We start from the raw sequence: 288,358 nt of genomic DNA, 5'->3' as shown, positions 1-288,358 counted from the left end.
ATGTGGATCACTCTCAGTATTAGGTTTCAGTGATCCTAAGGATTTTATCCAGCCTCACCAATGAGAAAATCATATTGTAATAAATTGAACCTCAAAAATCATAATCAGGTTCGCAGAAAATAATCCCACTAGCCCAACAATTTCAGGCAGAACCTGCCTCATTGCAAACAACATTTAAGGACATTTAGCTGCTGTTTGGGTTGTGCAGGTGATCTCCAAATGCCCTGGTCTGGGATGGTGATTTGGGGGGAAGGGGTGAGAGAGGAGAGGCATCACACTGGGCGTATCTGATTCTTGGGCATAAAAATATTGCAAGCCATGTTTCATACTGCAGTATTATGTTAAATTAAAGTCATGTTCCTGACATAGCTCCTGCCCAGCTAGATATGAACCATTAGTACAAAACCAATTTCCTAATTATCTTTCCATTGCAGGGTAATGCAATGAATTTTGTAAAGCTGTAATTTTATCCTGGTTTACTTCCATGTCCTCTATTTTCTCTAGAGACGTGCTCTGTTTTCCTCTGAGGTTATTTTTGATGTGATCTTTGGATACAGGATCTTTGGATACAGGTGGTGTATGGAGGAATTAATCCATCTTCAGCTGCTTTCCCAAATTCCCAGGGAATTTTTTCTGGGAATGTATAAACTTGTGCAGGTGTTGGATGGTCTCTAGTGAAGCAAATAGTTTGTCTTAATGGTCGAATTGATCTTAGTGGCAGGTCACAGGAATATTTTTTGTTGCTGACTTGCCATGTCATCTATAGGTATTTTCAGGTGGTTTGTATAAAACAGATGTGAAAAACCACAACAGGGGACCACATTATGAGGAGGTTTCTGAAAATCCTCTGTGCTAATAGATATTTCTGTTAGTACCTGTAGATATTGGAGAGGTTAATTAGTGGAATTTGTGAAAAAAGCTGACACAGCAAAGTGTTAAAAGAGGAAGCTCTGGCACTCTTCACCCTCCAAAAGTGTCAATGTTCCTGTCCTGGTTGCACAAGGTTGTATCAGTTGGGTTCAAAACCAAATCCTCTCTGCAGAAAAAGGGGGAAAGACCTCAAACTTAAGTGATGGAAAGTGAGTACCATCACCCCTGGGCCAGGGTGGGTCTGTCTGTGTGAGCTGCAGCCACGCTACCAGCACATGAACCTGTCACTCCATCCAGGGAGGGAAAGAAGCACACTGGCACCATCCCGGGAGGGGAAGGATGGGAGAGTCCCCAGCTCCACTTAGTGGGCAAAGCATAAACAACATGTAACAGCTCGGCAACAACCACCGAAGCCAACTGAATAGCGTGTTTAAACCCTCCGGCTAAGTCATGAGCAGGAAAAAAGCTTTCTTTGGCCTTGGAAGACCATTCTGAAGCCCTGGGTTCCCAGAGGAGGATTCATAGGAAGTGTTACCGCACTGACTTATGGATTTCTCTGGAGTTATGGAGGGATGCAGTGGTTTGGTCATGTTCCTGCTCAGGAAAATATTTAATCAACAATGGTCAGATTTTCTAATGCTTTTTCTATTCAAAGCTCCTGTGAAAGGTACCTGCAAGGAGCATCAGAAAACATATCTCCTGAAGGCAAGGCTTCAGCCTGCCAGCAAGGATCAGCCTGCACAGCAGTGGCTCCTCTCCAAGGAGCAAAGACCTTTGTTGATAGCCCTGGTCCTTCAGGATGCAGGGGAGGCTGCTTGAGGATTTTTAGGAGGTCACCAGAGCCAGGAGAAAGAAAAATCAGGATTTTAGTGCAATCATCTTTTCTGCTGATAGCTGCAAGATATCTCAGTAGCTCTGTAGATATGTTAAGGGCAGTTCATTAAGCCACTTCCATTGGTGAGACACCTCACCTGAATCACTTGCTTCATTCTCTGGTGCTCCAACTTTTGGCATTTCATCGAGAAAAGCTTTTTAAGGTTATATCTTAATTAAAAACATTCACCAACCTGGCTACAGCTCTTTCTGAAATGTTCCTCAAGCAACAGCACTTTATATGCTATTAGCTACCTCCTGACCCCCCTCCTCTCCTGGTGATCAGGTCCATTTAAGATGATAAATCAGAAAATTACCACAAATCATATAAATGAGGCACATTTTGAAGGGCTAGTTGCCATTTCACATTTTCCTGTGCTCCACAGGGAGTTAGGGTGTGTTTCCTATGCTCCCATGGGGATCTTGTTATTGAACAGTCCATTGCATCAGAAATAAAGACTCCTGGTCCCAAGGTTTCAGGATTACTTGCAGACAGGATGGCTTTCATGGCATATCAAGTTTCATCTAAACAAGTATTCCCCTCTTTCTCCATGTCAGAGCCTTCAGCACATCAGAGGCAGGGGAACTAAAATGCTTTTAGCATCTGATATATTTTCTCTATTAATTTTTATGAGAAAGGATTGTGATTCCTGCAAGGGAATCACAAAAATGGAAGTGGTCCTCTCTGCATTTGGAGAGGATGCAAAGAGAGGATAATGCTTGGTGGGTTTGGATTGCACTCTAGTTTGGATATCCAACTATTATTATTATTATTATTATTATTATTATTATTATTATTATTATTATTTCTTCCTGTGAAATTCAAGTTAGAGACATTCCCAAGCCACCAGTCTTTCCAAAAGTTACTGGATTTTTTTCCCCCCATGCTCTCTGTATCTCTGCTGTTGCTCCACCCCTCCTGCAATCACCCTGGGAAGCTGATGAGCACTGAGGTAGCTGCACAGCAGACACTGGATCCTCAGTGTAATTTTCAGCAGTTACTTAGCAGCTCTGCTACTCACATTGAAAAAATGGAAAGCTTTAATTAGACTCACAAAGGGACCTGAAAACTAGCCAGCAAGTAGCCCCTCTGTGTTTGGGTAGGTGAGGGACTTGTACTGAAACGTGGCTCTGGTTGTAACCTCTGCAGCGCTCATAGAAAATAATTTTATTAACTCATAGAAAATAATTTTATTAGAGGAAAATGAGATGGAAGAGGTTCCTGTTTACAGTCTGAAGTGTGATTTCTCTACTTGGTACCTTACACTGGCTTGAAATGTAGTTTTACATGTCATTATTCTGTAGCCACTGTCAGGCAATATCTGCTGCTGCCCCCGCTCTTACTAAATTTTTTTCCTCTCCATCCATCTTTGCTCATTCAGTGTCTCTTGAAGTATTGGCAGATTCCAGGTTTGCTTTTCAGTGATGTGACTGAGCAGTGCCTGCTCTGAAGATCAGGAGAGAAACACTCCAGACATGTGTGCAAATGGGCCCCAATTAAAATGAAAAGGCTGAATAGTGTCGAGAGGGGACAGAATATAGAATCAAAGAATGGTTTGGGTATGAAGGGACCTTAAAGATCCTCTCATGCCAACCTCCCTGCCATGGACAGGGACACCTTCCACTGCACCAGGTTGCTCAGAGCCCCACCCAACCCAGCCTTGAACACTCTCAGGAACAGGCTGTCCACATGGGAGTGTCTTAACAGCTGCACGAATAATCTTTAAGTTCTGTGCTGATACCAATATCTGCTGTAGAAAGGGGATTTTTTTAGGACTGAAAAAGATGTGGACTTGACAATCCAGGCACCAACTTATATTTAAAATAAATTATTACTCTGTTGTATGATTTAATCAGCTAATGAATTTAACATTTTTGGATAGTGTTGTTAATGTTTTCAGAATGTCTTTAAGATACTCTTTGCTTGCCTCAAAGCCTTTTCTGACCTTAAATTAGATGAGCCATTTCAAGCCTGAGGCAATGAGAAGGGTGAAACACAGGTCCAGGTCTTGCACTGCCTGGTTCAAGGGGCACTCAGGGTGCAGGATCTGCGTTTGGGTTCACTGCACATAGAAAACTCTATGATGCTGAAATACCCTCTGTGCTCAGGGCTTGTTATGTACTCTTCACCCTGCTGGAATTTATTCCATTTGCAGAAATTTAAAGTAAATTCATCAGGGCAAGGCATTTCCATTATATTTTGTCTGCCACGAGGCAGATGAGCCCAGGCTGAACAGGGGGGCAGCTCCTGCCTCGAAAGGGGTAGGGGAGCCTCACCCAAAGGTGCGGGATTGAGAGAGTGGGATCACTGATGCTCCTCGTGCCCCTCCAGCCTCCCTGGATGGGCTCTGCCACCGGCCCTGCAGTCCCCTGGTGCTGGAGGGAACTTTACTTTTCTCTTGGGCTGTTTGGGTGGCTGATTCAGGCTGCAAAACCCATTTAGCTGCTGCGCATCTGCCAGCGCTCTTCCTGAGAGAGACGTTATTACATTAAGCTGCAGATCGGGGAGATTGCAGTAATATTTTTATACTAAAAGACATGTTGTCCCAAGATGCCCCCGACGGCGGGGACCGACGGCCACCATGCATATTTATCTCCTGCCCTAATTACCTCGGGGCGGGAGCATTTGCAGCCATGCATTGACGGCAAAGCTCCTTATTTTGGAAAGCAGAGCAAAGCTGCAGGGCAGGGAATGACCCCAGAAGCACCACGAAGACTTTTTGTCTCTCTCCAAAATCGTAACCTATTTTTGGACCAGTCATTGAGAGGATTACAATTTTATTAGCTGAAGTAACCAGACACTGCAGCTACTCACCAAACGGCTGCAGCTTTTGAGCTGTGTTTTGGCCTCCTTCTCTAGGGGTTGGTGTTTGTAGCCCGGGACAGGCTGTGACCTGCTGCCAGCTGGGACAATGTGGTCACTGCTGCAAGGTATCTGCACAGTCAGGTGACAACAGACAGGGCTTTTAATGTTCTGCTGCTCCCCATTTCCTTTAGATTCCACACAAAAAAAAAAAACAAAATAGAAAATAAAACAGACAAAGAAAGATGCCATTTAAAGGATAAAAGGCTTTTTTAAGTTATTTTCCTCTGTTCTCCTCTCTCCAGATACCAGCTATACTTAAATTGGGAAGTGGTACCACTTCCCCACCTTATATTCCCCAAGGGTCTTACCTTCATCTTCAAAACATCTCTGTGATATACACAAGGAGCTGGTGTTACAGGCTGTTGGAATCAAGAAAACCAAGTCATTTGCCCCAAATTGTACAGCTGGTGGATAGCAGATCCTGCCTAGGAATCACTCCACAGTAAAAAATGTGCAGGTCAAGGCTGGGCAGGAAAGCACCAGCAACTGCTGGTGTTGGAGTATGACTGTCCTGCTGAGGGTCCCTGCTGTGCTGTCAAGTCCCCTCACCCTCCCTTTCATGTTATGCATTGATTTTAGTGACACAGTGGAGTCAGACCACGTACAGGAAGGAAATCTCTAGCTTTCATCACTCAAGTCATCTGATGTTGGGCTGTGTGGAAGCTCCCAATGATATTTTATCAACCTTGTGCCACTGGTTTTGTACTAAAGAAACAATTATTGCACACTCCAGGACAGGCTTCCCTGTGTTGCTGAGGCTGCCCAGCCTGGAGCAGGTCACACAGCCCAGACAGGATGGAAGTGCTGGCATAGCCCTTGCTGGATGCCAGAACTTTTTTGCCCAGGAAAGTCAGGCTTCAGCTATCACATCCCTGTGGGTTTCAGTAAGGGTCATTCTAAATAAGTAGGGTTTGTTTGGTTTTATCTGTTAGTCCCAGGGATATAGAATTTTAGCAGTAGGTTTGTGTGTAAACTCTGACCTTCAGGATGGAGGTGATCTGTTTCAGGGTGTCTTTGTGTTTTGGAGGACCCTGGATCCATCCTGAAATACAACATTTGGTCTGTCTGGAGACACGATTGTCCACCAGACCTTCAGATCACCTAAGCAGGATGTCCATCACCATATGGGCTCAGTAGCTAAGGCCACAACACTCATGACCTGCCTTTGCCCATGCAGGTACCACACTTTTGACTGGCAGCAGAAAGATAAATTCACCTGTAGCTTGGAAAGCACACGGTTTAGCAGACATTCCCCTGGTGGTTAGGCTGTTTGTGGGGCTGTAGTTCTGTCCTCAAGCTGAGGTAAAGATTTTGTCAAATGGTACAGAGAGCTGAAAAGTGGGGAGAGGTTTTGGCTGCTCTGCAGCCTGAGAAATTCTACAGTGACTCAGAAAGGGAAATTTTCTGCCTGAGGAAACTGGCAAGATGCTACCAGCCATGAAAAGGGACTTGTCACTGTGGTGGTGACGACGAAGGTGAAAGAGATTGATGCAGGAGCTGAAATATTCCTCTGGCACAAGAAGGCATGAGACATCTGAATCCTCCGAATATTAGATTGCAGTCTGAGTGGTGCTTTGCAGTTAATGATCTGACCAGAAGCACACTTTGATGGAATAAATGCATGTTATTAGAGACATCTCCTACTTTTCTTTCTGGTTTCGATGACAGTCTCTTCTCACACAATTCTCCAGCGTGATTTGCATGTGCAAGTTAATTAATGCCTGCTATAGTGTGGAAAAATGTAGAAACCCATGTGTCCATCTATAAAGCTGACCTTCCTCAGAGGTGGAAGACCTGCTGCCTGCACCCCAGGGTGACTCTTCCAGCACCTTGGGCTGTGTGGGGATGTCAGACAGAGAAATCTCAGCTGATTTCACCAGCAAGGGAGTGAGATGTTTTGGCATTTAGTGCTCAAACAATTTTTTTAAATGATAAATCGGATTGCATGGGTCAAGATGGAGGGATGCAGAGGAAGAACCTTAAAGGACTGTGGATTTGGGGTGTTTTGGGCCAGGGGATCTGTGCTGGCTGCCCATGAGTATCCTGCAGGTCCCCATGCACAACAAGGATAGCAGAGAACAGGCTGACTTGCAGAGACCGTGGTGTCTGCCCAGAACTTTCAAATTGCTGCTACTTGCAGTTCCTCACTAGAAGAAGCAACATGGGGAGAGTTGAAAAAAAAAAAAAAAAAAAAAAAAGAAAACAGAAAAGCCCAGCACGGTCATTAGGATGAACTGCTTGGAGTTAGATAACCAGAAATGAGTTGCTAAGCAATGCTTGGGGAAAACGACTTGGAAAGAACGTCACGGTGTGTGATACCTAAGGAGGGAAGGATGTGTGTGTTAGCAGAAATCGGGCTCAGCCACCGTGGCACAGCAAGCTGGGCTCCAGGGCTGTTACAGAGAGGAAATGCAGCATTTTGCTTTATGGATTATTACTTTTATTATTTACTCCTTTATTGTTACTTGATGGGTTCTGGAACTTTCAGGATTTGAGATTGCAGAGGAGCTCATCTTGAGGATGCATCCTTACTCTTCTTTCCTTAGATTTGCACAAACGTATTTACTACTTAGTTAAACAGATTTCCATAATTTTGAAAAGCCTGTCAAAACCATTTAGCTGTGAAAAATTACTAATGATTTTGGATGTCTTCAGGAAGTGGGTGTATTTGTGGCACTAATTAGCTCCTGTCAGCACATAATGTGTGCCTTTACCTCCTCTGGTGTGCAAAACCATTCAATCCCAGACCTCAGAGATGCTGGGCAGCATCAGGACACTAAGGACTCAGAGAGAGATGAGGTCTCTGCTGTGCAGTTTATGGTTCCCTGGCTGCCCACGCTTGACATGGAAACTATTTAAGGATTTTTGTGTTCAGATCTAGCCCTCAGTACAGCCCAAGCTGCAAAATAGTTAATCAGCAATAACCTCGTCAGTAAAATTGAAACTTTTCCTCCTGGCATTTCTTCATGGCATCTATTTACATCCCCTTGTCTCTAACCCTGAGCAAAGATAGGAGTCATAGCTAATGACTCAGGGAGTGTGTTATGATATCACTGTGCTTGGCTGTTCTCATCCTGCCAAGTGTCTGCAACCCGTCCTTGGTGCCTTTTCCTTAGATAAATTCTGCATGGAGAGATACAAAACACTGACTCCCTCCAGCCTCACTGCTCCAGCTCACTGGGAAAGCAAGCCTGCCCCACACTGCCTCATATCACACAATCAGCAACATCAGTTTGGATGGCCCCAAACAGCAGCTCCCCCGTGTGAGACCCTGTCTCCCATCAGCAGATTTCCCAGGGAGCAGGAACGGCTGTATCCATGTTATCTCTGGGCTGGAATCACCTCTCCAGGCACATTGCCTGGCTTGCACAGAAATGTTTCTTGTTTAGGCAAGAGGGACAGAAAGCACTGTGAGGAGTGTCCTTGTTGATAAGGGATGTGTTGAGCTAAGCAAGCCTGGCATCTCCAGGGGCCAGCTCCTCCATCGAGGTGAGTGAAGGTGGCTCTGCCAAGCTCATGCTGATCCATGGACATTCATGAAAGGACAATCCAGGTGTGTGAGGAGGGATTTATCATCAGTGAAAGTTCCACAGTCAAACATCAGTGCTTCATCTGTGTGTGACATGTGGGAACGGGACGTGCCCTGAAGCCCCAACCCTCTGGGCTTGGGGTGGCTAAATAGGAAAAGATTTGGGATGGCTATGGAGAAATCTGGTCATGCCATGTTTTCTGTGTGGAGAAGCTTATTTGGCAGCATCTGGTTTTAGAGGGGAGTTCCTGGTGATGGTAAGGAGGGGAGTGCCCAGGGAGACCCTGGGTCCTTAGGGACACCCAAAGGGTCACCATTACTCGTTAGGACCAAATCAGGAGCTGGTTATTAGGACTTGTTAGGACCAAACCACCTAAGAAAGAGGCACAGTGAGCTCCAAATCTTTTGATCTAGATTTTCCCATCCCAAATTCCACCTTTGCCTGTTACAGTGACCCCCATAATGCAGAGTGATGGGTGGGAGCTGCAGACAGCAATCCTGGGTGCCCACAAGCTGGTGGCACAGTGAAGCCTGGCACTCAGCACTTCACCAGAGCACAGACTTCCAGGCCTAACCTGGAGTGATTTTGCATTTCTTTGCTATAAAACATCAATGCAACTGATCTGGGTCAGGGCAAGGCTCCTTCTGCTGAGCTGTGACATACCCTGTGCTGATCAGTTAATCTCTGCCTGCTTTGTTTTCACTGGGTGTTACAGCCTTGTGAGGGCTTTGTGAGAATTAGCAACTAAAAACTGCTTTGATCAGTGCTACAATTAAACACAAATTGCAAGTTCAAGGAGTTGCAACCAATCAACTTAAGAATGTATTGCAGATTGTCCTTCAGATGACGTATTTGCTGTAGAGCAAACGGAGGTGTGTCTGTCAATGCCTCTGGTAGGATTCAGGTCCCTGGGAGTGAGGGGATGCCTTAAAGCACCCTGCTTTAGGGACAATGTCATACCCACAGCATCATAGCAGAAGGGATGTTGCTCAAAACTACACACCACCTGACAATTATGCATATTTTTTGCTTTCTAGGAATATTTTCTGGTTAGAAGATCACAGGTCACCAGCACTGCCTGCTTTCAAAACTGTGAGAGTGTGATAATACCAGTGAATGCTTCATTCCCCAAGCATTTCCTTCTATTTTTGGCATTTAAGTTAGACTGCAGTTAGCCAGCCCAGTCTTTCCTGTGCCCTGATCCTGGGTTTAGACAAGGGCCACAATGTTGCCTCATTAAAGTTTCACAGAGACATTTCTTCTCATAATGCAGTTTAGCAAACTAATAGTTTATTAAAAGAATATGTTTTTACTCTGACCTTCCTGGGAGTTGCATTCAGACCATCCTACAAAATGCCCAACAGTGCTTAATGGCAGTAATAAAGAAACCATAAACTAAGAGGCGCCAGGGTTGTTGGCCATTTCTCCTCCATGACTGTTAGTTAATCTGTAGGATGTGTATTTGTGTTGTGTTGTGGTCCTGTATTTGCTGCTCTGTGTGAAAAGGCTTTTACCCTTCTGCTCCTGCCCTTCCCTTTCAGAATGAAATTTCGATCAGTTCCCCCTCCCTTCCCCCACCCATGATATTTTAGACTAACTGGAGGCAAGAATTGCTGGTTTTATGAAGATTTACTTTAATGGGGTGAAACATCTCATATCCATCCTGAATAATTTATGGCCAGCTCATTCCCACTGGTTCTTGGGTTGTTAGCTTAATTATTGTCTTTTCTTCTATTATTCCTTATTTACTTATAAACAACAGTTGTATCTTCTCTCAACCTACCTTTTTTTTTTTTTTTTTTTGAGCTAACTAAGCCAAACCTCTCTGGTGTCCTCATAAAGTTATGCTCTCTTATTTCAGGCAATAAAATTATTAAATCCATAAATAAAGACTCAATCAGGACCCTGGTCATCTGTCCCAGTTTATCTCTGCTCAGAGGGAGAAACGCTGCTGTGTGGGGCTGCTGGGAAAACCTCCACTGGTTTTAACGTGAACACAATTTCTCCTGCCAGATGTTAATGTTTGTAAAGTCAACCAGAGAAGCTTCATAAATAAAGTGCTTTCTAAATGAGGGGTTATTTATGTATAGCCACAGAAAGGAGGTCAAATCATTTGATTAAGCAACTGTCTAGTAGAAGGTGTTCCTGCCTATGGCAGGGAGTTGGAAATAGGTGTTCTTTAAGGTCCCTTCCAACCCAAACCATTTTATGGTATCTGCAGAGCAGTTGCAGAGAAGAGCCATCTGCATTGCTGATGTCCAAGTCTGACATTCGAAGGTTAGAGGTCTTTAAGGTTGTATTTCTGCTTAATTGTCACTGATGTAACTAATTTACGCTAAATTGTATTAAATTGGAGTGAGTTTTCTGAGAGCTTGTTCTCCAGTGCTTTTCAGAGAAGGCATTTCCATCTGAAAAAGTAAGGCTTTCCCTTAGCTGCTCATCAAACCCCTTTACCAAACCTTCTTAGTTGTGTCATGAGGTCTCCGCATTGCAAAATTTAGTGTTTCCACAGGTTTTCCTGAGGCATAGAGCAGAGTGGTTTGTTTTGTTGGCATCAGGAGTGTGGCTGTGCACAGGAACCACGTCAGGACACTTCATCCATTGCTGGATTCTCCTGTTCTCTTTCCTGGATTATCTATATTTCATATTTGAAGCTATAAATGAATCATTTCAGGGGAAAAAAAAAAGCAGCTAAAACTCAGGGAGAGCACGTATCTGGCATCCATCTCCAGTGTGTTAGATCTGTGCAAAATCTGCTGCTCTCTTTGGAGGCACAAGACAACATCCCCTTTTTTCTGGCAGCCAGCAGCACCCACTGAGCACTTCAGAAATCTGATCTGTTTTTTTCTGAAAATCTGATGGAGTGTTTAAAATCCATGGCTGGGAATGATTTTGAAAAATGGTGCTAGACAGCCTTATTTGCTTTCTGAAATCATCTGAAAAACACCAGTTTTAGAAAAACTAACCGCAACCCCAGCAGAAGGATTAATTCATCTGTTTTCTTAAGGAAAAATAATTACTACGGATCTTTCAAAGCTCACAAGGAGTCAGCAGTGAAGTCTTCTCCAGAGCTATCATCTGTGACTGCAGAGCTGGCTGTGATACTGTAAAATCAATCATCCCTCTTGGCCGGGGCCAGCGAGCAGGAGGAGGCACCTCTGTGCTGGCATCTGGAAAGTCAAAGCTGCTGCTGAGACTTTGTCTTCACTGAATGTGTTGAGAGATGCAGCATCTGCTGTGGTTTGTAGCGATGAATATATACAAGGGAGATGGTTTTAATTCAAAATATTCCAGTTTCTCATTATTAGAGTAGCACAATACCCAGAGGGAGGACGTCCGAAGGGGAAGTGAAGCTCAGCACTGGTGGTCCCTGGTGCCTGGCAGTGGGAGGGTGGGTGGGTGCAGAGGCAGGGTGGGAAATGAAGCATTTTGCATTTAAGTGAAACCACTGGGAAAAATGAATCAAACAGGGGTGGTAAAAGTTGTTGAGGAAACAACCTCGAAAACAGCCTTGCAGAAAAGGCCTTTTTCAATGCCAGCCTGGACAGGGGCTCTGAGCAACCTGGTCTAGTGGAACCTGTCCCTGCCCATGCCAGAGGGATTGGAACTGATCTTTAATATCCCTTCCAACCCAAACCATTCCATGATTTTATGAAAAGTGGGTGCAGAGGAGCTGGAGCTTCGGAGAGCTCAGAAACCTCCCAGAGCACCGCAGGGTGAGCAAGAATGATCCTGATGCTGGATCATCCGTTACAGATGATGGCAGGGAAGAGCCTGGTGGGACTTTAGCAGCTATCAGCATGCTGGTGTAAAATATTACTTCTCCTGGGACATGAGCCCCAGGCAGATGGAAGAACTAGAAAGGAAAATAGGAAGAAAAAAAGAGAAGGGAGAGGGAGGCAGCAGAGCTGGGCTGGGTAGCTGAACACTGCAGCGCTCAGCATACCTCCCCCTGCTCTGCTCTGGGGCAAGTGGGATGACTTCTTGGCAGGGACTGGCTTTCTTGAGTTGCTTTCCCACTGAACAAGACATTTTTCATTTCACATTGTCACAAGAAAATGTCAGTTCCAAAGAAAAAGATATTGTTGTTTTTATTGTTGTCTGCTGTTGGTTTTTCTTTCAGGCTCTCACTTTTTTCACTGCAAGCTCTCCAGGTGGGGATATATTCACCACTATCAAAAGACTGGCATGAAGGTACCATGCCAGCAGAAATAAATACCCATACTGATAGGAGTTAGTATCTTATTTTGGTATTTTTCTTTTGGAATGAACCGGAAAAAATGAACAACCAAAATGCAAATTACTTTTGAGTTGTTTTGAAACTTCTTTTTAATTGGTTGGTTTCAGACTTTTTTTGGAGAAAGCGTATTTTTTTCTACCAAAAACCTGTAAGCAAGGATTCTTCTCCGGGCATATCTTGTCGTGTGAGTTTTATCAGCTTTCCAGACAACAGCTTTGCCAAACGAAAAGGTCAGGTAAGTGACAGCAGAGGTGGGAGTGACTCTTTTGTTCGAGGAGATCTTGTCTTTACAGCTGTGAAGATATTTCTGGCTCTGAAAAAGACCTCACACATTTTTTCTTCCTAATTCTCAGCCCGCGGCTTCTTGCTTGTCAAGAGGTGTTGGACATTGGAGCTGTTTGGCCTCTAAACTTTGAGGAAAATCAATGCACCTGCAGGCAGGAGAAAGGAGATTTCAGGTCCTCTTTTAGGTACTCATGAAATCATTGTGTAACTCCTCTGAGATTTTCTGCAAAGCTGTTGAAAATAGATTGTTCTGTGAACAGCCGAGCTGGCAGTTTGTGATTTGCCTGGTTCCCTGGGTCCCCTGTCCTGCCTTGCCACCTCTCCCTCCCCAGGTCCCCCTGGGTTTCCATGGGTCCCTGCTGCTCCTGTCATGTCCCCTGGTACCATTGGGCCAGGCTGGGCAGGAGGTGCTCTTGCCTCTCCCCATTTCCCTACCTGGTTAATCACCATTTTCTTGAAATCTGAGCAAATGCAGTGCTCTGGGAGCATCACTGCCAAGTCAAATTTGGAAATATGTTCAAAACCCATCAGAACTGTCGTGGGAGGTGAACAGTCCAGGCAGGGGAATATGACAGGAACCTCTGTGTCTCTCTGGATGATCTCTGTGTCCCTTCATTCACTGAGCACAGCGCAGCCATTCCCAAGCACAGACCTCCCACCTCCGAGACCACATATTCCCCAATGCGTCCCTCTCCCCACCCTGCACGAGGATTTGGGGTCACCTTTGTAGTGGGTTTGTTCAATGATTAGCAGGGAATCACAGGGGATATTCAGTTTATGTTGGCATCTGTTGGTTTGTGGGGGAAAAAAGGTTTAATTTTATGGCTGACAGACAGAGTTGATAAGTGCTGACTTCAAAGGCTGCTTCAGCTCTGGTGGTGTTGAGTTACTCCCTCATGGTCCACTTCATCATACAGCTGTTTAACTACAACTGGATGATGGTGCTGGAAACATTCCCATCACATCCGCTGGGCTCTCTGGATAACAACCCTGGCAGCTCTCTAACACAGCAATTGTGAGGAGCCTGAGTCAAAGCCATGGGCCTGGTTATCCTGGGAATTTTGGGTTGTTTGAAATTAAAACATATCTGGGACCTGACCATGGAGGCAGACCATGCCCCAGCTTTGGGCAGGACTCCAAGCCCTGTCCAATCTGGCCTTGGACACTTCCAGGGATGGGGCAGCCACAGCTTCTCTGGGCAACCTGTCCCAGGGCCTCACCACCCTCACAGGGAAGAATTTATTCCTAATATCTAATCTAAATCTATGTTTCTTAGCTTAAAGCCATTCCCCTTTGTCCTCTCTTCACTTAGAGTCTGCAAATTGAAATTAAAAAGCCTCTGAAAGAATCTGTAAGTAATTTCTAATTATATTCCCCAGGACATTTTAAAAAATGAAAGACCCCTCTGCTCTGTCTGCAGTTAACCAAGGTCCTCTGGAGCCAGGAGACTACAGAATATTTTAAAAGCAATGTTACTTTGCAGCAGCTCATAGCTAATGAATTCTCAATTCATATTTCACAGTAGGTTTAGAAGAAAAGAAAAATCCATTTTCATCACAGCTGTAATGTATTTTCCAGTCACTTGTGGAACAGATTGTGCTCAGACCTGCAGCTTTAACCACTGACACAGCTCAGATGGGGATGGGGGTGGAAAAGGCTGATGCTCTCCTTCGCCCAGCACAGTGCAAGTTGTCCAGACTGTGGCAATTTTTGTCTTTTTTTTTGTGGGTTTTTATAGCTCATTTCACTCCATTTGAGTGTTCACTGCAGCTCAGGTACCCCACTGTAGGTGTTGGGTGATGGCTGATGTGCTGGAGGTGTCTCTGGTGGGCTCCTGGTTTGCAGTCAGCCAGGGGGGTGCCCCTTCCTGGGGATCCTTCCTTCCCTGGGGATGTCATGCCAAAGATGCTCTCACCAGCAGTGCATGTGGTCAGCGGGGCTGGCAGAGCCCTGGACACGGCGTGTTCAGGACACTGCAGGCACCAGGGGAGGAGCCGCTGCTGGCATTGGCAGGGATGTTGGGCATGGGGGGTCTGCTCCTGGATGCTCAGCCTGTCCCACAGCTATCCGTCCAAATAGGTCCCACACAGATTGTACTGTTTTGGAACAAGCAATTTTTTAAGAAAGGATGTTCCTGCTAAGGAATAATTCCACCTGCAGGCACGACCTCATGCCCAGGTGGATGCATTTTCCTGAACTCAATGGGCTCAAGACAGATGTGCCTGAGGCAGGAATCAAGAGCTTAGTGGCTCCAGACTAATGTGAATGTTCCCATCTCTGGGGCTGGCTAATGGGGAACAAGCCTCAGCCCTGGGGTGATTACCCCAGGGATGCACAGTGCCAGGGACGGGCTGCACACAGGGAATCACGGGATAGTTCCTCTACAGCACCATTTGCTGGTAAGTGCTGACAAAGAAGATGTTCATCTCTGCCATGTGATTTTCCATTGCACTCCCTGTCTGGAATAAGAGTTAAGAAGTGCAGGCACATCTTTCTCAGTGTTAAGAAACACAACTAGAGTTTGGCTACTTTGGGCCCAGGGTCCCTCATCCACTCCGTGCTCTAATTGCATTAAAAGGGTGCATCTTGGAGGCTGCCAGAGACTCCATTTTCGTATTACTTTGCTGGGTACTCTCCCCATTTCTACTTATTTTACTTTTGCTAAGTGCCTGCAAAACAAATTACAGCAAATATTCCCTCATCAGGACAATGCTTCTCAATTCACAGTGCATTTTTGTTTGTACATGTTGGTGCATCCACCTAAATTGTGCTGGCTAAGACCTTGAAGAGAGTCATTAGGATATTTCATCTACTGGGTAATCAACCATCTTTCATTTGTCCTGGTACCTCAGATCAGGATCAAAGGAGAGAGGCATAACAGTAGAATCACAGAATCAGAGACTGGTTTGGAATTAAAGGGACCTTAAAGTCCATTTGGTTCCAACCCCCTTCCTTGGGCAGGGACACCTTCCTCTTGACCAGGTTGCTCCAAGTCCCGTCCAATCTGGCCTTGAACACTCTCCAGGGATGGGACACCCACAGCTTTCCTGGACAACCTGTGCCAGGGCCTCACCACCCTCACAGGGAAGAATTTCTTTCATCCTTTTCAGTGAATTATGATATTTTAAATACCCCTACTGAGAGCAAAAGCTGCTGTTTAACTATTTCCCAGGGTGAAGTCAAGGGGGTTTCTTTGTTTATCTTCCATGACTGTAGGGAATTGGAAGCTCTGGGCATGGAGCTGGATGTGATGGTGTTTTCTGGACACGGCTCCTCTTACACAACCATGGAGCTGTGTGAGGAAGCCTCAGCACCACATTTGGGGGATCTGGCTGAGAACACGAGACCCCGTCCTTGAGTATCTCTGCAAAGCAAACGTGTGCTGCCCTCAAGGCTGCTGCCCACCAGTCAGGGTGATTGTTGCCACTGTCGTGTGACACAGTGTTGGTCCCAGGCTGTGAACAGATGGTAGGGATGCAAAAACTTCCTCTCAGTAGACGATGAAGCATCTTTTGGCATCTGTGCTTGCCTTTAGGCAGCAGCCAGCACAGAATGGCAGGAGATCTCTGCTGGGTCAAACAGAGCTGGTGTGACCTGACTCTGGCTGTGTGGCTTTTTCAAGGTATTTAATTAGTCTGTCAGACAGGACAACAAAATTCCCATGCATTATTCTGGCTGGGTATTTGAGTCTCAAGTGGGGATGGCCAGGATGCAGCTGGGACTTGGAGCAGCCTCTCTGGGTCAGAGTTCTTCCCTTTCCTCCTCTTCACTCCCGGGAGCCATCTTGGGGTCCTATGTCTATTGGGAGCTTAAAATTTTAGGAAAAATATTCATTTCCAGTTAGTGAAATAAACTGCCAAGGAAAACAGATATGGGAGGAAACCTTCTGGACTTAGTAAACATTTCACCAAAATTTATGGGTTTCTGAAGAATGTCTTTGTTTTGGCTAATCAACCAAGAACTAGTCTGTCAACAATTCCCTCAGCTCCTGGTCCTAGAGGTCTGCTATTTGCTCCTGGGCTGTGCTAACATGTGCCTTCCCATGAAAGTAATGCTTTCAGGCAGCTACTTCAGCATCCCACCAGTTACTCACAGTGAGAATTTTGGTCAGATCTAGACTAGGAGTTCCCAACTTCACTTGGGACCTAGCTTTGCAATATCTCATCACTTCCATGTGATTCCAGGTTTTTAAAGACTTGGTATAAAGTAATTGTGGTTCTGCCTGTGTCAACCTGGGTTGTCACAGTGAATAGGCCAACATCCCAGGATGTGGATGATAAACTTGCATGCCAGCTTTGCTTCTTACTTGCATATTTTGCATCTGCAATGAATCAAAGTGTAAACTCATTTACAGTAGGGTCTTGAAGCATTTTAGCTTCAATATTTGGGCTTCAAGGTATTGTATGTAGGTGGTGCCACCAGTGCACTGCCTTAGAAACAGGAGCAAAGGAGGAATCTGAAAGTACAAGTGGATGTGCATGCACATGCCAGCGTGTTGATTCTTGGAGTTAGTTGAGGAAAGTACCCAGGGAAATGTAAATTTGGTTACACATAATGAATACAGCTGAAAAAGTGCATTGTGCATTGCTGGAATGCTGTGCACCAGCCGAGCAAGTAGCTCCTTTCCATAATCCTGGATTCACCTTAGAACTTTTAATTACTAAACTCAAATTTCCAATTATTTGGAGACAGTGTGACAGAACCTAAAATAATCCTGCTTTGTGCAACCCAGCCTGGACCATCAGCCCCTGGCTACTGCTACCCATCCAGGCTGGAGTTGGGCCATTTGGGTCATGTCCTGCCTTAAGTGAGGAGTCCTGGGCAGGACACTGCTGCAGCTATTTGGGGCAAAATGTGATCTTCTGCCTTGATCTTCCCCCCGTGCAGCTGAGATGGAGTTTGCTGCTGTGTTTTCCACTTTTGAAGCAAGTTCTCCTGTTATCACACACTGGCATGAGCAATGGATCTGATCCACTGTCACACCCTGGGGAAATTTTGGGAAAAATGAGTGCGGTGTTGCTTAACCTCCACTTCCAAGTTCAGATAAACACTCGTGCAGTGAATTGCAAGTTAAAAGAATAAACCACAGAGCTGTCCCAGATATTGGGTAAATAAGGAATGAACAGACCTTGCTGTCTTGTATGGATTTCCCATTGCAACTCTCCCGAGTGCATTGCTTTGGTATTATTCACCCCAGCATTTCAGCAGCTAACTCTTGCTCAACAGGTTGTTTGTGACCAGTTCACCAGCAGCTTGCTCGGTTTGCAGCCCAGACTGGGGTTACTGTGCTCAGTGTGGGCAGCCAGCCCTGGCTCTGGCTTACAACAAAGCATTTCCCTGCAAAACAGCACATCTTCAAACACCGAGCTTTAAACCTTGGGAAGCTTGGGAAGCTATCTGGCAAGCAGATCAATGGGCAAACTGGAAGGGATTTTAATTGCATCCCATGTTCACTCATCCCTCTATCAGTCTGATCCTAGCCCAAGATCAGTACTGATTCTCACTTATATCTTCCCTCTTTCCCCAGGGCAAAGTAATGGTGCTGGATGGAGCCACCCTGGAAGGCTCAGTTTTGAGCTCGTATCTCAAAGGTCTGTTTGTAAAACCATCTTGAAGGGACTGGCACAGGAATGCCATTTGTTTTAAAGGGAATTAGGCATCCCAGCTGCTTCTGGGGTTAGCAAAACTCAGGACAGTACATGTAGATATTCTTATGATCATAACTCCTTTGATTGTGCTGTGTGCAACACAAAAGACCCAGAGGAATTAGGCAAACAACAGCAGTGGCTTCTTGACTAGCAAGCAGAGCTCTCCCAGGGATTTTGTGCACAGCAGCAAAATGCTCTTTCTGCACCAGGTCCAGCAATCCCACCCTGGGAAAGAGCCCTCCCGGGGCACTCCTGCCACTGGCATTGCTTTGTAAGGAGCTGCAGACAAGGTCCCCAAAATATACCGGAACAAAAACACAGGTTTCTGATTTCATAGGCTCTGATTCTTTGGTTAGTGGGCTGATATGGGAAACAGGCTCCCTGCTAAAGGTGAGCAGGAAAGTTGCAGCTTTCTGTCACAATCTCTGCAGTTTGCTCTCCCAACAGATAATTCTGCACCTGCAAAAACATTAGTTGCTTTGTGCCTCTTTGTTGTGTTTGTGGGAAGAGGAAAAGAGCCCTCCTAAGCTTTCTGTAGTGGGTTTGAAGGTCAGAAGTCACTGAGAAAAAGCAGATTTCCTCTCCCCACTAACCTCCAAGGACCACGCAGCTCATCAGAGCTCAGATGTGGTGCAGCACTGTCAGCACCCTGCTGCCATCATCCCTGTCCTCTGGGAGGCACCTTCCCTTGGGAATTATACATATTTATAGTGAGATATATATATAGAGAGAGAGAGATAATTTATACATACTATATATAATATATAAATATTTTATGATTATATTGTATATATACTTGTGATATGTATAATATATACCTAAAATATGCATATGAATATATTTTATTTATACGTTATCTATATATGATACATAGTACATTTTTTATTATAAGTAATAGTTATTTCATCTAATAATTGTGTTAAAAATACATGTGGTTTTGATACAGCTATTCCATGGTTATCTTCATCCCTATGCCCAGCCCTGGGCTCTGCACATGCCTTTGGGCTCGGATTGATCCTGTGCAAAAAATTAATTGATGACTTTCTCTTCCAAAGGGCCAAGCAGGCTTCAGCAGGAGGTAGGGAAACCCACTCGTCTTGTGCCTTTAAATTCCGCTTTAATGCATGGATGTGCTTTTGCTTACGAAGGAGGAGCAGAGGGATGCAGTCAGAGCCAGCAATGCTCAAGCAGACAACTCACCTTCCTGGGGTATCCCTCCTTCCCCTGGGAGCAGTGCCCATCTCATCTTCAGAACATTCCTGCTTTGTTTGGCTCCACCTTCTGCTGGGTTCACAGATACACTTTTTTTTTTATATAACTGCAAGCTTGGCAATTACTGGTATTTGGAGAAATAATTGAACAAGCTTACAGTAGGAAAGGAACCTAGAGAGGGTTACTGAACAAAGAGACACCAGCTCTGGCTTGGGAAGTCCCTAACCATGAGCTGCTGCAATCTGGTAGGTGTGGCTGACCTCTACTGATAGGAGGGCAGTGGAGTCCAGAACCTTTGGTCAGACTCACTACAGCTTTTTCCATGTATTTAGCTTAAAACTTCAGCCTTTGGCATCACACGATTTCCCAAAACTTTCATTTAAAAAGCAAATTAACTCCTAACTCTCCTGCCAAGAAAAGTTGAGAAATACCACTCCTTAAACTGCAGAAGAGTAAAAAATAATTCATTATTCAACTTCATGATTTTTAAGCCAATACAACAAATTTTGGTGCCCTTCTGTGCTTCTTGACCGCTTTGCTGCTGCCATGCTGTTAGTGAAGACCTTTTGGCACTGGGGCTGTAACCTCTCAGCCAGAGGTCTGACAGGCCTGAAAGCAAGCACTGGGGCAATTTACATTTAATAACCAGGCTGGTGTAATTAGAAGGCTCCTGTGTTTGGTTTGGTTTTGTATTTTTCAGCTCCAATATAATTTCTCATGGAAACACCCACACGCAACAGCACGGAAGCTGCAGCACATCTCTCGATGCTCCCTGAGATGCTCTACATCCTGCACTCCTGAGGCTATCCAGAGAAAAAAGACTTGATCTCTGCTTCCAGCAAATACCCATCAGCCCAAAAAGCCTGTACAGGGAGGAAAATACAGGTCCCTGGGGTGTCTGGTGGGTGCTACACAGGTGGGAGAGATGGCTGGACCCTCCTGCTCTGGGCTTCAGGCTACTACCCCAGTTCAGCAGACCTTTGTTGCCTACCCAGAGGCTCTGCCAGTTATTTCTGTCAGCCCAACGCTTTGCCCCATTGCAGCTGGTGCCATGGGGAGGGTCTTTATCCCCGTGGGGCTTTCAGTATTCCAGGCTGGAGCAGGAGGAAGAGCCGTGAAAGAGCTGCTGGGGAGATCGGAGGCTTCACAGCTCCCAGCTCACTGTGTCAGCAGAATTACCTCTATCTCAGGAGCCTTATCTGCCAACAGTGTAAATATTTTCTAAATGAGCTGGAAGGAGGAAGATTGATGAATGCAGCTTCGCTGGAAAATGTTACCGGGTTGGGAACAGCGATGGCTGAACACCCTCTTATCTGTCCTGGATGAGGAGCAAGGGATAACTGGGCTCTCCCCAGCTCGAGCCAGTGGCAGCGCTGCTCCCAGAAGCATTCTACTTTTCTGTATCAAACTGAAGCATTTTAGTCATTTGCTTTCAATTCTTCTGTTTGTGTGCCTTGCTGTGTTTATTACGCAGTGCCATCTGCCCTCTCCCTGCCCCCTGTGCCAGTTATTAAGAAGATGCTGATGCTGTTTTTGGCTTTGGCAGCTGGAGGTTGGGCTCAGAGCATCCTGTCAGCATGCAGGGAACACCAGTGTGGTGATCAAGCCACTGTGTGGGCAATGGTCTGCTGAAAAAAATGCCTGTTGTCCCATGTTTCCATTTAAAATCCCTACCAAACCTCTGAACTAATGGCAAGAACATCATAACAAACATGAGACTCTAATCATGCTTTAATGCTTGCTGGAACAGAGTGGGATGGGGTGTTTGAACTGCCTTGCCAAGTTAAACTACTTAATTAAAAAAAAAAAACAGAAAAGGAAAAAGATTTGTTAATAACCTATTAAAGCATTTCTCTCTTAATTGCTTGTTTAAATCCAGCATGGATGGACAGCAATGGGAAAATCTATCCCAGCTGGTGGCACTTTGTATGTTTATTAACCCACAGAGCAAAGGGATTCAGGTGCAAAAAGCTGCTCGGGGCAGTTTCCAGGCTCGAAGGGGTCATGGAAACACCCTCCTTGGAAAAAAATCTCTCAACCTGCTCCATGAGGGCTTCATGTGATCCTGCCAGAGGGGCGTTTGGGGCATGTTGTAGCCATTGTCCTGGTTATCCCAGGCCACTCCTCCCACCTATGGTTTGTGCTCTGCAACAGCATTGCTTTAGCGTGAGTTAGGGCTCAAATAGCAGCCACAGCACCAAGGCAAGACTAAAAGGGGTTTCAGGTCAGCACCCTGCCAAAAATACACGTGCTGTGGGAATTTAGATATTCTGTGTCCATGGGACAGCTGAGCAACAACCCAAAGGTGAGTGGCTGGATGGGCTGGGTGAATTTAGAGGCTGAAAAAGGGTGGTGCTGACATGAATCCTTGCTGAGCCCTGCAGCCCTGTGCTGCCCTCAGGACAGATGCCCACATCGTGCCCCTCTGGGTTACCCTGCCAGGACAGCTGGGTAACCTTCTCAGAACCTTCCAAATATATAATGGATAAATAAAATATACAGATATATAGATTATATATATACATATATATATAATACATTTAATACCTATATATATACAAAATAAGGAGGCAATTTGATCCCTACTGATCTACCCAATAAGAAATTTTTGCTTTGTTTTTGCCTTTAAAAAGAAATAATAATTGTTCCTTATTTTTATCTATATTTGGTGTAATCAGATCACTCCACCACTGAAGCTCATTTCCTGCTGCTGGGTACATCCAGGCTATTATTGACTATTTATTTTTCCATGGGCCTCTCTGTTTCTAATTACTTCGTGCTGATGTTTTGTGACGATGTTGAGTCTGCACCTCCTTTAATACCTGCCACATGCTGGGTCTATTGTATACATGAGTACCCTGACACATTTTTCAGATACTTCCTGCTATTATTTACCTTCTTATTGCTGATCTTACTATTTCTGGGTATATAAAGTTGTTTTCTGATGGGGCTATAGGCCAGGAGGGCAAGCAGACAGAAAACATACAGGTACATCAAGAAGTAGCTTAAAGAGATGCTTAAAACTGGTGAAATCCTGCGAGGGTTGTTGTTCTTTTTTTTTTTTTATGGAAGACAATGAGAGTTTTGCTGCAGTAAAACTGATAGAGACTGGTGGTGCAGAAAAATAATATCTCTCTGTGCTCACACATAAATAGCTTATGTGGTGCTGCTACTGCTGCTCTGGCAACAGCCACTTCTGCTTAGAAATCTCTGTTTCTTCATTTTGTTTGACAGACATTGGAATTTTACATGTGTGGGATGTCTCTCATAAACCAACTTTATTTGGGGAAGAGCAGCAAAAACATCTTTTGAGAAATAAAGGGGAAAAACATTGAAAAATGAAAGGGGGAGTAATATATTTTTATAACATATTTATATATGTTTATAGAATATAGAATACATATATATGTAAACATTTTGGCTATACTGAAGTCTAATAAGAGTTATGGTGCCATTGCCCTCCTGAGCCCTGAGCTGGCAGGTGCTGGCCCAGGCCCATCTGCTGTGCTACCAGTGCAACTGGTGCTTTGCAGTGATTATTCCTCTCTCCTAATTACACTTCTGGCTTGACCAGGGCTCTCAGCTGGGTGGAGGCAGAGCAGTGTTCTCAAAGCACTCACTCCTGCTGGATTTCATGCTTATCCCTTCTGGTAATCCTAGAGCACCCTGAGCATCACCTGAGACTGGAACGTTTCTGTGGCTGCTGAACTTTGTGCTGTGGGTATGTCATTTTTCCCAATAGCTTCATCCTGTGGCTGATGCAGGAGCATTTGTCCCTGCAGCTCCAAAGAGAACCTGTCCTTCCATCAAGTAGGGCTTTTCTGGGCTTTTGTCCAGCACTAAACATGGAAAATTCCAGCAGTCAATCCTGTCCACTATCAAGCTGTTTGGGATCTTTTAACTTTCAAAACAAAGATGAACAAAACTGGTGATTTTACAGCAGATTCTAGTTGGAAAGAAACAATTGGCCTGCCAGGTCCGTGAGGAAGGTACCTGGCTGCTCCCAGCAGGGCAGAGCTGCATTCTCACCAGGGATCACAGAAACACTGACCTCTGGCTTCTGAAAAAGCTTGCTTCAATTCTAATCAGGATAATTTGCATTAATTTACATTTGAACAATAACAGGCTTTGTTCCCTGACTGCCACCTGCATCACACCTGGCCTCTTCAGCTGTGAAATACATGAATTTATGAAAGAATCATCGTTTTTCTGAAGTGTTTCCTGAGGTCAAGTTCTCATCTGTGGACTCCAGCGAGTTTTCTCCGTGAATCTTTTAACAATCGGACTGTAAAAGCTGCATTTAAATTTAAAATCCCTATTTGTGGCTTCTGTGCCTAACACATACGTGCACCTTCACCTCATAAAACTCCTCCTGCATAAGAGCTGTAACAGCCCCCATGCTCCTAAAATCAGAGTTGGGAGGTTCTCGGTACAGACAGCAGAGCTTGGGCAGCAACACAGGGACAAAACAAAAATGCCTGGCTGCTACCTAAAGGAAAATGCTCCTAAATTTGCTAAGTACTCTAGATCCACAGTTGTTAATCAGGATTCTGGTTTTTCAAAGGTTACCAACATTTTCAAGCATCAGAGTAAGGAATTCCAAGGCTCCACCTCACTGCAGTGAAGCTCAGGGAGTAATACAACTCGCAGGAGCACTCTGGCAGTTTTCCTCCAAACACAGCTAGGAAATAAGTTGCAATCCCAGGCCTTGTTTCCCTCTCTCCTGACTAATGACAATCTGTATGTGTTCGGCTGTACAATCACACACTGCCAGCCTGCTTTGAAAGGAAGGATAACAAGGCACTGTGATCCCATTAGCTCCGATTCTGTTTGTGCTTGTTCCATTTAATCACAACAGGTTTGTCATGTCAGTGAGGTATAAAGGATGTATCGTCACATAAAAGCACAACTCTGAAACACCAGGTGGGGGTGTGTTTTGAAACAGAACTCTTAAGTCAGGCCCTTTGCTTAACTTCCTGCAGCAAAGAAAACAGATCAGTTTTACAAATACTTGCAAGTTTACCGGGAAAAACGTGGCTTGTTCAACCCAGTATGAACTAACAATACTGTAAATGCTTTGTAACAGCATCAATGATCTTTGGAATTACAGAAAAGTGAGAACCTTTAGTTGTTGCTTCAAAACTGCCTGTTTTTTCTCCGGTGGGAAATTCCAAGGCAGCATTACCCAGTGCCCTAGATCAGGACAGGTCTTCCAGTGTTTTATTTCCACTGAAGCATATGAAGTCCAACACATCTGTCTGGCAGCCACATGCTGCTGCCTTCCTTTTGCTGCCTCTGAGACAGCAAAATGAAACAAACCAGCAAGGCAGAGACGACACAAGTAGCTGTTGTTCCACTGCTGCTTCCTTTCCTCTCTCTGGGTCACCCGTCAGGAACAGCTGCTCAAGCACATTGAAAAATGACAAATGGGACCCCAAAGGCTGTTGACAAAGTTCGTCTCCCCTTCTGTACTTCTCATTTAGATTTAGGTAGCCAAAGTGTGTGCCATTTGACCCTTAATGCATTGCTTTGTGCTTTGACAAGTCTGTAACTAGACTGTCTCAGAGGTTTGCCAGCAGAAACAATGCTGATATAATTTATTTAAAAAAATCATCAGGAAATCAAACCATTTAGTAGGCACACTTCAGCCTGAACTAGCAGATTTGTTCAAGCACAAAAATCAATATCAGAGCCTACATGCATCCCTGTTTTATGATGTTTACTTATTCCAGACTTCACCAATGCTCTGGGACCTGAGATTAATAATAAATCACATGCAGAGGACACTATCAGGCCAACAGCACGTGGCACTGAAATGCATCCACATGCAACAGTTACTGCAGCTGCAGGCTCACAAATACTTTATCATAGTGAAAATTCATCAAATTTCTCTTGATATTACACAAACAGAAGAACTGTTTTACAGGATTTGGAGTGGTTTGTGTTTCAATGAAAAACCCTCCACTTGTACTAAAGAAATGCTTGTATTAAGAAAATAATCCCAGAAGTCAAATACAAGAGCTGTAAAACACATCATGACAGTGAAAACATCTGTATGGATTTTATGGCATTCAGTCACTGTCAATATTAAAGGACATCTCATTGCTTCTTTTAAGTTGTTTTAGCTGGATGCTGGCAATGAGATTTGTCTCCTCCTTATCAATCTAATATAAATCTGGCTAACAAACCTCTGTCATACCAGAGTTTGACTTGTGGTTATACACAGGAATACTACAACCAACTAATGAATTAGGTAAATCACACAGAAAAAAAAATGTACAATTTGTAAGCCTGTTTTTTAACTAAAATAATTAAAAGTAAGCTTTTATTAAATATTATGCCATTAGCTCCACATAAATTAGCAGGAGCTGGTACTTTCAGTCACAAAAAGCTCCAGGATTATTTGTACCAATATGATTAAAAACTGATCTAACTGTCCCACAGGTGTGCTGGGCAAAGGGCTCAGTATTCTCCTACTGTGACTCTCACTGGTGCCAAGTGACCAGCTGATTTCTGGCAATGGAAGGAAAATTGCAAACCAAACCATTCCCCGGAGCTGCTTTTTAATTAAAGAAAAATACCAGAAAACTAACCATGCTCTGTCAAACAGGGTACAAGATCTTTATTCACCAATAAGTTAAGTGTTCTTATAAATAGATGTTCTAGTCTTTTGTACTCTGTGTTGAGCATAAGGCCAGGATTCCATTATTCCTCGGACTCTGATCCTTCCTCATCCTGGCTGATCTGGAAGTAGCGCAGCTCATACGTCTCCTTGTCCGACGCCACAACACGGAGCCAGTCCCGCAGGTTGTTCTTCTTGAGGTACTTCTTTGTGAGGTATTTGAGGTACCTTAAAAACAGGAATTTCATGTCAGAACTTTCTCTCTGAACAACCCTTGCTGCTGTCTGCACTCCACCCAAGACACACTGATCACACCCAGAAACAGATTATTCTGTGTAACAGGTAATAAAAGCAAGTTTTTGTTATAGATATGCAAGAATTTATTATTTGTTGTTTTTTGACTAAACAGCAAAATGCCAGTAACTGGTTTTAAGCTTGGTCTTGAGAACTGATTCCAAACCTTGGCTCAATGTAACAGATTCTGGTGCATCTGTATCAGCAAACAAAGGGAGGATGGAGGGAAGGATCTGTACCTCTGATAAGTGCACTCATCTGTTGTGTCCTAACAAAATTAGCACTTTAAGGCTTCATTTAACTTATGGGGGTCTTTGCAACAACACATCTCACACACACACACACACACTTTAATACAACCAATTAAATAATCAAACAGCCACCCTGTTAAAGGTCCATCTTCCCTTGATACACTTCTAAAGACTTATTCAGAGTATTTGTATTAATATGCTTAGAGTGAGCTTAATTTGCAATCAAGCCTTTAGTTTTAAAAAGCAGTCTTTAAAATATCTAATAGGATAAATCTGTTTTAATTACATATTTCAATAATATTTACAAGTGCTATGAAGGTTAGAGCTGACACCTCTCTAAGTATCAGAAGTGCACTAATTGAAATCCCTTTTGCAAGCAGGAAATGAATATTAATGGCTATTTTAGGGACACGATTTAGTGGTGGACTTGGCAGTGTTAGCTTTATGATTTGACTCGATGATCCTGAGAATCTTCTCCAACAGTAACGACTCTATGATTTTATGTTCAACATAAACCAGTTCAAAAGTCTCTATCACAAGCACAACAGAAGGAAACCCATGCCAACCTTTTGGAAAATTGCTTCTCGGATGTCACCGTGATCTTGTTCTTCAGACGTTCAATGTGAACAGTGTTGCCCAAGTTCCCAGTTTTACCATTGACCTTAACCTTCTCCTTTAGGAACTGTTCCTGTTTCAACACCAAAGAAAGAGAACACTAGGGAATGGCACCCTAGGTATGAACTAGGGAAGGGACCCTAGTCATGCAGCAACATTAAAAACCACCGTTTACTCATGTCCTCACAGAAGTATTTACAATGCAGAAAGATTTTAGAGCATGTGATTATAAAACATCACTCCCTTGCTAAAACAGAACTTTAAACACTTCTATTCATGGACAGGTATGAACTATGCTGTCTATAAAAGACAACTAAAGCCAAATAACTTTTTAAAAGCGTTGATAATTTAAAGGACAGCTGCTGATCTTACTAATCAAGAATGTAGCTTTTCAGGTGTAACTCAGCTACTGTAATAAGGCTTTAATTATACTATTCGTCACAAGTACAAGCAAAACCAAGACTTACAAAATTCCCTGAATCAAAAATTCCATCTTCGACAGGATGGGTCAGGTCAAGGCAAAACTTCCAGGTGGACTTTTTAGACTTTCTGTCTTTTTGCTAAGACAAACAGACAGACATATACACAAAAAAAAAACCCCAAACAACCAACATTAAGAAACCGTGCCAGAGAAAGCTTTTATCCGAGCAAAGGGGTGGCGGGGACACACGACACGGAAGGGACACGGCAGAGGAGGGATAAGGACACACGATGGAGGAGGGGGTACTCACGGCAGAGTAGGACACACGATGGGGGACACACTGTGGAGAAAGGGGGCACACGGCAGTGGGGGGACACAGAGTGGGAGAGGGGGATACTCAGGGCGGGGGGGGACACACGGCAGGGGAGGGATGGGTGGACACACTGTCGGAGGACACACTGGGAGGAGTGGGGGACACACGAAGAGGGAAAGGGAGGGGACACACGGCCTAGGGGGTCACACATGGCTTAGGAAGGGGAACACGGAGCAGGGGGGACAGGGCAGCGGGAGCGCCACCTCCCGGCGAGCGACGCTCACTGCAGCCGCCTACCCCCGGCCGCCCCCCACTCAAAGCCTCCTCGGGGAGACCCACGTTTGTCACTGGGCCAGCCGCCGACCCCCCGCCCGCCCCACAGCTCCCCCGCGGCCCCCTCGCCGCCTCCTCTCACCGGCGCCATGGCGCTCCCGCCCCGCCGCTCCCGCTGAAAGGAAGTGGCCGTGGCCGAACGGCGCTTTTATACCGCCGGCGGTGACGTCACCGCGCCGGCGCGCGCGGCACGCCGGGAGGCGGGGGCGCTCCCGGGGACATGGCGGCGCCGGGGACGGGATCCCACATGGAATTCCCGGCGCTATTCCCGCGGGGCGGGCACGCGCGCGCGCTCCTCTCGCAGCCGCGCGTCTCCCCCTCCACCCCCCACCCCAGGGAACGGGCTGCCGGAGCCCCCCCGCGCGCCCCCACCGCGGTCCCGTTCAGTGTAACCAGCACCAGCCTCCCCACAGCACTGACACCTTTATTATTATTATTTCTGGAGCAAAACACACACGTACAAATCTCTTTTCCCCTGATCGTTTCCATGGTGTTGAGAACACAAGCTTCCAAAAGAGAGCCGCGGGAGCCACTGGGGCCGGGAGCAGGGTTTGGATTGTCCCATGATCCATAACTCCACGAGCTGTGGCCGTCGCTCCCCTTTTCCCTCGGAGAAGACAGGTTTGCTTACAACAGACAGCACAGGACAACAAGGGTTTCTGCGATACAGCAAAGCACAGCAAACAGTTCCTTGGAGTTCACAAACCAAGTCACTCTCAGGTGCCAAATCCTGTAGGGCCGGGCTGCAGGTGCTGGAGAGGCTCCCGACCCCCTCATTCCATGCTGATCGCTCCACCACGCCTCCAGGATCCACACCTTCACAACATTCCCAGTGGATACTCAAAATATCCTTAGCAAGGTTCTTTTAATAGCCTGAATTTAGTTCTACTGTAACAAACTACATTCTAATTACTCAACCAAATAAAATAAAAAAAAAAGGAAAAAAAGTGGGATTTATTGAATTTTGAGTTCTGTGAGACTGACCTGCAGCAACCATAAGAGTTTGAACTGTCAACAAACTTGACTTCTTTACAGATTATGTAAAATTATCTGCATTGTGAAACTACAGACCGTGCACCGTTTCTGGGTACACTGTGGATTACAAAAACCTGCAAGAGAAACAATGAACTTCAGCTAACTTCTTAAAAAAAACAGCCCTGAGAACATGGCTCAACCAGCAAGAGCCCAGTTGAAAAACCACCATTGTAAGCAAAAATTAGAAGGATCTATTGAAATCTCAAAGTATTATTTGCCAACATTTGAGGCAGGAAACACTGCAGTCTTTCCAATTGTGTAAAGTAGTAAGAGAAACTCAATGAACAGGAGCCATAAAAAAATGCATTATTTAGAGTGGAAACACCTCTCATCACCTCCCTGTGTTCACAGCCTTTAAGCAATTGCCATCAGCTATCAGAAGTTTATAGTTTATGATTTTGACACAATTTAAGTGTTAAGACAGTAATACAGAACAAATACACTGGTAAGATTTGTTTTTAAGCAAAGCTATGAAAGAACTTCCCTAAGCACTTGGTTATGGATCTTAAAAATACACACCTCTATGGATTACTGATCACAAACAAAGTTTGTTGCAACGATTCTGACAGGAAACTGAAACATCTCGGTTTGGAAAAAAAAAAATGCCTCAAATACATGTTCTAGTTTAGAAGCAACTTTTAACCTTACTGAAACTTGGAGATTATGCTTAAGACATGCTTATGTATTATCTTATGGGAAGCTTCATGCATGATGCTTTGCACTTCCATGGTGTCTGAAGTGCTTCACAAAAGACAACTAAGTATATAAGAACAAACCTATAATGAAGTACTTAACCATTTAAATCTTGCAGAACTGAAGGTTGCAATAGAAGGATGTCTGAAAGGCCCAAGGAGGGCTCTTCTAGCAAGCTGGAGGTCATAAAACCTCTATCTTTAGACTGCTGTATTACTTGAAAACTCCAGTCAGGCCTGAACCCCGCTTGTAGGAACAGGACTAAAACCAGCCCTGGCCCCAGAGAGCTTAGTCTGAGTAACTGCTCAGATTGTGAGCTAGTGGCATCAAATACCTGTCTTCCAACAAGGTTTGTGAGGATAGACAGGCATCTGAAAGTAGACTAAAACACTACCAAGAACAAGGACAAATTCAAGTCTCGCAGTTTTCAAGCTTATTAGAAGTATCTGTAATATGATGATAGCATTAGAACTTGCATCAGTTTGATATAGCAACCTATGACCTCCCATGTGACACCACACAGCTCAAATTGCTGTCAGCACTATCATCAGTGCTTTTAGTCACCTCCAAAGCCAACAAAGCCTGTCTTCCAGGTACCAGCCCAATGGAGAGGCAGGAATGAGCATAGTGCAGAGTAGCCTCACCTATTCCACACACGCTTCAGAACTATTCTGAAGGCATTACAATCTACAGCTTCTTCTAAGAGCAGCTTTGCCATTTCAGTCAAGGTGCTATTTACAGAGTTCACCTGCAACATGTATTGTGCTAGGCGAGAGCATGAGGCAGGTCCTGCTTCTGCCAGGTGTCCCAGGTAACTGTGCTTTATTACCAGAGTGTATTTATTGCTGTCTTTACCATCACTGGTACTGCTCTCCCTGGCGCGAGGAGCCTGTGGGAAATGCATGTTTTTGCCACCTGCATTTGCTAAGCCCTGCCATGGTGTGTCCAAGGGCAGTTGAGGACAGTTGCCACGAGCCCTTCGGGGACTAGAGAGTACAAACTATGAAGCTGAACACATTTGAAGCAGCTGAGAGCAGCGTGAAGCCTGACTCTCGCTGCCAGTGGTGCGAGTTGTGCGTGCTGTCTGGGGCAGCAAGCCACGAGCTTACGTGTCATCCTCCACCAGCCACTGAAGATTAAGGCAAGTTCATGGAACGATTCATCAACTGTGAAGAGAGGTCTGAGCCATGGACTAAGGAAGTTTCCCACTCGTGAAGAGTCACCAAGTCTTAGAATTCAAGCTGAACGCCTTAAACAGGAGCAGGCTAATTATCCTTCCATAACTATTGCTGTGAAGCCTTGTTAAGCTACTATATAGTTAGAGGCATGCAGGCGTGTTGCTATGACTCAGAACTCTCTAGGACAGGAGCCAGCTTTCCTAACTAGGTAGCAAGTGTTTTACTTTTATAGTTAAGCCATGGTTGTTCGGTATCGTCTGTCAAGTTTATATTTTGAAAATACAATAGTTTTATTTTTTTCTTAAAAAGAATCACATGCATTTAGTTTAGGCTCAATGCTACAGTTTGTCCCACTTTTTGAAAAACATGTGGTCCCTGTGCTACAAAAATATGGTCTGAACCTGAAGGTTAAAACCTAAAGCTGGAAGCACTGAAACAGATTCCCATGGAGTTTGTCACCCTTTTATAGTTTTAAGATAAATATAATAAAGGAAAGCAATTGAACTGCATTTTTCTATTTTATTTTTCAAGTCTGACAAAGGCCTCGAGTGAAAGTCTATAGCTTTAACATCCATTCTCACCTTTGTGTCCCCTTGACCTATCTATGTCTTATCTACCCAATATTCCAATTGCCTGCCTAAACTACAGGTAGGCTTTTTTTTTTAAAACCATTTTATCATTACAATAAGCCAACAAGTTGGCAAAGAAGAAAACAGAGGTAATACAGTTAAGTTGCACATGGCCACCGGGGCTTGGTCAAGCCAGCTGGCATTTCTGATCACTTGAGTTTCTTGGTCTAAAAGTTGTGATTGGCACCTACAGTTCTGCAAGAGTCCCAATCCACAAAGTACTTAAGCTTTAAAAAAAAGAAGAAAAAAAAAGGCTACTTTTATTGTCAGTTCTACCTAAAGATGTCAAGAAAAATACTATTTGTGCTCTAGGTCACTTTATAATCCTAGATACCTACCAGCTTATCTAAAAGCCCCTGAATACTGTATTTTGTCTGTTCATACAGACAAACACTGTTTTGCTCAAGCAAATAAAAATATATCCACTAGTAACACCTGATTGGTTTCTTAGATCCATAGCTGAAACCCACAGGAATGTTAAAATAGTTACAATTAAGGAATTAAAATCTCAGTGATTTTGAAAACTGCCAGTTAGCCTGCAACACTAATCCAGAATCCAGCACTGCTTTTTAACAATTCAAAAAGGAAATGAGGTTGCTTGTGAAGGCCAGAGCTTTGGTGACAATAAGAACCAAATTTATAGATCTGTGGTTTGTCCAGACCTGAGCAGTTGCCCGAGCCTGGCGATCTTCTTTACTTGCAAGGCTTTATGGCTACAGCACATTCTTCATTCATTGCACTTATGACAGAAATCTGGAAGAGAAGACACAGAGGTGAGCTCCAGACCACGCCACAGGAAGTGCTCTTAGAAGCTACAGACTTTCACATTTTAGTATCTATCCCATCTCTTTTGAGTACTCCACTACGAAAGTCCTTCTACATCTCAAAGGGTGAATTCCCACCCCTCTAACCCCCTCTTCACAAAGAGATACAAGAATAAGACTTCCTCATTGCATCATCAAGTGGAATTAGCCATAACTGTTCTTGTCTGCCCTCCATACTCACCTGCACATCTTCATTGGCATTGAATTTTCCTTCTATTTCTTTGCCGAGATCCCCTTCTGGCAACTTTAGATCCTCACGAACTTCACCACTTTCCGTCAGCAGGGAGAGATACCCATCCTGAATGCCTATCAGCTATGAAGAGAAGGCCACTTTTAGGAAGTTTAACATCAGCAGTCACTAACAAGTAGTAGCTGAAGGTAAGCAGAAAGCAGTGAACTCTACCTGTTACAAGAGTTCTTTAGTATTGTGTTTGTAACAGTTAAGAACCTTCTGTAAGTCAGTTTTTAATAAGTTTAGTGGGCTGACTTAGGGCAACTGTAGCAAAGGCCAGTCTGCTGTCAAGAACCAACAGAAACCTGCTGGGTTACTTCCTACTATGTTGGGCACTGCAAAACAATTGTGATTTAGGAAATGTACTGCTTCCAGGTCACTAGTTCAGCTTTATCTGTGAATTAGAAACAATAACTGGAACAGTGTTCACTGAACAGCACTGCTTGTGTGAAGTGTACAAAGTACACAACAGTGTAACTGTACACCTCCACACCTGCATTTCTACAGTGAGATACTGTCATTTACATTAAACATCCACCAAGTCACGGACCACTTCTATAATGCTGTTTTCAGCCTAACCAAAAGCCTGAGCTAAGGGGAATGGCTATTTTGATAGAGTAGGCTGGGGAATGGGGAACATGTAACAGTAAATCCAAAGGCTACCCTAACAAGTCTGAGAAATAGCAGGAATTTCAGTAGCAATATGAACCCAAGAAATGGAGAAAGACCACCAAGGTAACATTAAGAATTTCTTGGAAGGTCTGAGCCCTAAGACAGGCTGGTCACACTATGTTCCAACAGCGTCAGCTGTTTGAAGAGTTGCTAAAACACTGGATTTGGGCTTTGTCAATCATCTGCAGCTTTCCAGACGATGTGGATGTATTAACTCCCGACCAGAACTATTCCCAGTACAATGGGAATATACTGAACAGACTACAACTCAACCTGAACTGTGCTGCTTTTAAGAGCTCACTATCCATACCACAGAAGGCATTACAGAAGCCTGCTGAGCTCCCTTCATACAGGTATCTCAGTGCAGACTCCAGGAGCACCAAAATTATTTGATATCGGTTAAAGCCAGCTCCACATGAGGAGGAGAAAACACTGCAGCAAGTTAGAACTGGCATCAGATACAGTTTAAGACTGTTTGGGGATTCATCTACCCTATGTAAGAGCAAAATTATAAATGACAATATATGCTTTGATTCATATTTACCTAAAGTGAGAGCTTGACTATCCTTTAACTAATAATAACTGGCAGCAGGGATAACCTCTCTCCATATTTTAAAGGATGCCAGTATCACAAAGAACACAGAAGTGACCTTATAACAATAGTTAAAAAACACGGTTATGAATTATGTCTATTACCTGTCACATTTAAATATTACTACTGTAACATGAGGCTGTTAATACACTAAGGAGCTCCCTCTTTATCAGTGAGTTTTGACAGTCTTAACAATTCAGCAAATGCTATGAGTTTAGGTATGAGATGTCTAGAAAAGCAAGTTCTATTAATTCTGACAACAGTACTTTATTGAGAGGCAAATTTGGGGATAAAGAGAATTTACATGTGGTATTAAGAGTATAAAGCCCCTTATAACTGTTAACTCACCTGGTAATCATTCCTCTTGATATTTGGAACATCCATGTTATGAGTCGATGGGCAAATATCTTCATATTTTTTACCAGTGAAGATATCAATACCAACCAAGTGGACCTGTAAGAGCAGAAAAATAACTTCAATTACTGTTAGTCCTACAGAAGCAACATGCCACTGCCATATGGCAACTAAGATAGCTGGTTTCACACAGCTCTCTAAGAGATCATGTGTAATCCCAGATTCCACCTAGACCCTTTGCTTGTGGTATGAAACATCCCTTACACCGAGAGGAGGCCTCTTGATCCCTTCCAAGAGAACACTACAGAAACCCTACATGAGAACAAGATCACTGTTGTCTTTCACTGCCTTCTGTAGATTTACAGCAGCAAGCTCAGGGCGTGCAGAGGTTAACAAAATGTGTATTTCAACTTCTAGCTGTTCTGAGAAACACAACAGTATCGATGACAATGCAGAGGTTAAGGGGAAAAGTGGTGGTCATGCAAAGAGATCACAGCAGCCCCCATCTCCCTTTTGCCTGTTGCACTGCCCACTGCAGCTGGAGCTTACATGGCCAGTTTAACTGGCTCTTCTTGAGTCCTCTACACGTTTCTGTATTTAAGAAAACTGTATCTATTAAAAAAAGGGAAGGAGAAAGGAAAAAATTGGCAAGAGCTTGGTATACTCTAGCTTTGACAAATCCCAAATACTCTACCCACCTACACATATCACACAAGGTTGCGGAAACTTAAAAATCTCATTAGTCTGTGCTTGTAACAGATCTGTCTCTAAACTCTCACATATCCAGCTTGAAGAGTGGCTGAATGAATGAGGGGGGATTCCAGCCTTGCTCCAAGCTCTGGACAGCTGCACGAGCCAACTGCTCAGGCAGCAGCCCCAGAGAGCGGCTGAGAACGGCCCTGCTGAGACAGAGGAGGGGGAAGGCACTCCTCTCCCAGTGCTGGGAAAAGGAGAGCTGCGAGGCAAAGGCAGCAAAACAGGGCCAGAGCAGGCCCAGGGAGTACTGAGTGTCCGCGGAGCCCTCCGGATTATGTAACACGGCACGGGCCCTTCTGGTCTGGCACTACAACAGTGAGAGTGCCGGCACGGGCAGACACAAAAGTGCTGTGGTGGGTAGCGACAGCACAGTCCAACCACGCCCTAGTGATTTCATCAGCCCCCCTTCCAGAACTTACTCTACCCCCATTACAGAAACTGGTTTTGTCACTACCAGCGTTAAACCTTTTTCTGTTGTTGGTTCGTTTTTTTTTTCAAAAAGCGTTAACGCGTTAAAGTTGGGAGAAAAAAAACTAACTCCACCCCCCCGCCCCCGTCCTCAATCGTTCCTGCTTTACATGACTGGAAACCCTTGAGCCAGCTCTGGAGCGACGAGACACGCGAGACGCCGCTGTGAGAAAGGCAAAGGCAAGACAGATAGCCAAATGAAACGCTACACCCGTCCCTGCCAGCCGGCCGGGAACACAGACTGCGGGCCCAGCGCTCACCTTGGCGTGGCCGTGCTTGCCCGTCTTGGAGGTGGACATCTCCACGATCTTGCAGGGGCGCCCCTTGAGCACCACGAAGCCGTTCTTGCGCAGCGCTGAGCACTGCATGGGGTAGGTGGAGGAGGCGCCGGCATCGCCCGTGGTGAAGTCGAGCTCGTCGGCCATGGCGGTGCTGGGGGGGGCGGGGGGGGCTGCGGGGAAAACAGAGAGAGGGAGGTCGGCTGAGAAGGCCAGGACGGGGAGAGGGGAACGGGGACGGGGCAACAAGGAGGGGCGGGGGGAATACGGGCACGGCCCCAACCACCCACCCCGGGGAGCGCGGGCTGGGCCCCCCCCCCGCTCCGCACACGTGCGCGGCGGGCGGGACCCGCCACGTGCCGCGGTCCCCCGGCCTCCCGCCCCAGGGCGCGCCTCACCCTCCCCCCCCCCTCCTCCTTGCCGTCCCCACTGCCCCTTTACCTCGGCGGAGGGTCGGGGTGCCGGGGGCGGCGGGTGGCGGGGGCGCGGGGCGGGAGCGGCGGGCGCGGCGCACACGCGCCCCACACACTGCGGCGGCGGCGGCGGCGGGAAGGGGCGGCGCGGTGCGCGCGCGCACCGCCCGGCCCCGCCCCCGCGCTTCCGCCCCCGCCCATTGGCCCACAGGTCGCCCCCCCGAGGTGGGCGTGGCCGCCCCGCCCCCCGTGCCGGAGGCGCTTTCCCGAGCCCCGCCCGCCCCCCTACGGAGCGCGCGCGGGCTCAGGGCGCCGCCGCGCCTCGGCCGCCAGGGGGCGTCGTGCGCCGCCTCCTCCCCTTAACCACACCCCTCACGCCCCGCCGCCATCTTGGGCGGCTGAGGCGGCCCCCGCCCATGAGGGGTTGACCGCGCAGTCCACGGAGTGTTTTTTACACGCATTACAGGGGGAATGTGTGTCCCCAAGACCTCGTGAGGCCTGATTAACTGCCCACATAGCGCTCTGTTGTCCGCCTCGTGTGTCCCCTCTCAGAGTAATCAGAAATCTTGGGCGGCTGAGGCGGCCGCGGCCCCCGAGGGGCTGGCCGTGTGCACCGCGGGGTGTTACACGAATTACACGGGAAATGTGTGTCCCCAAAGCCTCGTGAGGCCTGATTAACTGCCCACACGACGCTCAGTTGTCGGCCTGTTTCTTATGTCCCCTCTCAGAGTAATCAGGAATTAGCGTTTTGCAAGCCAAAGGGGCCTGAGACAGGCGAGATCCATAGCAAGGGCTTGTGCTTGTTAATAGACATGATATTCCATTAATAGTGGAATTGTTAGTACTGCACTACTGTGTCCAGCTGTGGGGTCCCCAGCATAGGAAAGACATGGATCTGTTGGAGCAGATCCCAGGGAGTGCCATGAAGGTGATATTCTTCTGCTAAGAAAGGCTGAGAGTTGCAGTTGCTCAGCCTGGAGAAGAGAAGGCTCCAGGGAGACCTTGTTGCAGTATTCTAGTATATAAAGAAGGGTTATAAGAAAGAGAGAGAGAGAGACTTTTTACCAGGGCCTGTAGTGACAGGACAAGGGGCAATGGTTTTAAACTGAAAGAGGGTAGGTTTAGAAAAAACTGTCCCCAGAAAAACTTTGAATGCCCCATCATCAGAAGTGTTAAAAGCCAGTGTGGATGGGGTTTAGAGCAATCTGATCTAGTGAAAGATGTCTGTGCCCATGGCAGGAGTTTAGAATAGCTGATCTTGAAAAGTGCTTTCAATCCAAACTATTGTAGTGCTTCTTGCCCCCTCCTCAGCAACGATGCCACTGGCACAGCCCTTGGTCCCACACCCAGCCCTGCACTGCCCCAGGAGGGGTCTGTGGCCATGGGATCCTGAGAAAAACGAAGCCAAATGGCTGTTTTTACTAAAACTTTCCAAGTCAGATGCCACAATACTTTGAGCTATTTGACCAAACTCACCTGCAGACTGTCCTGTGGAGCAGCTGGCGGATGGGCCCCAGCCCTGCGGGGTGCCATGCAGGTCACCTACAAACACCACAAAACCAGGAAAATGCAGAAATTCCGTGGCAGTACTGTCAGCAGTGGCCTCTGCTATCACCACCACAGGCTGCTGTGTGCTGTCCTACGTTTTCTGTCCCAGAATCCTGAATTTGTCATCTGTGTTCCAATGGGGCAGCTAGACAAGTCACTTTTAACGTCACATTTTTAAATGGTTCACCATGGGATATTTTATTTAATCTGTGTCAGTCTGCATGATCTGTTTGCCTGTGGTCCCTCCCTTGGTTATACAGATCCCACTCCAAATTGTACAGTGTGTACCTAAGAAGAAACGTTTGGCTCTCATTTACATGGGGCCACTTTATGATGCCCCCGCAGTGGCTCTCTCTGTTACCACAGCTCTCCGTGGATGCTGCCTCACCCAGCCTGCTCTGGAGATGATATCCTTTATCCTGCCCATTTTACTGCTGTCTCAGTTGATAAGGAGAGTCTGGGGCATCCTGTTAAGTGTTTTCACATGTACAGTGAGCGTTTGTTTACCTGCATGTGACAAATTGCACGTGCTCTAGGGCATTTTTTCTTCGATAAAATACATCGTGAGAGAACGACCAACTGCTCTGACCCAAAGAGCAGCAGGCTGCGGCTCAGCACTACTGATAATATTTTTTCTCAAGTATCAGTTGATAAATTTGGTTGATTTTCCACAATTAACAGATTCATTTTGTAGTAGTTGAGAGATCTTCTGGGCTAAATCAAGTCCTTTTACTAAAGTACAGCTGTAGATGATACTTATTTTTCAGACACAAAACAAATATTCCAAGACGGCCATTATCTGAGATTCAATAAAACACATTGGAAATCCATCCATCATTCATTGCCTGCAGGCATCTTTCCTTTGTCTGGATCAACATTTATTTTCTAATGTATGTTTCTTGATAATACTAATGTGATTATCTCCCTTTTCTACACAACAACAGCAATTTGATTGAAAGCACATTTGAAAATAAAATACTGTGGCCTTTCACATTTAAAGGTATTTCCTTTCCAGTGTTGCCCAGCTGGATCACACACCCCCCTTTTCCTTCCAGTAGGCTCAGGATGCTATGAAGCTTTGTTTCTCCTAACTGTGTCTTTATATATAAGAAGTGAAGAGGGATTAGAAAACTTTTAGAATGTTTTAAACTGAGTGAGTTGTGTCTGTTCTCAGTTACGTTCTGGAGAAGTGTCTGACACACGTCCTTAAATCCCAACCTCGAGAATATGCATTTCAGCCAGAGCTGGGCTAGTCCCACCTTCTTTCCAGAAACATCCCACCTTGTTTCCAGCTGGCCTGCTGAAAGGCAGGAGGTGGTGTTTACACCCACATGAGCCATGGGTTCAGGTCACACAGTTAGAAATAACAGGTCACGAGCAAAGCAGTGTAAACAGCCCTGTTCCAACCTGAGCCAGCGTCTGCTTCAGCTGCTGGGCTGACTTTGCTGGGATCTCACCGTGTCCTGACTGTTGAGTTGAGGGTTCACAGCGGCTTCTGGGTGCAGCATCGAGCAGGAGGACATGAGAGGCTGGGAGTCGGTGACTCCCCCCTCCACAGGACAGTGCTGTGCTCAGCAGGCCCTCTGAGCTCCTCCAGTGTCTCTGTGGGGCAGGGCGGGTCACGGGAGCCTCTGCAGTGACCTTGCCACAGGCACCCACCCTGCTCCAGGCACTGCTTTATTCCTGCCGTTCACCGTCAGCTCCCTCTGCCGTGCCTGTGTCCAAATTACCCAGGGAATTAACCTGTGACTGGGGATCAAAGACAAGCAGTGACAGTGCAGGGACACTGAGGTAGTGGGAACTACTGTAACTTCCCCACCGGGAAGAAGGGAAGCACAAAGTAACTCCAGCTGTTCCCTCCTCCTGGGTCTGCAGCAGTGCTCCTGCAGTGATATCCCACTCACGACCTGGGGCCCTGGTGCTTTCCACAGTCACAGAGCCGCTTCCCGCTCCTGAACTGAATACAAGGAGGCAAAAACGCAAGACACTACCCAAGTCTCAGGTCTACAGTTGTATCTACAGCCTGTAAAAATTAAGGACTGATGATCCACAGCCAGGATTTATTGTCCCTTTGCTGGAGAGGAGATCCTTCCTTTTCAGCACAGCTACTTAGGCTGTGCCTCTGGGTAAAATTTGTCAGTATTGCTTGAGAATTTAGTGAAACACTTGAGCACACTCGGCTACCTTAAATTAAATCTCATGCTTACACAGTGTGCTGGTGTTCTGCCATGAAATTCCTCAGCTCCCATAGATTTCAGTGAAAGATAAGGACAGTGAACCCATAGATTTCAGTGAAAGATAAGGACAGCGAACACCTCGGAAAATTCATCTTACCTCAAAGACTTGGTACCTGCGTACACAGTACTTGGGTTAACTTCATCGTTATCAGCTGTTTGACTCTGGAGGTGGAGGGTAGTGCTTTTCAGCGATGAAAAACAAGTTGAAGTGAGGCAGAAAAATCTGTGATAAATTAGTGTGGAGAGTGTTAATGGGGCCAAATGTCCTGAGTTTATTGAATTAGGGAAGTCAAACTAATTTTAAAATTAAGCCTAGAGAGTGGGAGACCAGATATCGTTGGCACAACAGGAAAGTCTTAATGGCTGTCATCTCAGCACATTAGGAAAACACTGTCAAAGCTCTTGCTGACAAGATGCTTTCTCAGGGATTATTAATTATATTGCATTATTAGCCAGGCATGGTATGAGAACATATTTTGCACGTTAACTAAAATGCAACCACCATTTAGCTAATAAGTCTTTTCAATTTTCTTAATGATTAGCGACTTAGTAAAACTGTAACAGTGAGAGGTAAAAATAATGGTTCAACAAGCTGTATCTCAAGAACAAGTTTTAACTGGAACTTGCATGTAGCAAGGACAGATAAAGTGTACAGTTCTAATTACTGGCCTGATGGGACAAGACATAAGTAAACATATCAACTCAAATGACCCCTTCCTGCGTTGTCATATGGTAAAAGTGCTCTTGTGATAGTTCAGCCCAGCTTGATCCTTCCACCACAGCCATAGGGAGGACAAAAGGTCAGCAGTGCCAAGATTTGCTCATCCTGTCCCAGGCTGGAAGGAGAAGACTCCCTTCCCTTCCACACAGCATCTGCTGCAAGGAAGCACAACCTGAAACTCTATTTTCCTTGAGCCTTTCTGAACCCTCAGGCAGATCTTCCCGGAAGTTCAGAGATATAGCTATGGGTAATGTTAATGTTGCAGGGCTTTGTTAAACTAATTTATGTGCTGCAGTACAGTAATTGAATCAGGCTTTCTATTCTAATTCACTAGTGACATGAGAAAACAAGAACTGGCTGCTCAGTGTTGCTCAATAAATGGCCCTTCACTGCTGAGTTCCTGGCAGTCACTGGTGCCCTGCAGGCATTAGGACAAAGATTAGCAGAATTTTAGCAAAATAGTTTTGGACCACCTGTATGATGACTGGGAACCCAGCCTGGCTGGGTCCTCCCTCAGAACCCTCTCCCCAAATGCTCCTTCTGACAGTCGTCCCTAGAGAGGCCCCAGCACCAAGTTTTAAGCTGCAGCAGCACCATGAAGCAGAGGTGCTTCATGGCAGGGTGAAGTGGGAGTGGGGACAGCTGGGGCCAGACACCAGCACACCTCTAGTGAGGGTTGATCCCAACACAGAGCCAGCTCACACCGGCTCCAGGTCTGCCTCCAACCCCAGTCTCACCTCTGTACCATCCATTTAAGGGGGTTTGGCTGAGGTCTTGCACAGCATTTACCACCCATGCAGCAGATGTATCCTGCCAGGAAAATAGGTTCTGTCTGGCACTGGATGCATGTCTGAGATGTACAGAGGGAAAAAAACAACAGCACAGGCCAACACACACCATAGATGTTGTTCACTGTCACTTTTATCTAACAGACATAGATAACATTACTGAAAGCAAGAACCCATCTCTTTTCCCCCCCCTTCTTTTACATTCAGACAATCAGTTATAATATTTAACTACCTGTAGTAAACACTGTGGAGAGTTTCTGAGTCTGCTGTGGCAGCTGGTCTCACCTGGGAGGACCTGTTTGCAGCACACAGACAGAGGGTTCCACTCAGATCTGTGCCCCAGCTCTGCTGCTCTCTTCTCCACCCTAGCTTGGGCCCTGGTTCCCAGATCCCTGCATGCCCCATGTCAGACCTGGAATCCCCACTGCTGTAGCACATGACAGCACTGACCCAGTTCTCCTCTAGTTAAATCCCAGCAGTCACTCCAGGAAAGCCTTTGGTGCAATCCTACTGCTTCAGTGCACACACTGGGGCCAGACACTTCTCCCAAAGGACCTCATGGCTGCACTTCCAGTCACTTGGAAGGGACCAGAATTTGCTTTAGAGTCGTAATACCAAGAAAGTAAAGTCTACAAAGGAAAAACGTTCAGGCACATGGAAAGGAGCATGAACATTCCTTAAAACCAAACCCACAGCGGCAGCATGATCCTCCTTGGTCCATCTGTTCTGTGCTTTTCATTATGCTTGATCCTCTGTTACATTTTGGCCACTGCTTCACCATCAGCGTGGTGAGCTCACAGCAACCCAGCAATGCTAATGTTTCATCTCTAAATAAATAATGGGTTTCTATCCTGAGAAAGTTGCTAGAAAGTAACCTGGTATCACAACAAAGAACATGCAAATCTTAAAAGTCAAGCAAACAGAGAGCAGGCTTTTACAGTGGTTCCAAGATATCCCCCCAAAAAAGGAAGAAAAATCCATGGAGTTTGATTCTGTCACATAAAAATGTCTCACAAAGAAGCAAAAGGAGCACAAACAAGGCTATGGAAACAGCATGACCTCCTGCTTGCACTTCTTGGCTGCAGTACATCCAGCCAGCAAAATCCTAAGTGGTGCAAAGTGGGGGTCCCATCAGTGGGCACCTTCCAGTTAACCCTCCAGTACCCATTCCCTCTTTGGGTCATCATTAATTGTTACAGTATGGGCAGCCCTAGCCCTTGGCTCAGGCTGGAGCCTGTGGGTCTGAGCACTGTACAAAAGGAAGGAAAGGCAGGCACAGAGGATGGGGAAGGAGGTGACCTGGCAGTAGTCACACCGTGGGAGGGATGGCAGCAGGACTTGGGTCTCCTCACCCTGGGGTCAGGAGCGCCCAGGCCCCTTGTGTGGTCAGTATTGTGCTTGCCTTGTGCTGCAGCAGGGAGAAGGGAGGGAGGAGAGGCTTCCTAGGAGGAAAGAGGGTGCTGAATAGTTTGGCTGAAACATAAGGAAAAAAATGCCCATCAGCCCAGCCACAGTTTCTAAGATTCTCCTAAAAAATGTTGTGATTGGAAATCCTTATGAGATCGGACAGCATTTCCAATAATGCACAGACAGCAGAGCAAGTGAGGTTCAGGTGGGATCCACCTTTTTCCTCGGCATAGGCACGAGTGAGGGGGAGTTTGCCCGACCTGTTTTCCTTGGCACCCCATGCAATCAGTGCTGTGTGCTGGAGGCACAACTGCACTAGCAGTTGGCTTCTCAAGGCACCAAGTCACTCACGAGAAGGAAGCAGCAAGCATGGGACAAAAAGGTGAAAATGTGAGGCTGCAGCATCAGCCGACCCCTCTTTCCTTCACTCCAGCTGCGCCATGGCCCTGCTTGGCCATGTGGTAACATCACTGTCCTGCTGGGGTCTTACAGAGGGACATGGAGACACACAGATAACATACTCCTCCCGTCCTTTCCCTGGCTCTTCTTGCAGTACCAAGTATCTCAGACTAAAATGCCAGGTTAGCACCTGGGAGGTGTGAACAGCGGCAGCCAGAAGGAATGCGGTGGATGGGTCCCCCTGGTCTGCTGGCTGCAAGGTTTTTGTGAAATGAGACTTTTGCCCACGGTGCCTGAAGGAGGTCCATGCCCAGTCCCTCCTTTCTGGGTGGGTGGGATGGCTATGCCTCCTCAGTGGCTCGCAGGTCCTGCAGCTCAGTCATGGCTTTGGCCGAGAGCTTCTTGCGGCGGAACACAGCTGCGATCTCCTCAAAGGACTTCCCTTTCGTCTCCGGGACTTTGAAGTAGGCAAACAGAAAGAAGAGTAGGAGCAGGGCTGCGAAGATCGCAAACACGTACGGTCCACACAGATCCTGCAGTGGGGCAAGTGGGAACAGGGGATACCACCATGAGCACTGCGGGGATGGCTTCCCTTTCCTACCCTGGGGGACTGAGGTGCCCAGCAGGGCTTGGGGATGGAGATCTGGGAGGCACATCCCCATCCCTCTGGGTTGCTCTGGCAGCCAGCAGCAGGGTCATGCCAACCATTTATTTGTATGGTTTGAGGGGTTTCTTACCGCTATGTACTGGAAGCACATTCCCACGATGAAGTTGCAGGCCCAGTTGCAGAAGCCGGCGACAGCGATGGCGGCAGGACGTGGGCCTTGGCTGAACAGCTCGGCCACAATAAACCAGGGGATGGGCCCAGGCCCGACTTCAAAGAAGATGACGAAGAGGAAGATCGCAATCATGCTGACATAGCTCATCCAGGCAAACTGGCTCTGCAAAAGGTTGGTGTTATAGTCCCAACACAACTCTCATTAATTATCACCAATTACTTTAATTAAGCTTCTTTTTCAGAAATTTCTTTCCATTCAGACAAGTGGGGACTGGACATGAATAATTAAGGCTCTCAGCTCCTGTGCCAGGTGCTGGCTGGGTGTGTGTTGCCAGTGTTGCTGCTTGCAGGAGTTCACAGCCATCAGCTCAACTGTTCCTTTGAGCTCTCTCCTTGCCTGCAGCATGGCCAGGACAACAGAGAATGGTTCTGTCACTAATAACTAGGGTGTTCAGTAGAGGAGGTCACCCCTTATTTGGTTTTATATCCCAACGGGGGCTTGCTCCAGTGGTTTGGACTGACTTTGATGGCGTCTTCTCTTGTTTGCAAACAAGGGATTAAAAATGGAGAGAAATCCTTACCAGAAGCACAAGTCCAACTGTCATGGCCACGGCGCTTATTAACATGCCCATCAATCCAGCCAGGAACAGGGACCGCCTGCCCGCCTTCTCCACCAGAAAGACCTGTAGAAACACATGCAGCAGCTCAGTCTCCAGCACTGCTGCTCTCAGGATCAGTTCCATTAGCAATAACCAACCTGTTACCACTGCCACACTGCCCTCCTGCTCTTTTAGCTCTTGTGATAGGGATTTATGTGCTGGTTTCCAAGTGTCAGAAGCTGCCAGTGGCTCTTAGGGAGCCAGACTGAGAAGTCACCTTGCCAAGGGCAAGGCAAAGCCACATACACTCAGAACTCATGAGTTTCCGAGCTCTCAGGACTTCTCACTTCTCCTACACATGTATTGCTGACTGTGAACTTTTCCTCTCTCTCTTTTTTTGTTTTTTTTTTTTTTTTTTTTTTTTTTTTTTCCCAGGAAGAAAAAACTCACTAGCTCTGCATTAGTTTGAAATTGGCCTTCAAAATGTAGCATGATTCAGGTCACACCATTGCACCTTGCCTGTCCCAGGGCAGGGATAGTTTTGTAGCAGCAGGATTTTTCCTCCAATTGCTCTCAGACTCCTTTTGTTTCCCTGGCATCCACAAGTCTTAGTTTTCTCCTTCTCAGCTCCTCTTGGTGGACTCCAGTCATCTCACAGCTTTTGTAAGTCTGTACCAGACACCTCACCCAGTGGGAAGGTGTAGGTACCTCCAGAGGACAGTGCAGATGGCCTGGCCTAACTGTGCATGAGCCTCTGAGGCTGCCCAGTCCTTCCCCTCTGCTCTGAAGGACACCTCTGGCTGGCAGCTCAACCTTTCCTGCCATTATAGCCATGATTTATGCTTCTAGGAGACCGTCTCCTTTACTGGAGGTGGTTCATCCTGCTGACTCGGGAAGTTGCAGAGAACGAGCCTCTGCGTTCCCTTCTCCCCCTGCCAAGGTCCACCCGCTGTCAGCACTTCTGCCTTTTGATCGGGGTCTGTCATTTATTGACAAAGGCAGGTAATTTTTTAAGTTCTCACGGCCAAAAGAAGCAAAGAGCAAATGCCCCAGGCTGCGAGTACCAGAGCCTCAGAGTGGGGATGGAACTGCAGGAGACCCTCCGTGCTGGAGAAAGGCTTCTTCCAGCTACACACCTCCTAATTTCATTTCACAATAAAGATCACATTTTCTTCTCACTATGGGGCCTGTGATGGACTTCCTCTAAAGTTCACCCCAAGACCTCCTATCTCATACATGCTGGAGTAAGAATGGTTTGTGTTGGAAGGGACCTTAAATACCATCTTGTTCCAACACCCCTGCCATGGGCAGGAACATCTTCCACTATCCCAGGTTGCTCCAAGCCTTGTCCAACCTGGCCTCGAACGCTTCAGGGATGAGGCATCCACAGCTTCTCTGGGGAACCTGTTCCAGTGCCTCACCACCCTCACAGTCTATTTCTTTCTAATATCTAATCTAAACCTGCCCTCTGCCAGTTTGAAGTGATTCCCCCTGTCTTAAATCTCTTGGAGCTGTATATTTCTCCCTTGCAGCCAGTCCTGCTTTGTTGGAGGTAAAAGTCCTTTACTCCCTAAGTCTCTTGAGAGGTGTCAGGGAAATGGGCTTGGCATTTCCTGATCTTATATTAATGGCCACATTAAAAAACTAATTGCCTGCTGACAGGAATTGTGTTAATCCTCTCAGGAGAGAGACAAACGAAGGGAAAGTCTGTGGAAACAAAACCATCCTTTTATTGCTGCAGAGCACTGCCTAGGTAGGATGAGGATAGGTGCTGGATTACTGGATTGGATACATAGCAGGTGCTATGTACATACACAAAACAGTTTGAAAGATAAGGGGTAAAGGAGACTGTGAGCTGCTTGCTCCCCCATCACAGGCCCCAGCCCCTTTTGTTTTGGGGAATTGCTGAGTTACCAGAGCTTCCCTGAACACAGTGAAGTATTTTCCACTCATAAGGCATTTTAGCAGTGGTGATGTCAGGCTCTCTGTGAAGGCTTAAATTTTCAAAAGAAACTTGTCCAGGGAATGATTTTTCCCTGTAAGGTGTTCAAGGTCAGCCCTGAAAACGGCAAATCCCAGCCCAAGCTCCAGGATAAAATCATGTTTCAAAACCACATTGTAGCTTACGTGTCTTTGTAGTCTGTGTGGCAGAAGTATTTACTTACAGAGATAACAGTGAAGACTGTGTTCACCACTCCAACACCGATGGTTGCGTAAACTGGTTGGTCAACTCCAGCTCTCTCGAAAATGTTTGTAGAATAGTAAAAGATCTATCAAAATACATCAAGATGAAGGATTAGGCAACAGGGCTGGTGGAACTTTTTGTTCTCTTGAGAGAAGAGTTGCACTTGCTTGGCTGAGATGTGAAGTAATTTAATTATGATTAGTTTTTCAACTTTTAATAGCTTGTTATAGTAATTAAAGCTGAAAATTTCAAAGGAGCTGGAGGGAGTTAAAAATCCTGTTGAAATTCCCCTCCTGAGCTACTGCATTTGCAAATTAAAACTGTTTTCTTCCATGTAGTCCATGTTTAATCTTGAAATCCAGCACTGAGCAGTGAAGAAAAATATCTTAATATGACTGAGTTGTACATGAATTTTAAAATATTCTCACTGCATTGAAACAACTCCCATTTCTTCCTTTTCTCCGAGAATAAGGTGATTCTTTTCTGGTAAAAGTTAAGGGCGGTAGGTAAATGGGTGCTGTCCTCAGCTGGGCTCTGTGACATCCTCATCGCAGTTCATCCCCACAAGGCTGGGCACCCCTGCATGCCACTCTGCCTTGGGATGCAGAAATGCTCCCAGAGGTTTGAAAGCTGGTGGAACAGAGGCCTCAAGTTTCACCAGACTTTCAAAAATGTGATTTTTAGCAGATTTTGAAAAGGAGGCTCTATGCTTCTGGGTGCAAAATGGTGATTTCTGGTATCCCCAAGAGGTGATGCAAAAAACTGTTTAGTTACAAATAGCTAGAAAATAGTGTGGTTCCTGGGGTGAGCACATAGTCATTAAAGAGAGAAAACTGCTGATGAACTCAGTTAGGTGGAGGGTCATGGGAGAGCTCAGCGTGGACCCGCTGTGCCAGCTAAGTTTGTGCTGAACTCCCTCACACCCTTCTCCCCTCCTGCCCTCCCACAGCCAGCGTGGCAGTGAGATCCACCATCAGCACTGATGGTGGTGGCTGAGAAAGGAGCCCACTGCAGCCATGGGAAAGCCACCTTTCCCCCCTGCACGGCTCGGATGGAGCCAGAGCTGCCTTTTCATGCTCAGCGGGGGTTTCTTGAAAGACAAACATTTTGGGGAGACTCACCGCATTGATTCCCGAGAACTGCTGGGATATTTGCACCATCAGTGCCACGATGACAGCCTGCCTGTACTTGGAAGAGGTGAAAAGCTGTCTTATGGAGACTTTCTTTTCACTAACAGCTTCTTGCTTTTCTTTTTCCATCTCTGCAATCTCTTTCATTGGGTCACAGTTTCCTCTAAGCCTTTTCAAATCTTACGAAAAAAAAAGAAAGACTGACATTTTATCTTCAGATAAGGTGCAGAGTAAGGACAAGAATCTCTCTAGCTAGAACTCAGGGTAGGCCAGCCACATGGACAGCCATGTCCTCTTGCTCTGAGGATTCCTATGGCACATCAAGGATCCAAAGTGTTTCTGCTTGGCCAGGGGCAGCAGCACATCAGTCCTGCAACAGCCCTGAGACACTATGCTCAAGTTTCATCTCTCAGCAATGCTGCTTAGTCCCATGCAAACAGTTTTTGGTCCAGATCTGATTTGTACCTCAGTAGCTTAGAGGGTGGAATGGAGCAACCACACAGTTATATGTGAATCCTCAGCCTTTTTCCTTCTGTGTTTAATACTGTGTACAGTATAAAAACAATTCTAGACAAGCCCAGAATGTGTCTTACTTCTTTTAGCTTCCTCCACCTTCCCCAGTTTGATGTAAAGGTATCGGGGGCTCTCGGGGCACAGCAGGAGCAGGAAGAACTGCAGCAGGGCAGCCATGCCAGACAGACCGAGGAGCAGGGGCCACATCTCATCGTTGCCCAGGAGAAAGTCTAGTCCAAGGACCTGGAATAATTGAGGCATGTCTGAATGGATTGTTTTGCAGCCTAAGAAAAGAAAGTGATTTATCACTTTGGCATTTTGAAGTGACAGCCTGGAAGTAAACTAGAAGCAAATACCAATTCTTTTTCTGGATGTATTTGTTCTTGGTACATTTATGTGCCCACCTGTTGCATAGCTGGAACTCCTGCCATGGTAGGGAAAAGCTGACTGGGACTTTGGGCTTCCTGCTTCTCTGATGAAGCCATTTTTGAGAACCTGATTATTAGGGTCTTGTGCTCAGGATCCAGCCTGATGCTGATTAGATGCTGAAAATAATTCCTCGGGGAAAGGAGAAATTGCAGAAGCATTTTTTATTTCTTGAGATGTCATTTTTGTTAAGACACCTCCAACTCAAGGCATGAGTTTAACCCCATTAGAGCAGATTGCTTTGTGCACTCCTTCAGTTTTGGGGTGGAATGGTGTGTGACACCCCAGCGTATCACTGGGGTCTCCCTAATCTCCAAACCACCCTCTCTGGACACGTGAGCTTTCCTTCTTACCTGGCTGATGAGGATCCCTGTGACAATGGCGAGCTGGTGCAGTGTCCCCAGCGCTCCCCGAAGGGCTGTGGGAGAGACCTCGCTGACGTACATGGGCACAAGTCCGGAGGAGAGCCCTGCATGGAACACACTCAGGTGTCACCTCCTCTAGACCACAGCTCAGAAACTAGCAGAAACCACTCCCCAAACGGGAAAGGAGGATGGAGCCTGTGTGCTGCATCCCACACCCCATCAAACCCCTTGTGCCTGGCTGGGAACCACCTGCACCTTGGAAAGGTGCTGGGATATCCCTGCATAGGATATCCCAGAGCCCCAAACTGTGAAGCCTCTATACTTAAACACATACATACGAGCACAGAGCAGAGATCATCCACTGGGAGGAGGTATCACAGGGCAAAGAGCTTGCTTAAAACTTGCCTTGAAACCTCAGAGCAGAGTATTGTATTTGCATACCAGTAACAGTGGTAACGACCCGTTATTTCTAAGGTAATTCTAATGTAATTCCATATTATTTGCTGACTGTTGTATTCTCTCCCTGTACAGTGCTCCTGTGCTCTCTGCTAGACAGCACTGCTGTCTAGGGAACCTGTTAACCAGCCTGGCTAATGATGTGCTGTTACAGCAGCCACCAGCAAGATCCAGCCTTGAGATAGAGAGGGGCTTGCTCCTTTCTAGCATATGTAAAACAAACCAGTTTCGTGACAGAGCCAACCCAGATACTTCTGGGAAAGATCCTGGATCGAGAAGGACAGACAGAGGAAGAAGAAAACTCCCACCTGTGAAATTCCTTCTGATTAAAAAAAAAGATTAAAAAACATAAGAAACTCTGAACTGCAGCCCTGGAGCACCCGGCGCCCTGCCTGACCCAGGCTGGACTCACCGCAGTACAGCCCCGTGACTGCTCTCCCGGCGATGATGAGGATGTGAGACGGCCCAAATTTTGCCAGCCCCATGAGGAGGTTCCCGGCGATGGAGAGGACGTTCACCACCAGCATGGCTTTCACCCTGCAAGGCAGCAGCACCACAGCTCCTTCCGGCACCTCGCTCAGCCAAAGCAGCCGTCGAGACATGCAAGTGGAGCTATTAACTGACATAATCAGCACTACAGAGGGAAAAATAATGATTGTAGGCACTGCAGAATATAGCGCCCGGGTGCAATCAGAGTAGTTAAAATTATATTATAAATTACATTTTACATCCTGTGCAAACACTGTTCAGATGCCCTTCTCTCCCATTTGCCATGAAAAGAAAAGGGGGAATTCAGAAGTTAATCAAGGCTGCTCATCAGCTGCTGTCTGAAGTGCTAAAGTTGCAATAAAACACCTGATTTATAATTGAGGATTTTAATAAACCCGACCTCTATGATGGTTGGAACAGTTTTTTGGAAGTTGGAAGGTTTTTTTTCCCCTTTTTTTCCTAAATTGGGGAAAGTACTAGAAATTGTATTTCTACAGAGAGGGAACAGAAAGTTTCGGGCTGTGGCACAGAGTCACAGCACACACGGAGGTCTCACCTGCCGAGCCGGTCGCCGATCCAGCCCACGGTGAAGGAGGAGACCATGCCACCGACGGCAAACACGGAGACAGAGAGGGACCAGTACATGGTGAGGATGTGTGAGGAGGTGGCCAGGTCCTCGCTGGTGTCAGCCAGGGGTGCGAGCGTGCCCTTGGTGCCAGCCTGGGGGTCTGTGCCATCCTCCCTGGAGGTGTTGGTGGCGTGTCCATCCAGGGGGATGATGCCCAGCACGCGGCCGTAGTGTGCCTCTATCACCTGGGACAGGCAAAGAGGGAAAACCCCATCAACTCAAATCTATAACCACCCCAAGAGCTGTTTTGAGGTTTTTTTTCTGCCCCAGGAAAATCTTTTCATTGGAGGGTCTGCAGGAGTGAAATCATGGGGTCACCCCCAGCTCCCCAACACCCAGGGACCAGCGAGGAGGGGCCACAAGGCAGGCACAGAGCATCCCCTCCTCCCTGGGCTGAGGTGAGCGTGGTGTCAGCACCAGCAGAGAGCTGCAGTCCCTCGGCCTGGGCATGGGGACTGTGTTGCAGTGGGGATGGCTCCACGACTGCAAAGCCCTGCTTCTTTCCCTGGGGAAGTGGCATAGGGGGGGTCCTAGCCGTGTTCTCACCCCGCTGCCTTTGTGCTGTGGGAGAAAGCGCCTGGGAAAGGGACAGGGAAGGGACAGACGGGCCCTGAAGCCTTGTCCCTTGGCTGTGCATGGCCTGGGGAGCTCAGCTTACCTTCTGGGGGGCATTAATGACACCCAGGCTGTAGCCGAACTGGAAGAAGCCCAACACTGCAGTGAAGACAGAGAGGACCAGCGTTCCCGTGAGGTGCTGGGGGAGGAAGCAGAGAACAGCCTCATCCTGTTGTCCTAACCCTGCCCCAACCTGGGGGGCTGCACCTCATCCCTGTCCCAGGGGACTCTGGTGCCCAGCTAGCCAGGACCCCGGCATCCAGCCAAACCTGCAGAAGCACAGGTGGTTTGGCTTCAAAGGAGAAGAAAAGCCCCTGGAGATAGGCAAGATCAAGGCCCCCAGGGCAGAGTGCTATTGCCCCACAATGAGCAGTCCAGCTCTCCCTGATGCACTGCCCATCCTGGCCCTGGAGCTCATGGGAGCCAGAGCTCTGCCTGGTGCAGCAGCACAGGCAGCAGCAGCGTGCCCTGTCCCATCCCCATCCTCATCCCCATCCCTGGAGCACAACAGCTGGGAAAATAGTCACCAAAACTGTGTTTTTCAGCAGTGCTGTTTCAAGCATTGTTTCCTTCCATCACAGTTAAAGTTATCCAATGAGCCAACAGAGCTCTTAAAAATAAAAAACAACCCCCTGACCCCTTTGCCCCTGTGCTCAATACACAGACATCAGAGAGCAATTAATTAAGGGAGGGGATTTTTTTTTTTTGGTTGGTTTTGGTTCTTGGCACGGACTTGCTCAGTGCTGGGCTCCTGCAGAAATCCCAGTGCAAAAATACCAGTTAGCCACGGTTACCTTCTCTGTCTGCATTTTGCTTTTCTCTTCCATCCTGCAGCTCCTCCACTGTCCTCCCAGGAATGGTCCCTGTCCTGGGCTGTGGAGCGAGGTGAGGGCTTGGGCAGGGAAGGAGGGACAGCCAGGCTGGGAGGGAGGCAGGAAAAGTGGCTGATGCTCCGAGAGATGGGTCTATATGAGCTCTGGAGTTAATGAGAAACCCAAGCCTTCCATGTGTTACTTGGCCACTGCTCGGCTCAGGGCAGCCGCCACCAATCCCCGTGTCTGGGGACAGGCACGAAACAACAGGAGACCCACAAAGGCATAGAGTGGACCTGGGAAATTCAAACGATCCAGCTGCAGGGCTGGTTTGGGGCTGTCCCTCGGTTTAACAGCCAGGAATGTGACATGCCAGGGACTCGGGAACACGCTACAGCCTGTTTCGAGATGCTCAACACTTTCTGTGCTGGTGTATGTGCCACATCACAAACCCCTTTCTGAGTTAGGGAGAAGAAACCTCTCCAGCATATGTTAGCAAAGCAGACAGAAAATGACTAAGTGTTTTATTTAGATAGCACTTAGCACCTGCTTTAAAATATATTTATGTGTGTGTATCACGTACACAGCCAAACATATAAACACAGATGTATAGAGGCCTCTCTGTGTATCCATACATAGACACCTGCACGCACAGAGCCCCTCAGCACCCAGCTGTAGTGCCAGTACACACCTGTACGTGCAGCCTGAGTGGTCAGAGGAGACATCTGAATGTGCATGTGAAGATATAACATAGCAAAATTACCCAGAATATTACCATAACAGAGGTTTTCATTAAAAAACCCTGCAGCAGCATGAACACTGAGCCTTTCAGCACCACCAGCTGATCCCTGCGCTGTCAAATATCGCTGGTTCTGTGAACTATGGCCGATGCTGCAAATACTCCTGCTGCTGCCAAATATCTTTGGTTTGGTTTTCATGAACTTTGCACATCTGCATAAGCTGGTCTGAGCTGGTCTCGCTCCGGCTCAGGCTGTGCTGTCCTTGACATGGTCAATGAGAGGAGCTGCAGGGCCGGGCGAACAGTGGCATCCGTAGGGACGTGCCAAAGTCTGAGTCAGACTGGAGGTGATTAATGCTGATTAAAACCATTACCTTCCAGACCAGCCCCTGATGGGTCCAGCGGCCAAGTTACAGGATGATGCTCTCAGCCATCCAGGCTTCACATAGGCACAAAATGTACTCTCTACAGAGGAAGAGCAAGAGATAAAAAAACAAAGATGAGTGTAAGACCACTAATCTTTGCACTGGGCTCCTCCAGTAAAGTAAAACTTTAACTGGAGGAGAAAAGTTCATTGCATTAAGCAGGTGTTGATTCCAGTCTCAGCACCTGCATTCCCCTCTTGGGCTGACGTAGCTGTGAGGGGAAGGGCCCGAGGCTGAGCTTTTTAGGTTTCCCCAATATTTGTCCTTCCAGCTGAGATCTTTGCCCATGGTGTTTGTTTGCTTGCTGTGTGTGGATACTCAGGCATTTACAAGCACCATTTCTTTGCACTGCAGTTAAATGCCTCCACAATGGGGCTGTCAGGATTTGACAATTAGCAGGCTTTTTAACAAGCTTGAATCAGAAAACAAAAGAGAGCCCTGACCCAAGATCCCAAACGGAAACCCTTGGGCACTGTGAAATCCCTGGCCAGGACTGATGTTCCCCTCCAGGATCCCCATGTACCCGTCTGGGATCCCCATCCTATCGCAGGTGCCTGGCCAAGCGGGGGTGTTACTTCCCCCCTCTACTTTTCCCAGCCTACCAGAGTTAGAGGGGTGAAAGGGCATCCACATACTGAAATGAGAGAGCAGGGTGGCCTTTCCATGTCTTCCCTGCTGCTGCTTCCACAGCTGAATCCTCCTGTAATTCCACTTTCCAGGGGGAGGGTGCGGAGCAGCAGGGGAGGGGGGGAGGGAAATGGTGTGGGTGAGCATCAGTCACCTCCCCAGCAGTGGCCTGGCGACTTCCATGGAAACTTTGGATGCCAAAGGCTGGAAGCCCCACAGCCACATGTATCCCTTGACCAGATCTGCTGGCAAAAGGGATGAAGTTATCCCGGGATTCTCCCATCCCCTCTTACAGTCCCCCCCAGGCCGGACGCTCTGAGCTGGTGCCACCTCTCCCTACGAGCTGATGCCAGCTGGGCTGTGACATACTCTTCCACAGCCTGGCTCTGGGCAATTCAAGCACATATTTAGCTCTCAGTGGCACCAGGACTCCAGACCCCATGTTTTCCTGAACAGGGGGCTGGATGTGGATGTGCCGATTAGCTCGAGGCTCATCCTGAGGCTCACAGGTGGAAAAGGGCTGTGTGTAAATCTGCCTCCCACAATGGTCACTTCCCAAAGGGGCTGACTGATAGCTTGGAAAACAGAACAACATTCCTACAGGATAGAGCACCGGGCCAGGCTCCGCCAGGATGAATGACCAGCCCAGCAAATCTCTTGCATGTCTGACAGTCGGTTGTGACCACACAAGGTCACAAGGTCACCTGTGACCACACAGGTTGAGCCCTGAGGGTGCAGAGAGCAGCACAGCACAGCTCAGAGCAACACCAACCTGTCCCATGGCTGGTGAGCCTGGCCAGGCAATGGTTCAGTGATGGGCAAACAACAGTGCCTGCATTATTGCTGATGGTTTACTTAAATAATAAAGTGTAAGAACTGTGTATAATACTGGTTAGGCAGAATTGCCAGCTTATTGCCTACTCTGTGTTGTGTTCAGTGTAACTGGTGTTGCTGATAATCTAATGCTCTGTGATAAAAGCAATGGGCTAAAGTTTATGGTTGGGCTTTGCTTTTGAGCAGCTGAACATGCTTGTCACCTCAGTGAAGGAATTTAAAGACTGCAGGACAGTGAGGCTTTCTCTGTGGCCGGGGTAATTTGCACACCTATTTTACTGCCTCTGGGTCACTCAGAGGTAGCTTTGATGTTAAAAAAAAAGTAAAAATATGCCATTAACCGAAACAAAACCAGAAAGAAGAAAAGGAAGATTGAGTCCATAAATCGCTGGCTCTCCAGGTAAGAGCAGACTGATGCAGCACATCAGCTGGCACAGAAAGATGATGATACACATCCATTTTTCCTTTCTTTAAGGACAGCATCCAGGGCAGGCACTGGTGCTGGGGCCACTCACAGGATGGTGGCTTCAGGCTAATAGTACACATTTAGGAGAGAGAATTTGGTGCATTTACAGCACCGCTGTAAAGATACCAGAGTGGTGGCCTTGTACCCTCCCAGCAAAATCAGGTGGCATTAAAACAGGGGAGGTTAATGGGCCCTCTCCCATCCCCCAGCTCTGGGTGGTGCAGCATCACCCAGAACAGAAAAACTGGGAAGCAAACCCAGCAAAGCTGTTCTGCAGCAGGTCATGACAGCCTGGGTGGGAAGTGGGAGCTCTGCAGGGAACACAGGGCAGGACATGGATACTGCAGGGCAGTGGTGGTTGTGACAGGCATCCTACACCTGGAACCACATCCTTACTGCTGAGAACATTGCTGGATCTCCTCTGAGGAGCTGTGCCCTGGTGGGTGGCTTATCCTGGACACAGGCAGGGTATGGAATGGAGGTCCACCGCACACCTTTGGGAACAGTCACTGCCGGCCGACACGATGCTCACACTGTCCCCAGTTACGCAGCATCAAATCGTTGCCTGAGCAGAAAAGGACCTTACATGGGCTCATGTGGAGACAAGGAACTGCAGCACAACTACTTCAACCATTTCCAGCAACCAGCCCAGCTCTGGGGCCAGGGTCAGCTTGAGCATCCCCCTTCTGTCACAAAGATGCCACAAAATACGCACTGTCGACCTCCAAACCATCTCGCAACAAGAAAAATCCCATTTGATAATAATTCTGAAACAGGTTTGAAAGCATGCAGTTCCCACAAGTAGCTGCTACAGCCTTACCTCTGAGCATCCTTCACCTGGGAGTGGTACCCAGCACCTCCCTGGGGTGCTGGGGGTCACCAGGGGCCTCACACAGCCTTGTGTCAGCTCTCGAGGCTTTTATTCCATTTGCCAGGACTCATCCCTGAAGTTCATGCAACATTTCACAGCAACTTTGTAAATAACTGAATCTGCAAGAGGCTCAGGTGACTCCTGCATGCACAGACATTACTGCTTTTTCCTCCTGCAGCACTGCTCAGCTGAAGAAATAAATTTCCTTTCCCAGGTAAAAACTCCCAGAAACAGGGTTTCAAAAGGAGCCCCAGGTTTTATTTCTTTAAACACTAAGTAGTTTCTGCGAGCACTGATCAACTACAAGCGTATTTTACTTACAGCAAAAGACAAGAAAATCAAAGCTAGGAATATCTGAAGGAGAAAGCAGGTCATTATAGTAATCATGGCTTGATTTTGAAGAAGAGCAGAAGTTTTTAGGTGGTAATGGTCCATCAAAACATCCCTTGGCCACTGCTGAGTGCTGAGTGCACACATCCCATCTCCCTGCACTCATCCTGCTCCAGAATGCTGCTCTCCCGAGAGCCTCCAGCCAAAGAGCATAGTGACTGGGAACCCTGAAAATCCCCTTTACCTCCCTGTCCTCCAACACCCCAGGTTTTATTTACCCAAACATAAAAGGCATGGTTTAATGGTGAAGTTTTTTCTGTTTTATTGTGGTTGGCACCAGAAAAACCTTTGCTCTGTGGTATCTCCATACACACACACACCGTACACAACACTGTGGTAATACTGGTTTCTCGTGATTTTTTGTTTCAAATTATTCTAAGATTTTAAAAAATACATTCACAAACTACCTTATGTTTAAACACAATTAATTCCTTCTATCTCATCACTGTACCCAAAACCCTACATTAAAAAAATAATCATCCAAGGCTGTGTATTTGTCGCTTGAAGGGGGACCAAAAAAAAACCCCAAAACTAGTTATCAGTTTGCAACATAATAAAAGCTCTGGGCTTTATTTGATTTATATTTTAACCACAATGAAAATATAAAGAGCTGGTGGCAATCAGTGTCTGTGATGGGACTTGCATGGGGTTTGAATACCAGTATTGTGGTCCTATGGTCATCCCTACACTCTGCAGGCTGCACTGGCCCAGCAGGAGGGTGCCTGAAGAAGGCACCCACAAAGCACATCTCACCTGTGCTCCCCTGGACTCCATATCCTGCTGCAAGTCCACTGCCAGCAATCCCTGCAATACCAAACCGTGACACCCTTCCCACGGGATGCTTCGGGTGAGGGTGGCCCATCCCATCCCCGCCGCCCCACATCGCCTCTCACCCTTGATAAAGATTCAAGTTTGACCAAGTCCTGTTGATTTAATCATTTTTTAATAAAGCCATCGTTACTGAGTACACCAAGATTGCCAGTTAAGCTCTCTATATGTCGCTGGAGGTAACAGCGCTGTGATCGACAGCGGAACAGAAAAAAAAACCAAACGAAACCAAACCAAAAAACAAACCCCAACCGAAACGAGGTAGGTTAAAACCAGCAACACAGACCTTGTTATGCGACACCCCAACACCACAGGCGGCCATGCTTGCAGCTACTGAGAAAGAAAACCCCAGATACGCACCGAAAATGGAAATCAACTGAGCAGAGTTTATAAGGACACGATTCAACCTGAACTAAACACACACACACGGTTCGGCACAGATGTTGTCTTTCACTGTATGTTGGGTAATTCCTAGGGAGTGGAGGGGGTGGAAAACAAGTAGATTCAGACCCTTGGCCGAAGAAACCACACATATATATATTTTTTTAAGCTCTTTACAAGCCCAATCCAGCAATGTGGGGAGACAGGCAGCTTGTTTCGTGGTCCCCCTCCCTGTGCCGGCTGCTCCCGCACGCCAGCGCCTGGCTCCGGGCTGAGGGGCACGAGCGCCCGCAGCTTGTGCCGGCTTCGGCATCGGGATCCGGTGCCCACGGCATCCTGGGAGCCATCTGTGGCCACAAATCCCACCTTGGGGGCGAGCACGGGGCTCCTCCGACCGCTCCGCCGTCCTCTCCTCCTCCGATCCCCCATCCCGGTGCCCGCGGCCAAGCCCCGGGGCGGGAGGGCACCTCCGGAGCAACAAGAAATGGCACCTCTGTCCCTATCAAGACACACCATTATGTGAAGATCCATATAGAAATATGGATTGACAGACTTGACAAAAATGGTAGCTGATTTTTATTAGTCTAAGGCTAGTAGTTTAGCCATTTAAAATCCATTTCCCAAAAGAGGGGAAAAAAACCTATTACTTTTTCTCTTCTTTAAAAATCCGTTAAGCCGTTGCTGCCAAAAGCAACATGTAAATGTTGGTGAAGGCAAAAGATTTCTAAAATTACCCAGCTATATGGTTATGGCCTTCATCACAAAGATAAAAGGTACATTTATTGTGCTGTCTCTCACCAGATTTAATTGGTAACTTTACAACATACTATATATTTGATGCTAGCAGGCAGACAGAATTAAAAACAGACTTTTTGACACTGTTTTCTCTCCCCGTTCTTACAAAGTAGGGGACAAAGAAAAAGTAAAACTAAAAAACAAAATAAAACAAAATAAAGGAAAACTCATAACCCACTATAACACAGCGTAATCAGGAGACCTCGGGTGGTCCAAGCGTGAAAGTCCATCCCTGGCCGCAGTCCCTGCCCCGGGGCTGGCGGAGCCGGGGGAGCGTGGGGAGGGGGTTCCTCGGCGCCCTCCACACCTGCCTCTACAGTGTTAGTCCACGTGTTTAATGTCCTTTAAATTAGAAATAATGCCATGGCGGTGAGTGCCAAGTGCTCCTCTGTTACCAGTTCATCATGGAGTTTCTGTTGAGGGTCATGAAAAACACTTGGCTGCTTCCTCCAGATCTCACCGATGCAAAAAATACCTGTTTGGAAGGAAGAAGTTATTATTATTTTTATTACTATTACTATTATTATTATTATATTATTATTATTATTATTAAAAATGTCTGTTGACTCAGTGATTGAGGAAAGCAGGAGCTGCCCCACACAATTGGTTTCCTCTGCCTGAACCTCCCTCCCTGCTCCTTTTCTCCAGCTGACAGCACAAATTTTACACAGACCCATTGCCTGGTTCTCCGATGTCCATGGAATTGAGAGGCTGGAGCTAACCCATGCAGACTGGGATCAAACTGAACCACTTATTAGTAAATGCAGTAAATAAACCTCCCTCTCTATAACTACCAAAAAGAGCAAAGTTTAGAACACCTTAAAAATACCAACTTTATCCCATTTTACTGCCACAGCACCATTTATTATGCAAAATTAATAAAACTGGTCTGGATCTTGCTAAACGTTCGCCATGTGGGTCAACACCTGCCTGGCTTTCTTGGGAAAAGTTAGTCCTGGTATTTCAGCTGTTCCTGAAAGTAAAGCTCAGGAAAATGACTTCCCTTCAATATGTTCAAAGCACAGAAACATATCAAGACTCTGTATGGAGAACATGGGTTTTGGTGCTTCTGGCAGGATCCACCAACATTTGATCCCAAGGGAAGTCTTAAAAAATAAGAAGTTATAATTTCCAAATACTGAAGGGGACAATCTGAAGCCTCTGTCCTTTTTAAAAGTAAAAATTACTTAATCTTACCAGTTTAACCAGTTCTCCAGAAAGACAAACATCTGGTTTTACTAATTCAAACCCATCAGTGATCAGTTGGTTCCAGTATTTTAGAAAGACCAAGGTGTTTTTTTTCTAGCTTTTTCAGAATTAAATTATACTTTAATTAAACTTAAATTCAGCTTCTTGAGCAGCTTGACATACTCAGCTGCAAGGTTAGGATACGTTTTCCTGCAGAGTTCCAGTGTAACTCCATGCCACGGGCAGGGCAGTGCTCAAATAAAGAGCAGCTGTTTGTGGTGTCAAACCTAATTTACTGCACATTGTTAAACCCTGCTCTGGGGACAGAGCAATTGGTTTCTTCACTGCTTTCGTTATCATGTTCATTATGAAAGATCTCCCTGCTGCATGGTCCTGATTTATCTCAGTGAAACCTTGTGAGATGAGGAAACACCAACAGCAGAAACAGACCTTGGCATTCAACCATCTCTTCCATGCAAATAGGCCTTTTTCTCCAGCAATTTCTCCTCATGCCCCCCTTGCAACACCCATGGCAAGGGTCATCTACATGACAGCCATGGAACTCTGGTGACCCTCCAGAACAGTATTTATCAGTGCTGTCCACAGAAAAACATGAGGCTCCATGGAGAAAATAATTTAAGATGCATCAAAATGTTTCCGCATCAGAGTTCAAATCAGGGTCACTTGCACACTGCTACCATTTCTCAACTTTTAGAGTTTACTTGGCAGCCTCGGTTTAATGTTCAGATGAAAGAATTGGGAGAAAGTCAAGCCAAGGGAATGCAGACCTCTGCTAGAGGAGGAAGAGATCTTGCAGGCCGAGGTCTCCATCCACTGGAGAAAACAAACCGGGAGTAGGTTTATGGGCACTGCTTATTAAACAGGACCTTCAGATTAATTATTAACCTCAAGATAAACCAGACTTAAAGTCTAAAAGCATCCTGCAGCTTAAAGCACGGATACAAGCTTTGAAGTGGACTTACCTTATCATTTCTTTCACATAGAAACTTCAACCTTTGAGCTCGCTTGTGCATAAATACTCCATCCAAATGTCCTGTCTCCACTGACCGGATTTCAATAGCTTTCTCTCCCCAGCCCATTATTTGATTGGAATGAATGTAGGCTGTCAAAAGGAAGCGTTTGGCAGGTGTTACAACTTGTGTTGAGTTAAATATTATGCAGAAAAGCTCTCATCAGCTGTTACCCAAAGCCTATGTGGATCAATGGCAGAGCTCTGACAGCCGGGCGGGTGCCCACAGGGACAGCAGCCTTCTCAGAGCACTTTCCATCCAGAAATTGCTGAGCAATTTAAACAGAAGAAGCATCACTTCTTCAGATTTCAGGGAGCGAGGAGTTGGGCAGTGGTTTGCCTCCACTGGCTGTGGAGCTGAGCAACAGCAGAGCCAGAAGAGCAACCCAAGTGCTCCCAGCTTCACATCCAACCCCTCTTCCACTCAACACAGTATCCCACCAGTGCAACGGCTTGCATTATCTTATACTTATCTCATACTCAAGACAAACCAGAGCTCAAATCTTCAAGGAGTCCCTTGCTTTTATTATGGAGGGCCAAACTCTAGAAATTAAGCAACTGCATCTCACAGCTGGTGGAGGGAAATCTCCTTTGATAAGCAAAAGCCCAAATGACTCCATCTCAGCATTCTCGACTTCTCATCTTACTTGTCACTTGTAATTTAAGCAGGAGAAGAGGAAGGAAGGGTTGACCTACCCACAGAAGTAGGCATTTCTCCCCACTGGAGCACCACATCTTTAGTTATCCGTCCGTAGGTGTTCACATAGACACCTTCATCCTCGTAGCACACGAGCATCTCCATCCCGTCTGTTTTAGGCAGGATGACAATGGCGTGAGGAGTAATATTGCCCTGAATCTGCAGGCAAAATAAACCCTGAAAGTCAGAATTACATCGAATGGAGAAAAGGGGAAGGGGGAAGGAAGCAGAGCCTTGGGGGAAAAAAAGCCCAAACCAACTTGAGAACAAAGCCCTCCCTCCATTCACCAAACAGTCACTGGCTTTCAGAGATAAGCTTGAAGGGGAATAAACTGTCATGTTTACCCTACCATCAGATCTGTCTGACATGGCAAGGATAAACAGGTTTAGTAATTACAGACAGATCACAACATATACGCCCCCAAGACTGATGGCTGACACTTGGCTGGAACACAAATAAGTGACTGAGTCAATGAATCCATCTCCTGTTCAAATCAAGGTAAATAAACCCAGAATTTTACAGGCAGCCCTAGGGAGGAAATACTCCTATTTTTTAGCAATCAGTCTCTCAAGGGCAGCTGCAGTGACTTTCCACCCATGTCTGCCCTTCCATAGCTAAGACAACACAAAACCATCCCAAACTACCCTGGTATTTCTCCCTATGCTCTTGCCAGATCTCACAGAGGAGGATCTGATGCTTGGATCAGATTCAGCAGTTCCTGGAGTTCTTTAGTGACACAGTTTCTCCTACACCGGTTAATCCTGGGCCAACAGCATGGATACAGCTTCAATAAGCCAACAACAAAATCATACAGAGAGTTCCATTATTGCTCCATGCAGTGTATAGATTCTCCTTTCTGTGGGACATGGCAACCTTAAACCTGACTGCTTGGGAACAAGGACAGAAATAGCCTGTCCAAATAACGAACATGAAGTATGTGATAGCTTTGAGTCCTCTTTAAAAGTGGCTATCAATGAGGACAGCACTGGAGGATGTTACACCCATCACTGGTCACCATTTCTGAGCCACCAAGAGCCTCTCCAAAGCTTGCTGGTGACCCACGTTACTCATGCAGCAGCACTCCCTCGTGTACTCACGTGAGATGGTATATAGATATCATAGGAGTTCCCAGAATCCACATCAATCACATGGAAACCAGTGTGTGATCCAAAGATAACCTTGAGCCTCTGACCCTCTTCTACAGTGAGGTCCACGAGCAACGGCTTGTGCTGGAGATCTGCAAAAGACTTTTATAATCCCTTCCGTGAGTACCACAGAAAACCCACCAACCCCCGCGGCAGCAGCCTGATGCGGTTCCCAAATCGTATTTGTTTATCCTGCTAAATATGTGGTTAGTTATATTCCTGCCTCTCTGTTCCTATGTCAGATGCCTCAGAGGGTATTACCCACTCACTCCAGCCATCCCAGCAGATAAGTGCTCACCCTTGCCAAGCACAGCTCCTTACCACAGGAGCCCGAGGCCGGCACAAGGATTTGGTCTCTAAAGGAAAGCGACCGCTCAATTTTATGTGAGTGTGTGTTCAGTCAGCAGAGATCTGTGACCACCCACTTCCCCTCTTGGCAGGGATCACCACTCTGGTTTGGGCTGCTGGAATGAGTCAGTTTAGCAAAGACCTGCTTTTCTCTGCTCGATCTACCCTGCTGGATGCAAGCTGGGACCAGCTCCCAGCCACAGATTGATCCAGGGCAGAGTATCTCTCCATGACTTAGGTGCTCAGCAGGAGAGTGAAACACCCCCAGAGAGAGCAAAGAGCTCCTGGCTCTCTGTGCAAGGACCACTTTGACTCCTGATAGGGAAAATCTGTGGGTGGTATTTCACTCTCTCTCAAAAGATCCCTGCCTACAAGGCAAGGCAAGGATGTTCATCCCCCCAGGCTGCAGCAGCAGCACCAGGAGCACCAGCCAGCATCCTCAGAGCCCACAGAGGCTGGATCCCAGGCCATTCTGATGCTGCTGAGCTCTCCATGTCACTGAGCCCATTTATTCTGGCTTTTGTTCAGGAAAAGCAAATGTGACCTAATACTGAATAAGCCCATTTGTGTTGGAAGGATGCAAAATGAGATTACTCAGCATGAACATGTCCACAAGGCATTGCCCCTTGTGACTTGTCTGCACAGAGCTTAGGATGAAAAGTGCTCTGAAGGACTAAATACAAAATGCCCATTGGCAGGTTGTAGAGGAGAAAGGTCTCACTGAGGAAACCGAGGAAAAGGGAGAAAAAAAAGAGAGAGAAAGAGTGGGTCATCCTCCCAAACTTTCTGTCTTGAAACAGAATCCACAATGCAGAAGGAGAGAGGACCTTGCAAAATAAAAATGGAAAATCATGCCAACCTATTTTTGTCCTGTATGTGAAAAATTAGTCAGAGTTTAAAAAAACAAAACAAAACAACTAAAAAAAATCCAAAACACCCCCCACCAAAAACACCCATCAAAATCTCCGACTCAATTTTACTCATATGCATTTGATCAGCTTTCTGCAAACCCCCCAAGTGAAGCCTGCCAGCCTAAGCTAATATTAACACTTTATTGTTGGCTGTAATCAGAACGTATCCAACCTCTTCAGCCAGCATGGATCCCGTCTCTCATGCCTGTCAGGCATCCTGAGGAGCTCAGCTACATAAGCAAGAAGCTTTGCTGCTCTGCAGTGTACAGAAATCTCATGTATTTACAATTACTGAGTGTATTCTGGTTAAAAGACAGACATACCTTAAATGCCATAAACTTGTGATATGGTTTTGGAGCCCAGGCATAGATCTCTACAGCGTTCTTTAAGGCAATCACCAAGAACTTGATCCTTTCATATTTCACTAAAATAAAAATAAAACCCATTTTAAAAACGTTCACTTTCTTTCCAAAAAGACTGAACAACTCATCTCCAGGAATTGCTTCTCAGGCCATCTCTCTGTTGGTTCTCATTAAGTAAAGTGTCCACCTAACACAGACAGATGAATTCCAAATTTATCTGTGGCTATGGTCTACTCATACTTTTAAGATAAAATTGTCAGGTCAGACCTAAAACTAGAGAATAAAAATCCATCTCTTCAGACATTTATTTCCAGAGAGGCCACTCACCGACTTTGTAGTGGATGCATCCTTCCAGGTCCCCGACTGTGATCCAGCCCTGCTTCTTCTCCACCTCAGGGTCATTGTGTAAAATCCTGTTTCTCAGCCAGGACAGGTAATACACACGCAGCTTGTTCTTCTTTCCTGTTGGCAAAGGAAACGTCCCTGTCAGAGCAGAGCCCGTGTGCAGGGGGAGTCTTCAGGGGAGGTTTCAGTGCTTATTTTCACTCTCAAGATGATAAAATTCAAGTTAGTTTCGTGATGAAGTTGAAAATAGTAATTTAGCTGTTGTGTTAGGTTTTTCTTGAGAAGAAACACATGGAAAGCAAAGCCCAGACCTCTGTCTCCCAGACTGCAGGCGGACACTGGAAAAGCCAGGCTTTTGCTTCCCATAGGCGGGAAATGTTCCTTTTCCTATAAATCAGTGTTCACAGTGAGATGGTGGGGCACAGCAGGGTGCTGACCCCAGCTCTCTTACAGCTCAAGGCTCATCCAACCACTCAGCTACCTGGTGTCTTTCCTTTTCTCTCCTTCATATAACATTAATTCCACCCTGGAGCTGAGACATGAGCTCCTTGGCCTGTGACAGGCACCACTGCTTGCCAATGAGCCCAGAGCTGGGCTCTGCAGTGCTGAGGGGCTGCCAAATTTCTGCACACCTGCCTGCTCTTGGATGGCTGTGATGTGGCTGCAAACCTCCCTGTGGCTGCAGAGCCCCTGCTACAGGGACAGGACACAGCTCACACCGAGCCCGGTGGGACAGGACCCAAACCATAAACCAAGGGCTCTGTCTGCTCACAGGTTTCCACAAGTCCCCAGGACTCATTCTCAGCATCATCTTGGGGTTTGGTCCTCCCCCCATTCATCTTCCAGCTGTACTAAACCCCTTATTCCTACAGCTGCATCCCCAAAACCACAGGGGAGCTGCAGACCAAGGTAAATGACAGAGCAGCAGGTCTGGAGTTCTGTCTGAATGGAGGGAGCAGGAATTTGCAGGTGAATGCAGAGTGAGCCCAGGGGGTGTTAACAATGTGAAAGTAAACAGAGGATGATATCAAGCAATTGTCCTAATGAACATTTATCTTGCTGCCCTCCATGAGCTTTGTGGGACAGGTATCAGCAGGAGAAGGCTCTGCCATCCACGTGCTCCAATGGGGTTGCTCTGCAGGAAGATTGCCACGTGCTCTCCTAGGAGACTGGACTACAGAGTTTTTGCTTTATTTGCCAGAAATCACCCCATGAGCCTGATATGAGCACTCTGTAGCTCTTGGCAGAACATGGGGACAGTGACAAGCCCATGGCCCTCACGATGCTTGGGGCACCCCAAGCACAGCCCTGAGCTGGAGCCCTGAAGATGTGGATATTTTTTGCCCCAGCTAGAGCCAAACAAACTAAAAGCAGATCTCTTTGCCCTCTCAAGCTGTACCCTGTACCTCCCCTTTCCTGCTGAAGGAGAATGGAGTGCTGCAGATAAAGTGGAGCCAGCAGGTGAAGGGAGCAAACTACTCTTGGAGGCAATTCTTCCAGATTTAACTCATTTGATTCCGGAATAAACCACCTCCAGGCTCCCCTGGGAGCTTCCGTCAAACACTGGTGGGCAGGTTTTGTCTGAGCTGGGACCACTCAGGGCTCAGGGCTGAGCAGGGGAGAGCACGAGAGGAGCACCTGATATTGTCACGAGGACGTTGAGGCCCTCGAGCACATCCATCTGCTGGAATCGCCGTCTGTTGATGAGGTTGTAGACCTTCCCTTGCCCACTTCGGTCCAGCAGCATCAGGCCATTTTCCGTGCCCACCAGCAGATTCACACCTGAGGAGGAGAGGGCAGGCAATGGGCACCAGGAGCTACAGCTGCTCCCAAGGAGGCACCCCGAGCTCGTCTGTGCTGCCCCACAAGTGTGACCGACCCAGCCAAGGCTGGGGTCTTCCCAAGGACAGGAAAGGGTTACAGCACAGGGACTCAGGAACATGAGCCTTGCCCGGGACCGAGAAGGGCCAACCAGAGGCAGGGGCTCAGCTCTGTGATGGCACATTCCCATTTCCCCACCAGCCACGGGCTCTGGGGAGCTCTGCCGAGGGCACAGCATGCTCAGGGCTTACCCCACAAAGCAGCACAGAGTATCTCCGAGTTGAAGCGCTTCTTGTACTTCCGGATCTCCGGGGTGTCGCTGTGGGGACGGATGTTGGTGGGGTTGACGTTCACCACCGAGATCTTACGGGCTTCGTTCAGCTTGGCCTGCTCCTGCCTGAGCAGCTCGCTGGTGAACAGGGCTTGCAAGGAAACACAAGAGGACAGGGGGGTGTGATGGGTTAACTGTTCTGCCACCTCTTTTTTTGGGATAGAAAGACAATACGGGTTTTATTTCCTGATGGGGGAGTCATCGCTGTGTTACAAGATATCAGTTTGCCCAGGCAGATGGGAGTGGGGACTTCTGCTGCTTCCTGTTTTCTCTCAGACCTTTCTGGTGGCATTTAACTGGTGGGGGAGAAGTTGGATGGAAACTGGAGAAGGCAAGGATGCAGACACAAGCAATGTCTGGACAAGACTGAGTGAAATGTGAAACAGGTTCAGTGGGGTTATTCGGGCTCCCAACCTGGTTTCCACAAGACCCTCCTCTCTCAAACTGGCCTCATTGCCTCCTACCAGTAGCAGATGACTCCTCATCCTCATCTTCATCTTCATCAGTAGGTGAGGTCTGATACACTCTGGTGTCCACAAATGGGGTGAAAGAGGCTTTGGTGCTACTTCCCATACCGTACTGGAAAATAAACATCAAAGAGAGAGCTCAGAGCACAGAAATAACAGTCATTTTGTGTGTGAGTGTACATGTAAGACTTTCTAATTAGCAAACACAGTGTCTGCCCCTAAGGTGCCCTTTTCGAGCCCTCTATAAACATCTTTTCCTCCTCCCCATCTAACTAATCAGAGAAAACATTAAATTGGATTTCTGTGTGTCTGTGAGCAACAGAAAACGAGAGGAGCAGGGCCTGGCTCTGCTCTCTCCTCGCAGGCAGAAGCACAGCCATGACACTGGTTATGGACAAGCTGCAGGGCCAGAGGCAAAAGCCACCACAGGCAAAAACCAACCAAGAATCACAGAATTGTTTAGATTGGAACAGACCTTTAAGATCATCAAGTCCAGCTGATAACTTGCCTGCATCAACACACCTGCCTTAAAACCTGCTCTGGGATGTCAGCCAGGTGAGTGTTTGCTTTTCCCACCGTGCAGCCAAGGGTGGTGGGACCCTGGGAAACCTTGGCACAGGGCAGCTGACATGGTTTTAAACTGCCCAGCATTTCAGGTGGGACTGCAGAAAGAGCCATTTCTAAGCTAACAAATCTCAACCTGAAGGTATTGCAGGGAATGTCAGAGCCAATACTTTGCTGAGGGAATCTGGGGATGAACAAACTGCAACATCACGTTGCTTTCTTTTTAAAACCACTGCTTTGTTAAGGCAGAAAACGAGGCTAAGACCTTCTTCCTAGCAAAAGGAAATCCTTGCCTTGGGAGTCGAAATGACGTGATTTCCCCCCTCTGTTGAGCAGCTTATCCTTCCTACTCCATTACTTACCAAGGATATGCTTTATGGATGAGCTCCATTTAGAGCTGTAACAGCAGCAAACCCCAAGTCACTCTGCAGCAGCACTACTGCTCACGTTTTTCTTCCCTGGGACATTGCCCCTTCATGAAATAAATCTCCCTCAGCTTTCATGTCACCCCGTTACCGAGCACAGGCTGATGTGCCATGGGAACACCACTGCCCTGGCACATCCCCACCCCAGCTGGGCTGGGCCTGTCCCTGTCCTCCAGTGGGCCACAAAAAGATTTAGGGGCAAAACCCTATCAGGCGTAGGAGCACCCTCGTGGCTTGTGACCTTCCCGAGCATTCTGGGGCTGGCATCCACACCAAAACCACGCTGCGCATCCTGCTTCCCTCTCAACTCTACTCCCCTGACAGTCTGGCTGTTTCCATAGAAACAGGATGGATTCCCAAACAGTACACGGTAATCAAGACCCACGGAAGGAGTCGGCAGCCTGCGGCAGGGAAGGCTGCGGGCACGGATACCACATTTACATACACAGTTCATCCCCATTTATGTGCACATGTAGGACAGACTTAAGCTACTTCGTGCTTCTCTCAAATCCAAGAAATACACAGTTTTTTTCCCTGTGCTGGATGTCTTTTCCAAAACCACTAACAATTCAAGGAGGAGAAAAATTCAGTATTTACAGGGATGCTTTCCAGCTGAGAGCCAAGTGCTTTCCGGCAAATGAATTATGAAGAAACCCCTCATCTCAATGCATTTTTCCTTCTCAGATTCAGTCATTCTCCACAGAAGCTGACATTTTAATAACTTACAAGTCTGCTATTTAAATACTAAGACTTCATCTTCCTCCAGGTCCTGTTCCACTGCCTATAAACCTCCGTGGTGGCTTACAAAGAGCAGCAAGCTGCACGCTGAGGTTGTGCTCACTCCCTTCTTTTTGCTCACAGCACCATGAGTCACCTGGAAGCCCGTGAACTAAATCTCCAAGTTTCCACTCACACCCACTCCCAGCTCAGTCAACCCTAAAAATGCAGTTTTAGAAATGGAAAAGATCTTTTTGGTCGCTACTTCTATAAATGAATAAATTTTAAACCCAATCCCAGCCTGCATTTCAGCAGTCCCAGGATGACTGTGGAAGGTGTTACTTTCAGGATCGACTCTCTCATTGTTGCTTTTAATACCAACGAGGAAACAGAAAAAAATTCGAGGTCAAGTCAGGCACCATCTGTTCTTACGTTTCATCAATGCCCAATTCCAAGCAATTTTTATTTTTATACTGCTAGTAAAAGTACACCATGAGTACATAATTTCTATGAAAGAACATAGTATGGCAGAACTTTTGATGTGTAACCCACAAAATGAAATGAAAACATTACATACAATAGCTTTTTTAGCACCAAATGAGTTGATTTCTCATGGGAAAAGAGAATGTTCTTGTGCCTCATTCCCACAGCTGGAGACAGTAAGCAGGGAACAACAATTCCCTTGGTTCATTGTCACATCTTGTACTTTCTAAGACTTTTTACACCTTATACAACATTAATGTTCAATCATGTCCCTGTACAACACCTACCAGGGAAAAATACTTTGCCTTGACACGAAACACATGATTTTAAAGTTGTGCAGATTTTTTTCTAGTCTGAAGAACTATCCAGAATTTTGCTGGCTTTGGTTTTTGCTAACCTTTTGAATCACGTTAATTATCAGAGATTGCAGAGGAGGAAGCTGGGCCCAGTTGAAGTTAATGGCATCACTGGCTCTCATAATTTCCTTTTATATCCAAGAGTAAAAAAAATAAAAAAAATAAATGGGGCTTTCACATCAGTTGGCAGCACTTAAACCATGACCACCAAAATTCCAGCAGGTGGGCTTGAGAGACCTACTGTACATTTCTACCATCAGCCACAGACCCAGAGAGCAACAACCCATCCGATTCCATCGTGTTTCCACTACACTCACCCACGTGGACCAGAAACGGAGAGAGAGAAGAGCCAAGAAAGCCAGGGAGGAAAGCAGGAAAGCCCCTTCGTGGGGCAGAGAGGTTAATACTTGTTTAATGCGATGCAAAGGAGAAAGAGGAGCCCCCCACCACCTACTTCAGGCACCGAGTCCATGTCCTGTGCATGCGTGGAGACTCGCCCCAGGGCCTCGGTCGGCGTGCCCGCCGGCGAGTGGCTTTGCTGCACCAGGTCAGGGAGATTGATGTGACCTGCAAAGCCATTGCTGGCTGCGTGGCCAGAACGCTTTTTTTCACCAGAGGTCTGCAGAGACACAAGGCATGAGGAAGAAAGAGAAGGGAAGGGGGGGGGGGGGGGAAGAGAAAAAGAAGAGAAAAAAAAAAACCAAACAAAACTAAGTCGTTGGCTGTCCCCAAGTTCCCAGAGCAAGCGCAGGAGAAGGACCCTCTCTGTTCCATCCCCATGCAGTCTGGCAAGCAGCAAATCAACCCCCCGCTCCAGGAGAAATAAAGACAGGATTAATCACAAAGTCAATACAGAGTAATTAGCCACGTTGCAGCAAGAGAAGCCTGATCACTGTCGTCTGGAGACAAGGAACGTAGGGCAGATTCTGCGCTTGCCACCATGGGCACAAACCCCATGGCCAGCTCTCCTCCCCACATGGCCACTGGCCATCAGTGACAGCAGAATCTGAGCCCTTGATCAGCACAGCTATAGCAGCGAGTAGCCTGACTGCAAATGCCAACACAGCCCCGTCCATGTTTCTGTAACCCAAACCAGCAGTGAACAGTGGCAGCAGTGGTGGAAGAGTGACAGAACTGGCAGCTCGCTCTGCACACAAGGTTCCTTGGGTTTCCCTGGGGTTCCTCTTCTGCTCCATCCCCTCCCTGTGCAAGGCAGGTGCTGGGAATTTTCTGCCTTCCTTACTTATTTTGCCATTTTGATGAATCTCACCTACCTGAAGCACACCAGTGAGATCGGTACAGGGATTTGCCCATTTGCTGGGATTGGCTCACCAAGCTTCTGGCCAGTCCTAACAACATTTATCTTTTGATTGCTCATTACCAGCACCTTCAATCACACCTTGCAATCACAACAAGGAGTGAAAAGCCCTTTGCCCAAAGCCCACTGACCTCAGGGAGTCCATCCTCTGATGGCTTTGGTGGGGAGAAAACAGTGAACACCCAGCATAAGGTTTCAGTTTGGGTTTCTTATCACGCTCTCTCCTCAGAAAGGGGTTTTCCAGCTGCTTGTCTTGCCCATGGCTTTTAAACCCTTCTGCATCCCTGGTTTTCTCATACAGCCTTGCTGGCACAGCACCTGTTTTACTGCTGTGATGCTGAACACAAGCTCATTTCAGAAATGGTTCCCTGTTAGAGGGATTTGTTCTCCCGTTCAGCCACATCACCCTCCCTGATACAGGGATGTGCAGAGCTGTGGGGATCCCTGCTCTGAACAGCTCCTCCCCAGAGAAGGATGAGGTGGGCTGTGCATTGTTGCTCACCTCCAAAACTGATGGAGAAAGGCAGCAAACGTGTTGTGATTTCTTTGGTTAAATCCTTCCTTTTTCCAAAGTTGCATTCACCTTTTTCCTTCACATGTGAATATTTTATATAAATGGACCTAAGAATTAAAATGCTCCTCAAGTCTAGTTTGCATTTGATCAAACATCCCTCCTTCACAACTGCTGACTCCAAATTCTGCTCCCTCCTTCTCCTCCCCCATCCACCTCCTTTACATGCCAGTAGGAGAGTGACTCCCCTGTTCACTAACTCCCCCAGCCTCCTGCCCTCTCACCAGGAGATCTGCTACCCATCTGTGTTTCCAGCAGCATCACCGGAACATTCCAGGAACTGGGAAACTGAGGAACACTGAGGGAGATCTTCCCCAGCCAACAAAGGAGCCTCCTCTGCCTCATTCCTGCAGTACCATCCATCAGGATTGATCCCACCGCAGCTTCACCTCCACAAGGCTGGCGCTGAGGATGAGGCCTTGCATCCCTGTGGGATGCCCAGTGTCCCCACAGCCAGCTCTGAGCAGGACCAGCCCCTGCCAAAAGCCTCCAAATGCTCTACGGACACTGCAGGGCTCTAACAGTCACATGGTGGCAAAGGCTGGGAAGAAGAGGGGAAACTCTGGGCCAGTTCCAAGCGTGTAACTAAATGCTGTAAATGGAAGGCAACTTCTGTTGCCGGGAGCAATTGTGGGGTTACAGCAGAGCCGTTTGCAGGAGCCTCCTCCCCGTCGTGCCCTGGCACTGCTATTCACTGCTGTTTGTAGTTCTGAGAAACATCTGCACTTGTCACATTTGCTCCGAGAGTAAACTGCATTAACGAGAGCGCTAACGAGCACATTTGACTCCATCATTTTGTGTTCCGGACACACAGCACTGTTAGTTGTTGTGCTTACATGGGCAAAACCTCCTGAAGATGCTCCATGGAAATACTTGTTTTACAACTTACCTCCCTCACCATTAAAGTCCCTTCCCTTGAAATATTGCTAAACGTATCTGCGTGGGAAGTCTCTAGCCCGTGGGTTGTCACCATTCCCAGGTTGTACGGCTCATTGCTTCCAGGAATTCCTGTTGGTCTGAGGACAGAATGGAAAAGCATTAATGATAAATATTCCCTTTGCTAAAATAAATTAAAAAATCCTCTAATACAGTATTATTTCAGTAAGGGTAAGGCTCTGTATCTCTCAAGAAGAAAAATTAGAAAATGTATCCACTTAATCTACAGGGAAATGATTGATGTTGTCTGAAATACAGGACCGGGGTCGAGTTGATAAACTAGAGATACAGCACAGAGACCACAGAGAAGGACCTTTCTCCTCCCAAGGTGTCCCAAGAGGGGCAATGATGAACAGGTAACAAGGAGTGGCAGTCCTGCTCTACGTTACATCATTTTTTCTACTTAAGAAAGTTTAAGAAAATATAATTCACTCCCTTTATTCCCCAATTCAGCCACTGAAAAGGGAACAGTGCCTCACAACACCTGATGGCAAAAGACAGCAGGAGAGAGGATGGGGTTTAGAGAGGGTGTGGGCAGAAGGACAAGTTGTGACTTGTAGCTCTCTGCAGTTTTCCAGGTGAAAATGTAGCCCTAACCCATGGTTTCATCTTGAGCTTATTTCTGTGCTCCTATCTCAAGAGACAGGCTGGAATCTATTCTCACACACTACCATTAGCTTTTCACCACTGCCAAAGGATGAGAAAAAGTACAGTTATTCCAGTTATAAAATAAGAAAGCAGAGACAGAGGAGGTTATGTTAATTTTGAGACTGTAAATGCATGGCTGTGGTAGCCCCAAGGTCTCAGATTTCATCAGCTTTCACGTCATGCTGAGAGAAATCCCTGGACATGGGCAAGAGCTGGCTTGCACAGCTCAGAGAAGAGGAAGTTGAAGGGAGTCATCACAGTCTTCAGATGGAGAAATGATACCTGCAGAGGTGGATGGAGTAAACAGTCCCTCCTATGCACTGGGACACAAAGCGATGGACAGGATTATCCTACAGCAGGAGAGACCTGGATAGAGCTGGAATGAAGAGCAACTAAGTGCTCAGGGAGGATGCCCAGGGAAGTTTAAAAATGGGTTATACAAAGATCACTTGGAAAGTGCAGGAGAACATGAGATGATCTCTCTCAGCCCCAGTTTCTAATGTGACAAACACTGAACACAGAAAAATAAAGCTTTGATACAAAAATACCCAACTACATCGAGTCTGAACTTAACGTCCCTTCTGTAAAATAAGGGTGTAACTCAAAGCATTTGCTTTCTTCCCCAGACATAGAACAGTGCAGCCCTGCCTGCAGATATCCCTACATCTCAGATATTCCCGCATCTCCACCTTCCCATCTCTGGCGCACGCACGTTCATCGACGGGACATTTTGGGACAAGTGGCGTTTGGCTGGCAGCGGGCTGGGATCATCCATCTCACCACCGTGCCTGTCATCCCACACATCTGGCTGCAAGGCATTCAGTGAGACATTTTATCCACTGAAAAGTGCTGTGTCAAACCCAAGGTGTTTGGAGAAGGATGTCAGCGTGGATTAACCACTCCTGATTAAACTCCTCATCCGAAAGCAGCTTGGGGCCCCTTCTCGCACGCATGACTGCCCATCCGACTGCTTCAGATTCAGAGCCATCCCTCCATCTCCTGACCTGCTCCAACAAATTCCAAGAGCTCTGATTTTAATTCTTCTGGTGGAAGGAAGCTCCAACCCAGGAGCTTGGCACTCTGAATAACAAGGACCCCAAGGAGACCTCTCCTTGCCACCTGGAGGGCTTCTGTGCCGCTCCACTATGAATCAGAGAATCAAAGAATTGCTTAGGTTGGAAAAGATCTCTAAATTCATCAAGTCCAACATTATCCCAGCACCATCATGTCACTGCTAACCACGTCCCTAAAGCCAGGTATGCCTATATCGACTAATAATTCATTTATCAGGAAAAATGGAAATGAACTGATTAAAATGCAATTAATCCCCCGAAGATTCCCACAGCTCCTCTGCAAATTCAAGGGGCAGGAGTCAGATCCTGCTGCCAGGCAGAGACCTCCAGAAACACTCCTGCAAAGTACCAGGAAGGAAGCCCAAGCATGATGACAGCTCACTGTGCATGTTGAAGCTGTGCTGCCCTCCTCCCTCCCCTAGAGAGACTCAAAAGCACAAGTGGGACACAACAATAAAGTCAGCTGACCTTTTCACTTCAGTGTTTTAGCCCACCATGTTTTGCTGCCAGCACAGTGACTGAGCCAAGAACAGAAATCAAAGACAAAGGTTCAGGATTATTATAATCCTGGCGCTACCAGTTGGCACTGGGCAGGCCACCAAGTACTGCACTTCAGCATAGCTTGATGTGGGGCAAGACCAAGAGCAGGCAGAGCTTGAAACAAGCCTGTGCCATGGGCAGGACCCATGGCGGGGATGAGGTCAGCTGCAACCACTCTGCCCAAAAACCTGCCTGGCTCATCAAAAGGAACAGGTCCATCAGCTTCGAGCCAACGTTCACTGAATGTGCAGTGGAAATAGTTTTTTTTTTTTTGTTACTTTTCCATTAAGTATCTCTAGTTTGGACCAGGAGAAAGACTCATCTGAATACATTATCCCTTGCAACCTTGTTCCCAGTGCCAGCCACCAAACACGGATGTGCTTTGGACATGTCCTATACCACAGCTACTGCTCCTCCAGGCCAAGACACACCACAGTTTCACCTCCAGACCAAGACACACCACAGTTTCATGGCTTGCCCCCCTCAAAAGAAAGCCCTTCTCACATAAGCCGTGGGATGTCACTGACAGGCACCGTCCCATCATGTGTCTCGTTCTCCCCGTCCTCCTCCTCCTCCTCGCTGCTCTCGGACTCCTCGCTGGAGGAGGAATAGTCTGTCACCTTCTTCAGGGGGCGATTGGTTTCCTCGATGCGCAGCTCCCTCAACTCTTTGGCTAAGGCCGTCAGATCCTAAAGGGGATGGGGGCAAGGAAACAAGAAAGCGATGGCTGTTACATTCAGAGCGAGGAGAATGTCACATACATCTCTCCAAAAGCCAATGCTAACAGCACGAGCAACAAGAAATAGCTTTACAGAGTCGTTACAAACATGAGACAAACGTAAGACAATGTTTGTAGCATGTAGCATTTATTAAACAAAACAAAACTGATTTACGCTCACTGAAAAATCAATAGCCAACCTCTTCTTTTTCTCTTTGGAACGTGTATGTGCATATATATACACACACTTATATGTATATACACGACAAAATTATATTTGTTGGAAAAGGTGAAGTTCAGTCACCATCATAGTAAACTGGAAAACAACGTCACTTCAAAGATTGGCTCGGAGAATTTCTCCAGCAGGGTTTTCTCTTCTTTCAAACTTCTCAGAGAGACCCCGTAATGGTATTTATTCTGTAATAAATGCATTTGGGAAGGAAGCAATGACAGCATCTCCCATGGAGTGGTGCAATCCCCACGTCAAGAGCTGCTTCCATGGTGAGTCTCCACTGTCGGGCGGCTGCCGAGAGGCGGTGAGGAGCACGAGGAGAAGCGCCCAGCTCAGCCAGACTTTGGAGTCACAGCTCTGAGTCAGCCACACGATCAAAAAATAATAATAATAATAAAAAGAAAAAATCCCTCAGCGGGACCCATTAAGCACTTTAATGTGAAATGTGGCAGCCTACAAGCTAAGGGAAAAAGAAAACAAAAAAGAAAGCCTTGAAACGAGAAAAAAGATAGGAGCAGTCCCAAAGCCTAGTCATAATTTTTCAGTTTACCATGACTTTGATGAGGTCTCAGACCCGACAGTCATATAAAATAGACACTGCTATTTCAAAACAAGGAACATGGCAGGCACCGTGTAGAAAAGAGACTTTTTGTTATCTTACATGCTTTTATAGCAATGCAGGGGGAAGCAGTAGGGCAGAAAAGCATGAGAGCTCGAATTAGAATGGGTTAGAGAACTCTGTTGCACAAGACATGCACATGACGAACAAAGCATTGCAATTGTCAGTCTTACCATTTCTCCCTATATTAGTGACCGAGGTAGGCATCAGTGCATTCGGTCAGAGATAAAGGATCAGGGAGAAAGAAACTCATTGAAAAAGACTAAATTCCACAATAGTCTTACGGCCATACTCTCATTTACTGCATTTCCAGTTTACCGTTCCAGCAGGGCGACTACAGCAATATTAATTACGGTTGCAAAGAGAGCTCTTAAAATCTATCCTGTCGACACGTGAAGAAAACGATGGAAAACCTCTATGGCTGAGATGCAAACCCAGTTTGGTTTTTAATTGTGAAGTAGGAATGCTTTGCAAGCAATCTGTGCTTTGGTTCCTGATGACCCACACCTCCCGGCGGGCCCCCACCGGTGACAGCTGCACATTCTGCTCCCAGGTCTGCCCTGCCTGGCCTCTGATGTACAGGATGGACTCCCACTGATATTGGAGAGCTTTGCATCAGACTAATTAGTACTACTATACCAAAAAAAGCCTAGCTTTTTTTTTTTTAAATGGTCAGTTCCTGTTTCACAGCAGGAACCTGTGATGGGTTTTATATGGGTTGTTCAACGAGGAGACGAAAAGGCTCTGGAGAGACCTTAGAACATCTTCCAGTACCTAAAGGGACTCTCAGAGATTTGGAGGGGGACTTCTGACAAGGGCCTGGAGTAACAGGACTAGGGGGAATGGCTTCAAACTGCCAGAGAGTAGGTTTATACTAGATATTAGGAAGAAATTCTTCCTTGTGAGGGTGCTGAGGCCCTGGCACAGGGTGCCCAGAGAAGCTGTGGCTGCTCCATCCCTGGAAGTGTTAAAGGCCAGGTTGGACAGGGCTTGGAGCAACCTGGTCTACTGGAAGGTGTCCCCGCCCACAGCAGGGGGGGGGGTTGGAATGAGATGAGCTTTAAGGTCCCTTCCAACTCAAACTATTCTGTGATTCTATATCCCTCTCCAAATGCTCTCTATACCTTTAAAAAAGTCTCTTTGTTGAGATTAAAGACAGAATGTGATATTTCAAGAGTTTATTTTCGATGCCAACATGTTTGGGATTGAAATACAGTCAAATCTGCAGTCACGACAACTAATTATTTTAATTAGAGCTGTAGCAGCTTCTATGGTATGATTGTTTCTTTTCCTAAATAAGAATCAGTGACAACTTCAGCAGCTTAACAATGCTTTCCATTTAGAGTATCAAACATGCTCTTTATTGAGCACTTGCCTTTGAATTGGATTAGAGCCTCTCACTTTAAAAAGGACTTTAGGGCTGTGTAAGAGCATCTCAAAATTACAGCTGGACTTTTGCAGTGCAGGACTAGGACTGAACTCTTCCCTATCAAAGCGATGGACTGTGAAAATTACCTCTTTTTTGCACCTTCCATTTCTAACGTGCCTCAGGGCACCCTATCAGCCTTCTTTGGTCATCGCTGGAAGACAGTCAAATGTTTTAAAAATCAGCTTAATTAGTTTTAATAACTAATTTGGAAGTTCTAACAGCAATAATACTCTCAGACAATATAATCAGATAACTCTTATTTCCTAGTTAAAGCTTTGCCTCGGGATGGTTAATCCTTTGATGATATCGTTTTCTGCAATAAATGAGTACTTTGTAGGATTAAACGGCTTCACCAAGTTGCTCTTGGACCAAAAACAATCTGACAACTAGAAAGAAAGTGCTCTGTAGTTCCATACGTGTTCCAAGTGTTATTACTGAGGGTGACATAATACATAAGTTAGTAGTGTCAGTGCTCTTTAATTACTTTTAATTACAAAGCCTTCTTTAGATTTAATATTTGCTGGAATCAAATCAACTTGGTTTCCGAAATCACATCGCTCATTGAACTTGAATTTAGCACACATGCTGCCTCTATTTAGACACTTATTTATGTGCTTTTTTCTTAACAAAGCACCTCATTAAACAGAATGTATTGCTCATATTATACCCAAGAGAACAAGTTAACTAACCAGCGCATCTTCCTGCTTTCATATCTTCTATTTTTAGAGGAAAGAGGCTGCAGGAGAGGCTGCTGATACTGGTACTTTCCATTACAGCTCTGCAGTTACCAGTATCAGTATCAGCAGTATGTGCACAGTGATGCATGTGTGAGGCAAGTTAAATCAGGAATGCTGGATCTTTTCCCATGACTATTTAAACATTCACCATCGCCAGATACAGATTTATTTAAAATACTGTCATATGTGAAAAAGGTAATTCAGGACTTTCATTTTTTTGAGAGGACAGATGAGGACAAGCATTGCCCATCAACATCCAAGATGGCTCTGCTGACTCTGGCTTTGCAGCTGATGCTGGTCCATGAAAATGAATTATTCCACTGCTCTGTTTTCCTTTATTTTTGAAGTGCCTTCATTCAAATTAGGCTTAAAACACATTTCAAATAGCACTTGGTGGCCCCACTGAAATCAGTGGGTGGCCAGGGGCTGTGGCTGAGAGCAGAATGTGGTGAGGGGTGCCCGGACCATCTCCATGTGCACAGGAAACCTCCGCTCTCACTCCTCCTCTTTCCAACACGCCAAACAACAGCAGCACCACACGTGGACCTTGGGGTGTCTCTGCCGTGGCCTCCATGCAAGTGGTGTGGCCAGCAGATTCTGGGCAGCCCATGGCTGAGCAGAGCACACCAGCAGTGCCACTCCCCTCCCCACGGGCAGGCTCCCAACACAAGGATGCGACCTGTTCGCTCTCCCGTCTGACCCAAGATTGCATCATCATCTTTACCAACATCAGCACCAAGAAAACCCGGCTCGGTATTAAGCACTAACTAGTCAACCTTACATAGGCATGACCCACTGAGAAAAGATATCACTAACCTCATCTATAGCTTTCTTATAGCTCTGTGGGTAAAGGAAGAATAATCAGCATCAGAGGAAACAGATCGGGACAGGAAAAAGCCAGAGGAAGGGCAAGCAGGTTAGAAATAAAATTAGAATTGTTAGCTCAACGCTGTGGAGTGTAGAGAAAAAAAACATCATCAACAAAACATTAATACACATTAAAATAGAGAAGCAGTGGAAATTCATTTCATTATTAGGCCGACTCTGCAGTTTTAAGATACAAATGTCAACAGCATTAAACCAGGAGGAAACACTTCGGATGAGATTTTGCTCAGAGTAATACAAAGGGAGCGTACGGAGACCACTACCAGGTTGGGTTTTAAGCTGTGAAGGCTGTCGGGGGGCTGGTGGCCCAGCCTTCCCGAGCAGAGCATCCCTCCGCCGGGCTGCTGCGGGGGACATGCAGCACGGAACACAACAATGTGCCATCGGCAACCGCCGCGCCCAAGCTAGCAAAGCCCTTAAGCATCTGCTTCACCTGAAAACACAGGCTTAAGTGCTTTCCCCTAGACTTGGGCTCCTGGTAAAAAACTCATGCACTCTCTTAAGCATTCAGATCTCCCAGGGGCTCTCGCCGTACTGCTGCTTTCCAGTCTGTCTGCTGGAGAAGCACCAGTACCAGCCTCGTTTTTGGGGTCCCCGCGGTTACGCTACCGCACCGAAGGGAAATGTGGCCAAGCCGGCTGGCAGCATTCCCACGGGAAATAATTCGAGACTCACAGCGGGTCGGCTCGGTCGTGTCACGTCCCTGTTGTCTTCCTGCTTGACCTTGGGAGGCTCATGGGAGAGCACAGGGGACCCTTCAGGCTTGGCATTCCCTGGGTGAAAGGCAAGTGGAGAGAGCGGGAATTAAAATGCTGCCAAAAACCATCCCTGCATCCTGTCACCTGGGACAGGTGGGTGCAGGGGCTTCATCATCATTTTGCTTCTGCTGCCTTGTAAAATCCTCCTGCTCCTTTCTGCTCGACTGTCACTGCAATTCTCCATCAACAGAGCAAGAGAAACCATAATCCAGCCCAGCCTCCACAGACAGCCCCCTTGCAGAGTCACTTTTGTACTAAAGAAATGAATTTACTTTGCAGAAGAGCAGTGTATGTGATAAATTAAAAGCTGTGAAGCATCTGACATTGCTAGGACATTATTTGTCACAGGATTCCTCATTAGTAAAAACAAAACCAAACCCAAAATGACAATTGGTGACAAACTCCTTTAATTGACTACCTAGAGGAGTGACGGTTTCAACAACAGACATGTCATCTTATGGCCAAGTCATAAAAAATTCAAAGCATGGAGGCAGCATTTGTTTTAATGCTCTTCAGCTCTGGGGACTGGAACCACAGGGCTGTGCCAGAATGCAGATGTATGGGGTGTATGTGCTTTGGCAACTCCACTGTGATTAAACAGGGGAATGGAATATCTTTAAGAGGGCTTTAGGATGAGAGGAAACAATTTGGCTAGGAATATAAATCCCGTGTCAGCATGGCTGCCTGGCAAGACCACTGGAGAGAAAGCTTCTTCCAGGCTAAGTCACTCCTCTGCTCCAATCTCAGGCTTTGCACAAAGATGAAGTTCCAAAGAAATTATTATATACCATTATATACCATGTCAGAAGAAGTGAGCTTGGGTTGATGGAGCTAGGAAGCACACAGGTATTTTTTTCTGTTTACTCCAAAGCATAACTCCCATCTCCTTTTGTACAAGTTACTCGGCACTGCGATGCCAAGCCCAGGAGCAGCACACTGCTGTGGGCATCCCACATCAGCCTCCAGGCCAAAGGGAGCATTGGCATCTCCATTTGCAAGGAGGCCAGCAGCTTACAGAAATGATGGATCCTTTGATTTTTTTAAATTTTTTAAAAACCAAACATGAGGTCACAGGCCTCTTGCCCTTCCTGCATATCAGGAAGCCGCAGAGAGAGCGCCCGGTGCTAAGGGATGTTTCCAAGCTCACCTCTGACTCTGTTGCGCTCGCTGGAGCCAGCCTGGGAGCCGGGCTGGGATCCACCCTGGGAGCTGGGCTGGGAGCTGGGAGTGCTGGAACTGGAGGAGCTGCCACTGCTGGTCCTCTGCAGGGGGCTCTCCACGATGGTCTCTGTCCTCCTCAGGTCTGGGTTGCTGCAGGAGGACAAAACAGCAGGGCACCATCAGCTGGTGTCACACACACCCCTGGGGCTCCAGACCCTTCCCACACTGACAGGGACAGCTGCACAGGTGGGGAGATACCTCCTCAGCTGGAGAAGACAGGGCTGAGGCTCACCAATTTTGGGTGCACTACAGCCACGACAAAAAAATTGCCTAGAGAAGCCTTCTACTCTTATTTTGTCAAATTTGGCAACAATTAAAAGATTGTTTACTCAGAACTCCCTTTTGCTCTGTGGATTTGCAATGCTAGAGTTACCAATGAACCATTAATATTTATCATAAAAGCAGGAATTTGCAAAGTGCTGTTAGACAGACAAAGATTTCAGTGAACAAGGATCTCCAGTTTGCAACAAGGATGCAGATAATTTGTACCACTTATTCACACTCCCCAGTTTTCATGGCTTCGCTTCAAACTTGCATCAGATACCCACTTTTCTTTCTTGATTTCTCTCACCCTTGTGAACATACATAAATCTAGAATAAAAAAGTGCCCTTGATACACAAAGAGTGACTAATATCTCTCTGGGTATCGGATGCCTTTAGGAAATTAATTCTTACTTGGCATTGAAACGACATCAGAAGAGATGTTCACACAGAGTTATGCAATTTGGTTTTATACAGCGTTTCTGTAAGTGATCTTATTTAAATTCCGGTTAAAAATGTACAGTAAATATCCCCTCATTTTTTACAACAGGGTGACAAATAAAAGAAAGAATATTTTTGTAATATTTATATTTATGCATGGGCAGAATCAAGAACCAATAGCAGAGGTGGTTAAAAAGGAAAACTGGAAAAATGTTACATTACTCTGAGAGAAATGAAGTATGAAATAATTCCACTGAATATTTAAGTTCAATAGACATAGTAGCAACCTAGTAATTTCCAGTTTTCATCAAACTGAAGGCCTCCAGCTCATCCTGTACGGCTGATGTGTCCTTAGCTAAATTAACTCATGAAATGTATTTGAAAACTTTGGCAACCAGTGTCTTTACCTGAACTGACCAGGACTGGGATCATGAGGCTGCAGGAAACACTGGGCAACCTTGAACTCGAATCCCAGACTCCATTATCATTTTACTTCCAATACCATTACTTACAAGGACTACACAGTCCAATGTCCCTCTGCATTTTAAACTGTCCTTCAAGCAACAGCTAATTAAAAGAACTACGTTTTCAAGAGTTCTAAATGTTTCAGCCTTCAAGCAAAGAAGAGCAACAAATCATGATATATTTTTTCTCTAATTAAAAAAAAAAAGGAACAACAAAAAAATACTCTTCCTCCTACTGCTGGCCCTGCCAGCGACTCGAGGCTGCTGCCTGTGAGTTTGCTGATGCAGGGACGGGGCAGTGAGCTGGAAAGGAAGGCGTATGCTCAAACTAGTGACAGCACACACTATGAACATCCCAGCGTTCACTTTTTGACCTCACCCTGAGAGGACACGGCAGGAAGAAGCAGCCAAGGAGCTCCATCACGCAAAGCTAATTGGAACTCCTATTTCCCCCGAGATCTGCCCGTCTGAGGCCTCGCTCTGCAAAGCAGAGACAAGCTCTCGCATGACTAAGCCGTGTTTTTGCCATCCAGCTCTGAGCAGAGCCTGTCAGCTTCCCTGCTCGTTTCAAACATGCCCAGGGATAGCTGTGACATGGCAGAGATCAGACTGCAGCAGTGGTGCAGCTCCTTCCTCGAGTGCTCCAAGTGCAGTACCACAGTACCAGAGAGCTGGATCTGGTCAAGCTAAAGGCCCTTAGTCCTAGGAAGCCAAAAGGAATTTAATCCTTGATCTACATCTAAAGAATATATCAGCAAGCTGTGTGTCTGTCCTCAAGCACATTCCTCAGTCATTATCTGTGAAAAGCTGCTTTGATGCATAGGAAATGTATGGAATGTACCTCTGAGACCTCCCCACTGGCTTATATGGACCCCTTATACGCAAGAGGTGACAGTGGGAGAACCAGAATCTAATTCCACTAAAGGGAGTGTCCAAATTCCCACTTGACCCCCCAGAAGCAGGTGCAGCATCCACCTCCAAACCCTGCTGTGCAGGAATGTATCAGCCCAGGGAACAAAACCTCCAGGGATCCCAGTGCTCACAGCGTTTGGTGTCAGTACAAAACACTAATGGATGCAAAAATTCATCCCAGAGACGAGCAGCCCCGCAAATGCTGTGGTGCAAAAGCAGGGCTGCTGGGCAAGGCCAGGAGCAGTGTGGCAGTGGCACACCTGGGATCACTCCGGCCTGTCCCCTCCATGTCCATACCTTGCCCGAATGGGCTGGGAGCCCAGTCGGGGTCCCAGGGCGCTGCCATTGCCCGGGGAGTTCTTCCTTGCCAGAGCAGGGGATATGGAAGTGGTTCGTTGAGGCACCTGGAACAGAACAGAGACATCTGCCTTTCAGGGTCTGGCCCACCACCTGAGAGATCACGGGATCACCTTCCAGCACTGCCTTAAGGCTGATTTACAACTGATTTCCCACTGAGAGAAAGGTAATGTTTAGGGCAGTTATAAAACACAAAGCTCCTGGCTTTTAGAAGGAATCGCTGTAGTGTGAGACAGCAGGGAGCTGCAAAGGTGCTGTCAGGAATGCTCCTGGCACAGGAATCCCCAGCAGCACACAGAGCAGCCCAGCTACCCCCAAACAGGGCACTTGTTCAAAAAGGAATGTATGCACAGACATACACACACACACAGACAGAGATTTATAAAATGTAAATCTAACAAAACTCCGAAAACTAATTTTTAAGGTAAAATTCACCCTCAAGTGCATTTCAGAAGCCACGTCGGATCTTTTAGCACCTCTAGTTCAGGCATGACACAAGCCAGCAGACAGAAGATGTTGACCAGTGGACAAACAAGAGGGTTGACAGTGGGAAGATCCAGACTGACCCACCTAATACTTGGATTAAACACTATGTCCTCTGTTGAGCTTCAGATGCCGCTGCCAAACCCTTGCTGTTGGCAGGATGGCTCACCACAAACACCCAAAGCCAACTGCAGCCTACAGGTGCTATGACAGGCAACCCTGGAGCCCTGCCCCATCCCGTGGGAGCACAGGCACCTCTACATGGCCACAGGCATGGTGGTCTCATTCCCCGGCAGTGTCTGTGTGGAGAGGCACAATACTCACCATGCAATACCTTGCACCAGGTAACAGAGGCAAAGGGCTCGGTGGGATTAGCAAAAAAGGATTAGACTTTTTTTTTTTTAGATAAACACACAGTTGTAATCAGGTAAGATAAAAAGATTTAGTGAGTGAGCACGCTTTATGCTCTGCAGCATAGCCAGCTGCAGCTTGTCTCATTACAAAGCAGTCTCCCCTCTGGGTAGGGTACTCTGCAGTCAGGACTTGGGGAGGTTTTCACCTTCCTCTGAAGCATCCAGCCATAAGCACTGGCAGAAACAAGACCCTGGACCACAGAAACAGCCTCATGGGGCAGTCCTTTCATTGCTTCCAAACACAGCAAACCCACTTTGGGCAGCTAAATGTGAAGTCAGACTCCTCATGGGTATCACTAACGGCCCTAAATGTGATCTGGTGGGGACACTTTCCAAAGTTCATGTTCCCTCAGCCCAGGGGGAAATACTCCACAGTGCTGGAGAACAGCTTTTCTCCCAGCAGTAGGTGCCATGGTCTCACCATGTAGGGCATCACGGCAGCTGAGATGCCCTTCCCAAAGAACTGATGGCAAAAGCCAACATTAAATTGGAAGGGTTTTTTCTTAATTAGGTTAAAAGCAGGCAGCAGCCCTCCTGCACTCCAGAGGAGCCAAGCACACAAACAGCTCCAGGAGCTGCTGGCTTGCTGTTCCCCTCAGCTGAGCACTGCTGTCTCCTCTCACTTAGTGAGAGCAAAACCAGGAACATTATTAACACCCATGACACCACCATAGATCCCTTGCACAGGGACGCTTACCTGATAACTGGGATTTTGCTCTTAAAAGGTAAGTCACTTACTTAGTTAATACGCAGAAAAATTGCCTCTCAATCAGGGACAAATACTGCCTCACTGTCACTAACCAATTTATAATAATTTCTCCTCTGTAAAAATCCTCCCAGGCTGAGCACTGATTCACTGTAAGGTGAACTTTAATGGCCAAGTTATAATTCTTCCAAAATGAAGGTGTACAAACAACACGATCGAAATACTGGTCCAGAAGAATCCTAATTAAAGAGGTACTACCAGACACTGCCAAAATGTCAATGAATGTATAAAGCTGCTGGAGTCCTTACAAGTCTTCCATCAAATATTGATTGCAACTGGAGGCACAGTACTGGACTAAAAAGGACCCGTCTTATTGAGTATGACAAATTTTATGTTCCTATAATTCTATTTCAACAGAAGGTTGTTTTTTATCTGAGGGAAAGGGGAAATTAATTTGTTTTGGCCACTGTCCGGGCTCGAGAACTTTCTCTGCTGGAGGGCAGTGCTATTTTGCAGCACTGTGTGTGCACCCAAGAGCAGCTCCCAGTAACTTGTGCAAAATCTGCCTCAGGAAACGCAGCCCCCGGGCAGGTCGGTACTGGAGAGCCACAGGGATGGACTCAGTCCTGGCCACTCTGCTTTGCTGGAGGGACTCAGCTCTGGGATTGCCTCTTTGATGTGCTGAAAGTGAGGAGCGACAGTGTTACCTTTGGTGGAATGTCTTCCTCCTGCCGTAACCAAGAACTTCGGTCAAACTTTTCAATGCGAGGGGGCAGAGGAGGGTTTTCAGAGGTGGGGTCCGAGTTCTGCCTTGGCATCTCAGTGCGGTGAGAGGTCACCGTCAGAGCCTCCTGAAACCCAGCCAGTCCCTTTGCAGGCTGTTCATGCAGTGACTGAGACCCAGACAAGGAGCTTCCTTGGGATTTCACAGTGACCAGATGTGGAATCTAAGCACCAAGTCAAAACAGAACTATCAGTCAAAATAGGAAAACCAAAATCAAAAAAAGAAAGGAATCAAAAAAAATTTTAAAAATTTGATTTAAAAAAAGATAATTTTGATTAGCATTTTGGATGCACTGAAAAGCCCCCTCGGTCTGAGATCAGCACTGCCTTGGTTTCAGGAACTTCTGACTTTAATTGCATCAACGCAAGATCTGTTAAAAATTACATTTGCACAGCTCAGCCTTTTAAAATTGGGGAATGTCATGCTCAGTCCTGCCCACTCCTGCGTGTGCAGGGACACGGCTGGCACTGATAGCCCCCCTGCCATTCCGTGGGTGCCACCCTGGCACAGGGACACACTGCTCCCTCCTGCCTGCTCCCGCACACACCGTGCCCACCCCAGGCTCTGCCTGCTGCTGGCAGAAATTCCAGCTCCTCCGCCTGCACCTCTACAGTTGTGCTAATGAGGTTTGTCATGGATTTTCCATGTTAAAAATGAAAAAAAAAAGAAGGAAACGATAGTAAATAATAATTGATTAAAAAAAAAATCATCAGGAATTCTCAGGCATAGATGGCTTAAAAAAATATCTTGAGGCATGAGTCTCTATAGATCCCCTATCCCATGGATCAGCCCTACAGGATACGAGTGAAAGGAATACCGGTATCAGTTGTGGGAAACCTGAGAAAATCACAAATTTACAGTTTGTGAAATCAGAGGTTCTTCCCAGCTCACCGTGAAGCTGCACTTCTTTGATACAGCGGGGTTGTAGCTTTTATTTGACATTTCTACATACACGTCTCTGTTCATGTCTCACAGGTATGTGTGTATGCACATACACACACTGACAAGGGGCTTTGGGCTTCAAGCAACATTGTCATTGCTATTTTACTGCCAAACAAAAGTTTTTGTAGCTGTTGATGATAAGGGTTGCTAAAAAGGTCACTGAAAAATACGTGGTGAAATCAGAGAGATGACAGTGATGTGGGGTTTTTCCCACTTCCCAAGGCATACAGACCACGTATGTTGGGCAAAAGAGTTGTATGTTTAAGGGCTTTCCTGCATGTTTTTGTTTAAAGCTGGCATGGTACTGGAGGTGCACATAGCACACATGGATGGCACTAAGTTGGCACATTTTCCCATAAAAAGCCCAGCTGGACTTGGAGCAAAGGCTTTGTACTTCCCTCTGAAATCCCTGCTGGAGTCTGTGGGAGGCATTCCAGGGGCTGGACCAAAACCAGCACCAACACTCCTGCAGCTTTTGGTGGCAGAGTACTTGCAGACCTCATGGCTGGGGGAAACTTTTAAAATAACGATGCCCCTCCTCCGTGACAGTCATGGTGATCTATGCCCTCTGCAGATGTGTTTGTGACTGATGTCAACTCAATGGAAAACCAAAACAAAACCTTGAATCAAAGCGGCAAACAAAGCAAAACCTCTTTCTGATGATCCTCAGCATCAAAGCGTCCTGGGTCATTTGTACCAGGTGCTGTGGTTTTTAGTCCTTTACACAAACCAGACCCAAAGAGGATCAGAGCAACTGCTGCACTGGATCAGAGAAGCAGTTCCTCTCGGTCCTCCTGCTTGTTTCTAGCAGTAACCAGTCCGTGATGCTTCAAAGGAAGGTATAAACCAGTGTGATGCTGCTAACACATGGAGGTGACAGGAGGAATACTCATGGATGTAGATGCTGCTCTTACTCATGAATACGCTTAAGGCTGAGGGACCAGGGAGCGAGACACTATTTCCCTTTAATCCGCTCTTCTTCTCGTTACCTTACCAGCACCCCCAGCATCCTGGCTCCGGGGAAGCACCGTTACCTGCGGGTCCACGGGTCGGAGCAGGGGTGGGGTCCGGGCTGGCTGCACACCACTGATGCTGAAGGACTCTGACCGAGGAGGCAGGTTGGGGTCAGAAATCCTGTTGGCCACCTTATGGGGCATGGCCGGCGAGCTCTGGCGATTGAGCCGGGAGCGCTCCTCCACCTGCAGGGGGATGGGGAGAGCAGGTCAACACCCCACAAAAGGCCATTTCCAATGGAAAATCAAGGCATCCATAAACACACACAGGAAGTTCTTCTCTCTTTAGGTGTATTACAACTAACGTTTGACCAACCTAGTGATCTGTCAAAGGTTGGACTTGATGGTCTTGGAAGTCTTTTCCAACCTAAACGATTCTGTGATCATGGAATTCGAGTTACCCCACAGACCATGCAATAAATGCATTTAGAGGCACCAGAAGCACTATTTGTATTGATGCACTTAATTAATTTATGAACATGGAGTGGAAAAATAAAGAAGCTAAAAAGAAAAAATTAAGAAAAGGCAACACGCCTCAGAGAGGTGCCTCTAGAAGATGACTCCTGAGAAACTCTTGCTTCTTCTCAAATGTATCTTTAAGCAAGGAGACCCTTTTCCTTCACTATTATAAACACCATAATGAGTGGTTTTCTTTGATCTGAATAAAACAATAAACATGGCAGCCAGAAGACGGCTGGTTTTGATCTGGATTTAGTGAGTCTGGCACCTTGTCATGTACGGGAGGGGAAAAACCTCTATTACTGAGAGAAAATTCAACCCAAAGCCCACTGCTTTCAGCTACCCTTGATGGGAACATGGTGGTTTCAGCTAACCCAGCCTTATGTGCCATCCTGCAGTTAGACTGTGCATTGATATTCAGGCAGCATATGCTATGCAGAATTTTTGATACCTCAAGATCTGCTGAATATTTTCATTTACGTATCATTAACGTGTTAAATACCCTTAGCATGTCTTGATTCCACCATGGACGATGCCACGCTGAAAGGCAATCTTTAAAACACGTTTGCTTGGCAGCAACCACAGCTCTTCTTTAAGTAAATAAATACTCATCAAACAAAAGAGCCACTATACGAATAAAAATGACTCTTTTTCGGAGACTGAGCAGGAGACAGAGTAAAATAGGTAAGAAATTTGCATTATGGACTTTTTCAGTTCATGACGGACCACCTGGGCTTCTGCTGAGTCCTAAGAGGTCACCACAGGCACTTCCCCAGGCACTGCCCACCGACCAGCAGAGGCAGAGCTCGGGTCAGCACTGCCCATGGAAGTGGACACAAGGATGGGAAGGAGAACTCCCTCTGAGCAAGGGAACAGAAGCAAGTGCTGGGTCACAGGCTGGTCCAGCACATCTCCTTATCAGCCAGGCCTTGGCACCAACAGCGACAGGCAGAGACGGTGCTGCCACGTCCTCCGGCTGTTTGCAGGCGCTCTCCGGCACGCTGCCAACCCGTAATGTGCAGCTAATTATGGAGGATGTTAAGGCTTGTGTGGAGGAGAAGGCAGGAGAGTGATGAAACAGGGAAGTCTGGGTACTGGGAAGGAGAAAGGTGCTTGGTTTCCCACTGCTGGCATCTCCTTGCTTGCACCTTGTGGCACCAGCACTGCACCAGCTCTTGGGACTCTTCAGCTGTATTTTGTGGGGCCCTGCTGACTCCACCATTAGACAGAGAAGGGGAAAAAGCTGCAAAACTCTTCAGGAATTCATCATTGCTCCAGTTCATGCCATTTATGATTGAACTCAAGACTCCCCTCGAACAGGAAACATCCTCAGCAGCGTCTGTGCAGTCCCAGGGAAAGGCTGCTAATGTTTTAATACATCACTTCAAAGTGAGAGGAGGATAAAAGCCACGGGGACTGAAGGAGGAGCTGACGTGGGTGTTGGCTGCTGCAGAGAACAGAACAGCTCGTGACGCACAGCCGAGCCCCGAGTTCCCGGGAAGCTCCGAGCTGCGGGAAAGCACCGCAGGGGACAGCCACCGTGTGGGAAATGCCTGGTTAAACCTGTCCCCTCCTTTCTGCATGGCTATGTATCACATATACCTGCCCAAAACGATCCTTCAGCTGACCAAGTTTCACCTGGCTACCTGCAACACCTTGCTTGGCAAATACTGGTTCATAACAGAAGAGTCAGTAACAAAGGGAGCTGGTACTTTCAGGACTACTGCTAAGAGTGCTAACGCCACATCCCTGGCTGGATCACCAGAGAGTCCCAACATGCTCTCCAAAAAGGCCCAGCTAGTCCCTGATTAGAAGAAAAGATGTGCCTTGGCAAGCAGGGCGGGTCTGGGACAGTACCCAAGCTACAGCCCAAGTTAACTTCCAGTGAACAACCCTCCACTCACTAGGAGATGAGTAGAAGGGGCAGCAGATGGGAATGTGCATCCATGCGTGTTGGCAGGACTATCTGATCAGACTGTTTTGTTCAGAATAAAGAGAAATTCTTGACTGTGCTTGGGGAAGCTCTAAGAGATGCAGCACAGCCTGGTTCCTCATCCAGAGCTCTGCTGTCACCAATGGGCCAGTCTCCAACAAGGCAATGCAGGGGCACAACCACAAGGTGAGTGGCCACAACCTCACCTTTATGCTTTACCCTTTGTCTGCAGGGTCTTGTAGTCACGATGTGAAGAGAAGTGAGGTTGGAAAATATGTGCACAAAGGAGAAGTGTGAAAAGCAAAGAAGGGCACAGCATGAAGAGAGCTCAGCTGTGTGATCATGCTCCTGAGAGAGAAGGCTTCAGACCAGAAAGCATAAAAACAAGGGTGGTACAGGATATAATGCAAAATCCTCAGGAAATACCCAAATAAGCTTTGCAAAGCCTCCAGAAATTGTAGGCTGAGCACTAGACTTGTCTCTTCATTGTTCCCAAAGGAAAATAAAGTCTCAATATTTCTGTTAAATTAGCATGCATGGGTTAGGTATGGAAATTGCAAAACTATAGCAAGAACCACTGATTAAGTACCAGCACAAATGCATCTGTACAGCCAGAAAGGCTGGGCATTCACTATGTGCAGCAAAGTACCTAAATTGCTAAAAGTGGAACTATGCAGTAGATAAAACAAGGGATGGAGGTGAGAGAAGTCGTTCCGGGAAGTTGCCAAGGGTGCTGTGCCCAGGCAGTACATCAAACCACTCCCAAGAGCAGAAAGATGCCTCAGCTGCTTCTTTGAACATTTAATTAGAAACTGGATAGAGTGACACAGGTGAGGAACAACTGGCTTGGATAGCTAAATGGTAGAAGCTGAAGATGTTCCCCAACAACAGGAAACCTTAAATTCCCCATGATTTCAGCAAAGGGTAAGAGGCCATGTTCTGCTACTCTTATTCACACTGTGCAGTTCCCAAGGTCCTGTTTCCACTGATGGCAACAAAAAGACACCTCCTCCGTGGAATAGAAGAAATGGGCCTTTGTGTCCAAAAGGGAGAGCTAAATCCAGCACTTTTCTCCTTCATCCCAGATAAAGAATAACATTCCTTTTTATATATCTTTGCTAAAGTTTTGAAGACAGTGCCAGAGGTACTTTAGCAACATTCTAGAGGATTTACTTAAAACTAGAAAATGAAAGAGTTTACTCCCTTTTTCCTGCCAGCTACCTACTCTCACAGCACTTCTGCAGATGATCAGGAGAGACCCAATTCTGCACAAGGAGGCAGAGGCACCACCTAGGTAGAAGCCTCTCCTGTCAGAGGCAGCTCAGCACATCTGGAATGTCTCATCTGCAAATCCCACTTATCAAACCTCTTTTTCCAGTGGAAGGGCTGGAGAATGATGCTGCAACTCCATGAAAATATATCATCTGGTGCATTGCCACAAAAAGAGAAGGAAGACTAAATGGGAAGGCAATGAGGGAGAAACCCAAGGGAGTATATAAAGTATATAAAGAGGTGAAAAGAATTTTTGACACCCACATCTATCTCTGTGATGGTTTAGAAAGGCCAAGAACTGTTCATATCATTGGCCATTGCTTAGCAATGGACAGCTGGCTGAATTCCTTGAGCTTGCAGGTACTGTGGATGCAGCTGAGGACTGTCAAGAGGAAAGACCAGGAGAGAGCTACATGTTGGATGCACATCACATCTCTGCCAGGACTGGAGTGCCAGACATCTGGCAGCAGAGCAGAGGTCTTGCTTAGTAGGAAGAATAATTGAGTTATTAAAAGATCTTTCTGCCCAGGCGTAGGGTTACAAATTTAAACCAACTAAACACAAAGAACTTTAGAAAAATTAATAGCAAGAGCAGGCACCAGTCTTACTGGAGCCACCACAAAGACACTAAGGAGAAAGAGTTTGCACATGATCCTGAATCCGCACTGCAGACAATGCACGTCTTCATCTTTTCAAGACTATTCAGCCAGGCAATAATTAATATTCAAGATCTCACAACTGTTACAACAATTCTCTCTTTTTGCTTGAGAGAAAAAAAACACAGAAGAGCAATCCCAAGAGATAAAGCCCTGAGCCTGGGAAGAACAGCTGTCCAATCCCTGACTGTGTGGAATTAGGGCTCAGCAAGGCACCCCACGACAACCACGCCCCTACATTCACCCCTGGCCCCCTGTGCATGTGCCAGGAAGGAGAATAAGAAGATGATCTTTAAAGTCCATTCCAACCCCTTAACATTCTATGATTCTATGTCCACAAGCCCAACAGGGCTGAACGCCTCCAGGAGGGATCCATCCTCCTTCCTTGCATGCCCTCATGGAAAAACCTCCTTCCTCCCCTCCGCTTGCACAAACACAAACCTGGAGACACACACACAAAGTGGGAGTGTTTCCAGCACAGCTGATGGCATCTGCTGGATCCCAACCCTGTGGAGCACAATCTGCAGTGGGTACTTGGGACCAAACCCCACGCCTAGCCCTGTGGATGCAGTTGGGCCCCATCACACCCCTCGCTCTCCCCTACCTCCTTCGCCCAGGCTGGCTTCTCGCTGGCATTTATCCCTTCTTTGTAATGGTAGAGGGGCTTCTTCTCTGCTGGCCTCTGGTCCTGCCGCTGCTGCTGCTGCTGCTGCTGCAGGGACACCAGGTAGTCCCGCTCCTGCTGGAGCTGCCTCTGCAGCCTCTCCGCCTGCCGCTGCTCCTCCAGCTGCTTGCGCTTGTACTCCTACCCAGGAGAAAACACAGTGACAAAGGTGCCCGGCCAGCCTGCAGACTGCACATTTATCTGTTTGGGGAATCTGAAAGGCTCTTTTCTGGAAAAGCTTATTGATTTGAAAGACTTTGCGGACTGAGCTGCAAAGCATCTCCGAGGAGAGACTGCTGGGAGGGCAGAGACAACAAATTCAGAGTTGTGACTCCAGCATCGATGCTTTGCAGCTGCTGAACTGCCCTGTCTGATGGGAATGGGGGGTGCTAATGCTGCCTTGTCAGGGGAGCCCTGTGAGATCCCTAAGAGTTGACATTCACTTAGGAGTTACCATTGACTTTGTCAGGATTTTTCTGGACAGGAAGAACAAAGGATCAATCCAGTGAGGTGTCAAACATCACCTGGTCAACATGGGGCTCTGAGTAACCTGCTCCAGTGGAAAGTGTACTTGCCCATGGCAGGGGCATTGGAATGAGGTGGGTCTTTAAGGGCCCTTCCAACCCAAACCATTCCATGATTCTGTGTTCAGACAAAACCAAAACCAAAACCAACTCCTCTGTAGGATCAATTCACTGGTCCTGGGAAGGGCTGCACAGCAGAGCCAATTGTGTGATCTCTCTGAATCTCTACGGCTCTATGAGGTTTAAGGAGTAAATCACTTTGAAAGGGCCTTTTTAGAAGACAAGGGCTTGTGTGAGGGTTTTTCTTTTTCCTAAATAAAATTAATAGCAAGAGTAAAAAAGAATAATCCCTGTGGATTAAAAGAAAATGCAGTAAGAGTAACAGCTACCAGCACTAAAAAGGATAACTCAAAACCAAATTAAATAAAAAAAAGAGGACATCTACAATGCAAACAGCACACAAGTGAATATACAGCATTCCTGCAAGGAAATTAAAACAAGAGCCTTCACTTGGAACATGAAGAGCAACACGGCAGGGTGGGTTTGATGGGTGCAGGCACGCGACAGCTCGAACGCACCCCAACATGCTGCAAACAGCCTTCAAAACTACACAGCAGCAACCAGGGCTGCTCCTCTCATGGAGGCACCAGGGCTGCTCCTCCCGTGGAGGCATCAGGGCTGCTCCTCCCGTGGAGGCACACACATGCCAACGCCGCGGAAGGGATGCAAGGAGAGCCGTGCACCGAAGCGGCGGCAGGGAATCAAGGCATGCTGGCAGCCACAGAGCGGGACAGGAGGCTCCAGGCATGTGGTGTCCCCCATGTCTGGGCATGGCAGGAGGCACCTGGGGGACATGGGCGCGGGTGGGCACATGCGGACGCGACACGGGCAGGAAGCGGCAGCGTGGCCGGGGCCTCCCATTTACCAGAAGTAGCGCTTGCTCCTGCAACAACTGCTGCTGCAGGATCTCTAACTGTCTCTGCTCCTCCTCTAACTGTCGCCTGATGTACTCCTGGAGCCATGGGCAGCAAGGATCAAAGGAAAAAGAGAGAGAAGGTAAAAGAGACAGTATTTCCCAAGAGGTAAGAGAATGAGGTGGGCACCCGCATCCACCCCACCCGAGTGCTGGCACTGATCAATCAGCACAGGCACCCTTGGTCCCTGCCCAAAGAGCCCAGGGTGTCCACCACTCTACAAGGAGTGGTAAAGAATGGAAACCACTGGGAAATGGCAAACATGTCCCAGGAATACCAAAAAATCTGCCCCCAGGAACAAGTGGGTGGGAAAAACCTGCATCAAGTGTCTCCACACCTGCGGGCCAGCAAGTGGATCCACACGGAAACAAACAACAGCAGTGAAAGCAACACACGCGGTGTTAACAATTAAGCAATTTGCTCTCAAGTAGTAAAAAATGAGTGTTTGCAAGAAAATCCCTGATTAGAGGAAGAGGAAGCCACGTTGAAGGCGACGGGCCTGCTCCCACCAGGTTACCTGCTCGTGCTCTGCACGCCGCCGCTCCTCCTCCCGCCGCATCTGCTCCTCATAGTGCCGGCGCTGCTCCCGCTCCTGCTGCTTCCGCAGCTCCTTCTCCCGCCTCTGTTGCTGTGGGGGCAGGAGGCACAGGGTCAGCACCCCCACTCCTTTCCCTGGGAGCTCAAAGTCCTTTTTCGCATGATTTTTGGGGTGTCACCTCGCCCACAGACCCAGAGTGCTCCCACTCACCCAAGGAGATGCCTTGCCAGCAGGACAATCCATTTGGGTGGTAGAGGGGCTTCCTGATCCCACCTTCTCGATCCCACTTCATCCCCACGCACCCCCACGCACTCTGATGCCCGGCACTGGCTATGGAGAACCCAGAGCATCCTCTGAGCACCAGAGGATAATTTCTTATTCCAGCTGCAGATGAAGCCACGAGGGCAGCGCATGGTCCCCACCAGTCAGTTAATCAGGCCTCAGACACCTGGGAGCTGCATGAGCCCATCACTTATGGGGAACTCACATCTCAGCCCTAGTGAGGATGAGGGAGGGAGCCAGGGGAGTTACTGTCTGTCAAGAGAGGAACACATCCCTCTTAATGTTTGCTGAGATCTGAAACTAATAAAGATGGTCCAAAATCCAAGGGCTTTTGCTTTCTGAAACACAAAATGAGCAGCGTGGGGGCTTCCCTTGCCATCCTCAGGCCACCCTTGCCTGCTGACCCTCCTGGGTTGCATCCCTGCCTGCTCCAGTCCGTGCACCTTTGCTGACAGCAATCTGGGGAATTTTGTGGTAATGACAACTGACCCGCAGCCTGCTGTGAATCATCCTGGGGGGCCCTGGGCGAAACTTGCAGCCCCCACATCCCCTGCTTTTAACCCAGCCTAACTCCTACAGCTACCCACAGCACCCAGGAGGGTTTTTCGAGACACCCCAGGGAGCAGGGGCTCGCAGCAAACTGCTGGAATGCTCGGCACAGCAGCCCCTCACTGCAGCCTCGCACCACACCAGCATCAGCAGAGGGCACTCAAATGCCAGTACTGGCTACTGGGGCTCTGCAACCTGCCATGACTCCATCATCTCCTGCCACACGCTAGCGGGAGGCATCCGCTGAAGCAGAAACTTGGCCCTTTTTCCTCCCTTTTTTCCCTGTTTTTCTTTTCCTGTCACTGACATGCAGAGGCTGAGCAGACTGCAGTGGGAATGCCGGCACTGGAGAAGCTGGCAATGCCACTAAATCACGGGGAGGGCTGGACCAGCAGCTGAGGAGCTGTCTGAGCAATCCAGAGACCAAGATATATCCATTTGAAACTGCTGCTCTGCAGGAACCGGCACTGTGCAGATGGATTTGAAACCTTTATCTATCTAAAGATACTTACATAGATATGTCCTATATAGATATCCATCCCTACTATAAATATCTGCCTATAGAGATATTATATATATTATGTAGATCTCCAGAATACCCCTCTAATACAGTAGATCTAATATATATATATTTATAATTGATACCTAATAGATAGATCTGCTCTATTAGATACAAATCCATTATAGGCCTTGTAATTCTATATATATTCTCTGTATTTTATTCTATATTCTATATCTCTGTGTCTCTCTCTCTTCTCTAGAGACAGATATCTGTAGATATCTTTATAGGTAGATACCCATAAAGATAGATCTGCCTATAGATATATCTATGGATACTGTAACAAACATTTAAACACACCCCAGCATTTCAATCTCAGGAGGAGCCACTGCCTTCTCACCCACAGGTAACATCCACAGCCACCCCAAGCAGGGACTCCAACGACTTCCTTGGGCTGCAGCTCAGCTTTAGTGCCACCTATAGCCATATTTATCAATTCTGTTCCACTCGCCTCGGGGAAGGAAAAATTGCATCCAACCTGAAATAACCTGCCAGCTCCAGACTCCGGCGTGTCCCACGCCAGGCACAGTCACTCGCGCTGCCCACGTAAGCAGGGGATCCATGTGTTACTCCGAGCGTACGCCCGTCCTCGCAGAGCGCAGGGCAAACGTAGCGATGGCTGTAGTTTTTGGAACTCTATACTAGGAATTCAGGAGGATACGCCACTGGGATACGGTCACTCGGCAGCAGTTACAGTAACACATGGGATTTCTTGGCTTCAGCAGCGCTCCATGACCTCCTTAGGTGATGGTCACTGCTCCCATGACCTCTGCAGCACAGATCTTTAGACTAACAGGTTGAATAAATGTTACCCTGACAACTCTATCACACTGGTTTCGGGTGAGTTTTAACGGTTTGGCTTTTTTAGTTGAACAATCACACAGCTGAATAAAGCACATAGTGCTTGTGTAGGCTGGGCTTGGCTGGCAGGAGGCAAGGCCCTGAATGCCACAGCTATTTCTTACATAAAAATCACCCAAATGGTCTTTATTCCCAATTTGGCAGGCAAGAAAATCCAAACCCTTCCAAAGAAGGAGGCAAAAGCTTTTTTCACAGGGAGGGAATAGCACACCACAACCCTTCCAGGGCACCATGTGCCCAGTGGCCCTAGTGAGCTTGGCCCGTTTCTGGCCTCTCTCCTCTAAGACAACATCTAACTACCAGCTTCCTCCACACTTAAAAGCCTATTTAACTCCAGGAGCTGGGAATTGAGCCCCACATGTACAGTCTTCTTTCAAAGAAAGGTTCCTCTGGATATTTAAAGGACCTCTGGACCTGCCACAGCCGGGCTCTTCGGGCTGAGGCTGTGAGCAGGATGCAATACTCACATTTATCGAGGCCAGGAGCACAGCACTTCCCTCCAGCTCCACAGCGGATTTGTCAGGTCACATTATGAGCAAGTCATTTGTCACGGTCGCATTACCAGCACCTTCAGCTAAACACTGCAGCCCAGCAGAGCGGGGCTGAATCGGCCACGGCGCAGCCGCTCCGCTGCCCTCCCAGCACGGCCCCCCTTCAGCAGCTGGCAAACATCTGGAGAGGACCTGGCACTGCAGTGGGAAAAGCCTCCAGCAAGGGATGATGAGGACCCTGTTCTAAGTAGGGACTGAGCTCAGGGAGATGCAGCTGAAAACAACTGCACGTAGAAACAGAGAAAAAAAAGGGGGGGAAGATTCAAAGATCTCTCTTTCGTTGCCTCCATTTCTCCCTGCTTTCTGCCCTCTCTCTCCCACTGCTAGTGCACACTTCCCACATTTCTCCAAGCCTGAAACTACTGTGTGTTATTTACACTACCCAGATCCATTATTCATGCAAGGCAAGAGCACCAATTAATTAGGACTGCATTTATATAACTCTGCAGGTAAAGCTATATGTAGCTGCTTGTAAGCCAGAATGGGATCTTATTTGCGCTGCACTAGATATGACAGGTTTTAAATATTGATGAGAGAAGACACACGAAGGCAAAACCTCTGGTGGGAAGGCCCTTGGAGGCCTGGCATGAAACAAGGACTTCAAAGGAGCAAGCTCACTTGGCTAGATCAGACACATTCAGGGCTACGAGCGATCGCAGAGCTGCCGCCACCCCGCAAACCCAGTGAGCTCCGAGAGGCACCTACACTTGCAAGAAGAGGCTCCTGGAAACCTTGGCTGCTGCTCCCAAACATCAGCACGAGCCAGGAAAGAAGTGGAAGGGGAATTCCAAGTGACAAATGAAAACAAATATTCTAGGTGGTTGCGTTGCTGTGACAGGCTCATTTATCTGAGCCACCAGGGAAAGAGTGACTGTGGCTGGAATATCATCTTTCCTGACACACCAAGCACTGGAGCATGGAGAGGTGTTTTCCACTGGTAGAGAAACTGGGTCAGAACTTCCCACCATGGCAAATGGGGATCTGATAAGCTCTGAACCATTGCAGGAGCTTTTAGTCAGGATCATCATGAAAGGATGCTCTGTGCAGGAAAAAGCTCATGCTTCAGAAGCTATGAGCTCTACATGTTTCTTAACCAAAGAAAAACCAGAGAGATGCAAGACTTAGAACATACTTGTACTACAGGAGCTGCTTTAACACAGCTCTCCTTGGAAATGGGTACAGGAATGCTGCTGGGACCACTGCAGTGCCCCATGTACCATCTTACTGAGAGGGGGCTGTCATCTGAATGACAATGTTCCTACAAGCTGTAGGACACCTGCACATGCAGAAAAAAATAACAACCACCATTTTTGGTAATCTAAATTTATCTATGATTAATTGCTTGACTTTTTTGGCATTGCTTCATAAGAGCTACCAATAGATGGTCTTCTGCTGATTAATATACAGGAACTTCAGCAATTTTTTTTATCCCTTGAACATCCAGCTCTCTAACTGCACTAAATGAAACCTCACATGCAAAGAGCAAGATGCTTAGATTTGCCTTGTACATTCCCTGTAAAGATCTGACCTTCGTTTTATATGTAGAAAGGAAAAAAAAATCCACAACATGGCAGAAAAATGAGGTTATGTAAAGCCCTCCCTGACTCCATCTGCCCACTGCTGCCAAGGGGTCTGCACAGAGATTTGTCTTGCAGGATCCCTAAGGCTCCTGACCCCAAGATGTGTTATTCCTACAGCTCAGCTGGAGTTTCAGTGGTAAAAACAGTGCATCAAGGCTCATTCTGTGCCAGCAACAAATGGAGGGCTGATTAGGGAGCTATATATATATAATATAGGTATATACAGGGAAAAATTAAAATACATTCAAACCTTATAACCCTTCTGCACTACACAAGCATTTTCCTTAGTGTTATTTGATCTACTGATATTTAATTCTCTCATTTGAGGGTTAATTCTGCTGCACATTTTAAATTCACGAGACCAACTTTCTGCACGAGGGAACCCAAAACTTCAACTGATTTCCCATGAAGGTCCCAGTTCCAAAGCCAGCTTGGGCATTTTTTATTTCCACCGCAATTAAAGACAGCTGCACATCTAAATCTCTTTGTCTGCCTGGAAGAAGATTCAGCCTCAGAGAAGGAAGTTGGTCAGCTGTTGAAAAAGGAGGCCCAAGTGTCTGACAGATGCAAGGAGACACGCGAAGGATGGCAGCCGGTCTTGGGGGCAGCACCAAAGACCACCGGAAGATTTCCTCACTTGACTTTTTAATATATGCATTTGATGCTATTGTTGGAGCAACATTATGAGATGGTAGGTTTCCCCAAAATGGCCCTAAAATGGGAGGTACTTTGTGATAGGTTCAGAAATGCCAATTTAGGAAGATCTAGATGACAGAAAAAAAGGGATCTCTTCATTTTGAGCTCAACTGGGTGAGGAATGAGAAATGGTAGGAGCTCTACCACTGGCAGTATTTAAAGACAAGACTAGAAAAAACACAAAAAAACCCTCCTGAAGGTCTGCACTGACAGAGGAATGGACCAGTTATCCCACTAGCAGGCCTTTCTCCAGCTCTTTTGCTGTGCATCTCCAGTACAAATTAGCTCCAGGCATTTCTGAGCTTAGCATCCTCCTAAGTCAATCCTTTTGGAGCCGCACTTGGGCCCAAATGCCAACTCACTCCCTCACCCTGGCAACCTCCACAGAGTCTTATGACAAGTCACAGCTCTTTCTATAAACACAGTAACATGCTTGGCAGTACTGGACAGGCTGACTTAGGAGCCCCAAAAGACACCAGCTCCAAGGGTTTATGTGTCCTGGTTGCTCTATTGGGTTTTAAAGGTCAACTTTATTTTGAAAAACCAGTAATCTGAGTCTTCCACTGGCCTCTCCTCCCAGAGATCTGCTGGTCCAGTGCTGATGGCTGGAGGCACATCCCATCTTAGTCGGACCGTAAAGCAGCATGGAAGAAATCCTGCTCCCATCAACCAAAATAAATCCATGGCCAAGAGTCATCAATGAAAGTTAGTGCAAAGCTAGTGGAGGAAAAAGCACAGAGGCCAAACTGCAGCAGCCTGACTGCTGCTGAAGCCTTTAGGTACTGTTGGGATGGGTACAAGTGCTGGAGCAGTGCTGCTCTCTGGAGCAAAACTGCAGTGACGTGGTTGGAGTGAGTGTGGCGCCTCAGGGCAGTGATATCACAGTCAGTACAGCTGTGACAGCTGCTGTTGGGTACCTCTGCCTGGCCATCAGATGCTTCCTGCCCCAAAATATCTGGGAAGAACAAACACCAAACTATATCCCTGCAGCAGCAATGAAACTTTGTTTGCTGATCCCTGCATCTACTACTTTTCTGGTTTTCCCACAGCACCCCACAGCAGATATACAGCACCTTGCAGCTGACAAAGCCACAGCTGGCCACGCTGGGAGCAGCACCTCTGCCACAACCCACAGCATTTGCAACAGGAGGTCTATATCTCTTTCAAGGACTCCTGCTTTAATCCTCACCAAAGCAACTCAGCTGTTTCTTCCTTGCCACGCAAACAGTGTCTAATAGAGAGCAGAGCTCACTTTGTGTCTGGAGATGCAGATGAAGCTAAACCTGGCCAGATGGACCTGAGAAGATGGGCACTTGAGAAGATGCTGGGGCTACCACAGCTGCCAGCTGGCCCCAGCATCTGCCCTAATCCTGGCTGAGCTCATGGGGCTGGTCACACCAGGGCAGGCAGAGGATGCCCTTCAGCTACAGTCTGTCTTTCCCCACTTCTCTGACACGGCAGGAGCATGGAAACACCTCTTTGTCAGCTTTGCTCCAGCACGTAATTAGGACCCTTTCAAATCAGGTCTGAAAGGTGTAAGGCAGCTGTTAGAGCCACTACAAACAGAGGCATTAGTTTTAAATCCTGGCTATGGTGGCATTAGCTTTTAATGACTTGGGGAAAGAAGAGGGGGAACTGGCAAAGCCTGGGGGGCTGCACAGAGCCTGGCCCAGCAAGGCCCAGCAAGGCAGAGACTCCGTAACTCAGGGCAGAGCTCGCCAGCTTAGCAAGGGGATTAGTCCTCCATTCAAAACCTGCTTGGGAAGCAGCAAAGAGAGAACAATTTTCTTCTATGTGAAGAGAACATATTAATACAGCAGCAAGCATTGTGTTCATTACAGGATTGCAGCTAATCTGGTGTCTGCTTTTATTCTGCTGTTGTTCTGTTCCTGTACCGCTTGCAGCAAGAGGGCTGGGACAAAGGCAGAGCCAGGCTTCCTTCAACAGTCCTCAGATAAACATCCATTGGGGCAGGGGATTTCAGGGTGCATCTATGTGAAAACCTTGTCCTCTCTCAAAGCAGCTCACCAGCCTTGGGAAGGGAGCAAAGCCTGATCTACAAAGTATTGAACATGCTGTGCTCTGCTCTCTGACAGCAGGACAGACCTACATACTTACCAGACTGAAAAAATGCTTTGCCTGGGATTTGCCTGTGTTGATTTTTGCCCTGGAGGGGCTCAGAGGACCACCTCGAAGAGGGGCCATACCATCACCATCATCATCACCATCAGCTGCCTGAAATTCCTTCCTGTCTGTGCCCCTGGCCTGCAGGCATTACCCAGCACAGGGAGAGTCTGGTGACCACAGTAACAGATCTCTGATTCGTGCAAATTAAGGGGGTGGCTGCTCTAGTAGTCCATTTACTGCAAATCCTTTCTTCAGACATATTGGTGACCTCTTTGGAAAGCTAATTTAATGACCCTTAAAGTATGAACCTTTCAATCAGTCTCTTGGAATGAGTTCACTTCGAGGTAATGGGTGTCTTTGTGCAAAACCCCATCAAAACCCCAAGAGATGGGGAAAAGCCTGGGTTTTTTTTTGTGAACTTCTGCAATCCAAGAACCAAGAGCTAAAGCAAAAGCGAGCACTTCCTACAGAGACCATGGCCAGGCTGAGCAGCTCAGGGACACCCAAAGTCACACGGTCAAATCCTGCAGCTGGATTTTAAATGGGGTGGATAATTTTATGACCGATCGCATTTGTAGCTGGTGTGTTAAGACAAGGGTAATGAAATCTTATCCTTCGGGGCACATATGGATCATTGCACAAGTCAGGCAGGCATCTGCCCCTCCCCTGCAAGAGAAATTGTAATTGGCAGGGACTGTGAGGACTGAAGTTGAAATTAGGGATTAAATGGGACACAAATGGCATATGGATCTGGGGAAAGGGCAAATTGAGCTTTTCAGCCTCTTCTCAACTGTAACAGTCCACAGCAGCAAATAATGATAATGAACTTGACAGGTGCCTGGATCAGTATGAGTTTTGCCCATCTCGACTGAATACAACTGTAACACCAATAATGGGTTAACTCTGCTCAATAGTTCCAGGGATCCTTTTAAGTTTGGCATTTCAATGGTTTATTTATATCAAACCAGTTCCATTACCTTCACAAGAGTTGGCAGCACTTACTGTGGTGAGGAGAGTGGTTGGAGGTGGGTATGCCACAAGGATGAGCAGGGGGGTTTGACCAGCGTAACAAAAAGGTTTGGGATTACTCACTAGAGAGACCAGGACATGACCTTAAATCAGGCTGAGAACAGTCATTTGGGACCTGCTACCAGAAATCCCACTGTTCCACCCCAAGCCAGCCTGTGCCAGCCCATTGCTCGGCTCTGGCCAGTTACCTCCTCCAGCCTTCGCCTCTGCTCCTTCTGCTCTTCGATCCGCTTCTGCCGCTCGGCCAACAACTGCCGCTTGTGCTCCTCGTTCTCCCGCTGCTGCTGCTCCAGCTGCTGCCGCCGCAGCGCCTCCGAACGCTCCTTGTTGGCCAGCTGCAGCCGCAGGAAATCCCGCCTCAGCGTCGACTCCCCGGGCAGGTTCAGGATGGAGCTGCACAGGACAGAGGCATCAGAGAAGATCCCCTCCCTGCATCCTTAAACCTCTTGCCAAGGGAGGTGATTTTCCAACGTGGCCTCTCTCTCCTCCATCCCAACAGCATCCAAACACCCAACAGAGCGTGGGCAGCAGAAGATGGAGGGATGGGGGGACTGCAAGTGTCAGAGCAGGGTGGTAGACACAGTGCTCTGCCCATGGTCCACCATGGCCACCATTTATTTGCTAAAGGTTTCCCTTACATGAAGTTCCTAACCAAAGCCTCTGGTGCTGCAGTGGCACAACACTATATTTAGCTGTGCACAAAGCACACTTAGCATGAATCACTGCCAGCTATTAAAATACTACATTATCTCGGTGAAATAATGGAATAACCTGATACTAATTACAACAGCTCTGAAAAATGTCACCGAAGAAAGTTCCAGCCCCACGGTGCTTGCAGTGGCACTGGGGGAGGTTTCATGGTGAAAAGTTACATGGAAATAGGGAGTTACACTTGGATGTAAGGAATCACATTTTAGTCTTCTTTAACTTCATCTCATGTTTTTCTCTATCTCAATATCCACATTCCCATGACAGCATCCTGCTGTGATGCAGGTCCCACAGGCAATGGGGTACCCAGGTTGTCTTCCCCAGCTTTTGGCTAAGGTGATTTGGAGCATCAGTTTATACCCACGCACCACCCAGCAGTGAGAATATCCTCTGTTCTGCCAGGGAACAGGACTCAGTGTTCAAAGTGTCCTTTTTCCATTTCTAGTTCATATGAGCCCATAATTCAAGCTGATTTTATACAGAGCTAAAGGGACATAAGGGCAGAAATGAAATGCTGATTCTTACCTGGGCTCTCCAGAGTCATTTTCCTCCTCCTCCTCCTCACTTCCACTGTACTCATACTCTGTCTCATCTAGGAACAGAATAGCTCATCAGTGCCCTTTGCTGGACTCATTTGTTTTTTCAGAGGCTGAAAACTCCAGAGCTCTGAATACAGAACAGACTCTTCTTGCATGGCTAAGAATAAGCAGCATTACTGCTCTTCATTTTCTGGTTTTATGGGGGGCTGGAAGGCCGGGGAAGCAGAGGTGGTCTCCCCGGGTGCTGGCACCTCACAAACCTGTGCCAGCTGGGAAGAGGGATGCAGTCCCAGCTGGTGCACCATGGGCAGCACCAGCACAGCGGGAAACAGCCTTGACAGCCACAGCCCCTCAATGCAAAGATGGGGGTGTCCTTGAAATTAGAATTTATTCCCATATGAGAGCGAGTGACCCCCTTCTTCAGGAGGGTTCTGCAGTGGGAGGTGCCCAACAAGCTATTGAAGCCACAGTCACTGGAGGGTGGGATTTAACCATGGCTCTGAAGGTACCAACTCCTCTTTCCCTAAACATATGCTCTTCCTATGCAAATCCACGTAATTTCCAAGCAATGAAGATATCCACATTAAAGCCCACTGCAATGTTGCGCTATACACTGCAATTTCTGTTGGGATATCATCTTTATCGGATGAAGGGAATTATAGTAAAAGAAAGGCCCACATTTATCCAATTACTCTCCATCTCTAGGGTCCAGCCTTCATTTGCCAGACTAAACACATTTAATACTTCACTGGGATCCCATTTTATTGTTTTGATTGTAGTGAAATCTATTACAAGGGGCTGGAAGGTACGCATGAAAAATTAATTCCGCTACCAATAAGAAGAGAAATAGCGACGTATTAATTTTCCGGATTCTACAAATGAGCTTTCAAATTAAAATTCAGTTCACAAGCTGCTGAATACTTTAACAAGTTTCTTCTGCTATCTGATCTTTCTTGCAGAGGACTTTGATAGGGCTTGGAGAGTTCACTGAAAACATTCAGTTTAATAGGTTATTCCTAGTCAGCAGAATTGCTTTGGGGCAAGGGTCTTATCTCGATGTTCATTTGCACAACTCTGCCATCGCTGGTGCAGCGTGGATGTCACGTAGATCAACAGACTGGGCATGAAATACGTGAGCTGGGGAAAATTCAGCTTAGCAGCTTCACCCTCCCACATGCCAGGACGTATCTATGTAAACGTATATTTTATACACGCACTTTAATGAATCAAAGCTTAGATGTTCCATGTGGATATTACCACCTGGACAAAAAAAAAAAGAAAACCACACACTATTTTGCATCAGGAAAAAAAGAATATTTAAAAACACTGATTAGCTCTAATGACAGTCACCTGTCTGCTTGGTATGAACACCCACTGGTTTGTTATGAGTATTTATTTTCATTTCAGGGACTGAGAGGAATCAAATCAAACACAACAATCTGACCTCAAAACTGTAGGAAGTGTGGTCACACAAGGGATCACACCACTGAACTCAACCAGATTGCAAACAAACTCAGCCATCTGAATGAGGGGAACTGAGACCACAAGCAACCCAGTCCTTTCTGCCTTCCTTCTTCTACCCACACCCTTTGCCCACAGGGATGTGCCTTGGGATCCTACAACAGGGATCCCCAAGCACATGGTAGAGGTCATGGATTGCCCAGATAGGGAGGTCTAAGCACACGGCAAGGGTCAAGGACTGCCCAGGGTGCTGCTTCTCCACTAACCCTCCTCTCTTCTGCACTCACCTTTCTCGCCTCGCTTCTTTTTAGTCCTGTCGATGTGGTCCTTGAGCTGGATGCGGACCTGCCTCTCGTTGGGCTGGTCTCGGATGAAGGGATGCTTCATCAGCTGCTCCGTGGTTGGTCTCTGGCTGTGGTTCTTCACTAGGCAGCTCTCAATGAAGGACTGAAACTTTTTAGACCTGGTCAAGGACAGGAAAGGAAGGTACAGAAAAAAAATAGGTAAATATATCAATTCTCCTATTAGAAAATGAAAAACCTGGGGGTATTTGAGAAGATTTTTTGGCTGCTACAGTTCTTTACAGTTCTTGCTCAGATGCAATCCTTCCAAAAGGATTCCCATGATCTCTCAAAGCTGCACCATCACACGCACCCTTTATCACGTCATCCTCTCCTGTTCTTCCCACGCATGCTCCTATCTGTAAATTCCTGGTGCAATTAGGAGAAACCACTATTCTGCTGAGTCTGCAGAAAGCTGGGAACCATCAGTAAGACTGTGGAATCACCACAGCCAGATGTGACCAATGGCAACCAAGAAAAAAGCAAGAGAGTGTTCCTCCTCCCTTCCCTCTGACCTGTGAAACTGCAGGTAGAAATGAGAGACAACACATACAGATATAAACATAATTCCTTAATAGATTGTTTCTCATATTTTATGGCCCCGGGCCCCATGAGTGGGACAAGATAAGTTGATTTTTGTTTTAGATTTAACCTCCCAACATTAAATGGTTTGTTAAAGCTCTGGCAACCTCCAGGCAATGCTGCTGCCTGCAGCCCTTCCCTGCTCTCTCAGAAGCATCACTAACCCACCAGATCCAGGGGGCCACCATGCCCTGGACTCCCTGATCATGGAAGTGAATAGGACGTTCCCTTTGGGCAGCATGGCTTGGGCAGAGGGGGGAACATGGCTGTGAATGGCAGAGCTGTGGCCTCCTCACAGCCTGCCTGCCCACAAAGTTCCATTCAATCTCAGCTAAAACAGTTTCGGCCAAATCTTTAATAAACAAATTTCTCTTAGACTCAAGTGTTGCACATCAGAAGTTTTCCTGGAACTAATTTCACCACATTGTAAACCCAAGAGAACAGGGATTTACAAGAAAGGAAGATGTTGACAGGCTGCTATAGCCTATGTTGCTTTAGCAAATAAGAAAATGAATATAAATTAATGTCAGAAGCCAACAGATACTACAGAATTGCATTAGAAGTAAAACAATAAGCTTTCAGGGATTTTACTTTTAAGCTGTCAGGCTAAAATTGATTTATCTTTTAAGTGCTAATCCATACAAATTGAGATGCAAAAATAAAATACACTACTGGACCCAATTAAATCCTCCCTCCAGCTTTATTAACAAGCAAATCTTCCTTCCCCACCTTGCCTTGAGAAACAAAGTGTCTCGGTGTATCCAGAAGGGATAATCCATGCGATGCTCAAAAAAAATCCACTTCTAAAATATGATTCTCCTTTGTTGGTGTGAAGCTGGAGAGGCTCCAGTCCTGGATGTGTGGTCCAGAGCATGTGCAAACACGGTCAAGGTGAAGTAGCCAAGAAGTTATCCTGCAGTATGTGATGGGTTTGCCCATCTCTCGAGGATGGGGGTCCCAGTGCCCTGCAATGGCCTAGGACACCTTTGCACCCTTGAGCTGGCTGAGCAGCCACGGACAGGGACCAGCTCAGGCCTCTGGATTTCCCAAAATCTTCCTCTCTAAAAAAAGCAAGCCTGCCCAGTCACATAGTTCAGCCCTCACTGGAGCTGGAGCAGAAGACAAGGGCTTTCTCCCTGGCTCTGATCCAGGAGGACACCATCACATGCCTCATCCCCTCCCCAGGCCCAGGTCAGCTCACCTTCCTGAAACACTGATCCTCTAGCTCCTGAGGTTTCTAAAGCTTAAATCAATGTTTGCAAAGTCTTTGCAGCTGCTTGGATGAAAAGTGGTCTCACAGTGCAAATATCACCTCATTAACAAAGAGGTTTTGTGTCTCTTACAAGGCAGGTCTAGGGAAGGTTTATGGGAAAAAAATCACTAAAGTTCGAGTTCATTTTGCCTGTGAAACATGGGAAGAAGAAAATAAAGCTTCGTTGCTGGCTGCTTTTAATTGGGAAAGAAAATGATACACCAAAGACTTCAATTTCATAGGAACAGCACTATTTAAAAAGCCAGTTAAAGTATTTAGTAAGCAACAAAATTATTTTCCTCTCTGCAATTTTCAAGTCGGGGCAGGCTCCCATGCCAGTATTCCCTCTTGGCTTTCCCTAACTCACCCTCAAAGGTGCTGGAGTGCCTTTACTATTTCTTTCAAGTAAGGAAAAAGATGGTTTGCCCACCTGGTGTACTTTTATTTATGTGTTGCTGCACACAGAAGCAAGGACAAACTCAAGGTTCAAGTTGAACCTTCTTCATTTTGCTTTCCTCTTGCGACCTGTGCTTGTGAAAACCAGCTCACTGACTGCCAGGAACCCACCATGAAAGCCTGGTCAAGCATCTCCACTCTTCTTGGGAGGGGTGTGCAGAATTCCATGACCCATCCTGGCAAGGCCCAAAACCTCCAGCCGAGAAATGAGCCAAGGACAGCAAATCTGCCCGGAGTCACATTAAAAATGCTGAAAAAATTTGCTTTGAAGGAATTGGTGGAGTTGGTGGAGCTTTCTTTGGATGCTTTGGAGCTTCCCACTGCAATGGAAGTTTGGAAGATGGATTTGGTTTGAGCTGCTTGAGGTACATGTGTCCCTGTTCTGATGGAGACCAGGGATCCCTGCTTGCTCGTGGAGGGGTAGCAGAGGCCAGGTCAGCACCAGGCTTCCCCTTGAAGCTGGAGTTTCATGACACTACGACTTCCCAGGAGATCCTTCTCTCAAAGCAGCCAGGATGCCACCCCTGGCATGGCACAGCACTAGACTAACCAACTGACCCTGGGCAGACACCACAAGATGTGCAAACCTGAGGAAGCCGTCGGACACGCGCGGGGAAGGTGGTGCCAAGGAACATTCCACCTTGCACAGAGCACGTCATAGTATGTCAGGGCAGGGACTAAAACACAACTTCCACCTTTAGGAGGAATGTCCTGCTCAAAACCTGCTTTCATCAGCTCCCCTCTGCCTGGAGGCAGAGTGAACCTTTGCTGAATAAACAGCACTTCGGTATGAAGAATAAACTCTGAAGTCTCACAATCCATATTGTGCTGTAGCAGTGAGGATAATGAAAGAGCTGGTGATCTGGCAGAAAACAAACATCTACACAATTTTCTCAGCTGACTAACGGTATCCTCAAAAGGTTGTGCAAGGAGAACAAGAATCTTTGACACTCTCTGCAGAGCCAGCTGGGAATGGTCCCTCTCTTCCTGGTTTGGTACTGGAGCAGCTGATGATCAGGCTAACAAAATTGAGATGCCTCGTGCCAAAGCCTGAGTGAGTTTTTAGGGGTTGTTCCTAAAACCCCGAGAACCACGCACTGGATGCAGAGGACTCCAAGACCCTCTCATTCCTGTCCCAGCAACTAAACACCTGCTGCTGTGGCACCAAGTGTTTTCCATACCTACAGCGTGCTCTTCTCCTTTTTCTGTGTGTGTGTGTCTTCAATAAGATAATAAGCAAAATTTCAAGGATTAAGACAAAACTTCCCTCTGGGAGTTCAGCCTATCTGGGAGCGCAGGGCTGTCTCTCCAACCTCTGGCAAATCTTTCCTGACCAAACCACTGCTGAACCAGGGGCAGGCAAACAGCACAAACCAAAGACAAGTGTTTTTAAGGACTCCACTTCCATTAATACAGAACATACAGTAACAAAACAACATCTGCTGGGCTTCAGGAATATTTTTCCTGCGGGTTTTTATTGGCATGCCTTGCCTTTTTTTTTTTCCAAAACAGTGACGTATCTTTTCCTGCAAAATTTTAAAATAAAGTCCAAACTAACTACAAATCTCCGCATTCCTGGGCTTCCAAGATAAACTATCCTTTTTTGGCCTGGATACATGTTTCCACTTGAAAACGGAACCTGACTGGAAAGAAACAGGAGCCAAGCAAAGTGTCATCAGACTTCAGGCTGCACAAAGTGCCCTGGAAAAGCTGACACCGCCCTGTGAAATGGCAGTGTGAGAGTCTGGCTCTCTCTGCCTTCCAAGGACGCCCTCCATCCCATGGTGGATCCTTCAGCCCAAATTTCCTCTCCATAGGAGATCAAGACCCAAACCTGCACTCACCGGAGTGATGCTGGAGACCATCACCAACCCCTGAAGCTGTACAAATGTAAACACAAACACCCAGCCTGGGCTGCAGAAACAAGGTGCTCCAGAACCAGTTTCACAGTCGCTGAAGATTGAGAAAGAGACTCACCACTTCTTTGATTTCAACCTTGGGGCTGGGTTGCGGGGGATGAGGAAGAGGGCTCTCATGGGATGCATGTCGCACAGAGCTGCAATTTGCAAGAAGAGGCATTAAACACAGACATCCAACAGGGGAGACCTGAGTTTCCTCTGAGGCTACAAGACCTGCATGGCAGCTGAGAGCTGACATCCCCATCCAAGTGGTGTGTGTGTCCCCAGCAGTGGCAGGGAATGGCTGGGGACACCTGTGCTCCTGCAGCTCTGGGCCCTCAGCACCCACCCAGGCGCCAACAGTGACGGGCCTGGAGCACGGGGCAGCTGCACCATGTGCCACGATGCTCTGCTCTATTTACCTGCACTTACCAGTGTGCAAGGACAGCCCCGGGGTAATGCTGAGAGCCCTGGCAGGATGGCCTGTGCAGGTGCCCCAGGTGAACCCAGCATGTCACTGCCGGTGTCACCGCGGAGGTTGGTAAAACAGCAGCTCTGAGGAGCAGTGTTTTACCTGCTTCCAGTCCTCCACCCCTTCTTCATCTGCACTTTATTTGAGGAAACTGAGTCCCAGAGTGCTCAGGTAAGTCACACAGCACCACGTGCTCACTGCCTATCCTGTCTCCTAGGCCACGCTGCCCTGGCAGCTTTGTCCCCATGGATGCTGCGAGCTCCATCCCAGCGAGCCCAGGATGCTTGGGAAAACCTCGGCATGGTGTTTCTTGCACAGAACCGAGCGCTGGCTGGTGCTCAGCAAACCCCAGCACGTCACACCCCAGGGTCAATGAACACAGAGGGAATGACTCTACTTACGGGGAGCACCTTCTGCCATCTCGATGGCTGTTATCCCCAGAGACCACAAGTCGCTCTGTAAAAGAAAGCAGAGGGACATTTGTGACATAAGGGAGCACTGTCACAGCATCAGGCACCAGGTGAGGGGGAAGCAGGGCTCTTCCCAGCCCTGAGGGCTCAGTCCTGGGAGCTAGGTCCTCTGCAAGCCCCCAGACTCACATCTCAGACATTGCCTCATCCTCCTGCCATGTGCTGGAGTTTTAGAAGAGTCTCCCAACTCTGCTGTTTATGCCAAGATTTATTTCAAAACTTTCAAGGTATTTTTGGTGTGGGACACGGCCACCTTGCTGGCACCACTCCCAGCAGCCATGGTGGGGACACTGCCCAGGGACATGCTTATCCTGGATACCATATATAGGGTTGCTAAAGATTGACAATGCAGCACCTGCTGGAATGGGAACTGGACTCTGATCAACTCATCTCAAGGTGGAAGGGATGGACTCTGCCTTCCACCCTTCCTCCTGCAACTCCAGCTCTCACATCATGCTCTCCCTTCACTCTGCTCTGTGCCACGTCCCTGCAGTCCCACTTCAGCTTTCTCCTCTCCAGTTCAAGAGCTGCCCTTTCCAAACTGCCTCAAGCCTTTAAACCTGCCATTTAGTGACCAAATCCCAGAAAGGTTGTTTTTCCCAGTACAGAGTCCCAAAAGCTCAGCCAGAGCTGAAGGAAGCCTCTAGTAACCACAAGCACCTTTGCACATTCACCCTCCAAGAAAGACAACTTGGATTTTCAATTTGAAGGCACTTTTCCTCATTTTTGACTCAAGTTCTCCCTTAACAAATGCTGCCCTTGCTACACATCTTTGTACCTGCTTAAAAATTCTTTCTCAAATCTTATTTCCATCCCTTTCACAGTACAGTCTCATCCATTCTTTGTTTCTGGTCAGCTGGGATTTCTGCTGCATACTTAATTATCACAGTCTTTCCACATGATTCAGCACACATGACCCCTTCCCTCAGGGTTGCCACTGAACTCCTTCCAAATTCCTAATGTGTCTTTCCATATTGAGGTGCCCAGTATTATATGCAAGATGCCAAGTGATCTTAAAGCTGGAGCAATACAGAAAGGGATTATCACCTCTCTAAGTCTCCCAGAGAAAGCAGAAAACTCAGCGGGAAGCACACATTTTATAATGATCTCGAATTCAGGGGGGTTTTGTGTGGTTTTTATTTTTGAGGCTGAAAAGCTTTTCAGTCCATCCAGCAAAGATATGATGTGCTAATATATTTGCATTGCCTTGACTTGGGAAGGGAAGCAGGCTTCTTTCTCCCCCTCCTTTTGATTCTAAGCTTATTGACAAGATATCTCTAAAGAAAAAAGGAGGACTGGCTGGGGAAAAAAAATCAACAAATAACCTCAACAATCTGGGGGTTTTATTTGTTCTTTTTAAAAGTGGTTTATTTATGTGAGGAGGTATTTACTGCCTCCTTCCATAGATTACACAGGCATCTCTTTCTGGCTAAGAAAACAGTGAGATCAGAGGCTTTTTGTCCAACAGATTAAGCCTGTGAGGAGTCCTTTTTTCACCCTATAAATCTCATCTTTTGTATTCAGTATTTTAAGCCGGTCGGCTAAACCAGAGAGCATCTGATTTGCATCCCTTTTAAAAGGAATAATTATAATTTACATCCTCCCCCCCCTCAACTTCAAAGCAAGAGCATCAGGTGCAGGGATGTGATCCGGGGAAGGGACTAATGTCCAGTGGCTCCCAATTCCCCAGGAGCTCCGAGAGTGAGCGTGTCGGCAGCAATCAGCCTTCTGTTCCACACCCCCAGCCACAGGAAAATGGTCAATGCCAACTTCAGAGACGCTACAAGCATCTGATCCTGGGGGACAATGGAGGGATTCTGGTCCTGGAGCCTGTGCATCAGTCAACGGCATATTAAGTGCCCTAGTTATTCTGGCAAGAGGAAAATCCTCAGGGATTTCAGAGGGCAGAAAGCAGCCTATGAAGATATCAGTCCTTTTTTAAAAAAATAATAACAAAAAGCTGTGATGAACAAGAGTGTTGCACAGGCAGCTGGTGGTGGAGAAGTGGTGGGAGCAGCTAGAGTGGGGTGCAGCCCTGCCACGAAGCACTGCCATCAGCAGAGCTGAGGAAGTGCCTGTTGTAATTGGTTAATCAAAGAGTAATAAGTAATTGCAGATTAAGCTATTTCTACGTGTCCTTATCATTAATGATTTCTGTAACCCTGAGTCTGAACCCAGCCTGGAAAGCTGCTCTCTGGAAAAACATCAGTTCAAAAGTTGACTGATGCACTTAAATGGCTGCAATAGCAAAGCGTCGCTTGGTTACTTTAAAATCAGTCATCTCTCAAAAATGTCTCTGAATGATCAGTAATTGCACCCCAAATAGTCCCATGATAGTGGACTGTGGCACTGTTACACTGGAGTGTTCTGTTGCTAGAAAGCAGCCCACACCAGGGGGTCTCAAAGTCCTTTTTAAACATCATCTTGTAAAGTGACCTTTCAGCAACGTGCATGAACAGAGGTCCAGTGAGCTTTACATATGTCTGAGCTTTCCCCCCAGAGTTCATGTGTCAGTGACCTGCCCTCCTCTCTGGACATGCTCAGTGGACCTTAGGAGGTTTGCAGCTAGAAATTCAAGTTCTGGACAGTTCAAAAAACCAAGGCAAAAAAAGTCAAGGGATATTTCTACAGATGTGTGTCCAGAAATTTGTAGTAAGGCAGAAAAAGGATAAAATATATTAAGCTCTCCCTGCTTTAAACATCAGGCCTCACTGTTGTTTGAATGGGCAGGTGGGACTCCTAACACTCCTGCAGACCTGCTGCATGGCACAGGGCTCTGTGCCACATAATAACTCAGCAGTGATGTTGTGCTGCCATTGATCCAAAAATAAACTTCAAACGGACTAGAGAGACATGTAAAAAGTAGGTCAGCCCCCTAAATGTCTGATTGTGTGGCAGCCTTCAGATCTCCCTGCGAATATCAGCCTGCAGGCCAGAAGATATGATTTTGCCCTTTCTAAACCTGACCTGACTTCTCTCCAGAGTAAATAGAGCAAATACAGCATGTTTGACTGGAGTATTTAAAAACACACAGCACCAAAAAGCAGGGTAGCAGGTAGGAAGCCTCAGTCTGACACCTTTCTCAGCATGGGGAATGACTTCCTCACAGTAAATTTGGATACGTGAACAGCACAACAAATATTCACGTTGGACCTGCACTGGCATCTCAAAATCCCTCAGCCAGAAAGCAGGAGGAGACTGCGCTGCCTGTCAGTGTACTTTTTCAAAGCTGCAAGGATATACTAAATTCCTGAGTGAGAAGATGCTAGTTTAGGTACCTTGAAGTCGTAAGTGGCATCGGGATTTTCATCGCAGGCGATGACCTCGGGGGCCATCCAGTAAGGCGTTCCAATGAAGGTGTTTCTCCTGCCCACCGTCCTGTCCAGCTGAGCGCTGACACCAAAATCCACTGTGGATCAGAGACACAACGGGGCATTGTAAGGTCAGAGACGAACCTGAGCAACACTCTTCTGCTGAATGTAAAACATTGTGTTCATTCAGAACAACTCTGCACCGCCAGGAAAGAAAGATGCGGCCAGCGACATTCCTGTTTGATCTCTGCTGGGATCAACAGAGGTCAATCAAGGACAAACCTGATCATCTGATGTCCAGGTTTTCTGTGAAACCCTGTGCCTTTTCCTCCTTGCCAGGAGGCAATGAAAAGAAATCACAGCTCCTCATACTAATGAGAAACAGGGTTAGCAACATGAATAACCAACAGCCTTTGTTCTATGCTTGCTCATTTGAATTAAAGCCTGCCAAATATCGGTGGAAGCCTCATTTTTCTACCTAAATTCTTGCTGGAAATGGCAGAAATGCAAAAGACTTAAGGAACTAAGGGCCAAGGACACAGGCCCATAGGGAAATGTCAAGCAGAGAGCTGCAAAATGAAGCAAAAAATGATGAAATCAAACCAATGAGAGAACACTCTATGGTCCACTAAGTACACTTTGCACAACACAATGGCTGGAGATTTGCCCTAGAGAATTTCCCCTTGGAGGGGAATCTTCACCAGCATAAAGCCAAACGAGCTGGTGGTACCATCTGTTAAACTGGGATTTTATTCTGCTGTAAAGGGAGAGGAGAGGCATGGGAAAACAAGGCTTGCACCACACAGTTCCCAGTGTAAGGGATCTTCCATCACCATCATAAATTAAAAAGTGCAGAGGCAGCCTTAATAACATCGGTGCTGAACAACTAAGAATATGAGCCCATCATCTGTGCTGATCCATTGCCTTACATATGATCTTCACATGAATGCCTGCTCTTCTCCAGGGTGGTTAACACCACGTATTAAATTCAGAGTAGTTCTTGCAAATTAAGCTCTCTCCATCAGGTTAGTTTGGAAGAGGAGTCTGGATTATGTCACACTAAACTGAATGGATTATGATCCTGCAGGGCACTACTATGCAGCTGTAGCTGTAGGCAAACAGCCTTTGATAATGCTTGGTGATGCATACGGGGCAATTTTCAATCTGGGGCATGAAAAAATGGTCTTGGTTGCTTAACCTGTATTTGATGGCAGAGCTGTCTGAACAGTAACACCACTGCAAGTGCATCTTTGCACACAGAACTCGGCCATCAACCACCAGCAGTTTATGGCACAGCACTTGGTCCAACACCCAAGGTCATGTTATTGAGGCCAACACGACAAAAAACACAGAACAGCTCTTGGTACCCATCCCCTTTCTTCAGGTCATGTACAAGTCAGCTTTGCTGCTTCCCTCCAGCCAGCCCACTCGCAGTTTCCAAGAGCTCTTACCCACTCTTACCTAGTTTCACTTCTGCATTTTCCGTCAGCAATACATTCTGTCCCTTGATGTCTCGATGAATTACTTTGTGCTGGTGTAGATGACTCAAGCCCTGGAGAATTCAGAGAAAGGTTAGAGGAATCCAAGTTCAAAGCATGTTATTTTCTGACATTCCTCCTCAACCAACGAAACGAAACGAAAAGATCACAGTTGGAGTTAAGCACTCAAGAATGCTTTTGTTTATCACATGCTCCAAACACTGTCCTGTGTCCCATGCTGGGAGGACATGCCCGGTGAGGCCCAATGGGCTCTACGTCCCTCAGCGGGTGCTCCCCACTGCAGGGAACCACTGATCCTACAGGGATTAAACCCAACCTTTCAAGTTTCTGCAGGAACCCATATTAACCCAAATTCCTCCGTAGCTCTAGACATAATTTCCCCCATGTGCTCCCTTGCCTTAGGGAGCCATTTCTGCAGCATAAATAATAGAATGGGTTTGTCTCCTTTCTGTATTTCCATCATCCAGAAACTGAAGGAAACAATTCCCTTGTTATATCGGTCCAATAAACTGGATTTCAATACACTGAGACGCTTGTATTAAAAAAGCTACCATGCAAATACAAACGTTATAACTTGCACATATCCCTAATAGAGACATAGCTCAAATTAAAAGCCTGTCTCAAAGGCTAAAGGTAAACTAGCTTTGTTGTTCTGCTGGTTTATTAGCTCATTAATTTCCTTCTGCAACCTACATATTTATTTCATTCATTTATTATTTCAGTTTCAAAGTAACATCCACCTATATTGCCAGCTTAGGAAAAATATGGATTACTTCAAAAACTAATTTTGCATTAGGCTTACATTTCACATTAAACATTCATATTTGAGGAAGAAAAGAATCTCTGCTATCACTACTGGTAGTTATTAGTCATTTTACGCTCATTACCTTGGGAAAACACTGTGGAATAGATTATATCTGTATGGGAGTCCTTTTTTAGCCATGTTATACTTGGTTAGAGGCACCTTCGTGCATTGCAGGTAAAGCAAAAATTCCACTGAATTTCAATAAATCCTTTAACAGCGTGAGATTGAGCCTTCTGTTAGAATTACAACTGTCCATCAATGTCTGAACCAAGAGTGAACCACCTTCTGCAGCATGAAGGTGGGAGCCTTTCATCACCCAAAACCCTGTGGAGGTCACCCACCAACAGCCCCAACGCGCGGCCAAAATCAAGGGATGACACTCGATGGTGGCCCCGGGACATGAATCAGTGGCTGGGTTCTGACTCACTGCCAGGGACTATTTTAAGAAGTGGGCTCACGGGGCTCACACATTTAAAATAAGCCCAAGTAACTGTGGCCTCCTGGCACTGAAAGTAGTGTCCATACAACAGCTGATTTGTTACAGTGCCAGCATCTTCCGCACATCGTGTTGGTGTGGACAGTGGCATTCAGGATCAACAGAGAAGTGCTGTGTCACCTCTGGACACCCATGGCAGCCTAAGTGTCAGTCACATTTTTTCAGAGCAATCATTCTGCCTCATTTTCTTTCATAGAATCATGGAATAGTTTTGGTTGGAAAAGACCTTTAAGACCATCAAATTCAACTGTAACCCTGACACTGCCAAGCCCACCTCTAAACCATGTCCCTAAGAGCCGTATCCACACATTTTAAATCTCTCCAGGGATGGGGATCCATGACTTCCCTGGGCAGCTTGTTCCAATGCTTGACAACTCTTTCAATGAAGAAATTTTTGCTAAAACTTTCCTGGTGCTACTTGAGGCCATTTCCTTTCATCCTATCACGTGAGTGGCTCTGGTTTCTTACACACAAATATTTCTATTTTCTCTTGGACAGATGCTCCGTTCGCAGAGCAATAAGTTTTGATGTCAGGCAACCATTAAAATCCCATCATCTGACCTCAGCTGTGCAAAATGCAGGCAAGTCTTTGCTCAAGCTGCCATCTCCCAGTACATGAAACTCTGGCACGGCACATTTTAAGACATTTCATTCAAACATTTATACTGTGGGTATAAAAGCTGCAGCATCCTCATTAAAGCCAGAGACATGTGGATTTAATAAAACATAGGATGCTTTTTAATAATGCTTTTTTCCACAGACTTTATCAGTCCTCACCTGTTAACTAAAAATCTAATTCTAATGCAAATAAATCTTTGCCCTATTAATACCAAAAGGAAATTATATTTTTGTGGAAGGAAAAGGAGGGTTAAAATTCAGGGAACTAAGAGAGCTAAAGGGCATTAAACAGGGCTTATTTATTATGCATCATACAAGCACATGAATCATTCATGCCTGCAGGCACCACAGAGGCTCCAGCCCATGGCAGCACAGCATCCAAGAAGCCTGTGGAGCCAAAGGCTTTCTGTGTCCCCTGAGCACCAAGTGCCACATTCCAACAACCCCCAGCATTCAGCTCCCTCCAGACACGTACCCGTAAAATCTCTCTGCAGATGTAGGCGATCCACTCCTCCTTCAAGGTGTTCCCCTTCGTGTTCTTGATGAGGTCGGTGACGGAGCCTGCACCGCAGAACTCCATCACCAGCTGCCAAATGGAACAGAAATGCAATTAATGCAATGACACCAATAGCATCCCTGGGTCTGCCAGACCCCAGGGCAGGACCCTGATGCTGGCACCGCTGCTGTGGGGCCACGGTGGTGCTACGCAGAGCCATTGGGACATCACCTTGAACCTATCAGCTTACAATCCATCTGGGTTATAAAAACTAAACAATAACAGGCTGGCAGGCTTGAAAGGCTTGTTACTCTCCAGAAGGTTGGGAGCAAGAAGCAGGACTGTCCAGTGCTGAAAACCAGTGGAGGAGGCTGGAATCTCAAACCCCACCGCTACATACCCTGCTTTATACTTCTGATCAATATGTGTCAACAACAACAAAACTCTTCCTCTTGCATGTAAGTTCTCTGAAAATGCAAAAGCACCAAGATAAATGCTTGAAAGCTTCCTATAACCTTAGAAATCATGTGTACTTTTCAAACTATTTCTTTATTTTTTAACCAGAAGATCTTTGATTCTGATCATCTTTTTGAGCAGGAGACCTCCCTTGCAGGGAAAGTTGCCATTGCAGCTTCAGGCCTCCCGGGAGAGAGCTGGTGTCCAACTGCTCAGGTTGGTTCAAACTAGACTGACCACCACCACTTGTACACTTCCAAAGTGTCAGAATATCAAGTATAGGAGCACAGTGATCTAACTCAGACCAAACTTAACCTTGTCATTGAGCAACTGTGAAATAACTGTGTTACAAAAATAGCACGGGACGTGAGTCTGTCTCCCAGGGACATCACGGATCCCCAGGGCGTGCAGGAGCTGCCACTGTGCTCCAGAAAGCGAGCACAGCCCGTGTGTGCAACAAGCCTCCTCCAAGGCCTGTGCAACTGTTTCTCTCAGATGTGAAACCATGTTTTCCAATTAGATCTACATCTGCAAGATACTCCCTTGCAAGTGGTGCCTTGCCAGATTCTTCGATGTGCATGTTTAAAGCTTCTTATCACACGAACTTACACGGCATTTAACGTTCTCCAAGCAAGTGACATCACTTCATTAAAAGCACAAGCCAAGAGAAGAGAAACAGAAGAAGGGTTACTCCTAACCAAATTGCACAAACGCAGTGATTTAAGACTATCATAAATTATAATGATTATAAAATCCAGACACAGCACCGCCATAAAGCGTCAGGTTAAATAAAATACTCGAGCAGATTATACCTTAGTTGGCTTTGACCATGCTCCTATCTTTAGTTTTGATGTTAAGTTTCTTTTCTTTTCCTGAACTGACAGCTGAAAAATGCTTGGTTTATCCCTGTTCCATCAGGAAACTGGCTTCAAGAAATAGATGGATGACTGGCCAAAGTCTGCTCCGTGCAAAGGCAAGGAACACGCCTACAGCTCTTGCACCCCAGCGGGATCCAAGCCATCCAGATAGGTCACTGGGACACAGCCTAAGACATGGGTTACTCATTGCTCACTGAATGGGGAATAGTGGCACAACTGGTTTCAAAGTCACTTTCCCCTCTTTTTTCCCTTTGGATGATTGACACACGTTTCTGATTAAAGGAACATTTGGGATACCACAGCAGCAAGTTTGGAAAGGAAAACTCTGGAGAACTGAGCCAGCCACAAACGCTTCCCAATCTGAAATGCTGCCCTTTCCAGTCCTCTTCCATGGAAATTCATCCACAGGCTCTCACCAGGGTTTGGAGCAGGAAGAAGAGGCAGGGCATGCTACGATGTGTATGGCAATCATAATACTGAAAAGAAGATGGAAGAAATCCCATTAAAAGTACACAGTGCACCCATTAATTTGGCAGACTATCTTTGTGGAGCTGGCAGTTCGCTCAGCCCTCTACCCTGCCCTTGATTTCAACAGAGCAAAGATTAACTTTGCAGCAGGAGGGGAATAATACAGTCATCTGAGGTATCCCAAATCTGTGACTGTGCAATCTCCTGGAGATTAAAGAAAAAAAACAGAGAGAGGGGGAAAGAGAAACTCCCAGAGGGGGGTGTTTTCAACAGTGCTTTTTAAGAGCTGCATATTCCCATAACATCTGTAGGAAAATATTCAGCACTGGAAGATCTCTGTCAGCACCAGGAGGCTCCAGGTCCTGGGCAGGGGCCAAGGGGACTGAGCCGCGCTCACGAGCACTGCCCGAAAGCTCTGCCACGAGTTCTACAAGAAGACGAGCTGCAGAAAGATGACAAGGCTGTCTTGAGTATCCCTGTCCATGATGGAGAGCTGGTGGACACCCAATGTGAACAACTCCCACTCCCAGAGGGTTTGGATGGATTGGGAAGAAAGCTGGCTGCCCCGGTGCTTAGCCACACTGGGATCCCTTTATGCTCTTATGGTTTCCTTTGCTCCTCAGGTGGAAGGATGCTACAGAATTCCCAACAACAGCTCATACAATGCAGCATGCAATAGGAGGAACCACAGATGATGGCTAAGGAGTCACACCAACAGGAGAGACCTGACCCGCAGCACTGCGTGTCCTGCTTGGCAACAGTGCCCAAGAACGAAAAATGCACACTGGAGTGGGTACAGGAGGATGATCAGGTCTTCTCAGGGGACCTGAGGGCTTGTTCAGCCATCCAGAGGATGGATGGCTAAGGGATATGAATGTATACTGTCAACAGTATGAACAAGTAAGCACCAGAAAGGGAGTCAGATATGGGGATAGCATCAATTTATCAACACTCTATGGGTATATTTAATCTGGAAACCAACACTCTTCCAGGAGAAAAAGAAAAGTGAACAGAAGTTCCAGCTGATTTTATGGCAGAGCTTAATATACTCAGGAAAGGCTTCAAATGGCACTTGGATACTAAGACACTTTCTTGCCAGTCCCACGCCTCTAGGTGAGTGCTTTGCCCTCACACACTTGCATCATTACTGGTCTTCTTAAGGGCTGAAGTCATGATGGAGTAAGACAATAAACTGGAAATGCAGATTGAACTTTTATTAATCATAATTAAAATTATCATCAAGATGGGCTAAAGGTAAGATCATCTTCCAAAATTTAATTTGCAAGGCCATTTATTGAGGAAGTATTTTTAAATACAGTTCACCTAGCATTTACATAGCTCTTCATATCAGAGTGACAGCAAACTTCATAAGCAAGGCAAATTCAGAAGCTGCAGCTGTGTTCCGCTGTCTCATGATTTTTTTGTTTAAAGAGACTGCAGCTTTCAAATCAGCCACCACTTTCCCCAGTTTGGGAGTGGCCAGTAAGACCCCTGCTCCCACCACTCCTGTGTGTTACCTGGAAGGGCTCAAACCTGAGCACCTCCAGCACAGCAACCCCAAATCCAGCTGATGGTGAACTGCTCTAGTTTATCCAGAGGAACACCTCAAAATTAATCAAACCCTTTATTCCACAAACCAAATTCCTCAGCCCAGGCACAATTTGACTTCTTTTAAGTTACAGAAAATAAGCAGCATCCAAATGCTCTCACACGTTTTCCTCAACAAATGACTTGCCTGCCTGCACTTCCCTGCACATTGAGGCCAGCCAAGCAATCCATGTCCCCTGGGGAGGCAGCAGGCAGCTGCTGCCATGGGCCCTGAGCAGGCTGAAAGCTTTGGGTTAGGGATGGCAGCAAAAGGAGCCGGGCTCGCAGTCTTGCAGTGTTTACAGCACTGACACTGCTTTGAAAGGAGTGAGAATGAAATAGTGTTGGATTACTTTGCCAGACAGCAGCAGAAAGCTGCTCTGGTAACCCCAGGCTCTCGGTCAGGGGCCGGGGGAGCAGCTCCAATTCCCCCTCACTCCCCCGGGACTCCAGGGCTTGGAGGGGCTACAGAGAGATACGGCTCAACCAAAAAATGACCCCTCTCAAATGTCTCATGATCTAATGCAAAGTATCAGCAGCTGCCCAAAAATATTTTTCAGTGTATATAAGCAGATTAAGAAGAGCACTCCTCCCTGGAGCTGCACAGGTGCAACCCAGTGCTTTGACAGCTCGTGCTCCATTTTCAATATAGCCTCGCTGCCCCCATTTTTTGCTCTTCAGATCCAGACTCTGTTCACACCACCCTGCCACGATTCAATGGGTCCCTACGACTCCACACAGTGAAAAAGCACATTTCAACTATGCAGTGACAACCCTGAGTGCTGCACGGCTGCAGTGGTGCCACCCTGACTGAGGGGCTGTTCCCAAATCACCTTAATTCCTTTCTCCCCTCACATTGCCCCAGATTATCTGCTGCAGAGGACACCCTGGAGGCAACACCACTGTGCTTGCCACAAACAGGTATCTGGCAACCTGCCTATCAGCAATTTTCCCCCTCGGTGACAGATGCGGCTGCAGGCACAGGCAGGGTTGCCATGGCAGCCCATCCATCACAGCCAGCGCCGCTGGGACCGCGCCAGCGGGCCCTGCCCTGGGTGGGTTCTGCCCTGGGTGGGCTCTGCCCTGGGTGGGCTCTGCCCTGGGCTGCTGCCAGCCACTCTTCAGCCCCCACATCTGCACACCCCCCTCTGCCTGCTGCCCATGCCTGGCAGGGCTTCTCCAACCACGGTCTCAGTGCACCGTGGACGGCAAGGGCAGATGACAAGTACGTGGCTGAGTGGCACCTCCATGCCCTTGTGCATGTGCACAGGGTGTTAATGGATGGGGATCAAGCAGAGTGCTTGCAGTTTTCAGCAGTCCTCTGGGCAGGACAGAGGTCCTTCAGGATGGGGTCACCTCCCCCGTCCAGCTCACACTTCCTAATGAATGCCCCATCTCTCACCACTCAAAACAACCCCACCTCAAAATATCTCAGAACTGCACAGCCTGGTATCCCACAGCTTAGCTCTGAGATGAGCAAGAGGAATTTAATGAGTCTAACCCCAAGAAGCAGCAGTTGATTAACTGGATCCTCACAATTTCCCCAGTTTCTGCAGCCCACCCTTGCTCTGTCCCCTTCCTCCAGAGGCGCCCCCAGGCAGGACCCCCTTATCTCAGCTACAGATGGGCACAATCACCCTTGAAGGTCCACAGCACACCAGAAAGCAACATGTTACCCAACACAGGAATAAACCTACCTCCTATTTTTTCACTTCTTTTAAAATGTTCCATAAAGGTTGTCCCTATGAGTTTTACTTCCTTTTTTCCCCCTAATGTATCAGATTTGTGATGCATCTGCTAAAATACACTTCACGCAGTATTTTATTCCAGGAAAACTGGATTCTTTAGTAACCTCCTCTTTCAGGGCGAGTGGCTGCTGTGGAAAGGAGCAGCAGCACCGACAGACCTGCCCGGCAGAAGCGATGACAATACTTCATGTTGGAAGCCTGCCACGTTTCTGAGAGATCTTAATCTCCACTGAAAGAGTTCCCTATTTTTTATTTCCGTATCAGCCTCCTGGATGTCGATAAAAAGAATTACTTGGGCATTATCAGAAACCGTTTTATTTCAACAAAGGGCCAATGAAAAATAAACAAGCCTTTATCTGTGCAGCAGGACTGATAGAGTTCGAGGGAGTCCTAATTCAATCAGATCCCGAAACAACAGCTATTTAACGCAGCAGCACCAGCACACCTCTCCTCCACAGCTGGGGAGCTTTCCCTGGAATACCTCCACAAGACCCAGCATTGGGTATAGACTTAAAAAGCCCCTCACACCTCGGCGCAGGAAAAGTAGCTTTTGCGCAAATTTTTTTTACTAACCCATTAGAGAAGCCACAAAACTGAGAGGAGAGGTTGGGGTCTGGAAGGGAATTTAGATTATCTAGTCTGCCTTTGCCAGGGGGCAAGAACAAGCAGCACAGCTGGCTGATGAACACCTTCTCCCCTTGCACGATTGGGTGATCCACAGGGAAAAACCCAGGTTCTCCTCCAGACTTGGGGCACCTGAAGGTGATACAGCATGTAGAGCCGCCTCTAATGTGTCATGATGATGGGGATCGATGAAAGCATCATAGAATCACAGAATCACAGAATATCCTGAGTTGGAAGGGACCCACAAGGACCATCAAGTCTAACTCCTGGCCCTGCACAGGAAAACCCCAAGAATCCCACCATTTGCCAGAGAGTGTTGTCCAAACACTCCTTGAACTCTGTCAGGCTTGGTGCTGTGACCACTTCCTGGGGAGCCTGTTCAGTGCCCAACCACCCTCTGGATGAACAATCTTTCCCTAATATCCAACCTAAACCTCCCCTGATACAGTTTTGGGATGCTACTCTTAATGCCATACCTCTTGATCCAAGGAGTTCTCTACTGAGCTTTTCTTTTTGGAAGTTAAGGCTGTTCTGCACAGGCAATTTAAAAAACATTATTTTATTAACACTTGTGTAAGCCAAGAGCCCTTTGTACTGAAGCTGGAGAAAAAAAAACAATAAAAAACAAACAAACCCTGTTCTCTGGTCACAGCACACAAACCCCAGATCCAAGCAGTGTAAAGGCATTGAGCAGAGTCCAGCTCTGGGAGGGCTCCTCTCATTATTGAGGGCTTTGGCACACAGATGGTGGGTTTTTCCCCCCAGGCACTCCTGCAGCACAAGGGGAAATGTTATAGGCTGCTTTAATTTTTTTTTCTTCTTTTTTTTTAAATTATTATAAACCAGCTAAAGCCAAATGGAATTTCACGGGATGAAAAAAGCATTTCTCAGCCTGACAGCTTTCTCCTTGCTGAATCCTAGGCCAGCCGCAAGGAACGTGTTCCCACCAAAAATAACCTGAACACCCAAGCAAGAAAAGCCCCTGGAGTCCAAGCTCCTAAGTCTTCCCAATAATTCATTGTACCAGAAAGTCTCGGGAACAAAATGGCACAGAAGTCCATTAATTCCATTTTTGTCCTGGAAGGAATGTCCTCTGAACCCCTACAGTTCCCACCAGATGCTCTGGCACGTAGATGCAGGGGCAAACAGCTGAAGTCACTGAGTGTTTTGCTAAAATAAAGCCTGTATTGCACAGAAACTACAGAAAAGAGTATCTCCATGGTCTCCCAGATGAACTATGGATATTTGCTACCCCTGAAAAATTATGTTCCAGCAACCTTACTCAGGCACGGAAAAGCTCTGGAAACCACCCATGGGTAACATAGAACTGACTGGATTTACAAGACTGTGAGGAAATAAGTGCTATCTAGACCACAGGACAACATCCAGGTCGTTGTATTTAGGATCGCTCCAACACAGCTTTATCTTCAACACTGCCCCAAGGAAAGCAGGGTCCCAAACTGCTGCTCAGATGCCCATGGGCACTGCAGGCTGTTGCTCCAGAGACTCCGACCAGCACAGCCAAGCTCAGAACACAGCACAATTAACTTTAATTAATTTTTCATTCCTGGGAAGCCCCGATCTGCAGTGCCACTGCCCTGCCCTGCGAGCACCAGCTGCCAGCAAGGGGTGGGCTCCGATGCTCCAGGTCTCTCCGGAGATAAGACAGCAGATTTAAACTCTATCCTCCATGGTCTGGGAATGCCAAATTAATAACTGGGAAGCCACTGACAAGGGAAGCAGTGGGAGGAGGCAGCCAAGGGTTTACGGAGACACAAAGCAGCTTTTGCTGCCCTTCAGCAACATGAGGCGCCTTCACCGATATGGCTGAACAGCCACAGACCTCCCTGCCCTCCCCTCACCATCCCCCTCCTCTTTATTCTCCTGCACTGGCTCTGTCAAACATGAAGCACAAGAGGCAGTGCTGAGAGCTGGCAGGAATCACGTGCACCCAGCATTCCCCCCAACCTACGTCTTCCCAGCGACGCTCCCTGCTCCCTCCAACTGGTTTTTTTGATGCATTTATTTTCATAGGATGAAATAATTTTCAACTGAATGTTGTAACAAAGACAATGCTAATGACACCTCAGAATAAAAAGGGTTTTATCATCGCTCTGCAAAGGTTTTATGGCAAAATGGAGAAGCGCTTTGCAGTGCAGCAAGAGCCTTTTCAAAGCCACGGTTTCAAAAAAGATGGATGCAAAATAAGGCTTTTTGTGCGAGACAGGTGCTGTTAAGTGGACAACAGGGAGTAAATAATCTCTGTCAAATGCAAGTTTTTTTAAAGAAAAGAATGCAACTTACCCAGAGCTGATCATCCATTCCTGGTGGGTTCTTTTTAATAAAAGCACCATAATAAGTAGCAATATTTCGGTGGTGAGAATACTTCTTCAGCATGTTAATTTCTTGTTTGATCTCTTCCTCTTCATCCTGGGATGAGGTGAAAAGAAAAGAAAAATAAAACCAGAGGCATTAAGAGACAGCATTACAGAGGCTCCCAGTTCTCTTTGTACATGGGTGAACTTCCAAGCACCCCACTCCTGACTGACCTTTTTCAAGCTTCTTTGCACCATTTTTTTACAGACACTTTTTGCAGCAGAGCCCTGAGAGCTTGACTGAAGACTAACAGATTGCTGCTCGAGCCAAAAGCTAAGGAGAAAACACGTGCTTTGCCACATTCCCTGTCACATTTTTGAACCCTGAACTGGACAGATCTTCAGGTGGCGTGGAAACCAGCTTATTTCCTAAGAGTTCAGATCAGGTCATCTCCTCCAGAGCAGGATCCCAAGAGGATCTCCAGAACAGGGCAGCAGTCCTCTCTCAGGGGTCAGTGACCCACTATTCCTGTGCGCTGCTCCAAACTTTGCAGCAGGGAGAGCTCCAGGAAGTCCCAAACAGCTGGGTACGTGAAGGTATAAGAACCCACCGAGGGGCTGGGCAAGCAAAGCAAAGTCTGTCTGGGAATTGAACCCTCACTTGGAGATATGCTCTCCATCCAGAGGTGCACCAGTGCCAGACTTTGACATCACAGCCAAATCCCATGTTTTCAGCAGTCTAGACATTCCTCCATCTTTTTAAACTAATTTCTTTACAATTCATATCATAATTAACACCAGTCTCGTGTTCCTCTGAGGCTCGACCATGCCTGTATTACCCCAGCGATGCTCCCAGACCCACCAGAGCCCCAGGATGGTTTTGTAGAAACCACTGCACGGCAGAAGTGCTCCTGTGCCGTGCATCCCAGCCCTCCAGCTCATTGCTCCTGACCACCCTGGAAGCAGCACATGGCCTTTGGGGACACCAGGTGTTGCTGGTGGTGCGGTGGCACCACACAGGGAACAGGAAGGTGCTGCCTGTCCACAAACTCTGTCAGACTAACTGAGTCCTGGTGACAACCACCATTCCCGTGGGCTCTCTGAGCCCCTCTCCATCCTGTCTGCAAAGCAGCAATAGCTGAAGCAGCCGAGCCAGAGGAGCCACACCAATACCTTTTTGGATGTCCTACCTCTTTGCTCTCATGACCATCAAATGTGCCCTGGTTGTATTTTAAGCTGACCGAATTCCAGCCCACTGCAGTTCCACAGGCAGCAGTCAGAACCTTGATGTCAATGAGCTTTATTGTAAAGGACCAAAAGGGCTGTGCATTCTCTATTCTCCTTTATTCCTCTAATCTCCCTCACCTGCTTCATCTCGACCTCAGACTTCCAAATGGGCAAAGGCCAAGACACCTCGTGGAACAGCACAGCTTCTCAAGGAGCGATGCCCCCTGACCAGGTGTCACATAACTCGGACAGAAGCACATCTTTCTTCCCCACAGAAAGTGATTTAGTGGCTACGCTCTTCTAAGAGGATTCAGGGAACAGCAGTGAGGATGAGGATAGGAGGAACAAATGCAAAATGTATCCAGGTGGAGCTTGTATAAACAACCTCCTGTTTTATTTTTGGTAAGAACACGGTAAGCACCAAAGAAGATGAGGAATGGGCCCAAACGTTACAAGGAAAACCTGGGGACTATTCTGGAAGACCTTTATCCCCTCTCTTCTTCAAGCGGTCAACACAACTTTTCTTGTTTTCATTTGTCCAGGAAACCAGGGGATAGAACACGTAGTTTATCACGCCACAGAGGTGGGGTTTTTTAACTGAAGCCCCCTGCAACAACAACAAAACAGCAGCTGGATGCTCAACAGTGCTGGGAGCATGGAGCAGCACTCAGTGTAAAATTCCACCAGCACTCTGAGCACTACTAGCCGGCTCTTCAGTCATCCCCCACCTCATGCCTGGTTCTCTAGGAAAAATGGAGACAAGCAACAGGGACATGTGGTCTAAGGTTTTATCTCGAGTCCCTCCTTAAGTTGAAGAACTCAAAATGGGGGGAAAAAACCCCTCTAGAGCATCAGAGCTGGGGATGGCAACTGAGGGCATGTCTGCATCTGCATGGCCATGCTTGGTGTCTCCAGCCCAACCTCCTGCTCCAAGCAGGGCTACAGCCAGCAATCACCACCAGCAAATCCAGCGAGGGAGGGAAGAAAATGGAATTATCATAGCCAGCTGCTGCATCTACTCCAACCCAAAAATGAACAAAACCCACAGGCCAGGCTTTGCTGCCACGCTTTGCCTCCATCAATCGATTCTGTTACATCCATCGCTGGAAGTAGGTCACGCAGCAAACAGCAGGACCAGCCCCCGGAAAATTAATCCAAACTCTTAATTCAGAGATAGTGGCTGCCCAAACCGATGAAGTGCTGTAATTTGAGGGCCTCTATGCTTGCAATCTTCCCTGAGAGATAATTAGCAAGAGCGAAAATGAGTTAAAGAAAGCATCATTGTCAGGAGCCTTTAGGGGTTTAGTGCAAGGCACGTGGTCAGGATGAGACACTGGCTGGGAGCTCACTGAACACAGAATCATAGAATGGTTTGGGTTGGAAGGGACCTTAAAGGACAACTAGTTCCAATCCCCCTGCCATGGACAGGAACACCTTCCACTTGATCAGGTTGCTCAGAGCTCCATCCAACCTGGGCTTTACTCTCCAAAAGCTGCAGATGGCCATAGTTGGGATGGCCACACCAGTTCTGGTCTCTGTTGACTTCTGAAAGACACACTGTCATCAGGGACATCCTGGAAAAACAGGTGGGATGGAAGGTCTGGATCAAATGAAGCAGCAGCAGCACTGAAACTGGTGTGTGTCAAGAGGAGGTGAAGAACTGAGTTTGGGTTTTCACCAGCAGCCTTTGCACTGAGCCTGGACCAGGTGCCAAACATGGCTGTAGGCACAGTGCAGGGACCAGCTTTAGAAATTACTCCAGAAGCAATTCTCCAGTGGCTGGAGAACATGGCTCTAGATCTGACTTCAGCACCAAAAGCTTTGAAGCACAGTCAGTCCCCTACCACAGCACAGGTTTCCACTGCCTTCCCTGTGGTCACTGCCTGTCCTGCCCAAGCCTGGTCTTGCTCTGAACTAGTCTCCTCTGGCTAAAAGCAGCCTAAGGGGAATATAATTAAATACCCCAAAACCCATGCTAAAATCTGATTTTACCTTGGCATTCAAGGTAAATAAATTTGAACCTTGGACATTCAGATGCGAAGCCCAGCTTTGAAAGGTAAAGTTTTAGGTCAGGGACACCAATTTAAAGATGTGGATGAAATTACTATTGGGCAGGATCAAGACTTCAGGTACTTTCCTCCAACATCTTTGCTTGGAAGTGATGATATTTTAAAACCACTGAATTAAGTGTGCTTTCAAATTTAAGTCCATGTTTGGCCTCAAAGTAGTATTTTCATTTCTCAGCTTAAATTCATTCTAACATCAGACTTCATCCCAAGGGAATCTCGCTGCTATTTATGCCATGGGTTTATGTTTGGTGGGTCTGCCTATTCCCTGAGAGCCTGCTTCCCACGGGAATGAGTTAAATGGCACTTGTAGATATTGCAAGTAAACAGGAACAAATCTCACTCACATTTACAGACTCGTTTCCACACATCATTTCACCTGTTAGCACCAAAAATAACCTGGATGGAGGTCCCATAGATATTAATACCACACCATAACATCTAAGGTATTTCAAAACATACTCTCAAGGCCAGCTGCCTGCTTTCACAGCGAGTCATTTCTGTGTGTGCTGAGCTCCCAAAAGCTAACTCAAAACACCAATTCAAAAATTAAGGTGGGTAGATTGTGATCCTAAATTTTGAAATGTGTTATTCCAGTACAAAAAAAAGAAAAGACAAAACATAACAAAACATATTCTTACTCCCAAGCCTGACACTGTTTCTGTAGGCAGAAACTTTGGGAAGTAGAGTACTCCACTCATAAAAAAATTATTCAAGAAAAAGCATCCTCAGGTTACCTTCCTAAATGCAGCTGTTGAGGTTTTTAGGGATAATAGCAACTCCACTCTATTTTTCTTTTGTGGCCACTGGGAAATGGTGAAACCATTCTTTCCCCTAAATTCTGTTACTCATTTAATAATTTGTAAATTCTTGGTTCTCTTAATCTGACGCAAGTTTCAAAGGAGCCACGTTTATGAGATCAGGGTGGCACATTTTGTTTCTCTTTATCAGTAGGATGCACAGGAATTATTTAACTTGCCTAATGAAGTTATTCATAACAATATTTGTACGTAGTTTTGGTGAACAAAAGGCTCTTTAGTAAAAAACATGGATGCAGAGAAACTGAAATGTGTTTATGAATACATTTCATAACATGATCCTGTTGCTACTTTTGTCAAGGGCATGTGTGATAGGAAGAGGGGGATGGCTTCAAACTGACAAAGGACAGGGTTAGATTGAATATAAGGAAGAAATTCTTCCCTGTGAGGATGGTGGTGCACTGGTGTAGGTTGCCCAGAGAAGCTGTGCCTGCTCCATCCCTGCAAGTGTTCAAGGCCAGGCTGGATGGGGTTCTGAGCAACTTGGTCTTGTAAAAGCTGTCCCTGTCCACGGCAGGGGGTTGGAACTGTGTGGTCTTTAAGGTCCCTATTATTTTCTTCAGATTTTATTAAGGCATTTAAAAGAGACACTGCTGGAACTGGATGTTGTTGTGTTTCAGCATAAAACTACCTAATCTCCAAAACTCTTGCAGACTTATTTTTCTCTCACATATTCATTAAAACCAAAACATCTTAGTAGCACATATCACATTAAGACAAAGGGGATTTACTTCCCAGGAACACCAGTCTTCCACCAACCCCCACATGTTATCCCATCCCATCCCCTTCCCCCCCATATATCTGTAATTTAAGGATGCAGAAGGTGAGGATACGTTACCCCGGTGACGTCCATAACCTTAATAGCAGCAAGCTGGCCTGTTTTAACATGACGACCCTGCAAAAGAAAAGGGAGAAGTTTGTTTGGTTTTGCTCAGTGACAATATTTTCCTTGCAGTGAACAACATCCTTAAACAATCTCCTTGTCTTGGTAGCACATCTGCACTTTTTTTTATTTTTATTTTTTTTTTATTTTTTAAGAGCATCTTCACAGCAGCCATGATGGGAAAGCAATTCCCTCCCCTTCCTCCTGTCATTACAATTAATTAGTACAGGGCCTTCAATGCTGTATTTTCCTGGCAAACAAGTGCTGGAAATATCCTTTAATATTCAGCCATGCAAAAAAAACCCAGCTCGGGGCCTCTCCTGAGCACAGAGCATGACTCGGCTGGAAATGGGCTGCTGGAGCTGTGATGATGGGAATGTGCTGGCACTGCCTTCGGTCCACTCGTGTCCCAGCCCCGGCTCTCAAGGATCTGGGGACACACCAGGGAGTCCTGGCCTGCAGGGCACCATATACACTCCGACCAATAATTCATTTATTTTGGGAAAGTCCTGGTTAACAGGCTAGGGAGGATTTTAAAAGCAGATTTGCTTCTAGGCTGTGGAAGTGACTCCATCCTCAGTGCTGGTACAAGCAGGGAATGTGCATCTAAAGGAGATGATTGAGAACTAGCACAAGAACTGAAGCCCCTGGACAAATACTAGGTCCTTTTTTTTGCTGAAAAATTAGCAAATCACTGCAATGAACTGCTTGTTGCACAGTGCTCAACTACATTAATCCTAATGGAAAAACGCCTGGAAGCGATACAGAAAATATAAGAGCTCCAACTATTGATGAGGTCTTAAAACTAACACAACTGCTATCAGGCAAGGCAATTCCCAGGCTTTCCTCCTCTTCCAAGCAATGGATCACACAACATCATATCGAAATTGTTCATATCAAATCACACACACAAACACCCTTTGAGGGCATGTGCTCTGATTCCAAAGTGGGAAGTCCGATGCTTCTCCTTCAGTAAAGCCAGCAAATGCTGATCCTGGCAGAAGAGCTGGGAGGCAAAGGGAAGCATCCCTATTTCCCAGTCAGTCCTTACGATGGGAGCTGCCCAAGGCTCCATCATGTGAGATACGGTATGGAGAACACAGAGGGAGTGGCAGCTTCTGACCTACAGCTTTGATAATTAACACTCCAAAGGACACACCAAGGAGCAGAGGCAGAGAGGGGTCAAACTACAGCACTGCATAAACAGGGAAAAACAGGAGTTTTTCCTACATTCCAGGCTCCTCCTGCCCCCCCACCAGTGTGCATGTTGATGAGCTGGGGTTTGTACCCAGGTGTCCCAGCCCTCCTGCAGGCTGGAGATGGTCTTCCACACCCTCCCGCCTCCAGCAAGAGCCCCAAACTACCAGACACGGGAACCTCTCCCCGGTCCCTCAGGTTTCCAGGCACGGCACTGGGAAGCAAACCCACGCGCCGGCTGCGGAGCAAGGCGGCATCATCCTCTCCAAATTTATGACTTCACCAGGAAGCCAATTCACCCACCAGGGCTCCTCGCTCATTTATTAACAAAATTTATACGTCCTGAGCAACCGCATGTTCTAACAACGGAAAAAGAGCTTTATTTAAAATATGTGCAACATAAAAAGTAATAAAATCAGGCGCAGCCCAGCAGCACCGGGTGGTGGATGAAGCATCCCCTGGATGCGGCCGTCGGGAAGGAGGGGCACATGGCTAGACACCATCTATTTAGACAGCTAAATCTGCAGAAACAAATCCTCCTGTTCCTAAATTCATCCTTGTTTGCTTGGCCAGGAAGACCCCCTGTGTGTTCCGACACTTTAATTAAAGCCAACAGAGCACCAGCAGGGAAAACGCTCGGACACAACCATGGCGTGATGCACCTGCCATGAAGTGGAGGAGAGACGGGGAAGCAAACTGTGGCATTGCAACCCCATGTGTTTGGTAGTTATACCCACCCTCCCCTGATGCATCACCACCTCATCTTGTATTTTAGGGACTGATCAGCCTTGCTGTGGTGAAGTGCTGCTCCCTCCCATGGCACTGGCTAAGGGGAAGCAGAGCCCTGCATGCCCACAGCATCCTTCTCCCAGGGATCTGCAACCATCCTGTGTGCCTCCCAGATATTTACAGATGATGGTAAGGACTTACTATCAAGTAAGCATTTACCAAAACAAAATAAACCACTTGGAAACATATGTTAATGTGAGCCATGAGGGACACTTAGTCACGCAAAAATCAGGCGAAGTAGAACCAATAAGTATTTAGCCTGGGATCTTCTAACAAAGGTTTGCTTTTTCTATAGTTTGTTCATGACAATGGATTACACAGTTTCCTCCTGGGGCAGATGAAGCCATCCAAGGAAACCACATCTCCTCACCATTCAACTGTCCCTTTTAATTCAACATACCCATTTCTCAGTTTTCAGACTCACAGTGAAACCACCATAAATAGTTTAGAAAAACTAGCTGATTTTCACCCTACTGCAGGTATTTGTGGGTTCACAATACAGATATAGACAGGCTGGAGAAAGACACTGAGAACTGGAAGTGTGAGATGCAATACAGGAGTTAAATCAGCATCTGACCTGTACCCATTAAAAGACACCATGGCAGCAACAAACCCTTCTGCCACCGTGAGCAACCAACCACATCCTGCACCTTGGCCACACAGACATAAATGCCCATGCCCAAAGGCTGGAATCAAGACCAGGAGCATCCGTGCCTCTGCACCCTCTCCAAAGTATCCAGCTGGATCGGGCAGTGGAGCCATTTCTGCCAAAACCAAGGCAAGATGAATTTGTTAATTTATGAGCTGCAACTGCTAAGTTGTCCACTGTGAATCTGCGCTGCTGTGAGGAGGCTACAAATGGGGACTGGGGTAGCAAGGCAAGAAAAACACAAAAAGAACCCTGTTGTGATGCTTTAACCTCACACATTTTCTCTACCCATCAAAATTTGTTGGCTTTTTCCTTTAAATCGTTGCCACAGCAGGGCCCTCCACTATAAAACCACACAAGGACCAAGCCCTACTCCTGGGGTCACCTCTATTCCTTCAACACCAAAGATGTGGGTCAAGACAGGCAAGAAGTATTGAAGTTCAACAGAAAATCTCTACTTTCTTAAAATTCCACCTTTTTTGGTGCCCCATGCTTGGGAGCTAACCCTGGGGATGCTGGAGAGGGTGCAAAGCCTTCAGGAGGACAGGACTCTTCCCAAGTAAGGAACTCACTTCTGAGCCTACAGATCACACCACCACCAATGTTTTTGGAGGAAACTGGAGCTACTAAAGTGTTTTCACGCTCTCCAGATTTGCTGTCAAGGTTCACTTGGATATAAACCCACATTTCAGCCTCAAGATTATTCAAGCGTGGTCTTGAAAGCTGCCACAATTTTTAATTAAACACCCATCTGAGCATAAATTCATGCTCCTAATTACTCTCAAAATGTTATATCAACTATCACTAACTTGATAATGTCAAGTATTACGACTAATTTCTGCAAATGAAGCAGGCACCACGAGTTTTTTTCTTCAAAGGTTGTGGTCCTCACACTCCATAAAGTGTAATGGACCAGCACATGATGGGAACATTGGTAAAAGCTTTTAAACATCAATTGATGCATTCAGGCATAATATTTAGTAAATAAATAAACCCTGGCCTCAATATCAGCTTTTGTACACAACAACTGCATGTCCTGGCCCAAAATTCAAGTCCACCTTTTAAGGACAGAAAGAGGATGATTGATTGTTGCTTTTTAAAATTTTGCTTGCACAAGCATGGATTTCACCTCTAAGCAAAAACTGCAATTTCTGTACCCAGAAATGTATCCCACCATATTTACTTAACTTCTGCTGTCGGCTCTTATTCACTCAACAAAATAAATGACCCACCACCTGCTGCAGCCAGTGGGACACAACCAGAATTGTCACTCTCTTGAGAAAGGCAGAGCTCTCATTTCCTCCAGCCAGGCAGAGTACCATCTCTTACATCTCCCAGCCTGGACACGCAGCCTTCCAACTAAGTTTCTTCCATTACATTTTTGTTGCAGTTGAAATACTGAGCTGGTGCCAGCAACCCAACAACCACCTTTTTTACTGCAACTCCTGCCTCCAAACAGCACATCCTCAACACCACCACCTCCAACATATTCTTCCTACAACACGAATGGCACAGGACACCAGAGATTTTGCCAGGTTAGAAATCACCAGTTCAGTTTTCTATGTTGACATGTATTTTTTGATAAGTGCTAACTACGACAAAGTCTTTGCCCAGCCCTACTTCTGCACACACACCATCAAGGTGTTCACTGGTGAGTCTCATCTCCTCCATGCTCCATTTCTGCATCCAAGTCCTTCTGCAGCAAAGCTCTCCTGGGATGGGCCAGAATTTCACACAGGTCCATGGTCCAGATCCTGCCAGTTCCTTGTTTTCCTGCAGTTTGAGACAATTCAGGGTCTCAATCCAAGATTTTTAGCATGAAGGCACTTTAGCACTACTGCACTGAAAACTGCATCCAACTTTTCCTTAGAAAAGGAACTTTGCCTTCCAAAGGGAGCTGTGAATCTGAACTGCCATCCTGCAGTACATTAGACCATTTTATAGCACCTGGTGTGATTTGTTCTCAGCTTTTATAGAGTATAGGCACATTTATGTACTTGGTTTCCCACTGAAAACAATCTTGAGGGTGCCAAAATTCCCTTTCCAACTAGTTTGAGGGGCTAAAATACTTACTGATAGAAAAACCAGGCTTATTCTACTGTGAAAATTCAGCAGTTTCCAAAATAAGCTGTTTTATAAATTATGTACTCGAGCTTTGCACTTGGTTTACACATTTCTTCAAACATATCTGAAATAAATCCACGTCTCCAAGAAGGTAATTAAAACATCGGATACTCCGCGGAGCAGCCCAGCATAAGAAAAAGTGAGTCATATAACAGGATGGGAAAAATGTTTGTTTTAACAAAGAGTAACATATCTGTTTGATTAAAACAAGAGCCAACACGGGCCAAACCTTATTGTTGCTGTCTGCACTTAACCCCAGTACTGGGAGTGAGATTTCAAGCCAGTGGGGACTCAGGACAGCTCTGCAGACTGGAGACCAGGCCTTCAACCCTGGCTGAGGATTCACCCCCTTCTCTCTGCCTTACTGCAGCCAAACTCCTGCCCTCTGCAGCCAGGTGAGGTTCCAGAGTTGCTCCTCTGCCCTCCTGAGCTCTCCTGCAGAACCCTGGTTGCTCTTTACCTCTGGCCAATCTGCTGACAGCCCTTGGGTTGCTTCTGGAGAGCAGACTGCCTTCACTGAGCAGGACAAGCACAAATTTCACTCATAGCCAATCCTCCCCTTACATCTGTCACCTTTTCCAACGTTTTAAAAAGTAAAGTTGTGGAAAACTTTCAAAAAAATTCAAAGAAAAACTAAGCAAAGTGGATTTTTTTCTTTTTGTTTCTCAGCTGGGCATTTTAATACTTCAGTTTGGATTGAGCAACCAGAGCTTCCCCTCAGAAAAGCCTAAATCCTCTCCCACCACAGACAGCTCTCTAATTGCACAGGCCCAAGCTCATGCTCTGTGCTGACCAAACAAAGCTGACCTCAGGACTGAAGTGTTTCTGTATCAATCAAGCTCTGATCAGGGCCAGGTAGCTGGAGAGCTGCAATTCCATTACTGAAGCTCCACAATAGGTCTGACGTTAAGTAAAGAAGGCAGGATTATTAGATTAACAAACTAAATTGTTAAATTAGCATATTATTCATCTCCAGGAATAACAGGTACTATAGCATATAGGTGAGCAAGGCTTTAATCTCATATTCCCTAATATATAAGGGAAACACATCCCTTACACCAGTGCTTGTACTGGTTCCATCCCCTATCCCTACTGTAGTTCAAAGGAGGCTGGAGACACCCACCTCCAGCTCAGGAAGGACTGAAGTTTCCCTCTTCTATGGATAAAACCACCAGTGAAAGAGGTCCTAAACCAGCATCAGAGATCCCAAAACCTTTCAGAAGTTTCTGTACATGGTTCCTCTAGATGTGGTTTGCAACCCTTCTAATTCCCACCCAGAGAAATCCACTGCTCCACAGTAGAGCAGCACGGACTGTGACAGATTTTGTCCACAAGTGTTTGAAGATGTAGCTTTTGAAGAACTGCTCTTTATGGTCACAGCAAACCCTGTGGCAGAGCAGATTTCAAGATATTTCTGCATCTGGCAGGGCTTTCCCAGAGCCACATGTTGCTCTGGGAAAGGGAGGTCAAAGCCTCACCAAGAGCTGGTCTATGCTGGAGGATAAGTGGGCCAAGCACCACAGCATGGAGCGGAGAGAGATGGAGATCATCAACAGACAACAAATGCATCAAAAGCGGGTTCAAGGAGCATCCTACAGGAACCTGAAGCACCAAAGGACTAAGGAGAGAGATTCCTGACAAAGAGTAATGTATGTGTATATCTATATATATATATATGTATATATATATAAAGAAGGACACACAGTGCCTTAGGCAGTAGGATTCAGTGCACCAGTGGGATGGAGGAGGAATGGGATGCTGCCAGTTATCAACGGACCCCCTGCAGATTTCCCAGGCCCTCCGTGAGCTTTGCTCCTTGTCCCAGCACCCCAGGTCCAACCTGGCAGTTCCCAGCGTGGGACAATCCTGAGGCTCTTTGCCACAAGGAACATCCCAGCCCCTGCAGCCCCGCAGACCCTGGGTGCTCCTTCCCCTCCCTCACAGCCTGCCCTCCCTTTGCCCCAGCTCCTTGGCTTCTCTGCAAGTGCACATTTTTGCGGCTAAAAGGAGGCAGCACAGCCTGTTCCCAACAACATTAGTTCATGACAGCCATGTTATTACCACCCTTTAACACCCCCACTGTGCTTCTGTTTCACGTCGCTGCCTATTCAACACTGCAGTATTCATAACTAAAATTAAATCTGCGTTTAGGAGACCGATAAGGCACCCTTTCACACAGGCCACGTCTCTGGTAGCAGCACCAGGTTGTTCCTTCCAGTGGGAAGCATTGAGCCGTGGAGGGAACAGCACTGCCCACATGCACCAGGACACCCAGTCCTCTCAAGGGAGACACCTGGCTCTCGAGGGTGGCCTGAGGAAGACCCAAGCCAGGATATCCCACTGGCTGACACCTCTAGAGCCTTGGTGCCTGACAGGTGGCAGGGGGCCACCACAAACCTGGCCGGGTCTGGACTGCAGCAGGGAGCTTTCACATCTGCAGAATGCCACGCAGATCCAGATTTCCATGTCCTTTTGCCGTATGCAACCCACAGCCAACCATTTCTGCATGTTCCCAGGGGTACCTCGGCTTTACCATGGTTAGAACCACATAGTTTTCAGCTTTCAAACACAAACTCCAGGATGAGCCCATCAGCTTCAGGGCACCAATTCCCATCACAGGTGAAGGTTGTGCAGACATAGGAATGGGCATTCCAGAGCATTCCCTGAAATGACTGGGGATGCTCCTGACCTCAGACCATATGCTTGGGATGCGAGTGAGCCACTGTGTCCAGGGCTCAGGGGCACCAGAAAGGTCTCCACCATGCAACATGCTTTGGCAGCTGCTGCTATATTTTCTGTACTCACATAAAAACCAAATCCCTTCAAAACAGATTGCTCGTAATGCGCTCCCTGCTGCAGGGAGACAGGGCTTAATGTCTGCAAACGTGTGCTCCTGCCTCCCATGGCAATTCATCCCAGAACACCGAGGCACTCAGGTACCCCTCAGCCTCCTCAGGCTTTTGGTACCTCATTTCTCCATGCCACACATTAAACAGCTGCATTTCAGCATGTGAAGTGCCACCTGCTCTCTAAGCCATGCCCCAAATCAGTAACTGCCTTGCAAACTGCAGTTGACTTAAAGAAAAATGGCCCTTACAGAAAAAACAGGACACAGGCTGATGGAAATGTAGTTTCTGGAAACACCTCTTCAGTGCCATCTGCTTGACTCCGGATCTAGTTTCATAGTAGCAAGATCCAATTTTGGAGGTGGCATGTAAAGTGCAAGGTGATTTTTCAACCAACAAACAGCGGGAAGAACCCCCTCTCGTGAACCTGAGTGCTCAGCACCCTCTCCAGCAGCAGGAGACAAACGGCACTGGTGGCAGGAGACAACCACGGGGGAGCCAGGTAACACAGAGGCATCTGTTTCCTAAAGCTGGTTGAGGATTTTTAATATTTTTTTTTGTCCCTGTGTAAGGAAAACTGAGTATGAAGGAAAGCCCAACTATGTGTGGTGTTTTCCTGACCATTTATTCGAGGAAACTTAACTCTGTGGCTGTCAATGGTTTTCCATTTCATTTCACTGACTTGCAGAAAGGAGCCTGAACACAAATCCACTGGGTTCTTCTCTGCACCAACCCTAACACTCCAAATCCGGGAGAAATTTGGGCTGAACTTCTGAGGTCCCGTTGCTGAACTTGCACAGGACATACGTCCAGTTACCTTGAACCACTTTCTAAGCAAGCCATCCTTATAATCCTTTCACTGCCTCCCCCTCTGAGCCTCTTCAGTCCTTCTCACGCTTGGATCAGTACAGATCTAATCACCTTGATTCCTGCCCACGTGGCAAGGCTGACTGGCACCTGAGCCAGTTTGTACATTCAGGCTTCACACATTCATCAATCCTGAGCACGACTCCAAGTCCCTGTGTCAGGGTGGTAGAAATAACAAGAGCAAGCTGATAAAGGTACTTACGTTTTATGGAGCTTAGGAGAAAATGCCACAGCTGCCAGAAGCTCTCACATATATCTCGTGGGTGACTTAAGTCATAGCATTAGGAAAGTAAGTGTAAGAATGACATAAGTAACCCCAGATGTTGTGCCATGGAGGGTTGAGATGCTTCCCTAATCCCAGTGATTTTGTAACTCAGGATACTGCAGACCCTGTGTTGCACGTTTCTATCTATGTCAGCTTAAATATCAATTTTAGACCTCACATACCCAAAGGCAGATGGGCATCACACTCTCTTTCATCCAGAGCTGCCTCCAGGGTTTTTGTCCGCCCTGAGCAGCCTTGACAACTTACTGTCCATCCTATCCTATTCCCAGTCACTTACTGTCAGGAGTCAATAAACATTTTGCAGTGCCTGTGTTCTACTGATTTAGAAGACTCAGCCATGCCCAGAGCAATACTATGCGGTATACATACTAATTTGGTTGCACAGGGATACATCAAAGCTTCCATGTTGTCTGATGCTTTAAGCAAGTCAGGTACTGAGTAGCAAAATTTTAGAACCACTTATTGGAAAAGGGAGCCTGAGAAATGACATGTAGACCCATTTATCCTTACATTTGCTTTACGTATGTCACACGTGCACTCGCTGCTTTGTCTGGGATAAAGATGGGATTTTTGACTCCGCTGCAGAACAGCCCCACTGTGGCTCACCCTCTAAGCCAGCCTTGAGGGTTGGGATCAACAGCGTCAATCAGCAGATTAAACTCCATTGCTTTTATACTTTCTCCATTTCCAAGTCTCCTCTCTCAAGCAGGAATTTCCTACCCTTGCACTGGCGAGCCAAAGCTTTTCTGTTAAGCAATAAGGCAGCCAGTCCATTGCCTTTCCCTGCCTTCCCTAAAAATGGACCCAATGGCACTACTGGGTTGCCCTTGCTCGGTAGAGAACCCTCCTCCTGGGACACCCAGAGCTCCTCAAGAGTCCGCATTACTCTGCAAAGTAGAGAAACTGGGGTGTGAGGGATCCTCTAGGAAAAGAAGGAGCCCTAAAAGACCCCACAAAAGACCCTCCCCCGGCCCCACATACGACCCCCATCCAGCCTCACAGCAGGCAGCACAGCCAAGAGGGGCTTTAGTCAGGGATTTGAAAGCAGGGAAGAGAGGAGGAGGACTTGGGATTAGCAGGGGAAGGTTAAGCCGGTACCAGGGATTGCATGGGAACAGCACAGCTCAGGAATGAGTGGGAGGAAGCCAGAAAGGACGGAGTGTCCCTGCCACCTTCGGCACTTGAGGACACGAGGGACGAGCCCAGCACTGGCACAGCATGTTGCTATTTGGTAATTGGGGGCTGCAACCACTGCCTGATGTGGTTATCAATGCAGGAGGGCTGCCCGGCCATTATGGGCCCTACTTACAGAGAATAACGTGGATAGACACAAATCGATGCCGTGCAGTTTGAAGGAATGGACTGAAGGCTATGGATTTTACTCACTGTTATTTGCAAAGTGAAACAAAGCAGACAAAAAAGCTCTCAAAGCAGCCCGAAAAGCTGCCTGCAGGCAGGGCGCCTGCCGGAACGTGGGTAGCTCACGGAGGCTGCCTGCAGCTTTGCAGGGAGAACACATATGGGCAGGGGGTGATGGCCTTTTATTCCACTGGATAAAGATCTTAGTGGAAATCTGAAAAGCTCGGCATGAAACCTCATCCACAGCTAATCCACGCGGACTGTGCCATGCTGTAGGCACGTCAGGAAGGAACCAAGGCCAGGCACTGCATCAAATCACACCACAAACCTCCAATCTCAGCTGTACTAAGTGAAAGGAATTGGTAAGATACAGTTTTAGAAGCATCCCTCTGGACCAGCTGCTTCCTGCTCCTACCTAAAAGGCAGCTCAGGCCCATCCCATCATCATCATCATGGCCAGTCTTCGCGAACGAAGATTTGGGAAAGGTCTTTACCCTTCGAGCCTGTGCAGTGGATTTTTTAGGTGAGACACAGTGTGCGCTGAACTGAGCCCACCCTTTAATCCTGAGGTTCAACTGCCGGGGCCGAGCAAGCTTGGACAGTGGTAGCGAGGTCCTCAGGACGTAGGTTTGTTTAGACCCATCCCATACAGCCAGGACAACATGCCACCCCTCCCAGGCCACCACAGACTTTAACACTTTCCCAGCAGGATCAATGCTTGCTAAGCACTAAAAGTCACCAGTATACTACAGGCAGACTCAAAAAGATCTTTCATATTCAAGGTCTTTCCCAGCAGCAAGAGCTGGCTGCCAGACAAAACCCCAGTTTGGTTATGCTGCTTGGTATTCAGGGTCTAGTCACCTGTAACAGGGTGGGCAAAGGTGATACATAGAAGTCCCTGCAGGAGCAGGGAAAGACCTCTCTGCATTTTTCTGGGGGAAAATCCCCCAACCTGCCAGTTTGCCTGTTCCTTCAAATCCCCACAGCCAGGGGTAGGGGGTATAATTTCTCTTTACATTACAGCCTTGTTTAAGACAACATTGATTTTAAAGTACACTGTGGAGTGTACCTTCATAGTCTCCAAGGAAGGAGGGAAAGCACAGCCAGTGATGTGTGGTGTGGGACAATTTTCCAGGATGTGGGGCCAAGGCTGAGTAGAGCAGCTGGAAGCTATTCCTGGATCCCCACCAAGTGCACTCAACTTTGGTGGAGAGATTGAGCTCTTTGCTGCTCAGAGTTATCCCCCAGCAAAAGGGGTAAAATAACACTGCAGCTACCCCCTAAAAATGATGCAATGGGTGATGCCATATTGCAAAAAGCCTCTAAAGCCTTCCTTAAGAGCAGAAACATGTTTGAGAATATAAGGAGTTGTTCCTCACACAGCCATACTCTGCACTAGAGCCCTGATTTGCACCTTCAAACAAGAGCACTCTATAAATTCTTAATTATTTTTTTTCTATAGCAGAGGGCTTTTGTCTTCCCAGGAGACTTACAAGAAAAAAAAAAACAAAAACAAAAGCCAACACAATTTCTTTACATTTTTAATTCAAATGCTTCTACACAGCATTTCCACAAGACTGCTTAAAAAGTGCACTAGAAATTGTAATTAAAAGCTGATCTGCTTTAGGAGAATGACTCAGGCTTCTGCAGCTTCAGCCCTGGCCTCAGCCAGCTCTGCCAGTGTAGCACCGACTGTTTCCAATCGGCACAGAGTGAGCTGCCAGTGTTCATGAGAGATCAAGGGAAGGTTTGCTTAAATATGAAGGGTAAAAGATAAAAATCAGTTACTATCACCTAATTTCTGAGCAGCACAGGAAGGGAAACAAGCAGTCTCTGAGAGCAAAAGACCAAACCCCTCTCTAATGCCCATAAAAATAACATAAAGCCCATCGACAGATGTGTTTTTCTGAATAAATACCATCATAAATGTAACCTGTCCCTTTGCCTTCAGAGCAGAAAACTGAGTTGTCAGATGGCCTGGTATTTCTCATCCCTCCCACTGCTGTAGCTCAGCAGGACACACTGGCTGCAGAAATACCACCCTGGGATTTAGTTTCTAGTATTTCCACAGACATCACATTTCCCAGAGGGAGCTACAAGATGTGCCTGGCTCTTCTTTGCTATTGTTGTTTCAGTAATGATAGAATTGTTTAGGTTGGAAAAGACCTGTAAGATCAATGAGTCCAGCTGTAAAGCTAACACTGCCAAGGCCAGCACTAAACCATGTCCCTAAGTGCCACATCTACACATCTTTTAAATCCCTCCAGGAGTGGTGACTCAACCACTTCCCTGGGCAGCCTGTTCCAGTGCTTGACAACTCTTGACAACTTCTTTCTGTGAAGAAATTTTTCCTAATACCCAATCTAAACCTCCCCTGCTGCAACTTGGGGCCATTTCCTGTTGTCCTAAGGATGCAGGTGAAGGGCTGAGATGAGGCAGAGATGCCGTGTCCTGGTGCTCCTCACAGCGATGGCTTCTGCAAGTGAACCTCTGACAGGGACTCGCGGGCGGGCGGAGGCAGCTGGGAGACTCCGAGAGAGTAATGAAATGCCAGGGCTGCATTTGCTCCGACAAGAGCAGTGCTGTGAGAAGCAGAGGATGTTTACAGCAAAGGCACTGGCAGGTCGTGAACTTAAACCTCTGGACGTGTCTCTACATCGGGTCATTCTTCTCCTGTTGTCCTTGTACAACCTGAGTCCTCTTCAGAGATGAAAGACATTCCTTCCCTCACCTCACAAAAGCACATGCAGATCTCTTTGAAGGAAAAAAGCTCCTCAGAGAGGCTTCTTTTGTATCACAAAGAGAAGTCTTGGTTGAATAGGAAGACACATTTTTAACATGAAAAAGGCAGCACAGGCAAATGGGTGGAAGGAGGTTTCTGCCACAAGTACTGCAGAGCTGCACCCAGAGTCAGAGCCAAGGGCTGCTCCAGCACCAGACTTAAGAGAGAGAACCCATGTTCAGGGTACAATAGAGAAGATCCCTGCTCCCCTGAAGTCCATTTGCCATTCAATCAGTCATACAAAAATGGAAGACTGGACAGTGGATGACACAGACAACAAAACAAATGTGACAGACCATTTTTGTTCCCTCCAATGCCCAACTTGTCTCCATTCAGGTCAGCACCCTCAAGAGGCAGGACACCAGGAGCAAGACTTCTCAGTCAAGCATTTCCTGATGGAAATCAGGATAACAGCAAACAGGAAGCATGGGCGGTGTGGGGACTAGCCACCCAACCGAGCACTGGGTGTTCACACCTCCTCAGACCAACAGCTCTCAGGTTAGCACAGATTAGATAAACACCACTGCAAAGTTTTGGGCCACTTTCTGCGTGGGTGATGTGGCAGCTGTCTCACCTGCAGATGTTTATGGTACCACCATCACTGTCCCTAAACAAAACACTGTTTCAAAGTCCCCCCCAAGGCAGATGTAAGTGCTCCTCAACACTTGGCTTTTGAACCTCCTCCCTCCCCTTCCCACTATTTGAGGATTTAAAAGTTGCCTAAGCCAGTTCTCACAAATGAAACATGGCAGACAGAAATCTTTTAGCTGGGAAAAAGCACACCTAGGACAGACATTCCCCCTAATTCAGGCCCTCCTTTCCAGCACCCTGCTCCTGCCTTTCACTTGAACATTCTTGCTGACCCCAGCATAACTTGTCTAGATGTTGCCTCCAACCAAGCTCACTCCAGAGTATGCAATGCCGTTACAAATCCGTCCTGGCTATTTAATTATAAGTGAATAATTGTGATTAATGCTCACAGCGGTGACATGACCGAGGAGTGAAGTCACTGGCAATAGCAGCAGCACCAGCAATGGCACAGGAGATGACTGCAGAAGCCACAACTCATTCTTGCTGCCTACAACCCATAAGCCTCCAGTGCTTTAAACAAAGAGGAAGATGAGTAATTTCAGACAAAAGAATGAGCCATCATCAAAACTTCAGACACACAAATATCTGAACTGGATTAGGTACCTGTGCTACGAGTCTCTTTTTTCTTTTTTTCTTTTTTAAGCTTTTCACATTTTGTGTCCTTCCTCCAGGTTTCCAAATTCCTACCCATCTCTGAAAGAGATGAGCTGAAGTATTCCCTGAAGGCTGCTGTTCCCAGTACCCCCCTGATCAAGAAGAACTAGAGATTTCAATAAATCTAGTCCCTATTCACCCCACACGCACCTCTATAAGTTTCTGTCGCAATATCTTTCCCTGTCTCCTCGGGATCTCAAAGCCTTCATGTGCTGGATCAGAAAGAAATGGGACTCGGCAAATAAAACCTATCCTGAAGATAAATGTAAATATAGAGGGGATAAACTTCCTTGGTGTAGATGTAGAGCCATCTGAGGAGATCAATCACCACTAAGTTGACCTGAATGATGGCCAAGCCAGGCCGACCCCGACAGGGAGTTGGGTTTCATGGTTGTGGAGGATAATTGTTAAGAAAAGAGACTTCAGCAGCATTTGCAGAGTGGGAAAAGCTCCTTACACCTGCTTAGGACATGCCATATGTAGTAGAGCCTCTTAACACGCTCTGAAATGATGGTCCTGTCCTTCCTGAAAGGGTTTGTGCTGATGAAAAATAAATGGAAAGCCATTCTTATAGTCCTTTCTTAAATGCTCATGGGCAAACAGTCTTTTAGAAGTGCTCAAAAACCTGCCCAAACGATCAGTAACACAAAGTGTTGTGATTTAGTGTGAATGTGTCCCAGTGCTGTGAAAAAATAAGGCAGAAAGAAGAAGGGAAAAACACGTGATGTGACAACAGAAAAGCAGATCTTGGTATCCCCTGAAATTCCTGAACAGCTTGAAATTCCTTTGAGTAAATTTCAAATCATTTTTCCTTCTGAAAGCTTAGTGAACCAGTCAAAAATATACCTGTCCATCCAAACACAAGCATCCTGTTTTCCTGAATGATTTCATGCAAATTAGATTATCCAGCCCTTGCTCTTCTGCTCTGTGCCAAGAGCCACTTGAAATGCAAATGCTTACTTAGAAACATAAGGGAAAATCTGACACACAGCAAACCTGATCCTGGGTGACAAGAGGTTGCCCATTTGGTAAATCACTATTATACAACTGACTGGATAAAGTAGATTTCCAGGAGATGGGTTTCTCACGTGCCACCAGGAAATGCTCCACCGTGCTGGGGTAAGTCCCAGGAGCGATGGGGTGGGAGGATGCCAACACCACTCGCCCTGCAAATGCCGTTGTACTGAGGAAGGAAAACAGAAGTGAAACAAAGCCTAGCGGAGCAGGTGGCAGGAAGAGCAGTCATTTCTCTCCTCCTCCCCCAAACCCATTATTTACAGTAAAGTAAAAACCCAAGTGTCCCTAAAAATACAAGTTCAGGCTTCCTGTGGTATCGTCTGACAGCAGCTTGTCTCCAGCTTTCCAAGCCCTATGAGCCCCTACTGCCTCCTCACTGCCTTCCTCCTCTCCCCCCTTTATTTTCAGTCTTCCCATTTTCCTCCCTTTCCCACAACCTGCTTTCCCTGTTTCATTTTTCACCACAGTCCTGGTAAGGACAGCGTGGTGTCCACCCAACACCAGGTATCCACCTGGTATCCATCCAAAAAGGAGGTTGGAGGATTGGGTCAAAGCCACTCACCCTCTGTTTTTGTCACAAGAATGCACGGACAGGACTGAGGAGAGGATTTCTCCTTCCCCCACCCATACTTCTCTGATTATGGCATCTGGACACAAAATAAATTAAAGCTAAAAGCACCTAAAAGCATGGAGAATAAAACAGGCTAATTCAGAAAAGCAACAGTACATCTACATTAGTTACTGAGAAATGAATAAATGGCAATTCCAAGGCTGCAAAATTACTCCATTCTGTAGAAGAATTTATACACTTTCAAGAAAGGGCAAAAAAGGTGGGCTGAGAATATTTTCCATTTATGCAATTACTTTTCTAGGACCTGGCTGTGCTGCCATACCAGCAATAAGCAAATCCCCCTCTTGCCATATAGGCAAATATAGATTCACATGTCTCTGGTAACTCACTTTTTGCTACAGTCCTAAGGTTGTCTTTTTGCACTCTTATGTTTTGTTTATTTAGGAAAAAAAAGGTTAAAAAAAGTTAAAAAAAGGTTAATCACTGCCATGTCTTAGGCCAGATCATTATTCACACATGGGTATCTGCCATGCACGGCCTCAATTTCCACATATTTTCTACACCAACAAACCTGACACAGCATTTCACACTGAAGACTGATTTCCAGCAAGAATTCCCATCATTCCATGATTTTTTAACATGTGGAGGAAGATCTCATGCCACCTTTCAACCTACTAACTTGCTTTCTCAGACTGGTTACAGGACAAAGCTCCTGCTGTCATGTCTCAGGCACACCTCTCCTGAAAGCTCTCGCAGCGCTGCTCGGGGTAAGACTCCCAACAGGATCCAGCATGGAGACACCTAGGAGGCTCAGGGTTGTCTTCTAAGGTGGTAATGAGGGCAGTGAGCCTTCCAGAGGCAATTCCATGTTATTCATTCCCACTGATGTCTGCGCCATGGCATTCCCGGAGCAGCAGCTTTGCCTTCCAACAGGCTCAACCATCCCCCACCTGCCCCAAAACGAGTCAGACTTACCCCCACACTCAGGTACACGATTTTCAAGGCACAGCCCGGTTTTCTGGGTACAGATCACATTTGGGAATAGCTGTTGCTTACACAAAAACCCCTCAGTGCTCGCTTGCAAGCCCACTTTTCCCTCACACACGGTGCTACTACAGCACAAGTGCACCAAGTGCTGTGCCTTCCACGGGTGCCAGACCACACTTTGATACGCTGACCATACACATTCCTTACCTTCCAAAGCAAAATCCTCACTGCTTGGCTTGGACTAAAAAGACACCATGCCTTCACTATTTTACCCCAGCCTCCTGAGGAACAAGCCAAACTGGAGATTCGGCTCACGTGGGTGCATGCATGCGTGTGCTTGTGAGCTTTAATGCTATTAGCTAACTTCAAAGGCATCAAAGATAATTATTTTCTACCAACTTCATGGAAACAGGCAGCTGGGTGGCAAAGGATGCCGGACACAGCCTTTCACAAGGTTTATCTCCAACAGCTTTTAATCCTGTCGGCCCCTTTCTCCAGTCAATTATAGCAGCCTCTGTGTTGCCAGAAAAGTAATGGCAGTGAGAGACTATAGGTATAAGCAGACATAATAGAATCCTAATTTAATTAGGGAAGTACTCAATCAACCAAGAGACATAAATACAAAGAAAATCAGGTTTATTAGTTCTGGTGCTTGAAGAAATGCCCATTTCATTCCTGATTACTGGGGGAGGGATAAAACAAATCAGTAATTTTAACAGCACAGTCCTGGTTTGCTCTTTCAGAAAAAGTTAATTACAAAACCAACCAAAACTAAAGAGCTCCAAGAAACACGGTGCTCACGATGGGCAAGTAACTCAGCTCATATGGGGGGAGATGGGTTCTGGTTTAACTCTTGTTGCAAAATACAAATCACAGCTGGGCCAGCCTCATGGGAAAAAGTTTGTGACCCCAGTTCTCAGGTGAAATTTAGACTGGTCCTTCTCAGTGACTCCAACAACTCGCTTTCCCCAGTGTAAGAAGAAATTCAGGATCACTGGGGTAACAACATACACCAACAGGCTTTGAGGGGGAGAAGGGGAAGGCACCAGGGCAGCATTGAGCCCACTAGGGCTAGAAAGCTCCATCTTTTGCCATCCCATCCTCATTTGGGGCTGGCAGGTTCAGAGCCTGCTTAGTGAAACAGCAGGTGTATGTAACATTTGTGCTTTAATGCCTGAGAGCTTAACAGTGCAAAGTGACTAACGAGGGGCTGGGGAACTATTTGGAGATTAACTAACTGATTTCACGTTATGAAAGGGCAGGCTGTAATTTTAGGATTAGAAATCTGTATTTTGGATGTCAATACCCTGCACTGAGAAAAGGGCCAGAAGCAGTGGCACGATGACGTTCTAATCCACTCGTGAGGAACCAAGAAGGCAAGCAGAGAATGAGCCATCCATGCCAAGAAACTCCAAAAAATTATAACAAATCCACTGCAAACACCACGTTCTGTGTTCTTTTGTAACAATAGGTGGGCTAACACGCATCTCTGTGCTGACTCCCACTGCCTTCACTGGGATTATCCAGCTACAGCCACAAGATGTGAGCACCTACCCAGTAATGTGGCAGGGCCCACCCCACCATCAGATGGTGCTGCCCACCGGCTAACCATCCCCATCTCTCCTGCAGCCTCCAGGGTACTCCTGACAGCACTGAGAAGTACTAAAAAAACCACAACTAGATGCCAGAAAGAGAAAAAAAACTACATACGGGAAGCCATGTGGTGAGACTGTCTGAGCATCCCATTCTGGCACCAATTTAGTGAGACCAAGACCACACAACCACACTGCTCTTCTTCCATCCCTGCCTTAGTTTAAACCAGTGGCATTTAAGCAGCCTCAAAGGACTGTGACCTTTCTGACATCCCAAGAAGTTCCAGTTTCACTGTGCCCTTTGGGTTTATTCATCCAGGATAAGGAAGCACCCATCACTACAACACCCTTCATGGGTGCATCTCCACCAGCTCAGCTCTCCAATAAAAACCAGTGGTTCCCCATCACTCCAGTAAAGCTGCAGGGGAGCAGCAGGAAACTCTCAAGACTTACCATGCATATTATATATACACATATATTCGTGTATGTACATATATATTTACTGTGAGGATGGTAAGGTACTGAAATGGGTTTCCCAGAGAAGCTGTGGCTGCCCCATCCCTGGAATTGTTCAAGGCAGGTTGGATGGAGCTCTGAGCAACCTGGTCTAGGGAAAGGTGTCCCTGCCCACAGCAGGGGATTGGACTGAGATGATCTTTAAGGTCCCTTCCAACCTAAACCATCCTGTGATTCTATGATACACACATACATAAATACATATATATACAATATATGCAAAGTGGTGAATCAGCACATCCCACCCTACCTGGTTTCCTATTATTGCTGTTGGCTCATCAGGATAACCCCCAGAGGAGTCAGGGATGAAGTTTGATAAAGCCATGACTATTTAAGCAGAAAAACAGTCCTCTTGCAGCCTGCAGTATCCAGGGCCCTGTCTGATGGTACATTAAACACAATATTTATCTTACCAGGTGCTCGGTGTTTTATGTTTTGAGATTTTTCAACTTCCAGTTAGAGGGAATTTTGGAGACTCAAAAAAGAAAAAAAAAATCACTGTAAGGTGAACATAATTTACCAACAACGTTTTTCATTTAATTTGGTTCATTTTTCCTCTTTCTTTCCATTTTCATCCATTTTTTCCTCTTTCTCCAGTTTACATTACTTAAAATTTATAAAGTTTGAAACAAATAAAGCCAGACTGAAAATACACAGTCAGTCTTGAACGCTGTAGAGGTTAAAAATAGGCTTTAAACCAGCTAATGTCAGCATCAGCATGAAAAAAAGGACACCCTGACAGCTCTAATTATTACATTCTCTTGTTTTGCACTTCTGAAGAGCAGCAATTAAATCTCTGCTTGGGCTTATAAGGAAAAAGTAAAGTGCTCTGCACCTGCAAAACGGATTCTGTTCCATCAGAGGATTTCAGCTCCCCAAAGCACATTATCCAGGGCAGCCTGCAGAACAAAACCCATCCTCCCTTTTCCAGCGACCGAGGATTTTGCTGCCGGTTCACAGGGAAGAATACTAATAATGGCAACCCCTCCTCTTCTGCCCCTGCTGGATGGATTTATTTAAGAAAAAGCTCACCATTTCTGGACAAAACCGTTGCAGACTATGTATGTGTGCAATGCCTGAAACTGCCATATGGTGATAAGAGTAGTTTTATTCATAATCATTTTTATTGCAGGAGCCTCCGGGGACTTGAACTAGGTCACTTTCCCATCAAGGCTCACTACAAGCCGTTAAATAAGTGGTGCACAGAGAGCTCTTTAAGCATCCTGTATAAACGAGTCATTCTGTTCATTAAAAAAAGGAAAAGATAAACAAGCACCACAGTTTATGAAAACTGTTTTCTGCTGCTCACAAATTCTTTGATGCTCAATAATCTGAGTTCAGTGTTCGCAGCTGTTGCCTCAGCAGCATGGAGGGTCTCTTGTTTATTCCAACTACCTGTCTTTGGGACATCTGCTGCTCTTAGAGAACTCTTGTTAAATCTGGCTGGGATGAGCCAGGAGGTTGGAAATCTCCCTGACTCAGAGACAGAGGGGACTCACTAACAGCCATGCCAGTTGCAGCAGCTTCATTTCTTTAGGACATTCAGCTAAAAAGCATATCATTGCTTTCATGTTCCATTCCAGGCTGGAACCGAGCAAGGATGGCTTAAAAAAAAAAACCAAAAAACTCAAAACAACAGAAAAGAAATCACTCAAAAAATCCCAAGGAACTACGTGACACCTGAGTCAAGCTTCTCCATGGAAAACAAACGTTTTAATTTGCAGAGAAGTGTATTTTTATTTTCCTAATGCAAACCAGTTTTGAGTAAGAGCGTCTGGGCAGCCCCTCTCAGTGACGAAGGGAGGACTTGGTATGCGCAGGAAGGGCAGGCACCAGCTGGGACGCCAGGAGAAGAAAGGCACAGTGTTTCCATAAAGCCAGTGGAAAAAAAAAAAATATAGCTGGGAACATTTTTCTGGCAGAAAACGTTCACTCATGGAAGTGAAGCACTGATAGCCAAGGAGAAAGCTGAGCTCGCTGAGCCAGCTCTCCCGCTCCCAGGGACACCTGCAAGTTGTCTTCTGCAGCAGCAGCTGAATGGGGACATAAATAAGGCTGCCTGGGCTCCATCCCCAAACCCAAGCGATCACTAACGCTTTCCAATTGATCTCAATGGATTTTGCATCAGCCATTGACCCAAGGATCTTGGATCTCCTCACAGAAGTAGACAAATCCCATCCATTCTGCATGGAGACAGACCGGCCTTTCCCACCCTAACTGAATTGCCACCCTGGGACCACGATTTAGATCCCACCTAACACAGTCAGCAGTCTGCTTAAAATATTTTCGTAGGTTTTCCAGCCTGAGGAAAGGACTGAGCATGCCCCAAAGCTCAGGCAGCTTCTCCAGCTCAGCTGGCTGTTCTAATAAAAGACATTACCTCCTGGTTCAGCATGGCTACAGTGAACACTACTTCCAAATGCTTTGCTGATTAAGTATACAAAAGGATTTAAATAAAAAAGCTACATATACTTCAGACATTTTTAATTTACTCCTAATTCTATAGGTCTTGAAAACTTTTAATGCAACTTATCAGTCTGGGAAAAAAAAAAAGTTATCCCTATTAAGCTCACTGTGCAATACACATCCCTCCTTAGCTCAGCTATCTATTTTTGTCCTTATAATGGAGCAAAACAACATGATAACGTCCTTGCAAGGTACTTCATCACAGTAATAATGTCACACGAGATAACTCAAGGGTGTGCTTCTGGTGTTTGTCTTTACCCTATAAGTCGGGAGTTTATCTGCTGGTTGCAAGGGCCAAGAATAAAGAGCATATTTGAAGGTGTGCGTCATGCCCAGCCCTGCTCGCCGGACGCCTCACATTCCTCCTGTCACACAAACTGCCCTGCAGTTGCTGCTGGGCTGCAGCATGTGCTGGGACAGGCAGCAAACACCCGTGGCTGGCACATCCCCCCAGAGCTCCCACTGCTTGGCAGGACCTGGGACCACCCCAGAGCATCAACAGGTCTCAGAAAGCTGAAGAGCATCACCAAACTCATGAAGCAACAGAAGAGTTTAACTCCTGAAACTCAGGAAGCACAGATGAAAGAAACCCAACCCCACAAATGTAAGACCCAGCAGCTCTGCCCTGTCCTTGCACCAGGGCTCTGGCTTTTCCCACTACTTTTCTCTCCAGAGGGCTGTGTGCCTTCCAGCGTGCCATGAGCACTAACAGCCCCAGCGCAAACAGTACTGTCATGATTTGTACCTTAGACTTTCTTAATACTGCTAATAAAAATCTAATACTTAGCTTTTTCTGGGTGCAAAACACCTGTTTTATTTTTTAAGCCTGATCCTTATCCTGACAGATTTCCTCCAACAGTCATGTAATACATTTCACACCTCACGGATGCATCACAAAAGCCTTACTGGCCCTGCGCAGTATCACTTATCAATTCCAGGTACATCGCTCTTGTGTCGACACAGGGATGAAGTTAAAGTGAGTCCTGAAAGATGTTCTTTTTTTGGCAGGTCTTAGGAGCCAGCTCAGCACATTCCCATCTCCTGCTTCGTCTAAAAATAATAAACCCTCCGAAGCAAGCAGTCAGGATGATCTGTGCTGAGTGCAGGCATGCGGTGTGCCCGGTCAGCTCTGCTGCTCCCCCCTTCAGCCCTGCCTGGGAAACACCAGTGACTTGAACCAGGGACAACGGCTGGCTAGAGCTGCCAGAAAAAGGTCATGGTGCTCAGCATGACATGGAGATCTTCGCTCGGCTTCCCAGTGATTGGCCACTGTTCAGAGGTAAAGGGAACATGCACCATGTCCCACGGTACTGATGGTGCAGAGACTGGATGTTTACCTGGCTGTCCGACTCACCCCCTCTCTGGGCTGGTGGTGGGGATGTCACCTGGTAACCCACCTCAGATGGGGGGGACAATCAGAAAGCAGCAGCCAAGACAAGACTTTCTCTGCTCAGCCAGTTCCTCACACTTCTGCCTCCACAGACAAAACCAGCACTCTCATTTCTTTCTTTTCCAAACGTTCAAGTATATAGGTTGGAAGTGACCTCCATCTGGTCCAACCCCCAGGCCAGGCAGGGCCACCATGGACCATAACCACCAAGGTGCCAGAGCCAACCCAAGGGAGGCAGTGGGGCTGCAGTGTAGAGAAGCTGGTGGACACTTATCAGCCACCACAGTGACCCTCCATCACCTCCAAAAAGGTTGGCAGCACACCCCAGTAAGTAGCTGTAAATTCAGACTTCCAGCAAATCCAAGAGCTATCAAAGTTTAATGCTCTATTATTGGCACTACTGTATCTGAATTCCAGGAGATATTCTCTACGCTAGTAAACCTAATCTTCTACTTGCAACTTTTCAATTTGCTGCTGTGATGTAGGTGCATCCTGCTCTCTCCTTCGGTGTGATATAAGAGCACCCATCCCACTTATAGTCCCTGCTGCCCATCTATTTCTTGCAAATACAGAACTGAACAGACCCTGGGATTCTCCTATATCAGAGTGTGAGAACACAGTGGTTCACTAGAGTGATTTTTTCATTACAGTTGTTTGCTCCCTGACTCCTAAAGCCATTAGAGCAGATGCACAGCACTCATAAGAAAAAATGGCCTCAATCTTACAGGAGATTCTTATTTGAACCTTGATTCTGGCACCTATGCCATTCATTCCCAAGATATTAAGAAGAAAATAGATATTAAGGGATTAAGAAGGACAAGAAAACACCACAGACAGGGCTTTAGTCCTTGCACAGGGAATGGGCACCAGCAACACGCAGGATACATCACCAAGGCCTTCTGTGATGGCCACTTGTCCATCAGAGAAATCACTCAATCATCTCTTCATATCACTGCTGCCTTTTTGTTCTCAGAGCCCTCGTCTCTGGCTGTTCTCAAAGCAGGCAGGAAAAGCAGAGCTGACTGGGTAAAACGCTGTTTATTTAGGTGGCACAACTGAACCCTCACGCTATGCTGAGCTCAGCTGACCTGACACATCAAAGCCTCTGACTGCTTTCCAAGCGCTGACAGCAAGGACCCCGCCACAGCAATGCTGACAGCACTTGCAGAAGCACCACGATGTGCAACACCACTAACAAACCCACAGTTACAGATGAGAAGGGAAAGAAAACCACAAAAAGTGATGCTTACCAAAGAGAAGGATGGCTTTGGCACAACAGGGGCACTACAACGCTGTGATGGTCTTCCCTGAGGTCACCATCAGTTCTGCCTGGCCCAAAAAGCAATCAGTTTGCCAGGAAAAGCAGGCGAGCAGGATATGTAACAGCCAAGGCTTTTTGGGTGACATCTTACCTGGCCATGGCTGAACTCACCCACAGGTTGGGGTCAGAGCACGGGACTCACTGGGGTTTGCTGCTCATTGAGAGAAAAGGATCACGAGTCCTGCTGCTCCTACAGCAAACCCATACCCACCATGTATGCTCTCTCCAGAAAATAACATGCCCTTGGACATTTGGGAGATGAAGGAGCAACAGAATTCAGTTATTCCTTCCAACAGAGGGAATGTGTTTTAAGCAAACAGCCAAGGAAGCAAAGAGGGGGATGAGGGGAGGGAAGCAAAGCAGTTGTCTCACAGAGTTAAGTCTTTAATTAAGAGGGCTGAGCAGAATGTTTCGAACACCACATGGGTATAATTTAGAGAGCAGTTTGTAAGATGAGTTTTCATCTTCAGCGTGGGCTTTCATGTATTAACAATAAATAGAATTTTCATATTATTTCCATGAACTCCAGCTTTCATAAAAATCCCAGCCTTTTTATAGTGGCACAGCCAAGGTTCATATCAAACCGTCTGTACAAAAGTCATTCTGTGAAGATCACAGCTAAATCCTGGGTATTCGGTCAGAAAAACAGTGTCTTTTAAAGCCACTCCGACAAAGGACTCTAATTTTATTACAGTAAGGAGCCTGTCACACAGGTATGGACACAGCAGGACCCGGCCTCATGACACACATAATGCCACAAACTCTGGAGGGCTCAGGGAGATCTCTGACCCCACTTGTTCCACTTCATTTGAAACCAGCACAAAGTTTTTCTATCCATATTTTAAAAGGTGTTCCCCAGATCTCCTCCAGCCAAATTCCCCATGCTCCTAGTGCAGTCATCTATCACCGGCTCATCCTCTCCCATGCTCTCCCTGCAGGGCCGCAGCGAGGCTGAACAACGTGGTCCCTAACAGAGTATTACATATAGTAATTAGTGCAACACCAGTAACCCAGATCAAGGTGTTTTATCACAGCAACCCAACCTCTCCTTTACAGGATGCTTTCCTGAAGAGCACAAGGCTGTTCCTGTAACGAAGCGCATTCCCAAACAACAAACTGACACGCTTCCTAGGTTTTATAACCTGCTCCCATGGTGGGGCACATGCCATAAATTCATGGGAACAAGAGCAGTCTCTGTTCCCTCCCAAGTAGACTCATTTGCTTAGACCTGATCCTTCCATTTGCACAGCCAAAAAAGTGAGTCCACCACTGAGTCTTCTCCATGAGGGATGTCATCTCCCCCAAATGCTACGAGAATGCAGCACCAGCTCTCAGAGCTGTCAACAGCCCTGTGAAGGCTGTGAAGCTCCTCCTGAGCTGCAGGCACATCTGCAGGGACTAATGCCTGTGGAGCTCTCCTGCAGCAGAGGACCCGGGTCCCCCATGACCCTACATATTACACTAAGGACCCCTCCAGAGCTTCACAAGGCTGAAAAGCCTATTCAGCAACTCCATGGGGAGTCAGAAGGACTGGCTAAAAAATGTGGTTTTGGCATCGATTACCCAAGAAATGTGAGTGAAGTGAGTAATGTCCCCATTGGGCTGATGGTATCAATGAGCCAAGGGAGGCACAGAAAGGTCAACACAAAGATCATACCAAAAAACACGTGGCACCGCAGAAACGTTCAACTCTTCAGTCCTAGTCCTGTGCTTTGACCACATACATCTGCCCCTTTTCAAGCTGTAGCCCACTGGGCATTATCTGACTAATCCTGCAGCAACGAAACCCCAAAAGTTCCCTTTTCCACAAACAGAAGTTTCTCATCGTCACAGTTCAATGACTTAAACAGCAAAAAAAAGTCACAAGGAGTCACTGTTGAAAGTCCTTTCAGAAAGATGCCCAGTTAATTACCAAACTACCACAGAGTCCGAAGTCATCCCAAATGCATCAATATGGCAAGAGATGAGTCATCTCAGGAAATGCCAGGAGCTCCTCTGTCACCAGCCACAAGGCAAGGCCAGTTTTTGCTCCAGACAGGAAGCAAAACACTAGATAATCTGAAATGGACCACATCAGTCATTGGACAGGAGGTAGTAGAACATTAAGATGGTCTGCAAAATCTGTTCCTATCCCTGAAAAAGAAGTGGAGATGTTTTTCAATGTGCTGTTGTGCAGGAGAAGCATCCTACTTCCTTCCTCATCACCGCTCCAGAGAGCGCACAAAGAATGCTCCTCCAAGAGTAAATTATTTAGGGAGTCATCACTGCAAGTTATTTCCGCTCATTTCCGAGGAACAATACAGCTCAACCTGGAATTTAAACCAGCAGCAGTGAAATGGTGCCCAGTTGACTCCACCTCCAGAAAACAAGCAAAGGATGGACAGAGAACACCATGAAACCACCACTAATAGAGGAGGATGCAGCGTACAGCTGACGTGGGTTAAACACAGACACGCAGTCACAGGAGCTGTGGCACTCCATAAAAAACTGCTCCATCTTCACATCCTGTGAAGGAATGAAGGAATACACTTTCCTCCTAGAAGACAGCTGGGTTTTCTACTTTCACATGAATTACTCTAATCTTGTTGTGACAGTGCAGAGCAACCAGAGGATGCTGCGAGTTAAACGTCATCATTTGTCTGAAAGTTTTAAGAGGGAACGGGGCTGCCAAATCAGACCACTGCAAAGCAGGAATGTGACAGCTGTAACTAGGGCAATTTCAGTCAGAGAAAGATCTAAATAAAGAAAGAAATGGAAAAAAAAAAAAAAGAAAAAACAGAGAAACTATACATTACAAGAGGGAAGGGAAGTGAGAAATGTAGGTACTACGTAAGACGAAAGTTGGCCATTTGCCTATTTAATGACCTCCTCAAACCATTATCATGTTCCTCACATACCTGATGCACAATTGTTTAAGAGCAGCCTGGAAGAGACAGAAGAAAAGAAAGAAAATTGAGGTCCCAAGCTCAGCACCTGCTTGCCCAACTGCAGTCTTTTTAAAAGATGCAAAACTCCAGCTAAGACTTGGCCAAAGCCCCCAGCAGCGCTGATGGAAGCACACGTATACCTTCCAATGTTTATTGAGATGGTTTCAAGTCTCAAGCACATGAACCCTGCACAGAAAAAGTCTGTGCTGTGACGTGACAGCCAAGGCAGGCAACAGTCTGATATCCTGACCCTGATTCGCTCTGAATTCTAGGGGAATCAAAGAGGTCCTGCAATTAAGGAAACACAGGAAAATTAGATCTACCTGAGCATTCTCCAAAACAAAGGCCAAGTGTCTCTGCTGCCACCAAACTCCCAATGGATTATAAAACATTAAGCCAGAGGAAAAAAAAAAAAATTAAAAAATCTCAGAATTGTCAGTAAATTTAGATGTGCAGCCATTAAAAAAAGTTGCAATTCTTTTCAAGAAATATTTTCTCAATAATGACTCTGCGAATTAAAACTAGATTCCAAATCCATCTAACTCCTTTATCCATCAGTCTTTCTCAGCATTAAATCCAGAATCCTGACTCAGGTAGTCACCAAGGCTGGCCCCCATTCACCAGAGGAAACAGCCCCATCACAGAGGACCCTCTTCTTCAAGGTACCCAGTTGAGTGTCCAAGAGGGACTCTCTGCTGCTTCCTAAGAAGAGTATTCAAGAGACTGCATTCCCTATAAATCCTTTCCAGTTTTATGTTCATCTCAGAGGCATCTACATTCAGGAGTTAAAGATGTAGAAAGATTCCGTGCTCAGAATATTTTTTTTCTTCCGAAAAAAGGAATCCAGCTTTAAAGTCAGAGAGCTCTTGGTGTACATGGATGGTCTGGAAGCAGAGCTGATGCCTGGTGGCCAATAAGCCAATGCTAAGGAGTGTATTTTTAAAACTTGCACTTCACCAGGTTTTGGCGACAATTATTTTTGCGTTTCTGCTCAAGACCAGTTCACCACAATGGTCTCCATCAGGACCTCCATTGTCCTGATCGGTCTATGATTTCCAGAGTCAAGATCTCTCATAACCAGCCACCAAATGAACACCATCATGCAGCAGAGCCTCCTCCCTGGGGATGGCTTGGGCAGCAGAGCTGATGCCTCCAGCCGCATATCCTGAATCCAGAGAGACTCCACGTTTGCCTTCCAGTAGCATCCACACTGGCCTAATGAAGACATATATCAAAGACAATTCCTGTCTGACCTCCTCATCTGCTGCACACACCAATCCCAGTTGTAGGACAGGCAGTGCCCATCAGGGTTGAACAGGAACAGCAGTTGAACATGACCTTGAGCTGTCTCTGGGCTCTGAGGCTGCACCCACGGGCACATTCCCAGTTACAGGCAGCAACCCGCATTCCCACTCCTCCCCATGACCCAGTTCCACACTGCAGAACTAGATTATGGCTCCCATTGATCCACTTGGTTTTCCGCTTCAATTTTGCTGGTGAAGCAGTGAAAGAGGTCATCCTTCTCTGCCACTGCTGAGGCAGCTTCCTACCTACCAAAGAGCAGAGCTTATCTCCTTGGAGCTCCTTGCTAGTAACCAAGGGACAGACAGCAAAAATATCTTGGAACTGTTAAAAAAAGAAAGTGTGAAAAACAAGATGTGTTCCTGGATACACAGAGCACCTTCCCAATCTGTACTCACAGGGCTTAAAAAAAGGCTGCCAGTACATACTACAGACAGTATTTTATATTATCTTTACAGTGTAGTCCACAGCATCCATCACCAAGATGCTGCTGATGTGCTGAAGGACAGACATTTATTGTCAGCAGGGGATACCCATCACAGCTGAAGTTTCTGTAATTACTGTTTCTTAAGAGAAAGTGGAAGATTTATTGTTCGCATAATAGTCAATGAAGGTCTTTTCTGGTGTAGAATAGTGGTTTACTTACAGTCCTTCATCTGTGTGTCACATTGTATTATGCAAGATTAAATAATTTAATTTTTTCAAGCTGTGATTTTAGGTAATGTGTGGATTGTCCAGCAGTAATTATGAGGACAGAAGCTTCTTGTACTCTCTGCTGTGCCTCCCAAGGCAGCTGGTACAGGGGCACCAGTGGGGACTCTCTCTTCCTTCCCAGATAGTTTCTGGCTGTATTTCTTTAAGTCATGAAACCACAGGTAGAGAAGATTTATATTCTGTCATTGGATAAGGGTCTTCAGCTGAGATCAAAGCAGTTAGCTATAATTGCAGAGAAAAGGTTGCAAAACAAATCCTAATTTATCAGTAGGGATTTTTCACCCCCTAAAGTACATAGCATCTACAGCAAGCAGCAGAGATAAGAAGGCAGGAAAAAAAATCATCCATCATTAGAGAAGCTGCCCTCATTCACAGTTTTGCCATTAGCCACAAGAGAAACTCTAAACATGAGACAAAATCTCAGGGCTGTGTATTATGACGTCTCCCTTAAAAAATGTTTTTTAAATGAACACTGCATGCACAAATCCCACTACTGCAACATTTCTGCCTTCTCTCCATCTTCTTTCTCCCAGCTTCTTGATAAAGCCAAGACTAGATTGTTTAATTCCTGCAGAAACTTAAAGAGAAATCACAATTCCAGACAGCGGCAGAAAATGACAAAGACCACGAGAGCCAATGACTCCAAACTGAAGATGGACAAAGACTAATGGGAAATAAAGAGCATCATTTATAAGTGAGAGAGATTAATCATCAGCAGGGATTGATGAACAGTGGAACCACTGATGCTTGAAGGGTTGACACCAAAATTAAAAGTCTGATCTGAGTAAGCTGCCCAAGCTGCAGTTGTGCCACACTGAATGAATTAACAGGTGGAGTCCATCATCTGCCAGCTGGTAATGTAGGTCCAACCACCTTGAAATCTGGGATTTCTCACCCAAAGAGAGACTGGAAGCTGAGGAGCATCCCCTCTCTGTTCTAAACCACACCACACTGTCCTGCTGCCCAGCACCAGGGAGGAGATGCAGACAGATCCATCTCTTGCAGACAGATACCACCCCATCACTTCAACCCTTCACCAAGTTTCAAGACTAATTTAAGTGTTACACAAACTTTTGGGACCAGGCTGACTTTCCACTTGTAGACATACTATGGGAGTTTGATCATCACTTAAGCAGTTCTTCAGTGCAGGAGAACAAAAGAATAAATAAAAAGAGAAAAGAGAAAGCACATCCATCGTACACTCAACCACCAGAAACATGCAAGGCAAAAGGGAGGGAATAAAGGACAGTATTCTCTCCTTTTACCTCAGCCTAGCATTAAAAAGACAAGATACATTCCCAACTATAAGCCTCTATGAATGAAAAACTGGCAGAGTCAATAAAATGTGAAGTAAACCTAATTCATTTTTACTATATGACCTACTTTCAGCAGGTTTTGATTCACATGAGCAGCTAGAGCTTCAAGGTGGTGATTCGGCAAGGTCTGTTCATTAAAGTCATTCTTTTCTTTATGGCTTTCAGCTTCAAGGGATAAGAAAACACATTTCTGTCAGAGGCATTCGCCAAAAAGGTCCCCTCGGCACAAACGCTGCAGCAGCCAGGGAAAAAAAATGGATATGAATGTAAATGCTGCTTCAGAACTGAACGATGATGGGAGTGAAGAAAAACCTAATTGCTGGAGGTGATGCCTTCTCTCCACTGCCCTCAAACACCTGCTGGGTCCCACTTGGAGCCCTGCAGGGCAGGCAGGGATGCTCTGGGGGGGACCAGGGTGACAGTCCTCGCTCCTTGAGCATCCCCTTGTTGCAGCCATGACTCAGCCCCTGCCCTAGGAAGGAACAACAGCATCGGTGCCTGTTTGCTCTGACAGGCCAGAATGTCGCTCCGAGGTGCAGGACCAGGACCCCGACCACACCACCCTGGCAGCAGCAAACCCCTTGGGGCTTCCCCACAGTGCTCTCTCCCACTCTCTCATACTTTGAGAGTTGATACAGCCCTGACAGCTTAAAAATCACTTCCCTTCCTCCCCCGTCCCTAGAGGAAAAAAAAGGAATTTGAAATAATCTACTGGCTCTGAGTTCTTCATCACATCCAACTAGTCCTGGAGCAGTAACTGGGACTGGATCTGAGATAAAATGCTGCAGAAAGTAATTTTCCATTTTGAGTGGAGCACCCTCTCCCTCTGTGCCGCATCCTCTCTCCCTGGCAACCCCTTCTGGGTGGTTTTCTTCTTCGTGGTACATCTGTACCTGTCTGTCCCTGACCCCATGCAGTCTCGTGGAAGAAATATATAATTTTATCTACTGACCATGAGAGGGCCAGTAAAATAAAGAGGAGCACAATTAACCTGGATCGGGCTCATAGGCACCAAACACTCCCACAATACTCACCCAAGCAGCCACATTTGATTCCGAAAGAGCTGTTCATATGCTTGGGCTGAGTATGTAAATAACCACATTAGGACTTAACGTGGATGAGATTGAGCCAGCCATTGCTAAATAACCACAGAGGTGATCTCTCCTTACTGCCATACCAAGCAAGCTGGGTGCCTCATCTCTACACAGCCCAGATCTTATAAACCTGTGGGGAGCTGAAGTTAACCAAAAGCAGTTGTTTGCTTTGTAAGCAGATACCTCATTCTGTTGAAAATAATATGTGTTTTGACATTTCCCAGGCTAATCCTGACATCAGGATAGCTATTCCAGAATAGCATCCCTATTACCTGCACTGCCTGGGGCTGCCAGGGATCCCGTGGGGCCAGGAAGGATGGATGAACATAAGGATCTCTCCACTGCACTTTTCACTGGCTCTCAGTCCCAGCTTCAAGTACCTCCAACATTACACAAAATAGCAAGAAACAGCATTTTGACTAAGGCTGTGAACACTGTACCGGGACAATAACGCTCTGCAGGCGAGGTTAGAGTGAGCCATCCCTTGCCAAAGTCACCGTAGCAGAGATCAGTTACAGACCCTTCAGAAGAATCTGCCAAAATAACAGTAATTAGAAAATAAACAGTTCATTTCTGTGCTCCTCTTGGGCCACTGGCTGACAGCTTTCCTCCAGCTGAAACCAGGGGCACCATCACCTTGGCAGGCGCTGCCACAAGCTGCTCCCACAAAGGGCACTCCACATTCCTCCAGGAGCAGCCACACTACACCTCGGGCCAGGGCACAAAGGCAGGAAAAGGCATGTGGCTGAGAAAGTGGAGCCTTGAAGATCTCTCATTAAATGTCTCCGCGCGGAGTAAGGAGAGCTGACTGGAACAGCAGCAGCTCCCACTGCAGAGACACAGTAAAAACAAAGCAAAACCCCAGAATGGGAACCCAAGCTCAAAAATCCTGCATGTTCCCCAGACAGGTATTATGTTATACACACATTTTACAGTGAAGGGGGGGGGGGGGGGGGAACAGGGAAACCATCATTTGAATATTTTGGCTCAGAAGAGTTTCCCTCCCTCATCACCAAAGCAAAGGATCTGTGAGAAAATGTCCTTCCTCCAAAAAGGGGGAAAACAATTTCTGGCTTGAGCCTAGAGAATGAAGCAACGAACCCTCTAAAGCTCAACTGAATAAAATGCCATGAGAGCTTTTAGGCAGAGCTGAGCCTGACCTTAAGCCTGGCCTGGCTAACCCTGGCCTTCTCGTGAGAGAGATTAAATAAAAAATCATGCCCTGTGCCTTGGTGTTCTGACAGACACAAAAACCCTCCTGGCATCAGCCCTGGCTTGCCATCAGTCAGTACATTTGAGACTTAACTTACTTCTGTTCACCTTGAAGCAACACATGCAGCTATACAAATAAGTATTTTCCATATTTTTAATGTAATTGGGGGATTATTAAAAAGTAAGTTGCTCTCAGCCTCCTAGGAGACATGAAAAGGTCACGGAGCAGGCTGCAGAATATTTTCCCAGCCTTCCTCAGAAATATTTAAACTTACATGATTTCTCTATTTTAAGGCCTTCTCCGAGACTTTCCCCAAAAGTTCCAAAAATAATAAAATAAAATGAAAGCGCTCCACAAAAAGAGGACACGTAAGGACACCAAGTGTGGGCAGGAAAATAGATTTCGGTACTTCTATGAACTCTGGCAGCAGAGACACGGGCAGATGGGAGCAGCAGCGAGGGAGCTCAGCTCAGCATATCATGTACCCAGCGGGAGGGTGCCCAGGAGTGCCACCCAGCAGCGGGCACCTCGCTCCAGCGCCACAATTCCCATTCCTCGATCTCGCCGGAGCAGAGGGCAGGCTCCCTGCGGAGGCAGGGGCTGGGCTGGGCACTGCCCGCGGGCAGAGCCGCAGTGCCCGCGCCGCGGGTGGGAGACACCGGGCTGGAAACCAGAGCGGAGGAGGGATGAGGGGATGGGGAAAGCAGGGCAGCCCTCCGGCCTCGCTGCCTCCCTGGCTCCCGGGAAGCTGCCAAGCCTGTCAGCGGAGATGCTGCAGTATTGCGTTCGCTTGGCTCCGCACGCGTCGGGAGCAGAGCTGCCGGTGAGTCACAGCTCTGCACCACTCGGCCCCGCTCCCCTCCCCTTCCAACTGGCTTGAGTGTTATATGTATTATTATTCCTCTCTCCTTTCTTTGTTTTTTTCCCCCCTCCTCCTTTTTTGACTCACTGGCTGTTTCACTGCTAGCCAAAATACCTCCTGCTCAAGGGAGGGAGCTGCGGAGAGCGAAAGATGATGGGGAGCCTGCCAGCCCCAGCCCCAGCCAGCCCCCACGACCTTCTCCAGTGGAGAAGCATGTGGGTTGTGGACTTGTATTTTCCACTCATTCAATCACAGAAACTCCTTGAAGGAGATCTGCTGGTTCACATAAAGCTGTAATAACAAAGTGGGTTTTCAGTGTTTGATTCACGACACTGACTTGGGCTCTAAAAGCTTCTAATTTTTCTGTGAGCTCCTGGCTAATGGGATATGTCTCCAATATTGCCAGTGGGTTCTTTTGTGCACAGCCTCAAGTAACCTCTGGCACAGCCTGAGGACATTCTTCTTCTCTCCTTTCACCTTAAAAAAAATAAAATAAAATCTACAATAATTAATATTGAACTGAGTTTATAAAGCCAGGAAGACTAAGTGCCCCCACTGTAGCACTCCTGCTGATACCTACAGGAATGCTGGATACACCAACGTGCCAGGGTTTGAAAGGGCAAAGGAGTGTAAAATCATCTATGTTCAGTGTTCACCTGTGATCTACCACGTCTCAAGTTATGGAAAGAGCCCATGAGTGGTACCAAAGGTTAAGTGATTATTGAGAATGCATCATAAAAAGGAGTATTTGAAGCTACTTGAGAAGAGGAGATGCCACGCCTCTTTGAGCAGCCAAGAGAAGCAGCCTAAGCAGGCACATACAAAGCCTTTAGGTCTTACTCCCAGCAGGAAGGCAGCATCTAAAGTCAGCTGGGTAATTCAACCTTGTCTCCCCATCTCAGCTGCTGGCAGAGGGGTTGATGAGTTACCTTCAGAAAAAGAGACCTGTGCCATTCCAACAGCTTATAGAGGCCACACAAAGATGCTACCAGCAGAGCAGAGTCAGGCCAGGCTCTGCAGAAAGAGGTTTGCTGCTCTGACTGGCAGCTATGGTTTCCATGGTTAAGCTTTCATTCAGAAGACAAAGCTACTCATATGCAAAGTGAAGTAAATCAGTTTAAACAGTGAACCCTGTAGCATTACACAGTCACTCTCCTCTTTAGAAAAAACATTGCTCTTCACAGATGCCTTCTACTTGTTGAGATCTAAGGTGTGTCTGCATCCTCTGTAAGAGACCACAGCCTGTGCCAGGCCCTCGGAATGCACAGATTGTGTGTGACGCCACCAGGAACCATCCTGGGTCCAGGTAATCTGTGTCCACAGCTGCCCTCTCACTCAACTCCCTTTTATCCATTCTTCAAAGTCTCCCCTGATGCTGCTAAACGTGATCTCGTTCCTGCGCCAAGCCAATCAAATACAATTCACTGCCATCAACTCTGCACTCGTGAAGGCTTTCTCCTCTGCTGCTGAAGACAGACCAGCATCTCTGTAGGACCTCAAGTCCTGCAGGGACCACAGCCAAATCTGCAGCTACCGAAAGAACTCCTCCTTTGCACTCTTTTCACCAGCAAAGGCTCTTTAGATGATGGAGGAACTGTAAAGCTCATTCCCTGCAGCAAACAGCCTTCTCTGCACTGAACGTTGAACTGAAGATGTGCTGAGACTCATCTATTTTTTTCTGCAGCAGTTTTCCCTCAGTCCTGATCCCAAAGCCAGTTTCTCCTTCCTTGAGGACTCAAGGTCAGTGAGACCTTGGGAGAGGCAGAGGGTATCTGCTATAGGATGGTTTGTGTACACACAGGGCACATATCTCAGGCGAAAGGAGTGATCAGGAAACTTCCATAACTGAGTTGTGCTTACCCACACATATCCCACAACCCTCATACCTCAACCTCTTTGCTAAAACCAGTGTTTCCTGCTTCAGTTGCACCTCTGCTTTTCACTCTGGATGAATCCTTTTCTTTCACAGCATCCCCTGCACTTCCATTCCTTTTGCTAAACTCAGTAGTATATCTTGTGGTAGCCTTTAACAGTGAGCATCAATAAAACAGATCAGCCTTCCAAGTCTTTTGTTTTCCAGTCAAATATATATCTGCTTTCTCCCTCTCAGTACTATTTTCCTCTAAGCACTAGCTCAACTGAGGGACTTCTGCATCACTGCTTCTGGGTTGACATCATTTAGATGGATGCTGTGGGGCCAGTCACCCCCAAGAGCTGCCTCACTCCTCCATCATTTGGAAGTGCTCATCTATTACAAACATTTCCCTTCACATTTTCCTTCACCACTCTAACAAAATATTAACACCCCTATCAGACACATTATATTTGCTACACATTTCTAGGTACCTCTATTCCAAACAGTTTTATTAGAAGCCTTTGTACCCATTAAGGCCTGAAAGAATGAATGCCAGTGGCCTTTTGTAGGTTAACCCACGAGAGATCAAAAGAGTGCAAGACATTCTGTCTATTCAAATTACTCATTTTACAGTATAATAGTATGAATATTAATACTGTCCATTGAAAAAGTGTGTTAATTAGGATGCTGGCAGTTTTCTGGACCACTGCCACCCAAAGTAATCACTCGAGGGTACGTGACTATTCAAGCTGAGGTCCCAAATCACCGTTAATGACAGTGGCACACTCAGCTCAAGAGCCAAATAACCAAAATAATTAACAAGGGAACAACCTACAGAGGGTTAATGTTATTTATTTCTCCTCTACTAATTTCAGTTATTCCCCTCCCTAGTAAAACAGTATTTAACCAGACCACAAATAATTTGCATAGCACACACGTGACAGCTGCTGGGAGGTTTTTCAGCAAACGGAACAAATGCCTCATTAATAACTAAGCGCCAAGAAATGCTGAAAGAATTTTGTACCAGACCATCGAAAACCATAGCAGTTTATTCTTCTGATGCTTGCCTTGGATTAAACACTACACTCCTTTGATAAGACTGGTTTGGACAGATGAGAAAATGGAGAAGGCAAGGTCCACATGTATACAAGGAGGACACCAACTTGGGAGGTTCGTCATAGTTCAGACATGACTTTTTTATGCAGGTAAAGGGTCCACAAGCTCAGGGAGAGGCCTGGTCTCTGGTACATTAATAGCACACAGATGATCTTTAGCAGATATGATATTCCCCCCTTTCCAGTTTCCGTGTCTATTTTTATCCTGCAGCATGGGTGTGCAACCTTCACTGTAGTCTGCTGATCTCAAGGCTAATCTTAATTTTCTGCCAGCAAAATGAAAGGTCAGTTCCTGACCAGACACCAGGAAGGTCTCCCAGATGCCCGGGTATTTACAGACCTAACAATCCTGATGTCAGCAAGCATCTTGCCACAGAGAAAGCAAGCAGATCTGCAACCCTGGATACCACTGACCCCAAGACACCACCACTGTTCCCCAAAACGCTTGAGATTTGCAAACACGCTTTTTTCCACTAAGGAAATAACCTCCAAAATTTTGGAAATTTTTGCAAAAATAAGATTTTCACCGAGGGGTCTGATTTGAATGAAAAACCCATAGATTTTGTTTGGCTGGGCTGTTTTCTCCAAGGTGGAAGAAAAGCCCATTAGCTCGCTTGGACCTCGCTTGTTCTGCTTCAGGGGAGGTATTTTCCCTTGGGATCGCTCTAAGTTGGAAACACGAATCCAGGTTTCCCACCTGTGAACCACTGCCATGGTTATAAAGGGCCAAAGTCCTTCTACTCCTCAAAGATTTTGTAGCCAAAACCTATTTTCACGAACTGGGGGTTCTCAGCATGGTGGGACTGACAAAATTTAGTGCCACGCTCTTCAGCATCTCAAGATATGCTAATTTTGGCTCATATCCATCAGTCAAGAGATCCAGTTTCTCCTGCAGGACCTCCAGCAAAGCCTCCCAGCCCCATTTATGAAAGCAGAGACTTGAAAACATCTGGCAAGGACACGAGTATTTAATTTTCAGAAGTTCTCAGCGCCCTGACCAGCAACATAAGTCAACAAAAGCATGAGGTCCACCAGCGTATCTGTAGGTCAGGTCCCTTTTTGCCTCGATGTAAACTAAGGCAAATTAAAGCAGACTCCTGCAAGCACAGACGACCAGAGCCTCTGGTTTTTGCATTCCCACCTGACCTATGGGGCTGCAGAGGAGACTCTGCATGTGCACGTACACACCCAGGCTTGGGGTGAGAGAGAGGTTCAAACACAAAGAATTTCTGGCTGCTAAAGACCATTAGTTGGAAGCAGCTGCAGAAACCTTTGATAATTCCCCAGGTTACTGAGCACTGTGCTGCTTAAATCTCTCCCTGGCCAGAGCTATTGCTTGTCACCCACCAAAAGCTAATCCTCTTTTTTCTGATTTTGTCTCTATCTTCTCTTTTCCCCCTCTCCATACGAGTGCAAAGAACCTTTAATCTTAATTTCAGATGTACTTTTCATGATGTTGCAGATGTGTTATCTGCCACTGACAGTATTTGCCACCTATTTCTCCTTAAAGGACACTGCTTGACCTTGTAACAGCTTCCATGCCTCCAGCTTTAGAGGCTGAGCCTTTCTATTTGAATGGATCACAAGTAATCACTTTTCTGTATCCATTATTAGCAGTGAACCAGCTACCCAGAGAGTTTCTGCTTTGTTGTTTTTTTTTCTTCCCCCTCCGAATGCAGCATTTTTCCCAGGCAGAGACATATTATGGCAATTCAGACACTGACAACTGTGTAAATCACACCCAGGCAAAAGTTATTGATGACCTCATTCCAGTAAAGCATGAGATGATCAGGCTGCCCCATGGTATTTTGATCATCTGAGAACCCTGAAATTGAAAGTTGCAGGCTCCATTTTGCTTGGAAACCTAACAAAAGGCATTAAGTGTGACAAAAGGCACTTAGAACATCTCTTAAATTATCTCATTTCACACCAGCAGTAACAAATACTCGTTTTCCTCTATTAATACACTCTCCTTGCCCATAACTGTTCTCATTTTTCTAATTTTGAATTAAAATGCTTTCAAGTTATTGATCCCCTCTGCTAGAATCCTTTGGTTCTGTTTTTATTAGTTCTTGTACACGGCCTAATTTGAATGATATGAACAGTGCATCCAACACAACCACCTTTCTAGCAGACCTGTCTCCCAGGAGTCGACGTGATTAATCTCTCCTGTGCAAGACAAGTCACGTTCCACAGCCCCAACTCCTCCACACTGCTGGCGTGCTTAGATTGGTACTCTCACATCTTTTATTAAATTATGTAATTAGCTTGTTTCTTCTCAAGTGCCTTCCCAAACAGGTTGTAAACGGTCACCAACGAGGGAACAAGAAAACCCAATGCTCACAAGTGTATGCTGGAGCTTTCAAGAGCACTTGCTCTTGCCCATCATTGGATTTCTCCCCGTGCCAACTCATCTGTGGGCTCACACAGTCCAAGAGATATTCCCTAGTATCGGAATAGTGCTGAAGGCAGTAATTAGCAGAGGCTAAGGCACAGACTGCTGTAGCTGTGCCAGGAGCTGCAACCCCTCCCAAGGGATGTGGGGTGCCCTTGCAGCTGGCTGGAGCTTCTTGGACCCTTACTGGCGGGCACACCCCACTGCCAGGGGCTCAGCCAGCTGAGGGATGGGCCTCACATACTGCCCTGGCACCAGCCTCTTCCCTCACTGTATTTAAATCCAACTGGCGATATGCAGAGTCCTCCCTAAACACCACCCCAGGCAACTTATTCACAGGTTTAGGGCTCTTTTTGGAAGAAAGACAGCAGATTCGGAGAAAGGCAAATGGATTAACCCAAAATTGTGCTCTCACTGTCAGCCCTTTGGCTAATCCACATCACTTGCTACATGCCCTCAGTGGCTGCTGGCATCTGGCTGCTCCGCATGCAAGCAGCATCTCCTGCAGCACAGCATGGGAAAGGCACCAATCTTCCTTGGCCATGCCAAGCTTCAGCCAATATGGGCAGATTAAAAAAAAACAAACAAACACCAAAAACAAACCAAATCCCCAAGTTAGTCACAAGGGAGAAAAAGGCTGTAAGATGGAGGTGGTGCTGTAGTGCTTAACCTGGATAAACAAACGCGTAGTGCACAAACAAACTCTGCACAAAGCTAAATGCCAGTGATTCACAGAGCCCAAGTCAATCACGGCCAAAGACCCATGAACAGCTTGAGAATAAGCTTCTCCCTGCCCCTGTGTCCTTCCTGAAGCAGAAAGCTGTAACCTGGCTCTCCCATGCCTGGATAGTCCAGCACAGCAGCACACGTGCGAGTCCATTTGCTGTCCAAGGAGTCACATGGCAGCCAGCATGAAGGAACAATCTGCCCCATCCACGCTGGCTTTCAAAGATTGGATAGTGACAGACCTCAAATCCAGCCGTTCCTGTGGGGAATTAACCCCACGGGCAGCGTCATTTCTGGGGAATGGGCATGCTCTGGACCCACTGACCAGCTGAATGACATCTCTGCAGTGCCCACCACTCCCCTAACCCACCAACTCTGTGTGGACGCTGAAGACTGAGGACCACAAACTACACCACGACTGCCATGGCTCTTCTATCCCAACAGATGCTGGGTTTTGCTAGTTAAAAAACCATCATACTGGAGGAGGTTTTAGTAGGTGTTTGAGGGCCCAGCTCACTGTTTGGCTGCTACAGGACTTCCAGCTGATGCCGAGTGTTTTCTGTGTGACCAGGAGGACTCACTCACTGGACGATGCCCTTCGGTGCCACGGATCAAGACTTTTCTGCATTTTGGGCAGCTTCATGACTACAGCAAACAATGTTTTTTAAAGTCCAAAAATGTAATTTGATGTCGCGTTTCAGAAGCCTGTTCCTCTAACAGAAGATTTCCATTTTCTTTGGCAAACCACCCCTCGTGTTAGCCCTATTGGCATTCAGATACACAATTCACAATTCATCTGGAACAGGCTATTTACAGAAATTCTGCTGAACTGGCTGTCTTTCCATTAGTTATGTAGAGAAGAAAAGGTTTGGCCTCGATCCTCGACCTGCTGAATTAAAGTGTGAAAGAGAAAATCTCTGAAGCCCAGGAACGCAAAGGCATTTCCACTGGTGCTGCCCACCGCGGCTACAGCCATAACTGCTCTAAAAAAAATGAGAGACTAATGGCAACTCCAGCGAAATTTGCAATTTTTCCTAAGCCCTGATCGCTGCTTACATGTGAATTTTTATCTCTGTAAAACATAAAGATGCAGAGAGTTCAGCAGCAGAGATTTCCATCCCATCCCAATCTTGGGGCGACGACCAGCCCCCAGGGTTGCTTGTCCAGATGGAGGAACCACCCTGAAGTTCACACACCAACAGTTATTTCAAGAAAAGCACAATGACAACCTTTGAGGAATGAATCACACCTTTTAACTAATAAGGACATATCCACAAGTTAATTTTTTTTTTTAGTACAGCTGGTTTACCACACAATCCTGATCTCATTTGCTCTAGATACCATGCAGGCAAACACAAAATACGTTTCTCCACACTGACCCTGTTAATAAGCATTTCGAGAGAGAGCAGAAGAACTGTAAGGAGCTAACACCCGTTTTTTATTTGTTTATTACATGCTAGACTTATTGAAACAACATCCCACCCAGCACTAACTGGGAAAAAAAATAATTACATCGAGCTAAGGCCACACCCCCTGAAAGGAGATGAGAAGGGAGCGTGGTGCATCGCCCGTTCCCTGGAGCCCAGGTGAAGCATCACCTCCAGCATGAGAAGCATGTCACACTAACAGTCCCTTTCTGCCCCTGCACGTCCAGTTAATTTAAAGTATCATTTGCCATCAGGTTCAGTGGGTTAAAAAAAAAAAAAAAGATGTGCAGAAGGCTATTCCTTTTGAAAACTCACTGCCATGGATCACAAGCACCCCTGTAAATATTAGAAACCAGAGCAGAGCAGCACCCCTTCCACCCCAGGGTGCTCCTCCTATTCATGCTGCTGAGACCCTTGGTGAAACCCCCAACCACACAACTGAAGTAGCCCAACAACCCAGGAAGTTCTACAGCTCCCAAGTCCAACCACCACACTAAAGCAGAGATTCACACCAAGAGAAAACCCACCAGCCCCAATCTAGCACTTAAATTTCTCATCTTCATGCTAACAAAGGCTCAGGTTCCCCCACATCCCTCTCCAGCTGATTGCAGTCCTGTCTGCAGCCCAGACACCTTCCCAGTCACCTACGCGTGAGCCAAGGGAGATGGGCTGAGGGAAGAGCACAGTATGGTGGGGATGTGGGGATGGACTTGGGCTCTTAGCCACACACTTCCACGTGCACATTCCAAAACAAGAATTTAGAGACCTAAAACACACACAAAAAATTTAAAAGACTTAAACAAAACAGAACAAAAAAAAATTTACACCAATCTGCCATTCTTATGCAAGGAGAGGAAAAAAATCCCACAACATTTGGAAGCAGGCTGTGTTTGCTTGGCACTTTCCATCTTTAGGTAATTAGTGTAAAGGGCTTCCCAGGTAAACCTAAGAATAAGCTGCAGATTTCAAGAGAAACACAATTCTCTACAGTGAGCCTTCAAAGCATAACCAGAAGTTGCACAGCTCCAACTGGCTCCCCGTAGGCATCGCTTGCCTTCAAGTCTTCAGGGTCAGCCACAAGTCAAACTGCATCAAAATTTGGAAAGACATAAAAAAATGACAAGCAAAAAACATCTCTGAAGACAAACACTACAGCAGTAGAGAATGCCTCAAATCCACAGCCTGGACCAACATTTACAGGCTGCTGCTCCTCCCATCCCCTTCTCTAAACCTTCTAAAAAGCACCCTCCTAGCTGAGAGTGGCACCTTCAGAGCTGGGAGGAACAAAACACCTCTCAGCTCTAAAACCTACTTTTCAGTGTTTCTCTCGGTTCTTTTCCTCAGCTGACCTATCAGCAGCTGCTGTACTTGCTCCTATGGGAATCAGCCTCACTCCCAGCCTTTTGTTTTCACAATGTTGGTGCAGGGGCACCAAACCCCATCTCCTCATAGATCGCTTTCCAATGCTGGTACCACCCAGCAGCTCCCAGCTCTGCCTCCCCAGACCACCCCAGCATTCCTCTGTTTCTGATTTCATGGGAAAGGGGTGAGGACAGGGATGGGAAGGAAAGGAGAACAGAGGAGTCATTAAGCAAAGGTCACCAGAGAAGTCCACAGCAATGAGGACCTGGCCCCAGGCTTCCTGTGCACTGCACCAGAGCTCCAGTTCACTAGACTAACCTGTTACTCCTTAAATACTAGAGTTAACAAATGCAAAAAACAGCGGGTACCAGTTCACTAGACTAACCTGTTACTCCTTAAATACTAGAGTTAACAAATGCAAAAAACAGCGGGTACCAGTTTCTACTTGGAGCAAGGAGCTCCTCATCTGCTGCCCTGCAGCCCAGGGTTATCATTAGAGTGACATATCTTAACAGCAAATGCTTTCTGAAACCCACCTGAGCCTTACAGCACCCTCACCCACTGGCCACAACCACATCCTTGTAACATAGTACTGGTAAGATACTACAGTAAGCAGAGCAATGCAAGCTTCAGCAGGACACGAAGCCCCTCCTGAAAGGGAGAGCGATGCTTTCACATGCAATAATCCCAGTTCTAGAAGTTGCCTGTTTTCTAAACAGCTCCCCCACACTGCACTTCTACCTCTCAGTGTCCTCACACAAGACCTGAGAAAAGATGGGTCTGAGTTCCCAGTCCAGCCATTCCTATGGGATAGGAGAAGGTAGTATTGAATATGGGGCTTGCTCATATCATCTGCAGAGCAGGTGCTTGCACAGAGCATATTCTAATCCCCACAAGTCAAGGAGAGAGCTCTCTCTCCATCCCTGTCCATGCCTGGCACACACACAAACAGCACTACAGGACCCACCACCATGTTCCTCATGCTTTTCATTACCACTGACTTTATTTGGCATCTTCAAAGGCAGCTTTTTAACCCTAAGCCATTGCAGATATCTTTTGTGCAATGTTTACAGAATCAGAGCATCCAGCAATGCAGGGGAAACTGGACAAATGTCACTTCACAGACTCAATGGTCTGCTCCTAACCTCCCCCCTGCCCTTTCCCTTCACAAACTCTGCAGGCAGGGAAAGGGAACATAGATTAACAGGGAGGCAACACAGGAACATTTCTAATCACCTTTTATAACCTGCATTCTATAGGACTGAAATGCAAAAAGTACCTTTCCCTTATATTATTCAGAAAGCAGCGAAGCTAATGCGACATATTGGTGCGTAGGTGTGTGTGGGCTGGTTTCTTGGGGGGATGGAGGGCTGAGGGCTCGCTCTGTGTTTCAGAGAAATGAAGCAGCACAAGATGTACCAGTTGCTCTGGTAACAAAGCTTTTGCCTTTTTTTTTTTCTTTTTGGGTAAGAGTGAAACATCATTTTAAGCGTTTTCCAGTTCAGACTTCCTTGCCTGCATGGCAAAAACAAGTTCTCATTTCAGAAACACACACACACACTCTATTTGAGTCAGCAAGGAAAGGACCTTCTCCTCTCAAGATATTATAGCATCGTAGGGAAGCTGATAAATTGAGGTCGCCCGTTTCCCTCCCGATAATGCTTGCAGGCGTTATCACACACCAGAATGCCAGCCCAGCCCCTTCCTGCAACCCAGTAGGAGCTGATAAAAGCCCAGCATCTGCGAGCTGGTGCCTACAGAAGCAGGGGAGACACCAGCCCTGGTGAGGACCCTCACACAGCAGCACCACCACCCTCTCTGCCAGCACACGGAGCCACCCCAGCGGAAACAATGGCTTAATATTTAATACTGTGCTTGTAATATGGAAGGATTATAAAGCAGCTTGTCAGGGTTTTAAATCCATTCACACTCACACAGACCATGTGCGACCTTGGAGGTGCCGAGCGGCTGGTGCCCACACACACGGGTCTGCGTCCAGATGGGGGTGTGAGCGCTCCAGCCACCACCAAAACCATCCCAGCAGAAGGAAGAGCCCTGATGGGACAGGATAACTGCTCTGCTGCCCCAGTGGGTCAGAGGCAAGGTGCTTCCCTGTCCAAGTCCCATGGAGCAGGCTCTTACTGCAGCACCAAACCCCAGAGAAAGCCAGAGAGCTTCCCAAACCCAAAGGGCCAACCCCTCATCTGCAGCAACCACCAGACCAGAGGAGGGATGGCTACACACATTCAGACGTGGTTACACTAAGCCTACCCTGCCATGCAGCAAAAGCAATCCCTGAAGACCTTGAAAACACAAAGAAGGACCCAAAACCGAGGACTTGATACTAGAACCACCAGTACAGCTTGAGTCACACCCAGCCTCACAGCGGGTGAACATCACGGTTCATTTTATAAACAAGAAAGTGGAAAAAGGGAAATGCTTGCAGTTGCACCTTCAAATCAAAAGCTGGCTGTCTAGGGTTAGAGCTGCTTCTTTAGACTGCAAGATGATGGAGCTCTGAATTCCTTCAGCAGCCGGCAAAAGCGAGCACCAGGTGCCCTTGGTGTGCTCAGGACCAGCACACAGCAGGCAGCACCACAGGACAGGTGTTTGGACGAGGGTGGGCAGCAGCACAGCCTGGTCTGCAGGCAGTGCACATGGTGTGCACACACTCAGTCCGGTCCTTCAAGCAAGGCACAGCAGTCAGTCTGCAGCTATAAAAGCTGTGTACGTAAACTAAGATTAATTCTTTACAGCAACAATCCCCAGGAAATATTAATTGTGTGCAGCATGGTAGCTTCTTCCACACGGCTAAAAGCAACAGTGATTAATTATCGAACTATTGACCATCAGCCTTTCAGAAAGGGAGACAATAAACCAACTGATTATTAAAAACAATTACTGTCATTCTTGACTCAGCCTAATTACCTGAGCTGCTAATAATGACCCAGGAACCTGCAGAGTCTCTGTTCTCACCAGGGCTGATGCAAGGGCTCAGTGCTTGATTGGTAGCAGCCACACCTCAGGCAGGCTAAACATGGCACAGACCCCACTTTATTTTCTCATATCCCCCTCAAAAAATGTAGAAGAAAAAAAGAGTCTTCTAAAAGCCTTTCTTTAGGATATTCACCTGCTACCTCCCCAGCCTGCACTAGTGGAATGCCCAAAGATGCCAGAAGGAAGGATGCCACTGTGCAGGGAATGCACAAACAGCACCCAGGAGGGCAGGACACATCTTCTGTCTTCTTCTCTGGCATGTACAAACTCTGGGACAACATTATCAGTAACAGGCTTGTGCCTGGGACATTTTCAGGGGTTTGACTCAGGGACCAAATTGTCCCAGCAGTCCTGCTCCTCCCAGCCCTCCAGCAACAGGTGACCTTGGATTTCAAATATTTTATTCACTTTCTCATACCCACACACCTCAACATCTCCATCTACTGGGTCAAACCTGGGTGTTTGCCTCCAGGTGGATCAGTCCTGGCTTCTGGCAAATGCCAGGTTGGTAGTAAATAAGTTAAGTCGTGACTAAAGACCTCGAGATGCATTTCTTTATCTTTCTCCCCTATGTATTGTACCTCAGACAGACACACACAGTGCAACAAAGAGCAATTGCATAAACAGTGTCCTCTTCAAACAGCTGCCTAACTTGGGCTGCCAGGGGACAGGGACAGCCCATGGGCAGCCACCCTGCCTGGTGGCTGGTGGCACCCCAAGCTGGCTCCTGGGGTGACCCCCTGCTCTGCTCCATCCTGTGGTGATGGAGGAGCTCCCTGGAGGACCACAGCTGAGAGTGGCGGCAGGTGGATCCCACACACTCTAAATTAGAACACAGAATACTGCTGCGTAATGGCTTAGTGATTATATGGCATTTACCAGATAATTAAACAATCAATAGTTATTGTGCAGTTACGGACTTGCCCACATACTGTATCTTGTACCCTGTAAAATAAAACCTTGTTGAAGCTGTAAATGGAGAGCCACATCCCCAGGGCACAAGGCAAAGCAGGACTTGGCATTTATGACTGCTGTCCTCCTGGCACGGCTGGGAAGAAGCACGTGAGTACGTAATCTCAACATCATTTATTTCAATGTTGCAAAACTACACAAGATGAGAGGGGCAAAGGTTACCATCTGATCTATTTCCTGAATTTTTGTTTTCCTTATTGCAAAGGCTTGCGTCAAAATCCTTCTTGGGTGATACCATACACAGGGCAGCATGTGATAGTCCATGGCTGAGCCCATAAAAACATCAGGGGAGTGCTTTGGTTTTCAACATATTCAGTGCACAGTAAGCCCACTGCATGTCTGCCCCAGCCTTGTAACCATCTGTTGGACAGGTATTTGAGTAACACAGTGTACTTTTGCTTTGAAGCCGTGTGTTTATTGGTGCTGGACAGCCCAGCAGTTGTGGCCCTGATTTATCCAGGCAATCTAGGCATACAGAGTATTTTAAGGAGTATTTCTCTGCTCTCTTATGCAAATTAGAGATAAGCAGTAATAATAATGTTCTGGAACATAAAAGCAGCATTTCCCTACACTTTGGATAATGCTTTGAAGGGTCTTAGTGAGTTTTGTGTCTACAGTTTTGCTTTCAGCCATCAGCCACCTGCTAAAAACCAGTGAGGCAAAAGCTCAATTCCCCAAGTCCAATTCATTGTATTCCTGTTAGTCGTTTCTTTAAACACCTTAAATTAAAAAAAAAAGAAAATCCAAGGACACACTAAAATTCACTACTGCAATAATGTCTGGCACAGAAGCTAGCAAGCTTTCAGTCCTTTATCAAAACCAGTTTACAATCTGTAACATTAGATGTAGGATTATTAGAAAATAAAGAAAAGCTTCCGATTCAATTAGAGAGATAAATCATCACTGGTGCGGTCCCTCATTAAAATAAAAATCAAGCTATTCACAAGAGATCATTAAGCAGTGAACAAGGAATGTTATTTCTCTCTGCATTTTTAGTGAAGAGCTTGTGGTTGGGCTTAGAGAAGTGAGAGCAGAGCAGGTCGCTGCTGAGGGCTCCTGTGGTGCTGAGGTGTCACTGGGGTGTGGCCAAAGCTGGGAAGGACCGAAGGGATGTTTTAACCTGCCATCCTAAGCAAAGACTGACCTTTACTGAAAACACAGAGGTCAAAACAAACCAGTCACCTTTGCCTTGAGCACAAGGCTCAGAGAACAAGGCTTTGATTCACAAAAGCACTCTGAACCACCTGAGAGGAACCTTCAAACCATGACCCAGAAAGCAGGATCAAAGTGACTTCTGCAGTGAGCTTCATCCCAGTGCCTGCACTCCAGCAGCCTCCTTTTGGGGGATCTTAATGTGCACTGGGCTTGGCCAACATGTCTCTTCTATGAGCAAGGAGAAGGCACTGGCAGGAGCTCCCCAACCTCTCCAACACAGCAGATCTGGAAGCTGGTTCCATGAATTCCTGCTCTCTGAGGGCTCCTCTTACTGCAGTACCACCAGACACTTCTCAGCCTGCTCCCTACTGTCAGGCTGCAACACCATTCAGTCATCAGAACAAGGTAACTGTGCACTTTATCCCACAGGATCAATGGGAACTTTGCATCCTGTACCTGTCCCTCTAGGTCCTGTGCAGGCCAGCTAGCTATCACCAGGACACCTGTAGTCTCTAACACAAACATGGCCATGTGGCAGTGTGTTAGACCTGGCTGCTAAATCAGGTTTTCTGGGGAAACATCAGGGCTGCAGTCCTGTTCCGGCAGTCTCACGGCACAAAAACAAGATGTTCTCCCCTGCCTAGAATAAACATCTCACTTCTGCCTCTTCCCAACAGGAAAGTTGCTTTTCTTGCCTCAAGAGAGGGATCAGCTGTGAGAAGAACAGGTGATGCTCACCAGGTGACCATTCCTGGCCACAGAGCTCGGGCTGGAAGCCAGCACCAGAACCTAAAAACACAACCAGAGGCACATACAACCTCTATGAGGACACCAATGGTGCTCCCAGGGTAACACCATCACAGAGGGGAGGATCACCATCCCTACAGGGATTTAAAAGACATGCAGATGTGGCACTTAGGGACATGGTTTAGTGGTGGACTTGGTAGTGCTGAGTTAATGGCTGGACTCGATCTTAAAGATCTTTTCCAAACTAAACGATTCGGTGAACCCCAGCCCTGCCTCAGAGGGGTTTGAAATGGCAGTGGAACAATCTAATTAGGGAGGACATGGCTCCTAGGTATGGATCACTTCTAAAGGCTGATTTAGAACGGAGCCAGAAGGTCTGTGTGTCTTGAAAGTTGATCCATTTGTTTTGCTGCAAGGGATAAATACAGCGGTGGTATCTGGAGAAAAAGAATCACAGAGATCTTATTTCCGTGCTGGGTTTTAGGGTGGGACACCATAAACATTTATGTATGTTTTATATCAAAGTCTCCTTTTGTTTACAGAGTGTGTGCTACTCCAAGACTTCAGTTTAAGAGAGCTGTGAAGTCAGCCTTAGCCTGAGCTCATACCTCAATACTTACTAATTTGGTTTGGACAGCAACGTTTTCCCCTCCGCCCCCGTCACCATCCCGTCTGGCACCGGCACCACGTGAATCACACCGGGGACAATCCGGTTACTCCAGTAAGTTAAAAACAGTTAAGAGGAGGATTTTCCCCGTGTACAGCAGGGGAAAAAGGAACACAGAAGCGTTCACCTCCCAGAAAGCCTGCACATGGACACTTCTGGGTGGTTTTTTCCCCCCTCTGAGGTAACACACAGACGCACTGAAAGAATCAAACACAGCAAGAGGAAACTCGATCAGCTGAGCCGCGCAACCAGCAGCGCCAGCACCAGCTTATTTCCCTTTTCTGCTCTCCACAAAAACATGACGCTTTCAAAAGGCCGTTACAGGCGCATAGTTTCCACTGATTGTTAGAAATATGCACCACTTAAAATTAGGTCACCTTCTACCATTATTTCAGCAGCTGAGAAGAAAAACAGTTCAGAAGGGAGCTCCGGTGGTGGAGAACACATGGTGGGAAAACAATGAATGCCAGAAGGGAAGGCTCCCTGGAATATAACCTTGATAAGAACAGTTTTGGGGTGGGGTAGTTTTTCCTTTGTTTTTGTATATTTTAAAAACACTTATTTCAGTTCAAAAATTCATACATTTAAAACTCCAGAAGTTCCAGTTCATCTCTGGTTCACTTCAGTCCCTTGATCCTTCTACTAATGGATTTGCCTACAGCTGCAGGAGGAGGATGGGGGAACCGTAGCTCTTTAAAACCTTTCTTTTCTCTTCAGCAGGGGCAGCTCACTGTCTTTTAGAGCATGATAAGCAAGAGCTGTGTCTCCAAAGCCACAGAGTAAGAGCATATGGCTATATTTCTTTCTACAGTCAAAGGATAATACATGCATGATGGGTAAACAGGATCTCTGTGTACCCACACACACACAAGTACATGTGTATACAGCACTCATGCCCACACATACAGAAGTTTTTTGGAGAATGAGGCCCAAGGGAACTATTGACTCCCAGCAGAATCAAAATATTTAGCAAATTCCTCATACAACCATGCCAGAAAACATCTCCCCACCACATATTAAGTGCAGATAAACCCAGACTTTGAAATAATTCAATCCCTCCCCAACCGCACGAGAATCATCCAGAAGAAGACTCCACCAAGATGACAAATTCTGGAAATCCTCCAAGCTAAGATGTGCTTGAGACAGGTGATATAATTTAGCAGAGGGTGGACATTTTAAATATCATTGTAAAGAAGTTCATGGGTGTAAAATCCTGCTCTCCACAGCCCTTCACTATTGCTGCATCCTGATGATTACAGAAATTTAAAGCAATCTTACTGCCTTTAACAGGCGCTTTAAGAAAAACATTTTAATAGTGTTTTTAATCCTGCAGCAGGTTTCTGCCAGTGGAAAGGACAGCAGCCAGTCCATGTGCAAGCAGAGCACTAGACTGTAGCAAACTCATTTGGCAGCCTATTGCAGCCGTAAACTCAGCGCTTAGGAGAGATCAAGATTTAGCTATTAAAGCACAGACTTTTCACTCCCTCCTCATCATCTAATCAATAAAAAGCGACTGGGGGGAGAGGAGAAAAAAAAAAAAAGCTATTTATATTTTTGTGGCAGTATCAGAGCTAATATGAATTGCTTATTATAAGAGCTGTGTGCTACACGGTACTTGCACACAAAAGGCCAGAGATCAGAAATGCTGCTCTTCAGGCCTGAAAAAGTTGAAAACCTAACCAAGGTGATGTGTTGATATGCTCTTTGTTCAACACACAGTCAAGGAAAACTGGATCACTTCAGGAGGAGCCCTTACCTTATAGACCTGCCCGTAGGTACCATTGCCAACAAGCTCCACCAATTCAAAGATTCCTGCAGGATCCTAGGAGAAATGAAAAGAATATAATTAATAAGCAATACTTACAGATCTCTGAAAAAATAAACATTCTGTGAAGATCAGCATCTCACTGACAAATGTTTTGAGCAGTTTAATGTTTTCAGGCAGACCGGGGATCAGAATTACAGTGACAATGAGCAGAAGTATGGCACCATCCCAGTGACAGCCCTGCCAAGGCCCAAGCTCTGCCCAGCACTGCCCATCTCCAGCATCTGGGCTGGGAGATGCCAGGCAGGTGAGTGATCATCAGCCCATTATAATGTCATCTGCTCAATGCATGAACACGCAGTTTAGGCTTTAAATTCAACTGCAAATGTTTGCTATTAAAACTTAGGTTTTCTTATGCATCCATTGGCTTTGGAATAAAACAAGCTCATTGGCAGGATGTCATTTCTGGGGCTCAAAACAGGGTTTTTCAGGTCTATTCCTGATGTCAGCAGAATTAGTGTTACTTGGCCTAAAGGTCATTTTTTGCTTGGTGCCTCCTGGTTGTTGACATCCTGGTTTGTCAACTGAGATGAGCAGACCTACGGCAGTGCTACATGAGGACATAATGACTTCGAGGGTGGCAACGAAGCACCAAACTCTGTCCCCAGATCCCCCTCCACCAGGCGTGTGCCCAACCAGGGGAAGGACAGTCACGTGCACCCGCTGGCACAGTTAAAAGATGATATGAGCAGTGAGGTACGAGGGAGGGTGGGGAAAGAATACACCGGCGCTGCTATTTTCTCCTCTCGGTGGGTTTTCCCCTTACACAAGCTTTATTTATACTCTCCTGCTCCTCCTCCTTTTCCTGTACTCATCACTCCAATTTTGGATAGTGCAATCCCCCTGGAAGCCGGCGGATGCGGAGGCATCCTGGCATCCCGAGGGCCTGTGCACCCCTGTGCCCACCCAGCCGCCACAGGGGTGACCCTGGCTCCCCTACCACCCCCATCCTCATCCTCCCTGCTGGGTTTGGAGTCACTTGAGCTATAAGACAACTTGGCATCCCAGTGAGAAAAGGGATGCCAGCTGCAATCCCAGCGGCTGCAGACAGGACAATTACCAGCTGTGACAGGCAAAAGAGATCAGCCAGCAGCACTCCTCGGGAGAGAGGAGATGGACACCCACCACCCCGTTATGGACACAGAGGTTTCATTCATTACAAAGCTGCATCAGCTCAAGATGCTTCTGGGTCCAAAACTCAAACACTGGGTCTTTGTGAGCAGCTGAGCAGCAAGGTTTAACCCAGTAATAATGCCCCAAGTAAATTAATCCAAGTCTTGACGTGACTGGCGCAGCTTTCCACCCATCCCAGAACACGCACTGCCGTGGGCCTGCTGGGGTTCGGCACCTCTCTGCGACAGCGTCACAGCCACCCCTCTGATCATTCAGAAATGCCACATCCCCCTTCTGCCTGTTTCTGCATCATATGCAAGCAGCTTCCTCAAGCTGCCTGGAAAACCCTGGGGTGCTCCAAGGGGGGAAGCGCAACTCAGCTTTCAGTGGGACCATCCAGAGCAAAGGGCACGGAAGCTGTGCTGGAGGAGGCTCAGAGACCACCGAGGACACACCTGCCCTGGTGCACACACACCTTCAGCCGGACACTTGGGCTGGACACAGGTGAAGCTGCAGCACAACAGGTTTCTCTACCATGCAGCAACTCAGCCAAGTGTGGACAGCCTGTGGCTTTGCTGCCTTGGTATCAGGCAGGGAAAAGCCATGAATGGATGGGAAAGGGAACCAGGACCAGGTTTCCACAGTGGGTGAGGAGGCGGAGGAGGGGGAAACATGGCAGCAGCTGCTGTTTATTTTTTGAGTTTCTTTCCTAAGGGTTGTTCTCTGCAGTGCTGAAACAACTCAGAAAGAGGCTTTTCCAGTGCTACAAGTATATCTATTTTTGAATATTCACTAGGAGATTAAGGCAGAAGAAAGCTGTGCCTAGGGCACATGCTCAGGAGGTTTGGAGAAACATCTAGGGATGCAGCTGGCCTTTTCTGATAAAAGGAACTCCTTCTTGCAATGTGTTTTCCAACTTCATTCCACAAATCCTGAAACTGAAGAGCACCCCCTCTCACCATCCCATGTCGCTTCTCACTCCTCTAATGTGTGTAAATGTCAGAGGTTGTGTGGCTCCAACAGGTTTCTCTGAGTCCATCCATCACCTGGTTGCAGATCTGACAGCCCCACACCTGCCTCTGCAGCCAGGGGAGCTTTGTGCCAGCCAGAGGCAGCTGTGTGCACCAGGAGGGCTTTCCCCCATTGCTCCCATCACCCACTCCTTCCACTACAGCTCCAACCCACCAAGCATTTTCTCTGCCGCACTGTCCCCTCTCCACCCTGTTTCCTCTTCACATTTTTCCAGAAGCATCGCCAAGGTAACTGGGCATCTCACAGCACAGCAATGAGTGACACTTATCCCCTGACTGCTGGCACAGGCAGCTTCACCTCAGCACAGCCCTGACAACACTCTGGGAGCACCAGCAATGTCAGGGAGCAGAGGGGGCTGATCTCTCCTCCCAGCCACACTGCTGTCCTCAGCCTGGCTTCTTCCCATGCAGCAGGCATGGGACAAGCTTCTCCTCAAGAGCCACACTTTGAACCCAGGAACAATGTGCTGTTAATGGCCTTTCCAGAAAATACACAGCAAAGGATGGGGCAGGGCAGGGGAAAAAAATCCTGCTTCTCACTGGCCTCCCCTGGAGGGGTTCCTACACAGAACAGAGCTTTGCATCTTAACACCTGCTTTGGAATAGAGTGTTCCTGGTACCCAGGGCACATCCTGCACATGCCACAAAGCCCCAGCTGAGATGCTTCAGGAGGGTACCAGAGAGCAGGGACAGCATGTCAGGCAGGCTGGAGTGGGTAGCAAGGGAATAAAATACAGAGGCATGTTAGCCAGGGGAATAAGAAATCCACCCTGCAGAGTCCAGACTGGGACCAATCCAGGCCAAGCAGGGAGTAATCTCAGACCAAATATAGCCTGTGCTGCAGATCAGGGCTCACAGCAGTGCTGGGCTGCACTTGGCTGGGGGTGGCTGCAAAGCTCATCACACCCAGGTGCCTCCAGCCTGGCTCCTACCACCTTCTGCTGATGCTTTCTCCCCGATCCAGGAGGGACACACGGTGAGGCTGCTGCAGACTCTTCTTCCCACACCCCACAATGCCTTCACAAGCACTACTGTGATTTTTATAACTGAAAACATCTGCACTAAATAACAAGCCCACAAACAAAAGGAAAAGAAAATGAGGTGAGCTTTGCTTACTTTAGGCAAAGATGCACTATTTAAAATGCGGGGAGAGAACCAGCATTTAAGACAAATGCACAAATAATTTTCAGCTCTAGATTAGCTTCACACAGAAAAGGATTTGTGTGGTTGTAGTAGCAGCAGGACCTAAGGTAGGGTCCCTCCCTCCTCACTGCTACTGCTTAACAAAGGAGGGGAGCAGAAAGGCAGGGGCAAGGGAAGAGGCACCCCCACACTGCAGTAAGGCAGGGATCATTTCAGACCACATTAGCTACAAGCACCAGAAATTAAAACATTGTCCCAAGTCTGTAGAGGCCAGCAGCACCCACCACCCCCACACCAGCTCCAGGAGGGGTGGACAGGGCAGGGGCAACCCCACAAACCCAGGCAGGTGCCTGCAGAGCTGCAGGGACACTGGTGGACACTTGCACATCACCCACCACCAGCTATTCCTGTTTCAGACCTGCACTGATGCACAGCTCAATCAATTCCTGATAAGGAAAGAATGGGCTTATTTCTAGTTTAAGCTTTCTGGGGTGATGCTGGCTCACCACTCCACTCCCAGAAGAGCCCAGCTGTAGCTTTCTCCACAGGAAGGTGCTACTGGTCCCAACGTGACCGCTCGCACACAAAGCCTCATTGAGGAGAACGAGTTACTTGGAATTTGTGCCAGAAGACACAGGAGCAGACTCAGGCTCTCCATAAAGTAGGCTCTCCATAAAGCAATGGAACACTGAATAGGATCTTTCAGCTGCTCATGGGATGGGAAATGCTAGTAGCACCTGCGGCAAGGGCTGTGCAGACCCAGCGGTCCTTCAGGCAGGGATGGGCTGGCAGCTGAGCTCTACCATGCCAGGATCACCCCACTTCCACAGCTGCAGCCACAACAGGCTCAAATTCAAGTGGGAAATTGTTATGTTCCTCACTCATCTTTCAGGAAAATCAGTGTTACTAAAGCTCAGTGGCTAAAACCAGTCTGAGGCACAGAAAAAGGCAGGAGCATCTCCCTTTCCAGCAATTATCATGGGGAGTGGAAAAAAGTCCACTATATTTCAATGAACAGTATATTTAAAACTGGTACATTATCAGAAAAGGGACTTCTGTATGGGGATGATAAAGCAGGATGTATTCAAATTTCAGCAACAAAACAGGCATCCCTTTTGAAAGACTTATCGGCGTGGAGCATGCAGCAGGCTCGCAGCAGGAGCACATTCCTGGTTAAAACCACTCCGCTCTGCCCAATCCAGACCCTGCAGAACTAAAGCTGAAAGATGTCCTTGCCTACATCATGATGTCTCGACAAGTCCAAGGCACAAAAGAGCCAATACTTTGTTTAAGGAGACTATTCAGAGAGCAATATCCATACCCAGGGATAGGTCAGTTAGGGCTGCAGGCGTGTACCAGTGCTGGCTAGGGTGACCACCGGGTTATCAGAACGCAAGTTAAATATGGCCATGCAGGCGTCCATAAACACAAGAGGCATTTATACACAGTCTGTACACCAAACTTGATTGTTTTCCTTGAAGAAGCCTCATTTTTCTCCCTTCTAGCCCATACAAAAGGGATGTAACAGGAAAGGTTACATGAGGAGACTAGTGGAGAGACGCTCGGGAGAGGGGAACCAAGGGGCACACCAATTAAACCACGACTGCTGTGGATGCACAGGAGGGGAAACGGGAGATTGGAGTCTCTGTAATCATTGTGCACTTAGTCCCCCAATTCTAGCAGCTAATGACAACTTCCAGCCAAAAATCATGGAGCTACCCAGTCATTAAGCAAATGTTATAACCCCAGAGAAGGAAACGCGCTGTGTATCTGGAGGCAGAGCTCAGTTACGGGTCAGTAACAGAGGAGTGTCCCCAGGCACTTGTCAGCTAAAGCAACTCCGTGGCACTAGGAGAGTTTTTTTAATCTCCATAGAGAACAAAGTCTGTGCAACTAATGCTCCCAAACATCAGGATTTTATGAGCCTTTGCCTTACAGCTCTGTAATAAAACAGCCTCAACGGGAGATCCCATTAAACTGATCAGGCACCCAACAAGAACCAAAGCAGGCTTCCAAAGCTGTTTACTCACCACCCCAAATAGGAGGCCCAATGAGCTCTGTCTGTGTGCAAGTGCCTCTGCCAAGAGAAGTCCTGACAGTCACAAGAAGAGATTTTGGCACTAGGAAGAACCAAAGCGTTATTCTTCCCAAACAGTTTGCTCTTTTAAATTAATGGCAAGGCCATGGCACACAGACAGCCTAGGGGAGCCCCAATCCCACCCAGCATCACACAGCTTGGCATGACAGCACCCTCAACCCAAGTGGTTAAGTCGTCAGCTGCCTGGAGAAGAGTCTTCCAATCCCAGCAAGCTCCAACCAGGAGAGGAAGATCATTAATTCAGAGTGTGAGGAAGACTTAGAGAGGAATGCAGCAGAGACAGAAAAGCCCTTCAGCAGTACAGTCTGAGATGTAAAACTGTCATCAGGGCAACGTATTTCTGATTATGCAAAACATCACTACAAGGAACAAGTATAAGGATAAAACCTGCTCAGATTTTAATTCCCCAAGGCCAAATGCCCAAGCTGGCTCTTTGAAGCCGTCCTTCACATTAGCCAAGTCAGAAACTCTGTAGACAGCCCTGCACCTCTCAAGCATTGGGACCTGAGTAACCTCAAGCTCTACAAAATCAACTGCTATTCCTTCTGAAGGCACATCAAGTCGCTTATTTTGCCATACTTTCCACCCTGGTTTCTAGAGCAGGAATTGAGACACTTTATGATTTGACAAAACAAGGTCCAGATCACTTTGGGAAAGTTACCCCAAATGACATGCAGCTCAGAGAAAAACAGAGGGGTTTGAAGAGTACTTGAAGACACAGCTGCTTTTTAGTAATCAGCTGGCTGCCTCCATCTCCAAGGCACTTCTAGTTAACAGTTCTGTGAGTAATATGAAGATGGACTGCACAAGCCAGAAGAGGATTGCTAATACAGCTGCAGACAACAGCAAACAAAGCAGGAAGGCAGAGGCCAAGGCAAAAAATACTGATGGAGCTACTTGGAACTTCCCCAAAAAGAGGCTGCAGGCACTACCTTTCTGAGCTTCAATCACACAGGCATAGCCCTAAGTTCGTTCATTACTTAAAGCAGTACCAAAAATCTTAACAGGCTGCACAGGTATTTTTGAGGTAGATTTGAGATACAGGTCAAGCAAAAAAGCAGAATCATGGACTAGTGGATACTATTCAGCCCTCACATGGATTGCTTAATCTTCTCCTCCTAGCTTTGGTACCTTCCCCTCCTTCACCCACCCATGCAGAGACTCACAAGACAAGCTATCATCAATGGCATCTACCACTGCACCTCCTGCCTACTCAAGCAATACAAGCTGCTCTACTTAGAAGAGTAATAATGAACTCCCCGAGGGCTTTGTTTTCATTTTGAAGAAGCAGTTTGTCCTCCCTCACCCCTAAACACCCAGCTCCGTAACTTAAACGAAGATGTTAGTCAAGAAACAGCATTACTACACAGCATAAGAAAAACTGTTGTCAAGGCTAAGTTGTTAACAGAAGAAAAATTCCCCCCCTTGACAGCTGAGAGAAGCCTGTTTATAAATCTATTTGAATCTCTTCTCTTCAGCATCTCACCAGGAGCTGTTCCTCTAGGCCCTACCAAGAGCTACTTTTGTGCTCTGTCCACCTCCCCTTTCTAAACCATAAATCCACTTTTGCAAGTTTCCAACACTCCTCTCCCCAGCTTCTCACTGCAGTAAAGCTCCAGTCACCACATGTGAGCCTCTTTCCTTTCCAGAATATTAAGACCTGCCAATAGTTGGCAGCAGCAAAATTAAATAAGAACTAATCACCACACTGGGCTTTTCAGTCAATAAAGCTGGATTATTTCTTCAACTACTACCTGTTCAATTTAGGATATAAGTGCGGATTTGTAGCCCCTAGCCAGCAAAGGAATAGCCAACACCAGTGCTAAGAGAAGAAAAGTAAAAAATCCCCCATGCACATATGCAGTCCAGTCCCACTTGGTCCTGTTGAGGCAAAGCCATTAAAGCTACATTAAATTGACTATTCCAGATTTCCTGCTCACAGACTCACACTTGCACATACAAAATTAGAGTTCTTCCGACCTAGTTTCTCCTTCCTAGTATGTCAAAAGAAAAAGCAGCTATTCTGTACCCTCTCCACAAATACGAAATATGGGAGCTCCAGGCCAGTAACATACAGACCTGGAAATAAGGCTTTTTTCAAACCAAAATGATGCATTTGTACCACTGCAGAAGGTGGGTCCCACAGCCCAAGATGCAGTAGCAATACCAGCAGAGGACAACAGTGACAGCTAACCTTCCCCCAGCACTGCACACCGGAGCAGCCCAGTCCAAAGAAAAGCTATCCACAAGCTACACATATTCATCAAAGCAAGAAGGGTCCAAGCCTACTCCCCATTCCTTCAGAAGCATTGCTAGCAACACGGTGACTTCAGCTCATCCTGATGTCATTCAAGGAAGGGACAATGAGTCTTGACTTAAAGCTAATGAAGATCAACATCTGGCCTCCATGCGTCTCACCATGGTAAGAAAATGCTGAGATATTCAATAACCCTTAAGACAACACAATTGTACTTATCCTTCATTTGAAGTTATTCTCCCTCCAAATCAGACAACCCTCTCATTTTTAAAGTTCTACAGCACATTTCATAGATCCGCAGGACAGATTCCACGAATTGTTTGCAGTTGTACGACAAGCCCTCCTTCCAGTCCACAGAAGACTGTTCATCTAGAAGAGTCAGAAGTCAATCAGTCCACAAGCATCAGCAAAAGCACTACTGCCAAGCGAATCCTGAGGTTTTCAATGCCATGTGAGATGAATGCAGCCTCAGCACAATCAGCCACTTCAACATATGCCTAATTCAAGCACACAGCTTCAACGGGACGATATATAAAAGGCTTGGCTAAGCTCAGTGTCTCTAAAAAGCTACAGTGCCAATTATAAATCATATCTATAGTCCCCAGAAGATCTAAAGTCACTACCAGCATTGTACCACACTTCTTCGGATGCAGACATCAATTAGAGCACAGCAGCTGGACGCTCTCCTCACTGGAAGTCACTTATCTGCCATTTCAGACCAATAAGATACTACTCCTAAATGTTTAGATCTCATCCCTCTGAGAAATAAAGAGTTTCAACCTTGGCCAGCAAATGCTTGTGTCAAGATGAAATTGTTACCCTACTACTAAATGCTGTCAAAGGTTTATGGGGTCTTGGAGAAGTTGGTTTAATTACTTACGAAGGCGGCTGTTTCGGGAACCATGGCCTCTTAACATCCCACTCCTACAGACACCCTGTGTAAAGCAGGGCTGCTGCCAAGCTCACGCCAAAAGCAGAGGGAACCCTCTCACACACAGGCAAACATTCAGCCTCCAACAGCAGGTCACAGTTGTGGCTTTGTCTGTGGATGTCTGTAGGGGTGACAGCTCAGAAGCCAGGCTGCACCTTTCCGACTCACTGCAGACTGGACACCCCGACTTCTGCAGCCCTCACAGGAGGCTGCTGGGGCCAGTCATCTGGGATTGCCTTTGTCAAGAAATGACAGCCTTGCTCCCTCCTTGCAGTGAGAGTTGTGGCCAGAGGGATGCCTTTAAAACGGGAGAACATCTCACTCCTAGATGCATTTTGGAGCAAAAAAAAAAAAAAAGAAAAGCAATCTTAAAACCCTTTGCTTTTTAAAACTAGGATGATTTTGTACCTCTGCGTCTGTTTTTAAGTTATGGTTGCCAAGCTGACCAGAAGAGTTATCAGGGATTAAAGCATTGTGTCATTGTGACAGCAACAACCCAAAGACTACAGCCTTCAAAAGCAGGGATCTGTGCAACAACCAACACACAGGCCGGGCATGTAGGCAGGCATTCCAAGGAGCCTCAGGGAGACTCAAAGCCAAGTGAGAGATGAGAAGGCATCTGGGCCAGAGCTGTGACCACTCCTGTTCACCCAGCAGCAGATGAGCATTACAGCCAAAGACACTGCACTTGGGAGGGCTTGGTTTTGTGGAGCTGCTGGAAACTCTGCACGCCACCTGAACAGAAGAGTTACAGGTGGGCCTTGAGAGGGACAACTCTGGTGGAGAGCCTTCCCCATCAGAAATCCCTACATCCCAGTTTTAAGCAGCTGCCATTACTTTTTAATATTTTCTTGTCCCTGTATATGTGTCTGGAGAAACAACACCTCCCTACTGGATTCAATCAAGTTTCTCACATCAGCCCAATTTTCACAGATCATCTGGAGATGGAGTTAACTCCTGGTTTGGTGCTTTTTGAAGAGTTTATCCACTTGTCATCAGCTCCTCATGCTTGGCTCTACAAGGCTCTTGGTTAGCAGGAGAGGATCAGATAACTGTCCAGCAGCAACAGTTTCAAGAAAGGACAATGGGGGGACCAAATCACTTCAAATTATTGAGCAGAACTCTGCAAGAGAGGCTGTAGAAAAACCAAAATCCACAACTATACCAACAATCTGCCAAAACCATGTACTATAAACTCATTTTTACTTTGAATTGCCTTGACAAAGCTGCAAAATTATTTAAAAGAATATTGAAAACATGTTAATTTGCACATTTCTCATCTAGAAATACCTTTCTCACCCAACAGTTAACAAGTTGCGGGGAGGGGGAGGGAAGGCTTCTCACCTTTTTTCCTACATTTCACAGATTATCTCCAGTAATGCCAGACCCAGCAGGGAGTCTGAAGGTTTGGTCTTGACAGACGCTGGAACTGGGAAGAAAACAAGGTCCCACAGCAAAAAGCAAGCTCCTGCCTGATGCATGCCAAAAAAACAGCCTGGCAGTCAGGGACAATCCACAGTTGCTGAAATGATTTGCAAGATTTTTTTGCCAGGGCGCAAAGTATTTCCCATAGCAAGACTTCTGTATTTCTTGGTGGCTTCAAATTCAGGGAGATGCTTTTTATTTCAAATCCCAACGTCCAAAATTACTAAACACGGAGGGTGGGGACAAAAATTATTTTAGTTCTTTTGATATATGCATTATATAATTTTGATATAAGCATTTTGGATAAGACAAAGCAGAGGGACCTTTCTCACACAGACATCCCAGGAAGATGCACTGGTCTTGCTTCGCAAGTCACCACGATGTCCCGTAAATCCAACCACCACCTTTTGCTTTCAGGAATCAGCTGTGTTCCCTGCCAAATTACAGCCCCATGACACCTCCCTGCCTTGGGAGTCCTCTGCTAGCTCTGGTCCCTGGAGCCAGCCATGACATTATCTGGCTCGTTGCAGAGCTCCAGGGTTTTTTATTAGCCCACACGAAAAAGCTGGAAACGTTAACACAACACGCGCACAGCAGCTAAGCAAGCCCTGCAGGACCACGGGGACCAGCATGCTGAATGCCAGTACAAAACAGGAAACTAAAGCAGGCAGGAAAGTCCATAATATTTGGATTGTCAACTGAGAAATCCCACCCAGCAGCAGTCCAAGCCCTCCTGCAGGCACAGGGTACTCCAGGAGCCCAGCATCCGCCAACCACCCATCTCACCCCTGCCCACAATCCTTCCCCATACTCAGGAATGGGGTCAGCTCTTCAGGTCCACCTTATCCAGCCCAAGGGAGACCCTGCACATCCCCACACAGGATTTGGCCTGCAGTCATAAACTGTGAGATTAATCAAGTGGGTGTAGGGATGTGAGAAGGGGATGGGAAACATTCGTAACTGCTTCTAAATTAATTGCCATTATTGTTATTTGATTTGCTAAACTCTCCGGGGTTAGATTTTATTTTAGAAAACTATGAACATATCAGATTAATCAACTTAAAATAAATGGGCTTGATTTATTTATTTCTGCTGTATCTACTCCTCTTTAAGCTTGGCAAGTCACTGCATTCTTTCCATCCTGTGAAAAGAAAAAGAGCAGGGGCTTTGCTTTATTATTATTTTAAAGCAACCTCTATGAAGCTTAGCAGTTCCATGAGTTTAAATCATGGCAGAGGTATGTTGTGAAGGAGGACAAGTGCAAGGCTGGAGCTGGTTTCCATATGTTGCAGATGCTGGCTTTGCACTGGGAGCCCACCAGCAGAGTCACACCACACAGCCCAAGGAAATCAGATCTATTCCCCAATACTTTACACATCCAGAGAGTTGAAAAAGACACCCTACCAGATTTCAACAGGGACCATCCCAGGGGCACACACCCTGTCCAGCCACACTTCTTGCAGAAAGTCCTGCCAGAGAGGGAGAAGTTTAATCTCCTCTAGCCAGATTGCACTGTTCCTGAATCCTCTGGAAGTTGGGTCAGCATCCTTCCCCCCTCCTAATCCCCTGCCCTCAGCTTTAGCAATGCAGCAATGCCTCTGCCAGCAAACTAAAAAGAAAAGCCCTCACATATATTATGCTGAAGAATATTAATCTCGTGTTCCACAGAATATTAAGTGGATTACATCTGCAGCCTCCAAGGAGAAAAACGTTGATTTCCATGTATCTTGTGCTATTATTCACCCCTATTAGTTTTTCTACCAGCCTAACGTTAGTCATGACAATTTCCTGTTAATCAGTGCAGAGCTCAACTGGCTCAACAGACCAAGCAACGAGAGCAAGTGTGACCTCTCTGTGGGCACAAGGAAGATCAGACCACTGTGGCACTGTTGATTCACAAGACAACATTCAAGGTGAAAAACAACGTCAGCTTCTTTTTTTTTTTTTTTGATGACTTCCTGGTATGATTGCCCCTGAACATTAACATCCCTTTGTAAAGGTAAGAGAATAGCACAGATCCTTCAAAGGAAAATTGCTGACATCACTTGAAACTCGCCCTTAATTGAGATATAGCATGAAGAGATGGACATTTCTGGCCTGGAAAAAATGGTGAGGAGGGGACTCAACAAAAACTTGAGGTTCCTGTTCTCATACCCACGGGCACTGCAGCCACCAACAGCACCTTCCCTAAACACCCCCTCCAGCTCAGGAAACCCAGCCCTTCACTGGGTAACCATTCAAACTATTGCAAAGTGCCACCAGCTGACTTTACTAGAGTTTTACACTTTCTTTGCAGAGGTGTTAATGACTCTAAAAAAGCACAAGACTCGAATAAGCAGCTTTAATACCATTTAAATGCTTACGATTAGGAGAAACTGAGAGAGCCTGCAAGGGCCAGACTCTCAGAGGGCGGCACATCCATTGAAGCTGCTGCTCATGTGAGAGGAGTGTAAATTACTCAGCATGGAGTAAGCAAGATCAAAGCCACTCCAAAAGGATTCAACCCACTGACAGCCATGCAAACTCAGCCCAAGCTTTTCTGAATATTTCACAAGCAGGCTGATGAGTTTAAAAGGCCAAAAGGGGTGTTTTGATGATGCTGCACAAAGCAAGGAAGGAAACAAAATCTCAGGACATATGTTTCTCTCTAGACACGTTACACGACCAAGAACTCAGCTCCAGCTTGATACATGGAGACATTCATACTTTCTGTTGACATCCTGCTGGTCTGTGCAGGGAAGAGGCACACAGCTTTTCAGCTGTAATTCCCAGGCTCCCTCCCCTTTTTTATAGGTCTTACAGTAATTTCAATTCTACACAATAAACATCAGAACTGATAAGAAAATCCTTATCAGATGAAGTAACTTACAGCTTCCCACATGGGCAAGACAGAGAGCTAATGGCTAGAAAAACAGATAAGGGTGCTCACAACCAGGAATCAAATCCACATATTCCAGCAACAATACACCGTCTCTGAAAGTAAAATAAACAGTACAACGAACTCTGCAAGGCCACCCTAAATCCTCAGAGAGCATCACCTCACCCCAGCTAGCAGACCCAGCTGGCCCATCACCATCTCTGCTGGTCAGAAGGAAGGCAGCTGCTGCCGTTTTATTATAAGCCAACTGCAGCGTGTGCCCAGCTGAGCTCCAGTCCACCTCACAGCCCCAGGCTACAGCAAGGAAGATAAATTACTGCAAAACCAAGAGTCTTCTGCAATTCTTCCCTCCTCTGAAGACCTGATGTATTGAAAAGGAATAATTCACTACGCAGGGACACCATTTCAGCTATCAATTTCCCCAGACTCAAAGCGCTCTAAAGACAGGATGGACTTTTTGTTTGGGGTAACACCGACTACCATGATACTGCAAACCCTTCAGCATCTATCCCGAGGCCCAAACAAACTCCAGTGCTCCATCTCATCCCTGCCAGAGATCCAGATTCTTCAGTAATATTCAAACTCATGGCAAGCTGCTGGCAGCACAGTTGCACCTTGGGTTCCCCATATCACTTCGTCTAAACCAGAGACACAGGATGTGATCCTCACCACTGAGTCTTTCCGAGAGCTCTAATCTAATGGGTATTATCTCTCCATCTGCTTCATCTCCTGAAAATTGACGCCTGCAAGTTATTACCCTTCCCTCATGTCCCAAACATCACTGTATTGGCAAGTATACAAGAAAAGCATTTATCCAGAGGAATTTGCTCATCAAGCCTTGCAGACACTAAAACCACAGGTTATCTAATCTTAGGAGAGCATAGTTCAATGGCTACAGCACAGGATGAGGGGCCAAAGGGTTTGACTTCTACTCTCAGCTCTGCCAGAGCTGCGTGAGGGAGTCTAGGGAAGATGCTTGACCCCTCCTCACCTTGATTTCCCCTGCTAGAGCTCCTTTCCTCACAGGGGATCTTATCTACAAAGTCCTCATTAGCATGTGAAAAGAGTTACCAATCTCCGGATGTGTTTGTAAAGCAAAGTCTGAAGGAGTGGAGAAGCAACACTGGCCAGGGATCCTGGAGACACATCCTCTTCAGTGCTCAACAGGCTGAGCACACTGCACTCCACATCTGTGCTTAGAGGAACATTTGAATCCTTTCCCTCTACTGGGAAAGGAAACCCCAGCAATTTCCTTTTTCTTGAGAAAACTCAGAGGAAAGATTAAATTCCATGCCTCTATAAGTCAAGGAAATCACGTGAGATTCTTCCCATGAAGTTCTGAGAGAACCCCACCACCTCTAGTCAGTCACCTGCAGAACTACCCCACAGGCTACCCTGACACAGAACAGGATAACCCTCCCAGGCATAACCCTTGCTCTGGATGCCAATGAGTGGCAGAACCAGACTGATCAGAAGAAGAACTAGAAGTCTGCTCTCACTGTCCAGCACAATCTGGAAGAGGAGGTGAGGAAAATCCAGACCCAGCACAGATGCTCCCACAGGTATGACCAGAGCCTCACTACCAGGGTCTTGCTTACAGCTCAACTCCTGCTGGGGTACAGAAAGGGCTTTTTTGGTATTAAACAGAAACTCCTAGATGAAAACCAACTGATTATCAACAAGTAAGCTAATATTTCAGTTCTGTTGCAGAGGATGTAGAATTACCCCACTGGGCCTGTTCCCATCTTTCCCAGTTGCCTCAGTTAACCTTGAAGGCAGATCACATCAACCACACCAGTGCCAGCAACCAGCTGGGACTGCTCCAGTTCAGCATGACCTTTGCCCCTAAGATACATCCACAAACTTCCTGCTTCCTCCCAAGTGGCAAAAGACAGTGCAGTGTCCACCCTGGTCAAGCCACATGGAACAGAAAGGTCTCAGAGCAGCAGCTGGCTCAAGAACTTGAAGAAAAAATAAAAAAGGCTCACTCTTTTTAAGCAAAAAATGTCCTATTGTTCCACAACTAATAGAAAGCAGAAGAGGTTTTTATGGACTTACTGAGAAACGAGGGTGAGCATTAGAAAGCACATTTTGGTATTTCATGATCACAAGGTGAGCTGCTTGCATAACACTGACAAAGAACATGAATGCTGATATCACAAGGCAGTTATGAAACTTGGGGTTTAAATGCTGAATAACAATAACACAGCAATTAAGTCTCATAAGTGATTTTTTTCCTTCCTTTTTTCTCCTTAATTGCTAAGGCTGGTTTCCCAAAGATTGGTAGATGCTGCAACCTCCAACTGTGGTATGACTGTCCTCTCTGAGGAGGTGCACACGTGAGGGATGCTCTCTGCTCCCACCTTCTCACAGCACCAGGGATCCATCCTACCCTGCAGCCTCACCACCAGTCACATCCCTTTTTCAAACCTACCCCAGGGGAGGCTTCAAGCTCACAGCAAGAGACAGGCTGTGACCCTGTGAGGAGCAGAATGAGGGAATAAACCCGAATAACTGCATTCTGTGAGTTAACTGCTGAACCCCCAAGAAGCTCCTCAGTCTTCCTCCCTGATGGTTTTTGACACAAGCACATGCTCTTGTGAATTGCTCCAGTGTGACCAGGGCACACCACCTCCCCTACAAGAAGCATAATACAGAGCAGCAAAACGCCATGAAAATCAAGGGCAAATGAACACAGAAGACAGTCCCTCCCCCTAACACCACTTCTATTTTTAGGCAGCCATATTAGCTTGGAGCAGTTTTACTCGTTTCTGATAATGAGCAGAGCTCTTGCATCTTCTCTCGAGGACGCTTCCTCCGTGCAGGCACTTTGCTTTACACCACAGCACGGAAGAGGTCACGTCAGCCGGCGAAAGCAAACCCACAATTTACTGTGAAAGGGCCTTGGGAAAGCAACTTCAGCTTTGAACTTATGCCCCTTCTCCTCTGTCAACCACACTGCTCCCTTTATTAAGCGGTACAGCCCGTCCACCTACAAGGTGTCCCCGCCTTTCAGTCACATGATACAGCCTTTGCCTATTCAAACCTGTAATGCTTTTACTCCACCCGACCCAGCTGGGATCCAGCTGCTCGGTGAAAACCAACAGCTCTGGTTTGCTTTATCAAAGAGCAAAACCCCTCCTTAGTGTGGGTCCCCTGCTGAAGGTGACAAGGACGGCCAGGGGCATGACGAGAGCTACCAAGAGCTGCCACAGTGGCAGGACCACTGGGTTAAAGTGGGAACTTGCTAAAGAATAGGATGATAATCATCAAGATAAAATGAAGATATGTACAAGATCTGTGTCCCACAGCACTGGCAGGTTCTTTTCAGGAAGTGATGTTCCTCTGACCCTCAGAGAGCTATTCCTAACTACACACCAATTTTCTGCAATGCAACCACTCGTACATTCAATGTCCTTTAGTTGCTTCAGACTGCCTTGACAGGAATATCTGTCCTTCAAGTCCATCCCTTCTCATCTCTTCAAGCATCAACCTTCCTCCACAGCCCTTCACCACTACCCTCCTCTCTCTTCATGCCCACACTGGTGCTGCATAAGGCAGTGGGATCTGTCAGTCCTGTCTGGACTGCCAACAGGCAAAGTCCAGAGGGCAAGAGACACCTTGGTACAGGTGGCAGAGATGAGAGGCAGTGGAGGTAGGCAGCTTCTCATCCAGAAAATGAAAGTGTGGCAGCCCAGGGGTCTCTGGCTGTTGTGGTGCATCACTTGGGGGAAGAGGGAAGACAAGACCTCACATATTTATCACCTTTTTTTTTTCCTGAATTTTCAATAAACTACTTGAAGATATTTGCCTTTGGGATTATGAACTTTCAGGAAGGCCTTTTTCCATGCTTCTCTACAATTATGAGATCTAGGGAAAAATATTCCTCTCTCAAGTTAATTACTTGTGTCAGCACTTCAGAGGATTTCACGACCGCAGACAAAATCATCAGGCTTTTGACAAGTGAGAAAGCCTTCCCCATGAGCAAGGTGCCCCTCTGCAACGTGAAAGGGCACCAAGCCACAGGCTGAGCCCAGGAGCCAGTCACTTCTTGATGAGTTCCTGCCCCTGTTCATGGGCACCTTCACACCAGCTCTCACTTTCTTCTGTGGATTGTGAAATCTCATTTATAGAGGAAAAGTACTAGTTCAATAAGAGGAAGCATTTAAGACAGGTAGTAGATGATTAACAAGTGAGTCCTCAAGTGAATTGCTGCAGGAGCACCACTGGTTCCTTAAGGCCATAAAAAACTTCTCGTCCTGCACCCACTTGGCAGACGTCAGAGGAGCTCATGGAGGGACAGTGTCTGGCAAACCCCTGCTGCAGGGGCTGACACAGCCACAGACTATAGCTCTTCACCTCCCCCCCAGGCCCCAGACTTTTAACTGTAAGTGTCCAACCCAGGGTTCCTTATCATGGGTATTTCAGGAGGGGATTCCCACAGAGGATCCTGTTCCTACCTTCCTGTTCTGCCAGCAGCCAGGTTGCCCTAAGGACCTCCCTCCCCATGCTGAGATCACAGCCTTTGCAGAGGTGGCCATGGTTTTCCAGGCCCACTGCACAGCTGAGCACCCACCCACCTCCCTCCCACCAGCAGGCACTTGCCCTCCAGCCAGCTGAGCCATCTGGCAGGAAGGAGAGTTATCAGGGTCCCCACCCTTGGGCAACATCACGTCAAGGCAGCAAGCTGGGGAGGAGAGGTACAGAGTGTTGTGTGGCTCTTTTAAACCAAGGCCAAAGAAGAAGTAGCATTTTTGCTCAGAGCCTTTGCCTTTTCATGCTGGAGTCTCACAGAGCCAAGTAAAGGTGCTTCAGTGCTCTTAAGTATCAGCTGCTTTTAGGCAATAATACCCTGAACATCCTTCTTCATCCTGGCTTTTATAGCACACCGTGAAGAAGTTACAGGGATTTGGCACTTTCTCTTTACCAGGTCATCACTAACAAGTGACTCATATTATATTGCAAGTGTGAGTCATCTTGGCAGAGGTCACAATCCTAAGCGACAACTACTCTTCAATTATTTCCTTCGAGTTGAATTAAAGGTATATTGTTGTGCTAATTTTACATCTGTTCCATCCCATCTTTCCTTCCACTGTCTCCAGAGCAACCTGGGATTTCAGCTCATGGTCCAAACCACCTCTGGAAGAGCTCTTTCACCACAGTGTAGTTACAGGTTGTCACAAAACATCGACAAGCCAATGGGAGGTGTTCTGGATGAGCTTCCAGTTATGGCATTTAATAGCTAAAGGAGCTCCCCATCCATCACTTCTCCCACTGCTGCTCCACAGGGACAATGAGCTGCTGTCCCTGCCATCTTCCCGCCCTGTTGATGCTTTATTGTAGCAATTGCTCAAGGATCCGGGGCTTGCCCAGAGCTCAAACACAACCACCTTCAGGCTGACACATCACATCGTTGCCTCCACGAGCAGGGGCAAAGCTCAACAAGCAAAATCACTTTGAACTATGCCCAGCATCACATGAATATTGAAGAAATTATCACAAGCCATGAACAGGGCTGGTATAAAGAGGGGCATTTTCCATTTGCTAGCCAAGCAGCCCCACATTTCAACAGGACTTCAGCTTCTCCTCTCCACTCCCCTTCTCTCACCCCACACACAACATCAAGCTCATCACACCCATCACAGCTCCCCAGCCAGTGAACCAGAACAGACAGCATCCTTGCCAGGGCAGGGCACAGTCACTGCAGGACACTTGGCTCAGGGGACACGGTTTTGCCCATTAGAAAACACAGCCATTACCAGGCTGGTCACCAGTGGAGCACTCTGTTTACATTACAGCAGTCAAACACAGTCACACTGGCTGCGATGATCACTTTGGAGAGCATTTGTAAACTGCTCTCACTACTGGAATCCCATTTAGCTATTACAGCCTCTTCAGCCACACTAACACACCGATCCCCACAGAATAGCAATGGGAAGAGCGGAGTCATCACACTATTTACTGAAGCTAATCAATACATAAAGGTTGAAGATTTATTGCACTGTAGACAGCCTGTCTGCATGGCCAGAAAACACATTTAAAGCCCTTTTCATTTTGTTGCTTTGGCCTCTGGTTTTTCTCCAAGAACAGCTTCCTGGCACACCCATCTTTCTTCCCTCCCAAAACGGTGACATCTGCAGGCAGACTAGAGAAGCCCCCTCACCCCAAACACCTACTCTGAGTTTTCAGTGGGAGGGTAAAACACAAACCCCACAAGTTTAAGGCCATTACACCTTCCCTTCCAGCCACATTTCATGTGCAGTAACAGGTCCATGGCTATTTTGGCATCTCCCATCAAAGTGAGTAGCTTGGAGAATTCTGGCCTGCATTTTGAAGAAGGTCTATGTGCCAGTGACAGGCACACAGGCTGTGCCAGTCATAGCTACACCATGCCTACTGTACTCAAGAGGGAACAGTTAGGTCCATGCTTATTTTTGTATACATTTATATATGTAAATATTTATATATAAATAAATAAATAAAAGAACTTTGTAAGTGCCCCACAAAGCCCACAGCAATATCTGACTTGCTGTGTTTTGGGGGTGACCGCCCACAGTGCTGAGATACCCCATGAGTATCATGACTAATGAGCCACAACTGAAGAGATTCACTGAGCTGCACCATCAATGCTCATTCTCTGTTTTCCTCTTGGCTCATGTTTTGGGGAGCAGAAGCAGTTAGGCTTAGTGTTCCTGGAGCACCAACATGAATTAGAACAATGAACAGCTACCAAGTAAACACTTTTTTTTTTGGTCATTATATCAGCTATATGACCCTCAGTGTAAAAGAATCAAAGAATGGTTTGGATTGGAATGGGCCTTAAAGTGCATCCCCTACCACAGGCAGGGATGCCACCCATCAGACCAGGTTGCTCAAAACCCTATCCAGGCTGGCCCTGAACACTTCCAGGGATGGGTCATCCACCATTTCTCTGGGCAATCTGTTCCATTGTCTCACCACCCTCTTAACCACATCTAAGAAAGATGGCAGTGAGGGAGGAGATCTGCACCTTCACTTCTGCCAGTTTATCTCAAAATCACACTAAGCTTTTATGCTTGTGTATGAAAGAGAAAGGAAGAGGCAAATATATTCTGATTTAAAGAGAGATTTCTATTGTTGCCTGGACATCAAACAGCAACCAATTAGTCCTGCGAGGATCTGACCCACAAATTATGAAAATAAATGCCTCTGAAGCTTTGATCTCTTGTATTTCTATAGCATGCTACAAAGGTTATTAGACACATTTATTAGATTCAAGCTGTGCGATCTTTTCCTCAGCAAATGCTCTACCACCTCCAATGCATCCTACAGTCACCATCCAGCAGATTAAGGGCATGGTCCCAAACAGTCACTTCTGTCATGCACTAAACACATGACTCAGCTGGCAGCAGGCTTTTTCCTGCTGAGTTTCAAAATTAGGAGAAAAGGGAATTTTTAAAAGGAAGTGCGGGGAAACTGTCAGCCACCTAAATTTTTTTTTTTGTTAGTTTATAAAGGAATATGCATCTGAGGCAAAAATCCCTGGCTTCTAAAGAGTGTTGCTTTCAGAACAACGAACTGTTCTAAAAGCACCACTAAAAGCAACGCTTTTTGCACCCCAAAATGCCACTGCTGGAGGGACCGAGCAAAAGCTGTAACAAAAGGTTCCGAGCACTGTGAAGCTGAAAACCACACGTGCACACACGTGAAGAGAAACACCCACCCTCGCTGCAGCAGCAGCGCTGAAAAACGAGAGGATGTTCCACTCACATTGCTAAGGCTTTACTCAGAAGAGCAACTCACTGCTCACAGCAGCTGCACAAACCAAGCAGCGCCTGCACTCGCCAGAGGCTACGGCTGTTTTCAGCCTGAGTGCACCCGTGGGAAGGATGGGACCGTGTCACCCGCTCAGGCCTCACTCGCTGACAGGAGGGTGGTGTTTGCACAAAGCTGTTAATATCTGACAGGGTTCCTGTGGCAGAGCAGAGTTGGTTCCCTGCAGCAGCAGCGAAGTGCTCACCTTCTGCTGCTCAGGGTAACTCAGTGCCTGAGCACGGGGCAGTAAACGCTGCTTGCTCACCTCGGATGGAAGGAGGAGGTGCTGGTATCCAATCTGGATACTCTTATGTTGCCCATCTGATTACCATCATCCATCATTTACTACCAACACACAACCTTGAACTTCTGCCAAGTGCAGCAGCAAATTAACATGGAAAAGCAACATTCTCGATCAAACGGAAAGGTTTTCTGATTTGCCATTACAAAATAAAATCAGGCGTGCAGAGAGTTATAACTGAGCGCCAACTCAACTTCTTATCAGTGTTTTCCAACCTTGGTGGCTTTTCCTCTCCTTTCACTAATGACCCATTGCAGGAGCTCCCCAGGGCTGGGGGAGCATCCTCATCCCACTGCAGGGAGGGGATGCTCGGCCCCTTGCAGGGCTGATCTAGAAACCATGGAGGAGTGCAGAGGGGGAGTATCCGTTTCTCAAGGACCATGCTCCTTAGACAATCCTCCTTTAGAAATCATAAACGATTTACATGGAAAACATCAAATCTCACTTACACAAATTGTTTTCCTGAGCCCGGAGCAGACAGCCCATCAGAGTCAATGTGCGCTCAGTTCAAAGTGAAACAACAGGACAGGAGGCGCGGACTGGGGAGAAGGAAATTAAACCCACTGGCCTTGTAAGTGGGAAATACCACCTCCCACTTCATGGAGTTATCAAAGACTGGTGTTTTTCAACCTGCAGCCTGTTTTAATGGCTGCGTGAAAAGTAACAAAGAAGGCACCTGAGCATCAGCAAATGGAAACCTCATCTGATGGAAGATGTACACTTCCTACAGGTGAGCAGAGCAGCCAGGACTAAAATGGACACCAGGAGGAAGAACAAGTCAGCCAAAGCCTCAGGAGAGCATTTCGCTCCATAACGCTCCAGGTCTCTTCTGCAGCTGGCAGCAAAGGCAAACAACATGTATGGTCCTCAGGTACCCCAGGGTGAGCGGCTGCCTTCAGGTGGTAGGTTCTGAACCCTCAACACCATCCTCCCACTCCAAGGCACAACAGTTTTTACCAATGCTGTTTCTCCACACCACACACCCTTTTGCCTGGTGGTAGCTTTTCACTGGGGGAAGCATGGGAAATCTAGCAGGATTCTCCCCCCTTCACATCTGAGGCATGAAGAAATGAGACAGGGATCAATACTCTGTCCTTGGTCTGCAGGTCAGAGGCAGAGAACTCCCACTGGTGTCTATAATTACCCTCGCAAAGGGTAAGGGTGCATTAGAAGGAGTCGGGCAAGGGTTTGCAGGAGCAGCTCAGAGCCCAAGCCCAAGAGGTGCTAGCAGCTTTTGTCTGACATGGCCCCACGTGAATGATGCCTTCCAAGGACACCTCTTCCACAGCTGGGTGATTCATTTCTGGAGATTTACATACAGATCAAATGCAAACCACTTCCCCCCTCACCCCACACAAACTGTACCACTACCTCTGTGCGCCTGGCAGATAAAAACTACCTTCACATAGCAAGGACAAAAACCTCCTCTAACTCCTCCTTCTTGAATGGATTAAAAATCAGATCCTTTATTTTAAATATGCACACCAATCAAATGCTCTTTGTTGTTTCAAACCTTGACTCAACAAAGTGCTTGCGCTCAAACTTCAGCCTGCTCAAGCATATGCTTTGCTATAAATTCACTCCAAAATATTAATTTTTATGGCTACCCAGCAGAGGAACACTAGTGAGAACAGAGAGACTCTCCATCCCTTTAAAAACACCATACGCTTTTGCGTTGTGGAAGAACTCCAAAGAAGAGGAAGAGTAACCACAGCACCTGTGCTGAAGGACACATGGAAAACTGCAGAAGAGAAGCATCTGGGCTGCACAACTCCAGAAGGCAGGGAAAAAACTAAAATCAACCCTACAGAGAAATCAGACAGAAGACAGGCCTGTTTCTGTTGTAACTTTTCACAAGCACACTCAAGAATAAACATGCATGTGTAGAGGATAAATGTTTGTACCACTATCAGCACTCCTGGCTCAAGGAATGGAAGCAAGATGCAGAAAAGAGGCTTAGAGTTGGACACTGCCATGCCTTTGGATGATTTAAACTAAAAGAGGAAAGATTTAGATTAGATGTTAGGAATAAATTATTTACTCAGAGGGTAGCAAGGCACTGCAACCCTGAGAAGCTGTGGCTGCCCCGTCCCTGGGAGTGTTCAAGGCTAGGTTGGATGGGGCTTGGAACAACCTGGTCTAGTGAAATGTGTCCCTGTCCATGGCAGGAGAGTTGGAATTAGATGAGCTCTAAGGTCCCTTTGAACCCAAACCATTCCATGATTCTATGGTTCAGAGACCAGTATTCTACTGCCAAGATTTTATGGTTAAAAACCTAAAAGGCTCAAAAACACACGAAATATGTGGACACTGTCATGGTCCATAACTTACACATGCACTGAATGACACTGGAATAGGACAGATGAAGTCCCTGATGGAAGACTCCTGAAAGTGTTTATCCCCAGCAATTGTGACCATATATATTTATTTGCTGAAGATCTGTCCCAAATTTTGCATGGTAGTATATCATGAAAAACATAGCACAGATAAGCTTTTCATGTCTTTTTTCATCTCCAGAAGTCATCCCTAGTCAAATTTGTTCCTCTTTCTATTTAGGAAGAAGGTGACCTTTACAAAAGCTGCCCAAATTCTGTTGAGCTTCAGAGTTTTTTTTAAAAGGTGCTGAAAGAAGAAAACTAACATAATGCTGCCAGGATAATGCTCCTAAGTGGTGCCTTGCAGTGCTTATCCCCCATTAAAACTTCTCCTAAATCTTTAATGATGCTGAAATATGCCATAAACTGACAAAGTTCTGGAAACAGGACAATGCCAGCATGTTTGTTTGAGTTTTGTGGGTTTTTAAACATGCCAGCTTTTATCTACACTTGACAGTGACCAACTAATGCAAACAAACGGCCACAAACTTCACTTCTATACAAAGCAAAGCTAAAGGAAGAGTAGTGACATTTTTGGGTTTCATCTAATTCTTCCCAGCAACAGCTAATACCCACTGGCTCCTTAATTCTGTGCTGTCTCCTCTCCAAGACTGAGCATTAAAGGCCAGGCTTTTCCAAAACAGCTAATGATTTTAGGATCCAGTTTCCAGAAAGTGCACAATCAGCACTTCGCTAGAGTAAATAACAAAAGCTTGGGTTTTGTTAATGAGTTCAAAACAAAATCAACATTCAGGTACATGAAGAAAACAATTACTTCTTCCCCAAAAAGGATCTTCTTAAAAAAATTCTCAGCCCTGTAGGAAACCTTCAGCCAAGCCGTACATCCCAGGTGAGCTTGGTGACCTATGCCCAGGATGAGCCCCTCATCTAGAAGACAAGGAGCAACTATGAGCAGAAGGGTTGCTGGCCCCAGGCCAGTGCCAACCTAGGGGTTATCAACTCCCTGAGAAAAGTTTTCCTTCCTGAGAGCTCTTATAACCTCCCACACACCTTGCAAAGCACTCCAGACAAACGCAGCTGTGGCAGCTACTGCAGAAGAGCCCAGTGCCACCACCGGCACATCAGCCAGAGGCCCGGCCCTGCAGATGGATGCAGCAGAGGAAAAGCTATTGACCTCAATATTTGAGAAGGATCAAGGCCACTGCCTTCAGCAAGAGATGACAGGCTCTCGCATTTGCTGAGACAAAAAAAAAAGACGGGGGGAAAAAAAGCCAAACCCAGCCCCATCTTTCTGCTCTCTCCTGTTGGGATCAGCTGTGCATTTAGCACCAGAGAGCACGGCACACTGCAGCCCTCCTCACGCTCATTCCCATTTTATGGCAAAAATCTGCTTCTCAAACATGCCTGTCAACAGCCTGTGCGAACCCCCGTGTTAATCATTATTCTGCTAATAACACTGCCAGGTCACCCGGCTATTAAACATGCTGAGTGGACTAGCAAAAATATCTCCTTGCCCATACAAAAGAACATTATAATGTAGTTTATCTTATCCCCTTGTCAGTATAATATGCAGCACTACCTGTTAAATGGCCTCATCACTTTAAATTACAGTTTTCTGCAACATTAACAATACTCATTACCAGCACCACCACCAGAACATCTCTGTTTCAAGAATCCTTCTGATGTCGAGGGTTTTACACTGCCCTTTCCTGGCACGCTCAGCCCTCTGCACCCACACAGGGACACCGGGTACCACGGCAGCAAGCACAGTGCACTGTGATGGATAGGAACATGTCAAGAAGGAGGCAGGAGCCGGCCTGAACTGAGCTTACTCGATGCATCAGGCCGTGCATTTTAATCAGAATTCAGCGCTTTGTTCCTGGCCCAGCCGCCAGCACGTCAAACAGATGCACTGCTGTGGTGGAGCCCAACTGCTTGGCCAAAATAAACTCCAGTGTGGCAAAAACAGGAGGTCCTGCTACCTCCTATGTCACCTTTCAGCCCAGCCCTACAAATCCCACCCCGTAAGCCAGCGGGGAAAGATAAGCTGAAATGAATGATGGTGTGCAAGGTTCTGCTCGTGCCACGCTCAGCCTTCAACAGCATATTGCTGTCCTGCAAATCCACCTCCCTCCCCTGGGACAGGGGTAGGGAAGCCAAAGCAAAGGACAGGGCAAACTGGCAGTCAAAGGTCCACCTTTCTTGCACACATTTGCTTATTGCTTATAAACCCCAGCCTCTTGGAACATTTCAGTGACTCAAACTTGGAGATAAGTGGCCTGAGCATTTCCTTTCCCCCCTGCTGGGAACAAATCATCCCCTTCGCCAGATTTTTGAGTCACTACCTGCTCCCAGCTTTTCACATTGCCCTCCCTCACCCCTTCAAACATGCAGACAGCACAAGAGCAACATCTCCTCCACCCAGACTCACCTACAAACCCGCAGCAATGTGACACTTCTTTTCTAATAAATAAAATTTTGCAAGGCTTGGGGAATTACTCCTCCCTGCCATGTTTTGTGCTCAGGCAGCAAATTTACTATTGATTTCTGATTCCAACCCCATGGAATGATTCATGCTTCGTGCCCTATCTGCTGAATTTATGACCTTTAACAATTATTCTAAGTGCTAGAAGAGCTTAGTTTAGAAGAAGATCTATTCCTTGGCAAATTAAGCTCCTATTCTTGTCTCGCTTGCAAACCACCCCATCCCTCATCATTTACAGTTAAGTGTCAGAGCAGGTCTCTCCCTCCCGAGAGGGGCAGAGGTCCAAGTGCCAGGAGCCCTGTGCTGCCAGACTGGCCACTTCTGGGCAGGGGGACCAGGCTGGACAGGGGGACGTGGTTTTGCACTCCCACCCTGCTGCTGGTCCTCTCGTTTCAGGTCCTCTTATTACCCTGAAATGCCAGCACAACTCTGCTGACAGACCAGGCACTGCCGGTGGGTCTCCGGGGGAGGTAGGGAATATACATTTCCTTCCAAAGTGAAAACAAAACCCTGACTGTATCTGGTGTGCATTGTTATTAAAAAGCCACAAACACAGGAAAAAAAAAAACCCTAAGCATGTGTGCATACAGTTTTAAAAAGAAATTTTACCCTAGTTCAAATGCACTTCCCAACACAGATATTAAAAAAAGAATATTAAAATAAAAAAACCATTTTCAGAGGGCGGGGAAGAAACGATACCCCTCCCCCACAAACGATACTGCTCTCTTGGATTAACTCCACTGGATTCAGGAACCTTTCTCCCAAGACACCTTCCACCTACAAGGGTAAATGAGCTCCAGGTCTGTTTTTAAGCTGGATGGGTCCCCCAGTCCAATCTCATCTACAGTGTGTATCGCTGAGCAATCATTTACACTATTAATCAACTAGAAACTCACCAGGAAGAAAGTAGGGCAAGTGAATAAAGATAGATTTCTCTTTTTTTTTTTCTTGCACTGAAGCAAATAATATTTCTAAAAATACACTTGTGCAAGTCTTCAGCGGATTCTGCTTAATTTTATTTATTTGTCTATGCCAGCAGGCTGCGAGAAGCAGCCTCGCTGTTGCCTCCCGCATAAACGCTGCTTCCCTCAATGACTCCCCGTGCTCGTTCCTTCCCAACGAGCTGTTCTTACGGCCAGAAGGATGGAGAAAGGGGGAAAAGGAAGAAAGTTACAGGAAAAAACGGACCGGGGGGACATCAGGCCACAGCCCACGCCGAGGCTGACACGTCTGACGAGTCTGACATTTCAAGGGTACACGCTGGGCTTCTTTTTCCAGGGGGGCGAGGAGGAGGCAGCACGCAGGGACACAGCGGGAGAGGGATGGAGACAGGCTGCGGGGCCCGGAGAGCGGGGGGAGTGCGGGCTCTGGGGCGCAGCCCCGCACCCCGGAGATGTCCGATCCCACCATTCCCGTGGGGGGCTCCGGGAGGGGGGACCGGCCCCGCGCCACCCGGTCCCCCGGCGCGGGGACCCGCCCGGGCGCGTTCCCGCAGCGCGGCGCGGGCGCACACACAGACACGCACACACCTGCCGTGCCCGCAGCCCTGCACGGCGCCTACATGCACACACATGTGTACACACACACACGTGTACACGCACACACACGTGCGGGCACACACATGTGTAGGTGCACACGCACACGCGGCGGCGGGCACGCACATGCACGCGCACACGGTTACCCACCCGCATTCACATACGTGCAGGCGCGCATCACACACACGGAACCCCACCGCCCCCCCACACCGGGGCACGGACGGAGGGATGGAGGGATGGAGGGATGGATGGCGGCGGTGCCTCTCCCGCATCCCCTCCCCGCGAGCCCCGGCCCTGCGCCTCACCCGCAGCGCCGAGAGGTCGATCTCGTCCAGGCTCCGCGCCGGGGAGTCGCTCGCCATGTTTCCGCCGCCGGCCAGGCGGCCCCGCCGCCACCGAGCGGGCAGTGGCGGCCGCCGCGGCGCTGGCGCTATTTAACGCCTCTCCTCATGCGGGGCGCCGGGGAAGGAGAAGCCGCCGCCGCCGCCCCTGCCCCTTCCGCCCGCAGCGGGGCTCGAGCTACGGGCGGCCAGGCAGGCAGGGCTCGCCGCGGGCTGCGCCGGGATGGCGGCGGCGGCGGCGCATCGCCGCGCCCGCCCCGCACCGCGCCCGCCCCGCACCGCGCCCGCACGGCCCCGGCCCTGTCTGTCACCGCGGGGGCGGTGCCGCCCCGCCGGCAGGGGGCGGTGCCGCGCGGGGGCGGGCTGAGCCCCCCTGAGGGGCGGGCGGGGGCTGCGCCGGGACCGCCGCGCTGCGCAGGGAAGGGGCCGGGATGGAGCCTCGGGGGGCTTCGGGACCCTCGGTGGTGCGCCCGCGATGCCCCACAAACGGGCTTGTTCGGTACCCAGACACCCCCGACTGGGAGCGGGCGAAAAGGATCCAGGCTGGACCTGGACAGAAGGGTCCAGGGATCCAGGCTGGACCTGGGCAGAAAGGTTCAGGGGTCCAGGCTGGACCTGGGTCCCCCCACCCGGGAGACCAGGGGTGCCTGACAGCTTTGGTGGGAAAAGCTGCCCCATTTCAGGCGCTGAACCCAAATTCTGCCAGGCGGGAGTGTGGGAAACACCAGGGAAACACCAGGGCCTCTCCAGCAGCCGCCTGCCTGCCCTGTGCTCCTCGGGATGCTCAGCTCCAGTGCTGGCCCTTCTGCAGCTGGATCCACATGTCCCACCTGGATTTGGCAGCCTCTTGCCGACCTGTTCCCTCCGCACTCAGGAGCCACCCCAGCCCCACCGACTCCCGTTTTTGTCCTGAGCAGGAATAACAGATTGATGCTGTGTTTGGAATTGGCCAAACCCCTTCCAAAGCCAGCAATAGCTAGGTAGAGTCAGCTTTTAGTTTTCCTTATTTCCCTTTTTCGGATGTGGTTCCTGCCAAACCAGGTGCCGTATATAAATATATATGTATAAAAAATCTGTTGCCTTTGAGAGAACCGTATGGAAGCTGTACTTACAACATCAACTTGTGTCAGGAGCTTACAATATGCAGATCTGGGAAGCGGAAACCCTACACATGAGTCAATTGGCAGGCAGATGGGATTTTCTTACACTTTCTGATTGGAGATGTGCTTTAAAAGTAATAATAAATGGTTTTACAAACAGTTGTGCAGTTGTAGGGAAGGTGTGTGCTGCTGCTGGTGCTGGAGGTGCAGCCTCCCTGGGCAGGACTGGGGGACACAGTCAGACCAAAGGACAGAAGGAGATGATGAAATCTCCCCAGGAGCAGCAGGATCGGTGCCATCGGTGCCTCCGCCCTAGGCATCCCTGGCTTATCAGCATTATTTGTCCTGATGGCAGCAGGGGTGACAGGAACTGAGGATGGCAGCACCGGTGTTTCAGCTTGCAGGGCTGTGAGGGTGCAGCAGAATGTGATTTCTTTTGGTAATGAACTGCCCAAGTGGCAGGCAGCGGAAGCCGCGCAGGGCTGCACATCACCTGCAGCGACAGCAGCCTGCCTGGATTTATTCCCTTTTCCCAAGCTACAAATCATCACTCCTCGATATCATGCAGTCATTAGCCCTCACTTGTATATAAAGAGGCAAATTTCATCAAAATGCTGAATTCAATAAAATAAACACCCAAGACTCTGTGAGCACCCTCCTGAATCTTTCATGGTGGTTTTTTTTTAAACCAGATGTTGTCTGTGTCTGTTCCAGCCTAGGGATTGCAATGCTGCGCTTGTAGTTGGGAAGCTGGAAGCAAAACTGCCTGGAAACTAGTAACAAACCAATGCGAGACTTCCTCCTGCTGTCATTGTTCTCTGGGAGAGAAGGGAGGAACAAACAGGATGAGAGAGGACACTGGTTTGCTCTAATGTGCTTTCCATCTGAGAACACACAGGATTATTTGTGAAAAACATTAGGATTAATACATATATATATAAATATACATATCTATATATATTTCTGGTCCTACAGACTGACAGATTGCCCTGATCCTCAGCATGAAAGCAAAGTTCCAAGCTAAGCTGTGGTTTTATTATGACCTACCCACTGCCTATCAAGATGAGGAAAATGTAGAGGACCCTCCTGTTACCACTGACACAAGAATTGCATAAAGCGATAGAGGGAAATGACAGGAAAATCCCGGAGAGGGCTGCTGTTTCCAGGCTGTCTGGGGAAAGGAGCAGCCTTGGTGGGGAGATGTGTGCCTGCTGACCTCTGGAGATACCAGAACTGCTGCACAGTCTGTACTGGTGCCCAGCCAGGCTGCAGGAAAACCTGGAACTGGACAGTTCTTTTTTGCAGGAAGCCTTTTCCATAAAAAGTTAAGTTTCCAATATGTTACTCTTTTATTTATTTACTTACTGGTATATCTGTGTCTCTCTGTACACTTTTTCTTCCAGGAGCATCTAAACAAAACCTTTCAGTTACAGTCACCATGACTCAAAACAGAGTAGTCAGTTGAACTGGCTCAAAATATTTTGCTGTGAGTCAGTTCAGCAGGAACTTGTGTTTCTACCTGACAGGTCTCCCTGGTCATGGTGGCTGGACCCCGCTGTGTCACACCATGGCCCCTCTTCCCACATGGTGCCTTGTGTTCCAGTCGGTGCTGGCACAGCTATAGGTGAGATGCAGCATGGGCAGGTCACCGACAAGCCAAACAAAGGCGTTGAGCTGCTACATCCCATCCTTCATTAAGCAAGAGCCATGAAGAAAAGCACAGTCTCTCCCAGCTCATCCGCCCCCCAATGTCCCTAATCAGCTCCATACCCGGCATTTCTACTGCCACAGAAGCTGGAGTTTTTGTTCGGTGACAAATCATTGTTTTCCCCATTTTGTCTCCATTTGGGAAGTGGGGAAATGTGAAAATAGCATATCTCCTACAGGCCTTGGTCAGCCCAGTGAGCAACGAGCACCTTAATGACCCAAAGCTCTGCTGTCAGCAGTGGAGGGCCAATGTCAGTGACCCTGAGATCACCATTTTTGATTTACTCATTGAAGGGCATCAACTCATATATAAACTACCTGGGTCACTTGACCTCTGCATGAAACTAAATTTAATTAACTAACAGTTAATTATATCGTGAGGGGATGTGTGTAGAATGAGTAAATCTAAGTGACACATAAGCCCTTGTCCGATTAGCAACAGCTTCAGGTGCTTTGGGCTTTGGATCATTATCCAAAATGTGATCAAGAAAAGGAAAGAAGCAAACAGGGAAACACATTTGGGCCCTGACACATGATTTATTCCACCAGCACATGTGGATAACTTGCTCACAATAATTCTGTGACCACTTGCCCCAGTTTTTCTGGTTCCCTAAGTCCAGGCTTACCCCAGTGTTAGGCCATGTAAGACAATACTTGAAGGACTCTGCACAAACTGAACTGAGGATTCTAAAAAATTAATACTCTATAAAATGCATAATAATTGGGGTTTAGGCTAACATGATAACATGCAGCTGTGTTAAAAGGCACTCAGAAATGACTGGCTACATGTGCCCTAACCTGTATCTATTGATTTTCTGAAATGCACTTTTAACTGATTCATTATCGCTTACTGATTGCTAGTCCTCCTGCTGATATGGGTTCCTCTCCAGGGAGAGAAGTGTTTTTCTATTGCATCCTTGGAGCTGAGCAGGAGTACATGAGGGAACCATGCTGCCAGGATTCTTCCTGTAGCTCTATAAAAAAAAAATAAAAAATCCCCCGTAAACAGTTCATTGCTCCCTCACTTAAGCACTGTTCAAGTACAAACCCCTGTAATCACTGTGATGGGGGAGTAAATGGAAAATCAGCAAAGGCTCTTTGGAAAACTCTTCCTCCATAGATTTATACCCAGGGAACACCAGGGTGCACTGAAATAGCAAAGTCCTGGGGCACCACAGAGAAAGAGATGGTGGATGGTTCACTTCCAGTAGCTTCACTTGGGCACAGCATCCCTCCAAGCTGCTGTTCTTCCCCAAAATATTTGACACCAAGGACCAGCAAAAGGTTTCCTTTATACCTCTTCCACTGCTCTTGCATTTGCCTTCTCTTGAGTGCTGTCACCGAGGGCCAAGGCCACCAAGGAGACACCAGCCTAGAAGCAACACCCAGCAAGGTGCTGATAGCAGCAGGAGTGTTTGCTGTGCCTTTGCTTGGTTTATGTAGCTCAGACCGACCCCTTGACTTGCCTAAGCTAAGACGGGCTTCTCTGGGGTAGCAAGTGCCTGCACCCTTTGAAGCACCACTGTATTATTTACCAGAATGTTAAAATTTAAATGTAAAGTTGCAATTTTTAGGTAAAGCAGAGCTATAACTAATAATGCATGTGCTTCCCCAGCAGATGCAGCAGGCACTGATGTTGATCTCCCATCAGCCTGGCTATACCATTGGAGGTCTAACATGTTCTTTTGGCAATACGTTTCCATGTCGCTTTTTGGGAACACGCCACACTAGTGATGCAGGGCTTGGTTTTGTCAATTAACCTCTTTCCTTTGTGCCGCCTATGCAAAGGAAAAAAAAAACATTAAAGGGCAACCCTGCTCTTCAGGAGGGTGTCAAGTCTGTTATAGTCATTTAAAATGTGCCAATCGCGACTGGTTAAAAACCAATCAAAATCCCATTTTTGCACTGCTTGCAGAAAACCTAACGCGGCCTTGCTCCCAGCAAACCATGTCCCCAAAGTCCTGCTGAGGAATACTAATTTCTCTTTTCTTTGCTGAGATCTGAGGGATAATATCAGTATGTGTAAGGTCCAGAACATGTGAGCTGCCAGAATAGGGATGTTGCCCAGGACCCAACCTGACGCAGCAGGAAAGTCCTCTGGGAGTCCCTGCCCATAAATATTGGATTTACAGCCCTGTCCATGGGGCAGAGCAGCTGCTCTGTTTGTCAAATGCCTTTTATCAGAATTATTTATCATCCCAATATGTTTTTTATGCGGATCAGTCTGGAGCTGAGCTACCCTAAGCCAACCAGTATTTGTATTCCCTCTTTCTCTTTTCTTTCCTGGCTTGCCTTGCATCCCAAAGGCAGCCCCAGGCCTGGGAAACACCTGACCTGAAGCCACCCCCATCTGGTGTGAAGCACAGATCAGCAGAACAAGAGAAACTGGCTCTATCTTTTGTCAAATGCAAATTGCTGAGAGTTAATTAAGACACATTTCAGGAACAGTGAGGTGGGTTTTTTTTAAATTATAATCTATCCTGAGGTGTGGGCAGGGTTCGACATCTCTCCTTGGGAAAGGGGTTACAAAACTGGAACTGAGCACTGCAGTTGGCAAAGGTCCTGACAACAAAGGTCCCACAGAGCTGCAGTGGCAGCCAAGCACACAGGGTGCTCAGAGACGAGTGAGGTTGGAGGTCCAAAACCAGGTCCTAAACCTCCTTGGCATATATATTTTTCCAGATTTACATTTATTTTTAATGATCAATGTTGTCACCATGGCTTGTGAGTTGTGTTGTTCTGCAAAGAAGGTGGGGCCACAAAGGCACAATGCTTTTGCCTTCTTGAAAGCATGTTGAAGACTTGTCATTTCCCCCTGCAAAAGGCGAAAGTCTTTTATACACACACACACACACAAAACAAAAAGAATAAAAGAAAGGTTAAACCACAGAGCAGACTTTACAAGTCTGATATTTCAGGCTTCCCACTCATCATCAATGCCCAAAGCAGAAGTGAATCAGAAAACAACTGGAGGTACTTAAAGCAACTTAAAAGTAATCGTCTGAGTAGTGCTCAAAGTGTGAGTGTTTGAGTAGGAAGACGGGGTTTGAGCCAACTGCTGTTGCCTTTCTGGGGAGGCTTCGCTCAGAGGTGTTTACTTCCTCATGCCTTCATGGAGATGTGGCAGTCTATGAAAGCACTCCTCCTGGAATTAGATGAAAATGGTTTAAAAAAAAAAAAAGAGGAAGGGGGTGTTCTAGGTCCTGTCATAACAAGGAAAAGCTTAAAAAAGCTCACCCAAATGTTTGCCAAAGGTAAGACACGCTGCTTGCTTAGGAAACGTATGGAGAATATCAAGGCATGGGCTTTCTGACTTGCTGAAAGAGTAAATCATCACCAGAGCACCCAAAAATATCACTTCACCATCTCAAAAAGGAGCCAGAGCCACTTGAGTCTGGATTTATGTATGGAAAGTCTCCTGCAGCAGTGATGTGGATGGAGGCTGGCTTCAGGCCCAGGAGGTCTTGTAGAGTTTACATACTCAGATTTATACATCCTTACCCATGGGAGGCAAACCCATGAGGAAGAGACAAGGGTTCTCCTAGCTGTGCAGCGTCCCACTGGTCAGCAGAGCCCTGGGAACAAAGGGACATCCAGGATGGGAAAAACACGGTCAACACTCGGTTCAGCACAAGGATATAGAGACCGAAAGAAAATGGGTGTATAAAACAAGCTGATGATCTTAGTGTTAACATGTGATTTCTGAGAAACTACCAAAACACCCGGCAGGAAACTGGGTGGTTTTGAAAATATCTGTTGAAGGCGTTCTGCATGTTCAGTGGAGTGACTCCATCTTCAGTTGAGAGAGCAGAAAAGAGTGGGCTGATCCTTGGAGCAGGGGGAAACCCTGCCCACATCTGAGCCTGCAGTTTAGGCTCTCACAAGTAGGTTACTACAAGGGAGCCATCAGCTGGGAACTAAATAGGGCACTCAGGAGAACCTTGGGAAGAAACTTAACATCAACCCCAAACAACAAAGACGTGACCGAGACCCAGTTCCCCTGTGTACCAGCGCTGAGTGGGAGGGATGAACTGGAAAATTTCCTTTGAAATTCTGTCCCCTACAGGCTCAAAGCAGGCAGAGTATTAGAGAGACTTTTAAAAGTGTCGTTATATATTTAATTAATTCAGAAATTTGTGTTTCTGAGTTTGTGGCTCCTGGCACAGGCAGTACTGCAGCCTGCACTGAGTTTGCTGAGAGCTTTGACCTCCCCAAGGGTTGCAACATCAGACCCTTGAAAGCATGTGATGATGAGTGGAAAGAGACACACCACAGACAACAGCAATTGGAGAGTGACTTTTTGGCCATCACTGCTGACACTGTCAAAGCGGTGCTCCAGCCATGCCCAGTGCAGGGCTCTGGCAAACTGAGACATCAGCTCTACAAATATCAAACACTGTGTCTGTCCATGCACTGCACTGTTCGTGGTCCTTATCTAAACCAACCTCTGCCATGGAGCCAGCTGGAAGGCCTGGGGCAGTGGCAAAGGCAAGGGATGCCAAGGGGGCTGTAAAAATAAGCCAGTGGCTCAGCCAACTTCCAAGTCCTACTTGAGCAAAGCAAATTGCCCTGTCGTGTTCTGTTGTCCTCTTCCACTATGTATTTGGAAAGAGGGATTAAAGCCACTCCATACCACAGTCATCTCATCAAAGTGCACAGAGGGAAGGTACCAACAGCCCCATGAGAAAACTCTCCGCAAAATTTCTCCAAATTATTTAGTCGTTAAAGGATTTCAGTGCTTTACACAACATCTCAAGAAGCAAGTTAGCCATAGCCTAACAGAAAATCCACCATCCTCCATACAAGCAGGTGGTGGGTTTAGCCCTTTGTGAGCTCCAGAAGCACCAAATGACAAGTACAGCAAAGTCTGAGTTTTGCATTTGCAGTAGCTGACACAGGCTGTTCACTGAAAGAGAATTAGCCTTTTTCTCTGCAAAACTGAGCATTAAGAGCTAGTCCAGCTGCTAGTAAATGGCAATTAAGCTGCTAAAAGCCCAGGTTGCTTTTGAAAAATAGGAGTTGATCTCCTTAAATATGCAGGCCCTCTTTCAGTCTGTTATTATTTTTTTTTCCTCTCTTTTCTGTCTCTAACTTGAGCTACTCTAAGAGCTGAGGTGCAGCTTGCCTGAGATTACCCATTAAAATAATGAAAAAACCTGTAAGGCAACTGTGAGACAACAATTTCTTCCAGGCATGCAAAACAGCCATGTTTGCCCTTAACAGAACTGCCTGTGTTTTGTTTCAGGTCCTGGCTTTGCAGATTAAGCAACTGGGGAACATAACAAGCACATCAGCCTATTACTAAGTTCAGATTAAGCACAGCAAAACCACCAAGGCAGCAGCCGTTTAGTCAGAAAGAAAGAAGCATACAGGGTCAAAGTGACATTACCTCACATGGCACTGGGAAATGTCCCTTCAGCTTTATCACAAGATGCTGGGCACCTGCTAAACACACCCAGGTGGGGAGATGTGCCACACCAGAAAAAAAAACACAAAAAAGTCTGTGTATCAGTAAATCCCCTGCTAAATTCTCTTTGCAGAGGTTACTATGAACATAAGTTACGCTGAACAAAAGGAGGGTGCACAAGCCTGCTCTGAAAGGATGGGTCTTCCAAATGGCATGTGTGGGTGTTTCTGTGGAGACACGTTGCTTGATTTTTGTCCCAGCTCTCACAATATTCAGCGCTTTTGAAGATCCTGGAACCACATGTCCACATGTGACTTTTAGTCCTTATTTAAAAATAAATAAACAACTGAAAGTTGTAGCCTTAGGAAAGTAATAAAATATGATCCTTGAGAGGGTTAAAGAAATTAAGGGTAAGTTCAGGTGACCTGAGGATGAAGGCGATGCGATTGGTGAGGTCCCAGGTCGAAGAGATCATCCATCCTGTGTGAGGAGGGCTCTCCAGCACCTCAGCTCCATTCCAGCCTCGCTGTAGCCTTGCCAGAAGTAAAATATTGGAAATGTGGGTGACAGCTTAGATTACACATCGTTAGAAACAGCCAGGATAATCTGCCTCCAGCTCCCTAAAAGGAAATCTTTAGCTAACAAATACGCTCCAGCCTTTTGAGCTGGCAGATAACGATGGAACAGTGGATAAAACATAGCTGGATACCAGGGAAGGGGTGGACGTGGTGCTGGGGTGGGGGGGGGAGACACCAGGCCAGGGTGAGCACTGCAGGCCGGAAGAGCTGCTCCTGGAGTGGCTTGGCCAGGAAGAGGAAGAGGAAGGTGGAGGTTAGGCTTTGTTGGGTGTTGCAATGTGCCATGCTGCAGCCCCAGCACCATGGCCCTGCCAGCTCCCTGCTCTCAGGGACTGTCAGCACAGCTTGATGGGCTTCATGCTCCTCACCAAGGGGTTCATCATGTCCGTGCGTCACCTCCATGTTCCTCCCATGACACCACAGCACATGGGTTTACAAGACAGATCCAAGAGTGGGTCAAAGAAAAGCGTCAGTTTACTTACGTTTATAGAAAAACCCTCCCCATCCAAGGGCAAGCAGCATCTCCATGTTTCCAATTGGCTCTGTCCTATATATAAAGCTGTGAGATTTCCAGGGCAGGAAAATGCTGGAGTGTTAGGTCCCTTGGCATCACAGGATGCTGGGAAGGTGCCCCATGGTGCTGCAAAGCAAATGCATCACAGTGCTGCTGCCGCTGCCATCACCACCAGTAACACAGGATACTGGTCTGGATCTGTTGTGAAGGCAGGAACATTGTGGACATGGACAACTTGATTTTCCTGCTGAGAAAGTCTCTGTTTGGAACAGTGTGTCTCAGCTCATGGAGGCTTATCCTGCTGAGACATTGAATAAATTCTGCATTAAATCTTTCTAGTATGGTAAAAATAATAATAATGAAATGGCAAGACACAGAAAGCCTACACACAGTGGGAACCAAATTTGGAATGATTTAGGTGGTTCAGGCTTTTTTTTAGGGCAATAAGCAGCTAGTGCAGCTCACCACATGCTCACACAGCCCAAGAGCTTTAAGTCAGCGTGGAGGTTTGAATGAATGATTCATTATTCCACACACGCTCTGGCTCCTCTGCCACTCCAGCCTGTACCCAGCTGGATCTCAGGAGAAATTCCTAGAGTGTGTAATTGTGTATAATGTGATCATCCTGCAGCAGGAAATAGGTTTGTAAGCATTCTTAGCCAGTACAATCGATGTCGTACAGATATGGTCTGCAAGGAAACAAAGTGGAGATACATATTGCAGCGAGTCATTGGAGAGCCAATGCAGCCTTCTGGGAAGGACATTTTAGGCAGGGAAATGTGTTTAAGCTCGAACAGTCACGGTACACGTTGTATTTCATTTTAAAATGTGTCAGTGTGACCGTGCTCAGAGAGAAGGAGGAGACACTGACCTGCCATGCCCCAGCAGCAAGGCCAGATGTGGGGGGCCACCCCTTTGAGAGAGGAAGGACCACCCTCTCACGGGACCCCACAATTGAGGAGGGTGCCCAGGGGTTACGTGCTGTGACTGCAGCTTCCTGCGGCACAGCTGTGGCTGGAGGGTCCTGCAGGCACAGCGGGACCCAGCACAGTGGGGTCAGGGCTCGCAGGCACCCAGCAAAGTGAGCACCCCCTTTCTGGGGGTGCGCAGGCTGAGCCCGCAGCACCCTCTAGAGGAACGCGGCCACCCAGCCCTCGATTTCAGGGAGGATTTGGATCCACGGGAAAGCATCTTTCCAGCAATGCTTTCTCACGTGGATTTGCCTTATTGCTGTGCACCAGCTTATCTTGGAGACGCATCACTCATGAACCCTGTGCATCTCTGATGAGTGGCATCAGGCCTCCAGCTTGTCCCTCCAGCTAGAGGGGGTGGAGATGGGCACTCCTGCAGGCAAGGGCCGTGATGGAGAGGGTGAGGTGGATCAGAGGCTCCCCACCAAACCAGGAAGAAGCACCCAGGGAAAAGTCCTCTGAGCTCCTGCCTTGCAGGGCGCCAGGTCCCCCCTGTGTCCCCAGCTGCAGCCAACATTGTCAGGATGCCAGGTTTAACACAAACTGGAAGTAGAGCTCTAGCAGGTGTGGAGATGGACATTTCACTCATAACATCTGGGCCCCAGAAGGCCCTAGACTGCAGCTCAGTTTAGCTTAGGATCCCTCAGCCATGGGCACTGCATCCCTACACCCATCTTGACCTAAGAGTGATCTATCAGTGAAATCCCACTGTAGTATGATCCCTACAGGGATCCTACAAGGAAAAACAAACTCCCATGTGTGATTAAATGCCCTGGTTACATCTGCATTACTCTTTCCAGTCAGGATGTGCTGGCCAACACACAGTCCTAAAAGATATGTGGGGTTCATCTGGTACTCACTGTGGAGGAGATGTGAGACACCCAAGGACAAACATCCTTCCACTGCTGTGCTTGTGGCTACAGCTGTATTTATTTCTGGAGTTTCCCAGTTCCACGTCTCATGCTGGCCAAATGGGGCTTTTCTGTATAAAGAAAACCATTAACTCTGCCTCAAATTAATTCTGTATACTGTACCTCGTTCATATTTCTGCAGCTACAGTGCTTTGTATTTTATTTCATAAACCATGTATCAATTTCTAGGAGAAGCATGTCTGAAATGTGAAATCCTAAAATGTAAAAAAAAAACCCCAAAACCCAAAAGTCTCAAATCCATGTTTCAAGTCGAAATTAAAAAATGCTGGGCAAGCAGCCTGAGTCCTCTCCTGAAGGATCCATTTTCCTTGGATGTACAACATGCAGGTTCCAGCCTGTGAGTCTGCTGGGCTTGGCTGGGGTCCCTTAATGTGCATTTGGCTGGTAAAGAATGAAATAAAGAAGGCAACCCAGGGAAGAGAATAGAAATACTTTTCTGCCTGTTTTGTGAGATAAACTGGAGGAATCAGATAAATGCCTAAGCCAGGACACCAGGAGCAGGATGGAGCTACAAGATGGGATAGAGAGATGGAGCACCTCACCCATGAGAAAGAGCTGAGAGAATTGGAATTGTTCAGCCTGGAGAGAGGGCGGCTTTGGGGCGACCTAATTGCGGCCTTCCAGTACCTGAAAGGAGCCTGAGGAAAGATGGAGAGAGACTATTTATAAGAGTATGTAGTGACAGGACAAGGAGGGATGGCTTCACACTGACAGAGGGCAGGTTTAGATTAGATACCAGGAAAAAATCCTTTACTGGTGGTGAGGTCCAGGCACAGGTTGCCCAGAGAGGCTGTGGCTGCCCCATCCCTGGAAGTGCTCAAGACCATGTTGGATGGGGCTTGGAGCAACCTGGGCTAGTGGAAGGTGTCCTGGCCCATGGAAGGGGGTGGAACGAGACCTTTAAGGTCCCTTCCAACCCAAACCAATCTGTGATTCTAAGATTGGTGTCTCACTGGGTGATAGCCCAGCCTGACTGTCCCCGCTCTCCCAGGTGGCCCCAGCTCTCCCACCCCAGGAAGGACCTGGAGGGAGAGAGTAGCTGTCTGTCTGGAGACACTGGAGCATCCATGTGACACACTTGCTTTTAAGCTGTGCCTTTATCAGGAATGTAAGGGAGTGCACACAGACCTGGCCAGGATAAGAGAGGCTACAGACCACGGTGGTGGGATTGCACCTGCCTGGACAGCATGATGCTCCCAGGTGTGCAACCACCACACAGCTTGGCCCTGGTGGATCCTCCAGCTGGAGACGTGGGTCCAGCTCTTACCTGAACTTCCTTGTGCCCACACCACCTTCAGCATCCTTCAGCTTCCCGATGGGTGACCTCCAGCTCACCTGCCCCAGCAGGACTCCACTGAAACACCCAACCCTTGGCCCAGGGCAGGTTTCCTAGTCCTGATATTCCATAAGGACAGGCCATCCACAGGGCACTGCAGAGCTCCTGAGCAGCACGCAGGCAGCACCCTGCTGCCACTGGGCATCAGAATCTCCAGATTAATAGTCACCTGTGAAGCCACTTCAGCACTATCTCCCTGTTCCCCTTCCCTTTGTCCTCAAATGGGAACTCATGGGATGTTTAATTACTGAGATCAGGCTGAATATGGAGAGATTCCTCATCACTGAATCTGGGGATAAACAGTGTCCTTTGCAGAACAATTTCTTTTTTAACAACTCCCCCTCCCCCTTTCTCCAAATTAATTCCCATCCCAGCCACGAGCCTCCGTAGAAAATCTTGCCATAATCATTTTGAGCTAAATATTCTGACTAATCAATCAAAGCAGTGGAACCAATTTTGAAGCTGTCACTTTTAATTTTTCCAATAAAAGAAAAATCGAGCATTTCACTCACAGTGCTGTTGTGATTCAAGCTCTTCAAACCTTCGCTCCACCGCATCAGCGCTTTGGAGAAGTACTTGAAAATGTGAAGAACTGGCACAATTGCAGAGAAACTAAAATAAATTGATTTTTAGCAGTGAGAAGAAACCTGTTTCTTCGTGTACCTTTAGACCTGGCTCACAAACCCTTTTCTTTCTTTCTTCCCTGCTTTCCTCCTCTACACAAAAATAACTACAGCCTATTAGTGATTTCACACACACAAAGGGCTGGCACTCATTAAAAAGTCGACGTGTTATTGAGAGCTGGGTGCATAAATGCTAATGAAGGGCCAGAAAGTAGATGTGCCAGGTGCTGGGGTGGAGGAGAGGATTCCTCCTGCCTCCAGCACTGGATGCCTGTGGATACATCAGTGATGCAGGAGCTGACCTGTGGGATGAGGCAGGAACAGCCTAGGGGCAAAAGTGGCTGGAGAAATCCATCCTGGAAAGGACAGGTTGTTAAATGCACTGGCAAGGGCATTTTGTGCTCAGGGTATGTGTGGGCTGCGTTCCTGCTCAGTGAGGAGCCATCAAATTAGAGGCTTTGCAAGTTGTTCAGCGAGTGAGTGCTCTGGCTGTGGGAAAGTCAAGGGGAGTTTTGCCATCGCGTTCCTGCCTCCCTGCAGTCGGTGCCAGCCACAGCCATAAGCTGCTGTTCACTTCTGCCTTTATGGATGGATGGGGATGAAGTCGTGCCCTGTGAAAGCACTGCGTCCCTGTGTGTAGGAGAGGGAAGACAGCAAAAACAGCAACAGTGCCCTCAAGTTGGGCCCCTACTTGAATCCAAAACAGAGCACTGCACCAGCAACTAAAAATGAACTCTATCCCAACCCAAATCAGGAGAATCATATAAAAGAGGGAAAGGAGCCTTCCTACAAAGTGATACCTGAACTCTCTAGATTCAGGACCACTTCCAGTTTCACGTTAATTTTACACCAGGATAAGCTCACACTGTGATCCCACAGCTCTCCTGCACTGCTCACACAGAAACCAAGCTGGCAAGACAGAGCCAGCAACACAACCAGCCTCTGTTGTGGCCGCCCTGTGTGAGCCCATTGCCCACCCTGGTGCCAGCCAGCACCCCTGCACCCAGCAGTGCCTGTCAGGTCGCACATCGCTCCCACTCGTCACTATCTCCACTTCAAGAGATGTGAGCAGGATGCAGGAGGCACAAAATCAGCGTGGAGATGCCAGAGTGGCAGCCCAAGCCAACGGTGTCACTCAGTCTGATGCCTCCTACTGACCCCCTGCCTGACCCTCTGGCGCTGTTGTCTTGGTTTATTGTGTTTATTGAGGGCACAGATTGGGTTTGGAAGTTCTGAAGATGCGGAGAGCCCTCTGGCATCTGAGGAAGGAGATGAAACCTAAGAAACGGAGAAGTTAATATGTTTTCAGTTCACAAGAGAGCTTGGAAATGCCACTGATGCTTTATTAATCTCTTCTGCCCCTGGAGGACAACAGGCAGCTGCTTCTTCCTCTGTCTCTGCTGAATTTCCTTCACTGGAAGTTAAAAGAGACAGTGGCAAGTTAATTCTATTTTGGAGACAGAGCGTTTTTGTCTGTGCCTTTCATAATGCTCTTGGATTATTAAAACTCCTTTAAAACAGGATTTTTTAATCTATTTAAGAATTCCAATTTTCTTTCTATGCTGCTTCACCCCAGCAATTTCTCTCTCCCAGGAAAACCCAAAATACTCAAGTCTAGCCATTTTTATTGCAATTCTAGGCCTTTTCCCATCACATCTCAGCTGCTGGGGCAGCACTGCCGATGCACAGCAAGGGCAGAACTCAACCCAAAGCAGGATGAGGCCACAGCCCCCAAAACAGGCAGAAACAACACCAAAGCCAAACGTTCCAACATGATGCTCAGTTGTATTTTCAGTCCATTAATACACATTCATTTACCAGATACAAATGGAGTGGAAAGGAAAGCGATCATTAGCAGGAACAAGGATACAAAACTCAATTCCAGCAGCCTTCACAGAAGGGATATTCAGTGTCACAGCGGCACTGTCGGAAGGGAGGGACGCACGGAGACCTGCGCTCACACCCCAAGTGGAAGCTCTCCTTGTGTGGATTAGTGTAGCTAGAGACATGATTTAAAAAAACCCTGAACAACAACATTCCAAAACTGACTTTGACACCTTTTGTCATTTCCCTAGTGTCAGGACTAGGGAAAGATGGAATTATTTACACGGAGGAGATTTTATGGAAAGACACTGGAAGGTTAAAAATAGAATAATCACAAATACTGGAAAATACAACAAGAAAGCAGGCAGGCAAAGGAAAATAGGAAAAAAAAGTGACACCCCAAGAGGATCATTGCATTCAGTGGTCGATGTGCAGTTGGTGGGGCTGTTCCACTTTGTTACACTTAGATTTACAGGCTGGCCTTGATTCACTGCCATGACGTTATGCTCCCGGTTTAAACTGGGATACTGCAAAGCTCCTGGTTTCAGCAGGATCTCAGCAGTGCGAAGGAGACTGCTTGTTTGAAACCATCTGCAGTACAAGTGCCACAAACTGTGACAGTGTGTTCACATCTCATGGGGCACCCAAGAGATGCCAACCTCTGCCCATATCCTGGTCTGGAGACCACCGGCTTTCTTCCCCTTGGCCACCACAGCATCCTACCATGAAAGGCTGCTGCTGGTGGAGAGGTGTCAGCTTAGACCAGCATGGATTTGGGTCTCTACATTCTGCAGGAGAGGGAAATGGCATTATCCTACAGGACTATTCAGACTTACATATCAGTGTCTCCACAAATGCAGCTCTCTGCCCAGACAAACCCCCTGACTGTCCTTGCTACAAGTGCACAAGACTCATTACGCTGAAATAACAACAGCAAACCACATCTGGCCTTGATTGTACAGGGATGTTCCCTTGGAAGGAATACAGATACTGTAAATTATTCATGGCAGGGTCCCACGTAGGCAACACCTGCACCAAGGTCCTCCCAGGGACAGCACCAGGACTGCAAAATCGTGTCGTGAAACCTGATCAAAAGAAAGGAAAAGGAGAGCATTGGGGGTTTAATCCAGCAAAGTTCACACCAAGTCAGGGGACAAACTGAGACCAATAAACCAAAAACTGAGCCCAGCACCTTGCAACTGCCATGGAGCACTGGAGTGGTTCTCCTACAAATTATTTTTTAGTACAGTTCTTGCATATGATGACATTTTATCCCTCATTTTTTAAACCATGCATTAACTTCACAGTGAAACATTTATCCAGTCCAACATCTATACAACAAAACATGTATTTTAAAATATCAGACCATTAAAAAATAAGGAAAGGAGTGTGAGTTCTCAAAGTGGCACATGTTAAAGAATAAATTAAAGGGAAAAGAAGTGTTCTACTCAGGCTGAACTACAAAATAAAGTCTGAGCCTGGGAGAAGTTCTCATTTCCTACAGTTCTAACAAATAAATGTCACAAGAAACAGCTGATGTTTCTGGGGTTGCTAGTGCTGGAATCCACAGCACTTGTTACAGCACTGGGTATCTGTGGGCGACCCTCTCTGGTTTGAAGGTGTTGAGCCCACGCTGGTATGACGGACTAAAGTAGTGATTGTTCAGGTGCAGAAATCAACTCTCTCAAGGTGTTCAACCTCACAGGCTTCTTAATATAAGAAACAAACCTGTAGCTGACAGGACCCATGGAGCCAACTCCGGACAGCATAGCCCATGGTGTGAACGAGTGGGGCCTCCACTGGGAATGGCTCCAACCCCATCGTCTGTTTGGGGCGAGCAGTGCTGCATCCACGGGGGATTTGGTGGCCCCACGAGCCCCTAGGGATGTTGGGCTCTCTGCTCCATGCTGAGGCTGCTGTGCACACCCTGCTTGCATTTGAACGTTACTAAATCCCCAGTATCAGGAATTTAGCACCAACACAGGGAAGGGATGTTCAGCATGGCACCCCTGTTCCTAAAAAGTGAAGCCTCCTCCCAGACAGAGAGCCAATGTCAGGCTCTCTGCAATCTCAGTAATGAAAGACCTTCTTAATTAGCACCTTTCCATACAGAATCAGTCAATTAAATCTCCCTCCATGGCTCTGCTGTGTCACTGAGGACCAGCAGCCATCACATGGTGGGCTGAGTGTTGCAGAACCTGGGTGGTTTTTCCCAACAGCAGCCTGGAAGAGGGGGGAACTTAGCATCCCTGGAGTTAGGAAGCCCCAGTAATTAGCTATCTACCACTTTAAAAGACAATGTAAGGATAATTAACAATTACAAAAACCTTTGCTAATATGAGGACGGGTACAATAAGAGCACTTGGAAGATGACAGGAGTCTTACACTTCAAGGTTCAGTGTACGGGTGGCAGGGTTGAACGCTTCCTTCTCTACTCTGAACACAGATCTGTATGACTGACAGGGACTCTCTGACAGGCTGTAATTGTTTGAAGTCAGCAGCTTTGTTCAAACTAAAACACCTAAAAACATCAGGAGAGAAAAGCTCTGAACCTGATGTGAAATAAGAAGACACCTTTGATCTTTCTTGATCGCAAATGGTCAGGGCACATATTGCTCTGGCTCTCCAGGGGGTGAACCCAGGTCAGTATTTTTAAGAGAAAAAAAATGAAGGGAATGTATTTCTGTGCTTACAGCATGCCAGGTAAAAGCAACAACCCCCCGGACTCCAGTTCATCACATAAAATGCTGCACATGCACTTCTAACAGGTGAACCAGACTACAGATGCACCAACGAAAAAGGAGTATAACAGGCAACTGCATCTACAAAACACAAGCATAAAACAGTGGAAACTGAAGGAAGGGGCTGAGACTGGGCTGCCCTGGAAGAACATCTGGGGTTGTTCCTTACTCGGGTGATGCAGCAGGTACAGAATTAGCTGGTGCTTCTTTACAGGTCTGAATGCAGGAGGGAATCAGCTAAAATGTGATGCCAGATATGTTTTGGGGATAGGTAGGTGACTGTTGGGATTCTTTTCCAGTTAAAAGCAGGTGAAACTGTTGGAAGAGCCAGAAAAGGAAAAAATAAACTTGCCTGTGAACTAAAACATGGCTTCACCTGGCCTTTTGTCTAAGGAGTGTTGGGCACAGGTATAATCCAGCTAGGGAAGGGATCCCTGCATGCAGGGGCAGCAGAGGAGTTCAGCCTCACAATCCTTCAGATCCAAGTCTCCTCAGGCATTTCTCATGTTCTCTCAGTGTTTGACACAGCACTGCTGACTGCCAGGAACACCTCTAGTTGGAGCTGGACATGAAATCAGGAGACATGGCTCATTGCAGGATGGGGGATAGAGATAAGGGCCAGGATGGTGCCCACCACACGAGGTCCTAACCCAGGAACAGTAGTGTTTTTCCCAGGGATGCTGTATTGAACAGCTGTTGTGCTGCACAGGGAGATGCAAAAGAGCTTTGGAAACCATTTTATGGAAATGGAAAACAGGACTGGGCATGAGGAGTTTTACCTCTGCTTGGGAAGACACATCCTGCATGACTGAGCTCAAGACTGTGGCTGGTCTAATAACAAAGCAGAGCAGAGACAAGGCTTTGCCAACTGCTCCCCTTCCCCCTTGCATTCACCCCATCTACAAACCACATCAGTTCAGTTTGAGCATGGTGTCAGCTTAATGGCCTTTCTCTTCTTTTAAATAGGGAGGAATAGGATGGAAATGAAAATCTACCATAAACTGCCAGAAAAATGCATGAACGGAGGGCCCCGAGTGCAGAGCTTGGTTTGTCCCACGCCAGCTTTTGAGTTTCTGTCCCATTACACACGGTGCCTTGCTTTCCTGTGGCTCCAGAGACCTTAGGATTGAGCTGGAACCTTGATCCTCTCCTCAGGAAAGCCATCATGCACAGTGGGACCAAACTGACGTGCTGTGTGTCTGCAATGCAGCAAATTCCACTGATTTCCAGCGCCTCTGTCTGTGTTGAGACTGCCCTTTGCCAAGCCTGAGGGCTGCTGATTGCTCCAGCTGCAATAGGAAAAGGGTTTTTTTCTCCCAAAGGGAAGAAGAGACCGAAATTCTGATTCTGATACAAGATTGTTAGTCCGTTTCCAGTTAAGAAGGGAAACACCTACACTTGGAAAGCTGTAGGACAGCCCAAGGCAGCAGCAAGTGGCACTTCCCAACAGCACCAGGGCTGCACAACATGCTCCGACAGTGTGTGAAAGGGGTGAGATGGGGGGACTCCAGTGAGCCACGGTGCAGATACCCAAAAGCCTTAAAAAGCACACACAGCCCACGACTCCTGCGCATCCACAGCACGATCACAGTACGTTTGCAACCACAGGATACAGCTGGCAGTGGTAACAACATCGATTGGGATTGAGTTCCTGTCCTAGGAAGTGGCCTGTGTCCTTTAGATGCTCAGAATGTGCCTGAAGAAGTAACTCCTTCAGAGGTTAAACTTCTCATTTGCCATCGTCTCCAAGTCTTTCTGCTCCTCTCCTTTGCTAGTGTCAATTTGTTTCATGTTCCTCCACCAAAATCCCTAAGAAAGGCACGTTAGCTTGGTGGAGATGTTTTTCGCAATAAAAAGCTTCCCGAAATCCCATATTGTTCATCAGCTCTCCTGAGAACAAGACTTTAAAAGGGAAAGCAGTCTGCATCTTCTTAAGTCCAAACCTCCATGGGTACCATGGACTCCTTTGTTCCAACAGAGGGAAGCAAGTACTCTTCCTCCAGAAAACGAAAGGGGAATTGTACTAAAAACCCACGAATCTTTTTTAATTCTTCTGCTGCTTTTGCAGGATCATCATTTGCTAATTTGGGCTTGCTGATGAAATCACGCAGTTGGGTTAAATTATTCACCTGGTCACTGGGAAGGCATCGAAACACCTGATCAAAACAGAAAGGAAGAATGGCCTGTTAGTGCAGGGGAAATGCCGCAATGCAGAGTTCCTGAGAAATACCAAAACATCCAGTACAAATTCCCCAGAATGGGAGTGACTTAACAGCCCAAAGAACAGGGAGGGAAGAGGTGTGTGCCTATCCACAATACCACTAGAGCAAGCAGAGGGGAAGCTCCAAGACTTTTTCTGATCATTGCAAAGCTCATTAAAAGACAGAAGTAAAATTTGCTCCTGCCCCAGTTACATTATGGCTGACTACAAGTAATAAGTACTGATACAAACAGAAGGAGAAATCAGATCTGCCTTCATGGGTGCCGTCACATTCTGAGGATACACAAACTCCAGTTTCTTGTTCACAGCTCTTGCATACAACTTTACTCATTCCCTCAAAGCATCTCTGAAGGTCCAACCCCAGGAGCTGGACCTGCTTGCCCTTGCCCTCTCTGTGCTGCTTTTCCCATTGGCATCTGCTGCCTCCATGTGGGATGGAGAGAGGGGAGAGGCACCACGTTCCTCACCTTATCAAAGATGGTGGCATTGCGAGCTGCTGTGGAAATCCACACCTCCTTGAAGAATCTGTCACATACGGGATCCTGGTGCTCCGGATTGAGATCGGAGCCGCCAAGGACAACCCTGAGGAGACAAGGGGATGGATGCTCAGGGAGGCTGAAGCATTGGGCACTCCCCCTCTCTTGAGAAATGCCAGGAGATTAGAAGTTTCCTTGGGACCTGCCAAACCCTCCCAGCACCCTCCCACTCCCATCCCCTGTGACAGTCTGCCAACTGAAATGCTGCTCCATTTTCTCCTTTTTTTTCTGCGCAGTAACTGTCCAGATGGGAAATAGGGTGAGGGGAAAAAAAGGAAAAAGAAAAAGGTCTTAGAGAAAAAATGGCAGTGTTGTGGGCCAGATGGCTGCTCCCAGTGAAGAAACTTCCATTAGAAAGTGACATTGCCACCCAAGATTGAGAGAGTGTGAAAACGGGATGTGGAGGGGAAATACCACTTGTTTATGAGCTCTGCTAGAGAAATCCTGGAGAAAAAATGATCTGTGATGCCAAGCTGCCGAGCTGAGGACAGGAGCAGCGTGAGGAAGGCCAGTGAAAGAGCACCAAAACTGGGCTAAATCCAGGCCAGGCAGCACTAAAATTGTTGGTTTGAAAGGCTGGGGGCACGTGGCACCCTGAGCAAGCCCTCCCTGCATCCCTGCAGTGCTGGGCCAGCCCCACGCGTCCCACCTGAAGCAGCGCAGCCGCAGGGACTGGGCAAACTTCCCAGCGCTGTATTCCTCCCCGTCCATCACGGAGGGGACGGTCTCCGTGTCCTGCACGATGATGGCCATCTCACTGTCCCGCTTCCCCAGCATGCTGCGGTCGTTGATGTTGGCAGAGCCTGGGCAGGGGGAAGAGGGAGCACAGGCAATGCCCCACTGCTGCACGAGAGCTCCCATACACCCTCCATCACCACCCGCCACCCCCGGGCCCTCCACATCCCTCAGCTCCATGGGGACCATCCATCACTAGGGAAAATCCCAACCAGAGGGCTTCCTTCTGGAAACACAAACCCTGAGTGACGGGATTTGGTGGAGAGGGAAAAAAACCCAAACCACTAATTTTTGCAGGATTCAACAGCTCCAGGCTGGGAAGAAGGTTAAATCACAGCCGTGCCCAGGCCAACATTTTCAAAAGTTTACTCTCTTCCTAGATGCTTCTGCTGAAGGAGCCACAGCTTTAAATGTCTTAACTGCATTTGGTTCGGATGCCAAGTTACCTGAGACAGGATGGGCTCTGTGGGTAAATCACAGAATCCCAGAATGGTTTGGGTTGGAAGGTACCTTAAAGACCATCTCATTCCAACCCCCCTTCCATGGGCAGGGACACCTTCCACTACACCAGGTTGCTGTGGAAGGCTGTGCCTTTCAGGGGGGTTCTGCTCAAGACCAGCTAAGCCTTTGTCCCCCAAAGAGGTTTCTCTGTCCCACACAGCCAGCAGAAAGCAGGGGGTGGGGGAAAGGATCTCCAGACAGAGCCGTAAGAGACCCTCATGGCAGCAGTTAGCCATCAAGCCTTCCCAGGGACTGGATTAACTCCAGGGGAGCCAACACCTCCAGAGGAAAAACAAGCTAAGCCCCTCCCCTTCTTTTCACCTCCTGCATAGTAGCCCCAAGAGCATCTAATTTCTGTGCACTCTCTTATGTGAAAAAGGGATGACACTGGCACCCTATCCCCTCACCACCCAGATGGATGCAAATGCTGTGTAAAAATCCATCCTCACGCTTATAGGTATAGAAAATAGAAATTCAGAGCTGTCCTAGGCCCCCAGACCATCCCAGTTGGAACAACACTGCTCCTGTTTTAATATCAAACCACCTCTGAGCAGTTGTGCACACTGGAGATGGGATCTGGCCCCTGAGAGGATGCCAGAGCAGCAAACCTCACCACAGGTCATCTGAGACCACAGGCTGGATCACTACTTTGAAGTGGGGGAGTATTTTGACTCTTGCAAAATCTGGTATTAAATTATTTGTTGGCAAAGTTTTTGCTGCTGATATAACAGCTCAAAAAGGGCTTCTTTAAAGAAACAGGCTGAAATTCTGCCTTTCTGCTGCAGTGTGGAACTCTGAGCCTGAACTCTCTCATCTTTGCTTCATGTTCTCATAATAAATATGTTAAGAGAAACGGATGAAATAATATCTATTACTCCTTATAGCATATTGCCCCATTCTTAGGAAATAGAGCTGATACATGACACATGTTGTCCAAACCTTCCAAATTTTACGGCACATTCTGTTCTTTCAGGAACAGATGACAAGTCTCACAAATCTTCCTGCTCGAGCAGAGTTTGATACAAGACAGATGGACAATATTCCCTGCACTGGAATTCTCTTCACGGTTACACACAGATTTAAAACCATTTCAGAAAAACAAATTAAATGACAGCCCTCCGAATCCCTTCCTCCCTCGTGATGAATTTATGAGGTTGGGGTTTGGGTTTGTTTTTTTTAACAGAAAAATATTTCTCAGCAAAGAAATGACAACATAGAAAAGCCCATGGAACCACAGCCTGCACTGTGCATGGGGATGGGAAGGGATTGATCCAGGTACAACCCAGTGGTCCAAATCCTTCCTGTAAGCTCCTGCTCACCGATTATAACCGTGTTGTCATCAGCAATGAGCAGTTTGCTGTGCACATAGATGAGCTCCGTGACTAGTTTTCCTTCCAGCTCTGCATATGTTCGAAGTCCACAGAATGATATGTAGTTTATCCACTTATCTCCAACTGAAAATTAAAAGACAACAAAAACGATGGGATGAGGGAGGTGGAAGAGAGAAGGAAAAGACCCTCTTTACATAAAGACCCACATAAATAACAGTTCGCTTTTCACTTAAAAAAAAAATAAACAGATAATGGAAATAAGTTTCTTTAAAAATAGACTTCAAAAGCTGCCTGTGGGCTCTCAGTGCTGCTCTGATTTGCTGCCTGTTCAGAGACTTCCACTTCAGCGAGAATGACCCCAATCTCCCTGGCACAGCACACAAGGGTCTGAACATCTTAAAATAACTGGACTCTGCGACTGTTTTCCTGCAGATCCTGCAGAAAGGAGGCCGGAAGCAGGTGTTTTGTCCATGCACAGTATGGAAAATGTGTCCTACTTGTGTGCAGGTCAGATTTACACCAAGACCTAGAATGAATGAGGCATTATGCACACTCCTAGAGTTTGTGATACGTGGGTTTTCATGGTACTCTGATTCCCAACAGAGCAAATTCCAGCAGGCATCCTCGTGGCAAGGAAGCAACTCAGCATCCTGCTTAGGCAGGTTTTTCCTCTAAGTGTTTCACAACTGCCAGAAGCAAACCCTGGGTGGGATTCACAGGGGATGCTGAGGGCTCATCGCTTCCAGAAGCGTGACCCCTCTCAGGACATTTTCCAAACAACACAATCCCGAGCAGCTGCAACTGTGCCGTGCTCCTCCCTGGGGTGCTCCCCTCCTCCGGATCGGGGCTGCATCCAGGCGTGAAGTCTGACAAGTGGCCACGGCTCACATGACCCAACAGACCTTGCCATGGGATGACGGTTCGGAAGGAGGTGGCTCACAGCCCCACGAGTCCAGAGCATGTGTTGTATTATGTGTTACAGCAGTAACAAGACTAAACAACACAGAGGAGAGGAATAAAGCTCTTACCACCCTCTGCCTTCAGCTGAGCCAGGATTGAGTTTTCTCCTCGGCACATAGTCCTGGAAAGAAGGTAGGCAGCCATCAGCACCACTGCGACTCGAGGCAGCAGCATATGCTGGAGCAGAACCAGGCAAGGTAAATCACAAACACAGATGCCTCTCAAATACCCCGTGCAAGCAGGAGAAACAGGGTGCTTCCAGAGCACATATTTTTTCCAAATAACTGTTGATACATCAAGGACTGCTCATTTCCTAATGGAGCTCGTACCAACCCAGCATAGAAACTGGGGAGCATTTTTGCAATGATGGTAAACATGTGACAAACAGAGCTGCTACCCTGTGTGCCACTGGATGTGTCTCTGTGTTCGGGATGTGAAATCAGGTTAAGAAAAAACATCAACACGTGCAGAATGCCATGTCAGGGAGTTTGTGGGATTACAGTTGGGGTGGAAAAGCCACAGCTGGCATCTCACTGAGAAACAACCAACCCAAGGGCAATTTCTCAAGACTCATGGTTGTCCTTGCAGAAAAAAGCTTAGGCAGAAGGGTCTGGTTAGGGGGACATTTCCCCCTTCTGGTTAGGTGGACATGCTGCTTCCTTCCTGCCCCACTCATCCTTCTGGAGGTGCTGCAGGACACCTGTAGGCCAGGGAGATTTCACTCTGGGGGGAGCAGCAGTCTCCATAGGCTGACTGTGTCCTGGCCATACCATAACACAGCAGCTTTCCAGTAAAAACATTTTGCCTTGGGCCATTTTGCCTTCCTCTACAGCCTGTTCCCAGCACAAGGGCTACCTGGTACTGCTGCTTTTCAGTCCTTGCCATGAGACCACCTGGGTTGCAAGTGCCCCCCCAAACATCCATCCCAGAGCAGGGGAATCACAGTGGGGAAGATGCCACTTCCTTCATGGGGCCAGTGGGCAGAGCCAGGCCAAGTATTGGCCAAAAAGACAGATTTGGAGACAAATCCTGGTCAGCAAGTCCTGGCTGGATCAGCTAAATGGAAAAAAATCATAGAATCATAGAATGATTTGGGTTGGAAGGGACCTTAAAGGTCATCTTGTTCCAACTCCCCTGCCATAGGTTGCCCAAAGACCCATCCAACTTGGCCATGCTGATGGCAGGTGGGGTCTTGAGGACCCCCCACAGCAGGGGGAGGTGTCCAGGGAGGTCTCCAACAGCCCTGCAGTACCTGTAGTTGAAGTGCATGATGGCCTGCAGTGCGTTCCCCCCGCCAGTCGAAATGTCTCCTTCAAACCCAGGCAGCAGCGGGATCACCACGTACACTCGGAAACGTTTGTTTTCCCTGAAACGATAGTTTGGGGGAGTAACAGTCTGGAAATGTTGCATTAGCCTGGAAATGTTACAGCTTCATACAAGGTGAAATCCCCTTGGTTTCACTTCCCCTGTGCTGACTGACTTGGTTTCCACCCCAGGCTACCACACAAATTTTAATGGAGCAAAGCGTAAAGTGGATTTCCAGTTTCAGGTCTTCATCACCCACCATCAGTACTTCCATGAGTGTTCCTTCAGGAGGAGAAGGAATACTTTACTCTCAGCAGACAACAAAAGAAGCTAAAGGAAGAGAACCACATTTTCATGGACGTTCAAGGGAAGGCTAAGTATTTTACAGATTGTGTCTGCCACTACAGAAGTTTGTTTTGAGAACCCCAATAGCCCAGTCCTGCTGATACTAGTGCAGACTGGAGCACACGACTGCCTGACACGGCACAGTGAAGGTCACAGAGCTATCACAGGCAGAAATCCAAAATCTAACCTGACATTCCACTACCTCCTGGTTTTCAGAAGTCAGAAACATCACACACAAAAGGTGGAAAAAACTCAAGGCACAAGCGAAACGTTGATCATTCGTGGAAGGCAAGTATGTCACTGATACATCAAATGCCACAAAAACTCAGTTCCAGAGTTCCCCTAAACTAATCCGCACCCTAATTGGGATCCCATTTGGAATAAAAGCTACAACCACGGCACTGCTTGGGGCTTCTCTCAAAGCCGACCCCTGGGTTTTCTCCACTGACCAAAGCCAGATGCATCTGCTCTGCCAGCACTTCCCAGGTGCCCCTGGATGCTGTCAATTCCCTGTCCTGCACCCAGAAGGAGGAAGAGGAGGATGATGCTCCATGGAAAGGTGCTGCCACTAGATGGCAAACACAGTTTAAGCAGCACAAAATCGCTTCGGGAGCAGCAGTTTGAGGATAAGCCAGTCTGAAGTGTTTGTTAGAAGTATTCCTTCCCAGAGCAAGCCGTGCCTGTGAATTTAAGGGTGTGGCAAATGTGAAGCACTGGGGTCCCATCTGAGCTGTGAGGGAGAGAGTGAGGACCTGAGTGTCTTTAATTTCAAGCAACGCTTCCTCCTATCTGTGCTGTGCACTGCAGACTGGCTTTAGTTTGCCAGCAGAGCTCAGAAACAGTGAGGACTTACCCAGACACAAGAGACTGTGAAACCAAGTCTGTTTATATCATGAAAGAGATCTACCAACAAAAGCATTCCCCAAAAAGCAACTTGTTTGTCTAAGGCCAGTGTTTATGAAACTGGTTAGAGAGCCACCCATGAAAAAAAGAGGAAACCAAGAAAAGAACATTATTAATAACATCAGTAAAAAATATTTAGTCTAGAAGAGTGAGAAGTATACAGGCTTCACTAGAGACTTTAATTTACAGTTAAACATCTGTGTGTCACCTACACTGTTTTCCTGGGGCAGTTTGGAACATGAGCATTATGATACAAACCATTTAGGTCTGAATTTACTTCTAATCTTAGGCAATGCCAAGCACTCTGGAGTGTGAAGAATTTGAACCTTATATTCAGTGAGGAATCACCAACATTAAGCTGGCATAAAATTGGAATACTGGCATAAAATTGGAGTAATACAGAAGTGAGCACCACATCTGGAAATGGGTCACTGAAGAATCTGTGTTAGACTTTTTAGTATCCGGACAGAATGACACCCATTACATAAACTTTATATAACAGGAAAATCTTAACAGATTAGTCGGAGAATTTGCTGCTACCTCAGCAGCATTGCTAATGGCAGGCAACTGATGCAAGGGACCCGTGGTAATCAGTCCCCAAAGGCAGGAAAGGCAATCCAGAGTGGCTTCCCAGGGGAATGCTGATCAGCACAGAGATCATCGAATCCTAGAATGGTTTGGGTGGAAGGGACCTTAAAGCTCATCTAGTCTCAACTCCCCTGCCATGGGCAGGGACACATTCTCTGGGCAACCTGTGCCAGTGCCTCACCACTCTCACAGTATGGAATTTCTTCCTAATATCCAATCTAACCTTGCCCTTTTTCACTTAAAGCCATTCCCCCTTGTCCTATCACACATGCCCTTGTCCAAAGCCCCTCTCCAGCTCTCCTGTAGCTCCTTTAGGCACTGGAAGGTGCTCTAAGATGCCATGTCCAGCTGCCTGAGAGCCTTGAGGTTGCAATGCAAACACCAGCAACACCATTTTCAGCAGCACTGGCACCACTCCTCATTTACCCTGGGTGAGAAAATCCATCCCATATTTTCATCTTTAGCTAATTTCAATTAATTTGGGCTATGAATTGCAGCTCACACAGATCACAGGAAACTCCACCCTGTTGTTAATGGCACAGCAGATAACACTCGGGCCCTCCCAGTTAGAATAGTGCTCCTCTTTCCATAGTGCCTCCAAACAAAGCCTGGCTCGTAGGAGCTCCAGAGACCTTGCAGATACCTCCCACACCCCAGTGGCTGACTCTATCAGGTTGGGGGCCTTTACCCAAGTAAGTAATTTCCACGCTCAAGTGCCAAAAAAAGCAAAATTTCTGTGACCCTGGAGAGAGCACATCTAGGAAAGCAGCCCCTTCAAAGCTCTGGACAACTACAATATGGAAAAAATAATTAGTGCAAGAAATATCTTCCTTTGTGCATGGTGAAAAAGCATATGAGAGATGAAGAAATTTAGGAAGTTTTCTGTATATCAGCCCAGCAAGATCAGGATACAGTTTTAGACCATGAAATATATGTCTCTAAAAGAGAGACTCCAGGGGAGCAACCTTAAGCAGGGCTGCCTAGGATCAAAGTGAAGACAAGCTACTACTTGTGGCATTAATGTTATTGTGGGTTTAGGTGTGCTGAAGCAAAAAGAGTGCCTAAAACGTGGTTGGATTTGATTCACCCAGGAACAAACGATGGTCCCCTTGCAATGGCTGGAGGTTGTGAACACCCTCTAGCATGTCCTAGAAAGAGATATTCAAACAATAGCTGAACCCTGCAGTTAAATCCTCAAAATGTCTTTGCTTCCCCCATTTGAAGCCAATCCTCTCTATAGATGATTTAAATAAACCACAAATCCCAGTTCACCATTCCCACCCATTCACTTGCCTGACGACCACCCAGTTGAAGGCAGGTTGGCTATGGAGCAAAGGTGTCACTGAACCAGAGCTTAAAGGACTTGACTTTAAACAAGTTCCATAGTTAAAAATACATTTGCATGAGGCTAAGTCCAGAAAACCACTTTCTGGCTGCAAAGAAACCACTGAGGAGTCTCACTGCTGTGAACGCAAGCAGATGTTCGACTGCATCAGTTCTGCATTGGCACAGCTATTGTACAGCTGTGTCCATTAAGGTGTTATTTTGCACCACACCGTGGAAATGCATCTGGAAGACTTCCACTGCCTTGTTAAGAACAGGTTACCTGTGAGCTTTAAGAATCCTCTGAGCAATTGCATCGCCGATCTTGTTCCAGACAACTTTGTCATCAGCACAGCTAATAAAAAACTGGTTCTGCAGGAAAAGCAAGCAAAGCTACTGTCAGATGCTGCCAGCAACCAACCAAAAATACTTGCATGCTTTGTTTCAGACCAAGAGCAACTAAAGATAGCTGGGTTTGTGTGCCATTGGAGTGGAGGCCTTTTTTTAATTATGATTAAATGATATGTGTGTCTGTGCTTGTTTAAGGAATGAATTGGTCCTTATTAATCACACTCCTTAGAAAGTTCATGTAAAGAGCAACCTAAAAAGAGGCTAAAAAAAAAAATAAAAGGAGAATAAGCATCTCCATTCAGCCAGCACTGAGTGTCACTCTGACACAAGAGATTCCTGCAGCTGAAGGCTGAATGGATGAAGAACAGCCCTGTGAGTGGGAGGTTTGGGGACACTGCAAAGCCACAGAGGGGACAGGAAGACTATTGCACAGGCCATGAAAGCTGCTGGCAATTTTGCAAATAGCCTTATAAAGGAGAGGTCTATTTTTTCCACCTCATGGTCAGAACGCTGTCAGGGTAAAACCCATCAGTTTGGCCTGAAGACCACTGAAGTTGATGGAGCTCTCTGAATTCATAAAAAATTAAGACCAAACCTCAAGAAGTAGAATGACCCTCCTGACGGAGGCAAGCCATGCCCAGAGGATCAGGACCCTCCTGCTTTCCCCCACTGCCACTCACTTCTATGTAGATGTAGTGCTTGCTGTTCTCTATCACGCTGATGTAGGCCTTGTGGATGGACTCCTCGTGGTATTTGATGCCAGCTGACCAGTCAGCAGCAGAGCGGATCACCTGGAGAGCAAGAGAATAACACCTTCAGCTCAGCCCACCCAGAACACACCACAGCACGGCAGCTGAATTCCTCAAGAGGCAACGCTCTGCCCTGGCAGTGTTCACCTGTCAGGATTTCCCTAAATAAGGTAATACATGCAACATTCGTGCTGCATTTGTAATCAGGAGAAAGAACATTCAAAAATGGTATTAATGCTTAATGTTTTGATTAAAGACATCAGTGGCCTGTTCTGTTGCTGTGTTCCTGCCCTCTCCCACCTGAGCACGTCCAGATGCAACAGAAGTAGCACAATGGAATTTTGTTCTTGTTTAAGGGCTTATGATAAACTGCTTTTAAAACAACCTGAATTTCCAAGCTTTAGGTGTGCACATCCCATCAGTGACCTCCTGCCCAGCACTTCAAAGCTGGCCTTCAGCTGGGTCAGTGTGTTTTTCCCACAAACAGCCTGCACACAATCATACACTCAGTCTGGTAACACAGGCCGTGTATTTTTGTCTTCAGCACTCCTGATCATTTGTTTCTTCTGCCAAATTCTTGCACAAGCCATCCCATTTGTGATTACATGACTTTTAAAATTTACAGTTCAGCTGCCCACGTTCATTTATTAGTTTTTACTGGAAATCCACTTTTAAAGTAGATCCTGAAAGATGCCCTGGGCATGTTCAGCCCCTCCCTCCTACAGTTTTTGTGCAAGAGAGCCAAACCAATATGAGAAACAACCTTTGTTCATGCTCTATGCCAGGCTGAGTAAGCCCCACAGTGACCAGCATCCTATTCTCCCCAGCCAGATATGCTGTGGCACCTCCTCCTCCTGAACTTTGAGTCAAGAGGAAGCCACACTATGCCCCAAGTGACGTCTTCCTAGATGGAAATGTAGTTTTTAATTAAGTGTTGGCAGAGTACGTGCTTGGGGGAAACAACTACTCATGATTAGCCTCTGTCTTTAAACACTGTCAAGACAAAAACATAGAAACAATAGCCTTAAAAATATCTCAATACAGCCATTATACCAGCACTCGGGGCCAGTCCCAGACAGGACAAGATCCAAGTGCTGAGGATCTGTGAAATGTGTGTGTTGGAACACACAAAATCCTGATCTCTTGGGATCAACCACATGTGGGGATCAACCACTTCTTTCCTTGGAAATCCCTCCCATGGATTTCTTCTAATTCTCCATGTCCAGCTTCTGCCTTGCTCCATGTTACTCCCCCTGTTCCCCCAACATCCCTGATACCCTGTCCCTGAGCTCTGCTGGCCGTGGCATGGCTGACGACTCTCAAGGGCTAATTAATTACCAGCAAGAAGCAGCAGGTAAGGATTTGGCCCTTTGGTCCAGGTGCTGCTTTCCTGAACCAAATCAATCCTCTTCTCTCTGGAGCACCTCTGGAAGTGGCACTGATGGGCATTGCTGTTAAGGAGCACACAACTCCTGAGCTAATTCCTTCACCTGGACAGAAGGAGTTTTCTCCCAGAGGTCACTGAAAAACAGACCCTGTAACTCTCCGATTTGGCTGCTCTCTTGGCCAACAGGAGAGAGCACTCCTTTCCAGCACCATGGCTTCCCAGCACATCATCCACCTGCCCTTCCCTGCCTTCCTCTTCACTCCTCCACACCCCAGGCTGCCTGCTGTTACAGAGCCATCATCCCTCTGCCTCATCCCAAAACAATATCATGGCTCATTCCAAAAAGCTGGCACAGCATCACTCAAAAAGCTTATGTCAGGTGCAACCTCAAATCCATGCGTGGAGGGAAGAAGAGGTGTCAGAAGGTGCTGGCTGGGACAGCAGAATGGGTGTAAAGTGTTCCAGCTTGGACCTCAAAGCTATTTTTCATAATTTTAAAAGGTCTGCAGCCACAGGGGCAGGTGAGGAGGTGGCAGGACAAGGCCACCAACGGCAGCATTGCATGGGTGCAGCATGCATCCTAAGGAACCAAAGCTGTGGCACTCACAGACACATACACAGACCTGGAAAGTTTCTTAAACAGGTCTTCCCATATCACTGATGTTCCATCTCACACTTCTGGGCACCTCCCCTTCTCTGTCAAGGTATTTAAAGTGAGCTTGTTCAAACCCAACCTATCTCCTAGGGAGAAAAGGTCTCCCACTGCCCAGCAGAGCACCTCCCATCCAGAGCTGGAGTCTTCATGCTCCTGCCTCTCCCGTCCCCTCCCTTAAGCCTCTCAATAGCTTGTCATCCCTTTAACTTCTCTAACCGATACAGGGATAATAAATGTGATGTTTGCTGAGAGCTAATGCATAAACCCCAAACAATCTGAGCTCTCACACAGACTTCAAAGAGGTAAGGGCGTTAGCTGCTGCCAGAGCATTAAATTTTCATTGCGTTTCCATCAGGAACGGGATGTTGCCTCACCACGTCACATCTTTTGCAACGCTGGCTTTGGCAGATAACTGCAAACTCTGGAGTGGAAATAGATGGAAAAAAACCTGGCACTGCCTCTGGCAAATGGCTATTTGACTCCTGCAAGAATCAATGTACTCTTGCAAAAAGCACGTTGCTGTTGCTAGCAAAGCCCAGAAGTTCAAATGAAAAAAGATGAGAGACCATTCCTGACTCCTTTTCTTCCTTCCCAGACTGTACCTCCACAGCCTTTCCCACGCACACTGCATTCATCCTCCCTGCCCAGGGGAAAACCTTGTCAGTGCTGCTCCTGCTATCCCCACCCTCCAAATATCCTGCTCCTCTCCTCTGACAAAGGAGAGCAAAACCAGATGGTACAACGAGGTTGGAATCTGTTGCTGACAGGTCAGTGGTTCGGGCTTGCAGCAACATTGCAATCCCCATGGATCTTTTGTGTTCTCCCTTCCTCTGATCTGCCCACAATTGAAGACAGATTTGCAAACAAGGCTCAGAAACAAGAAACCCAGCAGCCAGGCTTTCCTCAATCACCCCACAGCCAAGGACAGTCCTGGGACAATGGATTTTACCTTAGGGCAGTAACTTCTGCCTATAAAGTCCCTATACAGCATCAAAATGAGGATAATATGAGTTTGGTTGTTGGCCAGTCACAGGATGCAATATCAAGAATAAGAACAATATTGCTCTAGTTTTTCGGGATTAAAAAGCTGGTGAAAGATTTTAGGATATCTGTTTATTTCTGCACTGGCCTGTACCAGTGAAAGGAGATGTGAGCACCTACAACCCTCAGCTGTGAAACTAATAAAGGACAGGTAAGAGGTTGATATTCCCATGACTGGAGGAAAGAAGACACACAGGGGTGCCCTGATGCACGCCCTGGAAGCTCCAGAAGAAGGCAACCAGGAAGGGGAGTTCAGACCCAGGCTGCAGGTGTCCTGTCTCCCCACCTACTGAATCAGCCAAATCTGAAACCTCCATCTGGAGGTGAGCCTGAGCCACTCATGGACCCACAGTGCGACTTCAGGGATGTTCAGGGCACTTGTGTCATCTGGGGACTGATGGAAACCAGGCCAGTGTGGGCATTAGGGAGCAGACAGTCAGAATTTCAAAACCTCTGCCTCTGATCTCGAGGAGGTCACCCAGAAATCATAACCCAGCTGCAAGCAGCCTGGGGACCTGCAGCCAGGCAGGGCAGATAAGCCCTGCTCACTGCTTCCACAGGGCTTGGTGCTCCAAGTGCTCTTCCCCACCAGTTTTCCCTCATACCAGGAAGGCTGGTATATAGCAGAACAACATGTTTTCACCCTAATATCACGTAGTTTTATTTATCTGGCTACATGCAGGGCCGGGCTACTCTGACGGATCTCTAAAAGCTGCAATTTGACATAAATTAGCAATGAGCAAGGTAGTTTCAAATGAATAATTTACAAGACAAACCTGCTCCTTTTTTGCTGTTTATGGCATCACTGAGAACAGCCCCTCATTTCCTGGATGTATCAGTTATTTGCAATGCCCCAGAAATGTGGTGGCCAGGCTAGTTTTCCAACAGCTCCCCCATCACTCAGCACTGGTGTCTGGAGCATTCCACAGTCAGCATTTGAGCTCCATCCTCCTCTCCCATGGGCTGATGCCCTGAGCCAGCAGCTCTGCAGTAGGGACTGAAGGGAAGTTGAATCTATGTTGTTCTCAGTTTAATTTCTCCTTTGGGAACTGCTTCCAGTTCTGTAATCAGTAGAGCTTAACTTTTTGCTACAGCAAATCCCATGATTTAAAAGTTGCAGCTTATCTTGTGGTTAGAATGTGCTCAGGGGACACAAGCCCCATCACTTCCATGAGAACAAGACTTCCCAAGAAGGTGGTGTCACAAACACAGCCAGGGAGGCATTTACAGCCACAAGGAAGCACGCTGATTCCTGAAGGAGGCTATTTCCCAACAAGCTGCAAGCATTGCTTTGGAGGCTGATGTAAAACACCCCAGACCCCTGAAACAAGATCCCTGTGCTGGCCATCCCTCACACCACGCAGGGAGGAGCAGACAATGCCCTGGCAACCCACAAACCCAGAAAAAAGCATCTTATTTCACTAAGCTTTCACAAATGTTGCTGTTTTCTGGGCAGACCACTCCTTACGAAGAGCAAAAGCATGCATTTTTCCTGGTTTTGGTCTAACTACTCTTACTTCATACATCTTTTATCCACACAATGGTTTTGCTGCTTCAGCATAACTATTTTGACTTTGTACTCTTCAACAAGTTCGCATTTCTGCTGGGTAGCAGGAGTATTTAATACATGCACTCAATAGAGGTAACTGGGTTTTAAATAGAGGTATCTTGGCAATTCTGACTGTGAGGATGATTGTCACAAACGAGACTGTGGGCTGACTGTGTGGAACTGCACAGGACCCACAGGGCTGCCTGGCTGCCTAATAAAATGCAGATGAAGTTCAAGGCAGAAAACAACAGCCCCAAGACTCCACTTAATGCTGGGCTCTTGCTGACCACTGCCCATCTCAGTGAGGCCTCAGGGTCTGGTATACTGCTCTAAGATCTGAGATAAATACTCAGTGACTCAGTAACCTCAACCCATCAGGCCTTCCCAAATCATAAAAAACAAATGTTAGGTGCTAGATGAAGAGCAGCAGAAAACAAGCCAGAAAACCACACAGCTATACGAAGTCATGGTGTTCCCACAACTTGAGTACTGCATACAGCTTAGTCCTCTTACCTCAAAGGTGGAGGTATAAATTAATGCTTCTCTACTGAAGGAGTTGCATTATTTTATTGTAATTGAAGATCTGAGCACCTAATCTGTGAGTTAAATGAAATAAGAGTTTTGCATTTCATAATTCAGGTTTTGCAGAGGGTCTGTCAGGAATCAACAGGATGATGCAGAACAAGCTCTGATAAGAGTGTGTGAGCAGGAGACCATCAACACCCACCTGGACTGTGGCAGGAACAGCATCAGGCACCTGATACTTCAACTCATTAGCAGTTTGCTGAGATTTTGGCAACAGGAATGGGTAGGACAGGGATCGATATTTGGGCTTCATAATCTGCGCAGGGGAAAAAACAGATAAAAAAAATCCTTGAAGAGATTGCAACTTATCACAGTAACATAAAGAAATAAAATGCATGCCTACAGAGCTATGTGGATGATGCAGGGCTGTGTTTATCTCCATGCCCCCAGCAGTGATGCCCACATCCCACCTTGGTGAAGTTCCAGCGCTGGATGAAGTGCCGGGCGACGTCACGAGCAGCTTTGCCGTGCACCACGGAGGAGATGTCATGCCAGGGCATCCTTGGGGTGGTGTATCTGTCAATGAAGTCTATAGGAAAGGAAAGCACATTTCAACTTCCTCAGACAAAGGACAGGAATGTGGAAAATCACAGCATCCCCTTCCTCTAACTAAAGTTTCTGGGACACAGCACTGAGAGCCAGGCAGGTGACTTATGCAGTCACCTGCATCCACGGGCATGGACCATTACTTCATAACAGGCCCTAGAACCTCTCAAAGTGAGTTTTGCTGCTTCTTCCTGGCAGCCAAACCAAACCAGCCTCATTACCTCTGGCTTAGAAGCACGAAAAATATGGTTTGAGACTGAAAAGATATGAAAGAGAGTTTGGGGGAATGCCAAGTAAAAAGACTTCCAGGGTGCAAAGGCACTTACCAGCAAAAGGCTTGTCGAGTTGAACCCAGTCTTTAAAGACAAAGTTGCAATAGTCTTTTCCATGCCAGAACCTGGTTTCCCCAAGCAGTTCTCCAACACCTGTCTTCAGGCTGCGGATGGATCCTTTATCTGTCCCGGGCAAACAAAAAAACAAAGACATGCTCCAAAGTCACGGCCGACCCTCGCACACGGCTGGTGAGAGACTCACCACCGCAGAACAGCACTGGTGGGACCTGCCAGTCCCAGGCAGCTGAAGCTGATTTCTCCCTAGTCTTCCTGTTGCTTTCAATGGATGCATATTAATATTTTTTCTTCCCTATTTTAATATTTGTTATACAACCAAAACAGGTTATATATATATATAAGAGTCTGTTAGAGAAACAAAAAGCAGATGCTGAATTCTTTATACACTGGACAAAAAAAAAAATCACCCTATAATCATTTGTCTTTCCCCAGTCTTATGACACCTGGATATTCCCATCTGGCAGAATTCACATTATTCATATCATCTACTAAATATATTTTAAAATACTAATTAACTAATTCCACCTTCTCTGCTAGAGTTTATTACTTTGCCTCTCTAGCAGGGTGTATCTCCTCTAACAGAACTAGTCTTTATTAACTAGAATGAGACGTTCATGTTCCCTCATTAAGTATTGTGGGTTTACTCTGTTTTATTTTGCTTTTTCCAAGTAAAAATGTCATCTTTTGATACAAGTTTACATGTTGAACAGGTTCCAAAATTCACCATGATTAAAAATGGTCTAAAATTTTGTAGGTAGGGATACTCCCTCCTAACAGGATCCCTTTTACAAAGGACATATTTTTGTGCAGTGAACTCTTTTTCCTCACTCTTTTAAAACCCAAAAATGTTGGCCCAGACCATAAAAAGTTAACTGGTATTATCTCCTGACCCTGAGAGCAGCCTTCACCTACAGTACCAAATACCAGTGCAGTAATTTTGTAATAACATGCCAGGAGCACGTTAACCTGACCACATCACCAGGCAACCATAAAACAAACAAACCATAGAACCCCTTAGCACAAAAAAAAACCCCTTTCAGCACTCAACAAAATATACACTGGCAGCAGCACAAGACTGGGTTACACAAAGCAAGCCCTGCCAGCGCTGCTGTGACCCCACTGAGCCGAGCTGAGCCAAGCCATGCCAAATATGCCATGCAGCAGGTATGCAACACAGCTGCCCTGGGGAGCTTGAGCTTCTAGTGAGAGTCCAGGTGGAGCTGGGGAATTGCTGACTCAACATGCTCGAGTGGGACTGGGTGGGATACACCATCCGGCCAACACACGCTCCGTGTGCCGAGCTCCGATGACTGTGCAGTGACTCATGAGTGAGCATGAGTGACCACAGGGGAGACTGCACATCACTGCCATGAAGCAATGGAAAGCCCTGGTTACCTGCCACTGCTTTGTAACCAATATTTCATAATTGGCAATAAATGCCAGAGGAAGGCATTTGAAGGAGGAAGATATTGAAGAACTGCTCCTCACTCTGTACCAGAACTCAAGGCATCTCGGTGAGGTACCACATTGGAACAGGGCCTTCCAACACCCGTCCGGAGATGGGAACAGCTCAGTGCTCACAATCATCCAGTTTCCATCTCAACTGAGTGTGCTTTCCTTGATTTTAGTTAGGGGCAAAAGAAGGAACCCAAGTCTTTGTCAAGACATAGGTCTGACAGCAGCCACTCTGCTGTTTCCTCTCTCTGTTTGCATGTCTTCCCGCATCAGGCTTACTTTTAGAATATCCAATGCAGAAGTTCCCAGTTCCAGTAACAAGCCCCTTCCTTTGCAGAATGAGAGCTGCTGAAATCATCATATATCAGAGCCATTTCCTCAACCATTCCCTGCTGCTATTACTGCAAATTTTTTGTTTGTTTATCTGTTTGGGTTTTTGTTTGGATTTGGGTTTGTTGTTGTTTTGGTTTGGGTTTTTTGATTATTACTTATTTATGCTGCAGTACTTGTAGTTTCTGGAGAAGGCTCTTCTGCCAGGATGCCCGCAGAGGAGGGATAAGGATGCTGGGAGAACAACAAGCAGCAAAGGCTGATCCTGGCACCCAACCTAACTCTCACCATAGTTATAATGCAAAACTAAACAGCAGCTAAAGCCTGAAGGGATCTGCCTTCCTCCACTTACCCTCTCGAGGCTCAGCGAGCCCCTGTTTGGATTCACTGTGGTGATGGAACATTTTCAAGTGGGGCCTTAAACTCTGGATTATATTCGGTTGACTTCTAGTGGGGCTAGGGAAACCTGCAGAAAGTCAAGATGCTCTATTCACAGCAAAAACACACGTCCACTTCTGCTACCCTGGTGCCTGCTCCTGTTGGAGGACACCTGGCATGGCAGGAGCTCAAACGAGACATCACTTTGCTGGAACTACAAGTGACCAACAAGCAAAAGACCAAATTCAAGACTCAGCTGGTTTTAAACCAAACAGATGTAATGAAGTACAAAGCCATGGCTGTGTCCTGAGCTGGCTGCAGCCAACGCTCCCAGCAAGCCTTCCTCCAGCCAGAGGCAGGAGTAGGATCTGCAGGAAGGGATGGGAATTCCAGTAAATTCCCACCGTGAGCAACATACAGCTTCAGGAGCTGAGGACTTTTTCAGGAAGGACTCCATGCTGGAACAAATGCCAAGCTGATCCTTGTAATTTTAGCACTGAAGTTATTTTTAATTGGAGAATTAAAAGCTGCATTTCAGTATCCAACTGTTGAATAGTCTCTCCTCTCTAGTAAGTAGGTAAATTGGGAATATTACCATTTAAATGAACTGATTTAAACCTAGGTTAACACTAGCCTATGTGAGGGGGGATAACCCCACTGAGAAATTGTTTAGCTTGCAACAATAAATGCAAGCTGAAAAATTAAAGATTCAATTTTCTCTTGCAGAAACAAACACTTTCCAACAATATAAACATTAGGAATCATTCATCATGTCATCTGATGGCTCATGACAATTGCTAAATAAAAAATCCACGTAAAACCTTTCCTGTGTATTTTGCAGTGACACAAATTTCTATACGTAGCCAATGTTCTGATCGTTTAGAAACTCATCAACTTTCCTTCCTTAGGAAGAACACATTACCCTAGAAATCATGTGAATGTGCACATACACCCACCCACCCACCTCCACACACGCTTTATATACATTGTTTAGTTGAACATCATCACTTACTTGAGTCACTGTCGATGCTGCTGACGCTGTCAGCATGGTGCATGCCGTGTTTGTGGAGATGCTTGTAAATACTGAACCTCGAAAACTTTCTGGATTTTCCTACTCCTTTCATTTTTGACATGTCTGGGGCATCATCAGTGTTTCTCTCGAACAAGTGGCTTTCTGGGGACAGAGTTTGAGGCTGCAGTGGGACATGTTCAGACAACTCCGCTGCAGACTTAAGAGACAGAAGACATGGCTGTAGGTGATGTTCAGACAGGTTGCCCTTTAACTACAGATTCCCGTGCTTATCAACGCTCAGAAACAACCACAAGACAAATTTTGCTCTGTGACAGACACACCTTGGTGGCAGGCTTTTTGGGGAGAACCTGTACTGAGGAGGCACTCGACAGGAAAACCTGGTAATACTAGCAGCATTTGATTCCATAAATTTACTCTGAATTATTACTCCCCTTCAAATTCTCTTCAACCTAAACCTCTCAAATTTTCAGAGATATGTGGTTGCATACAGACCCAGCTTAGCAGAAAGCTCAGCAAACAAGGCAGCTGCTGAGGGCGCGAGTATTGAGAATTTGTAGCACTCTGTGAGTGCTTACTGTGCATTTCTAGCTAAGTTTTATTAAGAAAAGAAATGCTGCCCAGAGAGGTTGCAGATACCCCATATCCCTGGAAGTGTTCAAAGCCAGGGTGGATGGGGCTTTGAGCAACCTGGTTTAGTGGAAGGTGTCCCTGCCCATGGGAGGGGGTGGAACGAGACGATTTTTAAGGTCCCTTCCAACCAAAAACATTCTAAGATTCTGTGACTCTAAGAACACAGTCTTCAAGTTGTGAATGCTGCTCCAAGCTGCAGCGGGGAATCCAGCTCTCTATCTCCGTGCCCTAACAAGGGCCGGTCAGCATCCAGCCCTGGAGAGTCATTCAGTGCTCAGATACTCCCTCCTTCTCACCGCTATTTGGCTCTGAAGCTCCCGAACCCAACCCCGTGCTCAGAAGGGGACACAGCCTGTTCAGCCCCAGTGCACACCTGCACAACCTCTCTGGGCACAGGTGCTGACCATGGCCACTTACTGCCAGGTTGGCTGTTGACACCGACTTCACGGCCGTCATTCGCTTCACGCTGCCCACGTCGGTCAGACGGTGCTCGTCGTCGTCCCACCGGCCGTACGCCAGGTCGATGCCGCCCACAAACGCCACCGACTGGTCCACGATGACCAGTTTCTCGTGGTGGGCCCAGAGGTACACGGAGGAGGACACGTGGTCTGGGTGTCTCATAACCTGCGGAGAAAACCAGCACTCCAGCTCAGCATCGCTGCCACATTTAAATCCCTCCCGGCAGAGAGCTGTCCAGCCTTTTTTTTGGGCTGCTTGGGGTGACGGGGGAACGCTGGAGTTGTTAATGAGTGCATTCACACAGACTGCTTGATTACTGAAGCTACTCAATTCCCCACGAGCTGGGTCAGCCATACTGGCAGGCAGGTGCTTTCCCACAACACAGGTCTTCCTGAGCAGCAAGGGTTACTGATGTTGGGATAGGTCACACCTACGACAACAGTTTCCTAAGAGGACCATAGTCAAGGAAACTGTTTCAACAAACCATGGTTTCAGTAGAGCTGTAATAGCTGAGATTTCAAACACAGAGCCTGCTCTAAAAGAAAACAACATATTGGTGATCTGAGTCACTTCTTTGGTTGTTGCCACCACACAAGTGAAATGAGAAGTTGGCTGGGGTTTTTTTCCCCATTTAAAATCGGCAAGTTGTTTGCCATTTTTTTATGAGCTTCTTTTTGACATGTGTTTATGGCACAGAAATTCCTATATCTGAGCATACAGCGTATAGTTTTATTTTTTTATGTTAGAGCCACTGGACCAGCTTCCTGGAAAAAAAGCTGTAGGATTTCCACCTGGCTGCTCCCAAAACCTGTAACACAGGTAGAGTGTATCTTCCAGTTACACCTTCTGGTCTTGCTGCGAAGATGATGGTAAACGGATGCTTCCCTTCACTGTGACAACTGATCAAGTGACAATAAATCAATTATTCTATTCTAGCATAACATATACCTTATTGCTCTTTAAGATGTATATGTCTCTAATTTTAAGAGACTGGATCTAGCCTTATCCACTGGTTTGACTGCCACAGCTCATTTTCTGCTTGGTGCCAAAACAGCAGCATAACAGCACAGGACAGTGCAATGCTGTTCATCTGTGATGGAAACATTCACATATCCAGTGTTGACTCTCATCATTCGTGTTTGAAGAGAAATGCTGAAATGAGGCAACATTCTCAAACTGTAATTTTCCATCTGATGTAACCCCATTAAGTTGTCACATGAAATATGCTTCTTGTGAATTAGACAAATAGTTGCTTTGGCAAATATAAACTAAGCAATTTTATGTTCCACTAAAATCTATAGAAATTAAGTTGTAGTCACTACACGGGCATGTCTTCTCAGACTATTCCCACTGAAACACCCTTCCAGTTCACACCCAAATACACTGGGGTCAGCACTAGCCATCAAGAACAAGTAAATGCAAACGTCCTCTTACAGCAGTGTGCGCTTACCTTGATGTTTGGATGGAGGTGCATGAGCGTCCGCTTGCTGTATTCACTGTTGATCCCTAGGGCAAGCTCCACCTCTTTGTACAGCATAACAAAAATTCTCACTCCTTGTTGCTGTCAGAAATAAAAAGGAACACAAGCTACATAGGTACGTCAATGGATACAGTCCATTTCCAAAGCGAGGAAAAGCTGAGAGGCAGCAAGGATGATGGAAATGCAGACTGATGTTACCTGCTCTTGACTATGCCCTTTCAGACCCACCATGGTGACCCCACAGCCTGGAAGGACCTGCACTGCTCGGGAAAGCTCTTCAGCTCCCTGAGGACGGCTCGGTTTGTGTGTGAAGAGCTGAGCTATGCCAAAGCCCACCAACAGGTCATTCCTACAGTAGCTACTTTTACACACCCTTTGAGGTGATTTTGCAAACATGATTCACTCCCTGTATAATCATGCTGCACACCTGAAGTTCAGTGTTCTGCTGCCTCGTGTTGCCCTGAGGTTTGCCCACAGTTAACTGTCTCTGCAGGATGACGAGACCCATGTGGTCATATGGATATCCCTCACCTAAAGGGGATGCTGCCAACTCAAAACCAGCAAAGAAGTTCCTTCTGCTGGTAGAGGTAAACAAGCTCCTGGAATACAATGAGCAGTGCTAAAAAGATGGTGCTTTTTGTGACCAGTGTGGTATCCGTGGGAGGGTTTCTAAACACACTTGTTAAAGTACCTTCAAATGTGCCAAGTACGCCCCAAACCTTGGAAATACTGGTCATACACTGAGACACCTTCAGTTGCCACAAATCAGCATGGATTAAAAATCTGTACTGGAGTTTCACCAAAGTTTTGACCCAAACATAAACTTGGGACCTAAACATTCCACAGCCTTTTAAGTTCCTATTACCATAAAGCAGCTACTGAGAGCTTAGGCAGTCCCTAAACTGTGGATGATATTCTGCTACCCACTGCACCCAGGGAAGTCCCAGTCAGCACTGAGCACACAGAAAGGACAGCCTTACCCCAATACCTCAACACTTGCATGCTGACTGCCCTGTCGAGTCAAGGAAATACCACAAGTGACAGAGCAAGCATTTCCAAGAACTGACCTTAAAACACTCCTCACTCTTACAAGGTATTTTTGTCCTTAGGAAAATGCATGACAAAGGCAAATTCTTCCACTGAGTGAGCATATTCTGTAGCCAGGTTTCACTTGCCAGAAAATAAGACTACTTCCAAGTCAACAACAGTCAGACACAAAGAACTCTTATTTTTGCAGGTATGTGGAGGGATGACAACTGTGATGACAAATAGTTTGCAAAGGGAAGGAGTCAAAGACTATATCAGCATGTCACAGAATTATAGAATGCTTTGGGTTGGAAGGGAACTTAAAGACCATCTTGTTCCCACTGCCTAGATCAAGTCGTTTAAGTCCCATTCAGCCTGGCCTTGAACACTTCCAGGGATGGGGCAGCCACAACTTCTCTGGACAACCTGTGCCAGGGCTTCATCACCCTCACAGTGAAGAATTTCTTAATAATACCTAATCTAAACCTGACCTCTTTTAGTTTAAAGTCATTCAAAGTTAAAGTCCATGTCCATATGGACTCCTGCCCTTCTACTACAGCAAGAGTTCAAGAGATTTCCCAGCCATGCTTTACCTTCTGACTCACTGATCACATGGGACAAACTCTTTTGAGCACCGGTGTTATTATCAGTCAACTTACAGCCCACACTCATAAACAACACCACAAAGTTCTCAGCCTTTCCCTTACTTCTAAATTACATATATCACATGGAGAGCACGAGACAGCAACAGGTCTTTGACCCCACCAGGAACTGGGCAGTCATAATGCAAGGCCGAAGTGACCCAAACTCGGGGCAATCAGAGGATCACAGAATCATAGAATGACCTGGGTTTGAAAGGACCTTAAAGATCACTTAGTTCCAATCCCCTGCCATGTACAGGGACACCTTCCACTAGACCAGGTTGCTCCAAGCCCTGTCCAACCTAGCCTTGAACACTTCCAAGGATGGGACATCCACAGTTTCTATGGGCAACCTGTGCCCACACTCTTTCAGTCTGAAGCCACTGAAGTTTGAAGAATCTACCCTTCTGCCTCCAAGCTCTTCCAAACCCAAATGGGGGGTGCAAATCAAAACATGTACTTTTCCGAGGCCATCTGATATGAGGCTTGGCCAACTTTAACTCTCGTCTCTACCAAACTAAACAGTGCAAACACTGCAGTCCCAGTACGACCCCGTAACTGTGTGGGTGCACAGGGCTCTCTGCAGGGTGAGGGTTGCAGCTGGAGCTCACTTACTGCCTTCCTCTTGAGGATGCAGTCCAGCCGCCAGCGATTTCCTTCCACAACCGGTCGTTTCATGAAGATTTCTGGGCTCAGCCTAAGAAGATAAATGAGTGGAAAAAACATAGCGTATGTAGCCTGCAAACAAAGCACTGGCCTAAATAATCAACTTGGGAAGCAAAGAAATCAAAGTTTAAATAAAGTGGATGTAAAGGCTCATGTCCCAGAGTGATGCATTCTCCAATGCTCTTTGTTCTTTAATAACAGAGCATAACAGAAGGCAGGGGATGTGTCCAGCACATTCATCTTAGTATTTAACAACCCACGAGACCAAGTTTAACAGTGATGTGTAAATAGGGAAATTTGGACTCTATCTATGAAAGAAAGATACAACAAAAGAAAACCCCAAGGTAGATTTGAAAGAAATGAGCAGATATAAAAAATAAATAAGAGTGGGATTTCAGTTCGCCTGGTACTTGGGCTATCTGAGCAGCACAGATTTGTACTGAATTTTCCTTGCTGCCTAAAGACAAAGCAAAGGATCTCTCACCAGGACATTTTATTGATTGATAGCTTTAAGGATTACAAGAAATAATTAAGCAATCTCATCTAACTCCTGCAGAGCAAGGTGACAGAATTTCATTCCTTTACTTTTGTATCAAGCATGGGAACTTCTGCTTAAACAAAGCATATTGCTACATCCTAAAAACATGCTTCTGACAACAGCATTTTTATCTTATACTCTAAGTTTCAGATAAGTTTTGGAATTCCATGGTACATTAACAATGGTCTGAATAAAACACTAAGTAAAAGACAATGGGTCTGAAATCGGATGCTTTTGAATTGCCACTTGATGTTGCATGTGGGGATCCAGGAGCACTGGGCTTAATTGTGGTCATGGTAGGAAAAAGATTTATCCCAGTAAATGCTAACATAATATGTAGATTTCTTATAATAATTTCTGCCTAAGAACTAATTCTCCCAGTTCCTAGAGGCAGTGGATAAGTAGCAAGAAGGTCATTTTCCAGATGGAGAAAGATAAGCACAGAGATATGCCTAAGGTGAAGGGGACATCTGAGTCATGTCTTGGGATCCTCCCATCCCCATGGTCCAGGCTGGCTCAGGCAGATTAACCTCCACAAAGGCAAGACATGGGCAGTCACAACCAGTACTCAGCCAGGAAACTCTGCCAGAGGCTGTGAGAACACCCTGTCCTGCCCCAAACAGGAATTAGAGCACTGCCTAAACACATTGAATCACTAGTTAAGTAGTGGGCAGAGCCAGGTCCTTAGGTAGCCACACAGCTCAGAAAGGGCAACAAAACTCCCCTCACCCATTATCTTAATCATTTAAGAGCAGACCAAAATCACAGCCCCACAGGATGCTCTCATTGCTGGCATGAGGCTTCCCAAGACAGCGAGGAGCTGAAAGGAGGATCCCATGGCAAGAGCACTGTTGGAGGTGTTCGAGCATCCCTGTTCCCTCGTACACTGAAAGCCATGTGCACCCCTTGGGTCTGCAGCGATTTACGCTCCCGACGAGCACCTCACACGGCAACATTTGCAATTCGGGTGGTGCCTCCACGCAATTTCAGGCATTTCCATGGAAGGAGACAACCAAGTTGTTGATGTGAAGCATGCGCTTTTGCTGCCAACCCTCCTGAAAAGGCCTTTGAATGCAACACAAGGAGAGGTTTGGGTGTGCTGCCAAACCATCTGGCTGCACGGCTCGCTGCCATACTGTAGGGCCCCCGAACAGTGCCGCATTGTCGGCAACGCCCCGAGACAGACAGCTGGTCAACACCCAAGTATGCGAGTACGAACCACCAATCTGTGATGAAAATCTCCTCCTTAGCAGCTTCCATGGCATTGGCGACGTCCTCAAAGTACCACTTCGCATTTACATACCTGCAAAAGCAAACACAGCGTGAAGGTTTACGTTTCCTCCCCTTCGTTAATCAAAGTACACGGCTGAAGAGAGATAGGGTTCTGTGTCGGTGCCGTTTACATTCTCTTCTCAAAAGCAAATACAAACCTAATATCAAGAATCAGGAGAACACGCAGGGAGAATTCAGTGTTGCTGTTAGTAGCTTGGTGAAACAGCACAATAAGAGGTTATTAAGTGCCACTTGGCACTTCTGCCAACCACACACAATATTCCTGGATTTTGCTCAAGGTTCGAGACAGGTTTGTCACTCAGGAAAGGATGCTGGGGTGGTGTTTTCTCTGATTTACAGAAACTACTCGGTCAACGGTTGCTGCAAGGCAGAAGTTGCAGCAAAAGCACCATAAAGATTTGCTTCCAGCTAGAATCCAGCTTTTGAGGTGCTTCTGGGCATGCCTTAGTGCAATCAGGTTGCACTGCAGACAGAAGGATTACTCACAGGACTGCTGCGTGCATAACTCCCAGTCACCCTCTGACTATACCCAAATTTGCATTTGTTGATTCTCTTTTATTCCCTTTATCCTTACAATGACAAATACCAAACCTGTTCAAATTCCAGTGAAACTTAATGTTACAAAATGCTATTAAGCTGTGACGCAAACAGAAGCAAAGCGCTCCTGTCACCAGCCCTGCTATTTCCTTCCTCGTTTTTTTGCAACTTCTCTAATTATCATCAGTCCCCACAGCTACCAAAGGCTGCCAGCTCTGCTCATCAGAGCTGGGGTGATGCCAGCAGGTGATGGCAGCACCCACAGCACCGAGTCTCCCACGGCCTCGCCGCACTCCTCACCACTTGGCCAGCGTGTTCTCCTGCACGGCCGCGTACGAGCCGAAGCGATGCTCCGTGAGGAAGTCCTTGCCGTGCTTCCGAACGAACTCGTCTATGCCCTGCCTCCACCACTGGGCATGTCTGTAGCTGTTACACTTCAAAATCAGCGACCTGTAAAACAGAGGAGGTGCAGGGCAGGATGCTGGAGCCACTCGTGCTTAATTGGGCTGCTCCTCGCTGTCTATCCGTGTTGGTAAATGCATCTGCATCAGTCATGTTTTATTTAAGCAAAAAGTATGGGCTTTGCTTTGCTGTTTTGCTTGCAAAAGAATACACAGCACTGAGCTGTTCTGAGTGACTAACAGTAAGGCACTGCCAAGCACAAAATACCCAAATTTAAATTAATAGCATCAGCTTTGGAGCTGGAGCCAGCTAATGTTGTATTTTTTAAGAGATGAATTTACACTGTGCGCTAACATAAAAATATTTAATATCTCTTTATCCCAACTGGCATGGCTTTTGGGTAATACTTCATTGGGATGCAGAAGAAAACATCCCTGCTTGCAGCATAAAAGGAACACAGCACCTAGAAAATTATCTAAGCAGTTGCTGCCAAACCAGGCTGCGCAACTCAACGTGCACCGTGCCCTCAGGCCCCAGCAATAACCGCAGGGATGGACAAACAGCAGCTGAGGCTCCAAATGCCTCATTAAGATATTGAAAATGAGCATTATGGGCCAAATCCCCACAGGTCTGAGCACACCAGCAGCAGCAGCCCAGCCCCAGCCCTGCGGGAAGCGAAGCTGCACCATCAGCCCAGCGCCTTGTTAATCCCTCCTGCAGAGGAACATCGATTCCTCCTCAAGAAAGCAAAAGCAGACTAAGAGGGGCTAAACAAAGCCTGTTTTCTTACCTAGAGAGATTGTCAATCTGCAACCCATATTTAGTTTCTGTTTCCTTCTGGCCTATCTTGATGTTGAACTCCTTATCGACCAGCAGGACAAAGGAAATGGCCCCCGAGTCGGGCTTCATGTACAGCAGGAACGAGTCCTTCACCACCAGCCACCTGTACGGGCACAGCAACCACATCACCTGGATTTCATAGCCATGCCAGTTGTCAAAACATAAGTCATAAAAAAAGCTGATAATAAAAGGGGAAAGTGCTTCCATCAAAACAAGGCCAAATCATTTATCAAGGATAGGAAAACATTCCCTAAATAAACATACCCCTAACTAAATGGTAAAATTTCTTCTCAGGGGCTAGACCAGGGATGATTTTCTTGAGCAGAAAAGTGTCTATTTTATGAACTTGTGTAATAAGTTTGAATTCAATGTAAGACTTTTAGAGTTATTTACATGACTCCTTTTTACAAAGTCTTTGAAAATACAGGTTTGCTTGTTTAACAAAACCCCTGTTTATAAACCTCCTAGCCCCAGGCAAGGTGCAACAAGGATGTCTCCATCCCAGATTTTAATTCAGTTTGCATTCTGTACGGGAGTTATTTGACATTTCTAACATTAACTCTGATGCTAGGATCACTTTCACTCCTATCAAAATATATGAACGAGGCATTTTGGAAAGCTTTCATTGCCAAGCAACAGGCACCCTGTTAGAAACACAAGAGGAGAGATGACCGGCAGGTTTTACATAAATACTGTAGCCTGAAGGCAACTCTGGAAAAAACACATTTTTTACTGTGAATGGCATTTCTAATTTTTTCTCCCCCTGTGGCGTAGCTGGGGTAACCAGCCCCCTCTGTCCCACACAGGTCTCCATCACCAGCCCTTCGCCTCATTCTTCTGCACACTCAGAAATACACAAAGCAACACAAAACACTGCAAAAATCTGTTCATTCTTGTATCTTTAGTAACAGCCTCAAGCTCATCTACTTCCAGATCCCATAATTTTTTCTTTCTTTCAGGGCTCTGAGAGTTACCCAGCATCACCTCTCATTTGGTGGTAAAATACCTGCCCTCCCTATCTGGCCCATAGTTCCACTCTTAAACACCCCACAGAGTACATTTCCAAGCACTCCCCTTTCTGTTTTTCCCAGGCAGCTCTACAAGCCCAAGAAATCCTACCCATGCCCTTTCACAGCATCACCCCACTGTCTGCCTCCATGTCCTGAAATCCTTCATTTAAATAACCCTCTCTGGGAAATATTACTGTTATTTGCTTCGTTATTGATGCATAAGCTGTCAGTCCCTATGGGCCATGATGGGAATTTGGTGCCCCTTTTGTGATACTGTGTACACAATCCCACTCAAACACTTCTCCCACCCCATTTTTAGGCTCTAAAGGAAAACGAAGGTCCATTGGAGATGGATGTGCTACTGTCCCCCCTAAAGCCTGAGCTCTGCATAACACAGAGATGAGTTAACTAAGGAGTATCAAAAGGAAAAGGCTTTTTTTCTCCATAAAAGAGAAAAAGAATTGGTGACAATTTAGCAATTTGACCTGAAGGAAAGTCACATCTTTATCTCCTTACGCACTCACTACAGAGATCTGTAAAATTACATTAAGAAATGTTGGAAAGACTATGAAGAAATAGGACCATTTGTTCACAAGAATGCAGAGAGGTTTTATTGGAAAAGAGAATTATTGAAGATAAAACTAATGACAGCCTATGGGTGATGCTAAAATCCAAAGGTAGGTAATGCTTGGGGAACCTCTATTGACCAAGAAACTGTTGCTGTAAGGTATGGGCTATTTGGATTTTCAAAAGGAAAGACTTGCAGGGGAAAGCCATGCTCCAGGAAATGCTCCCTGTATTTTTTGGGTAGTTGGTAACACACATACTCCCCCACAGCATATGTCTCCCTGTGCCATGGCCCCAGGCAATACCAAGACCTAACACAGAAGGTAAAGGGATGGGGACAATAAGTTTTGTCTGTCTGCAGCAGAAAGGGACATGGGAACAGCATGGCTTGTGAAAACTCCCATGAAAACACTGGGATTTAACTACCTGCAGTAATAAGGAAGAGGGAATATATTTAATGCCAAGGTTAATTACACCAAACAGCTCCTTACTGCTGCAGGTCACGTCTGATTTAATGCTGCTCTGCACTGGTCCAGAGAGTGTTTCAATTAATTGATTTCCATTTTGTACATTGAGGAAGGAAAGCTCAGAAAACAAAGCTGGAATATGCCCAGGGCAGTGTCACCAGCCACATCCCCTTCAGAAGGCATGGAGCCACCGGTGCTCCCACAGCAGGGAAAGCTGGGAACAGACTTGGGGGTTATTGCCATTTCTGCCAGCTTGAAGCTGTAAGAAACCCCACTTTTCCTCTGGAGTAACCTGACCCTTCTGTGAACTCCAAAGCAGAAGAAAAAAACCCACCACACAGGAGTGTGAGGGGGGAACACCCTACAGACCCTTTCAGCCTGAAAATCTGTGGCTTTTATAAAAAAGCAAGAATCTCCCTCACGGATTTTGTTGCAGAAAAAGACAAATGAGCATTTCTGTGTGCCCGAGGAGCACGTGGCAGCCCCACCTTCACCACCCCAGCAGTACCTCTTGGACCAGCGGTAGCACATCCTCCCCTGGCCACAGCAGTTCAGGCCAGGGATGCGGTGGCCCCCGGAGCGTTTCATGATGAATCCTTCTCTGTGAGGACAGAAACAGGGTCAGGGTGGGTGACACGGCTCACCTGGAGGTGCAGGGGGGCTTTTGGGTGGAGGGTGCTTGCTGAACTCCCCCCCTGCCTCTGTGCCCAGGGATGGCTCCTGCCACCTCCAGCTGTGCCAAAGCAGCCTCTGTGCTATGATCTGAAAGCTGGACAAAGGGCAAAAATAATACCCCCCAGAAGGAAATAAAGGAGATTTAAGAAATGCAGGGCGCTGGTTTATGGCACAGGAAGAAGAAAAACAAGGGGTTCAACAGGCTGCAGGGAGGGAAGGGGAGAAACCCTGTAAGCCAGCCCATGTCTCGCAAAGCAGCCTGCTCTCAAAACTATTTCCCCAAATTGTACCATTTCTCTCTGAACAGTAGTAAATTTTTCTACCTGGATGATAAAATATTCTCCAGTCAGTTACTGGTGAGAAAGGAAAGCTATTAATGTGAACAGTATTTATTTATAAAACCATGCTCTTAGTGAATCATAACTCACAAAGACACAGCTCACAACTCACATGCCCTTTGGTCCCAGGTCGTGGATGAATGACAGCTGGCTTACTCCAACAAACTCCATCTGGAAAAGAGAAAGAGATTCCCCCATCCTTCAAACTCTGAAATCCACAAAATACTTTGCTTCATTGAAGTGACTTGTCATAAAGACAGAACCTACAAGATCCTGAGCAGAAGTTCCCCACCACTGCCTAAGCATCTTCAAGAAGACGAAGAAAAGTAGTGTGGTTGGGTTTTCAGTTTGTTTATTTTGGATGTGCTTTGGAGAACACACTTCAGGCAACTAGGACAATCAAGCTCAAATGTATTATAGGGACCTACTCGTATCCTCCCTTCTGGATCACTGGCTGAACTCAGGACTCAAGTCTGACACTGTTTTGGGGGTCTATGTGATATTGGCTGGTTGCTTGAATCCTCTCCTCCCCTCCAGTGACCATCACAGAAAGACTGGAAAGAGAATGAGGACATGTCCCCAGGTCTGGGAGCACCCTATTCCCTTTGATTCTCCAACCCTATGGACACACACCGCATGGGGGTTCAGCCCCTCAGCCTATTAGCATCCTTCAAGCCAGTTGCTCCCACTCAGTGCTGCACACACACCACTGCCCATTTGGCTCCAGAAGCCAAAAATCCACAGGAAAACCACATTGGGTCAGGAGGAGAGCAAGATCAAATCCCAAGGACAAGCAACCTGCCTCCTCATGGGTCCTCCTGCTTCAGCAGGAATGGCAGAGGAACATAACAACGAGCAAAGTCGGTGAGAAAGCACAGCATGATTACATTCACCTCTAAAAATAGGACACTGGGCCATTTCGACTGAGCAGGCTTTTCTTGGCACAGCAAGACATTCCTGGCAGTCTGTTGGTTATTAGCCCTGGGCCCCATTAGCAGGAACAAACACCTGCCCCGGGTGTCCTGTGCAGGACAGGGCTTGGGCAGGAGCAGCCTTGCGTGGCAGAAGCTTGTCTGCACCCAGGAACTTTTAATTTATTATCACGTAAAGTTGTCCAAGTGCAGAGTGGTGCTCAGGGTAGGGTGAGGGCAGGTGTCACTGTCCCTTTAGCCAGGCAACAAAGCCAGAGGGAACCCTTTAACCACAGCAGGACAGAAGATCCTTTCACTTCCTCATGCTCTGCTGCCCCTGGGACCTTCCCAAACTTCTCATATCAATAAGGCCGTGGAGAAGAACAAAAGACACTATTACTTTCCTCTGAGTATCTCAAGGACATAAAGTAACAACTATTCTGTAGAGGCAAATTTAATGCCCTGATTTTGGGGTCATTTCAGTCTGTTTTCAGAAAGTGGTTAGAACAAGGTATTCCATGCTTTTACTAACCATCTTGCTATCTCTGCTCTACCTACATGTTCTGGAAAAGTACCAGGTCTGACCTATGAACGTTTCAGCTGTTTCTGCAGTGACATTCAGAGCAGGGTGGGAAGCACCTGAAAACCCAGTGTACTCTACAAGGTCTTATCAGAGGTCCCAAGTGAAGTCTCAGGCCACTTCTTTGCCTGGATCCCATCTTAACTTCTTCAGAAAATGGCTGGCATTCCCCACCAGACAAATCAGAAACCCAGACATCTCTCACAGTGGGCACACGCACAAAAAAAGCAAATGAATGTCAAACCCCTTTGAAAACGCTGGCTGGGACCAGAAAACTGTCAGCAATTTGAGGAGCACTGCATGCAGAGAAATAAAAGAAGCAAAAAGGAAAACCAGGAGGAAAAATTACTTGCAGAAACAGAACTACCACCACATAAAAAAGAAAGAAAGATTGTCTGGCAGCGCAGCAACCTCCTCTGCAGCCAAGGAGTCTTTGGAACAGCAATGACGGTTACAGGAGCCCATCCAACACGTTGATCAAGCGCTGGTTTGTAAAATAAACCCTTAAATAAATTCCTCCAGTTAGAAGGAAAATTCCTCAGTGCAGTGCGAAATATCTGATCGAATGATTTAGTGTTATTATTATTGCTGCATTAGCTATTTTTACTGTTACAGAGCCTTTCATCCGAGGTGCTCGTCATTCACAGAGGGACTGAGAGAGGCAGGCAGAGCAGCCCAGGCACTTTCATCTCCGTCACACTGGAATTCCTGTGCTGCCCAGCTGCCTCCCTGGGGAGCTGGAATCCCACTCTGGTTTCAGAGTGATCTGCAGCAGAATGTTTTAAGTATGAGATAAAGGCCCAGAGAAGCAGCTTCAATGACATTGTTGTAGCAATAAAAAGCAAAATAAGAAAAGCAGATGGGAGTGATCAGTTGCATAAGGACAGGCTATGGAAGGCAGAGAACCAGCTGCAAGGTGCACGAGCCACAGGTTCAAACCATCCCGTTCTGCCAGCAATGCTGAGCATCCACCATTTATGTGAGTAAAAATTTCACAGAGCATCTGCATTTCAGAGAGAATTCAGGAGCTCCACACTGTGTTTTCATTTTGACTCTTGTTCTTAATTTAGTGGGTTAAAAAAGTGGTTTGATTACCACTGATGGCTAACAATAAAATGGAATTGCATGCTCTTCAGAATGATATTGTTCAGCAAAATTTCTTACACAAAAAAATTGCTCACACAAAACCCAAACTTAAAAAGAAAACTGGAATGTGCTGTATTTCAAGGGTTTTTTTACAAACCAGCGCTTGATCACTGTATTTCAAATGTGCTGTATTTCAATTATTGTATATAACTAAAAATAACTAAATATATAATAAATAACTAAAAGCCTAAATAATAACTATTTATTTAGAAGTAAATAACTAAAAATACTAGAAGGTTGGGTAGGGACCTTTGCAGAGGTCTGCAGATCCAAGTACAATATCAGAGGTAAACCAGCAGCCACTCACATATCTGAGCTGATCTTACATAGTACTGTTTTCACTTTAAATGAGGTTTTTACTCTCACTTACTAAAGCTCACACACTCCAGTTCAATCAAATCTTACTTTTCATTTTGCTTAGGCATCTTTCAAGTATGGGAGCTCACACAAAAAATAATGCAAGGGTCCAATTGATAAAATTTTTATGTGGAACTCAATCAAGCCCTAACATTTTGGGGCTATATTCCTCCAATTTCCATTTTCCAGAAAAAGAGTGTGGACAATTAACAGACTGAGATTCCCACAACATTCATTTTAATGGTGATTGTCTTGAAGCACTTCAGCCCAGAGGTACTATAAAAAGGTTTTGGAAAGGATGAGAAGGCATGAGATTTAATCATGATTCATATAACAAAAAAGAAAATAAAAATATAAAAAGCTGGGGGATGTACAAGCTCTACAATGCCATGTGGTCACTGTGGACCTGATCCTCAATCCACTGGGGATTCCAGGTCTGCAAAACTGCTACGAGCTTCAACTTGCAGGCTTGACTGTCCCAGTGCATGGCACATCCTGCAGACAGTGTATAAAGCTATTTGCTCTCACTGGGAAATAACAAATTAACCACAAGTGCAAAATAAAAGAAGTAAAAAAGTGATTTCATTAAATTGTGCAGCTCGGATGTAAAAAACATATCCTTGTAGACACAACTGAGCCGAGCAAGCCCTTCACACGGACTAAGGGTTACAATCCCTTAGGGCAGGTCACAGTTTGCCTTTGCAACTCCATGTCTCACTTTACAAAGAGTTCAGGATTTTAAAAAAAACACCTCAGTGCATCGATTTGCTGAAAGGAACACGCAGGAGTCAAAATGTTCTCCAAGATTAAGACAGTTACAGCATTTGTCAGCGTCCAGGCAAAAGACTTCTCAGCCACAGGAAGAGCAAAGCCCTCATTTTGTTCTCAGAAGGACAAATACAGTTCTGGGAAAAGTGCCAGAAATCTTCACTTTAGTCTCTATAGAGTAAGAGAATGGTGGGGGTTGTTTTGGTGGGTTTTTTTAAAGGAAGCACTTTTCTCCCTGTGCTTTCTTCCAGCATCGCCTGCAGGACCCGCGCTGCCACTGTGAGCAGCAAGAGTCCTCACTGAATGCTTCGCTGCAGCCAAATCCAGTGGGAGCCAACAATAAACTGAGAATTTATGTGCAAAGTGACATCTGGGTCCGGGGGCCGGGGACAGAAGGGCGATTCAGCACAGGAGGGGAGCACGCCACAGCTGCCTGGGCAAGGCAGGACCGCTCGTCTCCTCACCCGGCCCCCACCGCTGCTGCACGTCTCAAACCACAGCCTGGCCAAAGGATCACCCACGTTCTCACAGGAGCAGAAATGCTCCGAAGTATTTGAAAAAAGCAACGCCTGCCTGAAAGTGACAAGATGGATCCACACTGTAAAATAACTCTCCCCCGCTCTGCATATGCTGCTGATCAAAATTGCCAAGTTATCCCAACCTTGCTATAAGAACAAAAGACGACTCTTTTCCACATGCAGGCTAATACAGCTCTTGACTGCATTGGAATCAAGCTCCACTACCTGTCCCCAAAAGAAGCACTCTAAGGAATACAGTTGCCTCAGACTAGTCTGAAGGTTTCTGGCCAACCCCAATGAGCACTTTGGCTCATACAACAAGCAGTGCTTAACACACTGAGCTCTGCAACAGAGCACAAACAGTTTTTGGGCATGACATCCATCTATGAGCTGCCCAACATTTCTACATAACTGATATCCTGCAAAAGAGAAGAATATCTACCAAACAACAAAAACAAAAGTGGAAGGGAAGAACTGGCTGCTACAGAAACCCTAAGTTCAGTCTATATTTCTGGCTTGTTTGAAAACCAAGTGCTCCCAGTTATCACCCTTGGCTCAAAAATGTCACTAAGCTCGGCAGCTACTCAGAGCGTGCATCAGGTTTTGCTGATAATACAAAAGATGGAATAATACAGTCATTATGCAGCCAAAAAAGGGGAAATAAATTACCATCCCTGGGAGATGTTACAGCTGCAACTGACAGGTGAGGAGCACTGAAGAAACATCTGAGGATGGATTTCAAAAGAAATATTTTTACTTAAAATAGGCCTGAAGCTGGATTTGACATCTCTCCTCATTTCAAAAAGAGTGTTGACTTGAGGAAATAAGCCAACTACCATCTCCCTTTGGAACTGCCAAAATACCTGGGGAGGTGAAGGGGTATCACAAAAACAAACTCAGCATCACTGATGTCCAGTGAAAGTGCAGAGAATAGAAACCTGACACAAAACTGCACTCAGGACCACACACAAAGCCCAAACTGAAGGAGCAATTACAAATGTGGTTTGGATTCCAACTGTTTAAGTACTTAAAACTTGAACTTATCATCTTAAACACTGCAGAATTAAACAGAAATCATTATACAACCAGCTGCCTGGACTGGACTTCCTTGAGGAGATTATCCCTGTGTTATACCAGCAACATCCAAGACTGAGTCATTCACTCTCCTCCTTTGGTTTTCATCATATGACATCATGTTGGAGAAATCAGCTAAGCCAAAATGCTCACAAAACAGCTGTAAAATGTTTCATAATAAGCTGCATGTCTTCTTCCAATGAATTCAGCATTTGTAAAGTGAATATTCTTTAGGTAAGCCGACTAATTTCTACTTACTGTTCCATGGTAGTTCTTGTACATTGGCATTTTCAGGATATTTGACAAGTAGTCCTCCAGCTGTTTCTACAATTAAAATATGGACACTTTAGATAAGATGTGGAGGGTTTTCTTGAAAATTCCTGCAATCCAACTGTCCAGCATTAGAAAGCAACCAAGAAATCAGACACACTTTTCAGTGTGAGTGGATAAATAAATACATTATTATATTGTCACGGGATATTACAGCTCAGCACCATAAACAGTTTGGTCACAGGTTGTTTACTGTTCACATATCTGTGTTTATTCTTTCCACCAGCAAACCTCTTCCTTGGAAGTGTCACTTTGGAGGTCAACTTTCCTGACTGAGCCCAAGTTTCAGAACAACTGTAAATGCAAAATCAGTCCCCACTGTTTCTGACCCACGTGAATTAGTTTTGTGAGAAAACACTGCCTAAGAGGCAACTGAGAGAGCCTGTTTAACCAAAACATCAGGTTCATGGGGTGAGGAGCATCATGATGATGCTGCCCTGTCCCAAAAGCCACGGAGAGGGCAGTGATTGGGCCTGTCCTCCACAGCCAGGAGGGGAGAAGAGAAGAAACCATTATGGGAGAATTAATCTCTTCCTATCCTCACGGTAAATGGGCAAGGAAAAAATCAGACTGTCACAGCATAGGAAACTGGACAGAGTCCTACAGGACACAATACAAACCAAAAAGAAACAAATGCCATCAGGACCTTTATCCTTCTCAGCACTGACGTGACAGCACTGAGCTCCCCAGCTGGGCAGCAGGGGTGTACATCCCCCTGGTGAGAGTGGTGGGATTCCCACAAGGAAACCGAGGTGAGTTCAGAAAAAAGGATCTAGAACACATTTTTCTTCCTCTTTTAAACCAGCATCTCTCTCCTGAAACTTCCCGCGCACAAGTGGAGCCACACACAGCAGGGAGGGTTATCTGCACGTCACAGCCACGAGACACAATCTTTTGGGACGTGAAGCTCCAGTGGCACAAAGCCCAGGGAAGGAGGGAGCAGCAGAAAGAGAACGATAAGCACAGGCTGAACAAACATGGGTTTTTACAGACTTTTTTTTTTCCCTTGCAAACAGCAAAGCTGCAGTGAAGAGGTAGGAAGACATCCACCCTCTCCACGGAAGGGCCCATCTGTTAACATCTGATGAAGTTACACAGAACACGTGTGCCTCGGCTAAAATTACCCATGACAGCACAGAGAGCCCGACTGTCAGCTCCTCTTTCAGAGAGGGACAGGACTGAAATCTCTCAGATTTTGATGGCCTCGGGGCTGCCTCCATCACGCAACTTGACTCTGCAAACTGCCTCTTCTATCTTTAAATCAGAGCAGGTGGGAGGAGGGGAACCACCACTCTCAGCATCCTGGATTTCCTCAACTGCAGAGGAAAACTTTGCCCGTATGAACCCCGAGAGAAGCATCCTCATCACTGCACAGGGGAGAACGTGGCATTAAAGCCGGGCTTGTCAAAGCATAAGTTTGTCAAACGAAATACTTTAACGGCAGTAAACAAAGGGTTTGATAGTGTGTGGCTTTGCAAGCAACCTGCTTGGCACCTCTGCACCTCAGAAGCCCTCCCAAGGCACCTCCCTGGCCCCCAGGCTGAGCTGGGCACTCACCCTCCTGCTGGAGAAGTGCTCCTCCCGCACCGTGCTCTCCGCGGTGTGCGGCAGACTCGGCATCTGCCTCGGTTCTCCCCTTTTGATGGATTGTCTTCTCACCGTGTGACTGGAAGGAAAAACAAACCCCAGCATCAAGTCTCAGTGCTGCGTGTGTGTGTGTGTGTGTGTGTGTCTCGATATGTAACCCCCATCTGCAATGCTTTTATTTTTCCTATCCAAACTCTTAAAAACTGAGATGGGTGGGCAGGATGGCAAAAAAAACAAAAAAAAAAAGCCAGTGTGGATTCATTTAAGAAGCCAGCGTGCTCCGACTGGCTCACAAAAACACAGCACAGAAATATCAGTTTCATTTTTTGAGGGCCACCTTTTTTTTGCCCTCAAATAGAGAGCCTACGCCCTATTTTTAGGGCATTAAGTTCCTCCAGCACTTAACCACTCATAATTTCACCTTTCTTATCATATCCCAATGTTTCTCTACATCAGGAGGCTCTTGCTGACCTAGAGCACTTCTCTTCCTACTTATTTTCTCTTTTCCTTTATGTTTCTAGCCACCCTGAGCACCAAGGCCAACCTGGGCAGGGCTGACCACCCATGCCAGGGACCCCCATACCTTCAACATCCAGCCCACGCTGTCAAAAGCCACAGCACACCAGCAATTGCCATTAGCTTTAGCATAACCAATCCCCAAGTTCAAGGCAAATTCAGCTCAAAAGCTGGTGATCTGGGAGACAACGTTTTCTGTGTCAGCAGAGACATGTTTGCACCACTCAGATTATAGCTACTAAATACACAGATCAAATATTTTCATTATAGCTACTAAGTATAAAGACTGAATTCTTCTGCCCTCTCAGCAAAGCAAATGGGACCAGTGAAATCAAACAGATATGTTGCTAAAAGATCCCATCCTCCCAAAGCCCACCGTGTCCTCGGGGATCCACACTCACCTCCTGGTAGGGATAGGGATGCGCACAAAGGCTTTGTATCTCAGCAGCTCCCTGTGAAACTCCTGGAAGTGCTTGAACTTCCTTTTCACCTGCCAGGTGAACTCTCCATGGGTCAGCTCGATGGTGTAAACATTGGGGCTTGGTACCTGCAGAGGAGAACATCACTACAAGGGATGAAGCTCTGAAACAAGTAATTTTCCTGCAGCTGCTCATCTGAAGATCCTTTATTCAATTTTACTTAAGGATCATTCTGTCTCCCGATTTCTTGTTCTGCTTTAGTAGATTTTATACAGACAGGTAACCTTCTCTCTTAAGTGCTTCCTGAGGCACAGGCGTTCCTCCTTCCTCAGCCCGTGAACAAGCACGCGCAAAATCAACCCACGAGCAGCACCGTAACACAGTTCTAACGAAAGGAAACGAAATTTCTGGAGGTTCTGACCTTCTTAGTGGAAGTGAAGCGTTCAACTTCCAACACACGCACTCGGACAGGACATCCCGTGAGGTACGTCTGCGTGCCCGGCTCCTTGAACCCATGGGTGTGATAGATGGCAGAGAAGGGAATGCATGCTGCAAGGACCACAAACCCTGTTAGCTCAACAGCCTTGTAATGATCCACGAGGGCATGAAAGCCAGCAGACAGCTGCAATGCTTTAACACAGGAGCATTTACACAGCAGCATTAATTCCACTAAAATATGCCAGGTTTTATTTAAGAGAGCTCGAAGACAAGCTTTCACAGAAGGGGCTTGACTTGAAAAGCTCAAGTTTTAAGAGCCTCCTGGTTCTAAACTGGGGTCAGTGACTGGGCTTGGGAAAACCCCTGAGGCTGTACCCCATCTGTCAACAGATTATTAAATCCAGGCATGACACGGGGTGAGAAGGTACGGGTGTCAACTCACCGGTGCCTTTCGGGTCATTTAGCACCTCTGAGTCGACCTCCTCCCCCTCCACGTGGAGCTCCCTGGTGTCCAGGCTCTCGATGATGTTGCTCATGTCTGCAGCGATCTTCTTCAGCGTCGATGTGGCTGCATGGCTTTGGGCTCTCAGTGACATCTCCGGGGCCCGCGCTCTGGAGCCGCGGGGCGCTGGGGAGAGAAAGGGGCAGGGCTGTCATCACCCCCTCTGCAACACAGAGCAGGGCTCAGGGAAACCACTGGCAGCACAAGGCCCCCTCATCCCTCCAGCCCCTTACCCACATTCATCCCAACTGTCCTCATCCTATGCACCTGATGCAAACAGCCAGCCCTGCAGCTACAGGAAACCACTGCCCAGAGCAGTGAAAAAGTACAGGCAGCTTCAGGCTGCAAGAGAAAATTTCCCCCATGCCAGTGACCACAGGACTCATACACTCCAGTTGTATTTTTAAAAGCAAAATAAATAATATTTCACTTTCCAGCTAAAAACACCTGCAGGGGGGTGGTGGTTGTTTAGGATTGCATTCATGGATTGATTACAAAAGGAAAGCAAGGAAGTTTCTGCATCGGCTCGCCTGATCATCTCAACAAGCTCTGCAATAATGACCGTACACCAGAAAAAACACAAACCATATCAATTCCCAGCCAAATCCCAGACTTAATTCACAGGGCTCTGTGTTTCCCAGGTCAGGCTGCACAGAGGAACAGCTCACTCAGAAAATCAGTAGGTGTTTTTGTTACACCTTCTTCCTTTGATTGAACTAGTGATACAAACTCCAGGTATTATTAAGATTTCCTCTATTTCTCTACACCTTAACAATTGCCTGTGGCATCTGCATGTCTTGTGCTCTCCCACGGCTCCCTCCTCTCAGCAGGCTCAGATGTTACAGCTGTAAATGTTCCTCTCTGGGGAGCAGACCGGGGTTGGAGGCATCCTGATGCCCACAGAAGGCCTGGGAGCAACAAGGTGGACACTCCAGCTTGTCCTTGTGTCAACCCTCCAACAGCACAGGTGGCTGCAGGACCAGCCCACGGCCCCTTAGTGATGGGGACATGGGCAGGGGGAAGGAAGGCTGCTGCCTGCTTGGGGTGCTCAGGCAGCGGCACTTGGAGGTGTTTAGGCACTGATGACTACAGCACTTCCCACCTTTACTCCCACCCAGCCATGCCAGGAGCCTGAGTCAGGACAAAAATGGGGAAGGAAGAAGAAAAAAAATAAGGAAACAAAAATAAATCAATATGTGACGCATGTCCACTTGGACTGGCACAAGCCTTTCGCACCTGTGTGTATTTGCAAACCCTTCTCTTCCTCCTCCTCTTCCAGGCTCTGCAACTCACTCTGGGGCTGAGGAACTGGCTGCTGGTCCTTGCACGCAGCCAAGCTCCAGCTCTTGGGTATCTCCATGATAAATAAGTCCTTTCAATCTCTGCCCTGCTCTGCAATAAATGTCACAGCTCCACAGCTTCACTAAAAAAATATGGACGGGACAAACTGGCAACATTTTACAGCAGTCAATACAAGGATGCCCATTTATACTGGTGGAAGCTCTTACATTGTGTTAAAGAATGATTTTTAAAAGAAGTGTGACATTTCTGATGTCAAATTCCGCAAAGAACACTGTGCCATTATTGTTGAGTGAGCTCCATAGCAAGAGCTGGGTATGCCGTAACTTGGAAATAATTTAACATTTTAATAAATCATGTCTTTAGCTGCTTTTGAAAGGACATTCTTTATTATTGTTTCCTCTTGAAACAAGTACATTATTTTATTACTACAGAAGGCTGATATCATGTAAGCCCAAAAACACATTAAAAGCAGCTGCCTTCAGGAAAAAAAAAAATCCATTTGCACGCAGACTTGAATCAAGAAAAAAATGAGTCAATCTCTTCTCTTATACCAAAGTAAATGCACAACCAACAGCTTCATCTTGGGAGCGAGGGCTCTGAGGGCCTTGGTGGCTCTGTCACCTTCCACCAGTGGCAGGGAATGCCACCACAGCACAGAGGCCAGACTGGGGGATTGTTGGGTCTCCAGGTCACTTCAAGAGATGCACCTGAATAATTCAAACACAAACCCACACACGTACACTCCTGGGTACCTCCTTCCCCCCGATACACTGAACCGTGGGACAGTGTCCTGGGTTTGGCTGGGACAGAGTTAGTTTTCTTCTCATTAGCTGGTACTAGTGCTGTGTTTTGGGTTTAGGGTGAGAAAAAGGTTGATAACACACTGATGTTTTAGTTGTTGCTGAGTCCTCCTTTCCCTGAGCCATGACTTCCCAGTTTCCCATGCTCTGCCAGTGGTGAGGTACACAAGAAGCTGGGGGTCAGAAAGGCCAGGACAGCTGACCTGAACTGTCCGAAGGGATATTCCACTCCACAGAACATCATGCCCAGTATATAAACTGGGTTGGCTGGAAAGGGCTGATTGCTATTGGGGAACAGGCTGGGCATCTGTCAGCAGGTGGTGAGCAATTATTGGATTGTGCATCACTTGTTTCCCTCGGGTGTTATTCCTTTCTCTCTCTCTTTCATTACAATTATTATTATTATCCTTACTACTAGTAGTAGCATAATATTTTATTTTGTTTCAATTATTAAACTGTTCTCACCCCAACTGCTGTTACCGACTTCCCTACCCAGCCCACACAGCTTCCCCACAGCAGGAACCTGGCACTCACACTGCCCCACACCTCCTTCACCACCACTCCATGGAAAGCCAGTTCTCCCTGTTGGAAGCTTTACATTTTTCCTATTCTAACAACACACTGCAGGGGAATTGAATTATTCAGAGAGCATAAGGTACATTTTCATTTTCCTCTAGCAGTGAAGTCATTCCACCTGATATAGACTGGCTTTGGATGCTTGATTTTCTCCCTGGAAAGCAGGCATACACAAATATCATTCCCAAGGGAGGCCACAGAGGTTATATTTCCCAAATAACCCTGGGGATGGCAGAGGGGAGCCCAGAGCCCCACTCTGCACTGATAGATACAATAAAATCCTATTTCCCAGTCAGCATTTCAGGCAAAGAAGTTTTTTTGACCATTTCTAGATGGAAATAAAGCAGCATCTTGCTTTGTATTTCTTCTGTCTGTATTCATGTTTAGAAACAAAACACAGTTTGTTTTTTTCTTAGTCTGAAGAAGCCTTTGCTTCATGGAAACTTAATGCCCTTTCCAAAAGAAGTTTTCCACAGTCCAAGAGAACACAAGCCCAAACACACTCTGTACGTGCCATGCCAGCAATTACACTTGAAGGAAAGCAGCAGACAAATACCACATCAGGAGGGCTGGAGGAAGAGCACACGGAGAGGAGCCAACAGGGAGAGGATGCACATCCTCCCTCCTCCTCCTCCTCCCCTCCCTGCCGTGCCAGGTACAGCTGGGCTCCTCGTCACATTAATTGACGCAGCCAGTTAATGGATAAACAATTAACCAGTGTATGCAGTGATTATTTGCCAGGGACCACAGCAGGGCTGCATAACTCAGGATTTATTTTTTTTTTTTTTTGAAGCTGAAGCTGTTTTCACAGCTGGCACAGGCAAGTCCTGGGATAATGCAGGGTCCAAGCTCGGATGGACCTGAGTCAGTCCCAGCAGCAAGACTTCCCCTCTAGAGGTTAGAGCAAGATTTTGGGGTTGAGAGGGAAAGCATGACATGTCCGGCAGCCCCATGAACTTGGGCAGAGGCCAAGCTCCCCATCACAGTCAGCTGCTGCAGAGCCAGAGGGCACAGGACAAACCCAGCCCTGGGCAGGGAGGACAGCACTGGGGTCAGCTGGAAAGACAGGACATAACACATCCCTCTGAAAGCTTCTGCAAATTGCTTTATACGGCTCTGCTCTGTAAGAGCAATTTAACCTCTTGGCCAGAGTTTCCATGTGGACACTGCCTGCATTCCCACGGGCAAGCTGAGGAATGCTCCCGGGTTAATCTGCAACAGGCTGGGTGCAAACAGGCACCACACACGGATATCCAGGATTTAACCACAAACCAGATAGGTTACATCAAGAAGGCCCTGTCTTTCCAGTGCCACTCACTGCTCACACTAGTGATAGACCAGAGAACCTAATTACAAACCTGCTAATACTGTCAGCTTTGGAGGCTGCAATTACGTGCAGGTCAGGGGAAACTCAAGCAGCAGGAGAGTGGAAATAATAAGATAAATTCATGAGAAACAAGTGCTGCATTTTAGTGTTCGTCTGTTGCCATTCAGGATAGAAAATAAGCAGCATTTGTTTAAGGAAAAAAAACCAGACCAAACAACCAAAACCAAAGAGAAAGACCAGGGTTTGACTGAATCAAGAACCGGCAATCCGAACAAAGGTAAAACCTGTGCCAAGATGCACAAACAGGGATACTCCCTGCGTGCCAAAAAGGAAGATACGGTGCAGAAGACAGAAGAGTCAGATCTAAAGCATTTGACCTGTGAGAACAGTGTCAGTACTGAGAGCAGGAAGAGAAACATGACACAGTCTGCAAGCCTACAGAAGGCTGCTGCAAGCAAGGGTGGACAAGGGAGAAGTGCTCTGAATTACAATCACAGAATCACTGGGTTTTGGTTGGAAAGGACCTTAAAGACCATCCAGTTCCATGGGCAGGGACACCTTCCACTAGACCAGGATGCTCCAAGCTCCGTCCAACCTGGCCTTGGACACTTCCAGGGAACAGCTTCTCTGGGCAACCTGTGCCAGGGCCTCATCACTTTCACAGGGAAGAATTTCTTCCTAATATCTAATGTAAATCTACTCTCTTTCTGATTAATTGCTGGCTTAAAGCAAAGACTAGGGAGAAAGCTCTGTCTACTGGCAAAGGCACGGGATTGCCCGAGGAGGGGTTTGCAGACTCCCAGGGCTGGAGCAGGCAGGGGCAGGAGAGAGGGAACAGTTGCACCAGTTCCCTTTCGAGACCCTCAGATACCACAAATCCAAATCTGCTGGCCTGGGCAGCCAGGAGCTGGCACAGCAACCTTCATTTGAACAGAGGGAAGGTGCTGCTCCAGCTTTATCCAGCTTGAAATCTGCCTGGGCAAAAGCAGCAAGAAGGGAAAACCAACCAATAAAGTCAGCAGTAAAGGAAAACTTCGGAAAGAATTAACAGACAAGGAAGAAGGGAGATGGTGAGAAACTGAAAGAGGCAAAAAAAACCCTCACAAGCACTGCTGACACTGCCTTTGTTCAGCCTAGTTCTCAGATTAATTATTTCTTCTTTCAAGCACCACTTAAGCTCTCTGCCTCCCATCGCCAGGCTGTCCCCACAGCACAGGAGCCCCAAGCCTCTTGAACTACTAAAACATATACACTGGAATTAGTGACTGCACCAAGAATCAGCCAAGATTTCAACTATAGGGACAGTGACTATTAAAGTAAAAATTAACTACATTAATCCCTGAGCCCTTGTGAATACATTGCAAACCCGTAGCTCAATCCTGCAACTTTGCAAGCTTGGTATCTACTTCTGCTATTTGCCATTTTGGTTATGCTTTAACCCCAAGTTATTACTTCAGGGATCGTATGACAATCTCAGCTAAATAAAATGCTTTTCTACTTGTTGCACAGGACAACAAAAGCACAGCTTTAAAGGCATGGAAACTGGAAGGCAGAAAATACACATTTTAGTAAATATTCATGAACAGTTCTGTGTTTTGAAGTTATTCACGTCCTGATGTGAAAATGTATGCAGCTGGTAATAGCACAGATTACCTAAAATTTGGTCAGCCTAAGTTTATTCTGTATCATGGAAGATCTGCAACAAGCTCAGATAAACCCTGTTCCTTAATGAGGCTCTGATGCTGATGAGCACCACAAAGAGCTATGAAACCCAGAAAGCCTTCATTTGAAAAACAGGGGAGGAGGGAAGAGAAAGTACATCCAGGAAAAACAGACATTTCCTGCTAATGCCTCACAGGGTTTGATGCTCAACATCAACTCCCATCCTTATGGTGAGAAACACTTTAATCCCTGAAAATTACCCTCATTCCAGTTCTCATGACATCTCTCTCAGTACAGTGACCTTTTGGCAAGGGCTGTGACAAGTGACCTCTGTTCCCACAGTCGGTTTTGTCCCACAGGCAGCAGTGCCGGTGGTGGGACACACGCAAACCTCCTGGGCTGCATGGACAGAATCAGACAGGCTCAGCCTAAAACTGGGCAATGAGATGATGCTATTAAAAAGAAAAAAAACCCCAACAGTCAAAACAAAGCCCAAAGAATTTGAGCCATGAATTCTCTCTCTCCTTCTGCTGCTGCCAGGAGCCTGGGTGCCATACAGGCAGCCACAGCCCAGATGAGATGCCAAGGAAATCCCATGCATGATGCCCTCAACAGCTATTTGCTCTGTCTAGTGGTGATGAATCTTTTTCATGTAAATATTTCCTAATTTATCCCCTTTTAAACCTAAAATTAGCTTTGGACCACTCCTACATAAAGAAATTTCCTCAGTTGACAAGGTGAGGTGTTATTTGCATCCCCCAGGAGAAACTGGGGTTGTCAGCACCTCAGATTTATACTCTGGCACACCTTCCTTCCACGGCCCTGGACAGGGGTCAGCCCTACCCAAACCCAGAGATGTCCCAGGCTCAGGTCCCAGTCAGCACCTTCAAAGGGGGTCCTGCTTTTTCAGACCAAGAAACCCAGTATCCATGACAAAGCAAGAGAAAATGCACTGATTTTATTTTCCCCCCACTACTTAATCAAAATCTCAGGGCTCCTATGTTACATTTCCTAAGTATGAAATTAAAGACAGAGGGGTTGAAAAATACTCAGCAATGCCTTAACCCTGTTCTTCAGTTCAGTACATGGAAACTATTCAGCCAGAGGAGCAAGCAGCCAGCACGGCACACACAGACGCCTCCTGAAAATCTGCCCTTCTGGATGCTCACACTGCAGGGACAGTGCAAGAGGATTAGGGTTTGTTTTTTAAAACACACAAAACAACCCTTGAAAAAGAACCAAAGCATTGCTCCCGCCCTGGAGCTGGGGAACTGAAACACAAATCCAAATCAACAATAAACACTATGTTCAAACATCATCCTGACCTAATTTTCTTATCTTTAGCCCAATCCTGATAAAAACCAAAAATATTTCAAAACAGCATTTCCAAAACAATCATTCCCACAAAGTGCCTACATTTAACAGTAATACCTCTAAAAGCAGAAACCAATTAGTGCTTCCTGCAGCACAGTTCCCTGGTTCTGCATTATTGATTTCCACAGTCCTTGCCACGTGAGGCTCACTGCCAAGCCACCAGCCTGCCCAGAGGAAAAGCAAAGTCATGGGAATCCACACGGCCTGTTTGCAACTGGGGTAGACATGCTTCAAGGCTGGAATTTCCTGGAAATAACAGGTTAATTGTTGGAAGTCCCTGCTGCATTATTCATACTGAGCAGAGCCCCTTATCCCTCTGTACAGGGCTCTACAGCATTCATCCCACAGTGCTCTTGCTAGAGAAAAGGGAACAGAAAAACCAGGCAGGTCAAGGGAAATCATGAGGAAAGGCACCAGTCAGCGCTGTCATTGTGTGGTGACCAAGCCATGGCTGCATCAGAAACCTCCCCTGTGCTGCGTTTTTCCCCACACCCAGGCCAAGCCTAAGTGTCAGGGGCCTCCCAAGGACTCATTTTATTTGCTTTACCAAACAGCAAAGGGAAAACATAAACATCCTTGGTTGAGCAGTGGCTGCTGATCTCATGCTGATGCACTGGTTGCTCTGACTCCTGCTCCCCCAGCACAGGGTTCCTGCTTCCCCTGCCCAGCAGGGCCCCAGGAGTACAGTCCCCACTCCCTGGGGTGCCACGGGAAGTGCAGCCTCCCCAGGAAGCTGATCATTAGCTATTTATTGGTAATTAATGCTGGCCCTTCACATACTAATTCGTCACCATGTTTTGGATTCCTCAGGCGAGGACAAGAGGTTTTAAGCACAGTGCTTGCAACTTGGGCTGTGCATCCTCCAGAGATCACCATGAGCCCTGCACTGCCTGATGTGGTCATGGCACACACCCTGCACCCCTAAACTCAGGAGTACTGTGCATAACACCCTTGAAGCCAGAACAGGGAATGCCCAGAGCCTCTGGCACCTGGTTACCTACTCCACTAGCACTGTAGTTACAGGCAGGCAAAGGGAATCGGGTGACAGCACCTTGGGTATCAGCTCCACCTCAGCATCCCCAAACCATGCAATGGAGATGTGATAGGAGTGGCCAAGGGAGTCCTGGGCTGAGGCAAAAGAGGGGCTGGGAAAAGTATCTGCTGCAAAGAGCACAAACAGCAGCAAGGCCAAAGGATGCAGCACTTCAGGGTGCTGACAGACATGCAGAGCTTGGCAAGAGGCAGAGACTACAAAAGCTTTATATAAAATCCTAAAAGCGAGTAGCTTGCCAGAGTGACAGTGTAATGCACAGGACTGTTGGAATAGTCATCTATCTTCACAATCATCAGGGATGACAAGGAGCACTGCAGCACTCCTGGGATGGTGCACATTGCTGCCACTCTTATATTCAGCTGGACACATCATATAAATATAGGACATATTTTCATGACCTAAACATATAGATGTCTACAGGGCTGATGTCCTGTACATCACTCAAAGCTATTCTGGTATCTCCCAGTGCCATGTCTGCTCCAGCAACCGGCACCTGCCAAGCCACATTTCTGCAAGGAATTTTGGCAGCTCAGAGACAAGAGGGCACGCTGGAAGGCAGCCCAACACCTCCATCCCACAGCAGGGTTACGTGGCAGCTGATAAATGCAAACATAGAGCTTCACATAACTCCTTCCAGCCAAGCTAATCCCAGGGAAAGCACTGCAGTCTGTGCTCGGAAGGGATTCAGCGACTGGAACAGGATCTCAGTCATTGCTCCCCAGCCCTGTACGGGCACTCACTCCTGGCATCAGCTCTAGATGATGACAGAGTGCAGGTATGTGTCAGGATGTCACCATCCCTGCCCCTACTGCAACCTGCTGCTTACTGAACAGATCTCATTAAGTGGGAACATGACTTTTCTCTCTCCTCCTGCTTTTTCCATGTGAAAGCACATGGAGGTGCTTTTTGTTGACCCTTTCTGTCACTTGCTCAAAGAAGTAAGAAATTTCTGTGGGTATCACAGCAACAAGGAGTAGCAGATCGAGACCATGTATTTTTACTAATAGTTAATTGCTTCAATAAAATGCTATTTCTGTTGTCATGACTTTTGGGGGTTTTTTTGGTCTAAATGGAACTCTTCAAATAATTTCCACTGGGGAAAAAAAAAGTTGGCATGAACACAAGGCCATGATGGAGCACGAAGGCAACCCTTCTAGTCAGTACTACTAAGTAGTACACTACTGGTGTAGCCCCCACCACAGTGCAGGACTCAAGTGTTCCCATGCGAGCAGCAGCCAAGTCCAACTCCCTCCTGTGCCTGCGGGGTCCAAGGCACAGGCTCATCTCCCAGGGCACCACTGACTTCAAGGATGCAGGGTGTCTACTGATGCTTTTGTCCCTCTCAGAGGCAGCCCCAAGCACAAGGTGCAGGGCTGGGACTCACATGAAGCGCCGGTGGCTGCTGCGCATTTGCAGTGCTGGGTCCACGCCAGCGTCTGTGTGGTGCCATCCCACACTGACCCTTCCTGGCAGTGGGAATCGACCCTGCTCACGCTGAACATTAACCACTGCCAAGCTGTTTGCTCACTGTGCACACAGCGTGCCAGGGGTGTACTTTGGTAAATGCAAACCACTGGATGAACTCGGGTTCACGGGTGTGAGAGGAGCTGCAGCGCCTCAGGGACACCGTGTACCTCTGGCCGTCCCAGCAAGGGTATGTCCCAGCTCCTCTCGGCTCCTCAGCCAGCACGCCACTGCCTCCCCATCCCAAATGGGACCCTGCACCACCCTGAGAGCACTGTCACACACTGTCCCTACCCAGGGACAAGCTGGAAACACTGGTGCAAAGCCCCACCACACAATGCAGCCACTCTCATCACCCCAAAACACACTCAGTACTCTTGCCCGCAAACCTGGATTCAGCACCTTTCCAAACTGAAGCTCCCTATGGATTTTTATTTTTTTTAGCAATGCTTTTAAAGGCATTTGATGCATTCTGGCTAATAAACCCCACAAGAATCTGATCTCTCCATCCTCATTTGACTCCCATTCTCCAGTCTACCCCCAAAGCTGCAGCTCTCAGGGGCTGCAGCTTCCACCATCGAGCTGGGACACCCAGCATCACATGCCTGTTGTACAATCAGGCATCATGGCCAAAGAGCCAGCAGCAACACGTGCCAGAGGTAACAGGCAGGTGCATGCCTGATCCTGATCCACATTTCCAACAGCAGCTGCTTTTCCTCACCCACAGCCAGCAGCGAGCACCGACACAGGCAAACATCAACCCTCAGCCTCCCTTTCATGCCCAGAAATCTCCTACCAGTTCATCTGTGGATCTAGGATAACATTAAGACCTCCCAAGAACTGCATTTTCCTTCTCCCTGGCCAGCTAAAACAAATATTTGAGAACTTCTAATTTCCAAGAAGAAAACAGTTGGCTTGGGGAAGTCTCAGAGGTAATTGTAAGAGAAGCTGTGAGCAGAGCTCAGAGGGCAAAGGCAATGTTGTCCCTGAGACTTCAGAGGGCAAACCAACCTCTCCCAAGGAGACCTTCCACAGGCTCCCCGTGTGACTCTCCACAGAATCACAACAGAACTCAGGCCACAGGGTACTGGAGTTACTGAAAAGCTAATTTTTCTATACCTTGAAGTGTTTGATCCATTATCAAAATTAAGTATTAGCAAATTATTACATAAGTTGGGTTATGACTTCTCATATAACTCTGGAATGATGGCTGAGGTTTCAGACCAGTACTTGTCAAACTGAGCTCAAATGCAGACAAATTCAACGAAAAATTGCTCATTATGAAGAAGAAACTTGCAGAAACAGATCAGATTCCTTCTGTTTCTTTTCTAAATACAATTCGATACCTGCAAATTTATGCAAAATAGCTCATTTACACATATTGACAATACTGACAGCTTGTTTAGAACAAAATAGATGCCTCGGGAAAAAAAAAATTTAACCCTTTTCCCAGAGGGGAAAAACAATGCCTCAACCAAGCCGGCACAGAAGGCCACTGAGGGTAGGCAGGGAAAGGTGATGCTCATCTCTGAGCTCAAATCAAACCTCATCTGCCTCCTCACCCCCCTCCCTTACCCTCATACCCAGAGCTCCAGCCCTTTACAAGCAATGCGGGTGCCTGGACAAGGCAGAGACTCTGCAGCTCTTTGTCCTTTTGTGAAAACTCCCCTACAGTACTTTTCCCACACATTCCTAGTGGAAATCAGAGCATCAAGATTAAGACTTACAAGCTGAACCCTCCAGACCTCAGCACGCAACGAGCCAAAAATTAAAGACAATTTTTCCCTCAACTGCCACGACCTTCTGGAGCAGTGCTGCTCAGAAAGGTGTCTGCAGAGTGTTTGTCACGTGCCCAAAAAAAGCTGTTTGGCAGAAAGAAAATGCAATAGAGGGAAAAAAAAAACAACAACAAGACAGCAGTTCCCATCTCGCCAGTTCTTTCTCCCAGTAAACAAAATGGCTCAGTTGCCATAACTGCTGCCAAAACTCAGCAGGATCAGGTCTAATCACAGAGATTTCAAAGCCACTGTGAGTCATCTACTATTCTTTTTTGGTAAGATTTAGTGATGGGTGGGACACTCAGAGGAAAAAAAAGTCAATTTGCAGGAAACTTCACTCATGGAAAAATATACTTCAGAACATCTCATGGGGACTACATAAATAGCAAAGAGGAAAGGAGAAACTAAAGCACTTCTTTCTGAAAAGACCATGATGCACTGCCTTGCTCTCCAAATTGTTTCAGCAGCCCTTGAGCTGTGACAGAGAGAGGACAGCTGAGCTTCCTGGGAGACCTCAGCACCCATGGGTGCTTCTCACTGCACCCAAGAGAACCCCAAGCAAGGCAGATTTGTGTTCTTCATGTCAAGTCAACTGTATCATGTAATGGCATCTTACTTGAAATGAAAGGGAAATTGCAAGCACAACAGCTACAACTGTTTCACCTCTTGTGTGCCACATTCATAGTTGGTTGGGAGTGAGAACACTTATTTTTTTAAATAAAGAAAAAACCCAACAGAGAGGTTGTCTTTAGTCAGGTAGTGGGTCACAGGGTCCTGCCATGGCCACAAGACCCCAGGTTACTGAAAATGTTGCAAATATGCAACTAATTACTCCTGCAGGTTTGTTTTTCCCCTGGGGATTCCTGGAGGCTGAAAGCAGGAGCCCAGCTGATGGTGAGAGAAGCCTGTGCTGTGAGGTGCATCTGACCCAAGAGCAATGCAGCCGTGTTCACGAGAGGGTGTGTTCTGGGTGGGGCAAACACAGATGGGGGAGGAAGAAGAAGAAATTACTATTTCTGATTGAAAAAAATCTTCCCAGAACTCCAGCTGGTAAAATGGGTGAAGTTTCTAGGAAGTGGCTCAGAGGTGAGTCAGTGCCGGTGGCACAGAAGAGCCCCGGGACACACCACTGGCAGGACCCTGAGAAGAGTCAAGAAGCAAGATCTTGCACAGCAAGACAACTAAAAACTGCAAGTGGCTGTGAATCAGCCACTTGCACAAGCTGGGACAGAGGCTGTCAGAGCACTGCTCTGTGGGACATTGTCTGCCTGGCACTGCCTTTTGTCTCTGCGCACTGGAACGCTCGTCCCGGAGAAGAGTGGTCCCTCTGTGCTCAGACCACCTTCTCTGGCCATGGGGATGGAGCTGTAAACAGCCCCCAGAGCTACTGGGATCCTGCTGCTGGCCCTGGGAGAGCCAGGGAAGCATCAGGTGTTTATTGGGAGATTTATCTTATTTCACCCAGAGAAAGAGCCCTGGACATAGGAAAACTCACTGCACCAGCAGAAATAAAAATCTGAGAAAGGAATCAGTCACAGTCTGACCTGAAAAATGCAATTGAGGAAATACAATTTAATCTTCTTTCACCAACAGAAGTGTAAGCCAGGAAAATAAATCTACTACATGACTATTCTGAATATTTGCTGCTGTCAGCATAGCGTGCACAGGACTCCACATCCAGAGTGAAAGTCTCCTTCTGTTGAGTATATCTGCAATAGCAATGAGGTTTTTCATCCTCAGCCCTGCAACTCCTTTCTCAGAGGTTTTCCACGGGTGGGCAATGGAGGGCTGCTCTTTCTCTTCTGCAAAATATCCACCCCATCGCTATTCACACTGCCTTTCATTACAGCCTTTCTTCCTAAAGAGGCAGTTCCTTAAGGCAGAAAATAATTTCTTATTTTATATATGCCTCCTCTGCCAGAAAAAAGGGAATAGAGGAGGAAGGGGCAATGTCATTACGCTGAGGTAACTAATGCAAACTGGTTACTTTGCTGTCAAATCCTACTGGAGGTGTAGCACCATTTTATTTGCTGGAGCTCAACATGCACCCTGTCCCCAGGGAGCAAAGGGGAAAGTTTACGGAAAACAGTCGCAGAAACACAACCAACCAAGGAGTACAAAGGTACGAACACCACACGTGGCCGGCGCCGGCTTCGGTGCGGACTCAGCCCAGGTGGGCAGACACGTGCCAAGGCAACACTGCCGGGTTCATTCCCAGCCAGCCCCACTCTCACACATATTTTCTTGGCATCCAACCGAGCACAGTAGCCTGATAAGATTATCTCAAGGTGATTACCCCAATATTAGAAACCTGCATCCCATTTTGGCAATGACCCCTCAGCACACGCTGTGCTGCCACCCTGCCTGCCAAGCTGACACTCCACCACACCCACTGCCAGAGCGGTGGCAGGTCCTCTGGCAGTTGCTCCATTGCCCTCCCTGACCCCTTTTCAGCAAGACTTCCCTGACCTGTGCCTATTTAGACTCGCACAAGCCGCAACTGTTTTTAAATTATAAGTTCTTATTCTCTGAGGCAAAACTTGTCTCCCTGCTAGGGTGAGTGGCTTCCTCTCTGCCGGGGGGATGCCTGGCACCATCCCAGCTCCTTTTGGGGCCCCAGCTCTCCAGCGTGGGAGCAGCAGCCACCAGACGGCTTCTCCCCCTCTCTCCACACCAGCAGATGGGTGCCGGGGGCCGGGCGCTGTCTGACAGACACGAGCCCCGCTCCCACTTTGTTATGTAAACCCCCAGGTTTTCGTGTTTATCCGCTTCAAGGATCCAGAAAGCACTAAATGCCATCGCAGCGTGTGGGCACGAGGAGCGAGGGATGTGCGAAGCGCTCAGGGCAGTGGCGATGGCACGCAATGCCGACCCCAGCGATGCCTCCCACTATTATTGCGTGGAAACAGAGAAAACTCTGAATTCCAAGGACAAAAATATATATAACATAAATTTCATGATCTGCAAATACAGATTTTACTCCTGCTTGTTCCCCCCCCTCAGCACAGGAGCCAGGGGAACGGTGCATGTCCCCTGAGCAAGCTCCATGACAGCCTCGAGCCACCCTGAACACCCTGTGCCAAACAGGTGAGGGAGCAACATGGCAAACATTTTGTAAAGAAAACCAGGCAAATAGAGCTCTTTTTCCACCAGTCCCTCCACCGCCCACTACTTTCCAGGGTGTCTGCACGTGCAGAGCTGGTATGTACATCTAGCAGGTGAGGATGAGTCCATGAAATCCAGTGGCACAGGAGGGGCACCTGGCTAAATAACTGTTAAAAACTTATTTATATATATAAAGAAAAAACCAAATAATAGATATGTAACTCCATTCAGTCTCCTTGCTGAGAAGTTTCCAGGGTACAAGGCATGTGAGAGCAAGCTAAAAACACATCATCAATTAATTGTCAGCCAGACAATGGGAGGAAAAGGCAGGAAGGGTTTGCTCTCACCCTCCTCCTTCCTCACCCTCAGACAAGACCAAGTGCCTTATTTACATAAAACACTTCAGCAACTCAACACCAAGAAGAAAATCAAATTGCCTTCCTTAGCTGTTATAGACCAATTTAGGGCCACTGGACAATGCTCGTTCTCACTCAAGCTTTATTATTATTATTTTTAAAATCACTTGCTGCAAAATAGCTGTGAAATTAAGGAACCACCTGTTTGCAGCAAAGGCATCAGAAAGGAGCTGCTCCTCATGGAGTGCAATGGCTTCCTGCAGTACTCCAGCTATTTCAGAGACTGAGTTTCTCCTTTGGTGTGTTCATTGGGCAGAGAGATACAAGATAAAACTAGAAACCTGTATGAACATAAATAACTGATATCTTCCTTAGTATATCATTTCAAGGGAATAACACTTGTGGTAACACCACCAGTTAAGTACACTCACCCTGACATTTCTTTTCCTGATGGCTTGACAACTTGCTTTAAATCAATTTCCAGAGAAAGAATAACTGTAAAAACCCAAGTTCAACTGGCTGAACTTGCACTCAGATGCACGGTTTATCTTGTAAGAGATTTCTCAAACCACTGCTGAAGATCAGACCCACTCCTGTAAAACATGGGATCTTTCCTTCACTGCAGACACACCTGAAGTCTAAAGAGCACTTCACAAATTACAGGAACACCAATGACACCAAGCCTTTACACTTTGTTACTTCTAAGAGTAATAAAATTTCTAGGTGAGGCACGAGCTTTCAGCCCGCTTTATGAAAGAATGATTTCACCAGCAAAGATCACCTACCTAGCCCTTATAATTTCATTTATACACATCTAAACCAGCATCTTCAGCAGTTTAAAGCAGCAGCAATTCTGATACCAGCAAACTTCCTAAGCTGTGAGAGCTCAGGAGACACCTGCCAGCAAGAGTATTTTTTGTGGCAGGAGTTCAAGTCTCTCAAAATAAAAAGAGCATCACGGCCTGCAGGAGAAGTCACTTCATTAAGTCTTTTCCAGTAAGACCAGAGCTTCAACACTAATTTTAAACAATCCTGAAAAGGATGATGTTATATAATGGGACAAAACTAAATGTGCAAATGAGTATTTAAGTGAGAACCTTCAATCTTATCTACTTAGGAAAGCTAAATCTTGACAAAAACAAATTAAATGGATATACCTCTCAACAAACTTTCATTTAATCAGCTGAAGCACAGCCTACAGGAATCTCTGTAAATTTTAACAAGTCTTTGCAGACGGATCTGGGGTTTTCCCCCAGACCTCAACCTTCTCCCTGAGGGAGCTCTGACCAAGACTGAGACTGAGGACATAGGCTTAGCCCCCACCCAGCCAGCTAAACCCTGCTCCAAGATGGGCGATGGAGACACCGTGGGAGGTCACCTGTGTGCTGCACTTTCAGCCCTGGGGGAGATCAGACCCACTTTTCCACTGCAAAAAACCAGATTTGACAGATTTGATAGTATCTCACAGCAGAAGGATGGAAGGAAAGGCCCCTTTCAGCCACAGGCAAGTGCAGGACAGGGCAGTTGCACGAGTGTGGCTGGTGGCTACCATCCCATCCCAGTGCCCTGTGCAGGGACCAGGGATACCAGCATCCCTGGGGAGTGCTCAGCATCACGCAGTAATACCAACCCTGAAGGAAGGGGCTTTCTGCGCATTCACAGAAAATACAGTGCAGACTGATGACAAGCTGCAAAGGAAGGGTAGGCCAGGGTCATGGGATTAAACTGGGAACTTCCCAACTTCTGGCAAAACTGGGCAGAATTTGCCCACGAGACCCAAGCCACAGAGCTAACACTCATGAGAAGAGGTGGTTGGAAATTAAGTTCCCTGGTTACCTGCAAGCCTTTGGCATGAGCTCACACTACCAAATGCCAGAGAAGGCATGGGACGGAAAACACAAATTCTTGAGTAATTTTAAAGACACTCAAGAGTTCCCACCCATCGAGCTGCAAACACAGGCAGCTTGAAACACAATGCCGTAGGAAAACAGAGAGCTTTTGTCCCAACGGGCATGGACTCACCGGCCTGACCATGACATCCATTACTTACAGTGTTAAACCAGCAGAGCTTCATCCACCCAGTTCAACTGTCACCGCCTGTCCCCAAAAAGCCGCGTAACGCTGCTGGCTGCAGAGGCATCGTGCAGATTTACTTAAAGGAGGGATGTGGGGATCACGCAGACCTGGGCACACAATGTGCATTGTCCCGCTGTGTGCGGGAGAAACACTTTCCAAAGCCAACGGAGCTGCACCAGCTTGAAACACAGTCCAGGTCGGACACGAGGCACCTCGGGTTTGAAGATTTCCAAAGAGCATCATGCCAAATAAAGAGCAACAGCAACAGGCAGAAAAGGCTTTCACTGCGAGAAACCCAGCCGGCAGCTCGGCAGCGCGGGTTGTGTCAGCGTGCTGGGAAACTCTCAAGGTTTTCCCCTGTCCAAAAACTGCGGGTGTAGAAAGGACGTGGCAGGGACACGACTTCACCGGCACTGGGGACACACCAGCCTCTCTGAAGTTCACCCCAAAAGGGAAGCTGCCCTCTCTGAGTTCCCCAACCCAGACCCCCACGCTGACCCCAGGGCAGGACTCACATCCCACCCAAACCCACCCATTTCGCGGCACGGAAAACGGGCAAAAAAGAGTTACGTCCGACAGGCTGACAAACACCTCCCAGCGGCAAAGTCGGCCGCAGCAAAGAACCCGAGCAGGGAATTAACTTGAAAACAGGCGCCCCGAGCCGAAGCAGCCGCGCTCCCCCGGGCCGGGCGCCCACTCCGCGAACCGCCCGCACCCACCTGCGGCCCCCGCGGCCGCGGGTGCCCCATGGTGCCCTCAGAGCCAGCCGGGTCCCGTCCCTCTCCCGGGGCAGCGGCGGCCGGAGAAGCCGCTCGGAGGAGCCTGAGGAGCCTCCCCGCAGCCGGCACCGCCCGCTCGGTCCCGCCGGTCCCGCCCCGCCGCCCGGCCCCGCCTTATGGGCACCGCGCCCCGCCCGCGGGGAGAGCCCGGGACGCGGCGGAGCGCAGGGAAGGGAGCCCTGCCCCTTCCCAGCCTGGGCGTGCTCGGCCGGGGAAAAATCGTAACGATCGAGAGAGGGGAACTCGGCTTTTTTATTCCAACTTCGCGCAGGGACTCAGAGGTTCCTCCGCGCTCCAGGTGCCGCTTCCACAGGGAGCGCAGTTCTGCCCTTCCTGCTGTCCTCGCAGTGACTCCAGCAGGGAGAGGACAGTTCCCCGTCGCCACCGAGGAAATACGTTTGGCCAGGGAGACCAAACGTATTAAATAA

At 46.9% G+C, this 288,358-nt stretch overlaps 5 protein-coding genes across 15 annotated transcripts; all 5 read right to left on the bottom strand.

Moving 5' to 3' along the window:
* Positions 1-26,121: 26,121 nt before the first annotated feature.
* On the bottom strand, positions 26,122-28,539 carry RPL22L1 (ribosomal protein L22 like 1). Its single transcript, XM_027724663.2, has 4 exons — positions 28,456-28,539; positions 27,774-27,866; positions 27,258-27,379; positions 26,122-26,374 (listed from the first exon to the last, which is right to left on the bottom strand). Exons 1-4 carry the CDS (start codon positions 28,462-28,464, stop codon positions 26,230-26,232), a joined length of 369 nt encoding a protein of 122 aa, XP_027580464.1. The 5' UTR covers positions 28,465-28,539; the 3' UTR covers positions 26,122-26,229.
* A 240-nt stretch (positions 28,540-28,779) lies between these two features.
* Positions 28,780-36,565, bottom strand: EIF5A2 (eukaryotic translation initiation factor 5A2). The gene is made up of 5 exons (XM_027724661.2): positions 36,526-36,565; positions 36,067-36,257; positions 34,577-34,681; positions 32,914-33,045; positions 28,780-32,661 (listed from the first exon to the last, which is right to left on the bottom strand). Exons 2-5 carry the CDS (start codon positions 36,229-36,231, stop codon positions 32,602-32,604), a joined length of 462 nt encoding a protein of 153 aa, XP_027580462.1. The 5' UTR covers positions 36,232-36,257; positions 36,526-36,565; the 3' UTR covers positions 28,780-32,601.
* A 2,162-nt stretch (positions 36,566-38,727) lies between these two features.
* SLC2A2 (solute carrier family 2 member 2) lies at positions 38,728-52,726 on the bottom strand. The gene is made up of 11 exons (XM_027724660.2): positions 52,576-52,726; positions 51,825-51,920; positions 51,095-51,351; positions 50,462-50,586; positions 49,582-49,697; positions 48,883-49,045; positions 48,281-48,468; positions 47,140-47,244; positions 44,957-45,058; positions 44,335-44,538; positions 38,728-44,130 (listed from the first exon to the last, which is right to left on the bottom strand). The coding sequence occupies exons 1-11, from the start codon at positions 52,606-52,608 to the stop codon at positions 43,939-43,941; spliced, it is 1,581 nt and encodes a 526-aa protein (XP_027580461.1). The 5' UTR covers positions 52,609-52,726; the 3' UTR covers positions 38,728-43,938.
* A 5,145-nt stretch (positions 52,727-57,871) lies between these two features.
* On the bottom strand, positions 57,872-210,903 carry TNIK (TRAF2 and NCK interacting kinase). 10 transcript variants are annotated; one of them, XM_027724610.2, is made up of 34 exons: positions 210,637-210,903; positions 182,936-183,001; positions 132,285-132,341; positions 127,325-127,450; positions 119,239-119,349; positions 116,807-116,897; positions 115,313-115,443; positions 111,966-112,020; positions 111,172-111,250; positions 106,851-107,026; positions 105,089-105,155; positions 104,044-104,248; positions 95,601-95,711; positions 95,035-95,121; positions 93,526-93,726; positions 88,623-88,787; positions 86,570-86,809; positions 84,201-84,307; positions 81,752-81,915; positions 80,522-80,619; positions 79,778-79,801; positions 78,807-78,809; positions 75,731-75,915; positions 72,919-73,045; positions 70,595-70,759; positions 67,593-67,707; positions 67,049-67,219; positions 66,615-66,758; positions 64,959-65,093; positions 64,593-64,693; positions 62,963-63,112; positions 61,864-62,023; positions 61,121-61,260; positions 57,872-59,424 (listed from the first exon to the last, which is right to left on the bottom strand). In XM_027724610.2, exons 1-34 carry the CDS (start codon positions 210,691-210,693, stop codon positions 59,341-59,343), a joined length of 4,098 nt encoding a protein of 1,365 aa, XP_027580411.1. In that variant the 5' UTR covers positions 210,694-210,903; the 3' UTR covers positions 57,872-59,340. The 10 variants fall into 10 exon arrangements, with proteins under 10 accessions (XP_027580411.1, XP_027580409.1, XP_027580417.1 ...); XM_027724608.2 differs by lacking the exon at positions 78,807-78,809 and adding an exon at positions 76,969-76,977; XM_027724616.2 differs by lacking the exons at positions 70,595-70,759; positions 78,807-78,809 and adding an exon at positions 76,969-76,977.
* A 14,698-nt stretch (positions 210,904-225,601) lies between these two features.
* Positions 225,602-288,008, bottom strand: PLD1 (phospholipase D1). 2 transcript variants are annotated; one of them, XM_027724621.2, is made up of 27 exons: positions 287,871-288,008; positions 270,218-270,403; positions 269,759-269,886; positions 269,320-269,465; positions 268,373-268,481; positions 266,744-266,809; positions 261,244-261,302; positions 260,627-260,719; positions 258,025-258,177; positions 257,133-257,282; positions 256,222-256,305; positions 254,414-254,495; positions 252,102-252,212; positions 250,610-250,816; positions 249,542-249,758; positions 248,504-248,617; positions 246,343-246,471; positions 245,881-245,999; positions 245,613-245,726; positions 240,185-240,295; positions 239,437-239,525; positions 235,942-236,055; positions 234,758-234,810; positions 233,718-233,852; positions 231,812-231,965; positions 231,094-231,208; positions 225,602-230,561 (listed from the first exon to the last, which is right to left on the bottom strand). In XM_027724621.2, the coding sequence occupies exons 2-27, from the start codon at positions 270,369-270,371 to the stop codon at positions 230,337-230,339; spliced, it is 3,231 nt and encodes a 1,076-aa protein (XP_027580422.1). In that variant the 5' UTR covers positions 270,372-270,403; positions 287,871-288,008; the 3' UTR covers positions 225,602-230,336. The 2 variants fall into 2 exon arrangements, with proteins under 2 accessions (XP_027580422.1, XP_039234061.1); XM_039378127.1 differs by lacking the exon at positions 248,504-248,617 and having other exon boundaries at positions 287,871-288,007.
* Between the last annotated feature and the right edge of the window lie 350 nt (positions 288,009-288,358).

The sequence above is a fragment of the Pipra filicauda genome, unplaced genomic scaffold (genome assembly GCF_003945595.2).
Source record: "Pipra filicauda isolate LSUMZ 115617 unplaced genomic scaffold, ASM394559v2 scaffold9_size5747161_pilon, whole genome shotgun sequence".
NCBI lineage: Eukaryota > Metazoa > Chordata > Aves > Passeriformes > Pipridae > Pipra > Pipra filicauda.
Note: the sequence above shows the minus strand (reverse complement) of the source record. Positions and strands in the feature narration are given on the sequence as shown.

Excerpts from the sequence above, each read along its gene's own strand:
- RPL22L1 (XM_027724663.2), bottom strand. Across the intron at positions 27,380-27,773 it reads TTTTTGATTCAGGGAATTTT|GAACAGTTCCTAAAGGAGAA; the intron begins GTAAGTCTTGGT and ends GTGTTGAAACAG. Across the intron at positions 26,375-27,257 it reads GAGAAGCAATTTTCCAAAAG|GTACCTCAAATACCTCACAA; the intron begins GTTGGCATGGGT and ends CCTGTTTTTAAG.
- EIF5A2 (XM_027724661.2), bottom strand. The coding sequence starts at position 36,231 with ATGGCCGACGAGCTCGACTTCACCACGGGCGATGCCGGCGCCTCCTCC. Across the intron at positions 34,682-36,066 it reads GCAAGCACGGCCACGCCAAG|GTCCACTTGGTTGGTATTGA; the intron begins GTGAGCGCTGGG and ends CTGCTCTTACAG. Across the intron at positions 32,662-32,913 it reads ATGCCAATGAAGATGTGCAG|ATTTCTGTCATAAGTGCAAT; the intron begins GTGAGTATGGAG and ends CTTCTCTTCCAG.
- SLC2A2 (XM_027724660.2), bottom strand. The coding sequence starts at position 52,608 with ATGGAAGAGAAAAGCAAAATGCAGACAGAGAAG. Across the intron at positions 45,059-47,139 it reads CAGTCTTCACTGTTATCTCT|GTCTTTCTGGTGGAGAAGGC; the intron begins GTAAGTAAATAC and ends GTGTTTCTACAG. Across the intron at positions 44,539-44,956 it reads CAGTTGGACTTGTGCTTCTG|AGCCAGTTTGCCTGGATGAG; the intron begins GTAAGGATTTCT and ends AACCTTTTGCAG.
- TNIK (XM_027724608.2), bottom strand. The coding sequence starts at position 210,693 with ATGGCGAGCGACTCCCCGGCGCGGAGCCTGGACGAGATCGACCTCTCG. Across the intron at positions 105,156-106,850 it reads AAAGAAGCGAGGCGAGAAAG|ATGAGACAGAGTATGAGTAC; the intron begins GTGAGTGCAGAA and ends TTCTGTTCCTAG. Across the intron at positions 80,620-81,751 it reads CGAGCGCAACAGAGTCAGAG|GGAATGCCAAGCCTGAAGGG; the intron begins GTGAGCTTGGAA and ends CCTTTCACCCAG.
- PLD1 (XM_027724621.2), bottom strand. The coding sequence starts at position 270,371 with ATGTCACTGAGAGCCCAAAGCCATGCAGCCACATCGACGCTGAAGAAG. Across the intron at positions 258,178-260,626 it reads TGCTACCGCTGGTCCAAGAG|GTGGCTGGTGGTGAAGGACT; the intron begins GTACTGCTGGGG and ends GTGCCCGTACAG. Across the intron at positions 236,056-239,436 it reads AGGATTCTTAAAGCTCACAG|GGAAAACAAACGTTTCCGAG; the intron begins GTAACCTGTTCT and ends CTATCGTTTCAG.